A 288,358-nucleotide genomic window follows, 5' to 3' on the forward strand; every position below is an offset into this window, starting at 1 on the left:
TGGTCCACTGCATCAGTGACCAGCTTAATGCAGCAAAGGCAAATTACTGTGGAGGGTGCCCTGGTACTCCACACGCTCCGTTGCGGCGGAGTATTTATAGATCCTCCAACAGCATTCATCCCTCGGCACGGGTCGCATCACATCTTGGATTAGGGGTTTATCCATTCAGGTCTTTTTTTTTCCATGTTGGGTATTTTTATCACTGCGACCATTTGTTTGATCTATTGTGATATATCCCCCATTTTACTATAGCTATGTTGTCAAGATGACGCACCACTATTAGAAGCGACCGTCATTGTTTGACTAATAGCATTCAGGTCTTTACGTCATAGCCATGGATAACAGCTGGTAAAACCATCCTCCTTTCAGGGGCTTTGGGCCCTCTGCTCTGGTTCTCAGTAGCTTCAGGTTCATTCGAACACACCTCTACAGAGATCCGTCATTTGCTGGCGGAGTTAGCTTACATGCTACTTCTAGCAGCATTGAGCCAACATGGCTCGTGTAGTATGAAGAATTTCTTTCCTTGGTCTTGGTCCTGGGTTACTCGTCATCAATTTCTTGAGCGTTTCGACACACGCAAGGCGGCTTTAACCTGGTCGAGCCATCTAGCACGTTGAGCCCCTCTATTACTGGTGCCGGTGAGGTTCTTGAAGAGAGCAGAATTCACTGCACAGTCGTCCGGTATCGATAGTTTAAAGCGTGCATGAACTGCTACTAAGTCGATATCCGCACCCTGAGGGAACGTATGTTGGGTCTATCGAACTTGGACTTGGACTTGGACATGGACTTGGACCTGGACTTGGACTTGGACTTGGACTTGGACTTGGACTTGGACTTGGAATTGGACATGGACTTGGAATTGGACATGGACATGGACTTGGACCTGGGCTTGGACTTGGACCTGCACTTGGACTTGGACTTGGACTTGGACTTGGACTTGGACTTGGACTTGGACTTGGACTTGAACTTGGACTTGAACTTGGACTTGGACTTGGACTTGGACTTGGACTTGGACTTGGACTTGGACTTGGACTTGGACTTGGACTTGGACTTGGACTTGGACTTGGACTTGGACTTGGACTTGGACTTGGACTTAGACTTAGACTTGGACTTGGACTTGGACTTGGACTTGGACTTGGACTTGGACTTGGACTTGGACTTGGACTTGGACTTGGACTTGGACTTGGACTTGGACTTGGACTTGGACTTGGACTTGGACTTGGACTTGGACTTGGACTTGGACTTGGACTTGGACTTGGACCTGGACCTGGACTTGGACTTGGGTTTAGACTTGGGTTTAGGCTTGGGCTTTGTTTTGGGGGTTGGCCTCGGGCTTGGGCTTGGGCTTGGGCATAGAGTTGGACTTGGACTTGGGTTTAGCCTTGGGCTTTGACCTGAACTCGGGCTTGAGTTTGGGGGTTGACTTTGGGCTTGGGCTTGAGCTTCGGCTTGACCTTGGGCTTGATTTTGGGTTTGACTGTTGGGTTGGCCTTGGGTTTGGCCTTAGGGCTTGGTCTTGAGCTCGGAATTTGGTTTCAACTTGAACTTGGATTTAGTTTTGTACTTAGGCTTAGATGCGGACTTAGCCATAATTATATTGCATAATTATGCTGGTCGAGTTACATCCTTCCAGGCACATGATCAAACGTAATCGTAAATTTATATAGAGTTCATTAGAACATGATTGGTTCTCTAGGAAACCAGAGCAAATAGTAAAACATTCATTAGATACGCGTGCGTCTTCCACGCTTGCTTCAACGAACAGATGCAAACCGCTCGATTGCTCGATTCCGGGCAGGAAAAAAACTTTCTTCAATTAAACGCGCCTAAAAGCCCCACTTTGTTTACTCTTGGTCGCGTTCTCCACCCCTCCATCTCAGGAGACCAGTTTAAATGATGCATTTTCTCCCGTCGTCAGATCCACACGTTTCGCTTCGTCCGTCGACCTGAAAACCCCACCAGTCAATGTCAGCCAGCCCTTTATGCGTAAAGGAGAAACAACTGCCAAATGCGCTGGCTCTACTAGGTACCTGCCACTGTCAGCACTTTCATTAACCAACACAGCCAGACAAATGTTTCTAAACAGCCTATACGATGCGATCTGTCTGCTAAACAAAAACGGGGAAAACTCCTTTTGTCTATGTTCCCGGTAGGTTTCACTCGCGGTGCGCAAAGGCAAACGCCAAAGCGGCAATTAGCAGTTAATTAATTAAAAACGAAAGCACACGTACGGCAGACAAGCTCAGAGGAAAAAATGAACGCGACTAGTGATTTCGTGATGCTCGATCATCAACATCATCATTGGCGGCTTTGCTTCGGTACATGAAAGGGACACATATGAAGTACAAGACCACGAGGCGGAGGACGCTCCTCTCAGGGGAGTTTCATCATCACGTTTATGCCAGCTAAAAGCAACTAAATAGCGGTTAAAAAGATCTGGGTGATATTTCGATACTTCGTGTTCCAAATACTAATTCAGAAGTATTTGACAGCATTGTACTTTGCTAAAATGAAATAACTTTTATGTCTCATTTATTAAGACAAATAACAGCAATTTTTCACACGATAATGGCACTGAACCCAAAATCAATTTCCTCAGTCGCGGCTGCGGAGCGTAGTTTCCCTTTATGATCATCATCGAAAATAACTCACTCTACCTCTATCAGCAATAATTCCTCAAACATCACACAGCTGTTTGCTGTCTGACGCCATGTGTCCTGGGTGCCAACACGGTAACAATCGGTGTGTTTTTCTTCCCCCAAGCAACGCAGTTTCCGCGTGCGATCCCGACGAACACCCGGGAACTCCGCGATGAGACCAATGTCGCGAACTGCTAATTTATGCACCAATCCGATCCGAGGCACACATAAAGCTTACTGGCTGAGACGGCTTCCCCGATCGGCTGCCCTGGCTGCCGCCGCGCGGGGACACAATGGATCGAAAAAATGCACCAATATTTGCATAATTCATTGAATAATAATATGGTAATAAATTCCGCTGCTGAGAGTTGTAATTCCTACCCCGGGTTATGGGATCTTGACAAGACTTCCGTGGCAGTGGTGGTGCTGCTGTTGCAGTTCGACGGTACCGTACATCGCAATGCAGCGAGCTCGGAACCAAACATGATCTTGAAAATAATAAAAAAGGCCTCTGTATTGGCTCGGGTGATTGGCTTAATTTCCCAGCTGATGACGTCCCAGGGATGGCAGATTAAATCAATGCTTAAGAGATGAAATTGTTCCAATCCATGATTTGTTTGGAGATTTTCATTTAAAACTAGCTTTTCATTTGAAATCTACAGGGTGAATGATAATAACTGTCAAAGTTTTTTGGACGTGTTTAATTAAAAATGGGTTAATCACAGATCTGTCGTTCATTTATTTTTTTCGTTTTATTCAAATATCAACATAGTTTGCAAGTTTGTTTTGAATTTTTATACATTTAAGAATTGTGTTAATCGTGGACGCAAAAAAGCAACTTGTGATAAGTCTGTTTTTCAAAAATTTTCGGCCGTGTAATATTTTAAAGAAGTTGAAGCCACTCCGAATAAACAAAAGATTCAATTTTCGTACCATCAAACGATACAAGGAAACCAGCTCTTGGAAAATATTCTGATCGATTCCGATTCCGATTCGATCAGTGTGGACTCAAGATGGCCAAGGAACTGATTCAGAAAGATTCCAGAGGTATGGTACGGGGATGTTTCTCCAAAATTTTAAAGATTCCATTGCTGCTCATTGAACCTGATGCTCAAATCGACACTAGATAATACATCGATAATCTTCTGATACTCCGGTCGTCAAACCAATACTTCCGTCAACGCACCATACTGCTTCCAACAAGATTCCGCACTGTATAACCAGGTGAAAGCTACACAGGCTTGGCTAGCACAATTTTCCAGATTTGAGTCCTCTCGTATTGAGAGGAAGAGATGGTTGATCTTTTCTATGAACTCATTTTACTTTCAGGACATCAATTTGGTCAAGCTTCGATGTTCAAAAGGCAAAATCTATTGAATAGAAAGGGTGGATTTACGCTTTCACAAAATTGTTCGCTGTCAGTACTTTGATATATAGTTCTACGCCTCTTTCTCGTACAATCTATGTTGCTGCCTTGGTTGTTTTAGATTAACATATAATTTCAAGGCTGCACAAACGGATGCACTTAGTGTTTGAGCTGCTAAGCTGACGTTCATTTCAATATACGGAGCTAGTTGAACGTGAGACCATTCGTGGAAAGCATTTTATATAATAAATCGACAATGTGCTGAAAACTGCAAATTTTACCTTTTGTATTTCAATAAATTATTGCGAGATTATTTAGCCAGAAGCGGCGCATCGAATGCACGATAGATTCAATTATTTTTCAGTGATGACACCGTAGCAGTGTCACGAATATATTTGACCATTCGTTTAATTTTGGTCACTCACTAGTAGTTTCGGAATGAGTCCCGTATCGGCTACCAATCGTAATCCTTCGTTGACTATGCTATATAACCGTCGTCGTCAATGAACTATGACCTACCATTATGAAGTCCCTGTTAGGAAATGAACATTATTACCATTACGGATAATTGTTCAATAATTAGCTATGAGAAACTATGATGTTTTACATTATCATAGAGGGCAACTGATAATATAATACGTGAGTTGAACCGTGGTCCGGTTTACTGTAAATCTACGTTCACCATTTTTTTAATAGAGGAAATGCAATATTTATGCAACCTTATAAGTTAGACCGTACGTTGACCCACTAAAATATTTCCCAAATACTAGAATATTTGAATTAATTTCGTGGCCTTAAAGTGTACCATGTAGTACAACGTAGTAAATATTTAGTATTCAAAACAGGCAAGGATAGAAAATCATTAAAGGGTAAGAAATATAAATATTTTTGACAATTCTGCATTCACACTCACATATGGGCAATTCTATGAGAGTAAAAGAGATTATGGAGCTTCGCTGTTGCGAATTGTCTAAATTTTGTACTGAAAGTTGAGTTGTTTCCGAAAAACGTGTCGAATTTCCAGTGTACATTAGTTACCTTTTATGTCGCCATAGCGCTAATAGCCGTGTCTTCAGGATTATAGTAGTGAACTATATTGTTAATACAACACCATTGCTTCGGGCCAAGTCTGTACGATAATTTTAAAAAAATCCCTGCTTATTAGACTTGAAAAAAATATCTTTTTGTAGGAACTAAACTATAGATTCATGTCTTCAGGAAGCAATACCTATAAAAATGGATTTCTGTCTGTCTGCCTGTTTGACCGTATGTTCCTTATAGCACAGACAAACAGACGAGACACTCGCGCTAATTTCATCGTCCTATCAAAAACTACTCATTTTTCAAAAAAGCATGTTTCGCAACATGACCACACGGCGGCGTGCGAGTGTTGCTTCGAGTTTTCAGTATAAAACCATACAATTGTTAAAAACCCCACAGCATAAAACCCTGCAAATGCAAGCTACTCCGCAACATGCATAACAGAGGGTGCTAGTGTGCAAGCAAAATGTGTAGGAAGATGGTTTTTAAAGGATTTTCTTCTATGTGTCTTGTCAGTTCGTCAGTGCTTATAGAATCGAAAACTACTGAACCGATCGGTGTGAAAATTTGCATTTAGGGGACGTTGAGGCCGGGGAAGGTTCTTCTGATGGTTAGAGACTTCTCCTCCCACTAAGAGGGGGGACTGCCTCACAAATGAAACACAAGTTTCTGTCTGTCTGTCCGTATGTTCCTTATAGAATCGAAAACTACTGAACCAATCGGCGTGAAAATTTGCATGTAGAGATTTTTGGGGCCGGGGAAGGTTGGACCCCTCTCTCCGCACTAAGAGGGGGGAGGGTCTCCCATACAAATGAAATACAAATTTCTGCAAAGCTCGAGAACTAATCATGCAAATGGAACCAAATTCGGCATGTGAAGGTTTTTGGAGGCAAGAATTTTTTCTATGGTGAATTAGGACTTCTCCCCTTTTTAGTATGGGGGGCTCCCATACAAATGAAATACAAGTTTCCTCATAATTCAAGAACTAATCAAGCAAATGGAACCAAATTCGGCATGTGGGTGTTTTGGGAGGCAAATTTTTTTGACGTAGGACTACGTCTTTCAAGAAGGTAGCTGGTATAGGGTACCATTCCAAAAAATCTTTCTCGAAAAGTGGTCAGGTTTTGAACGCTAAAAGAAAGAAAAAAAGAAAAAAAAAGAAAAGAACGCTAAAAAAAGTGGTTTCCCGAACGATTTTCAATATTCTTACACCAATCGATTGGAAAATCTTCTAAGAATTGACTCAAGTGAAGAAAAGTATGGATTCTTGATGTTGAACTATTGAAAAATTGAAAATAATGACCCTATGCTTTACCAGAATTCTCGCTTCGTGATTGGCTGGAAGGTTCTTTACGATGATTTAAACCTATACCAATTTGATATCTGTGCTTGGGAAGTAAGCCAAAATAAGTGACTAAGTGAATAAGTTTCCTCATTTCAATAAGATTTCTTAACACCGCGATTAAACCTAGACCATTTTGATGTCCTTGCTAGGGAAGTATACCAGAAAGAGTGACAAAGCCCCCTCGTGCCAACAGATTTCTTACGAACGCGATTAAACCTAGTCCAATTTGATGTCTGTGTTAGGGAAGTGTTAGGGAAGAAAAAATGACACAAGTTCTCTGTCCCAGCAGATCGCAAATTCTTCGCTGCGAGACGATTAAATCTAGGCGAATTTGATATCTGTGTTGGAAAAATGTGCTACAGCTGTAGTGTTCGGTTTTAATATGACTCTGTATGAATACGCAAGCTTGCCGTTTCATTATAAGTGTAGTGAAAAGATGTGCTTTCGATAAAATAGGATTGAATTGGTAAAATCCCTTCAACGTGAGGAACCATGAGTAATAAAAATAATCTTTAAATTCTTTAAGGTAGCAGGAGAGCAACAGTTTGTGTTCTTGATTTTGTTAAATTGTTTTCAAATGCACATAGAAATAACTCTGAAATCTTTTGAGGATTGAACGTATGCAATGTTACTACTTTGATAAATGTTACATACAACGCATATACCATGTATATATGTTGCATATAGCATGCATACATGGAGAATCGAATGATTACAAGCATTGATACATGCTACTATCACTACAAAGAGGCTAACGTAGTCCTGCGTCACCTATATATGCGGTCGTGTCTTGTACACAGCCCCTCTGATTTTTTTTCGTTCAACCATGAGTTGTGCCTCCAGTGACAAATGTTTTATGTTTTGAGCAAGCAATCCTCAAACCAGTTAACATTCGTTTCAAAGCAAGTTAGCTTAGTCAAGTTATCCAAAGTTGACTAGTGCTACAAGTCACACAAAAATGTTCAAAATGCGATATCGTCACCAGAAGAAGTGTGATTGTGGCCTGATAAAACTCTTAGTGGAAGTACAAACTCTAAGAAACGGATTTAACTGAGTCTCGTATCAGCTACCAGTCATAACTCTTAATTGACGACGTTATGTAATCGCTGTGGTCAATAAACTTATATTAAAAAAAGTACAAGCGAACTACGAATGTAGAGCAATTAGTTTCCTAATATTGAGATCATCACACTTTGGACCTAGGACTACGTCTTACGGCAAGGTTAGAGATAGGGTATCATTCCAAAAGATCAAAAAGTGCGAGCGCCACGAAAATATGAAAGATTTTGAACGCTAACAGCTCTTCCCATTATGAATGGACTTTCATGGTTTAGATGCCGATCGACTCAAGAAAGTAGATGTAACAATTATGTGATTTCTATTATAACATTCTTTTTCAATTACTAATTAGTAAAAATTAACGAAAATTTTCAAGCTCAAATATACCCATACATTTTTTTGTGATCGTCTTGCTCCACAGACAGGGACGACAGTCAGATACACCATCTGTTTACATACTGTAATTTCGATTACTTTATTTTTATAAAACAGCGACAAAACCCGCTCGTCCCAATGGGTCGAAGATTTCTTACGACGTTCAGACTTATATTAATTTGATATCTGTGCTTGGGAAGTACGCCACAAAAAGTGATAAGGTCCTCTCGTCCTAACAAGATTTTTTGGGACCGCGACAAATCTAGTCCAATGTGATGTCCTGAAACTAACTGTTATAAAAAAAGTGAGAGGTCAACCCCATCTTTCACCCGATATCGTCGTCAATCACCAGAAGAAGTGTAATTGTGGCCTAATGAAAGTCTTAGTGGTGGAACGGATAAAACTGATATGCAGAGCACGGGCATTCAGGAAATTTAAACTTGTCTTCTTGTATTTCTGTCTAAAAATAAAAGGAGTGATTCTGGGCATTTATTTCAATACAGTAATTTCAAAATTTGCGTCATTAATTTTTACACATGCATTAGTACGTCCTACGTGAGCTCCTCATTTGTGCCTCTAGGCACAGACCTTCATAGTTTTTTCATTATCACACAGTTTATTTATGAACACATTTTCCAGATTCGGAAATTGAAGCCAAAACCACTGTCCAAAGTAAAATTTAATGAAACGAACGTTTCGACAGCTCAGTGATGTGGTTTTCAATACAATTATGAAATCTCTATTAGGCAGGGCTGGTTCGCCCACTTTGACTCAATTTTGGTTCATTTGACAGTACCGTCTCAGCCGAGCAAAATTTGATAAAGTTATATATGGGACGTTTGTAGAACCAGTTATTGTCTGCAATTTTGCCGAATAATGTTTTACTGTATCTTTTGTATCTACGGTGCTACAATGCTAGTACCTTATTGTAGACTAAATGAACGTTCATTTAGTTACTAATAACGTATTAGCATTGTAGCATCGTAACTACAACAAATACAGCAAAATTAAAGATGATAATCAATACTACAAATGTTCCATGTACAACTTTGTCAAATTTTGCTCGGCTGAGACGGCACATGGATCTAAAAATCAATCGCGCTGGTCGGAACCATCTGGATGCGTTGACTGGGCTTTGCTGTGTAAAAAATACGGCGGATTCCATACCTCATTCCACACCAGAGGGGCAAGATTTATTGCGCTGATAGACGCTCAACCGTCGGCCCTGCTATGAGTCAGTTAGGAAATACTCTACCAGCTAAACTTCGAGTTTGACGATTAAAGGATAGGAGTTACGGCGAAAATGGAACCACAAACTGAACTCAGCGCTCCGGCTGCTCTAATGGATCACCAAACAGTTCATTTTGATTGCCATAAGGTTGCGGGTGGCTCGCGGATTGCGAATGTGTCGTTTAACAGCTGTCTCGTACCATTCGAAGCGAAAAACTCACCGACCAATTCTAAATGGAATATTATTATCTTAACCTCTTCTGGTAAGTTAAATATAACAATGAATGGAACCAGATAGCATTGAATTGCTCTTATACGTGTGTGTTCGGGTCTCCGTCTAATACCAAATAAGCGCAAATTCCTATGGGCCTTCACTCAAGAGCCTGTGTAAATCACTTCAAACTGACAGCTTGAGAGCGTTCCTAAAATGTGTACGCGGCAAAAGGAATTGAGGCTGCGGTGTTATAATTGAAATATCTGGACTTGCCTGGTAGGTTTGAAGGTCAGTGTCGGCGATTGTGGCCTATCGATAACGGCGAGTCCTGTTCGGGGTAGATCTTGAATTGAAGTTGCGACCTGAATGGAATAAAGGTTGAATGAATGTGCGACTGTCATGTATGTGCACTCACACTGACTTGATATCTATGTTTTATAGAAAAACAATCTATGAATATTGTTGTCTATTTGAAGTCAGTTTCAAAATATGTACGAAATTGTTAGTTCCTAAATCCAAAATGACATCAATGTAGAAATATACGAGAAAAAAATATAGAACTTGAACGGCACGTTTTTATTCCGCTGGACTGGGAATCGATGTTCCATTGCCTCACAACATGGCGCCTTAGTTTGAAATTTTTTTAGCAGTGATATTGTAACGCTATATCTTTACAGTCAATTTGAAAAACAGATTTCTTAAATATTTCAATTATCATTATACGCTAAAGGGAATATTTCCGTTATTGTCTCTACCAAATACATATTCACAAACATGCAACGAATTTGTTTCTACCTGTAGCCAATACCTGCAACCATGCTATTTATTGTCCACGGATGAAGTATTGTCGCAATTTGCTAGAGCTGGTGCCGATTCAGCTCAACAATATACGAATGCTTTTGATGACATGCTCATTAGATAATTTTGCATTCGGTTGAATTTATTTGCGCTCCCGCAGCTGCACCACCATCACGCGGGAATGAATAATCTTTGCATCACTGGCAGCCACTAATCTAAAACCACGACGCTGCGCTGCATTGCCGTTCCGTGTCAACTGTTTGCTTGAGTCAACCACAAATTCTACTGAATGTTATTCTTATAGCTTTTATACCTACATAGCTAAAATAAACGATTGTTAGCGAAACCCGACGACAACTATAAGGTTTCGAGCACAGCATGCGCTATCCACTTATTGTCGTAACATTAGTGTCTAATTTACGAGAGACAGAGGAAGAAAAAGCGCAGAAAAATAAACAATTCAATTACATTAGCATTCATAAATGTCACCAATATTGGTGTTTAATAAATCATTTCTCGTACGAAGAGTTGATTAAATGCGACAAAGTGCCTGCTTGGGAATATCAAAAAGCACCTTGGAAGCTGCAGAGTAATTTAGGAAGAAATGTATCGACTGTTTAACTTGACCATCTTCGATTTGAAATGAAAGCTTCCACATGTCTTCACTAAACTTCGCAGATTTCATAACGACAGTAGTCAGGTTATAGCTCTGATCAAACTTGTTGGTCAAATTTGTTGGAACAAGAGGGCGCTTTCCCAAATAAAAACTTTATACTATATAACAATACTGAAACGAATGTAGCACTCATAAGCTTTAATGTGTTATAACGTTGTTCATAAAAATGTAAGTAATTTGTTAAATTTTATTCAATAAACATCAAAACCACTGTTTTTCCACTGGCACGTAATCAGGCTGAAAAAACCAAGCAGCAATCGCTTACGCGTATCCGCTCTTGATGATGGTTTGGAAAACACACAATTATGATCACGTTTACTTATTCTAGCAACTAAACAGTTGTGAATATGATGTCACAGAACAAATCTACTTCTCTCCATCACGGAAGAACACAAAAATTCCCCTCTGATATGAAAATATAAATCAATTTTCAGTCACTAGCAATCTGCAGCATTTTGCTTTTAATTTCAGCATATGGTGCTTTATCTACACTACTACCAAGATGTAATGCAGTTGCGCCTGAAACTCTTCTATCGTGTTCTATCGTGACATCGCTAGTATTTGAGTTACAACCACTTACTTCTGGTGCTAATGTATATGTACGATTCAATGATACACTAGCGCCAACAGCAAGCTGTTGTCACTGCAAAACTAGTTATCTTCAATGAGCCGGTATCTAGGCAATACCGACACGTTATCCATCAGTCACTCTTGTGATCTGTTTTTGAAAAGCATCTAATAGCCTGCACAGGGGCTATTTCGGCCGGTCGGATTTAAAAAACACAGACACCACTATAGAAAATGGGCCCAATATAGTCGCAGGGGGTTGGTAAACGGCTAGATAATGCGGAATATAGACCCGATAGTGGTCGTTAGCCTCTTATCCAGCAACTCCGATCCCGACCTCCTCGTGGTACCAGCCGGAATACGAGCAACCTTAGCGGAGATCGGGTAACCAACCCCGGTGGAAACTAAGGTCGTATACTAACCGGGAAGGAGGTAGTGAGTCTCGGCACTATAAGATGGCAGCCCCATCACGAGACTCGGTTGTGTTGCCCCAGTACGGCTACACACCTAAACAACACAAACTAACAACATTCAAGCATATTCGGAGCGGAATATTCGGCATCGACCTAGGCGACGAAATAAGGACGACGAATGGAGACTCGGGACTTGGAACTGCAGATCGCTAAATTTCGCAGGTTGCGAGCGGGTGCTGATTGAACAGCTGGAACCCCGCAAACTCGGCATCGTAGCTCTGCAGGAAATCTGTCGCAAAGGAGAGAAGGTATGGAAGATACGTGGCGGAAAGGCCCAGTTTTACCAGAGCGGTGGCGCTACCAACGAACTGGGAACGGGCTTTGTAGTGCTGGGCGGAATGCAGGATCGCGTGATAGATTGGAAGGCGATCAACGAGAGAATGTGTGTATTGAGGATAAAGGGCCGTTTCTTCAATTATAGCATCATTAACGTGCACTGCCCGCACGAAGGTAGACCCGACGATGAGAAAGAAGCGTTCTACGCGAGGCTGGAGGCTACGTACGACAGCTGCTCGTCACGGGACATCAAGATCGTCATCGGGGATATGAACGCCCAGGTCGGTAGGGAAGAAATGTATAGACCGGTGATAGGACCCCATAGCCTGCACACCGACACAAACGATAACGGCCAACGATGTATAAACTTCGCAGCTTCCCGAGGCCTGGTGATCCGAAGTACCTTTTTCCCGCGCAAGGATATCCACAAAGCCACCTGGAGATCACCTGACCAACGTACAATGAACCAAATTGACCACGTTCTCATAGAGGGCCGGTTCTTCTCTAACATCACGAACGTACGCTCCCGTCGGGGTGCGGATATTGATTCTGACCATTACCTAGTAGCAGTACATGTGCGCTCAAAGCTGTCCACCGTATACCGGACACGTCAAAGCCGCCCTCCTCGGCTGAACATCAGGCAGCTAGATAACCCACAAGCTGCCGAGAACTACGCGCGAGTACTGAATGAGGCACTGCCTTCTTCCGAGGAGTTAGGTGCTTCAAACCTCGAAGACGGTTGGGGCAGAATACGCTCGGCCATCGGAGAGGCCGCTACCGCGGCACTAGGTATTGAGCCTCGGAGTACACAAAATGATTGGTTTGATGGGGAATGCCAACAAGCGGTGGAGGAGAAAAAAAACGCTTGGAAAAATTATCTAAGTATTGCCACTAGAGAGAACCTGGCCAAGTACCGACGAGCTAGGAACCAGTTGACCACGATCCTGAGGAGAAAAAAGCGCCAAAAGGAGGACAGAGATCGTGAAGAATTAGAACAACTATTCCGAGCTAATGACACGCGCAAGTTTTATGAGAAGGTGAACCAAACTCGGAAGGGCTACACACCGAAACCTGACATGTGTAGGGACGAGGGAGGGAATCTAATTACAAACGAGCGCGAGGTGGTCGACAGGTGGAAGCAGTTCTTCGATGAACACCTCAATGGCGAAGTCGCAGAAGGAGGCGGAACGGAAATTAACCTAGGAGCGCCCATGGAAGATAGTGATGTCCTAGCACCTGATCTCCAAGAAGTCAAACGAGAAATCAGGTTGCTGAAGACCAATAAAGCCGCTGGGAAGGACCGCCTACCGGCAGAGCTTTATAAACATGGCGGGGAAACGCTAGCAAAGGCTCTACACTGGGTTATTTCGAGGATTTGGGAGGAGGAAAAGCTACCGGAGGAATGGATGGAAGGAGTGGTTTGTCCCATCTACAAAAAGGGTGATCGGCTAGACTGCTGCAACTATCGTGGTATTACGTTGGTAAACGCCGCCTACAAGGTACTCTCCCAGATCCTGTTACGCCGGCTGTCACCGATAGCACAAGGTTTCGTAGGGAATTATCAGGCGGGTTTCATGGGGGCTCGCGCAACTACGGACCAAATGTTTACTATCCGACAGATCTTGCAGAAATGTCGGGAGTACAACGTGCCCACGCATCACATCTTTATCGATTTCAAAGCAGCATACGATACAGTCGATCGAGACAAGCTATGGCAGATAATGCACGAATACGGTTTTCCGGACAAACTGACGCGACTGATCAGAGCTACATTGGATCGAGTGATGTGTTTCGTACGCATCTCTGGGACACTCTCGAGTCCCTTCGAGACGCGACGAGGGTTGAGACAAGGTGACGGTCTATCCTGCATGCTGTTCAACATCGCTCTTGAGGGGGTGATCCGACGAGCGGGCATTGAAACGAGAGGCACGATTTTTACCAAGAGTAGCCAACTTCTAGGCTTTGCAGATGACTTCGATATCATAGCCAGGAACTTTGAGACGGCGGAGGCAATCTACGCCAGACTGAAAGCGGAGTCTAGGAGAATTGGGCTAAAAATAAATGCGTCGAAGACCAAATACATGAAAGGAAGAGGCTCAAAGGAAACAAATGCGCGCCTCCCACGGACGGTAACCGTTGACGGCGACGAACTAGAAGTGGTAGAAGAGTTCGTGTATTTGGGATCGCTGGTGACCGCGGACAACAACACTAGTAGGGAGATCCAGCGGCGCATCCAAGCGGGAAATCGGGCCTACTTTGCCCTTCGTAAAACGCTACGATCAGGAAGCATACGCCGCCGCACGAAGCTAACAATGTACAAAACCATTATTAGACCGGTAGTTCTTTATGGACTTGAAGCCGTGACGCTGCTTACGGAGGACATACGCGCCCTTGCCGTGTTTGAGCGGAAAGTGCTGCGGACGATATTTGGCGGAGTACAAACTGAAAGCGGAGAGTGGCGGAGGCGTATGAATCACGAGCTACAGGCACTGCTTGGGGAGATTCCCATCGTACATCTAGCGAAAGTTAGCAGGCTACGGTGGGCCGGACACGTCGTAAGGATGCCGGACGACAGTGCGACGAAAACGGTCCTCTTCAACAACCCCACCGGCACCAGGAACAGGGGGGCCCAACGTGCACGATGGCTCGACCAGGTCGAAAGCGATTTGCGACTACTGAGACGACTAGGAAATTGGCGACGAGTGGCCCAAGACCGAGTTGAATGGAGACGAGTGCTTGAAACAGCACGAGCCACCCCGGCTCTATGCTGCTGAAGAAGAAGATAGTCGCAGGGACTTCATCATTTCGGCTGGTAAACGGATGAATAGTGCGTACTGTCGGTGCCTTGTGCAGGTGTTGGCATAAAATAGACCCTACAGTGGTTCATAGTCTCTTATTCAGCAACTCCTACCTCCTCGTGGTACCAGCCGGGATACGACCAACTTTGATGGAGATCGGGTAACCAACCCCGGTAGAAGCCAAGGTCGTACGCTGACAGGAAATGAGGGCTCTTTCGAGCTTCGTTGGCCCTCCGGCGAAACAGGGGTTGGTGTAGCAGGCTTTGTAAGCCGTCACCGCGAAAAATACTAGAGCACGAAACGAAGAACAAGGAAATTCTTACTGGAACAATCGGAATAGACCCACGCGATAAAAATGGACTATGGATTGGAAACTCGGGACGTGGACTGCCGATCTCTCAACTTGCTCCCTTGGAGTGCTTTCCGATGTATTGAAGAGCCGCCGTCGTAGCCGCTGGAAGAGCTCAACGGTACGTACGTTCAGAGATGGACATACCATCTACCAGAGCTGCGGCAACACACACGAGCTGGGTACAGCTTTCATAGTGATGGGCGAGATGCGGAAACGAGTGATTGGGTGGTGGTCAATCAATCCTCGAATGTGCAGGTTGAGAAACAAGGGCCGATTCTTCAATATAAGCATCATCAACGTGCACAGCCCTCACCTCAGAAGCACCGATGACGACTAGGATGAATTCTACGCGCAGTTAGAGAGTGAATACGACCGCTGCCCAAACCATGATATAAAGATCGTCATCGGGGATTTTAATGCTCAGGTCGGCCAGGAGGAGGAATACAAACCGGTGATTGAAAGGTTCAGTGCACACCAGCGGACTAATGAAATGGGCCTAAGACTTATCGACTTTGCCGCCTCCAAGAACATGGCCGTACGTAGTACCCTTTCCAGCACAGAATCCATCACAAGTACACCTGGAGGTCACCAAATCAGACAAAATCACAGATCGACCATGTTTTGATCGACAGTCGGCACTTCTCAGACATTATCGACGTCATATCCTATCGAAACGCTAACGTTTCGCTCCGTTAGCGAAACCCCTCCGCTAACAGCTCTCCGTTGTGAACAACATTCGGTACCGACGCCAGCCTCGGATAGATCTCGCGCGGTTGAAGCAGCCAGACGTCACCGCAAACTACGCGCATTCACTCGAAGCTGCGCTGCCGGAAGAGGTCGAGCTGGACGAAGCCCCTCTCGAGGACTGTTGGAACGCTATCAAAACTGCCATCAGCAGTGTAGCGGAGAGCTCCATCGGGCATGTGGCCCGGAATCAGCGGAATGATTGGTTTGATGATGAATGTAAAAGGGTGATGGATGAGGAGAACGCTACGCGGGCGACCAAGATGCGCAGTGCCACACGTCAGAACGTGGAAAGACACAAACAGAAGAAGATGCAGCGGAACCAAATCTTTCGGGAGAAAAAGCTGTACCTGGAAGAGCAGGAATATGCAGAATTGGAGCGGCTGCATCGTTCTCAGGAAACGCGAAAGTTCTACCAGAAACTGAACGGATCCCGCAAAGGCTTTGTACAGCATGTTGCAAGAATGCCGGACAACTACCCTGCAAAGATGGTGTTCGCCTCAAATCCCGTAGAAACAAGACGACCAGGAGCGCAGCGAGCAAGATGGTTAGATCAGGTGGAGCAAGATCTGGTGGAGAGTACTCGGTGTCCGAGGAATTGGAGAACGGTAGCCCTCAACCGAGTTACATGGAGAAACCTTGTTCGACAGGCTTTGTCTTAGGACGACAAGCCACTCAATTATACAAATTGAAATTTTGCCAGGTATGGCCACGTGGAGGCGCTAGGTAGGGGCTTGGGAGGGCTAGAGCTATATTGAGCGCTTTTTCCTAGTTGCCTTCCCCATTTCATACCTATAGCGTATTGAAGGTGGAGACTTTCGCTAAAAATCCAATACATATTAAATATTGTTGAATACCGCAATAATTCGTTCATTGAGAACTCGTTAATTGGCCTATTCGTTAGTTGGGTGTTCGCTAGTTGGGCCATGCTGCAACTAAAAAGTTACTGTCACAAGTCCGTAGAGGATTTCCGATCTGATTAGCGTTTTGTGCATCGTCAGATTAGTATGTCCCTAAAGCTGGCAGTACAAAGTTAGCAGAACATTAGTAGCAACATTCAGTTAATTGATGCTCAATTAATGCTAATTAATGCTCCTAATGATGAATTTAATGCTCCATTGTTTCATAGGAAAAAACAATGCACTGCTAGCTTTAGATAAAGTTAGCAGGACAAAGTTCGGAAATGGCACTTCCGGTGCAGATAGAGCTACCCAAGTACGACCATCAATTAATGCTCATTTAATGCTCCAGGAAAAACATAACTTCGATAACTTTGGACGTCATTTTCCATAAAAAATTGAGCAAAAAAGAAAATGTACTGCTAGCTTTAGATAAAGTTAGCAGGACAAAGTTCGGAAATGGCACTTCCGGTGCAGATAGAGCTACCCAAGTACGACCATCAATTAATGCTCATTTAATGCTCCAGGAAAAACATAACTTTGGTAACTTTGGACGTCATTTTCCTTGAAAAATTGAGCATAAAAGAAAATGCACTGCTAGCTTTAGATAAAGTTAGCAGGACAAAGTTCGGAAATGGCACTTCCGGTGCAGATAGAGCTACCCAAGTACGACCATCAATTAATGCTCATTTAATGCTCCAGGAAAAACATAACTTCGATAACTTTGGACGTCATTTTCCATGAAAAATTGAGCAAAAAAGAAAATGTACTGCTAGCTTTAGATAAAGTTAGCAGGACAAAGTTCGGAAATGGCACTTCCGGTGCAGATAGAGCTACCCAAGTACGACCATCAATTAATGCTCATTTAATGCTCCAGGAAAAACATAACTTTGGTAACTTTGGACGTCATTTTCCATGAAAAATTGAGCATAAAAGAAAATGCACTGCTAGCTTTAGATAAAGTTAGCAGGACAAAGTTCGGAAATGGCACTTCCGGTGCAGATAGAGCTACCCAAGTACGACCATCAATTAATGCTCATTTAATGCTCCAGGAAAAACATAACTTCGATAACTTTGGACGTCATTTTCCATGAAAAATTGAGCAAAAAAGAAAATGTACTGCTAGCTTTAGATAAAGTTAGCAGGACAAAGTTCGGAAATGGCACTTCCGGTGCAGATAGAGCTACCCAAGTACGACCATCAATTAATGCTCATTTAATGCTCCAGGAAAAACATAACTTCGATAACTTTGGACGTCATTTTCCATGAAAAATTGAGCAAAAAAGAAAATGTACTGCTAGCTTTAGATAAAGTTAGCAGGACAAAGTTCGGAAATGGCACTTCCGGTGCAGATAGAGGTACCCAAGTACGACCATCAATTAATGCTCATTTAATGCTCCAGGAAAAACATAACTTTGGTAACTTTGGACGTCATTTTCCATGAAAAATTGAGCAAAAAAGAAAATGTACTGCTAGCTTTAGATAAAGTTAGCAGTACATTTTCTTTTTTGCTCAATTTTTCATGGAAAATGACGTCCAAAGTTATCGAAGTAATGTTTTTCCTGGAGCATTAAATGAGCATTAAATGATGGTCGTACTTGGGTAGCTCTATCTGCACCGGAAGTACCATTTCCGAACTTTGTCCTGCTAACTTTATCTAAAGCTAGCAGTACATTTTCTTTTTTGCTCAATTTTTCATGGAAAATGACGTCCAAAGTTATCGAAGTTATGTTTTTCCTGGAGCATTAAATGAGCATTAATTGATGGTCGTACTTGGGTAGCTCTATCTGCACCGGAAGTGCCATTTCCGAACTTTGTCCTGCTAACTTTATCTAAAGCTAGCAGTACATTTTCTTTTTTGCTCAATTTTTCATGGAAAATGACGTCCAAAGTTATCGAAGTTATGTTTTTCCTGGAGCATTAAATGAGCATTAAATGATGGTCGTACTTGGGTAGCTCTATCTGCACCGGAAGTGCCATTTCCGAACTTTGTCCTGCTAACTTTATCTAAAGCTAGCAGTACATTTTCTTTTTTGCTCAATTTTTCATGGAAAATGACGTCCAAAGTTATCGAAGTTATGTTTTTCCTGGAGCATTAAATGAGCATTAAATGATGGTCGTACTTGGGTAGCTCTATCTGCACCGGAAGTACCATTTCCGAACTTTGTCCTGCTAACTTTATCTAAAGCTAGCAGTATATTTTCTTTTTTGCTCAATTTTTCATGGAAAATGACGTCCAAAGTTATCGAAGTAATGTTTTTCCTGGAGCATTAAATGAGCATTAAATGATGGTCGTACTTGGGTAGCTCTATCTGCACCGGAAGTACCATTTCCGAACTTTGTCCTGCTAACTTTATCTAAAGCTAGCAGTACATTTTCTTTTTTGCTCAATTTTTCATGGAAAATGACGTCCAAAGTTATCGAAGTTATGTTTTTCCTGGAGCATTAAATGAGCATTAAATGATGGTCGTACTTGGGTAGCTCTATCTGCACCGGAAGTGTCATTTCCGAACTTTGTCCTGCTAACTTTATCTAAAGCTAGCAGTACATTTTCTTTTTTGCTCAATTTTTTATGGAAAATGACGTCCAAAGTTATCGAAGTTATGTTTTTCCTGGAGCATTAAATGAGCATTAATTGATGGTCGTACTTGGGTAGCTCTATCTGCACCGGAAGTGCCATTTCCGAACTTTGTCCTGCTAACTTTATCTAAAGCTAGCAGTACATTTTCTTTTTTGCTCAATTTTTCATGGAAAATGACGTCCAAAGTTATCGAAGTTATGTTTTTCCTGGAGCATTAAATGAGCATTAAATGATGGTCGTACTTGGGTAGCTCTATCTGCACCGGAAGTGCCATTTCCGAACTTTGTCCTGCTAACTTTATCTAAAGCTAGCAGTGCATTGTTTTTTCCTATGAAACAATGGAGCATTAAATTCGTCGTTAGGAGCATTAATTAGCATTAATTGAGCATCAATTAACTGAATGTTGCTACTAATGTTCTGCTAACTTTGTACTGCCAGCTTTAGGGACATCAGATTAGTGCGGCGCCCTTTGCTCCTTGATCGAAGCGTCTTGCACAGAGAAAAGTAGGCCCGACATACTGCTTGAATACGTCAATAAATTTTCTTACTCGTAATATTATTGGCAATGCAGTGATCCTTCACTGCATTGCCAATAATATGTGCATGCTTTCATCTTAACAATATAGTGTCTTCGGAACTTTTGTTCGTAGAAGTACCCTCCATTGATCTGAAAGTGTTACAAGTTAGTCATGGCTTACTATGATAAAAATAAAAAATAACTTTGTTGTGTTGGGAAACACAGACATAGTTTCCCCGGCAAAGTTGAAGAAAATATGAAAGCAAACAAATTTGCTGAAGAAATAACATTTTTATCTCTATCAGGTCCGGATATATGGAGCACTTGTTTGGAAGCCCTTTAAAAACTTTTCATTCTTTGCTTTTGTTGGTTGCATTTTATAAGAACACATTGTTCTAGGCAATTACCGAAGCACCCAAAACATAAGTTTTTGCAGAAGACCGAAAATCTCAACACACTTAAATAAAAGCACCGAGCTCGGCAAAATTTTGCCGAAATCTCAACAGCCAACCGTTCGGTAAAAATTTTTATGTTGCCAAACGTTACTAAAGATCCGTAAACGTTGATATACACCATCGACATTTTAACCGAATGTTCGGCTATTGAGATTTCGGCAAAATTTTGCCGAACTCGGTGCTATTTTTTAAGTGTTTAGGACATTTACTTGCTAAGTCCTTGCATATACAGCATTATTTTTCCTTAGCTTCACGAGCCTATAGGATAAAATAGACCGAATGGACATTTGAACAGTGCTGCACCTTGAAGCTTAGGTAAAATACTATAAACTTGTATAGGTGACGCCCCACCCAGCCCCACCCAGCCTTATTACAGTACGACAAACATATGTTTTATGTGCTCTAGTCTAGGATAGTGCTCTAGTCTAGGATAATTTTGAACAGCCGCTTCAGTTTGTCCGCAAAACCGTTCTCGTGCATTATCAGCCATAGCTATCCGCGTTCGACTGTATCATATGCTGCCCTGAAAACCACGTAAATATGATGCGTAGGCACATAGTATTTTCGACATTTCTGGAAGATTTTTCGGAAAGGGAAAATTTGATCCGTTGCAACACGGATCCACGTAAAGCCCGCCTGATACTGCCCAGCGAAATCGCTATTGAGGATTGACGACGTAACAAAAGCTGTGAGAGCACCTTGCAGGCGGCCGCGAAAATTACGACAATCGAACCTATAGCCCTTTTTATAAATGGGACAAAACACACCATCCATCCCCTTCTCCGGTCATTTCTGGTCATCTCAAATCCTTGAAATTATCCGGTTAAGCGCCTTTACTAGTGGTTCTATACCATTTTTGTAGAGTTCTGCCAGTAGACGACATCTCTATTATTCTACAGCCGACCGCTTCCTCGCCGAATCTCTTTATTGGGAGCCGGGATGCTGTTATCGTTTGTAGGCACTCCTAAGTCAGCTAAATATAAAATATCTTCTCTCTTTCCGGGAAGAACGATAATAATCAGCCGCAGTACGCTGATTGGTTAATACACAATGGAAGGGAACGGTAAGGGAGTGGCAATGGGGATCCAATCTTTGGAGGGTTGGAACTATTCCAAAGGCTGACAAAGTCTGAATAAGTGTCGCACGGTTATATAGCGATTATGGAGATTGTATGGTTCACTTGAAGGGTTATGTAATACCGGCGAATCATAAAGGCTTAGGTTCGAGTCTTCTGGGTTCGAATCCGGTAATAATCGCATTATAAGCCGGTTCTGAGCCGGGAATCTTTAGGCTAGGCAAAATCGTGCTACGAATTAAGACTGTGCGAAATTTTGCGAAATTTCGTCTTTATCAAAATCCAGCAAAATCAGACGAAATATACCATAGACTTAACTGTAATTTAATGGTAATCTACCATAAAAGCTAAGGTAAATTTTGTATAATTTCGTTAAATTTCAGTAAAAACTTACATCTTGTGCTACACTATAGATACTATTCACATCTCTAACTCTAACAAAGAATGAGCTTCACTAAAGACATATTGAAAGAATAATTTAAATAGGAGATGTTCATGCAAAGCTTTTTATGTTTGGTAGATTTCACCTAGATGGCTGAATTGGCATCTGATGAAAAATTGTAAAAAAATTACTTAACCATAAGCTAGAATAAATTATTTTTATATCCTTCTTATGGTAGAGCAAAGATAGAAATATAACATTCGCTATCCCATAAGAATGTTTTGGCACTGTGGTGGAGTTTTGCGATAAAAAAATACCTTGTTTTAGAAAAAGTATCATTGCTCGCATTCCCACGAAATCGATTCTGCTACCCTGGAAGCCCTGGCTTGAACCACATCGGAGTTGATTATATGGACTCGGGGCAGATAATGAAGATATCATCCTTTGCCCGCGCTCGCTTTCTCGCTTTTGCGCTCTATCTCTGTCGCTCTCTCTCTCTCTCTCTCTCTCTCTCCATCTTTTGCACTGATATACAACAATCCGTGGCCTTGTTTATGCGATGGGCCTCAAGAATTCCTTGCCTGGCACTCCGCAATTAATTCCACGTGCATTTTCCCATGAACAGTGCAGAACCAATAATGCGCCGGTAGTTGGTACAAATAAATAAGAAATCGAAACTTTAATTTCACCTGGACCGTTATTGGTTTGAGCGGAGTTTATTTTTTGCCATTTGTATGGCAACAAACGCATGGTGAAACCGGTTCTGCCATGGGCGCAGATTATTAATTCATTGGCTAAAGTTCTCTCGTTGGTGGAAAATATTGATTTTATGACGGCAATAATGTTCATTTTATGAACCATTGAAATGAAGTTATAAATTTGTTTTAATACTCACGAAAGCGCTAGCCATAGTTCAAGTTGCTGCTGCTCAACGAGAGAAGCTTTCGGGGAGGCGCCTGCCGGTGATTGTTTGACGTAGAAATGCAGTGCAAATTAAAGTTTATATCCCATTCCGGGCCCGGTCGGTCGACCTATGGCACCAATTAATTGCATTGATTTTCCGTAATTATTTCCTTTTCGGGAATTCGTTTCCCAATCGAGAAAGTAAATTTGCCGATCGGGAATTGCTTTTTTGATGTCATTCATCGTCGCCAGCACTTTTTGTGACGATCGGGAATAGAGCGCATAGAGCATTCGTTCCTCATATGAGAGGAAGAGGGGACTGAGAGGGTAAATATTAGAGAATCTTCTTTTTGATGGTACCGATGTGCATTCCGCCTAATGATACCGCCAAAGTTTTGTTTGCCTGCGCGCGCAGGATTATCCAGCTACTACCGTAGTAGTCCAGCCGTGGTGTGTACAAACGAAGTACGACGAACACTGTTGACAAGCAGGCGGCGATTGTGGCGGTTATATATCGCCTCTGGGAACCTGCCACTCGGCAGGGACGTCGGCAGGTTTGATTATTAAAGTGGAGGAGCGTTTAATGATAAGAGTGGTAGACTGGATGAAAATGAGAAAATTGGGATGGGAAAAAAATATATTGAGTAGTTCAATTGGTAAGTGGGACTCCAACCCACATTTTCACGATTGACGCCCGAGTGCTTTGGCAATTAAACTATTACCATACAACCCCCTATGACAGAAAAAATAATTAGAGAGCGTGCGTGCGCGCGTGTGTGTGTGCGTGTGTGTGATGTGTTGATTTCTCTTGGGAGGGTGTTATACAATCTGAGACCATCATAATTAACAGATCCTTGTGTCTTTTTCATTAAAAACGGAGCATTTCTCAAATCGTTCATCTACATTATATGGTGTTGATGAACGCTATTTTCATTCACTTAAATTGTACTTAAGTATTGGGGCAACAGGTTTTGTGTCATTTTAAATATCATAGTTAAACATTAAATTTTATTCTTTGTTCAACAGACAATCCCCAACTAACAATGGTAGCTGAATTGCAAGAGCAATGGCTGTTTACGAGTTGGTTTAAGGCGATCAAAGCTGCATAAAGTAAGCACTCAAATGGTGTTTAAATAAGCGATGTTTAAACTACTTTAAGTTTTTCAAAGCAGTTTTCTCACAAAAGCTGATAAACAAGCTTAATAGCGGATTTTTCTGCTAGACAATCTGCTTCTAAACAGTCATAAACATCAAACCGTTTTAAGGCTGATTAAAGGTATTAAAGTGTAGAGTGGAAGCTTTCATTAGACTCACAGCTTTCAAACTACTTGAAGGCTGCTTAAGGGTGTTAAAATGACTTTACAAACTTCTACCAAGTTTTACTTCGGCTCACAGCATACATAGTGTCAGATCATAGAATTTCGCAATTCGGCTGACAGCAAAAGTTTGTCAGTTATCGACATTATCGACTGCTTCACGCTAGGCGAGCTAGGCTTCAAGTATAAAGATATTCTCACTATCTCTTCTGCAGATGCAAATGGGGCGGATCATACGGTGAGTGCTTATGGATCAAAAGATGGCGGGTTCAATTCCCGGAAAAAAAGGACATGCATTTTTAATTAGTGTGCTTACTTATACGAAATAAAGTTATTCGAAATTAAAAATATCGCGCTCGACAATGTTCAGAGCAAAATAAAAATGGCGCGTTCCATTAACTGCATAAAGGTTGATGAATCGTTGATTAAGCGGCTGGAAAACTGCAAAAGTATTTCTCGTTCTAAAAATAGAATTGACAGCATTGCGCAAATTGGCTATTTAAAAGCGCGCAAAAACCTCTATTAAGCTTCATCGCAGCTTCGAAAGCAGCTTTTAACAAGTCTGAAGCTTGATAAAATCACCAGATTTAGATGTTTAAGAGCCAAAAAAAGGTTTTTATTTCTAAACCTAAACTATAGTTCAGCCACAGGTTGAATAAAATCAGCTATAAAAGCGTTTGATCAGCCTGAAATTGTTACTTGGGTCACTGGAGTGTTTCTAACATAATTTTACTGGATGTGTATTTGCTGCATTCTAGAATGAACCTCATTTGTTTGATTTGCAACATTTGAGCCGTGTTAGCTGAGTTTCATTTGCCAAAAATAGAACTGTCGAGCAATAGTCAATATGCGGAACAATCAGTGTTTTATATAAAAAAATCTACTCCAAATGGAAGTTTTCCCCTTAATCTTGACAAAATTGCATTTTTTCACAATTTTACTGACCATATAATCAATATGTCCGTTAAAATTAAGCTTGTCATCAATAAGAACTTCTAGGTATTTAAAATGTTTTACTCTTTCGATCATTTCTCCTTCGATATCAACAATAAATTCATCAAAGTTGAAAATCTTTTTATTCGATATAATCATCATTTTAGTGTTCTTTACATTCAGTTTTATTTTCTTTAATTTTAGCCATTTACTTATCCGCATTAATCCTTCTCTTATTTTTGTAATGCTTCCTTTGGATCCTTTGATGCAAAAAATATTACAGTATCACCTGCAAAGAGATTTATTTCACACAATTCTATCACTGATTTCATATCACCAGCACACTTCCTTGCGTCACCATATCTACATACTTGTGTCCTGTCTGTCAAATAAGACTCAAACCATTTGAGAACTTTTTCTCCCAAATCATATCTTTTTAATGTTTTCAACAGTAGAAGATGGTCTAGAAGGCACGTTTCAAATCTAAGAATAAAACTGCCTCTAACATACATTTCCATTTATATAGAAGTTTAATGCAGATTCACATGAAGGATTTTGTCGAAATCCTGACTGTTCAGTGATCAGATTTTCATTTGAATTTAGATGCGCAGTGCTTTGATTACGCACAACACTCTCTAGAACCTTTTCATACACAGGGCATGTTTATTGGTCTGAACTACTCAGCTTAACTGTATCAGAAACTTCCGAATCGGAACCACAACTGATTGCTTCCAAATTCGTGGGAATTCTCCCGTCGCAAGGGATTCATTTTCAACTCGCATTAGGTATTCACCTACTACATCCCAGGAATCTTTCAATATTTGCAAGTTTGCGTTATTTAAACCTGAAGAATTCTTTAACTGATTGCACACTGTTAACAAAATATTCATTAAATCCATCTGCTATTAGATTCCAATATCCACGCTACTAAACTTCATATGTTTACTTGTATTATTTTGACTCTTCCATAACGTTTTCAACACTTTCCAGAGTGAACGACTGTCATTTTTGTTCTTCTCAATTTGACACTGAGTATAAAGGGCCTTTGCCTTCCTCACAGACTGCGAATATTCGTTTCACAAAACTCAATGTTGTTCCTAATCTTACTCTTCCCAACTACCACTTGTAGGCCTGTGTGTAGAGGATGGTTAAACTGGAGGAAAGGAACCTAGATGTGAAACTATCTAATATTGTGAGGTTGTGTGGTAATAGTTTAATTGCCAAACCACTCGGGCGCCAAGCGAGAAAGTGTGCTCTATCTTTATTAGTTGCTGTTTTATAAAATAATAGGATAAAACTTGACTGAAGTTTTTGGAGTATCTTAGTAGAATACGAAACCTGGAAATTAAATAAAAAGAAACTTTTCCAATTTAATTCTGCTATGTATATTTTATTCTTGACATCCAAGTGTCAAGAATAAAATACACATAGTAGAAATAAATTGGATAAGTTTTCTTTTTATTTAATTTCCAGGATAAAGCTTATTTTATAGTACGAAAACAGAACCACGATGGCTGTTTATTAAACAGGTCATAATTGCTATAGTATATTTTTTCTTATGTCCAATCTTCGCAGCTTGATCCCATCGATAACTGTGCCAGACAACAACCGTACGTCGAATGCGTTCTAGTGCAAAATATGCCACGAATTTGCCTTCGTACCAAATACGAACCATTCGTAATCATTTTGAATTACGCTTGTAGAAAACAAGCCTGCTGTGACTAATTTGAAGTCCAACTTTTACTCCGATATTTGGATCAATTCAAAGTGCGGTTTCAGCCCTGTTTCATGTCCCACCTAGAACGCTCTTTACGCCCGATGTGAAAGCATCGTAATGCATGTAACGAAGACAGAATAGTCTGTCAATAAATTGGAATTATGATTTTTAGAAAATAGCTGCGAATGCTGCTGTCAAACTTTGGGCATGCATTGTCACTATTGCTGGAACAGGGATACTTAAGTTTTTCCTATTGTGGAGTTACAGTCTAGTCTTAAAACTTAAACTAAATCAATAAAAAGTCAATATTGTTATGAGTTTCAGAAGCACTTGTTGCTCAAGTTGACCGAATCGTACATGTATTTTTAGAGAGTAATTCTAAAATATCAATTTTCTACATACAAGTGAATGACATTGAACCAATGATTTTCGAGAAGATGATTTTTAATACGATTCATAATTTATCATATTTTCCTAAACATTGTGTTTTAAAAAGTAACTACTGACTAAATTATCCAAACTGCCTACTCTTACAGCAGCCTTAGCACATCCCTGACGGATACCACCGCACCGGCCGCATCCCAGTCACCGCAGGGACCATCCTCCCCCAGCTGTCGTGGTCCTCTTGTCCAGGACGTGTCAACGCGAGAACTTGGTACGTGCGAAAATAGGCATGATAATATTTATGTATATTGTCAACAAGTAGCGTTTCTTCTTTGCGCGAAGTGCCGCCGTCCGCCGATAGTTTGCTGCTGCCTCTATTTCTGCACTACACTAGACCATGCCAGCGCTAGTTGTACATATTTTATTCAGTTTGTCAAACGGAGCGATTGCGCAGAAATAGAGGTCCATTCAGATGTATTTATTGAATTAGCCAGAAGGCTGTAGCAGACGCCTCGCCTGGTCCACGTGATTGCCACCAGAGACACTCCGGGACGGGTCGCAGTATAGTCCGGTAAAGGAATCACGTTTGTCCATTATGTGTATGGTACTTCGGTTAAACGCGGCCCGCTACTGGAGAAGTCCTCAGCCGCGGGCAGTGGCGGCGGCAACAGCAGCAACTACAAGGCCTATTGAATTTAAGAGAGAAATTTAATTAATTTTATTTCACATCGGTGTACTATTTCTTTGGCAGTCTGATGGTGGCCGAGCGTGTCTGTCGACGAGAACTTGAAGTGCCTATGACAAGCTGCCGAGGAAGTAGTTACGAGATCTGCCACCCTTGCGTGGTTCGATCATCGTCGGACACGTGGTAGTGCGGTGAGGTGCGCGGGAGTGTCCTCTTTCATACCGGGACCCTTTTCAAAGATCAGCTGAAAGAGAGGAAGCACTGAGGGTGGATTGGCTCACTTATCCCTTTGGCGGCATTTCTTTTATACACTACACATATACTGCGAATGCATATATACGAAAGCACCCTGAACCACTAGTCGCCTTCTGATTTATCGTGTTTTAAACACTTGGTTGAGTGTTCTGCGGCTTGTTCTTTGAGATGTATCTGCTGACTGGCTGGCTGGCGCTGTCAGGTCGCTTGCCAAACGGTTTGTATGTGTTTTCCTCTGCCGCTTTGAGCCACTCCACACTGGGCACACTGTGTGTGCGCACACTTCGCCGACATTCCGATTCCGACGGACTTCGGTGCGCTGATTGCTTGTAACATAACATATTATTTATGGCTTGATTATTAAAAGTGTTTAAGATAAAGATGAGTGTAAGTTTGCCAAGTATAAATTATTGTGCGGTGAGCGGCGTTAGACGCAATGGAAGTTTTCGTATATTGTTACACTTCAAATTCAACTGCTAACTGTAATAAATTGTATGAAGAAGTGCTTCATGGAAAGGTGATATTGTTTTTGTAACGCTATCAAATTAGGGTATGTTGCTACATCGTCTTAATTGCCTATTCCCGTCCTATCCAACACAAATTATTAAAAATATCAGCATTTTTATGACACACAATGCAAAACTAGTCATTTCCTAATATTATAGTTAGTTGTCTATCATACGCGATCAATCAAAGTGAGCTGAGATCTATTTAAATGCTTTTTATCATTAAAGAAGTCCTACCAGCTAAATTTCCTACGTTTTTTCGTGCGATGAAGAAGACAATGTCGACTAATCGTTTTAATTTCCGTCATTCATAAATGAAAATAACTCACGCAAGGCATTGTCGTTATTCTACAGCCAGAAAAACTTGCCTGACCTGCAGAAATTTTGTAGAATAACATTTGTGACGCCGTCCTACACAAATACATGCGCGTTAGCTTCGTAAACATTGTTGTGATTTTTAGTTCGGCCGATGAAAAATTTTAATGGACGAATTTTAAAACGGTACGACGAATTTTAGAAATAAAGTCAGTTGCGTAATTTCAATAATATGCTTTAATAGTCGCTTTTCAGTGATTTCAAAGTTCACGGATCGGAAGGTAAATGTGTTTGAGTTAAATCAGCACAACAACTTTTGGAGCATTTATTAAATCCATCCAGCAAATGATGAAAATTAGAATGGGTTTACTTATTACGACGGAAATTAGAAAAAGACCCACTTTAGTTTTCGACACAAGATACTAATGAAAAATTAAGGGTGCATTATCGTAGTCTAAATAGACTACAATTGTTTATTCCGCGCAATTTTGTATGTTTGAAATCTGGATCTTGATTCTTGATAATCTAATAAATAAAACAATGGCCTTCAATGTTTCGACCAACTAATGATTTATAGCTGACAGATTTTTGTTGGAAAATTTGTCAAGCATAAAGATACTTTAGTGTTGATTAAATTATCAGATTTCCAATTTCCTACATTACAACGCTACTTTGGATAAAGGTTCAAGTAGTCGTCTTAGAATTTTTTAACTTCAAAAGCGTTAATTTTGTCCATGAAAATCTATTCATTGCATTCTTTCTGTTTTTTAGCACACAATGAATACATTTTTGTGAACAATATTATTATAACTGTTTTTAAAATCAAAAAATTGAGTGAACCTGTACCTTAAAATTATATAACATTTTTATTTTAGTATAGAAAACATTCAAACTAAAATTTGCATTAGATTTGAAAAGTCTACTCAAGTCAATACAATGCCAAAAGAAACGACTAGCGGAAGGTCGTTTAGATTTAGGTAACAGTTTCTGCGATTTTTCAGTTTTAGTAACTCATACCATCTGTGCACATACAACTATGTACAATGGTACTAACTTTTCATAATATTCTCAGCTTCGATCGTGTGAACAAAACACATGTTCTGAACTTTTCTTCTGTTGGATTCAGTAAAATATTCTTCAAAGAGTGATTCAAAAATTTATTTATGTATAAAGTGTGTTGTGCTTCATATGAAAATCATAAAAAATCCATTCTGTAACTTGTTCGGATATGGTATGACAAAATGCTATGAAAACTCAGGTTGGTCCACCGTAATTTTGAGTGCACCGTAGAGAAATTTTTAGCATCTGGAGTACCACAAAGCTCCATAAGTGGTCCGTTACTGTTCTCATATATCAATCGGTGCAGCACTTACTAGGTTCGTAGTTCGTTAACTTTGGTCAAGCTAGGAGACCTGCGGGTTTAATTAAATATTAATAGGAGCCAATTATACTGCTGGGAATTACATGTTAGTTCCAGTTTTGCTTGAGTTCCTATCCAGATGGGACTGACTAGCGGTTAGCGGCAGTATAACCCAACATTTCTTGTAGGCTCCATGACGCGCCGGGGCACGCGTGATACTTAAACCATAGAGAATACCCAGTCCTATACAAAACAGAGTTCCCTAGATGCCAAATAAAAAATATGGGTATAAATTTTCCAAAAACATAAAATTTTAACAAAATTGAAGAACTCGCCATAGCCATAGCCAGCACACCGACACGAGTCATTGTACGAAAATTATAGTAAATATCTGTTAACAAATTCGGAATCATAAATAAAGCCTAATAAAGCGCGCACAAGTTGATATTCTATCGTTTACAATGATAGTAGCTGATAAACATACGATTTTCACCACAAAGTTGTATTGCTGTGTAAAGTTGGTCACACCTAATCGGATTTTATCGTATAGAAATACCTATATAAGTGCTTCGCTTGAAATTATTTCTCAGTGCGTATATCGCCTCCAAAGTGGTACGGATAAGCGGGTTTTGCGCGTCGGATACGATTTTGTTGGATACATACCGCATACCGGTACATAATTCTCATTTGTAACCTTAACCCATTATGTCCTAGCGTATGATACATCATACCTCGTCTTCAAAACCTGTTTACTGCTGAATTTCTATAGTTAGCATTGTTAATATATCACTACAAGAGAGATAAGACATCAATCTGAAGTGTGTGTGAGATAATCAGTCAGTTTTTGTCATTTCATCTATATTTTCAACAGTGCAAAATTGTGATAAATGACGAAAAAAAAGTTGAAAAATTGGCGAAAAAATGTTTGTCTCCAAAACGCATGAAATAGTCTACATTTAGTGACGAAACATCAGCTGACATGTAATTTGATATTTATAAGTAAAGTCTATCACAAAATTCGATAAGAAATCTGTAAACAACTTTGTAATTTGTTTGTTTGAAACTGAGCCTATGAAATATTAAACCTACGATATTTTGGCCTTGAAACCATTCCAAATGACGAGATTATGTTTCCCGACTCATTCGAGCCATAATATAATAGATTACAGAGTTTCACTTCGTTTGGTCCAAATAGTAGAGTCAATAGATATAGAATGCCAGTGTCGCTGTTTTTCTACAGGACTCATTGTGGTAAACATGATGCTAACAATCTGTATCAAGTCTGTGAATCGGGAACTTCATTGTCAAAGTTGCTCATTGTTATTTATCTGTTCTTTATCTGTGCGCTGGTTGGTGCTGTCATCAGTGCGCTCATCGCTGTGTTTTCATACCAGTAAAATGTTTTTAAACGCTAATTTTCTTTTCGTCCGGATGAATTGAATCCCAAAACTGCGCCTTTTTGCAGCGATTTTTTCAGAAATTTGAAGCAAGCGAAGTTTACAATCACATTACTTGGCAGCCATATTCGAAATTTCAAACTGGTTGTCAAAGTTTGACAATGAGATTCCCCTTTTGATGAATCTCAGGCACACACATATATGCATATATAATGTAAATACATTATCTGAATATGTATGATGTTTACCACGCGCACTGCAGCGACACTGGCATTCTATATATATTGATTATACTGTCCAAATTTAGGTGTACCCGGGTCATAATGGGTTTATATACATTTGAAAGTGCTGACTGCGTGATGATCCGAAGCAATTACCGTATTCCAGACACATCAAAAACATCCTCCTCGGTTGAACATCAGACAGTTAGATAACTCGCAATCTGCCGAAAACTACGCGCGAATACGGGATGAGATGCTGTTTTTTTGCGAGGAGCAAGGTTGCTTCAACCCAAGTAACAATTTGGGTTTTATTACACTCTTATGATGGCATTTAAGACTAAAATTGGTCTTGTAGACCACCATAGGAGTACAATAAAACTAACATAGTTACTCTGGAAACCTCGAAGACGGGTGAGACAGAATACGTTTGGCCATCGGAGAGGCCACTACTGTGGCACTAAGTGAAGAACCCCGTAGAATACAAAATTATTGGTTTGATAGGGAATGTCAATGAGCGGCGGAAAGAAAAAAATGCTTGGAAAAATTATCTCGGCATCGCCACCAGGTAGAACTTGCCAAAACACGCAAGGAACCACGATCCTGAAGGGTAAAATGTACCAAAAAAAGACAGAGCTCGTGAAGAATTAGAACAGCTTTTCCGAACTAATGACACGCACAAGTTTTACGTGAAGGTGAACCAAACTCGTTAGGGATAACATATGTAGGGACGAGCGAGGGAATCTATCACAAAGGAGCGCCAGGTGGTCGACAGGTGGAAGCAGTTCTTAGATGAGATCAATTGCAAAGTTGCAGAAGATGGCAGAACGAAAGTTAGCCTAGAAATATCCATGGAAGATAGTAATATTCCAGCACCTGATCTCCAAGAAGTCAAGCGATAAATCGGATTGCTGAATACCGAATTGCCGTAGGTAAGGGCTGCCTACCGGCAGAGCTTTACAAACATGGCCGAGAAAAACTGGCGTCCGGTATACACTGAGTTATGTCCAAGATTTAGGCATAAAATAAGCTATCGAAGGAGTGGATAGAAAGAGTTGTTTGTCCAATCTTCAAAAAGGTTTATCAGCTCGATTACTGCAACTATTGCGGCATAACGCTGGTAAACGCCACCTACAAGGTCGTCCTCCAGAAGTCCAGATCCTGGTATGCCGGCTGTACCGATAATACAAGGTTTCGTAGGGAATTACCAGGGTTGCTTAATGGGGGCTCGCGCAACTACGGACCAGAGTACGACGACCCCCACGATGCCCACGCATCCCATCTTTATTGATTTACGATACACTCGATCGAGACCAGCTTTGGGACATAGTGCACGAACACTTTTTTTGGATAAACTGGCGCGACTGATGAGAGCTTTATTGGATCAAGTGTTGTGTTTCGTGCGCATCTCAGGGACACTCTCGAGTCCCTTCGAGACGCGGCGACGGTTGACACAAGGTGACGGCTTATCCTGCATGCCGTTCAACATCGCTCTGGAGGGAGTGATCCGTGAAGTGGGCATCGAAACAAGAAGCACAATTTTCACCAAGGCTTTGCAGATAACTTCGACATCATAGCCAGTAACTTAGCGACGACAATCTACGCCAGACTGAAACCAGAGTTTAGGAGGATTACGCCAAAAACAAATGCATCGAAGACCAAAACATGTAATTCTACAAAACTTCTATAAAACAGTCATAAAATCCTAATACAACTAGGGAGGCCCACACTAAAGAAGATTCCCAAGAATATTCCAAAGGTCCTTTTAAAACTTGTAATTTTTATTGATGCCTATTTATAATGACCTCCAAGAGTCGCTTGAAACTAAAAGAGAACCACCACAAGTTTTGATGATTTCATGGTTGTCTTCTCAAAGAATTCTTGCAAGATATCATACACTTTTCACAGCCTTAATTGTTTTAAATTGACTAAGAACTTTAAAAGAAAAAAGCATTAACAGATATTGCTTTTCCATAATGAATATAAATGAAAATTGACAATAAAAATACGATAATTTCATGAAGAAGTTGATAGCTACCAAATTTTTACAAATTGTGCCAAAACCCTTTTATATGTAAACATTTATTTAAAAAGATAAGATGACTTATGGTATTGCATAACACCATATTTAATCAAAGCAAAGCATAGCCTAAATGCTACATTCCGTTATCGAAACTTGACCTTCTGTTTTTACACGACAGACTTCGCAACCAGTTATTAGAGTGCAAGACAATTGCAGGGCCAGTTGCAACGATTCTATTGACTCTAACGGCCTCTCCCAGTCGAGATTCGAACATACGACGACTGGCTTATTAGGCCAGCGTCATACCTCGCAGCCAACTGGGAGGCAAACACCACATTTTTAAACGACCACATGCTATTGGCCAATTTCAAAAGTAATTAAAACAGCCCTGTTTGCCATATTTCTAATGGTATTATCTACATCAGCCAGAAAGTGCTTCTTAGACTAACATTTCTTGTACAAGACAAAGGAATTTTTTTCAAGAGAGCGATAAGCTCATCTACACTTATTGTATTCTTGAAGAAGACAAGTTGTGCTTGAATAAGAATTGTTTGAATTACTTAAGGCCGAGCCAGCGCACTAGAAAGAGAAAAAAGACGAAGTAAAATTTTCAATGAGAGTGCGCTTCTAGTAGATGGTTTTGAATACTCAACTGTAGTGATATATCATATCAGGTACGGGTTTTACACACAATGATGTATTCGAAAAACTATATTGTAGCGTTATTTAAGAAATATTTAGGATTTTCAAAATGCTATCTTTCTCGATCGCACCACCGCTGTTTGATGCTTGCGCTGCTTCGGACTTAAGGGAACCACAGAACAATTCTACTTCTTTTTATCACGGAGGAACACAAAAATTTCCGTCTGATGTGAAAATATAAATCAATTTTCATTCACTAGCAATTTCCAGCATTTTATTATTAATTTCAGCCCAAAGAAAATGAATTACACTACTACAAATATGCAAGGCAGATGCGCCTGAAACTTTTAAATCGTGTTGGCATAGTTAGTTTTTGAGCGACAACCACTTGGTTCTGGTGCTAGTGTATGTGAACGATTTACTATACACTGGCGCCAGAAGCAAGCTGTTGTCACTGCAAATCTAGTTATCGTCAATGAGCCTGTATGTACGCAACACCGACACGTTATTAATCTAACTCTCTTTTGATCTACTTTTGAAAGACACTAGTCCACCAGATAGGCCCCTGGGTGCTGCTATTTGCTCATTGTAATTTCTCAGGCTTCTTCAAATAGATACAGCTGGTTTTGGTAGACGATAAGCCTTTGATGAGCCCCAACAATATGCCAAAAATCAGCTTTATTGTTAATTGCGCAACTAAGAAATTATGGTTGACGCACGCGCAGTACCATCTATTAAGTTATTCGGTGGATTGCTTTTTAACTGTTATGGTTTGTGCCATGCAGGATTATTCGTCCAGCCAGATATTTAAACAACACAGATACCACTATAAAAATGGACCTAAAATAGCCGCAGCAACTTCATCATTTCTCGCGACTATAACTCAAATTCAGTAGCGTTTCATTAAGACCAAAATGCACACCGTTATTCAGTAAATGTTATTCTATCAATTACAATTGGTATAAAAATCATCTCTCGAATAAATATAGTTTCAACGTAATTTTTGAATATTGTTCAGGCTACCGCTTAATGGGCCGAAAATATCCACATGAACCCTACATACAAATCTACCATTGATGCATCATCACCGGCACCGTTCTTTCCCAGCTCAGTTAGTCCTGATAGCTTCGTTGTTTTGTGATTTCGCTGATTGTTCATATAAAATATTTTTCAAAATATTGGACAGATATTTGCTTAATTAATTAAAAATTATTTAACTTTTTGAAAAGATAACCGACTTCCCAATGCAACTCAAAATAGAAGTGAAAAACAAAGACAATTCAAAATAGTTTTATGAATTCTGAATTTTATAAAGTAATTATTCATTAAACTCGATCGTTTAGCATAATATCAGTTCTAGACTCCCACCATTCAATAACTTTGTAGATAAGCTAACTCATTGAAATGGAACTCACCGAACAACAATCTTACGAAACAATACACAACTTCAGCCTTCTCCTTATGTACTCAGCGCAAAAGGTTGCCGGGTTGACCCGCATTCCAGGCGCAGGCTGGCTGCTGGCAACTGTCGATTCCCATCTGCGAGACCTTATCACTATACTATAGGTACTGTACCAATGTGTCCCCACCAAATCGGTATTGTTCACCCGATGCATGGCGCATATCTGCCGACTTTTGCTGCAAGTGGTGCCCCTACCGGAACCTACCCACTGACGACGGTTTGGAGAGCTAGCAGAACGCAGATACGAGACAACATAAATTTGAACCCCGCTGAGATCTCAACTTGCAGCCAGGCAGACGAGAAATGTTACCTTTCTTCGGTAATCGCAGAGTGCCACGGATCCGCTCCGGCAGGGCTTGCTATCTGCTGTTACAATTTCCTCCTGCTTCTCGTCAACTGTCCGTGTTCCCCGTTGCCAGAACCAACCGAGGACTTGCGACGTAGACAAACCCGGTCCGTCGACAACAATAAGGATAACAACAGTGAGACAGAAGCAAATGCGGCAGCTGAAAATAATAAATGCTCAACTTTACGGCCGACCATTGGCGATCTGATAAATCTGTACAGTAACAATGGGTCGAGCGCCTGTTTTGTGCCACAAAAGGGATCACCATCGATGCAGTTTGACATGTAGTTAAAACAGGATGTTTTCCCCTGTGTCATGTACTTTAACTTCGCAACTAACTCCGTAAGGTACTGGCCAAGCCCGGCGTGGTGTGGATATCAAATGAAGATTTCATACCGAAACTGTAGAACGAACGGTGGACGATCACGAGGGGGTGTGGGGGTTTCCCATCGGATCGTCATTGCCGGGGCTATTGTTGTCTGGCTAGCAGGATCGCGGTCGGTATCGCTCCGAAATATACTCCGTGTGACTACTCTCCCCCGGTAGTGGTCACAGTGGCCGCGCCGATTGGGGTCGAATATGATCCGTGGAAATATATCGCGATATCGTTTATTACAAGATTTTAGCAAATCGCTTTTCTGGAACCGATGTTGTACTCTGGAAAGCGAACAATATCTTGTTGATTTTTGTTAACGGCTTCAGGTATGAGATGAGAACGGTAAGCGGCAGCGGTGGGTGTGGTGAGGCGCAATACGGTTGGCTGTACAGTGCAGGTCAAGATTGTGGACAGTTTGAGTTTTCGATTCGTTCCTAGTTTTCCTCTATTTCTCATAGTTATTTCATATCATTCGTGGATTGGGATTCGATTTCCAGTTTCAAATAGAATAAACAACAATAAATTACAAACATTATAGTCTAATCGATGGTTTTTTCCATCTGAAAAGATCACTAATAATTGATAATGGCGCCCGGTACCGTACCCTTAGTAGACGATATTTCCCTTTTACGTACAACGATGACGTTGGATTTATTTTATATTGAAATAGGAGAACGAATAAGATATCTTTTGTTCTGGACAAATGGCAATATTTTATGCAGGCAAAAGTGAAAGGTTAAACGCTTTTTACCTACCACGGTGTTCCGTCTCATCGTGCGATGCTTGGAACCAAGCAAAACGGGGGAGTGACTTTAGGAAAATCTCCGCACCCTAAAATGGGTTTTCGCTACCCACCTTTCGCTGTTAGATAATCCACAAAGATCAATTAGTTTAATCGCTCTCGATAATGAAGTCGATTAACAGCAATTAAATTTTGACAACTTGACCGACATTTTTTTTGCGGGCCTAGACGAGTGGAGTGCGTCATCGTGGTGTGTGGCCAGCCTCCGGAGGATGTAATAGAAGCCAACCGAGCGCGATGGCCAGAGAGAGACGGCACAGATTGTATTAACAAGCACACTAATGTTGTGTTTTCGCGCGCGCTGCTGCGGTCGTAAACATCTCACTTTTGATTGATGTTTATCGCCAAGTGCCGATCAAAAGCTGGCCGGCGCGAGGACCTGAAACGACAGACGGTAGAGAGTTGATCTCTAGAGGGCCGCGGCTGTAGTGCTCTTCTGTGTTCGTGAAGATAGGTAAGTGCGGCTTCTGTTTTGCAGATGGAATTATCTGCCGATAGGAATGTTTTAATGGACCTGTACTCGCTTGCTGTGCCGACGGTGCTCCATAGTTTCTGTATTGTTTCGCAAATGTTCTAATATCTTGCGAACAAAACGAACAACTAACAAAAGTTTCAATGGTTAATGAAATTAATAATAAAAAAAAAACAAACAATATATAAATTATTTTTACCAATTATCTTGATGATGAACTGTTGTTATGTTAATTGACATTTTATCATATGAATAAACGTGAGTAGTTCACCTTCATTCGTTGCTTTCATGAAGTAGAATGATTGTACTACAGTAATTAAGTTAAGCTACTACAGTTAAGGAGGAGAAGAAGACCGACTACTGATGTTCAATTAACCGTTATGTGTGCAACAGGGTACCCGGGTACCTTTTCAGTTTTAAAATAGTTATAACTCATTCAATTTAAAACATACGTCATTGAAATTTTGCGACATCGTAAAACTCGTTGATCTTAAGTAATTGAGGATTTATTGGTGCATATCCATAAAGGGGATTAGCAATGAGAGGCACTTGAATTTTTTTATTACGTAGGAGGGCGACAAGGGTACCCGGGTACCCATGATTTGTTATGTTCATAACTTTGGCTATCTTGAATCGATTTGGATGAAACCAGTGGCATTTGATTCGTACATTTATCTAGTTTTGATTAGATAAAGCATTTGGCCATCAAATGACATGGTAGATCCCGGGAATCGGTAATTCCGGAGCAACGTCCGGTAAAACGTGAGAAGCCACTTGTTTTGAAAGAATATCAGCTTTCAGCGTAGCTATTAGCTTTGAACTTGACATTGTGAACCCTTTTTTCATCTTATTATATAAATTGGTGACTTTAGATCGCATTGGCCATTCCAGAATTGGGTTCCTGTAGGGTTGTAGATGGCAAATTGGGTGCCTAATCCAATATTAGAATTGGTTTAGCAGATCTTTTAGATGTTTTGAACTGATATGGCCAGTTTAGTACTGATTAATAATTACGGAATTGGTTCCAAATGCATATCGGATGGTTCTACGTTTTGAACTGTTCTGATAATGCTAAGCAATATCTTGAATCCTGCGGTATCATCTGTGACCCCGGATCAACCTATTTCGAAATAGCCAATCAAAATACATCGAAATGTAAAATATATCACCTACCGAACTAATTCCAAGAACTTTGATACCCATATTGCTAGGTTTTACTTCCAATCCTAGACTGGCCACCCATGACCCCACAGGAACCTACTCCGGAATGGCCAACCTGATTCATCTCATTATATGAAATAGTTCATTGTATGAATTTTTAGAGTTTTTATATCCGCATGACTGATTTTCCTGCAATACAATCAGTTCTCTACCTCACAGCGGACATTCTGTCGGAATTCCGGATTTTCGGGCCCCGTATGTCTTTTAATGGCCAAACGGCCAAATAATTCAAAACTAGATAAATTAACGAATCAAATGACACCTATTTCATCAAAATCGGTTTAAAATTGTAGATGTTATAACAATATCAATTTTGGGTACCCGGGTACCCTTGTCGCCCTGCTAAAGGTGTTTTTTTTGTCGCACACATAACGGTTAAATGCATCAGTAAATGGCACTATGCCAATCTTCCAGCGCGGTAGTGCATTGCCGAATGCAGAATATGAATCTCGCGGCTTTTAACCAAATTTTTCTGGCCAGTTGCATCGCCTTCTTTTTGCACCGTTGTAACGTCGAATAAATATATTCGAATTTATAATTGTTTATTTGTGTTAACCTAAAAATTACTTACATAAATCATTGATGCTCTTGTCGATGCGCATAATGAGCCCAAACTTTCTACAGGCCTTGTTGACGGTGTACGCGACGTGTTGATTGAAAGCAAGTTTAGAGTTTAGCAGTATACCCAGATCCTTGACGTAGTTTTCGTGACGTGCGGTTATCAACACACCACCCTCTTAAAGGGGGCAGGGGTCATAATTCCCCTCCTAAAGAGGGGAGGGGTCCCAATTCACAATAGAAAAAAAAATTGCCTCCAAAAAGACCCACATGCCAAATTTGGTTTCATTTTCTTGATTAGTTCTGGAGTTATGAGGAAATTTGTATTTCATTTGTATGGGAGCCCCCCCTCCTAAAAAGGCAAGAGGTCCTAATTCATCATAAAAAAATTCTTGCCTCCAAAAACGCCTACATGCCAAATATGGTTCCAATTGATTGATTAGTTCTCGAGTTATGAGGAAATTTGTATTTCATTTGTATAGGAGCCCCCCTCCTAAAGTGGGGAGGGGTCCTAATTCACCATGGAAAAAATTCTTGCCTCCAAAAACCTTCACATGCCAAATTTGGTTCCATTTGCTTGATTAGTTCTCGAGTTATGAGGAAATTTGTGATTCATTTGCAGCATGGGAGCTCCTCCTCTTAGGTGGGGGGAGGGGTCTCTAACTATGATAAGAACCCTCCCCTGCCCCAAAAACCTCTACATGCAAATTTTCACGCCGATTGGTTCAGTAGTTTTCGATTCTATAAGGAATATCCCGACAGACAGACAAACAGAAATCCATTTTTATAGGTATAGATAACATACCTCTACTACACCTGCGAGGTGCGGATATTGATCCCAATCATCATCTGGTAGTAGTATGTGTGCGCTTACAATTGTCAGCTGTGTAAATAGGGGCCGAGGGATTGAGGGAATACTGGATAAGCCACTAAGTCACAAAGCCTTCTTCCGAGAAATTAGGTACTTCAACCCTCTAAAACGTTTGGGGCAGAATACCCTCGGCCACTAGGTGAAGAGCCCCAGGTTATACCAAATAATAGGTTTGATGGGGAATGTCAACAAGTGGTGGAGAGGAGACAAAATAGTTTGGAAAAATTATCTGAGCATTGTCATTAGGGAAAACTTGACCAAATACAGACTAGAGACGACCAAGAAACCAGTTAACCACGCTTCTGAGAAGTAAAAAAGCCAGAAGAGGTACAGAGATCACGAAGATTTAAACTAGTTATTCCAAGCTAATGACGGGCGCAGGTTTTACGAGAAGGTGAACCCAACTCGTAAGGGCTACACACCTAAACCTGACATGTGTAGGGACGAGGGAGGGGATCTAATCACAAACGATCGCGAAGTGGTCGACCGGTGGAAGCAGTTCTTCGATGAACACCTCAATGACGAAGTTGCAGAAGGAGGCGGAACGAAAGTTAGCATACGAGCATCCATTGAAGAAAGTGATCTTCGAGCACCTGATCTCCAAGAAGTCAAACGATAAATCGGGTTGCTAAAGATCAGCAAACCCACTGGTAAAGACCGCGTACCAGCAGAGCTTTTTGAACATGGCCAAGATATGCTGGCTTTATACTGGGTTATTTCCAAGATTTGGGAGAAGGAACAGCTACCGAAGGAATGGATGAAAGGAGTGGTGACCGGCTATCGAATGCTGCCGCTATCGTGGCATAACGCTAATGAACGCCGTCTGCAAGGCCTCTCCCAGACCACGGCTGTCTCAAGGCAGAAGGCTCCATAGGGATTTTTCAGATGAGCTTCATGGGACTCGTGCAACTACAGACCAAATTTTTACCATCCGACAGTTCTTGCAGAAATGTGGGGAATTTAACGTGCCTAGCCCACGTGTTACATCTTTATAGACTTCAAAACACCATATGATATCATGACCAGAACTCATGAGATCGCGTTATGTGTTTCGTGCACATCTCGAGGACACTCCCGAGTCCCAACTTCCATTGAGACGTGGCGAGGGTTGAGCTAAGATGATGGCTTATCCTGCACGCTGTTCGACATCGTTCTTGAGGGGTTGACCCGACGAGCGGACATCGAAACAGAAGGCACGATTGTCACCAAAAACTTCAAGACTTCGCAGATGACTTTGATGTCATAGCCAGGAACCTTGCGACAGCGCTGACAAACTACCGCAGACTGAAAGCGGAGCCGAGCAGAGAAAATGAATCGGAATACATAATAAATGTATAGGCTCAAAAGAGACAAACATGCGCCTCACATCGACGATAAACGTTGACGGCGACCAACTAGAAGTGGTAGGTGAGTTCATGTATTTAGGGCCGCTGGTTAGGAGATCCAGCGGCAACTCACGGAGGGCATTCGTCATACGTGCCCTTACCGTATTCGAGCGGAAGACACTGCGCACGATATTTGGCGAAGTACAAACCGAAAGCGGCGAGTGGCGGAGGCGCATGAATCGTGAGCTACAGGCACTGCAGTGCACTACTTGAAGAGATCCCCATCGCATATCTGGCGCGAATCGGTAGACTACAATGTGCCGGATACGTCAGAAGGATAGCGGATCATGGTGCGACGAAAACGGTTCTTATCAACAATGACATCGGTACCAGGAACAGAGGGGGACAAGGTGCAAGATGGCTCGATCAGGTCAAAAATGATTTACAACTTCTGAGTTACCTGCCAAATTGACGATGAGTGGCCCAAAATCGAGTTGAATAGAGACAACTGCTCGAAACAGCATGAGCCACCGGACAATAAAATGGAATACAATTTTTCATCGTTGGGTAAGTGCGCGTCATGTGCATTCTGTGTATTGGTATTGGTGTCAACTTTAGCCTTATATATAGGCTAACCGACGCGCAAGGTGTCGACTTGATGTCATTTGTTATTTGTTTACCGTGCGCGATGAAGGAGTACCGCAACGTCGTAATAAAGTTGTTGGCGAGAGGAGAGCGACCTGGCGACATATTTCGGCGGTGGAAATCCCACCAGGTTAAGCGGAATTTCATCTATAACACTATCCGTGGGTGCCGGGAGACGGGCTCGGCCAAGTACCGTGCTAGATCCGGGCGACCGTGTTCGGCGAAAACGTCAGCAGCCAGTCAGTGAGGGAGCGGGTTCGTCGAAAACTGAACCGCTCGATCCGAACGACCGCTGTTGCCCTGAATGTGTCTATCACTATCATGGCGAAGGACCACGGATGCAAGCCGTACAAGAAACGTAAGGTTCACGGGGTAACGGAGGTTACAACGAAGAAGAGGCAGGACAGAGCAAAACTGATACTTTCGCGGCACGCTGGTCAGGAGTTCGTGTTTTCTGATGAGAAACTCGTTTTGGAGAAGGTTGTTGCCCCAGCACTTCGTAACCTCTACGGGAAAGATCATTAGGTCTTTCAAGAGGACGGCGCACCGGCCCACATCGTCCAAGCGTGGTTTCAGGAGAATTTAACTGATTTTCTCGATAAGACCTTGTGGTTTCCCAGTTCCTCGGATCTTAATTCCCTGAACTTTTATGTATGGTCGTATATGCTGGCCAAGCAGAGCAAACATAAAGTGAGCAATATGGACCAATTTAAGATGCTCATTTCCTAGATCTGGGACGAGATGCCCATGTACCAGGTGCATGCCGCGTGTGATTCTTTTGAGAAACGTCTCAAGCTCGTCATAGAGCACAAAAGGGAGGGGGGGGCAAGTAGCTTCCACCAAATATGTCGTAAAGATTCTCCCTGTATATCACGTTGCTAAAACTTCCACTTTTGTTCAGTGACTTTGTCCTTAATTTACTACACGTATAGTCAGTCATGGACGGGCCTCCACTTAATGACACACTTAATTTGTTTCCCAAGTTGTACTAAACAGACACCACACTTCACTTTATCAACATCTGCATTATATATGCGACCCTTGAACGTTTTGTTCGCAATATGATCTACTTCTCGAAATTCACGTTCTACCGTCTTTGATCACCGCACTTTCTGAATAGCTACAACCGTGACCTTCATCTTCTGCGACTCTTTGTTTTTGTCTTTTCCTTCTTCTTTTCTTCTTCTTTTTTTCTTCTTTTTTTCTTGTTCAATTCATTTTTCTTCAAAAGTTTAGAGCCAAGTTGGCTCATATAGTAACTCGCCTCAAGTCAGTCCTGAATTACTCGTCACCTGCAAGTCAGCAAGTAAAAGTAACTCAAATTGTCGAACCATCTAACACGTTAGGCACCTCTTTTCCTTGGTTCTCGGTGGGGTTCCTGGAAGAGAACAGATTTTTTTTGTACGCCCTGATAGTTGAGAATTGACGGATTAATACAATTCACTTCTTAGTAACGCTGTGGGCAGGGCCCGGCATCGTCGAAACAAATAAATGAAGCCCATTTTTTTTAATTTTTTTTGTTACAAAATTGAAATTAGTGACTTATAACTTACCTGACTTTTTCTTACCTTCGCTTCATCATGAAGCGACTTGCTTCATTTGTTGAACAGAACGTTTCAAGCAAGCTTCAATTGAAGTTGGTGACTGTTCCAATGGACGACGACTGAACGTCAGGCACGATTTGTCGATATTGAACGGATTAATTATAATATGCGTTGCGTTATAAGAAATGTTACTCAAATTTAATTCATTTGCATTCAAAATTGTTAGCCTGCTTCTGAATATTTGATAGAAAAGTGCAAATGAAAAGTTAAAACCGATAGTCGTGATGAAGTGAAATCCGTCTCACTGACGCTGACTGGAGCCAGTCTGAAAGCAAAGCGGTGCTGCTTCAGTTAAAACCGAAGCTTCACTGCTTCATTGTTGTGTGACGCTATGCCATTGAAGGTGACGTTGTCGGGCCCTGACTGTGGGGAATGTCGCATAATTTCGTCGTTACCGAAATCAAAGGAAACCAAACGAAATTTACTATAGATATAACTGTAGTTTAACGGTGATGTACCATAAAATATAAGGTAAATTTCGTACAATTTCGTACGATCCACAATAGCAAGAGAATTCGTAGGGCAGTATCAGGCGGGCTTTATTGGGATTGGGAGCGCGAACAGCTATGGCCTATAATGCACGACTACGGTTTTCCGGACAAACTCACGCGTCTGATCAAAGCTACACTGGAGCGACTGATGTGCTACGTGCGTGTTTCGAGGGCACTCACGAGTCCTTTCGTATCGAGCAGAGGGTTGCGGCAAGGGGACCAACAGTCCTGTTTGTTATTCTGTATCACTAGTGAAGATGTGAACCGGCGAGCGGGCATGGAAACGAGAGGAAAGATCTTCGACTAGAGTAGCCAACTCCTAGCCTTCGCAGACGAGTTCGACATCATTACTAGAAACCTTGGAACGGCGGTGGTAATCTACGCCAGACTAAAAATCTAGGCTGGGAGGATTGGATTTCTAATTTAATTTGAATATTATTCTTCGATATAACAAAACTAATACTAATTGCTTAATTCTAATTACCGCTAATCCATAATCTAAACATATTTTTTGACATACAAAAATCGATCAAATGATAAACTCCGTTGAAACGATTACAACAAACAACTAGTGGGTTATTAACATAAAGTGTTATTTTCGTAAGCCGTCTGATGAGACAATCGTCGAAAGAATTCAGACTGGCGCATCACTCGTGACGGTGCATTGAATCACAGTTTCTTAAGTATAACTGAACAGTCAATGCGATCTGCTAACACGTCGAATATCATCATACATTGGAGGAGTATCCATCTACTTTCCAGCGTCGATAGGTTGATCATCATGCATCGGTTTGCATATGGTGGTAAGTTTGTTCGGTCTCTTCAATGAACGTTCCGCAAAGCGTATCGGATGCACTGCCTTTGTACAGGTTCGAGTCTGTTGGCGTGAACAGGCTGATATGAAACCCAAACTTGTTAGTTTTCATCCCATTCAATCTGCACTCGCTTCCGTATCGCTTCCATATAGGCGCGCCAAAGATCCCAAGACACTGCCTTGAGGAACACCGGACTGAACCTCAAACGGAGTAGAGCACAGAAAGGTTGAACAGTATACTTACAGGGTGCGCGAGGGTTACAAATCAATGCGTCGGAAGTATATAGTAGGAAAAGGGTCCAGAAAAAACCACGTTCGCCTCCCACGAACAGTGACTATTGACGGCGATGAACTGGAAGTGGTTGACGAGTTCGAATACTAAACGGTGTCTCACATCAAATTGCATCACGAAAGATACGTTGTAGAAAATTACCCAGTGGGTAATTTCTCTTGAAAATTTAGGTAGAAGTAGTTTAGAGTGTATTGCTTAAACTGTATTTTTATCGCGGTCAGTTTTTCGAAAATTGAAAAAAATGGCGTCAGCCGAAAAGCAACGCCGCGAATTTATTTTGCGCATGCACCTGGAAAATTCTCAGCATGGATGATGAGACTAACGTCAAGGCGGACTTCCGGCAGCTTCCCGGGATACTGTACTTCACCGTCCAGCACAAGTGGTATATTCCGGAGGAAGTAAGGATGCAGAGACTTTCAAAGTTTGCCAAGAAATACATAATTTGGCAAGCGATCTGCTCAAGTGGCAAACAGAGTGCCCTGTTCGTGACTACCGGGACTGTAAACGGGCAGATCTACTTTAAGGAGTGTCTACAGAAGCGTCTGCTTCCTCTGTTGAAGCAACACGAGGGTCCTACGATCTTCTGGCCGGATCTAGCTTCGTGCCAATATTCAAAGGATGTCCTGGAGTGGTACGAAGCCAACGAGGTTACTTTCGTACTCAAGGACATGAAACCCCCCAACGCACCGCAACTAAGGTCCAATGGAAAAACTGGCCTACGGAAGCATCCTAAGGATGTCAAATCTGAGGAAGACATGAAGTGGGTTTCCGTACAGAAGAAGCTGCAGCGAGATGTTGCACAAACGTTTTTGAGGAGAGTTAAGCGTGAGGTGCGAGCATACTAGGGTTGGGAGTACCGCCAGGATTTTTGAGAACCGGTATTTCGGTACTGGAAGGATCAGTACCGGTACCCAAAGTTTTAAAAAGAAAATCCTTGTTCTTTGAAAAATCTGCTAATACTTTCATTTGAGGTCAAATTCTTAAGTCACTTCACCTCACCTTACCATTTCATTTGTACTGTCACTTAGGTAACAGGAGTCACCCAGGTACTTTCAAAATCGCTAATTGTATTCTCATCCAAGATCTATGAGAATAGGGCCCTTGTAAAAATGAACAAAGCTAGCGATTGCAAAAATTGGAGTGATTCCAAACGACATCTGGCGAAAGTCGGGAGGCTGCGATGGGTCGGCAATGTCGCAAGGATGACGCATAACTGTGCACCGAAATCTGATCTTTTCAAAAAACCCGGCGGTACCATAAATAGAGCGACCAGGTTGAAGCCGACTTCGAGAAGCTCAATGAATTGGTGACAAGTAGCCTAGGACCAAGTACAGTGGAGATAAGTTTTTGATACAACACGACCCTCCGGTTGTATGCTGCTAGAGGAGAAGCTTGCAAAATTCAACTTTAAGATGCACAGAATATTCAATGCACTGTTCACCATGCGAAAACGAACCTGCCAGACGCTGAAAATACTTTCTCAGCATGTATCGCTGAAGGACAGGCTGTACTCAGGGTACCGAAAAGCATACTTGCTCTTCAATCCTTGAGTTACATCGAAGCGAATTCATTCCGCAGAGTGTTTTGGTGTACAGGTATAATCGAACTTCTTAAAGCTTGAACAGCTATAGGCGACTGAAGTCCGTTCTAATTTTTCCTTCATGATCAGCTAGCCATATTCATTCCAAAAACTAACGCTCAACAATTTCCTCAATCTCGTTACTGGTGTTAAATCGTTGTAGTAACTCATCCGCTTGCTTTATCAAACTATAGCGCGTAGGTTTAGAAATTATTTTAAAATTTTTATCTTCGATTTTACGGCCGAATGTTAGAAAACATGCATAATTGATCAGTACCGAAAGTACCGGTTTTCTCTTGGGCCAGTACCGGTATTTCGGTACTGGAAAATCAGCCGGTAGTACCGGTATTCCCGGTTCCGGTACTCCCGGTATCCCAACCCTAGAGCATACGGTTATGGTATTGAAGTTGAATGAAATAAATATGCCAAAAGCTTACTAATGGGTTATATTTTATTGTCTGAAAATTTGAAAAGGTCGATCAATTAGGTAATTTTCCACAGCGTTTCTTCCGTGATGCAATTTGATGTGGAATATCCTTTATTAGAATCCTTTATTAGTACTTGTACGTTGTTAAATATTTGAATCCAGGATGGAAAAGATGTTAAGTAATAATAGTAGCTGGGCATTACTCTAAAATACAAATTTGCAAAGTTACGACTAACTTTTGTTTAAAAACAAATTTTTCTTCCAGTACTACCGTCAACCATTACAAATCATTATTACACCCTATTTCCAATCAAAAACAACATTTGCAAAGTACATTCGATTTCATATTTACTTTACCGTAAAACACACACTCAACATGACTTAATGGAACGCAAAACCATAGACAGCACCAGTTAGTTCCCGCTCGGACTCAAACTAGCCAGTAAATCTTAGTACCCTGTCCGGGAGCTGTCAGTTTCCGCCGCGCCGAAGAAACGGATGCAAAATCGGAGCATAAATGAAAATGTCACACGCTGAGAATGCACACGCAGTATGCGGCCGCATGCGAATCCGCATCCGACCGAGGGATCGTATTACGGTAGTTACCGTGGACACATGTAAAACAATTTTCCACCCGCGAGGCCAGACTGCCGTCGGACGAATGCGAACAATTAATTTAGCGTTACATGGGTCACACTTGCTTCGGCATTTTAGATACGGATCGAGACCCTCACACTCACCATTGCGCGTTCCCGCTAGCTGTGTGTTCGCTGTCTCTTAAAAGGCGGGAGATAAATTACACTTTTCCATCGTAATTGGTTCTGCCCATTTGCAGATGAGCAGAATAGGTATTTCTTTTTCGAATTTTATTCCCCAGAGGTCCGTGGTGTGGAAATACCGAGTTGACTATGAAACTTATGAAAATGCGTTACCCATCCCTATTTCTGATACAGAGGTCCCAGAGAAAGCGACAAATCCAATCTCAGCCTGGTATGATTTATTGCGACCATAAATTGCACGGGACGCGACACAAGCGGACATCGATATTGGTAGTAATTGAAATTTGCCACCAGGCGGCACTTGGCCCGTACAAATGCAGGTACACATTCTTTATGGCTCCGGACACGTTGGGATCATACCGCGCAAACGCACCAATCGATAAATATTGCCTCGTATTAGCTAACGTAGAACAATGCGGATTCACACGGCGGACAAACAACTGCACTGTGCTAACTAAAAGCGCATGCCATTCACTTTTCGCTACAGCTGTTCCATACAGTGCGCCATCATCATCGTTCTCATCGCCCTGTCCAGATTTGGACACGAACGAGCCAGCCAGCCAGCGGTCAGGCAAGATATTTCTGCCGATTCAGAACTACCTGTGCGGAACAGCGCACAGGAAAAGGGAAGGATAGGGATGGACATGTGTTCTGTGTGTGTACAAATACGTAAGCGCATCGCCGAATGCAATGAATTATTCATCGGCATCATCACAGCCGCGCGCAATCTCATTATCGCTTATCGCGTTCGAAGATCTTGCTCTTGTGCCACCCTGGCGATCGTATCTCGTAGCGGATGCTAACTAGCCAGTGCTGCAACCAATGGTGAGCCTAGGTGCACCCGTCGGGGATGCAGGAAAACTACTGGTAACTTGCTTCCATGGTATGGGGACTATCCTGAGAAAATAATTTAAAAAAAACAGAAAATTTTTAGTATTTGGATAAATTTTTAGTACTAAGATGGATAAACTTTTAACTATTAATATTCAGTCAGAATTTCCACTTGATCTGAACATTCAAGTAACAATTTTGGTTTTATTGGCCACGTATAATGGCTCTAGTGTCACGGGACCCGACCACCAGGGCATCGCTTCCTAACCCATCTGAGCTATCGGTGTTCATATCCCCGAAGACCATCTCGATGCCCCGGTACAAAAACATGTCGTACAATGCTTCCTGTCAGTGACACCCGATCTACGGATTTAAACGTAGTTCCGCGGCTTTAAGAATTTTCTGCGGGCTTGCGGAACAAGTGATCCTATCTGCGGATTTTTATAAACTTTATGCTGATATTTTTCCTGGTGGAGTACAGCAAAAAGGTAAAATATTTTCGTAACAGTTTCTATCCATATTTTGAGTTCCTAATATGACTTCAGTAGTGTGAACAGTGAAAAAAGATGGCAAAAATACGATGAAAAGTTAATGGAAAGACGACAAAAATACAATGCAAATAACTTGAAAAGACGACGAAAAAGTGCCAAAGTCACAACAAAACGGCAAAAAGACGTTTAAAAAGCGTCAAACAGACTATAAAACATGCAAAAAAGATAACGAAAAGATGGCGAATGTACGTCAGAAAAACGACGAAAGAACGACGACAAGACAATATTTTTGTTGTCTTAACAACAAACAGGGCGAAAGATGATGAAAAGATAACAAAAAAACGGCAAAATGACGACGAAAAGACGCCAAAACAGGAACAAAAGACTGCAAGAAGCCGCCGAAAACAAGCAACAAAAAACGCTAAAGACATACGTTTAAAACGAAGAAGTGACGATGGAAACAAGACAAACAGACCAGGAAAAGATTACAAAACCGCACCTGAGAGATGACGAATATGAAGAAAAGGCAACAAATAGATGTCAAAAAGACGGCAAAAAAACAACGATAATTTGACAAATAGATAACGATAAGATGGCGAAAACACAGCTAGTAAAAGTAAACAAAAGTAGTGAAAAGTCAGCGAAAAGACGACGGAAATTTGATATAGAAGTAAAGCAGGCGAAAAGTCGATAAAGACGAGACGACAGTCAACAAGAATACGGTGAAAAGACGCCAGAAAATCGACAAAAAAAATGCAAAAATGACAAAAATGCAAAAAAAAAACATTCAAAACGAGGGGAAGACTATAAATAGCCGCAGAAAAGCCAAGTAAGAGACAATAAAAAGACACAAATAAGTGACAAGAAATATTGAAAAAAGTCTACAAATGACGACGGTATTAAACTAAAAACGCTACAAAGACGATAAAACATAACAACAAATCGCTGAAAGAAAAAACAAAAAGACGATGTAACGGCGCTAGAAAGCCAGTTTTTAACAGTAACAAAATCGGCTAATAACCCGAGCAGGAACGAAGAGGAAATTAATTTCAAAATGTGTTATGGAAATCGAATAACTCATATCAACATTTGATCTTGTCTTGGCTGACATAGTTGGTAAAATAACAAAAAATAATACCAAAATTTTGTTCCCTTAAGGCCAAAAGAATAACTGCTTATGTTATTTGAATAACAAATCAATAACATGACTGCATTCAAAGTTTGGAATAAAATATTTTAGTATTATTAAGGTATTGAATAACAAATGTAGTAGCATACGACATATTAAAAAAAATTTAAAAAATATTTATAATATAAAATCTCTTTAATCAATAAAAAAATAATTTATGAAATATATCGAATGTCATTTTAAGGTCAAAATAAGATATGATAACAAAATCAGTTATTAAACTAATCTAGTAAACAATGTTTTAAATATCTACTTAATAACAAAATGTGTTATCAATGTATCTCCATTTCTAATCTAAAAATATGGTATTATACTTTAGTTTGATATAGTTTTGATATTATTTTGCTCTTCGCTCCTGCTCGGGAAACGCTAAAAAGATAATAAAAACCTAGGGGCAATTCCGGTGTCCCCAATCCCCAATACCAAATGTTTCGAGTTTAATTTCCTTGATCTTTTGCAGTAACTTTGTTTAATCATGTTGCCTTACTACGGCAACGCTTCTGAGTTTCGTGAGGGGGTTATAATCTTAGCTTTAGTGCCGAAACAACACGTTTCAACAGGTCGCTTGTATCCCGGTTGCTACCACGAGAAGCTAGGGATAGTGTAGTGATATTATGGCATTCTCATCAATCTGCAACGACTGACGTACACTCTAATTACGCGGGAAGCTGTCAGCTAGCTCTTGCCACTTTGTCTGTTCCAGTTACATGCTACGACCATAATAATGGGTAAAGAATAGACCTCACACATTTCTGGCGATCCATCATGTATGGTATAAGTTCCAGGGTGCCACATCCTCCCCCAGCGTAAAACAAACAATTCAATATATGATCTTATTTCAGGTTAATTATAGATTCTAACTAATATTTAAGGATTGGTGGTCAATAAATGATTCTAGTTTGTCATATTGAAACATGTTAACTCTCCAATATAACTTGTAGAGTATGATGAGGTGGCTCATACTGTTTCCAGCAGTTGTCTCCATTTAATGCAATCTTGCGCAAAAAAGCAGAACCTGGGACATCCTAAGACTTGATTCTTCTTTATCTACAGACTTTGCAGCCGGCTGTTAGAGTACAGAACAATTATGGATCTAGTGCAATGATCCTACTGACTCTAGCAGCTCCGTTCAACCGAGATTCAAACATACAAACTGGGCAGGTTTTCTCGGGTGATCCAGGGCCACTTGTCACCTATTTCCCAGTCGTCTCAGAAGTCGCAAATCACCTTCCCCCTGGTTGTGCCGTCTTGTACGTTAAGCTCCTCTATTTCTGGTGCCGGTCGGTTTGTTGATGAGAACTGTTTTCGTCGCACTGTCGTCCGGCATCCTCACTACGTGTCCGGCCAACCGTATAGCCTACCGCCCAGGGCCCAGCATCGTCGAAACAAATAAATGAAACTGACCTTCTCTTACCTTCGCTTCATACATGAACTGACTTGCTTCATTTCAAGTTCAGAACGTTTCAAGTAAGCTTCAGTTGAAGTTGGTGGCTGTTTCAATTGACGACGGCAGAAAGTCAAGCACGATTTGTCGACACTGACTAGGTTAACTTTAATATGCGTTACATTGTAGGAAATGTTACTCAAATTCAATTTATTTGCATTCAAAGTTGCTGGTTCTATTGAATATTTGATAGAAAAGTAGAAATGAAAAGTTGAAGCCGATAGTCATGATGGAATAATACCTCTCGTTTCGATGCGCGCGCGTCGGATCACACCCTCAAGAGCGATGTTGCATAGCATGCAGAAAAACCGTCACTTTGTCTCAATCTTCCAGAGTGTCCCCGACATACGCACGAAACACATCACTCGATCCATTGTAGCTCTGATCAGTCACGTCAATCTGTCTAGATACCCGCGTTCGTACAATATATGCAATATCTGGTCTAGATCGATTGTATCGTGTGCTGCTTTGAAATCTATAAAAATGTGATGCATGGCTACGTTGTACTCCCGACATTTCTGCGAGATCTGTCGGATTTTGAAAATTTGGTTCGTAGTGGCCGTACGTAGTATCTTGTTTCAGAATAAACACACACAAGTATCTTCTCCTCTGTTGGGTACTCTTACCACTGCGTCCATTATTTTGAACTATTATGGGATGCCTCGTTTTATTATTTTACTGTACGCTTCAAGCTTACCTATCGCTTACTGAGGAAGTGACAGGCTGGTAGCTGGAGCGAGACATGTGCCAATCAGGGATGACTAGGTTTATGAACTTAGTATCCTGATCGGCGACGCCAACCAGATCTCCCCTTTTTGAGATACTGCAGTCTGCGTACTATTTGTGCTCCACGATAGCAGAGCAAATGTTCCGAGGTTAAATATCATCTTGTACGAAATTGAGATTCCGAAGATGATATTTACTCGGATAATGTCCTGTCACAAGACCGGTAAGCTTGCTGAGATCTCTCTTATTGCGATTCAGCAACTTTTGAGTAACCTAGGGGTGGATACTCGACGTTATATATTCTATTTATAGATTGTTTGAGCTATTGTACAGCCATCCTACTGGCCATAACTGTTCGGTTCTCCTTTTGTTTCAGCTCACCCTCAGCACACAGTCAGAGATCAGGCAGAGTGAATCTCGACCCATGAGTAGAGAGCTGGAGTCGGCATCCTCGGCGAGGTGATTAGTCGGCGTGTTGAGGATAGACGAGGATAAGGACTGAACCTCTGCTAGCGCATCGTTCAAGTCCTGCTCCTCCCCTACTCTCATCTCCACCTCATTCGTTTCTTTGTTTTTCGGCAGAGAGAGCTTGCACGGTAAGAAATCGTTCACTGCATCAGTAACCGGCTTGATGCAGCAAGGGCAAATTGGTGTGGAGGGCGGCCTGGTACTCCGCAGGCTTCGTTGCGGCGAGAGAGTTTATAGAACCCCCTCCACCATTCATCCCTCGGCACGGGTCGCATCACACCTTGACTTAGGGGTTTAACCATTCAAATTTTTACATAATAGCCATGGATAACAGCTATTACAACCATCTCCTTTAGGGGCTTTGGTCCCTCTGCTTTGGTGTCTGGGAGTCAAGAGAAGCGTCCTGCAAGCGGAGAGTTTACACTTCAGCCTTCGCATGAGTGCCCCCTTCTCTGTCCGCATACGGGCCTAGATTGCACCAGTTGTCCGATTTCCACTAAGGACTGTGTCCCGGATGGTATCACGAGGAGGTTGAGATAGGAGTTGCTGAATAAGAGGCTGTGGAACCTCTTGGTGGTTCTGGGGCGCATTATTCAGCAATTTACCATCCAATTTACATTCATTTACACAAGTATACCTGCATGTCCCCAATTCATACATAAGCACAGTCCACGTTTTGATCGACTTACGCAACTTCTCAGACATCATTGACGTCAAATCCTATCGAAATGCTAACGTTGACTCGATACCACTACCCCTACCTAGTGACAGTTAAGATGCGCTCCAAAACTCTCTGACGTATGAGGTTGGGCTATTTTTAGTCACACAAATTGTGCCTCTTTCTCCGTCAACAGTAGAAACTACCGGCCAAGAAGTTTTAATCTAACTTGTTTTTACTGTCAGGACGACGATATTATGCAGGCCCTTACAACTTGCAAGGTGCACGTGAAGCTGTTCGTCTGTCAACGTGTTAACCACGATTCTCAGCGTGAGTCGGAGAAAGGCTCCGTTCCTATTAAATAGGCCAAACTTGTGTTTTTAGTCTTTGACCTTGAAATATGGTAAGGCATTAATATTAATACAACAACAGACGAACAGCTTCACGCCCAGTGCCTTGCAAGTCGTAAAGACCTGCATAATGTCGTCGTCCTGACAGTAAAAACAAGTTAGATTAAAACTTCTCGGTCGGTAGCTTCCACAGTTGACGGAGGAAGAGGCACAATATGTGTGTCTAAAAATAGCCCAACCTCATACGTCGCTACTTTAACAAGGGGGTTGCACAGTCTCCTTTTGTCCAGCGCCTCTATGGTTCAAAGGTACAAGTACCAGCAAGCCACATGCCCTGGCGGGTGTTGTGGGTTCAAGTCCGGTTATAATCTTAGATTATAGCTTTTGGTTCAAGCCATGCACCTTCCAGCATTCAACAAAAGGTAGGAGTCACAACGACTACTTGTTAAGCATAGCATACCCCCCCCCCCTCCGCTCACCTTCCGCTCTTTCCCCTTTCCATAAAAAAAATTTCACTACTTTCCCCTACCGTCCCTCCATCAATTGTAGAACCACCGTTTCAAAAAATATTAATGAACGCAATTACGACGGTGCGACAAACGGGGAAGACGTGCGAACCCTAACAATTGGTGAAGTTATAAAGAGAGCATCCAGCACCAAATTTTAAGCAAATAGCTTGTAAAATTGATGAGTAAAGGGAACTTTGCTTTCCAGTTATATGCCAGGGATTTGGTTCAAAAGAAACTGATTTGCTTGGTGGGGATGGTTTCCCGTAACGGTGGAATGTATCATATGTCTGCACCGGCTGATTGCTACAATTTGAGATACTGAACAGCTGCCACAGGACTGGTAGGATGAAGTTATGTACCCGATCTGCAAGTTAGCTGGATTATGGGGATTACCGTGTGATCACCGTTCTCAATGCCGGCTACAAAAAGTTGTGCCAAATCATTTTCTGCCGACTACCACCTGCCAATTGCGAACACATTCGTGGAAATTTATCAAGCCGGCTTCGTTGTTCAATGACATCAAAGCTGCATAAGATATTTACCTTATGTATCCATGTCCGCCGGTCCGGCAGAACAAAGGGATGAAATCAGAGATCTCCACTGCTGACGGTTACCCGTCATGGCTTTTACCTGTCGCCAGGACAGGTTCTCGTCTACAGCCCGGATGTCGTTGGCTAAGCTCCGTCGCCATGAGCCTCTGGGTCTGCCTCTTCTACGCTACGTACGAGGCGTTCTCGTGCAAAACCTTGCACGAGAACGCCTCGTACTGAGCCTCGATGAGATGGACTAGCTTATCTGGAACTCCTCTACGCCTAAGTGCGCCCCAGATGTTTTCGTGATTGAGTCGGTCGAACGCCTTTTCGAAGTCAACGAACACCAGCAGAAGAGAGTCCTGGAATTCGTTGATCTGCTCCAATATAATGCGGAGCGTTGTGATATGGTCTACACATGATCGGCCAGCACGGAATCCAGCTTGCTACCGCCGGAGAGTAGCGTCGATCTTCTCCTGGATCCGGTTGAGGATTACCTTACAGAGTACTTTGAGAGTAATACAGAGCAACGTGATGCCACGCCAGTTACCGCATTCCGTTAGGTCTCCTTTCTTAGGGACTTTGACCAATATGCCCTGCATCCAGTCCACCGGAAAAGTTGCGGTTTCCCAAATATTGCTGAAAAGCTGATGCATCATCTGGGCTGACAAAGATGGGTCAACTTTGAGCATTTCGGCTGAAATACGATCTATCCCTGGCGCTCTATTGGATTTCATACTCTTGATGGCTGCTACAATTTCATCCAGCGATGGCGCCTCCGAGTTCACACGATTTATTCGACGAACTGTAGGCGTCGTACGCTGCTGGTTTTGTTGGTCTCTGATATTTGAAACTCGGAAGAGTTGTTCAAAATGTTCAGTCCATCGTTTAAGCTGTTCTGTACGGTCAGTCAATAGCTGACCAGCTCTGTCCGTTAGCGGCATCTTTGTATTCATCCTGGCACCACTAAGGCGGCGAGAAATATCGTACAACAAACGGATATCACCATTGGCGGTGGCGGTCTCTCCTTGTTCGGCTAGGGAGTTAGTCCAGGCTCTCTTGTCCCGCCTACAAGCACGTTTAACAGCCCTCTCCAGTTCGGCGTATCGTTGACGGGCAGCTGTCTTAGCCGATCTGGTCCGCGCTCGCTCAATGCCGGCTTTCGCCTCTCTCCGCTCGTCGATCTTCCTCCAAGTTTCATCCGAAATCCACTCCCTCTGCCCACTGCGCGCTTTGCCGAGGGTTTCATCACTGGTCGTGATAAAGGCGTTCTTGATGCCGGTCCATTGTTCTTCGACAGTTCCACCAGGTGGCAACTCCGAGGCTCGAGATTCAAGTTGTTCAACAAAGGCCCTTTTCACCTCAGGATTTTCCAATCGGCGGACGTCGTAGCGGCACCCAACTTTCTCCTCCCGTCGTTGGACACGTGCGACGCGCAGACGTATCTCAGCGATAACAAGATGATGGTCGGATGCAATATCAGCGCTGCGTTTGTTGCGTACATCAAGAAGGCTCCTTCTCCATTTCCGGCTGATGCAGATGTGGTCGATTTGGTTTTCTGTTCGGCCGTCGCGGGAAACCCACGTGACTTTATGTACTGGTCTATGGGGCAAGAGCGATCCACCAATGCCCATGTCGTTATTACCACATAATTCTGTAAACAGCTCCCCGTTTTCGCTCATCTTTCCTAGGCCATGGCGTCCCATGACGCGTTCAAGGTCCGCGTTGTTTGAGCCAATCTTCGCGTTGAAGTCGCCCATGTGAATTTGGATGTCCCCCTTCGGGATTTTCTCAACCACACTGTTCAGCTGGCTGTAAAAACTCTCTTTCTCCTGCAGGTCGGCAGCATCTGTTGGCGCATAACACTGGATTGCCGTAAGGTTCCTAACCCGTGTTCTGAATCTGGCGTACGATTATTCGCTCATTTATTGGTTCCCACTTCATCAGGGCCGCATGTACCCCTGGGCTCAGTAGGAATCCAACTCCTCTTTCTCGAGTAGCATTTTCACCTCGTATGCCAGAGTAGAGCAAGACTTGCCCGGATGATGTCCTGTGTTCGCCAGTACCCGCCCAGCGGACTTCGCTCAGCCCCAGGATTTCAAGCTTCAAGCGGCTAGCTTCCCTTGCAAGTTGAGCCAGCTTGCCCTGCTGGGCAAGGGTCAGTATATTCCATGTTCCGATTCGTGTCCGTGTTTTCATGCTAAAGGTCGTTGCCAATAATCCAGATAGATTTCTTTTTTCATTTTCGGTAACTTTTTTATGTTCTGGTACAGTAGGCTGTTAACCTAAGGTCCTTAACCCGCTGATGGGGCTGCCATCTTAATGTGGGCGGGAGCCACTGTGCCCCCTTTCCTGTTAGCATACGACAACCGAAGTTGCGTACCCCAGCCGGCACCTCGTGGAGGTAGGAATAGGAGTTAATGAACAGAGGTTATGGAATGCACATGTTCACCCTTTGCCAGCCTGCATAAGATATCATCGACTGAAAAAAGCTACGGAAAGTCATGAACGAGAACGAGTTCCCCAGAAATCAATTAATTATTGATTAAATCTATAATGGATCGTACACAACGCTGTATTCAAATTTCGGTTGGATGGTCGAGATCATCCTAATCACACAGGGTGCTTCACAATTCACACAGGTGATGGTCTCTCATACCTGCTGTTCAACATGGCACTACAGGGTGTTACGAACACGCGGGCACGATCTTCAAACAATCTAGTTAATTCATCTGCTTTCCAATAACATTGATATTATCGGCAGAACATCTGTGGTGGTGGCTGAACAGTACCTCAGATTAAAGGGCGAAGCAAAAAAGGTTGGGTTAAAGGTTGAAAGGGTTGAACCATGAACTCTCGGTGAACCCAGTATTCAAAAGGTGGCTAAAGCTGGACGGATCAGTTGAGCAGGGCATGTTGCAAGGATGTCGGACAATCACCCTGCAAAGATGACGTTTGCTTCAAATTCGGTAAAAAATCATTGTTCGAGTGCATCGAACAAGATAGTTTGATCTAGCGGCGAGTGCGCGGTGTGCATAAAGTTAGAGGGCGGCAGCCGAGTGAATCAGAGAAATTTTGCTCATCAAGTACTATCTTAGGACGGCAAGCCACCTAAGTAGTAAGCCACATATCAACCAGAGTCACAGAATTGTTGATTAAGTAAACAAAACAGTAAAATATAACTTTTTGCTTCATGTGAACCAAAACTATTGACCAAGCAATACGATTCAAGCAAGTTGCAAAAACGCTTAGATCCAGAAAAGGCTCACAAGCTAGTGGAACTAAATCAGTGACAAAACTGATTCACTAAGCTCAACGTTACGAAATACTGATACGAAAAACCTCACATTAAATCAAATCACAAAATCAAATAAGAAGAATTACTTTTTAAATTTATTAAAATTTTATAATTTTTCGGCAAATTACAGACAATACATTTCTGTTTGCTAATGAATATATTTTTTATTACAGACTTCACTCTTTTTATTTAGAAAACTCGACAATAATAATTGGCGCTTTTCCCGGCCACTCGTCAAATTGAATGCATCACTGCACCAATCTACAACACTCTCACGTTCGATTAATCTCCTCCAACCTCTTCCCCTCGGAAGCGTGCCTCTCTGGCCAGATAGTAAGTTCAGCTAAAAACAACCAAGACGAGCCAGCCAACGAGTAGGACGCGTGTGATTTAGCATGTTTTCTCCACACCTTCACCGTATACGTATACCATCATCGGGATCAGAACTGTCCGAATGGGAACCTATCACCGATCGGGGCTGCTGCGAGATACTGATGCTCTACAGTCAGTGTGAAGTTGATGTAAATCATCTGTCAGTGGTTGTTTGGCCATGATTTTGAAACGTAGGTGCTCCTCTTGGAAGCACCAACCAAATCGAGGTGGCAGCGGAGGAATTCAGCAGGTGGCAGTGAAGCTTATTCGAGGATCTCACCGACTGAGGAGCACTTCGCAAGCGGTCCAGATGGACTAAATTCGATGGAAATCAGAGCATATTTCTCCTTTGATCTTGAGAGGTGAATTATACAATTTTAATGCTTATTGATTGCAGTTTTTGTTGTTTGCAAACTGACGTGTGCCGTAAATGGGTAGAATGTAACCCTCCTGGTTGATTGACGATTAGGAGTGCCATTGAGCTGTGACTGTTTTATTGCAGGTTCGTCAAGATTTTTCAATGCTTAGTTTTGACTAACGATTCAGTCAAAATGATGGATGAGATTTAATGGAAAAATTTGACCACCACAAGCATTTCCCGCTCCCGGTGTGTTGTGTGCGCTGAGTCAATATGCAAGTTGTCATGCACAGTGATTGATCCAGTTTTTATGCACCTGGTCATTTTTTATTCTTCCCTACCGCAAACGAAACTAGCGCAGCCCTCCTCGGTGCTACCGTACATGCGCGCCCAGAAGGCAATTTTCAGCGTACAACTAACGTAAATAACAGAGCTGCGGTAAGTTATGCTAATTGTGTGCTGGTTATGGCGATAATGTGACAGTTTTATGTTGTTGCGTTCATTTTTTGCGCGCACACGCTCTTTCGCCACCACCTTCCTGCGTCGTTGGTCTCGGAAGTTTATCAACGTGAAATTTATTGATGAAGATAAGCGTGGGAATCTTTTCGTTGTTTCTTTTTGCTACAAGTTCCGAACCTTTCATTAAAGGGAAAACGCACCATTCTTAGGCAAAATAATTAAACAATCATTAAATGGTATGTACAAGTTCGTCGCATACTGACTCATTGAAGTCCCTTTGGCGAAAACTCCGACATTTATATGTGCCACAAATGGCCATAACCGGTATCAAGTAATCTTCCCTGAACAATATTATCCATCACCGAGTCAGGAAGGCCGTTCACAAAAGCGACAATCAGCGATGAAATGTACACGCTTAGACACTCTTTGGCTCCAGGGAAATGCGGAGGTGCTTCATTAGGCTTACCGTATTCAAATAATTCTTCTCCTTCTGTCTCTGCTACCATGGCAGTGCAAATCGCTACCATGCCGATATAATTGTATAAAGTTCCGACTCCAACAACTCAACGCCGCGACCTAGAAGAATTGATGCGGAGGAGTGAAACTATAATTGAATCCAATAATTCATTGTACCACTTCAATCAACAATCATCCTCCTACCTTATAAAACCGCATCTACTCGCATCAGTTAACCTCAGCAGACCCGTTGTTACCCGACGACGCGACGGTTACGTTTGACATTCTCGGCGAGCGCGCGGCTGCTGGTTGGTACCTAGCATTTCTCCGATGGCAATTGAATGGCATCGCGACCGACGGAATGGATCCTATTAAAATGAAGAGATCACATGTGTGCCCTTTCGAGATGGCCTCCGTGGAGTTTATTTTCCCTTAAACCGACCGGCTGCTGATAGGGGCACAGTTGAAATTTTTTATGGCAAATTCTATTTATTTAACTTTATTTACGCTATTCTATGGATCAACAGAAATTAACTCTGTTTCCGGAAAACTTATACTTTATGCTGTTGCATTCTGCTTTTACGTACTTTTACTGTGTTCGATACTAATTTTATGTCCACTTGACCAGAGGAACTGGCTGATTAAAACATTAAGAAAAGATTAGAAAGCTGACCCATCCGACTTGTTTACACATTTTTCGAATTCCATTGCAGGTTTTCCAAGAATCTAGAAGTCGCATTTTTATTTCTGTTTTGTTCATAATGTTTTGGAACTTCTATTCCTTTCTTTTTTAAAAGTCTTTTTTGCTCTGATTTTTTTTAAACAAACGCTTTCGCTTTAGTAACAAATAAATTTCTATTATATATTCTAGATAATCCGTCCATGACCGCAAACCATCCATTTTCGGTGACACCTTACAACGCATCTGACCTCATCGTAAATAAAAATTTTCACAAAAAGTATTTTACTACTTATCAGCAATAAAAATATGAAGTTAAACCATTGCTTCGGGAAAAAAACGACCAAAATGCTCTATATTTTCCCTCCCTTATACTCCAAATAGCCCATATAAACTCTAAAATGTTTGATATTTCGTCTTTCGACTTTCGCCTTTCGTCTTTCGTCTTTCGTCTTTCGTCTTTCGTCTTTCGTCTTTCGTCTTTCGTCTTTCGTCTTTCGTCTTTCGTCTTTCGTCTTTCGTCTTTCGTCTTTCGTCTTTCGTCTTTCGTCTTTCGCCTTTCGTCTTTCGTCTTTCGTCTTTCATCTTTCGTCTTTCGTCTTTCGTCTTTCGTTTTTCGTCTTTCGTCTTTCGTCTTTCGTCTTTCGTCTTTCGTCTTTCGTCTTTCGTCTTTCGTCTTTCGTCTTTCGTCTTTCGTCTCTCGTCTTTCGTCTTTCGTTTTTCGTCTTTCGTCTTTCGTCTTTCGTCTTTCGTCTTTCGTCTTTCGTCTTTCGTCTTTCGTCTTTCGTTTTTCGTCTTTCGTCTTTCGTCTTTCGTCTTTCGTCTTTCGTCTTTCGTCTTTCGTCTTTCGTCTTTCGTCTTTCGTCTTTCGTCTTTCGTCTTTCGTCTTTCGTCTTTCGTCTTTCGTATTTCGTCTTTCGTCTTTCGTCTTTCGTCTTTCGTCTTTCGTCTTTCGTCTTTCGTCTTTCGTCTTTCGTCTTTCGTCTTTCGTCTTTCGTCTTTCGTCTTTCGTCTTTCGTCTTTCGTCTTTCGTCTTTCGTCTTTCGTCTTTCGTCTTTCGTCTTTCGTCTTTCGTCTTTCGTCTTTCGTCTTTCGTCTTTCGTCTTTCGTCTTTCGTCTTTCCTCTTTCGTCTTTCGTCTTTCGCCTTGCGTCTTTCGTTCTTCGTTTGTCATCTTTCGACTTTCATGTTTTGTCTTGTCTTTCGTTTTTCGTATTTCGAATGCAGTCTTTCTTCTTTCATATTTTATCTTTCTCCTTCTGTCTTTTGACTTTCATTTGTCGCCTTCGTATTCTATCTTGCGACTTTCATCTTTCGCTTTTCGACTTTTGGTTTTAAAATTTTGGCTTTCGATTTTTTGAATATTTCACTTTTCACTTGGATTTCGTACCTTTGCACTTTTGGAATTTTGAACTTTTGTTCTTTTGGAGTTTTGGATTTTTGGGTTTTAGGATTCTTAGCCTTTTGGACGTCTCTCTTGTTTCATCTTTCGACTTTTGCCATTGACTTTCGGGCATTCGGCTTTTTTATTTTTCCACTTTCGGACCATTGAACCTTTGGACTCTTGGATTTTGGGACTTTTGGACTTTTGGACTCTTGGACTTTTACTTTTGAAGTTTTGCAGTTTTGAGCTTTTGGACTGTTGGACTTTTGGACTTTTAGACTGCAGGACCTTTGGAATTTACAAATTTTTGACTTTGGGAATTTGGACTGTTTGACTTTTGAACTTTTGGCTTCGTACACAAATTACGTAACGTTTAGAGGGGAGGGAGGGGGGTCGAGTTTGCGTTACTTTTTGTTACATAGGGGGGAGGGGGAGTCAGAAGAATAGTTACGTAACAAAATTATAACCAAAAAAACAGCTGCAAAACGAAGAAAGAACGTGTTGATAGTGTGAAACAGTGGTTCGGTTTAGACTGATGGAAATCCAAATTCTAAAATATATAGTTTGTAACTGATGAAGACGATCCAACTACATTTCCAATTATAATAGTTGAAAACCAATGGATCATTGGAAAAGCTGAAAAAAATTCGGATGGCTCCAGCATAGACATGTTCTGTCAAACATACTCGACGAACGTCTATGACCAAGGTCCTGCTAGGCAGCCATGTTTTTGCAGTCAACGTCTAACCATTTGCGTAAATGAAACAGCATGACACCGCCATACGTTCTGTTCGTTTCACTCTGCAAAGCCGGTATGCTGGCAGATGGGTATTATTTTCAAATCTTAGCCAAATTTTTGCAAATAATACCCACGCCGGCAGTAGATGTTGACTACTGTCAAACAAATAGAGTAGGGATAGGGTTGCCAGTCCCTTGTCTATGACCGACTGTCATACTGCCTTGCAATCTGATTGGTCCACCTAAAAAGACCGGTTCAGATTAACCGTTATCAACCGTTAACAACAACGGAACGGCATGAACTTATGACGTGTAATCTGTATCAACCTTAAAGTTTACTCTAAATATGCCACGTGGGGCTTTAGTGTCCATCTAGCGGTAAGCATGAGCAAAAGCTACCTACAATAATCGATTGACCCCAACATGGGTTGGGGTTGATTGTTGTTTTTAATATGATTTTGTTGGATTTGTTAAAATAAAAAATTTACGGTTTATGTGATTTGTTTTTCAATGTCAAGGGGGGAGGCCAACGTTGGTTTGGCCAACGTTACGTAATTTTATAGGGGGGTTATGTCAAGCGTTACTTATCGTTACATAGGGGAGGGAGGGGGTAAAAAATCCGTAATTTGTGCGTTACGTAATTTGTGTACCACGCCTTTAGACTTTTGGACCTTGGGAGACTTTTGGATTTTGGGCTTTTGGACTTTTGGACGACTTTTGGCCTTTGGACTTTTAGACCCTTGGACTTTTGGCCTTTGGAATTTTGGCCTGTTCGACTTTTGGACGTTTAGACTTTTGGACTTTCAGCCTTTGGACTTTTGGTCTTTGGAGTTTTTGAGTTTTGGACTTTTAGATTTTTGGTCTTTGAACCCTTGGACTTTTAGGTTTTTGGACTATTGGATGTTTTTACGACTTTTGGACATTTGGACTTCAGGATGTTTGGATTTTAGGCTTTTGGACCTTTGGACGACTTTTGCATTCTCGGACCTTTGGACTTTTATACTTTTGAACTATTGGATTTTTGAATTTTCAGATTATTGGACTTTTGAACTTTTGAAGTTGTGTACTTTTGGGCCTTTGGACTTTTAGATCTTTGGACTTTTGGACTTTTGGCCTTTGGAGTTTTGGACTGTTGGACTTTTGGCCTTCCAGTTTTTGGTCTTTTGACGGTTGGAGTTTTTAACTTTTGGCCTTTTAGCCCTTGATTTTTGGACTTTTGGACGTTTGAAACACTTTTGGTCATTTGGACTTTTAGACTTTTGAATTTTTGCCCTTTGGAGTTTTGGACTGTTGGACATTTGAACGTTTAGACTTTTGGACTTTCAGCCCTTGGATTTTTGGCCTTTGGAGCTTTTAGGTTTTGGACTTTTAGATTTTTGGCCTTTGAACCCTTGGATTTTTAGGTTTTTGGACTATTGGATGTTTGTACGACTTTTGGACATTTGGACTTTTGGACTTAAGGATTTTTGGATTTTAGGCTTTTGGACCTTTGGACGACTTTTGCACTTTTAGACTTTTGGACTTTTGGATTTTTGAATTTTTAGATTTTTGGACTTTTGAACTTTTGAAGTTGTGGACTTTTGGGCCTTTGGACTCTTAGACTTTTAGACTTAGGACCTTTGGACTTTTGGCCTTTGGTGTTTTGGACTGTTGGACTTTTGACGATTGGAGTTTTTAACTTTTGGCCTTTTAGCCCTTGATTTTTGGACTTTTGGACGTTTGAAAGACTTGACTCATTTGGACTTTTAGACTTTTGAACTTTTGCCCTTTGGAGTTTTGGACTGTTGGACTTTTGGACGATTAGATTTTTGGTCTTTTACACTCTTGGACCTTTAGCCCTTGGACTCTTGGCCTTTGGATTTTTGGACTTTTGGACGTTTGAACGACTTTTGGACTTTTGGACTATTGGATTTTTGAATATTTAGATTTTTAGACTTTTGGACAGTTTAACTTCTTTTGGGCTTTTGAAGTTTTTGATTTTGGGACTTTTGGGCCTTTGAACTTTTGAACTTTTAAACTTTTGAAATTTTGGATTTTTGGACTGTTGGACTCTTGGACTGTTAAAATTTTGAACTTTTGGGCTCTTAGACTTTTGAATTTTGGACTTTATGACTTTTGAAATTTTATAGTGGACTTTTGAGTTTTCGGATTTTTGTACTTCTGTGGTGTATAAAAACGTGGAACTTCAGGCTTTTCGAATTTCGGACTACAGAAATTTTGGACCAAATGTCTTTTGTGCTTTCAAACTTTTAGACTTGTGGACTTTTGGACTTTCGGATTTTCAGACTTTCAATCTCTTGGCCTCTTAAACATTTAAATTTCAGTTATTTTGAACTTTTGGAAAGGAAGGCTACCAGGATGAAGAGCCCATCACTGCTTTAGCCATCCCAAGCCCCTACCTAGCGCCTCTAGGTTGCCATACCTGGAATACTCCAATTTTTATAATTGAGTAGTAAAGTTAGGAAGGGCGGGGTCGTGTGGATTTCAGTTCCTGATCTTACATCTGTAGTTTTAGCAATCATTAAATCACACGACTTTATTTTCAAGTATTTTACTATTTGACTAATATTTTTGCTAGTTACTGACTGTAATTTGTTTTCAGAGAACGGAATCAGGCGTTATATCCTTAGATAAATGCAGCCTCCTGGTTGCTAGTCTAAATACCATTAGTTCAATTCCGAGGGTCCGTAGTATCATTTAACCCTTATTAGCAATTGCATTGTAAATCTATACCTAGAAAATGAATTTCTTTCTGTCTGTCTGTCTGTCTGTCTGTCTGTCTGTCTGTCTGTCTGTCTGTCTGTCTGTCTGTCTGTCTGTCTGTCTGTCTGTCTGTCTGTCTGTCTGTCTGTCTGTCTGTCTGTCTGTCTGTCTGTCTGTCTGTCTGTCTGTCTGTCTGTCTGTCTGTCTGTCTGTCTGTCTGTCTGTCTGTCTGTCTGTCTGTCTGTCTGTCTGTCTGTCTGTCTGTCTGTCTGTCTGTCTGTCTGTCTGTCTGTCTGTCTGTCTGTCTGTCTGTCTGTCTGTCTGTCTGTCTGTCTGTCTGTCTGTCTGTCTGTCTGTCTGTCTGTCTGTCTGTCTGTCTGTCTGTCTGTCTGTCTGTCTGTCTGTCTGTCTGTCTGTCTGTCTGTCTGTCTGTCTGTCTGTCTGTCTGTCTGTCTGTCTGTCTGTCTGTCTGTCTGTCTGTCTGTCTGTCTGTCTGTCTGTCTGTCTGTCTGTCTGTCTGTCTGTCTGTCTGTCTGTCTGTCTGTCTGTCTGTCTGTCTGTCTGTCTGTCTGTCTGTCTGTCTGTCTGTCTGTCTGTCTGTCTGTCTGTCTGTCTGTCTGTCTGTCTGTCTGTCTGTCTGTCTGTCTGTCTGTCTGTCTGTCTGTCTGTCTGTCTGTCTGTCTGTCTGTCTGTCTGTCTGTCTGTCTGTCTGTCTGTCTGTCTGTCTGTCTGTCTGTCTGTCTGTCTGTCTGTCTGTCTGTCTGTCTGTCTGTCTGTCTGTCTGTCTGTCTGTCTGTCTGTCTGTCTGTCTGTCTGTCTGTCTGTCTGTCTGTCTGTCTGTCTGTCTGTCTGTCTGTCTGTCTGTCTGTCTGTCTGTCTGTCTGTCTGTCTGTCTGTCTGTCTGTCTGTCTGTCTGTCTGTCTGTCTGTCTGTCTGTCTGTCTGTCTGTCTGTCTGTCTGTCTGTCTGTCTGTCTGTCTGTCTGTCTGTCTGTCTGTCTGTCTGTCTGTCTGTCTGTCTGTCTGTCTGTCTGTCTGTCTGTCTGTCTGTCTGTCTGTCTGTCTGTCTGTCTGTCTGTCTGTCTGTCTGTCTGTCTGTCTGTCTGTCTGTCTGTCTGTCTGTCTGTCTGTCTGTCTGTCTGTCTGTCTGTCTGTCTGTCTGTCTGTCTGTCTGTCTGTCTGTCTGTCTGTCTGTCTGTCTGTCTGTCTGTCTGTCTGTCTGTCTGTCTGTCTGTCTGTCTGTCTGTCTGTCTGTCTGTCTGTCTGTCTGTCTGTCTGTCTGTCTGTCTGTCTGTCTGTCTGTCTGTCTGTCTGTCTGTCTGTCTGTCTGTCTGTCTGTCTGTCTGTCTGTCTGTCTGTCTGTCTGTCTGTCTGTCTGTCTGTCTGTCTGTCTGTCTGTCTGTCTGTCTGTCTGTCTGTCTGTCTGTCTGTCTGTCTGTCTGTCTGTCTGTCTGTCTGTCTGTCTGTCTGTCTGTCTGTCTGTCTGTCTGTCTGTCTGTCTGTCTGTCTGTCTGTCTGTCTGTCTGTCTGTCTGTCTGTCTGTCTGTCTGTCTGTCTGTCTGTCTGTCTGTCTGTCTGTCTGTCTGTTCTGTACCTTATAGACTCGGAAACTACTGAACCGATCGGCGTGAAAATTTGTATACAAGGGTTTTTGGGGCTGGGGAAGGTTCTTATGATGTATAGATCATCATAAGAACCTTCCCCGGCCCCAAAACCCCTGCAAATGAAATACAAATTTCTGCATAACTCGAGAACTAATCAAGCAAATAGAGCCAATTTGACATATGGGGATTTTAGGAGGCAGGATTTTTTTGTATGGTGAATTAAGACCGCTCCCCCTTCAAGAGGAGGGGCTTCTCAAATAACAATTTGGGTTTTATTACACTCTTATGATGGCATTTAAGACCAAAATTGGTCCTGCAAACCGCTATAAGAGTATAATAAAATTCACATTGTTGCTTGGTCCATACAAATGAAACACAAATTTCTGCATAACTCGAGAACTAATCAAGCAAGTGGAACCAAATTTGGCATGTGAGGGTTTTTACATGGTAGAATTTTTTTATGGTGAATTAAGACCCCTTCCCGTTTAAGAGGGGCGGCCCCGCGCTAAGGAGAAGATCAGCCCCAGAGATGCCATATTTTCTAAAAAAAATGCCTGTAACTGCTGGAAAACCGAAAAAATCGAGCAGTTTTCCGGCTACTCGAATTTTCTGGTTTAAAAATAATCTGCGAAAATCTGCATTTATTTTACCTTCTCTATTAATTTTTTGCTATTATGTTCTTTATTTTGAACTTAATATACAAAATTTGAGAACAAGTTTGAGGACCGATGGATACTTCGATGCAAAATAAATCGCCTCCTTCGTACTGTGCTCCCATCCACGGACAGCTGTCGTTATTGTGATTGCCGCAAAAGTGTGGGTGACTCAAGTTGACAATGAAGAGTCTCGCGGCAAAGTCTAATGCGCTTTTTACTCTTTCTTCCACCGCATCGAAATGCGAAGAAAGCCCAAAATATCTGAGCGTACATCAGTTGCATGTAGTATCCATTTCCAATATTTCCCATCAACCAACATTGTACGAGCCTCCCCAGTCGTTATACCGTAGATATTTTCGCTCTTAACTGACTTTGTCAGCAACACGATGTTTGATTATCTCTAGGAGATGAAAGCAGACATTTCTTTCAATTAGGGATGTAGAGGTAATATTCCCCAGGTCTCTTTATTAGTTAGGATTTTAACAATGACAACATACAAATCTGTCAAATTTTGAATAAGTGTGTCTAACTGACTGACGGCAAAATCATTTAATCTGGATTATCTAGCAACCTACAAAAGTTATCGGATGAAAGATTGAATGTCTTCGCCAACACGTTAAATCCAGTTAAAGTAATAAAACCTTATTCAATGCATACTTCAATTACCATCCAAAGTCAAAATAGAAACTCAACCAGGCAAAACTTCGATTTCTTCATTAAACCAGCTCGACCGACTTCCTGACAAGTCGTGCCCTGCCCACATCAATTACCGTTTATTGCTTGGCTGCTGAATTATGTGATATGAATTTTAATTAAATTGAAGATTAATTGACGGCCATAATTTAAACTGGGCTGACGCACGCGTTCCACATCGCGTTGCCCCCTTTTTACGGCCCCTTCCGCGGTCAACCCGCCCGCCCAGATCAGTCAGCTTCAATCTCGACTGGTAATAACAATCCGAAAAGCTCAATTGTCCACCGCCACTGCCAGACAGTCAGTGCGCCGATACACGTATAGGCCCCCGTACATGCAGCCCGAAACGGTTAAATTTTACGGTTCTATTGTTGGTCTGAGAAACAACCGGCTTGTTCCGCCTTCCGCCCGAAGGGGTGCGACTCTGGAATACCAAATGCTGCACATGCATGGCAGTTGCTTTTGTGAACTGCTGACTCGGCACAATGAGAATTGGAAATTTTTTTTATTTTCAATCATGAAAGCATTCGAGTCTGGGACTGTTGATCATATTTCTACTTTTAATGTTTCTATATGTGTTGCAATCGATTATTCTATAAGTTCCAGAGTTCCGTAATTGTTTTCGTTGATAAAATGTGGATCTAATTAGTGCCATCTAATACTGCCTGAGAATCTGTGGAACTATAAAATAGTGTAGTTAAGAATAAACTAGGACAGTAGAACAGTTCAGTAGAGTAGAAAAACAAAAAATGAAACTACGTATTAGGTAAATACGTAAAACAGTATAAAGCTACATTATCTAGACTTCGGAAGAAAGCGGTGCATCAAGCACTTAAAACGGATTAGACTTCTGTTCTATTGAATTATTGGTATTCAATATATGTTTCACAGAATCAAAATTCCAGCGTGAAAGCGTGTGAATTTCTGGAGTTAAACCACCCCCGGATGCAAGAAGCCACGTAAAAGCCGTGGGGCTGCTGAACCGGACGCACTCCTTGCTCACGAAAGAACTTTTTCGTCGTCGGAGAGATTTATGTATGTGACCGATAAAATTTGCATACAAAACCAATTTGAATGAAGTTCAGAGGTTATGTTATTGTTTCAAGTATATGTGTGCATCATAAGCTACATATAAAAAAACGAGCATCGGAGAAAAGTTGATAAGAGAAAGACTCGACAGAAAACACACGGGGATGCTCTGCTGGCATCGAGAGCGCGGGATGACAGGAAATAATACCCATATTGTACGCACTCAAGACAAGACTTACTTTGTGTGGAGTAGAGCACAACTTCAATAATGGTTGCTTATCTCGAAAGTTGACGCTACTCGTTTTATTCTGGCAGTTCTCTTATTCCAACTTTGTGACAATGGACGATTTATGTAAGCGCAACAATACAACGATCGGATGCCACATCCGTTTTCTCGATTTACCCGTCATTTAAAATGGGACATTTTTCATTAAATTACATGTATAGTCATTTATAGCTTTTAATTTTCAGTACAAAATCATTTTTACTTAACGATTATCAAATGGTTTAATGCTTTGTACCCTTTCTCACCAATAATGACCCGTATAATATAGACACAGACAAACAGACATAACACTCGTTTTCCATTCTTCGTACCGATTAAACCGTCATTTCAAATTTGGGTTGGGAATGTCTCCGTTTTGGTCAAAGTGGCGCTTTTTGACGAAAAAAGGGGAATTCCCCATAAAAAGTACTTGCTACTTCGAGGGATACCCATGTTGCTATTTGATATTTGGGAATGTCGATCTTAGATGGTGCTAGTGTTCAGGCTAAATGTGAGGTACGATAATTTTTGTTGATTTTTCTTCCAAGAGTTATGTCTGTTTGTCTGTGATATAGATTTATGCGTAGTGACGAATTAGATTTCTTAACATTTTCTTATTAGAGTTCTACATTAGAGTGGTTTTTAACCCAAAGGGTCATTCACCACTTAAAATTTCTTAACATTTTTTTTGCTTCAATATTATAACATATGACTTAGAGTTCAAGAGTTATCATCTCTCAAAAATAAGAGCTGTGATAAATTGTGAAAAAAGTATTTCACAAATTTTGGAAATTTTTTTTTTCTTTTGAAGAAAAAGGTGAGCTTGAACAAAACTTTTCTGTTATTTAAGTAATTTACATGCTTTCCAAACAGAAGCGGGGACAGCAATTTCGACTCTTCCAGGAGAAGAAGCACCACCAGGAGGAGAAGGAGTGCGAAGAACTCGAGCAGCTGTCAGCTGTACAGCTGCTGTACTGCTTCATGGCACACGGAAGTTCTATTAAAGACTCAACGAAACTCGCAAAGGTTTTTTGCAGAGATAAAGAAGGAGGTATTTTGACTAACGGCCGTGGTGTAATCGAAGGGTGGAGGCAGGAGGCAGGAGGCAGGAGAATTGTTGGACCCATTCGAATCTCGCAGGGGACTTCGACAAGGAGTTGGTCTCTCCTGTCTGCTATTCAACATTGCGGTCGAAGGTGTTATAAGAAGAGCGGCGATCGAAATGCGGGGCGATTTTCAATAAATCCAATCAATTTATCTGCTTTGCCAACGACATAGATGCTGTCGGCAGAACATTTAAGGCGGTGGACGATCATCTTACTTACTTTACTTTAGTGGCAACGGTCCGTTACCGATCCTGCTCCGAACGAATTATAGTCCTCCAGCACCGTCGGTCCTGGGCTGCCGTTCTCCAATCCCCACGAACACCAGCAGTAGCATCGTCTTCGACAGCACACACCCACCGGGTGCGGGGTCTGCCTCGGAGTCTACGGCCCCTTACTGGTTCTCTGCTGAAAATAGTTTTGGCTACTTTTTCGTCGGGCATTCTAGCCACGTGTCCAGCACACCGCAGCCTGCCACATTGCACTACCTTCACTATATCAGCATATTTGTATACTTGGTACAGCTCGTGATTCATGCGTCTGCGCCACACTCCATTTTCCGTTTTGCCACCAAATATAGATCACAGAATTTTACGCTCAAAAACCCCAAGCCCTCGCCGATCAGCTTCCTTTAGCGTCCATGATTCGTGTCCGTAAAGGGCCACCGGGAGGATTAGTGTTCTGTAGAGCGCCAGTTTTGTGCGAAGATTGTGTTAAAGATAAAACAGTCTAAAACGGAGTCTGTGCGCTCAGACCGAGAACGAGCGCGACAGGGCTCGCTTATGTAATATCGTGGTAATCCGCGGGGATGAGTTTGAGGTAGTCAACGAGTTCGTATACCTTGACTCACTGGCAACAGAGGACAACAATACCAGCCGTGAGATTAAAAAGCGTATTATTTATCATCGGAAGTCTAGCCTACTACGAACAGCACAAACACACGCGGTCGAACCATTTGTACCATCCGTACAAATTGAACGAAAACGCTTATTAAACCGGTTGTCCTCTACGGAACTCCTCTTTGAAACGAGGACACTGCGAGAAGAGGACAAGTGCTCGAAGTTTTCGAACGGCGGGTGCTAAGAAGCATCTCTAGAGGCGAGCAGGCCGCGTGTCTCTTCTGCACTCACTATTCAGAAAGTGGCTAATGCTAGACGGATACGTTGGGAAGGACGTGTTGATAGAATGCCGAACAACTATCTACAACTAAATGGTTTTCACATCGAATCCATATGGAACAAGATGAAGAGGGGTACAGCGAGCGAGGAGGCCAGACCAGGTGAAGAGGAAGATCGAGGGAAAAGTGGCTACATCGCTGCATGCGCTTGGCCGGGAGGTCAGCGCAGACGGCCAAACAGTGAAAAAGTACTAGGCGAACATGGACATACACAGAGCCGGGGTTTAGGCCGGGAAACCCGTGCGGTGGAACGCAGCCTCAGGGGGGCACGCTATGTCCGAAGGTACTTGTTATTTAACTTACATGCACCTCAGATTTCTCTTCACAGGATGATAGTATTAATCAAAACAATTAATTTAGAGAAGGTCTTAAAATATTCTATCTTGGGTTTTTTGAAAAATTCAATTTTCAAGGTTATTTAGGGGTCATCCCCTCTCAAGAGATCATATTCGTTGTAATCGACCATCTCCGATTTCAACCAAATTTGGTATAATTGCCTGTTCTGACCCCACATTTAATTTCTCAAAGTTTTGTATGGATTGAATAATCCCCCTTGCAGTGACATGCAGTGAAAAATGAGTATTTACGAAAATCTGAGAAAAATGGAGAACCGTCAAAAACAGATAAAAAAATCAATAAATTAGATTAGATCAATAAATTTGACATCAATGCTTCTCAGGTTGATAAAGAAATCGCGGATAACTATATCCGCAATGAGTTTTTAGAGAACTCTCCGTTAGTCCGTTCCATGGAAAGCATGGAAAGAAATCATCATGGATATCAATACGGTAAATCTACGGAAACTGCATTGCTCTGCTCTGCGTTGTGGCGTTAGTTAAGAAATCGCTTAAATATCAACAGGCGGCACTTTGAGTTTTCCTTGATACTGAAGGCGCCTCTACAACTTCATCAATGGGTATGAGCAGTCCGGAAACTGTGTACAATAATCAAAGCCTGCCTCAAAAGGTTATCATTTAGGAGGTCATAGTAGCATTTCAACTAAATGCCCCTCTGGCATACAAAAAAGGCCTCGCTGCTTAATCTGCACAGGGCCTCGTGTGCTGTAACGCCGGCTCTGGACATACATGTCAGGAAACGGTGGTCCCGTCCTCTGGTCTCGGAGCGGCAGCGGCTGAATAAGATCGTGTATGTGCCGGCACACAATGAAAAAAATTGACAGGAATAAGGTAAATAGAGTTTTATGAGAAGGTAAACCAAACTCGGAAGGGCTACACACCGAAACCTGACATGTGTAGGGACGAGGGAGGGAATCTAATTACAAACGAGCGCGAGGTGGTCGACAGGTGGAAGCAGTTCTTCGATGAACACCTCAATGGCGAAGTCGCAGAAGGAGGCGGAACGGAAATTAACCTAGGAGCGCCCATGGAAGATAGTGATGTCCTAGCACCTGATCTCCAAGAAGTCAAACGAGAAATCACGTTGCTGAAGACCAATAAAGCCGCTGGGAAGGACCGCCTACCGGCAGAGCTTTATAAACATGGCGGAGAAACGCTAGCAAAGGCTCTACACTGGGTTATTTCGAGGATTTGGGAGGAGGAAAAGCTACCGGAGGAATGGATGGAAGGAATGGTTTGTCCCATCTACAAAAAGGGTGATCGGCTAGACTGCTGCAACTATCGCGGTATTACGCTGATAAATGCCGCCTACAAGGTACTCTCCCAGATCCTGTTACGCCGGCTGTCACCGATAGCACAAGGTTTCGTAGGGAATTATCAGGCGGGTTTCATAGGGGCTCGCGCAACTACGGACCAAATTTTTACTATCCGACAGATCTTGCAGAAATGTCGGGAGTGCAACGTGCCCACGCATCACATCTTTATTGATTTCAAAGCAGCATACGATACAGTCGATCGAGACAAGCTATGGCAGATAATGCACGAATACGGTTTTCCGGACAAACTGACGCGACTGATCAGAGCTACATTGGATCGAGTGATGTGTTTTGTACGCATCTCTGGAACACTCTCGAGTCTCTTCTAGACGCGACGAGGGTTGAGACAAGGTGACGGTCTATCCTGCATGCTGTTCAACATCGCTCTTGAGGGGGTGATCCGACGAGCGGGCATCGAAACGAGAGGCACGATTTTTACCAAGAGTAGCCAACTTCTAGGCTTTGCAGATGACTTCGATATCATTGCCAGGAACTTTGCGACGGCGGAGGCAATCTACGCCAGACTGAAAGCGGAGTCTAGGAGAATTGGGCTAAAAATAAATGCGTCGAAGACCAAATACATGAAAGGAAGAGGCTCAAAGGAAACAAATGTGCGCCTCCCACGGACGGTAACCGTTGACGGCGACGAACTAGAAGTGGTAGAAGAGTTCGTGTATTTGGGATCGCTGGTGACCGCGGACAACAACACTAGTAATCCAGCGGCGCATCCAAGCGGGAAATCGGGCCTACTTTGCCCTTCGTAAAACGCTACGATCAGGAAGCATACGCCGCCGCACGAAGCTAACAATGTACAAAACCATTATTAGACCGGTAGTTCTTTATGGACTTGAAGCCGTGACGCTGCTTACGGAGGACATACGCGCCCTTGCCGTGTTTGAGCGGAAAGTGCTGCGGACGATATTTGGCGGAGTACAAACTGAAAGCGGAGAGTGGCGGAGGCGTATGAATCACGAGCTACAGGCACTGCTTGGGGAGACTCCCATCGTACATCTAGCGAAAGTTAGCAGGCTACGGTGGGCCGGACACGTCGTAAGGATGCCGGACGACAGTGCGACGAAAACGGTCCTCTTCAACAACCCCACCGGCACCAGGAACAGGGGGGCCCAACGTGCACGATGGCTCGACCAGGTCGAAAGCGATTTGCGACTTCTGAGACGACTAGGAAATTGGCGACGAGTGGCCCAAGACCGAGTTGAATGGAGACGAGTGCTTGAAACAGCACGACCCACCCCGGCTCTATGCTGCTGAAGAAGAAGAAGAAGGTAAATAGAGTATTCTAAGCGACTTACTAGTGTGTGACTGTATTGGTGGTTTGTGTGCATCGTGAAACGATTTCGCTATGGAAAAAAAATCCTGATGAATACAAATCGCGTATACGTATACGCGGCGGACAGGGGCTTGCGATGGGTGCCATGCTTTTGTCGCGTCTCAGTCTCAGCACAAGCGAAAGAGAAACAGTAAGTCACTGCATACGTTTCATTCGACAATGTTGGCAACAAATTTACCTGTCAGGCGGGCGCTTTTTCTGCAATAGCGCCCTTCGTTAAGTCGATTGTCAAATACCGTTCGTTAAGATAGGAATAGCACCCCACTGGCGGCAAAGTGTGCGTAAGACAAGCTGGCACAAACAGGAACGATTTCAATCTGGATATTTTGTAATTCTATTCATTTTCACTACGCGTAGGCCACCCGCCCTATGAATTTGTTGTTTGATTTAACGAAAACAAACGTTTTGAAAACGTATCAAATGTATGCGAGTTCTCAACATCTGGATTGCAGAAGATGGAACATTTGCGCGGCAATTTCGGCTAGATGATCTGTTTTGGTTGCCGCAGAGAGGCAAATTCGCGCCCAGGGTTAAAACAAAAACTCTATTAATTAAGAAGTAACACCTGATTACAACTTGTGTTACCTTATAGGTGTAATCGGTGTAACTGCTCGGTGACCCCTTGCAAATTATAATCAAGAAAATTATTTTCTTATGCCGGCACGAGCAAGCGGTTTGTTTACAATTTTTCTTCTACTAAATCAGTAATGCCAGATGTAAGGAACTCTCTGATTTATTGAGAAGTTATTTGTAAGGTGGATATTTTACATTGCTACCTGCGTGCTGCGTTTTGGATTATGATTGTCAGTCAGTTGCAAAATTTACTAACATGACCTGTCAAAAAAATGGAGCATTTAACGCTTGTTCATTAGAGATATTAGCGATTTAACAACGATTTAAATGAAATGTAGTTATATAGTTATTTTCCAAAATATATGGCATCTCTGAAGCCGTGGGCGTGATCTGAACCAATATTTTACTTGCAAAGGTGAGGCAAACATCTGCTGTAATCATCGAACTTATCAGCTCGAATTGATCTTGATTACTTTGTACGTTATACTGAGGTAATCATCAGTCAGATAGCAGAAAAGAACTGTCAAATTTTTGCAACGTAAACGCTAAACGCAAACGTGCAAATTCTGCCTGACCATACACAGCATTTTTTGTGTAAGGAAAAATTAAAAAAAAATATTCTCGCTCCAATCACTATTAATGCACCCAACAATATGAGCTAGATGATTTCTATAAAAATTTAATTAACATAATTATTAAAAATATAATGCTCAATTCGATTCGCTTCAATTTCTGCGTGCCTGTCGTGCCTGTGCATTCGCAATTCTTACTCACCTTTGTGTTTAACACGTTGATCTACAGACGCTTTTGTTTGTCTGACATTTTGTTTTCGGGATTTGCTGTACTCTAGAGTGATTTTCAGAAGTAAAACTTTGAGAAAAGTTATTTAAAACATTTTTTTGACTAATTCATATCAAAAATTACAATTAGTGTGGATTCTACTTCATAAAGGTGACGAAAATAATCGTGAGAACGCAATATATTAGCATATTTTGCAGGTTTCAATAATGTGATCATTCTGCTTCAGTTTCTAGCTTACTACAAAAATGAGTAAACGAAAACGAACTAACTCATCACAAAGTAACAATGAAGACGACGACAGTGACGAGGATATGCCGCTAGAGCAATCACCTGCTCCGCTAGTATCCCGAAAGAAGAAAAAACTAGATCCGGTTTGTAACACATTTGCGTTTCGGCCGCTACTCGCATAACAGTCCCATTTTCTATATAAACGGGACTGTTATACGAGTAGCAGCAGCATAGGTCAATACATGTGTGGTCCTGCATCATTCTGCATGATTGAATTTTACTTTCAGACCGAACTTTGTCAACATCTTTATGAGTCGATCCGTGCATTCAAAAAAGAGGACGGTAGCACACTTTGCGACACCTTTATACGAGCACCAAAGCGTAGACAGGAACCTTCTTACTATGAAGTGGTGGCCAATCCGATCGACCTCCTGAAGGTACAGCAGAAGTTGAAAACGGAAGCATATGAAGATGTAGAAGATCTGAAAACCGACATTGAATTGATTGTGAACAATGCTAAGGCTTTCTATAAACCGGAATCTCCAGAGTATCAGGATGCTTGCCAGCTATTGGACGTTTTTAATACCAACAAGGCAAGGCTGCTGGAAACCCAGCAGGAGCATGAAGCGGTTGAAGTGGTAAAACCTAGAAAAATTAGTCGTCCTCGAAAGTCTACCCACGAGCCCGAAGACACCGATGTGGACGATTTTGACCCATACGAAGAAATGTTCAATTCGGTGATGACTGCAACCGACGAAAACCGGGAATTACATCGCATGTTTCAATTACTGCCTTCGAAGAAATCCTATCCTGAATACTATGACGTTATCGACCACCCAATCGATCTGAAGTGCATCGCTGTTAAGATCCAGACTAATGCGTATTCACATTTGAATGAAATGGAAAAGGATTTGCTCCAAATGATCAAAAATGCTTGTACTTTTAATGAACCTGGGTCACAAATTTATAAAGATGCTAAAACATTGAAAAGAATATTCACCAGTCGAAAGGCTGATATCGAAGCTGGACGGTATCGTAAAAGCGCCAATCGGAAGGCACGAACTGGAACCAGCCTCAGTTCAATGGTTGCTGCTCTCAAAGAAGAACCGGAAAGTTCGGATGAAGAACTGGATGATTCGATGGAAACCGAAGGAGATGGTCCGTTGTGGCAATTATTTGATCAACTGTACAATACTGCGAACACTAACGGTAAAATTTACAATGATTTTTGCCACTTTTATCAATGTTTCCCGCCAGCTAAATTAGGATATTGTTTGCAATTTTGGTTAATTATAATTTTATTTCACTTTTCCGCCCTACTTTCCATTCCGCACGTGTTGCACATCCTGTCGAATAACCTTGTCCTACACTTTCAACCTCACCTGTGTGATTTGACTTTACCTTTACCCGCCGCTTGAAACCCAAACTCTTCCACATTTTCTGCGAAAACGCGGAACACTTATAGATCCCAATGCTGTAGGCGCTCCGCTGGGCGAATCTCTCTGGAAGTTGCCAACCCGTCGCTTTCATCCGGAATATTACTCACAGATTAAGAAGCCAATCTCGATGGGTCAGGTGCGCAACAAACTGAAGAAGGGTCTTTATTCAAACGTAACCGACATGAGTGCCGATTTGTACGTGATGTTGGACAATGCTAAGAAAGCTAATCCGCAGAATAGTAAAATCTATAAGGTGAGATTTAAACATTTAATTTATTTAATTATAACATGACTTATCTAATATTACACATTTTAGGATGCCGTTAAAATGCAAAAATTATTGAATCAAAAGCTGATCGATTCAGGCGATTTGGATGACAGCGACGAAGAAGACGATACGGATTCGTCTATAGTGACCGTTACCCCTGCCAAAAGCGCTGTGAAGCGAAGCCGACCTCGTAGCTCTGCGGCGATAATTCAGTCGCCACCACATCCGCAAGCCAACAGCTCAGCGGTAGGAGCTACAAGTACGCCGTTCCAAAAGGGTTCGGGTAACCGACAGTCACTGGTGGCTACTCTTAAGAAGAAACTAATTTCATTGCACGAATATATGGTCGAGTTCTCCCATGCCGGACGACAACCTATGGTTCCGTTCATGGAGAAACCGTCGAAAAAGCTATATCCTGACTATTATCAAGTGATTCAGCACCCGATCGATATGACCACAATTGAGAATAACATCAAAACCGACCGATATGGCACGCTAGATGATGTGGTCGGGGACTATCGTCTCATGTTCTCCAACTGCCGCAAATACAACGAAGAAGGTTCTATGATCTATGAGGATGCTAATATTCTCGAAAAAGCTCTCAACGAAAAGTTAAAAGAATTTTCTTCTATCAGTAAACGCCTGAGTACACCGAAAACGTTAGTATTTATGTCACACTAGCCTAAAACTAAGCAATAACACAATGTTAATGTTTCAGAGCATCCAGAGCGAAAAACAAACTGAACACTTTGGAATCGAAGCTGAAACATTTGTACGACACCGTTCGGGAGTACCGGGAACCGAAAGCTAACCGCCAGTTATCTTATATCTTTGTAAAATTGCCTTCGAAAAATGTAAGTACCGTTGGCCCAATTAATTGTCCCCGTCGTCGTCGTGCGATTGGTTCGTCGTTAATCGCATCCGTAGCCACATAATAATGTATCACACACCATTGCAAGTGAAACCCATAGGTATTTCGATAGCACTTGCTCTACAGCATACTTTTTTTGTTTTCTTTTTCTCTTTCTTTCCGGTGTTCCGTTTCATACACCACCGCCTCCGGTTGTGTTGGATGGACATTGTGGAAAGAAAAAGGTAATTTTTAGTTTTTGATTATTTAAAAGTTGTCATTTATAAGCAGAAGGGAAAGAATGTGATAATAATTTCTTGTTCAATGTTGGTTAATCAGGTTGCGGTGGGTGTCTTGACTAAAAGCTTCTTCCATCACGGTCTGACAGTGTTGGCAGCAATGTTTGCATGCAGCTGAAGAAACCCAAACGTTTTTGAAAGCACGTTTGAAATTTCGAAATACTCTAATGTTAATGTCCATACTATTTTTGCATGTTTCAAATACGTTCGTAAGTCTTATGTGGCGTAAAATATACAATAATTTACAATTAGCCACGATTTAATTTAGTCTTGCGCTTCTACATTCTAATAATCAGAACAATTCTAATCAGATTCTCTATTCTGAGTTCTAAACAAATCGTATGCTTCAATCCATTCTGACCGTAATTCAGAATAGAAACACTGATCAGTGGGTTTTTGGCTAAGAATGTAGAATCAAGGCGATTGTAGCCATGAATATGTTCAAGAGAAGATTAGCATGAGCCCTGTGCAAGGATGACATGCAAAATCATGAAGCGTTCCACATTTTTTAAAGCAAAAATAATTCCTTAAGGGCTTTGGCTTAAACTCTTTAGTTGGCCATTAAAAGAAGCCTGCAAATACCTGCATACCTATCTGCTTGCGTTTAACTTGAATCCGAAGATTGTTGATTTTTTAAGCCATTCCGCATCTAACGCTTGCAAGCTTAAAGGAACTTTTTGGAAATTTGTAACTTTTACACCTTTTTATGACATTCGATATCAAAAACTGATTTTGAAAGTTATTTTTTGCAAGCACAAATCAAAGTTCGCTCATTAATGACTGATTCCTATGGAATTTTTCTCATTAGTATATCTATGCGCGCTTGGATACGACTTTGTGTTATTACCAGACTACAACTCTTTGATTCTTGAAGAGGCGTACGCGATATTATTGCAGCACAAAATATTTATTAGCAATTCTCTTCTATTTATCGAGTCAACGTTTAATTTACATAAACTGGTTCATTTTTCAGTGTAGTATATGGTAAAAAGGCTTTTTGAAGGCACTCTGTCTAATAAATTTTACTATTGTTGGTACCTTTTGTGACGGAAATTTTACTTTGCTTGCCGCAGGTACAGATAGTCTATTAAATGAGATATTTCGATACAAATGTGGACTGTTTCTGCTTTTTGATACGTTCATCCACTTTTAACTTATCTTTTTCGGTGTAAAACTCGTGAACTGGGATTTGTTGGAAGTCAAATTTGACGATTGCTTCGTCATCTATCATACAGTAACTGCATTTGGTCCATATTTCCTTGCTGAGATTTCTAGCACGGATTTTGGCAATAGTTCTCTGACGTTCATCGTTGTTTGAGAAGGTTCGAACCATATATGGCTTTGTGAAACGCCGATCTTCTTGCCAACATGACGTGTTAAAATATTAAGTTTTCGGGTTAAATTAGCTTTCCTACCAGCTCCTGCTTTGGGATTCATTGCCAAACGATACTTGAACTTTTCAGTACTCTTGAAATGGTTGTATTACAGATCTTCGAGCTTTTTTCTAAAATTTTTCACGCATCCGCTCGATTCGCTTCCGAGTCAGAAATGCACAACTACGAAATTCCCATTTATTGGTCCGCAGGACTGTCCTGCACTCGGCTCACTTCACACTGGGTGGTGCGCAGAGAGCGCTCTTGATGTACCGCCCAGTGTGAACTGGGAGTGCGCCGTAATTACTTAACATAGAGCAATACTTATGGATAATAATTAACTCTATAAATGCCCCATACATAAGATTTTCGAATTTTGCGTGGTTGAGGTGTTACAATTAAAAAAGCAAAATAAGTGCACTCAGTACAGGACAGCCCTGTTGGTCTGTGTCCGTCGATCCGTCAAAACAAAGGAATGCAATCAGAGATCTCCAATGCCTCCGTCATGGTTTTCATCTCGGCAGGACAGGTTTTCGTCAACAGTCCGGATGTTGTTGGCTAAACTACGTCGCATGAATCTCTGGCTGTGTCTCTTCTACGGTGTCCTTGCGAATTCCAGTCGAGTGCTGCAGTCGCTGCAGATCTCGTTTACTCCTTTATTAAAGGTGTGTTTGATCCATTTTCTGTTACGTTCTCGAATATCTGTTTCTGCCGACAATTGATGACACCAACAATGACGTTACTTATTGGATATCCAGTTGTCAGGCCACCAGGCCTGATACATCACAGGCAGCGATTGATGAATAACTGCAGTTTCTTGCGTTATCTCCGCTGAAACACATCATATTTCGCAGGCGTACAGCAATAAGGATTTAACGTATGAGTTGAAAATTTGTGGTTTGGTATGTGATCTGGTTTGAGCACAAAATGTTTCAATGATCTGTAAGGACACTTCTGATCTATCTGATCCATCTGACTATTCGTCGGGTATTGTCTAGCTACCAAGATATGAAATGGCTTTCTCCTGCTCAACTTGTATACAGTATTTGGTGGGGTTGTCAGTGTTCACTGTCATAGACTCAGTCTTTGCTACATCAACTACGAGCAGGGCCCGGCATCGTCAAAACAAATAAATGAAACTGACTTTCTCTTACTTTGCCTTCACTTCATACATGAAGCGACTGGTTTCATTTGTTGAACAGCTCGTTTCATGCAAGCTTCAGCTGAAGTTAGTGACTGTTTCAAGTAACGACGATTGAAAGTCAGACACGATTTGTCGATGTTGACTAGGTTAATTATAATATGCATTACACTAAGAAACGTTACTCATATTCAATTCATTTGCATTCAAAGTTACTGGCATTCTACTGAATATTTGATAGAAAAGCACAATTGAAACTTGATCGTCATGATGAAGTGAAACCGGTTTTACTGACGCTAATTGAAGCCAGTTTTGAATCGAAGCAGTGCTGCTTCAGTTGGAACCGAAGCTTCATTGCTTCATTATTGAGTGACAATTTGCAATTAAAGGTGACGTTGTTGGACCCTGACTATGAGACTTGCTGCCGTGATCTCTCAGAAAGGTCATTTAACTTGCTCTACATAAGCGATTTTTTGGAAGTTATGTTATTGTATTTAACTTGTGAAAAGTTGAACAAATAATATTTTTAAAACAAAATCGTTGCGTACTACTGTCATTTGAAATATAACGTAATATACGTTATTTTCAGTAATCAAAATTAACGATATTTTTTGATACGGTGCGATACTTTTTCGAAACCATTCGAACCAACACGAACCCGTGAAGACAACATATATTCGCTGTGATTCAAATAAGACAGTAGTATTCCATCCAGGACGTCGAGAAACAGCAGCAGTGATAATATGCAGCCATGCCTCATATCAACAGTAATCCGTAGAGGGTCGGACTACAGAGAGTATCGATTACAGAGGCGCCGAGACATTCAAAATCCACTAAATTGGTGTAATCTATAGTCTCTGTAGGTCGGACAAGACGCCATTATGCAACACCTTGCACGAGAACGCCTCGATGAGATGGACTAACTTATCTGGTACTTCTCTACGCTTAGTGCGTCCCTTGCAATAGATTACGCGAATTTACTCTCGAAATTAGCACAAATATTCAAGAAAAAATCGTCTAATGCAGGCTGCTATTAAATTTTACCATTGTTTTCTAATCAAAACATATTTTAATAGTTTTCCCTTATGCAAGCATTATTACAGTGGACCCCCGTTCGTTTGAACGATTCCTCATGCAAACGAACGGGGTTAGTTTTTAATTTGAACAACTGGTAACCCTAAATATACTGGAGCTTGTGTGAACTGGCTGCCCTGCTCTTTGTTATTGTTTTGGTGGTTTGATTCAGTTGGCAGTTGCAAGCAGTGAATATTTCATTCTCCGATCGGATTTCTACCATAATCGTTGGGAAAACGCAATGTGAAACAGATTAAACATGCTAGCTCAGTACAAACAAATCGTGTTTATGTGCATTGTCTGCATAAGCAAATGATGTCATATTGAGAATGACATTTGAACCATTTTTAATTTGCACGTCGTGCAAACCAACGGGGTTCAAATTAAAAAGTGTTCAGATTAAAAACGGTCAAACGAACGGGGGTCCACGGTATTTCATTAAAGTTTGTATGTATATAGGGTTAGCCAAGATAAATTTTTTCGATCGTGAGCATTGCCCTTACTGGTCAACGCTGCCTGACAGTTTTTCAAGCACCAACCGAATAGACTATTAGTCATTGAACGATATAATAACCCGTAGGTATGAATAAAACAGTTTGCTTCGCTTTTCCGGGTAAATCTTATGAAGGAAGCAAAGTAAACTGTTTTATTCATACGGTCCAAAAAAAGTTCTATGAAATATTTGGAATGTTTTTAGGCATCCCTAAAACAATATATGTTTTGTTATCGCTTGCGATGTTTGTCTCGGTATACTATGATAACTGGCAACATTGCTCTCGTAAAGCTTAATTTAACATCTTTGCATAGGTTCCACGTCCAATTCAAGTAAGCTTTCTAACAAATTTCATTCGCAACTTCCCATATGGTCTAGTGGCTAGGATATCTGGCTTTCACCCAGAAGGCCCGGGTTCGATTCCCGGTATGGGAACATTTTTTGCTTATACGAATCAAATTGTTTTTGTTTGCTCGCAAACCGTAATAGTAAATTTGTTACTATATTTTTTCCCATTTCAGGATTACCCGGACTATTATGATATCATAAAGAACCCGATAGACATTGATAAGATCGAACAGAAACTGCGCAAGCAGAGCTACGAAAGCGTTGACGAGATGGCAGCCGACTTTATGCTAATGTTCGAGAACGCCTGCAAGTACAACGAACCGGACTCGCAAATCTACAAGGATGCCCTCTGCCTGCAGCAGCTCGTCATTCAAACCAAACAGGCCCTGCGAAGCGATGAGACCGTTCCGGACGTACCGCAAGCCGTTCAGGAACTGCTGCTGTCGTTGTTTACCAGTCTGTACAACTATCAGGACGAGGAAGGCCGATGCTATTCGGATTCACTTGCCGAACTGCCGGAGCATGATGAGTCCGATGGGACTAAGTGAGTTGATGTTCTGTAATGTTTGTTAAACATGAGATTTTTATATGATTATTTTGTAACTTAAGGGTCCGTGCCATTTCACTCGATTTAATCAAGCGTCGGTTGGATAAAGGTCTGTACAAACGACTGGACATGTTTCAGGAAGATATATTTACCTGCCTAGAGCGGGCCCGTAAGCTGAGCCGTACGGATTCACAGGTCTTTGAAGATTCCATTGAGATGCAATCGTATTTCATCAAAAAGCGGGACGAACTCTGCCGGCATGGTAATGTGCTTGAATCTCCCGCACTAAGCTATAGTGTGATGCATCTGAGTGCAGCGGTGGAAGCACTGCGACAAACGAAACTATTGGAAGAGGAAGCCGATACGGAATCGGATGCGATGGTAAGTTAAAGTAAACCTTTTTCTTTTAGCCTAAATCGTGATTCCAACCTATCTGAATTCCCACCTGTCTGAATAAGACTGTCTGTCGTATTAAATGCGACAGCTATAGAGAGTGTCGATAAAGTAGACTTGTAGAAGAGCTTTCGCTTTTTGTACCATAGAGAAAAGCACACACTTGCTTTATAAAGTGCTTTTAAGCTTCTTTTATCATCAGCCGAAATAGCTCAGTTGGGAGAGCGTTAGACTGAAGATCTAAATGTCCCCGGTTCAATCCCGGGTTTCGGCAACCAAGTTGACAATTTTTTTTTTGTTTTCTTTTCAGCAACCCTCACAAGGAGAAAGTATGACAATTGACCAAAGAGTGTTTTCTCCTGGTGATTTCGTTTACGTAGATCTTCCGGATAGCAAGAGTAAGCCAATTTATTGCTCATAACATTTTAAGTTTTATTTGATTACTTGATGGTTTCAGTTCCCGGAGTTATGTACATCGAGCGGCTGTGGACAAACAGTGACAATATAAAAATGATGTACGGCAACATGATGCTCAGGCCGTACGAAACATATCATTTAACAACGCGCAAGTTCATGGAGAAGGAATTGTTCAAAAGTGATCAGCACCAGGCCATTCCGTTGTCGCAAGCACAGAATAAGTGCTTTGTCATGTATGTCAAAGATTACTTCAAGATGCGACCGGAAGGGTTCCAGGATAAGGACATATATGTTTGTGAGTCTCGATACAGTTCTCGAGGACGTTGTTTCAAGAAAATTAAAACGTGGACCTTGGTCCGTGCCAACGATCCGGTCAATTTGGTACCGCGTGAAACTCCGCTGGACGTCAAGCGTGTCATGTCCGTTTTCAAAGAACGTGTTGAAAAGCACAAGGAAGAACTATCGGAGCTGCAAATGCAGGAAGCGCTTACTGAGAAAGAGAAACCCAATGTGATTGTTTACGTGAATGGCGGAGAAGAAGGCAGCGTATTCTTCGAACAGTACAACACTGTCTGCGGGGGTGTCGTTAAGACTGGCGACTTTGTTTACGTGGCCACTGAAACCGGAAAGCAATCGGTTGCACAGATTCAATCGCTTTGGGAAACGAAAGAGTAAGTCTTGTAACCAACCAATTGTTCGCTTATTTCTACTAAATTTTTCTTACAGCGGAAAAGCATTCTTTCGTGGACCTTGGTTGCTTACTCCACCGGAAGTTCCGGGAACGATCAGCCGTTTATTTTACCGCCAAGAGCTTCTGCTTTCAACGGTACAAGAAACTACTCCTACGGTGGCAATCGTAGGCCGATGCGCGGTTCTGGAACAACCCGAATACATTACACGTAATGCGATTAGTTATCTTTCTCAAAAGCGAACCATCACTGAATAATTAACTATTCCTCAGGACGCCCAACCGAAGTACCGGAAGTGGACGTATTCCTCTGCGAATCCGTTTACGACGAGCTGAAGAAGCAAATCCGCAAGCTGGGCACGGGTGGGCTCAAAAAATTCAACCACTCGCAGATGGTGACGACGGACGAAGTTTTCCACTTCCGGCGTCCGATCAATCCCCCCAAGGTACGGTATTAACCACTAGTCTGTGGGCGTGCGTGAGTGTGTATCTTTTTTTTTGTGTTAATCACTTTGTTCCTCCTTGTTGTGTGCTATTTGTAGGTCACCTGCGGCGAAATCGCAGCCTTGCAGGAGAATCGACCGATTCCGTCGGGCGATCTGGTAAATACCAGCAGTATTTTACTTGTTTCTCCATCACTAGTGATGTTTGTTGTGCTGTTTAGTTGTGCTTTAGTTAGATTGCTATTCAACTTTCAGTAAATTAGTTAGTTAGTTAGAACATCTCGTATCTGTCCAATGCCGTGAAATTGATTCATTTCCACCCCTATTTAAAATTCATTTTTGTTGGTTTGCAGCAAGCTTATGGTTTATACAAAGGACGTGGTTATTTGCGTTGACTGTCGGATTAATATAATCAAACTTTTGGCATGCATTTACTCACAAAATGATAAGAAAAATCATGAAATGCAATAATTTTACACCGGGCCTAAATTTATTGCTAGCAATAAATTCCTCCCCCTATCTTATAAAGGAATTAGTCAATTAGTAGTAAATATTGAATTAATGTTTTATAATATTATGTCTGTCTCGCGCAGTCTCAAACGGAGCAGTTTTGAATATTTATAATTTTCTACAAATGTAAAAGTCTACCAAGCTTTAGAGTGCAAAATTAACTTCTTTAAGTTTGTGAAATGTTCATAAATTTGATCAGTTATGATTTTTTAGTTTGAAGTCAGCCACAGCTAGATTGTGGATGTTTTCCATTTTCGTTCCCTTTAATTCGCATGCGAATTTCATTCTACTTTTTAAACTAAGCATGGATCGAACTATCACAAACTTTTACAAATGCTCTGGCTTTGTGATGGTACATATATTTTTGATTATTTATGTTATCTATTTATTGCTTTATCCGTGATCGAGCGGACAATAAACTAAATCCTATAAAATCTTGTTCAACAATTTTGAGCAAGAAAACAGGGTTTACAAAACCTGATTGTAAAATAGCAACAAGGTGGATCGATATCTGTCAAAGTAACAAATTGCTGTCTACCACACTCATAGTAACACTTAATATGAATAATAGGAGTATTTATTACTGAACAGTTCACTAAGACTAAGCTTCTAATTTTCTTCGCCTTATAAATTGATTGTATAGTTAGCAATTATAAACCGATTGCATATCTTCGATTAAATTGCATGAAAAATCTAGGCGTCAGTATTAAGCTTGCACTCATTAACATCACGAAATCTGTACTTCAACACGACATTTCGCGAGTTTAGGCCTACAAACTTAACATACAGAGTCTAACAGTATTAATCAATCACCCAAAAAGAAATAAACAAACACACACATCTGTTTCCTACTGCCCGTCGTTTCAGGAGTGCAAAGATGAGTTCAGCATCATCGACGACTCGATTGACGGTCCGCCGTCGATCGGGTCGGACGTGGTTGCCACCGCGTCACCCGTTCCACCCACCGTAACCGGTACTCCGCAGCCTTCGGGAAAGAAACAAAAACCAGCCGGGCGCAAGCTGGTCACCGGTTACATTCTGTACTCGAGCGAACACCGGAAAACTATTTGCGCCAGCAATCCGGACGCAACCTTTGGCGAGGTTTCCCGTATAGTGGGCAATGAGTGGCGCTCGCTGCCGGACTACGAGAAGAGCACCTGGGAACAGCGGGCCTCTAAGATGAACGAGGAAAATGCGGCCAAATTTGCGGCTGAATCTGGGGAAGGCCACTGCCCTAGTCCTGCACCGACCAAGTCGGAAGGGCCCATTGTGCAGGAAATTGTACCTAATCATGTATGAGAAATTTTTGAACTTATTTTTAGCACGGCATTTCTGTTTCTATTACATGTTTTAGTTACATGTTCTCTGTAAATATTAACATTTCCATCAAAATTTATAGCTTTTTTTCTTTGCGAACGCAGGTTTACGAATGCTGCTGGGAAAAGTGTGACTACCAATTCGAGGATCCATTCGATTGCATGGAGCACTGCATCACCGATGTAACAGGCTGTGTGTACAAAACCTTCATGAAAGCTAGCGAGCCAGAGTTCCTGTGCATCTGGCGCAACTGCGTTCGTCTGCGGCGCAACATGCCCCCGTTTCCGCATATGCAACGGCTGGTGAAACACGTCCGCGAGGTTCACCTGACAAAAACCGTCGGCAAGGTCGTGATGCCGCAGGATCGTGGCAAAAATTTCGTTCCAGCCAAGCGACAATCGATATCGCAACCACATCCATCGACAATCAAACAGCAACCCGTGCCGGTCGCTAGTGGAAGCCCAGCGTTGCCGCAGGAGGCAACGGCGGCAGCGTCGAGCCCAGCAGCAGCGGCCGGAGCAGCGGGCGCTGCATCCGGAGCCGCCGGAGCTGCTGCACCATCCGCGAGCACTTCGCAGCAAAACGGAACCGCCCCGGCCGGTGCAAACAATCAGTCAAGTAATTACATTCCTGCGTCGTACTATAATTGTGAGTGGTTTTTATTAGTTCGCTTTTTATTTTGCCGAGAGCAATGCTTTTTAGTGAGTAGTGCATGCGTTAGATTTCATTTTTAGGGTTGAACTAAATAACTATCCTTCCAATTACCTCATCATTCAAAGATACATTTGCTGTACTGTTCTGTGCGTATTTCCGGTGTTCAGGATTTTTATCCGGAATTGTGATCGAACGATGATTCGATGAAACTCTTCGCAACTACAAGTTGGCATTTTGAAAAAATGTTGTCTTGTTCAAGAATAGTTTAAAATTTAAACGCACTTTTTCAATTTATAATGGAATGCCGAAGCCATGTACGGAATTTACATTTTTAATGAAACTAATTTTCTTCTAATGGCAGTGTGCCATACGGAAACTTTACAGATTTTCTTTCGTCTATTATGGACAGCCACAGAGAGCAATTGTTTACAAAAATATATTGGTTGAGCCGTTTGGACGAGCTATCCAACTTCCACGAAAAAGTTAAAGTATGCACCTTGAGTCATCAGGTATTAGCATCTTTGGCTCGAGCAGCACGTTCCTCACTATCACGTTCCTCTGCTTGAGTCGTAGTTCAAATACTTAATTCAAGTGATCAGCAAATAGTAATTTTTTACTTAATATTTTGTCGTTAAAAAAACAATCCATAAATATTGATACTCAATAATTGCTTGATTGGAATCCGCATCATATAATGCTGATCATAATGCTGTTTATCCCTCTTTTTGATGGGAACGTAGACGAAGACAAGTCGTAGACCAGGATATCCCAGCACCCCAATCATACTTATAAAACACAACGATAAGTTTTGACATAAATTTGGGGTTTTCTTCAAATGGTTTAACCCTTGCCGATCAGAATTCAGGATAGGAATTCGGATCAGAATGGGTTCGAATGTAGAATCGAGGCTATTAATCGAGTGCTCCCCTCGCAACACTGCACAAACTGCTTCAACTCAAAGCTAATATCATTCTCGTGGATAGTGGATAGTGGATTGCTCTAAGCCCGTCAGTTGTCCAGTACACTAACGGCAAGTCTACCAATCTAAATACAATGACTACGAGCAACGTACGTATTGATATTGGAAAACATGCTTGGTACCTACGTTGAGAGCAGATCGCTGGGTTGAGCAGCTGGAATTCCGATCGTAATACTGCTGGAGATGTTCCTTGCAGTCCTATATGTACGGCTGCAACGGTTGATGTTGAACGGTACGTTTGAAGCGTACATGTAGCGTCTTGGCAATCTTCTCCCCCTCGTTGATTTTCAGGAGCGGTCGTTTCAGTCGAGCGATTTTGACTTCAGGCTATTTTGAATGCGCATCTACATCAACCAGGAAATATTGGCGAGATCTATATGGCTTCGCTATATATGGAGGTTTGGTTGCTTGTGGCCAAGACTGCAGTAAAACCTTCGAATGGGGTGCCAGGAAACGTTACTGCGAGTGACAGCTCTCATTCTCTCGATTCCGGGATGACCTCAATGGAGTTGCTTCAGAACAAGATGGCAAACGTTGTTTGGAATCACCAAGCAATCCACAACATCAGGCATTTTTTCACCACAGCAGGAGCTTCACGGTACGGATAGAATTGTCTTACTAAATCGTCTTCGATGCTGCTTGCGGAGAAAGGCTATGCTTGTCGGTTGTACTGAATCACTTGCTTTAGGACTGGACACTTAAGCGTAGCTTTTTGGACCGCGTTGACAGTTACTGCTGACGCACTGACAGCTTCATTCAGTGGGTCGTCGAACTGGACAGCAGCGTTGATGAAGTCTTCTTCCGATTTCGTGCGACTGTCGATCAGGCGTGATATTACATCCGAACAGTCAAATTGGGTAGTGGAAATGTATTCGATTTTGAAATCGTAGCAAAGTGGTTTGCTTCGAACCAAAGATTCTCATCAAGGGTTGGTTGTCGCTTTGCAATGTGAACTTCCGATTCAGGATCATCCGAGGGAAATTCGTGGCTCTGAACACCAGCGCTAAGCCATCCTTCTCCACTTGAATTTGTCCAACTTCGACTTGAGTCATCGAACGGGAAGCATGTGCGATTGCCTTTATAGAAGCGTAAGGAAACCGATGTAAAGCGATTGCACCAATACCAGTTTTCGATGTGTCTGCCCGCGATGATGATTTCCAGATTCGGGTCATAGTGTGTGAGCAGCAGGTCTGATCGTAGCATTTGCTTGATCCTATTACACGACCAATGAAACTGGACGTGGACATCTTTCTTTAAAAGTGCATCTAGCAGATGTCGAAGCTGATGTATTTGTCGTACGAACTTAGAGTAAAAGTTAACAGCAAACAGGTGACATCGGTTGGTGTTGGCATCATGAATATTGCTTCAACTTTGCCTGGATCTGGGCGCAAACCATTAGCATCGACGATATCCCTCAGATATTTGATCTGTCACTGAAGAAAGCTGCATTTTTTCCCCGAAAATTGAATCCAGACTCTTCTAGCCTTTTGAAAAGTGCCGTAATTCGTCGATGATGCTCCAAGTCGATTTTGCTCGAAGAGTTCAATTCAGTCGGGACCTAATAAGTTAAGGTCTGGATGTGTAATTACATAGCAGGTCGTGCTTCCAGAGTAACACGTCACATTCTCCGATGGAATGCTAAGGGTTTGCCGGACGCAATTTTTACATGATTGGTGGTTTGTTGCAACTCCAATGATCCGAGGTTCTCTCAGGTCTGTCTTGAAATGACGGTTATGTCGGATGCTGTGTCGAACTGCAGCAAAATTTTTACTCAGCCGATGTTGCTATTTAGGAACTTCCTGCGGTCGCTGCTCACCTGATTGACTGCAAAAACGCCGTTCACAATGAACTTCTTCCTGTTTTTGTTGCTTCCATTGCTGTGTTTCATAGAGTTACAGTTGTAATAACCTTTTGTAGCTTCGAGTTAGTGTACTGTAAACGAATGGATTATTTCACAACAAAAGAAAACGCGTCCGATCACGTTCGCTTCTAGAACACCACTTAACTCAAAAACGGGAACAATGTTTTTGAGCAAGATAATTACATTTATGGAAATAAAATATTCACCAACACCTTTCTTGTGTCCAACTTGGTTGCAAGATTTACAGGAGTGGCTCGCAAAAGGACATTAACGAACGTAGTGCACTGCCAGCGTGGTATCTTCAGGACGATTGATTGCTTGCTATCCTTCGTCTGTGGAACAAATAAATTCGATATCTGCTCTTCTGCTTGATGGCACAGACTGATGGGGTTGTCGATGATTTCTGTTCTACCAGGGCGGTGTCATGTTTCAGATTCTGCAAACGTTGACATTCGTTGATGAGGACCTTCAATTTGCATTCACCGTCTGCAGGATCGCGTGATGAACTGACGGCAGACCAACCAGAGGATGGGTCTATTAGGGACAAAAAACCGCTTCTTGAATTACAGTATCGTAACCTATACTGCCCGCACAAATGTATAAACCCGATGACGAGAAGGAAACATTCTACGTGTAGCTACGGAGCGGGCATAGTGTAGCTCATACTATTGCTTAGTAACAGTTCAGGTGCACTCAAAACTTTCGATGCGACGCGATGGAGAGGAAAAAAATAACTTGAAAAAACTATCTCGGCATTGCTACCAGGGAGAATTTGGTCAAGTATCGACGAGCGCGGAATGAGTTCTCTGAATCTCGGGGCAGCATACGATACAGCCGATCCGGAACATCTATCGTAGATAATGCAACTTGCGCACTTTTGGGATGTTCTCGAGTCCCATTTAATCGCGCAGAGAGGTGGTAGCCAACTTCTAAGCTTACGTCGACATTATTCCTAGAATCTTTAAGACCTGGTCACCACCGACAACGACACGAGTAACGAGATTCAACGCCTCTTCCAAACAGCGATTCCGCAAGACATTTCTAATCACGTGCATGCTGCTGCTAATTAGACCGGTAGTCCATTACGGAGTTGAGATTGTAATTTCGCTTACGGAAGATGTACGTGCACTTGTCATATTTGAACGAAAGGTGTTGCGAAAGTATTGCCATTAGGGGATACAAACGAAACGCGGAGAGTGGCGTAGTATATTTTTTTATCGGAGAAGTCCTGACATGATGAAAACCATTTACAGAGTGTAACGAAAATTTCAAGTTGTGCCTTCGATTTTTTTGGTTTATCGTCGCTTTCGGTTGAAATAGGAGGTGAATAACAGTTTTTACGTAAAGTAGCGGCATTCATTTTCAGAATCATCGAAACTTAAATAATATACACAGTCAATTTACCGTCTATTCGCAGTATTGGGGTTTGTAAACCACGTACGTTCTGATAGTATATCAGCAATATTTTGGAAATAGATGTATGAAATTGTGAATAGATCATTGCGATGGAATCTCTCTCTCTCTCTCTCTCTCTCTCTCTCTCTCTCACACACACACACACACACACACACACACACACTACCTCTTTCTCTTTCATTATATCTTCCTCTTTCTCTCTCGTCCCTCATATAAATAAAATAAAAGTTTTACTAATCAACAACACATTCTATGACCTATTTTACTTAGACTTGGTAAAACTAGTTTATATGCTACTAGTAGATGTATTTACAAAAATTCATTTGAAACTGGGTGCCGTTTTTAAATTAATAATTTGGTTTTACCGATAAAAAATACATAATTTTATACCCATTTGCATTGCATTCAACATTTTTTAAACAATAGCATTTCAACACTAAACCTAGAGAAACACGCATGCTTTCCTGCCTCCAGCTTTACCCGGCTATGAACCTCCAATCATTTAAACCGTTGCTCTTTTACCTTAATTTTCCTCAGTCGTTCCAGCTCCGCCAGCAGAACCACTGTTCGTCACAGTCCCGCCACGACCGCAACGTGTTCTTCACTCGGAGGCGTACATTCGCTACATCGAAGGACTGCAGAGTGGTTCCCAGTATATTACACCCTGGCAGAAAACACTAACCGCTACGAGGGAAAACATTCCTAACCAGGACGCCAGTCGCCTGCCCACGCATTGGCTTGGCAAGAAAGGACGCGAGAAACCGGAAGCAGTGGTCGACGCCCTCTGGCAGCTGCGAGGTTTTCTAATGAAGGATGTAATTCAGTTCGATCGCTTCTGAATCTCACTCTACTGTGAATGCGTTGAACTGAGCCACGTAAAAGGTAATATTTCTTTTTGGAAAAGATTTTAACGATATAACGAACGTTGAGCAAGGTACATATATTCAGTTTTCCTTCTTATTTTACAAAATATGTCTGCTATGGAATATATGTATAAGTGATGTATCTTGAAACTGCTATAAAGTTCACCTGATTGATCCGAACATTACCGGTTATTTATAGCTTGGATTTAGTGTCCTTGGTCAAGACTAAAGTTTGACAGAGTTCCACGACCTCGGATCCGCAGCCCCAGCAAAGCGTAACGCCGCAACCACCATGACCGTAATTATGGATGATGGGTACTGTTTGTTCACCTATATTTAAAGACACATAATTTTTATTTTAATCAAAAACTGCTTTTGAAACTCGAGAAGTTAATGACAGTTCTTTGAACCTTTGATGTATAGTTAGCGCATAAATATACAATTAAACAAGTGCGTATTTTTGCAATCAACTTCTGATAATGGAAAAGTAATCTTCCGGCCAAATAACCCCCAACCACTATCATTATCAATCGCGATCTGACCATGATAGTTTGTTTTGCTTAGAAATAGCGATTGATAAGTCATTAAAACAATATAGAGGAATGGAAAATTTCCTACCTGCTTTGTATTGCTCTACTTCCAACCGTACGGTACTGCGTCCCGGCCGCAAGCCAACCCACTCTCGTACTTTGGTAGCATTTCTCAGACTAGGAAGCATTCGCTCGCATCCATCGAAGATGAATTTACTGTCATCTTTACTGATATTCCGATTGAAGTCATTCATCTGATGAGTTCCTCCAAGTATCACCGTCTCTGTGCTGTAAAATAAAAAAAAGCTTGTATAAGTTTAAGCTTTCCATTATTAGATCTCGTACTTACTTTGGTATAACGTAATTACCATCGTCGCTATCATCAAGGATAATTTCAAACACCCATGGTGCACAGACTCGTGCTACCTGTCCCCGAATGGGCAGCACCTCCTTGTCGCTCATCATTTCGAGCGACCCCAAACCCGTGCAGTTAACGATGAGGTCCACTTTCCGGTTTTGCACAATGCTCTCCACGTTATCAACCTTCGCTCGTACAAACTTGCCGCCAACGTTGACAAATCGATTAAACAGATACGGCAGTAGCCCTGATGGCTCACAGGTAAACGTGGCAAACTGATATCCGCCGGTGTAGCGCCGCCCGTGTTCGTAACTCAGTCGATCCAGCTCTGTAGCGGAAAGTTTCGCACAACCAAACACGATATCCTTCCAGGCCGGTTCCGGATAGCCCTGTGGGTCAGTCGTAAGACGCATGCACGGTTGTAGACTGACGCCAACTCGTGCTGCCAACCCATTTTTCCACAGCTGGTGAAAGAACACGTGCGTAGCGGTTGACCATTTACTGTAAACAGCAAAATCGACACAAGTTAACAAATTGGAATAATATTTGAATTTTAAATCTCCTCAATTGTGAGATAAATTCGATGTATCGTAGAATTTATCCAAATTAGGAGAACATAAATTCTGGACAGGAGATTCTATGGCACGTACTTTAATCATGTTCTACTACTAACAGTGGTAGTGATAGAGCAGAACAAGGATTCGGTTTTGTACTTCTTGAGAAGCAGATAATGCGGGTTAAACAAGTGCGTATTTTTGCAATCAACATCTGATAATGGAAAAGTAATCTTCCGGCCAAATAACCCCCAACCACTATCAGAAGAAGATGAAATACCATCAATTAGCGTAATAAGGGGGAATTAAGAGCAGATTCGTTACCTTCTATACTACCATACTACTATACTATACTATCAGCTATAAACGCGTTTGATCAACCTGAAATTGTTACTTGGGTGGTCGGTCTGGATGGGAAGCATGTTTGCAACTATCCGCCACTGGATGGCGTGCTGTTTCACCGCAAGTACGCTGAATGGAAGGAAGGAAAAGCGGACTTGAAGCAAATTAGCTCTTGGAGAATTTGGGAAGACATTCCGCAAAGGGGTACCTAGACTAAAAGTACATTTGTCTGTTTCGCCAGTTACATGTTAAGTTTTAAATCTTAGCAACATAATATGTCATAAAACGTGTTCAAATGACAACAAAAATACGAACATGCCAACACATTTTTTTCGCAGCGAATTCTAACTTCTCAACAGTTTCCCTCCCCTGAGTAGGTGGTTTGACGCGCACTTCGGCATCCATTCTAAACCTTAATTCCGTATGCAGAATGTAATATGTATATGTAGTTTAGTTGTATAGTGGGCGGCGTACTCGAAAACGCATTGTGGTGGCGAAGGATGATCCATGAACTCGCACAGCTCTATGGCGAACCTAGTATTCAAAAAGTTGGGTAAAGCTGGACTAATACGATGGGCAGGGCATGTTGCAAGAATACCGGACAACTACCCTGCAAAAGATGGCGTTTGCTTCAAATCCGGTAACCAGGGTTGCAGCAAGCAAGATGGTTAGGTCAAGAGGAGCGATATCTGGCGGATAGTACGGGGTGTGCAAAGAATTGGAGTGCGGTAGCCAAACGAGTACATTGGAGAAACTATTCATCAGTCTATGTCTTAGGATGGCAAGCCAAGTAAGTAAGTAAGTAAGTGGAACACTCCATAAAAATGCCGATGCACAGTCCCGTGAAACTATTCCTCGATGGCGATCCGACTATGACGAGACGACAAAACGCACATATGCAAGATGCTTGAATGAAACCTAATGGAACCTTATTTACCTGGATCTTACCGTGAGGTGCCCTAATTATCTTTTTACTTATCAAGCCGGCTTCGTCGAAGGTCGGTCTACAACGGATCAAATATTTACACTGCGCCAAATCCTCCAAAAGGGCCGTGGACACAAAGTTCCCACGCATCATTTGTTCGTTGACTCCAAAGCCGCATATGATACCATCGACCGGAAAGAGCTATGGTAAATCATGGACGAGAACAGCTTCCCCAGGAAGCTCATAAAACTGATTAAATCTACGATGGATGGTACACATGTTGTGTTCAGGATTTCAGGTGGATTGTCAAGTTCATTCGAATCACACAGAGGGCTTCGTCAAGGTGATGGTCTTTTATGCCTGCTGTTCAACATGACGCTACAAGTTGTTATCAACACGCGGGGCACGATATTCAACAAATCTAGTCAATTCGTCTGCTTTGCCGATGACATGCATATTATCGACAGAACATCTGTGGCGGTGGCTGAACAGTACACCAGACTAAAGCGCGTAGCAAAAAAGATTGGGATAAAGGTAATTACGTCTAAAACAAAGTACATGCTGGCCAGCGGAACCGAGGCCGAACGACGCCGCTTGGGCAGTAGTATATTGATTGACGGCGATGAGTTTGAGGTAGTCGACGAATTTGTCTACCTTGGCTCACTGGTAATGGCAGACAATGATACCGAATGTGAGATTCGAATCCGAATGTGAGATTCGGAGGCGTATTATCAGCGGAGTCGTGCTTACTGTGGGCTTCACAAGCAATTGCGGTCGAGCAGACTAAGTCCCCGTGTAAAAAGTGCACCCTGTACAAGACGCTTATTGACCGGTTGTTCTTTACGGACATGAAACATGAACAATGCTCGAGGAGGACCTCCGAGTGCTCGGAGTTTTTGAAAGACGAGTGCTAAGAATGATCATCGGTGGTGTACATGAAAACGGAGTATGGACGTGGAAGATGAACCATGAACTCACACAGCTCCATGGCGAATCCACTATCCAGAAGGTGGTTAAAGCTGGACGGATACGATGGGCAGGGCATGTTGCAAGAATGCCGGACAACTACCCTGCAAAGATGGTGTTCGCCTCAAATCCGATAGGAACAAGACGACCAGGAGCGCAGCGAGCAAGATGGTTAGACCAGGTGGAGCGAGATCTGGCGGAGGGTACTTGGTGTCCGAGGAATTGGAGAGCGGTAGCCCTAAACCGAGTTACATGGAGAAACTTTGTTCAACAGGCTTTGTCTTAGGATGGCAATCCACCTAAGTAAGGAAGTAAGAGGTGCCCTAATTCCGTGCGGCTAGTTTCGGCTCCTAATTCCGTGCATCCGGTATTAAAATCAACAATCTCTCAACAAAACACATTACCTTAACAATGTTTGAATGCTACCTTCACCGTTAAATTTTGTTTTTTGAAAATTCCCGCCTGTTCCACGAGGAAACCGCCACTTTTAGACTAAGTGCATGGAATTGGAGGGCACCTCACGGTACCTAATGAAAAACTCTTATTTCAGAATTTCAGTTTTTTTTATGAAAATGTCAGCATATTTTCTCAATAATGAAAACTATTTTCTGAAAAAAAGCTTTTCACTGTATTCCACGGCGCGGAAAACTCCAAAGCAGACAACTTTGACTACAAGAAATCTTTTTATTCTTATTATGAGGATAATTTCGCAGCAGCGTTATTTTTTATTTGTAGCCTATGGCCAAAAACCAACGATTAACGACGAACTATGATCGGTCGTTAGTTTTTCTACCGTTTTTCTACTTGATTTTTCCGAATCTTCTACCGCCATGCAAAAAAATTGTGAAAAACTCTAGCACTTCGTCAGACCAATCTTTTATCCCATACTCAAACACCCATCAGCTCAACAAGTCACGTAATGTACCTACACAATTTTATGATCCGGAGTTTTTCCACAGTAGTACGGTCCCCACAGACCTGCCGATCCGTCACCGGTCGTGTCCGGCGAGACATGCTCCGAGATGAGTGTCACATTGGCCACACCGTAGTAATGCTCGGCCAGCTGAACGGCTGCGCACAGGCCATTCACACCCGCTCCGAGTACCACTACTTGCTTCATTCTTCACACACAAAAAGTATACCGCTTCTACGATTCAGGCACCGTGCAAATCTATCTACCTACTGTCTCATTTGATAACCGCACGCGAACTGAATCTGTTGTTCAGTTCGAAATGCTAATTTAAATCTACTGCCTTATCAATGGCTGTCTTCTCATCGCCGCGCCAATGTCAGGTTGTTTCTATCCGCTATTTGCTCGCCCTAGGGGATTTCTCTCAACCATTGGCGGAACTAGCGCTCATTTCTAGGAGGGGCTATAGCCCCCGGAATTTTTTTCAACCGTTTTATTTCGTCGGCATATTAAAATTTAATGCACATTAATGCCTGGAATCTTATAACAGTCATGCAAATAAACTTTACTCTGAAGTTTTTCGTACCTGAAGTTATCTAACTATTGGTTTTTCAAAAATTACAAAACTTAGTCAACTTTTTTAGGGGGGGCTAAATCTTTTCTAGGGAGGGCTTAGCCCCCCCTAGCCCCCCCCTAGTTCCGCCAATGCTCTCAACGCCCGAGACAGGAGTGATAATATGCATTTACATACTACTTTGTGTATTTGTATACATTAAATCAAAGATAATGCAAGTTGGTTGCGCCTTCTGTTTATGCTGTTATTATTAGTCGAAGTAAAATTCTCGATTAGATGTAGGTATTAGAGTTTCGATTTCCTCCTATGATAACGCTGCTTATATGCGTCTTCCTTATAGCTGTGACCAAGAATATCATCAACTAAACGTAGCACATCGCCTGCGCATCCCCATGCCAGTGTGATTCCGCTTCCTCCGTGTCCATAATTGTGAATTATTGGAACCGAATTTTTGCTGTCTACTGGAAAGATACAAATTATTCTATTATTTCTGTTTTACTTCAAATTTACTTAGTTATTCCATAAACTCACCCACTTTCACATGCTCTACTTCCAATCTTACAGCAGTTCGAGTTGGTCGCAGTCCTACCAAGTCAGCAATTACAGGTGCACGATCGAGAGCACGTGTTAGTCCGGCGCAACCATTTCTGATGCCCTCAGTATCATCGGAACTGATTTCCAGCTTGCAATCTCCCATTTGCTTGGTGCCCCCCAAAGTTACACTTCCGGTATTGGGAATAACATAACCGGCTTCGGAGGTCAACACATGGAACATCCAAGGTGCGTGGACACGTCTTACTTGACCACGACAAGGTCTAACGGCATCATCGTATAACAACTCTCCCGATGCTAAACCTAAACAATTTATTACGATGGTATCGTTGGACAGTGCCTTTTCCCTGATAAACGCTTGCATCTGTCTTATCGCTTGCTGGCTAAATACTGCTCCGCGTGCGCGCAGTGTCCTCATATAGAATTGCATTATTTTGGTTGGTTCACAAGTGAAGGTTACAAATTCGGCACCAGAACTATGACAAACTCGTAGTGAAAATCAAACTTAGTGTTTGTTACAAATATTTACCAATATTTCACTCCGTGTTCGAACCCAATTTGTCGTAGCCTATGCTCAGTCAGTTCACAGAATCCAAAGACGAAATCCTTCCAGAAGAAATCATCTGCGGCCTGGTTTTCCGAACACAATCCGTAATACGGTATCAAACTAATTCCACACTCATCTGCGCATCCTTCTTTCCACAGCTTATGGAAGTATTGATAAGTATCGCGAGACCACTTGCTGAGGATAACATCTTGTTAAGCGATAAACAGATTAACCCAAATCTAACAGAGACATCTCTTACCACACCAACTCTCGTGATGTTTCCCCCAGAAGGTAGGGTTCCCATAGTCCTGCCGCCACATCACTGGTAGTGTTCGGACTGAAATGCTCACTAATTATCTCAATGCCACAGTGAGGATACTGTTCCGAAAGTCGCATGGCACATGTTAAGCCGTTGATGCCTGCTCCTAGGATAAGGAATTTAGGATTTGCAAAGCTATTCATTGCTTGCCTTCAACTGATGGTGACACAGTTTCTTCTACTGACGTCTTTCAAAGTCAATGAATGTTGAATATCTCAGCATAACAGACGAGAAATTTTTACACTCTATCTTGACTGTCAATGATAAGATTGCTGTTGAGCTTACAATGAGACAAATTGATAAAGAGTAGGTAGCTATTTTCACTCTTCTTCATCACCACGCGTTTCAGAGTGATTTATAATTTTAATGCATCTATCTCGGGTAGCAGAGATGATAAAAACCACTTTTTTGTAGAACGTTGTTCGACTACAGTAATGTATATTGAGAATTTTTTTAAAAAAGAACTGCGATTTTAAAATAAACAAAGTGAATACGTTTTGAAACATTGAATGAAATTCAATCATTTTGGTTGGTTATCTAAAACCACAAAACCAATATAAAACAAAATTGAAAGCGTAAGCTCATGTTGTTGAATTTTTACATGAAATTAATTTTCAGGAGTTAATGTTAATGAATTTTTCAAATTTCAAACCTAAAAATCACACTCCTTTACTCAAGCCGACAGTTGGTAGAACATTTATTACAGCATTTAAACTACCTATACGTATTTCATTCGATTCCCATCTTTTGCTTAATGATAAACTGCGGCAGGCGTTTTCCCTTCCAGAAGCGGGGAATCGGAGTTTCGGTCGCCTGTCGCAGCTTTTCGGCAACGTACATTTCAGCGGAAAACTTCTCCGCTGCCTTTATTTGACCGATGAGTTCTGCCTGAAAAGCTTTCTCCTTTCGCAGCTCACGACGTTGTCGAACCTGTAATTTTTTTCAAAAAGTATTAACCAAAAGACACTTCAAATTTCAGATGAGAATGTTACCTTAGCCCACTCGAACTTCATCTTTTTGCGAAGTTTTCTTAGCTTATGCTTTCGCATTTTGCGACGTCGAATGACGATGAGACGAGCTGCCTGGATACCGCTGTCGTCCGTCGTTCGATTGTGACCGGTTGGGAGCTCTAGGCCTGAATTTGTAGTTAAAGGTTTTTCACCGATTTCCAAAATGCCAAATGGATTTGGATTTTCGATGATCCGCTTGCTGCGGGGCATGTCGATTATTTCCTTCCGTGGAAGCGCCGGGTTTACTATTGGGGAATATCCGATGTCGAGCGAAATTTCACGAGGTAGAAACATTAATTTTGGTTGCAGTGCCGTTGCAACTGCCGGTGGCGTTGCCACCTGCATTTTAGCTAATAAAGGATTGCATTCTGCGGGTTTGGCTTGCAGCGCAATGTTTGAAAACCTCCGTGTTAAATTTAAGATAGCTGAAAACGGAACGGTTTAGATTGACGGAAATTTAAATGATATCAATCATTTACCTCCAAAAGAACGTTGACATATCATGGTTTTTAGCTAGATATATCCTATTTATATCCGGAAAACGCTATTTCGACAAATCAATCATACTACCCGGTTACACAACAAAACAACGTTTAATTCTTTCTGCAGTAAGATTTTGCTGTCACCTCCTCATGTCATAACTCATTGGCCTTGCCAGCGTTGCTGATATTGTTCAGGGTTTTGCGTGAGAAAAAAAGAAAGGGAAGTATTTTTGCTTTTGTCAACACTCACGCGTTGACAGTTCGGCACGAGATTTCCTGTAAGTGCGAGCAGCCTACGAAATCTCTTTCAACGCTGGCAAGGCCAATAACAAAAAACAAAACAGGGACTTACGAGCAGAGCTGCCAAACATTTCCGGATAGTTAACGTTTAAAGTACATTGAGAATCAGCAGGTATGTGATAATTTCTTTAAAATGGTTTTACTGTTATTGTGCTAAATCTGGACTATTTATTTATTTTTGATCTCTCATACTACAGTGATTTTAGTTTGTCGCAGTTTTGTGCAGTCGCACTTTCAAACTGCGGAGTCCTGTTTAGTGGGAAGTGCGGTATCCACCTTTCCGCGCGCGTAATTTCGGTTAGTGGGTAAATACACACTTTTCAAAAACGTTTATACCGTGGACCCCCGTTCGTTTGACCATTTTTAATCTGAACACTTTTTAATTTGAACCCCGTTGGTTTGCACGACGTGCAAATTAAAAATGGTTCAAATGTCATTCTCAAAATGACATCATTTGTTTATGCAGACAATGCACATAAACACGATTTGTTTATACTGACCTAGCGAGTTTAATCGGTTTTACATTTCGTTTTCCTAACGATTAAGATAGAAATCCGATCAGAAAATGCAATATTCGCACTTGCAACTGCCAACTAAAACAAACCACCAAAACAATAACAAAGAGTAGGGCGGCCAGTTCACACAGGTTTCAGCATATTTCGGGTTACCAGTTGTTCAAATTAAAAAGTAACCCCGTTAGTTTGCATGAGGCATCGTTCAAACGAACGGGGGTCCACTGTATATGCTTTTGGCAACTTCGCTCACGTACGCTTCATACACAGACAAACAGACGAGACAATCGCGTTAATTTCATCGTCCTATCAAAAACTACTTATTTTTCAAAAAAGCATGTTTCGCAACATGACCACACCGCGGTGCGCGAGTGTTGCTTCGAGTTTTCAGTATAAAACCATACTATTGTTAAAAACCCTACAGCATAAAACCCTGCAAATGCAAGCTATTCCGCAAAATGCATAACAGAGGATGCTAGTGTGCCAGAAAAATGCGTAGGACGATGGTTTTTAAAGGATTTTCTTCTATGTGTCATGTCAGTTCGTCAGTGCTTCATAGTTCTACCACTGACGAACTGACGTGACACGGGCGTTTCATTTTTGACAGTAGAATCAATATATATAGAATGCCAGCGACGCTGCAGTGCTCGTGATAAACATCATACATTTGAAAATTATGTATTTACATTGTAAGCGCATATGTGTGAGTGCTCGATTCGAAACGGGAATCTGATTCTCAAACTGAAAAGGCAACCCAATAAAAAATCCTTCCTGCATTTCCGTAAATCACGTATATGATAAATCTCGACTCGACTGGGTCATTTCGTGGCATTTCGTCGGCAGGAAAATTTTCTATTGGGCAATTTGACAATGTTGTTCCCGTATCCAAGACACGAACCAGCAACATGTTTGCCACCAAAATATCCATGAACCACCAGCGACACTGGCATTCTATACCTATATATTGATTATACTTTTTTGACTCACAAGAACTTGCAAGCAAACGACCACTTGCTACAAGCGAGCGATCGCTTATGTCAAACAGCAGAACGATGTACAAAGGTACGGGAGACAGATTTGTGCAAAATTCAGTTTATTTCACCGGAATATGAATCCCAAGTAACAATTTCAGACTGATCAAACGCTTTTATAGCTGATTTCATTCAACCTGTGGCTGATCTATGGCTTAGGTTTAGAAATAAAAACCTTTTTTCAGCTCTTAAACATCTAAATCTGATGATTTTATCAAGCTTCAGGCTAATTAATAGCTGCTTTCGAGGCTGCAATGAAGCTTAATAGAAACTTTTTTGCGCTTTTAAATAGCCAATCTGCGCAATGCTGTCAATTCTATTTTTAGAACGAGAAATAGTTTTGTAATCTGCTTTTCCATTCGCTTAATAAACGCTTCATCAACTTTTATGCAGCCAACAAAATCTATTTTGAAATTAAAAAAAAATGGAACGCGACATTTTTATTCTGCCGTGAACGCGATATTTTTTAATTTTGAATAACTTTAATTCGTCTAAGTAAGCTAGCTAAAAATTAAAATGCATGTCTTTCTTCCGGAAATTGAACCCGCCATCTTTTGATTCCTAAGCACTCACCGTATAATCCGCCCCATTTGCATCTGCAGAACAGACAGTGAGAATATCTTTACACCTGAAGCCTAGCCCGCCTAGCGTGATGCAGTCGATAATGTCGATAACTGACAAACTTTTGCTGTCAGCCGAATTGCGAAATTCCATGATCTGACATGTGTGCTGTGAGCCGAAAGAAAAATTGGTAGACATTTGTAAAGCCACTTTAACACCCTTAAGCAGCCTTAAAGTAGTTTGAAAGCTGTGAGCCTAATGAAAGCTTCCACCCTACACTTTAAAACTTTTAGGCAGCCGTAAAAAGGTTTGATGTTGATGGCTGTTTAGAAACAGATTATTTAGCAGAACAATCCGCTATTGCTCTTGTTTGTCAGTTTTTGGGAGAGAACTGGTTTGAAACACTTAAAGTAGCTTAAACATCGCTTATTCAAACACCATTTAAGTGCTTACTTTATGCAGCTTTGATCGCCTTAAACCAACCCGTAAACAGTAATTGCTCTTGCAATTCAGCCTTATCCAACAGGCAACAACGTAACGAGCAGGTTAAACCTAAGTTCTTTAACTGCTCGTATAAGTCCGGGTACCTGGTTCTTTCTTGTAAAGACCAGGAAACTTCGGAGTGGTTAAAGGAAGTGGTTCCTGGCTTATCACTATGAGAAGGATCAAGACTCGTTGCTCTGGATGCAAAGAACATTCCGCGTCCAGAAATCTATCATGCTTTCTTCCCACAAAGCGCGTCATTCGATAACGAAAGAATCAGAAGACTCATAGAGAGTCAGAATGAGAATCTAGTTACTGATAAATGGCGAATTCTGCAGCGAACTAATCCGAATGGGAAACATGCGGATCCTGACAACCAGGGGATCCATGAAGCTAGTGGAACCAAACAGGAGGTTCCACAGAACGCTCAAATGGCTCCCAACAGTGATTCTGGTAAAGAGAAGACTCATCGAGGTGAGTCTCCCATGCCCATGGATTTTGACAGTATGGCGGTGCTAGGGCCGAGTAGAACCAAAATAGTGGTCCAGGAAACTCCTGTAAGATCCGTGGAAAAAGCGAAACCACTCGAAGCCAGCCCCCCCCCCCCCCCTCGATTTCACAAAAATGCAGAACAGCAGGGTTCTGCAGATAAACCTCCATCATGCGAAAGCTGCATCGGGCATACTTTTCAGGAGGTTTATCAAAGATGCTGTGGACCTGGCCTTGATTCAAGAGCCCTGGGTCTACAAAGAAAGAATACAAGGTATTCAAACAAGAACATGTAAGTTAAACTATGATGACAAGCATGACTCTCCGAGAGCTGCTGTCCTGGTTAATGCAAATATTAATTGTTTTCCCATTACAGAGTTCATTAAACGAGACATCGTCGCGATCAGAGCTGAGGTACCAACCGCCAGGGGAAAATCCGATATTATCATAGCATCGGCCTATTTTCCTGGTGATTGTCCTGAGGCTCCCACTCAAGAGGTTGCGGCGTTTGTAAAATACTGCAGAGAAGTCAACAAAGACTTTATCATCGGGTGTGATGCCAACGCTCATCACACTCTGTGGGGAAGTACTGACATCAACAATCGAGGTGAGTGCCTTTTAGAATTTCTCTCGTCAAACAATATCGATATTGCTAAAATAGGCAATGAACCAACATTCATAAATGCTATCAGGGAGGAAGTCTTGGACCTGACCCTGTGCAGTCCAGTAATTTCGGAGAAAATACAGAACTGGCACGTGTCGGACGAAGCATCGCTGTCTGATCACAGGCACATTATTTTCGAATGGGTGGGTGGCCTAGTGTCACAGGTCGCATAACGAAAGGAAAACCAACTGGGATCAGTATGCGCTTGAGCTCCAATCGAAAAACCTCACTACAAGAATTAGGTCGGTTCAACAACTTGAGTCAGCCTCAAAGGCCAAACGATAGTCTCTACTTATAACAGTAATTGTCCACTTAAAAGGGTTACTTCAACTAGGAATGTTCCCTAGTGGCATTAACAGAAGGCTCGAACGGCCTCGCAAAATGGCGCGAAAACTGTTCAATAGAGCAAAGATTACTTCGGACTGGACTCAATATAGGAGAGCTCTAACCGAATATAGCAAAGAACTAAGACGATCAAAAAGGAAATCTTGGGTACACAATTGTGAAAGCATTGAAAGTACTCCAATTGTGGCAAGACTTAACAAGACTCTTGCTAAGGATCATTCGAACGGACTCGGTACTCTCAAGAAAGATTGCGGTTCGTTCACAAAATCTCCGACTGAAGTACTAGACTTGATGATGGGGACTCACTTTGCGGGATCTTCCTCAGTTCATGCTGCTGCCAGCTTGGACTCTGATTGTGACACAGGATGTTCTCAAAAAAAACTCTTCGGGATCTGAGAGAACAAAAGAGATTGCAACCAGAATCGCAGGGATGGCTTTCACTAAGGCTAGGATGGAAAACGCAGTGAGATCCTTTCAACCTTATAAATCGGCAGGAGCAGATGGAATTTTCCCAGCGCAGATTCAAAATGGAGAATCAGCGCTAATTCCATCTCTAATCGAGATTTTTAAGGCAAGTCTGATTCTAAATCATATTCCGTCTACATGGAGACTGGTAAAAGTTGTATTTATACCAAAACCAGGAAAACGTGACAAATCACATCCAAAAGCCTTCAGACTAATTAGTTTATCATCAGTGTTGTTGAAAATTATGGAAAAGGTATTATATGAATACATTAAGTCTAAATACATGATTAGATATCCACTATCGAAACACCAGTTTGCTTACCAAGCTGGGAAATCTACAATTACAGCACTACACACGCTCGTGACAAAAATTGAAAAGTCTCTTTCATCGAAAGAAACAGCATTAGGCGCGTTTCTCAACATCGAAGGGGCCTTTGATAATACTTCTTATTTATCAATGGCAAATTCGATGAAGAAAAGACAGTTTGATAACTGTATAGTCGAATGGATCCACAGTATGCTCACACATAGGCAAATCACCTCGGAGCTAGGAGGGCTGTCAACAACGGTGACTGCAACCAAAGGTTGCCCACAAGGAGGGGTTCTTTCACCCCTTCTTTGGTCATTGGTAGTTGATGATCTTCTGAGAAGCTTAGAGGCAAAAGGGTTCGAAGTTGTGGGTTTTGCTGATGATTTAGTCGTCATGGTTCGTGGAAAATTCGACGACGTGATATCGGATAGAATGCAAAGGGCCTTGAACCTCACACTATCTTGGTGTAGTAAAGAAGGCCTGGGCATTAATCCTTCAAAAACAACAATTGTTCCTTTCACTAGGAAGAGGAAACTGAAGTTACAGTCTCTGCACCTTAGGGAAGAAGAAATTTAATGTAGCGTCTCAGTTAAATATCTGGGAATAATCCTAGACGCTAAATTATCTTGGAACGCACACTTAGATTCAATAATCAGCAAGGCAAACACTGCCCTATGGGTATGTTCAAAAATGGTGGGAAAAACATGGGGCCTCAAACCAAAAATGGTGTTGTGGGTCTACACCGCCATTGTGAGCCCTAGGATAGCTTATGCTTCATTAGTATGGTGGTCAAAAACTTCAGAAGCCACGGCTATCAAAAAGTTGAACAAACTTCAACGATTTGCATGCATGGCCATAACCGGAGCAATGGAAAGCACACCTTCGAAGGCTCTAGAAGCTATTCTCCACCTGCTACCTCTGAATCAACACGTTCAGTTAGAGGCTAAGAAAAGCGCCCTAACACTTAAACGATGGAAAACAATGCTCGACGGGGATAAAATCGGACACTTGAGTATCCTGAAACTTCTACCTGTCCATCTAATCCATTCTGCGGTATCCCGGACTGTGTGATGAAGAGTGGGCTGAAACAATGGGAGAGCCGAATGATTATGGCCAATTGGATGGCCGTACAGTCGCTCAAACAATCAAAGAAATTTATAATGCCTAGTATTAAGGTTACTCAGAAGCTGCTGAGTCTCAATAAGAGAGATCTTAGCACGTTTACCGGTATGGTGACAGGACATTGCCCGAGTAAATATGCAAGATGATATTTGTCGCCTGTGTAATACCGAGAGCGAAACCTCGGAACACTTACTTTGCAATTGTGGAGCACTAATAGGACGCAGACTGCAGTATCTCAAAAAGGCCCTACTAGAGCCTAGGGAGATCTGGTTTGCGTCGCCGACCAGGATTATAAGGTTTATAAACCAAGTCATCCCTGATTGGCACCTGTCTCGCTCCAGCTACCAGCCTACCACTTCCTCAATAAGTGATAGGTAAGCCTGAAGCGTACAGCAAAAGAAACAATGGGGCATACCACAATAGTTCAAAATAATGGACCCAGTGGTGAGAGTACCCAACAGAAGAGGAAGAGGAGGTGGTTGACGGGGTTTTATGAAATTATGGAAGAGCGAAATATATTTTGTAAATTCTTCTCACCACATTTTCAAAACAGATATGTGAGTGATGTAAAACGCTGCTACAGTAATATTACATCAAAAACGCTCGAAAATAGTATTTACACATAACTTAGCAACTATGCTTCGTAAACAACAAATGTTTATGATAGATTCAAGCTGTCAAAGTAGTTATCCATTCATGCTAATGTAGTCAATTTACTCGGAATCTGTACTGATAAATCATTGAATCGCACTTTTACCCCTCCTTACTCTATAGGCACCTATAGGTGGTAAGGTGAAGTTTGTATAATAACGTATTCAAAATTTAGCGAGAACACTAATTCCGGTTTAGCGTCGCTAGTTAGCAAATGAGCGAAATAGTGCCAAACCGTGCAAATCATCTTAAATATAATAGAGAAAAATATGCAAAAAATTAGAATGTGATTTTATTTCCACCAGATGTAGACGCATGGTAAACAGTACATCGCGAATGAAACGGTGGGTGTCTTTCATCTTTTTTTAATAAATGATGATGATGATGATGGTCCCACCTCATACCCCTACAACGGTTTGAGCGGGACGATTTATCTAATTTAGATATTTATGATATAACAATGTAGCCACGTGATAAAAACAAATAGCGAACTGGCTTCTAATACAGACATATCAAACTTTCAAGTGAATATCAAAATTTCAAAAAATGTCCAAGGCTAGTCCAAAACGTTTCCAACCCGAAAATTATCTGGACATGATTAGGAATCGAACCTAATATTTTGAGCCCCAGCTCATCTCTCTTCGCGATTTTTCCGGTGACCAGCCTTAACCACCACGTTTCTCGGCGAATTACTGTAATAAACCCGTTAATAACGGCAACTTTTAACCATCGGCAACACTGCAATTCTCGAATAAACAAATTTTCCACTCTCAGTATTCTACGTATTATCATCATACGGCCGCATGTGCGGCGACCGTGGATTATCATTCTCCAATTCGCTCTCCCTCTCTGTTGCAAGCAAATATTATATGTAGGTACCCAACCCACTACTCGCCGTGCGGAGTGACAACCAGCGCGCACCAACATCGTAATGGGTGGCGAGATGGGACGGAACTACTCCATTATAGAGGAAAATCTTTGGGAATGTGAACGCAGTTCGTGTCAGAATTTCGTTCCATGCACATCGTCGTTTTCGCATAGTCAAGGCGTCTCGTAGGCGGTTGCTATAGTGTAGTGCGTAGCCAGCTCGTAGCAACTCCTAGAGTTCTCTGTTGAAAATCGCCGAAACGCGCGCGGTTTCGGATAGTTCGCTGTTTTCCGATGGTCTCGGGTTATAGATTTCTGTTATCGGTTCAATAAACTGAAATATGATGTGTTGGTAAATATTGAACATCGCGTGGGGTGATGCTGACTTGTGCGGTCTAAGCACAGAAAAAAAAGTCGAGTGTGAATAAAAGTCATGCGAGGAATGCAGGCAACGCGAAAAACAGATAATTTACAACCGTCGAAATAATGTGTTGATTTTATATAGAACTCGCTATGCCATGAGGATTTCCGCAACTAAGTTTTACCGATGAGGTTTTGTTTTATTTCGGTAATTTTTACCATTTTAAATAGTTTTTCTACTGGTAAGTGAAAAGATTATCGGAGCAAATAAAGCTGTACATAAGTTAAAATGTAAAGCTCCAACTATCCCCAGAGGCAAGTGATCTTGCAAAAAGCCAAGCATAGAATCGGTGCGACAAAGTGGTACCAGCTTAAAACAAAGCGAAAAATTTGATGCAATACAGTTTTCTTCCTGTTTCGTTTACTGCTTGCCGTTTTTCCTCAACTTGTGGACAATAATCACACGGTGTATGTGTTAGTGCTGGTGAAAATCGTAAAAGGAACCCCACTTCTGACAAGGAGCCGCTTAGTCCAGCTACGTCTATTACGAACATCGCGATTTTACAAGTGTGTACAACGACGAGGAGCTTTTCGCTTGGAGTAGTATTAGTACACTAAGGATATACACAGCTGTTGGCTTGGCAGTGCTTGTGTGACCAATTTTCCACGTTAGTGTGTTGGTAGAAGAGGTAATTGTAGTTCAGTGAAACATACTCTAAATACATGACTCCTAATGGAAAATAAAAAGGAACACACACTGTGTGTTTTGTAAATCGCATCGAACGAAAACTGCTAGGATATCAACAAAACGTAAACCAAGTCGCCTCGACGGAAGCTGACAGTCTAGTTGCGCCCAGTTCCGACCACCCAATCGTTACCACCCAAAATCGTTGCGACTGATAGACGTCTCATCAGTAACAGGTAGGTAGGTAAAACAACGACTGTCAACACTGAATGGCCAGAGGTTTTCTTGCTGGCATTGCTGTTCAACAATCTACAACCTTACATTGTGTGACCATATTTATGTTCATACACACAGGGGCGCCCGTTTGTGTTCCCCGCTGGTTTCGTGTTTATTGATTTTGTATTATGCCATTTTTTTCTGCTTCGCACTACTTAACACCGAGTATATTGTTTTTCTCGCAGTTTTTTCTACTACTCATATCGGTACGAACTATTCACTATTTGGTAGGATGACTTAAATATTAAACTAAGCTGGATTTTATTTACGATTTTTCTGATATATTCTACTCTCGTATCAGCTGTTGCCTTTTGTGCCTTATTTTGTTGGAAAATAAATAATTCGACCTTCCGGGGATCCGTTTGGTTTAGCATCGTAGCAACTACCCGTAATGTCCACAAATTCACTAACGATATACACGCTCCGTCTTCCTTTGACTCATCAACTAATGCATATATCCAATTTGCTTGCGAGCCGAGACCGACCATCAATACTATAATGATAGCCAGGCAGGAACGGTAGCGAGCGGTGGCTGCTCGAGAGGACAAGTAGATGATGTCAACTTCAAGGAAAAAACTTCATGCAAGGATGGCCGCTGCTAATTAGGCTAGAGCCGAGCGGTAACACGCTAGATAGCAATAATAATCGGTGGTCGTTTGCTGTTTCATATGTAAATTTTCATTTTGCAGAAAGTCTACAATGCAGATTATCTGCCACGTAAATTGTTTGATTAAGATAGGCGGTACATTCAGTTCTATTAAATAATTGGGCACATTGTTTCACAGAAGTAGAGCTCAGTCGAAACTATTTGCTCTATAACAAAATTTGTATTTGTCTGACAAGTTAAATTCTAGTAATACTTACCGTACCTACATAGAAAGAGTTTAACTTTCTGATAAATGTAGACCTGACGAAGAACGAAGCGAATAGAATCCCCGGGGACAGTTCTGTTGAATATACCTGGAAATCATTTTATCGTAAAGGTGAACAGGAGACAAACAAAACTTGGGCGCAGGGGATAGATTAATTTTTATTCGTCGAACTGCATGCATTCCGCAACCGTCTCTTTAATTTCTTTAATTCATTTGATTCATTGGATTCTAGCAAAATAGCCCCAAAATTTTTTCAAACATTTTTACTCGTTCTACGTTTCTGAACATTTGGTAGAAGAAAGGCTGTGTTGCACCAAATACAGAAAACTTCTATTTCTTGCTCAAACATTCTACGTTTTCCTTTGTAAATTATTTCTAAAAAGTACTTCATAACCTAGCCGTATATTAACCTAAATTTCTATGTTTGTTATTTAATATCGTATAAAATAAAAGTCGTTCACCAATAAAGTAAACAAAAGAAGTCCTAAACTTGAGGGATTCTGGATGTCACTTTTATAGGACAGCATCAAGTCCTTTCCTCCATTTAATCTTACTCATAAGTCACAATTTGCTGACGATTCGTCAGGTAAGATTTCATCCGGGAGCACCGGGAAAGCTGGTTCAATTCCCTCTTGTAGTAGTTTAAATAGTGGCATAAGTTTACCAACACTGTCGAATGCTACACTGCTTGCGGTATAGAGTATAATAGTTTCTTCTGTCTACTGCATGCAGTGAATAGTTAACGAACTCAATTATTAGTTGAAAGGCCCTTGAAAAACAAAGCACTTGTTGCGTGTTAGTTATTTTGTTTCTGACTCGGTTAAACAGTAAGTTTTCGATTCTAAGTAATAATATTAAATGCGCAATTAAGTTCCCGTTGTTTGTCAACAAATGGTTCCTGCAGTAAGTACTGGCCATTTTCAACATATTCATAACATCATGAGCTAAGCTTAGACATATGGTAAACAAATCGTTTTGGTACATTGGTGTTTTTGTGTTGTGGCGTCGTATGTGTTTAGCTTTATGAAAACATTATATTTTATGCTAAATTATCGCCATTTGCGGTTAGTGTAGATTTTCTTCTTTCTTTCGAAGAAAACGGGTTTTGAGGCACATCAAGAGCTTCAAAATGTTTACAAAGATGCCGGTCCAGGTGAAACAACGTGTCGTGATTGGTTAAATCGTTTCAAAGAGGGTGAATCCGATATTAACAGCGACCAAATACACTCCATAAAGATCCATACCAACGGGAGAAGAACTTAGAGTTCTAGAATTAGGAGTTATCGCTCAAACCATTAGATCATAGATGGCCAGATGCTTCCTAACATCCGTCTTTAATGATGAAATTGCCTCTGATAGTATTGTTGAAATTGCTGCTGCACGTGTTACGGCCGATTTGGTAGATGGTGATAGCAGCCGCCAAAAACCAAAGGGTAGTTTTGAGTCGTTGTATAGCAAAAAGCAAAGCCTTGGGTTTAATACCGTCTTTGGACATTACCCTTCTTTATCGACAGACTTCGCAGCCGGCTGTTAGGGTACAGGAAAATTACGGGGTCAATGCAACATATGACGATAGTCTTGTCCAGTGAAACAGTGCAATAATTTTGCGAAAATAGATGTTAATCTGCCAGGGATTATTTCCATAACACTGATATTAACCGCACACTTATTACTTTAGAAAATGTTGTTTACCGGCATCGCGGTAAAACAAATTGCTCTTTTTTGCAGTTTCTTGGTAAAACCTTCCTGAAGCACAAAGATTCGGTATTTCTACTGAGCTCGGAGTTTTGCAGTTAAACAGATTTGTTTTAGCAAAAATTTTGCGGTATCTCGGTAAAAACGTTTCGTTTCCGTAACCTAACCGCATCAGGAACTGTGGGGCCAAACGTGTAAGATGACTCAACCGTAACTAGCGTTACAAATCATATGAAAAACTGAAAAACTGGCAACACTGTCAAAAAACTGTTATATATATATATATATATATATATATATATATATATATATATATATATATATATATATATATATATTGTATACATGCCTTTACAATAGCGCAAAGTATGATTGCAATGCATAGAGACTCACTGCTTCATTCTACTCTTTGATTTACATGAGAAATTTAGATTTACCTGCTTCAATACGCTGTATGACAGAATCAGCACGGAACTCCTTGACATAACGAGTGATCCTTATGTAAAAAAAAATCTGGGGAACAAGATGGGGTTGGAATTTTGGAGATCAAATTGTAATCATTGAGAGAAAAATATAAATTTAGTTTTGAAATCGAAATTGAAGAATATTTGACAGCACTGCAGAAAAAAAACAATATTTTTTCGGTTTTCGTAGGAAATGTTCTTTGAAAATGTAAGCATATTTGTTTCAAACAAACCCAATATTTCCGGAGATACAAGTAAAAGAAATAAGAGAGTTTGACAAAAATGGGACCTTTCCTTTAATAAAAAGATGCTTTCATTATAAAAAAAAAAGTTGTAAAAAGCTTCTACCAACACTGGCGTGCTAAGAGGCGCGGCATGAGCATTAGAAATCGTTTTACAGCTTAGCTAATCCGGTATATTTGTAATCAGTCAAGTTATTACGGCAGAAAACATATATTACCAAAAAACAGCGATTTCAGCTTCTAAACTAGTTTTCTAAGCCTGGGACACCACTTCTGGGCACGCCAGTGTCTACCAACAAAACCAAATAAATTTGTTCCGATAAGTTGATTAGAGAAAAATTAGAAAAGCTACTCATAAGCAGCTCATGACACATAAATGGAACATCACCAATCATATTAAATTACGTGTTATTTTACAATATAAAATATCGCAGTGTGTGTTGCATACATGTGGGCTTATTTATTACACTCTTACGATCCGGAAAATATAAATGTCTGTTCAGAATTCAGAAAACTGCGGATATATTCTGTTGGCCAGTGTTTGCGAAGATGTTTAATCTTTGTACTAGTTCTTTGAGTTCTTATATTGCATAATATAGCTCTACGCTGTTGTACATAAAAAAGTATGACTCTGAAACTGAAAAAAAAATAGTTTTTATGGTCGTGTTGGATTTTATTTAACTGAATAAAAACATTATCTCCACCTGATTATCTGATTCTATAGGCGGGCAATATGGCTCTTTAGTGTGAGTGGCTCTGAACCGTCTATTGACTGCCGCAAATCGATTCATATGGTCGGTGTTAAGTCAGACAGAACCGAGTGGCAAAATTCTGACTTCGAGAAAAATGCATTCGAAGTTTGCTGCATTCGAAATCATCTTCTAACTCTGGCTGTTTGCAACATTTATGTAGTCTGATTAGAGTAAAATCACTGACGAACTGACATGACACATAGAAGAAAATTCTTCAAAAACCATCGTCCTGCACATTTTGCTTGCACACTAGCGCTCTCTGTTATGCATGTTGCGGAGTAGCTTGCATTTGCAGGGTTTTGTACTGTAGGTTTTTTTACATTTGCAGGGTTTTATACTGTAGGTTTTTTACATTTGTATGTTATTAAACTGGAAACTCGAAGCAACACTCGAGCGCAGCGGTGCTTTTTTGAAAAATAAGTGGTTTTTGAATGGACGATGGAATTAACGTGAGTGTCTCGTCTGTTTGTCTGTGGTAAAATGTTGCTAGAAAATTCTTGATCGTTTGCTATCATTAACTCATTTTTTAAAATTTTGTGACTTGGTCCGGTCCGTTTAATACCGACCATATGACATCGCGACAAGCAAGCGAGTTGAGCAGACGAGTCGAGCAGTCAAATCAGGCAATCGAGTCAAGCAGTCGGATCGAGCAGTCGAGTCGAACAGTCAAGTCGAGCAGTCAAATCGAGCAGTTAAATCAAGCTGTTCAGTCATGCAGTCCGGTCGAGCAGTCGAGTCGAGCAGTTAAATCGAGTGGTCGAGTGGAGCAGTCAAGTCGAGCAGTTCAATCAAGCAGTCCAGTCGAGCAGTTAAGTCGAGTAGTCCGGTCAAGCAGTTGGATCGAGTAGTCTAGTCGAGCACTTGAGTCGAATGGTTTAGTCAAACAGTCGGGTCAAGCGGGTAAGTCGAACAGTTGAGTCGAGCAGTTCATTCGAGCAGTCGAGTCGAGCAGTTGAGTCGAGTAGTCCAATCGAACAGTTGAGTCGAGTAGTTCCAATTGAGCAGCTCAGTCAAGCAGTCGAGCCGAGTAGTCCAGTCGAGCAGTTAGGTCCAGTAGTCCAGTCAAGCAGTTGAATCGAGTAGTCTAGTCGAGTAGTTGAGTCGAGCACTCGAATCGAACAGCTTAGTCAAGCAGTCGGGTCAAGCGGTTCAATCGAGCAAATACGTCGAACAGTTGAATCAAGCAGTTCAGTCGAGTAGTCCAGTCGAGCAGTTGAATCGAGCAGTTAAATCGAGCTGTCGAATCAAACAGTTAAGTCAAGTAGTTCAGTCGAGCAGTCGGGTTGAGTGGCTGAGTTGAGCAGTCTAGTCGAGCTGTTGAATCGAGTAATGGGGTTGAGCAGTTGAGTCGAGCAGCCAATTCGAATAGTCCAATCGAGTAGTTGAGTCAAGCAGTTCATTCGATCAGTCGAGTCGACCAGTTGAGTCGAGTAGTCCAGTCGAGCAGTGGAATCAAGCAGTTGAATCGAGCAGTTCAGTCGAGCGTCAAGTCGAATAGTTAAGTCGAGCAGATGAATCATGTTGTCCAGTCAAGCAGTCCAGTCGAGCAGTCGAGTCGAACAGTCCAGTCGAGCAGTTCAATCGTGCAGTTAAGTCGAGCAGTCGGGTCGAGTAGCAAGTCAAGCGAGCAGTTCAGCTAAGCAGTCGAGCAATTAAATCGAGCAATCTAACCGACCAGTCCAGTCGAGCAGTCTAGTCAACCAGTTGAGCAATCGAGCAGTCCAGCAGTCGACCAGTGAGGTGACTGAGAATACAACCCATTGCTACGAAAGCATGACGTCCTGTCAGGGACCTGTTTATAGTTACCGATAAGCCTCTTATGACGTCCTGTCAGAGACCTAATTTTCGGTACAGACATAAGCCTCTTATATAAATAGATAGTTCGATTTGGCTTGCTGTAAAAATGTATTTTTAAAAACGGTTTTGGCTATTTAATTACATGCATTTCAGTTTACTTCGACTGTAAGATTCATTTTCTCGTTCGATGTTCATCATATTTTTGAGCATAATTTAAGCTATCCTTAAAAAAGTAAGGCAAATCGGATTGATTTGTGAAAAGGCACATTTTACGATTTTTATCATGGTTATGACAAAGTTTTTCTTTCAGTGCATTGTTCTGAAAATGAACTTGATTTATGAAAAGTTTCTCTTGACGAAAAAAATTATGTTTAACAAAAAATTAATTTTTGCGTGGTATCCAACATATCCACCAAAATTTCATTCCAATCAAAACTAGTCGAGACAAAAATGCCCTTTTTATTAAAATGCCTATTTACGAGTATAAGCAGTTTAGTTCAGCTCAATTTACGCCGCAGATACGTGCTCTACCAGCCCCTTATGATATAAAAAATAATGTGCATTAAAAATTAAAGATTAATATTACGGGACTATTAAGAGTCTCCCAGTTGGCCTCGAGATATGACGACTGGCCCAATAATCCAGTCGTCATATGTTCGAATCTCGACTGGGAGAGGCTGTTAGAGTCAAAGGATCATAGCAACTGGCTCTGCAATTGACCTGTATTCTAATAGTTGGCTGCGAAGTCTGTCGTATAAAAACAGAAGGTCAAGTTTCGATAACGGAATGTAGCACCTAGGCTTTGCTTTGCTTTATTACGGGACTGTGAAATTGCTTTGGCTAATTTAGTTCGAAAACAGATACTGATGAAGCCTGCAATTCTTAGGCGAAATACGTCGCTAATAAATATAAAATAGTAGAATTTAATTGGAAAAGTTTTCTTTTCAGGTTTCGTATTCTACTAAGACGCTCCAAAAAATTCAGTCACTCTTCTTATGGTATTTAATTTTGGCCATAAAAACTATCAACAGACTATAATAAAGCGCTCAATGTTACCCAGGCGTGGTCCTACGTAAAAAAAATTGCGTGGATAAAAACTGTTTTTGCAGGAATTTAAAATCTTTCAATTATTTAGATAGCAATAGAGTTAGGCAGTTATCGCATGATCAATTTATAACATCATATAGTTTTGAGAGCACATTCTCACTACTTTGATGTTGACACAATATAAAACCAATCAATTGAATTGAGTGCAGGTAAACTTATTCAAAGTACGCATACCGATGTTTGCTTTTGAACGAAAACCACAATAACCACATTCGGTCTTATTTAATTGAACCGCCGATCAAAATGTTCCGATACCAATCCGGTGTTTGGTTTTACGTGTGACACGACAACAAGTCTATTCTATTCATGTGTTCCTCTAGAGCTGCAGGGAAAAAAATCAAATCGAATCGATCGAAATGCCAGTTTGAGAGTAAACTGATGCGGCTACCGGTGATCATAAAGCAGTGCAATGCAATGCGTAATGCTGATGATTTATAGCTAGCCGGGGCTGGTTTGCACTCGGAGGTTAAGTTCATGCATACCGAGACGTAGGTACATACAAACCGGCGTTGAAATGTAATCTTTTTTCGACCGAACCGGCAAATTGAATTTCCTGACTAATCTGGTTCATTTACGCTATATTATTGCAAATTGTGCAAACAGATTTTCGATACGAATTCACTAGCTGGATTATGAGCAAAAACTTTAGGGCCGGTTTAAAATTTATAACCCCGTCTTCGAATTTATGATTAAAGTCATATATTCAATTCAATATTAACAAACTTAACAATCTAAACACTAAAACCAGTTAGAATTTGGCCTAGCGATCACATCATTTCACTGAATATCGACAATTGTTCAAAATGTATGCTTCATCTCAAAAAAAGAATGTATCTAAGCAAAATGTTTATGAACCGTTTAGTAAATTTAAAGTTGAATAAATGCTTCCCTAGTTTAATATTAAGTCAACTAACCTGTGTAGGTATTTTTAGTTGAATAAACAAACAAGTTTAATTTTTCTTAAATTAATTTGCTGCTACTACTCGTACGCACTGTGAGTTTTCCTGATGCCGAAAATAACTCGACGTTGAATTTCGCTGCGAAATAATGTTTTTGTTGTTTAATGACAAATCTTATGACATAATCAAGGGGGGCTCGTTAGATTCTTACCAGCCGGGCCGGCCCGGACCGCGCACATTCGTGCTTTTCGCGCTTTCCATCCCGCTCGTCGGGCAACAATAAGACAATATAATGTCCTAGCTAAAAATTGCGCACCGCACAACAGCGTGAAAGCAGTAAAACGGCGGTTGATTTCTTTCCCGTTGAACATATTCAAGTAGATTAATTCTGATACCTACCACATTAGCGAGACAATGAAAAACTAGACGGTAAAAAACAATGCCCACAGAAAATGTTAATCATCTTGAACAAAATCATTAATTTAAATTTTTGGTGCCTAAACGCAGTTGTCGATTTATTCGGGAAGCTGAATTTACAATTTTTATCACGAGGAATACAAATTCCTCTTGGGTTTTTTTATTCTCTCTATGCAATAAACATTTTGTAAAGATTTTTGTTTTAAAATTCAAAACTTTTCCTGTTTGTCTTACAACCATTGTCGCTCTACTCTTCACTGTACCAAAATATAAGCATATACAATTCGGGTTTTAGACATTTTACACAAGTGAGTGAAAAAAACGAGTGTCGTGGGTGGTTGACAAATACAATCTGAAATGCATGTGACATGTGAAGAGATTGAAACAGCAGCCCTCGGCGGCGTGACAATCAAATCGCCACAGGAAGCAAGCAAATCTAAGAAGTGTCAGAGTACAAGTGGCAAACATGAGCGTTATGTTTACATAAACTATTGCCCGGCCCAGAGCCGGCATGCAGAGAACGTGTGCCGGCGTGGCGTTGGTGAGCAGCAGTTTCCATTAAAATGTATTGGATTGTTTTGAATGTTTCGCTTGGGATTGCATGTTTTGTTGTTTTTTCTTCTTTTTTGTTTTCTGTATTTTTTTTTTGATAGTCTAACCTTCGCGTGAAATTTTAATGCCTTTTCGCTTCCTGTGCTTTCAACAGGCCTCTGTCTTGTCTCGAAGTAATACATTGTCGCGCCAGTCGGTGTGGTGGAAATACGCCATGAGGGCGACTTGATACCAAGAACATCAAAAAGTGGAGGGTTGTATCGGAGACGCAACTTTTACGTTAGGATCACGCAAAATGTGTATTTATAACAGGATTTATTTGCTGTGTTTTGCTTAGTATATGCTCTTTTGACTATAGAGCCTCAGCGATCCGAAACCGAATTCAACTTAACGCTAGTAAGGGCATATTAGCAGGATACCAGACCCGGTTTCGATGCTGAAGGAGCATCAATAATTACGGGCAATGATAGAGGTGCTAAGATAGCAGATGCGAAAATTAAGTCAATTTTTATACTATGTATATTACATTCAATTCACAATGATAATATTACTAGCGATCGGTTTCTGGGTTTGACGACGAATTCCCGTTATAAATACTGCGCACTAGCTCTTTGGTCTCGAGGGTTGGAAGGCGGGTGCGACTCTATGGTTTAAAGCTTCTGTTGACTACCGCGAACGCCCAGGTCGTGTTGCGCTTAATTTACTTTGTAGACCTATCTTCGGACAGTGCATAAATGCCAGGGGGAAGAAAGATGAAATTTATTCTATCAGTCGAGTCCTGATAAGTTGAAAACTATTGATGGTCCGAGATTTGTCTTCCTATTGGCTCATTTGTGGTTGTTTGTATTGGAAAATTGATGGTGGGTGCGCTGTTGGGGACAACCGGTGTTAGCCGGGGTTGACGAGATCTCCACTTCTTCCCTCAAGTAGTACAACATGTTCATGGCAAAGCACATTTACATCTATCATTTTTCCTCTCATCATCATTATCATTATCATAGTCATAACATTCCGTCCATTGGCAGAGAGATCTCGGAGTCAGTTCGTGGAGTTCACGCAAGGCCGGAACGCTTCCGCCGACGGGCATAGGCGCTTCGGCAATGCTTGAGGAACTGCCTGTATTTAGGGCGACATTGCCTGTCTCGTCAGGTAGAACTGGTGTTTGACGTCTCCCTGATTCTCTGATGATGACAAAAGCGCCCGGCATAGAGTTTTACATGGTATTAAGCGATCGCCCAGCTGGCTAACCCCAAAAAAGGACAAAGCTCCAATTAAAGTCCATTTTCAAGTAGCATTTCAAGATTAACTTCAAATCCACTTTGATATCCATCCACAAGTTTAATTTCAACTCCAATTTATATGGGACAATAAATTAGGACCAATTTCAAATTTAATTGAAACGTCTTAGTTTAAGTTCAATTTCAAATCTAATTTAATTCTTATTTCAAGTGCAATTTCAAGTCCAGTTTCAAATTTAATTCAACGTGCCATTTAAAGGCAAATATCAAGTTCAATTTAATTCCAACCTTCAACTATTTAATTTCAACTTCAACTGTAATTTCAAGTGCAATTTAAAGTGTGATTTTATGTTCAATTTCAAGCCTAATTTCAAATAAAATTTCAAGTTCAACTTCAATTCCAATTTTGAGTCCAATTAATAGCCCATTTTAAGACCAATTTCAAGTTCGATTTAGTGTCCCATTTTAAGCCCAATTTCAAATTTAATTTAATGTCCCAATCGAAGTACAGTTTCATTTCTCATTTAATTCCTGTTTCACGTACGATTTCAAGTGCATTTTAATGTCCCATTTTAAGTCCTATTTCAAGCTCAACCGAGGTACAATTTTAGGGCTAATTTCATGTCCAATTCCAAGCCTAATATTAAATCAAATTTCAAGTCTAATGCAAGTCCACATTCACGCCGAATTTGATAATACTATTGGAGGGTATGTTGCTGCTTCGTCGTAAGTACCTATTCCCGGCCTATACAACACAAGTTATTAAAAATATCAGCATTTTTATGACACACAATGCAAAACTAGTTATTACCTAATATTTTAGTTTGTTGTCTATCATACGCGATCAATCAAAGTGAGCTGAGATCTATTTAAATGCTTTTTATCATTAAAGAAGTCCTACCAGCCAAATTTCCTACGTTTTTTCGTGCGACGAAGAAGAAAATGTCGACTAATCGTTTTAATTTCCGTCATTCATAAATGAAAATAACTCACGCAAGGCATTGTCGTTATTCTACAGCCAGGCAAACTTGCCTGACCTGCAAAAATTTTGCAGAATAACATTTGTTATGCCGTCCTACACAAATACATGCGCGTTAGCTTCGTAAACATGGTTGTAATTTTTAGTTCGGACGATAAAAAATTTTGATGGACGGATTTTAAAACGGTACGACGAATTTAAGAAATAAAGTCAGTTGCGTAATTTCAATAATATGAATAATCGCTTTTTAATGATTTCAAAGTTCACGGATCGGAAGGTAAGAGTGTTTTGGTCAAATCAGCACAAGAACTTTTAGAGTATTATATAAATCTATCCAACAAATGATGGATATTAGAATGGCTTTCCGTACTACGACGGGAATTAGAATTAAACCCTAAATACCATTTCAAATCAAATTTAATTCCAATTTCACGTAAAATTACAAGTCCAATTTTAAAACACATTTGGATTCAATTGCATGTCTAATTTAATTTAATTTTACTTTATTTATTTGTAAAATTTATCGGACTTTTAATGATCTTTATGACATTAAATACGTATTTCTGAATGTCGACGAAGCGACTTCTCTACACAGAAAATGTGACTTGCTTGCTAAAAATTTCACAGGAGTTTTCAACCACGAACCTTCGACCGCCGGTTGCTGATAGTATTTCCAAAGCATTAAGGTTTGTACCTAACAAATGAGATTGGAATCACAACTTTTACAATGACTGAAGATGAAGTTTTTAAACTGAAACAATCCTACAGCCCCGGCTCGGATGGTATTCCTGCTGCACTGCTGAAGAAATGTGGCGATATCTTAAAATCGGTAATTGTTGCAATATTGAATCTCTCTCTCTGCAGAGCCAGCAATTCCCTATTCATTGGAAATCATCTTTCATGTTTCCGGTATTCAAGAACCGACAAGCGTAACGTAGAAAACTATCGAGGAATTACTTCTCTTTGTGCTTGCTCAAAGGTTTTGGAAACAAATCCCAAATAGCAATTTGGGTTTTATTACAATCTTATGATGGCATTTAAGTGAAAAATTGGTCTTCAAACCCGCAATAAGAGTACGATAAAACTCACATTGTTGCTTGGGTATGTTTATAATTATCTCTTCTTTCACGTGAAAAACTATATATCCACCTCACAGCATGGTTTTTTCCCGGTAGATCAGTTTCTACAAATTTGATTGATTTTACGTCTTTGTGATTGCGTACTATGGACTAGCTAGATCAGGTTGACACCGTTTATACCGACCTGAAAGCAGCATTCGATCGAGTCGATCATGGTATTTTGTTAGCTAAACTCGATAAACTCGGAGCTTCGCAATTGGCTTCGCAACATGGCTTGTTTCTTATCTACAGAACCGCAAAATGGCTGTGAATATAGGTGCATCTTTATCTGACTGGTACAGAAATTGCCCAAAACTACCTCAGGGTGGCACTCTGAGACCATTACACTTTTTTATGTGTTGTAATTTGTATTTATCTGGTACTTTGTAATTTTTGTTGTGAAAAGATGCTGGGTTTTAATGCCGGTTTGAGGATGGCTGGGTTATCCCAGCCACGGTATTTCATGAAGACCGTTACGTTTGGATGGAATTATTTCAAACAAGTAAGAAACAATAATAATAATATACATACGACGGTACATGCATACAATGGTACAATAACACAAACGTATCATCTTCCACATAGTCGTCTTTGAAAGCTTTTAGCCGTCAAGTAGAAGTCGAACCAATCGTAGACTTCATTGAACCACATTGCCATAAATCGGATAGGGTCATGTAGTCCGTCCATGCAGGTACAGGAAATTCCTAGTTCTGAGCTGTCGCTCGGAAGAACATATACGTTCAGTTAGCTCAGAATAGTGCAGCAGTCAATATCTCCAAAAATCATTCTATCCAGGAACATGGCCTATGCGTTGGCACGTCTTCTTTCTACTGTGTTATCTGACTCATACCGAACCCCTATTTCCGAAATTCTAGGATCTCTCATGCTCTTAGTTTTGGAATAAACATGTAATTTCTTATGTTATATAGTTGATATTTGTATGCTCTATTCGAATTTACGATCAATTAAACGAAAAACCACAAAGTTAGTGAGTTGCGAGACCCTCCCCCATATATAACGTATATTCGTTATGAGTCAGGTAACAGCCTTCAAATTAAGAAACGGCAGCATTCGTCATACGGTGGTAGGTCTCTGCGGTCACGCCATGGAAGACTGCGCAAAGCATACCTTAAGAATTTTTCTGTACTGCTTTGATTCTAGCGATCCAAATTTGTACATAAGGATATCAGATCATAGATCCGAATTCCGAAACGGGCCTTACAAGTAAGTAGTAAGTGGTACAATAAAAGAAAATACGAAAACGAAATTCCTTCTCGATTCTAAAACTAAATCCATGTTGCTAAATTGTCTCTGGAGATAATATCGTTATAGTTTATATGGAAAGTTAGTGCGCTATCCAGGATAACACCAAGTTTACGAATATGATAGATGCGTTGTAACTAATCCTCGTCATGTTGTAACTAAAAGTTATAGGCCTATTTATCAGCACCAGGCGCGACTCGACTAGAGTACCAATTTTCAAGTTTGTCCACTAGGCGTTGTAGTTCATTACAGTCAGTTCCCATTTTAATTACCCCGAAGATTTTTACATCGTCGGCATAAAAAGACCGACAGCCAGGTGGTACGAGAGCTGACAGTTCATTTACAAAAAGAGAAAAGAGAAGCGGTCCAAGGTTGCTTCCCTGCGGTACGCCAGAGATGTTGCAGAACCGTTCGGAAAAGTCGAACCCAATTTTCACACTCGGCCTACGGTGTGTTAGGTACGAGTATATCCACTTGCAGAACGGTGCGGAAACTCCCAGCTTCTGAAGTCTTGCAAGGAGGATACCATGATCCACTCGATCAAACGCTGCTTTCAGCTGCTTTCGCATACATTATCATTATCTACGTACATTGCATCAATTTGCACTCCTTCATTTATGCTGTCCACGTAGAACGAGATCAAATCAGCGTGATTCGTAGAGATTGAACGTTTTGGAAAAAAACTCATGCTGGTCTAAAGAAATGTAGTGTTGACGACTAACGAATAAAGCGTCGTTCTCGATTATCTCGTGCACTTTTTGGAGCTAGAGCACAACGATGTAATATGTCGATAATTTTCGATGATATGCTTATCACCCTTCTTATTACCTGTATACAGGGAACATAACTGTAATTTTTCCATAGGGTAGAGAATTTACACTGCAGGATTGAAACATTAAACGATGGTGAAAGAGGTCTAGCGAGAACGGTAGAACACTTTTTTCAGTATATAAGATGAAATACCGTCAACTCGGGCCACTAACAAATATTTTTTAGTATCCCGATGGCCGTTTTGATCATCTCCTCAGTTGCAGCCACGCAAAAAACGTTGAAATAGATGACTTCGTTAGGAGTACTTCTAACAGCAGAGGCAATTTTTTCCAAGCTAGCATGAAAACGATCAAAAACCTGCATGAAGTCTGTTGCAAAGACGTTGCGTTTCGTCTGTTTCGTACAGAGATAGATCTACAGGCAAGCCATCTGCGTTTTTCTTAGAGTTGAAAAACGATCAGAATTTCTTCGGATTTCTGCAAAGGTTTCTTTGCATTCGTAGAGTATACTGTTTATATAGAAGACGATTGTAGGCTCAAAAATCATTACAGCCATCACTAAAGTATCATTTGGTGGCTCAGCATCGCTATCTTTGAAATGCACGCAGAGCAGAAGATCTTGTACATTTTAATCGACAGAGATGCGCATCTCTCCATGGAGGCTTGCGAGCAGATCGGCGTATGGGAACATAATTGGCATCAAGCTGTTCAAAGCGCGAAAGAATTGACCAACAGCGGCGTCAACATCAGAAGAAAATAACAAGGATTGCCGGACGACCTGCGCAATTTCCGTAGTTAGGCCACCAAAATCAGTTCTGTGGAAGTCTAAATCGTTGCCGTCGATCATGCCGTCGTGTTTGAGTCAAAAATAATTATATTCCTGACGATCCTGGAACTGCAACTGGGTCCGGAGTCGTCGTAGGAGTTAGTGTGATCTGTGAAGTGATAGACGATGAGAGGCTATATAATGGTGCCAAATAGTTTTTTAGACAAAGCCCTCAAACTCTCTAATGCCCCAATTTCAAGTCTACTAAAAGTACCGAGTGGAACTCGATAGTACGGAATATTAGCTTAATCGGTGGTATTTTTGTAGTAATTAAATTTACTGCGTAAAAAAATCCGCCGTCCTACAATTACTTTCAGTTCAAAACATGCTTTCGGAAGGTCGGTACCCCACGTTCTGTTTATGTCTTCGCACGCCAAAGTACGACAATAATTCACAATAATTAGTTTCCCCAGTATTATTGGACGTTTGAACGATAATTTTCTCGACAATTTCAATTGATTTGATTGTTAAATCATATCATCTCAATTTATTTCATGTTTTTGCTTCTGCACTCGACAATCCAACCTTCAACTTTTCAGTTAAATTTCACCAATTGGCACATAACTGTCACAGCAAAGTGAAATACATCCCCAAGCGGACGGCAGAATAACTTTTCCACATGCTCAATTTTCATACAAGTTGACGAATGCATCCGTTCTGTCACCAGCCAGCTCCGCTATCTGGCATATCTTTTGTTGTCCCATGTGTAAGTTATATTTCCTCTCCCTCTCAGCGGTGGAATTTGCATCATGATCACTGCATTCAATTTTCCACAAAATTTCAATATACCATTGCGGGTACAGGTAGGTAGCAGGTTTATATAACGTTCCCCTAACGTAACCGCAAACCGTTTCCGTACTCTTACCTTCCGGCGGGCGGGGGATGCCTGTGTGTGAGATGAGATAACGGCTCTGCCAGTTGTGCTGTATGCCGTCGAGATGCGCCATTATGAATTCACAACTGTCAACGGGCTGTCAGCTAGGTTGATATGCTGTACGAACGAAATGAGGCACCGGCTGGCCGGCCGGCCGACCGGCCGACCAACCAACCAACCAACCAGCCATCTCCTGTTGGTCCATACTGATGACTGTTGAAAGTTCACATTATTGCAACCTTACGGCAGAGATGCTTGCAACTCGAGAAAAGGAGGAAACTCTTATCGGGATTTTTCATGATTGCTCTTCTTGCGAGTAACGTTTTCAGTAAGTCTGGATTCTGATGATGATTAAGTTACCACATCACATCACTGCGAATTCAGTTTTCAGTAGTGTTCCCATGATTGTGAATTGATGTTTATGCAAGGAAAACTAGAGTAAACCACTAGGCCCGGTTTTTTACGTTTCAAGAAATTGACATGAAAATCACGTTTCCTGCAGGACATAATTTTAGCTGGATATTGCATTACATCGGTATACATTGAAATTTTGCTATTTAGTTTGTGGAAACCGGGAAAGAGCCCCAAGCGTATCTTTGTACATACTACAGACTGATATAAACCAGAAACCGAGCTTTCATTCTTTTCTGAAACATAAAGTAACGTTCCCTTTGGAAGCTTTATTGCTTGTACATTGCGGAATTGAATGGCGAAAAAAGACAGAAAAAGATCCCACGATAACGACAACAATCCAATTAGGCTTTCGTGAAGGTACCTACCAGTACCTGGATGAAACTAGAAAAAACGAACGCTTCGAGCCACAGAGCAGTTAAGTAAAGAGGATGCTTTATCCTGTAGAAAATACAGATAATCGGAAAAAAAAAAATTGAAATAAAAGAGACGTTTTTAAAGCACATCAATAAAAGCTTTGTTAAATTATGGAATCATGCACCGAAATCGAATAGTGGCTTTGAATAATTAATTTTAAAGCAAATATTCATCATGCAGAACACAAAATCAATCGCCCCTCTGTTATGTTGCGTTTAGTCAGATAGCCTGCCTCCCTGCTCCAGTTGATCCTTTCAGTCATTGCAAACACGCATATATTTATGCTGTGCCATTGAATAACCGCATGAAAAACCAAAACTGTAACCACAAAACTAGTCAAAATTTAATTGCAAAGTATAAGTGTTCTCTAACTGAAAACCTGCATAACTAGGAGTGGTGTAATCTGTTTTTTTTTGTGGCAACAACGTAGATTATTAGTTTCGTACTTAATTTACTAATCAAAACTTTTCTAATATCGCGTAGTGTATTTGCTATTTATTTTTATTTGAATTTATTGTTGGTTTTTGATGTTTTCGATTTTTATACAAGTACTCAAATATATGTGCCCTTAAAAAATTGCTTATAGAAAGACTCTGCCTGTCATGAGCCTAGTAATTTAAAACTGGTTTAAGTTTGGATTCGTATTAATTAACATGCCTAGGTGACAATTTCAAATGTGAGACTTTTATAGTCTCTCTGTTTAATTTTTAATTTTAGTGCATGCGCGAAAAATTGGCTCGGTGATAGGCTACGTCGAATCTGCAGGTTCTAACAGCTATTTTGGATTCCCGGCGCGCTTCCCGGCGGAGCTACGTACCTGAATAAAAAATTGGAAACATCACGGATACAAATTGCTTCGTGAAAGTTCGTGACGCAACTACAATGAACGACTGACAGCAGCGGCAGCGACAGCGCAGAAGGCAACCACCAACTTTTGTTTGTGCATAACTATATAGTAGATTGCATATTGTTGAAATACAGAAAAAAAAGTTTCTCGGTTGCTTCTAACCATGTACACCACATGATAAAACGTACATTATCTGGCACTTTTAAGATTATCTATACAAAGTTTTGCCTCTTTTTTCCACACTGCGTTCTCACACAACAACTTTTTCAGCATCGTATCAGGAATTATGTCATTGGAAAATAAAAAATAAAAGTTGCGAAAGAGGAAATACAAATACGCTCCAATTATCACTACAGTCATCTCGTCATCATGTAGCTGACCAATAAAATGAAAAACAATTTACGTACATAAATTTTGAAGATTCATATTTAATTTACATCAATATTGAGCTATTTGAGTACTTTAATAGTATTTTCAAACACGTAAAAATTTGTTTTCAAGATGTTCATTACTGCAATAATCTTTAATAGCATCATGGACATATTTACAACTTGAATCAGCTGACATTTCACTATATCAAGGTGGGTAGTGCCGTCCACCTAACGCAATCTTTTGGCAATCTTTTTCCAATTAATTTAGGTGATTTTTGGTAGGTGATAAGTTTATGGCATGCTCTAACTGCATACGGTAAATCAACTCCATATTGGAGGTACGACGACAGCTGAGAAATTGCATTGGGCGGACAGCACCATCTATCGCTTTCTCCGGAGGATTAACAGCGGCAAGAAATCGACCGAACGAAATAAGCGACAACCACGAATGGACTCGTATGCTTATTGGGAAAACGTTCGAAAGTCAACCTTATATGCACTCAAAATAATTTTCACGTCGAAATTACGGGAAAAGTTATGTAAATATTTTCCATCTAACTTTTCCCGTACTATTTACGTGAATTCAACGTAGTTTGCATTAGTATGCGTGCATTTACGTGGGAATCAGATAGATGTTATTGTATTTTCCAACAATGTTCAACTGAAAGTCACGTAACTCCCTATATACAAATTTACGTGATTTTTCAAGTGAAAAGGACGTGTGGATTATTTTGCGTGTACATTACCTTGTGTACCTTGGGTTTAAATTTGAATTATGCTTTATTGAACTTTAAAAAAATGCTTTATTTAAATATCAACTATAAGTGAGTAATTCTCGTTGAAATGAAAACACTACTGACACGTGTTCTTCAAATGCACTGAAGTCACTTTTTACTCGTTTTTTACGGGGTTTGTTTTTTTACGCGACTATTGTTACACTAATTTCGAAATTTACGTGGTTTTAACTAACGGGGAACGTTCATCGTGGATTTTAACAAAAAATCGTCGTTTTCAGGATGAACCCCCCAGCTGATTTTCATTTTAAGACCACCATTCATTTGAAACCTGAGCAAAAATGCTATGGAATGCATTTATCAAAATTAGGTGTGTACTGGCATTAACTAAATGAAGCATTTATCTGTAGCAATTTTTTCATATAATTATTACGATATTTCCAAAATTTCTATGAAACAAACAACAACCGAGACGGTAAGAGGAAAGATAGGGCTTTCAAGTGATAATCCCATTCCACTCTACGTTTGCTCTTCGTATTGCATATTGAATAACAGATTAGAAAATACGTCCGCTTGCTTCAGTCCATCCAGCGTCATGAAAGCGGCTAAGGTCTCTCCCGCTATTCTGACGCATGATTTTGACCCATCCAGCGTCGCACGAATTAGCGTAATTAATTTCGTAGGAAAACCATGTCTTAGCATTATCTGCCACAACTCATTTGACTGAATCGTACGTCGCCTTAAAGTCCTCAAACAGATGATGAATCTCCAAATAGTTCTCCCGGAACATGTCTAGTAACTGACACAGGATAAACATCTGATTCGTCGTCGAAAACCAGTTTGGTACTCGCCAATGAAGGTCTCCGCTGACGGTCTTAGTCTACAGAACCGGATATGGGAAAGTACCTCTTAGGTAGAGTGACCTCACGTCTTGATTTACCAGGATATGTCCTGTTTTCGCGTGCGTTAGTTGTCCTGGTTTCCTGATATACAGTGAAAAATCCTGATTTAATCTTTAAAATCTTTAGAATCCTATTTTGTCAGTCTCTCAAGAAACAGGTTATCGTGTCTTCATAAATATTTCGATGCCTGACTCCATGGGACATCAAGATCGTCATCGAGGTTACCCGAACAGAAGCGAAGAGCAAAATAATATCGAAATGTGTTATGGAAATCGAATAACTTATATCAACATTTGGTCTTGTTATGGCTGACATAGTTGGCAAAATAATAAAAAATAATATCAAAATTTTGCTCCTTTAAGGCCAAAAGAATAACTACTTGCGTTATTTGAATAACAAAGCAATAACATGACTGTATTCAGATTTTAGAATAACATATTTTAGTATTATTAAAGTATTGAATAACAAATGCAGTAGCATATGAGATATTGAAAAATCATTTTATAAAATATTTATAATCTAAAATCTCTTTAATCAATAAAAAAAATTCTATGGAATATGTCAAATGTCATTTTAAGGTCAAAAAAAGAAATGATAACAAAATCAGTTATTAAACTCATCTTACAACCACTGTTTTAAATATCTACTCAATAACAAAATGTGTTATCAATGTATCTCCATATCTATTCATTAACAAAATAAAGTATTATAACACAGTTTGATATTGTTTTTATATTTATGCTCTTCGCTCCTGCTCGGGTATGAACGCCCAGGTCGATAGAGAAGCAATGTTTGACCGGTGATCAAGACACGAACGAGAACTATCTAAAGCTATCCACAAGGCTATCTAGGGATTCCCTGACCAACGAGTATTGAGCCTAATCTATCAAATTCTCATCCATGGCCGGTTTTTCTCTAACATCATCAACATGCGTTCCCTGCGGGATGCAAAATATCACCCTGAATCATTACCTAGTACCAGTAACTACGCGCCCAAACCTGCCGATGGTATACAAGGTGCTCCCAAATCATGTTGCGGCGTCTTTCTACCATAGTAAGAAATTTCGTAGGGCAATTCCAGGCGAGCTTTACAGAAGCCCGTGCTACTAAGGGTAAAATTTTCAGACTCAGACAATTTCTTCCGAGTTGTCGGGAGTACAACATGCCCACGGTTTATATTGTTGTGGATTCCAAGGTAGCATACAATACATTTAAACGTGACGAGGTTAGTGCACAAGAACGGTTACCCGGACCAACTAACGAGGCTGAGTCCTTACGAGGTGCGCTTTGTCCTTTGGACTGCCCCATATGCTATTCAGCAACGCTATTGAAAGTGTAATCCGACGGCACGCATTACCTTTTTTTGCTGCGCTTTCCCAAATAAAAACTTTGCCGCTATATAACAATACTGAACGAATGTAGCACTCATAAGCTTTAATGTGTTATAACTATTTTCATAAAAATGTAAGTAATTTGCTAAATTTTATTCAATAAACATCAAAACCACGGTTTTTGCACTGACACGTAATCAGGCTGAAAAAACCAGCAGTAATCGCTTACGCCTCCGCGTATCCGCTCTTGATGATCGTTTGGAAAACACACAATTATGATCACGTTTACTTATTCTAGCAACTAAACAGCTGTGAATATGATGTCACAGAACAATTCTACTTCTTTTCATCACGGAAGAACACAAAAATTCCCCTCTGATATGAAAATATAAATCAATTTTCATTCACTAGCAATCTGCAGCATTTTGCCTTTAATTTCAGCAAGCTGTTGTTACTGCAAAACTAGTTATCTTCAATGAGCCGGTATCTAGGCAATACCGACACGTTATCCATCGGTCTCTCTTTTGATCTGTTTTTGAAAAGCATCTAATCCCTGTACAGGCTATTTCGGCCGGTCGGATTTAAAAAACACAGACACCACTATAGAAAATGGGCCCAATTTAGCCGCAGCGACTTCACCGTTTCTCGCGACTATAACTCAAATTTAGTAGCGTTTCGTTAAGACCAAAATACTCGCCGATATTCAGTAAATATTATTCTATCAACTGGTATAAAAAATCTTGTCTCGAATAAATATAGTTTCAACGTAATTCCTGAATATTGTTCAGGCTACCGCTTAAGGGGGCATAGTACTTTTTCAATTCTAAAAAATCGATTTTTTTATTGTTTATATCAAAAGATTAACATTTTTAGCATATGTGTTTCAAGCCGTTTCGATGTATTCCAAAAAATGACAAAGTTACATTATTTGTACCGCGCATGTCCGGAATGATTGCACAGCGCATAAAAACTTGAATGCCGTTTATCTCGGAACCAGGTTTTCAAAGTCGGTACCATAAATATCTCAAGAACGGCTCAAGCGATTCTCTAGCTTCTTTTTTTGTTTCAAAGCAAATTTTAATACCGTTTCTACAAAAACATCATGCAGATGGACAATACATGTTTTGGCCGGATAGAGCTTCATCGCATTACACCAGAAAAACACAATCTTTCCTGAATACCCTTTTGTACCCAAAAACCATGACACAAAAAATCTGTCTCAGTGCGCCCAACCGAATATTTCTTCGGGATTTTGAGTTCCTTGGTGTACAAAACTAACTGGAGATCCACGAATTGCAAACAGTTGATTGGTAGGATCAAAAGATGCATTCGCAAAGTTGTCATGACGGCCGTACAACGCTCCTGTTCAGCTTCGCCGAACAGCCGATTACGAACCGTTTTCAAAAGTACACTAACTTTTTTTTAAGAATGGATAATGTATCTTTAATTTCGGTAAATCAGATCTTCTTCATATATCTTTGTCTTTTTTTGACAGCTTGAGAAAAAAATTCCAAAATTTTAGTTGTCATCCGTTAGTTGAAAAGAGAAATTGAAGCAACTGCGTACGTTTCTAGTTTACGTTTGTTTCTAGTTTACGCAGTAAAAACGTACATTTGGGTAGAAAAAAATCAGAAAAGAAATTACAATTCAACATTCCATGGATGAAAGATTTTTTATTCTAATTTAATTTTTTAGTATTTTTCTGGCAGATTCTTCCTGGAAAAACCCCCTAGACAGGAGTAATTTTGCGTTGTAGACCATATAACCAAGACTCCCTAATTAATAACTAGACTAAAAAATACTAACTAAAAACATAAAAGCACTTGAACGTTCATGTAACGGCATTTACTCTTTATATGCAAGTATCTTTTATATATTTATCTATCCTTTAGTACTGTTTAGGCCATCATTCTGGCAACCACATATGATCCACAACTAGGAACAATTATTATTGACTTTTTCGTTCACCATTCTTATCATAATAATTATTATTTTGAAGCCTATTGTTATCCAAGGTAGCAGTCGAACAATGTTCGATCTTATCGCAAATTTTGCACTGGAATTCGCTATCGATGATATAGCAAATAGTAACTGAGTTCAAAATAAACTGTGTGATCGACAGCACCATTTAGAAATATAGTCGTGTAAAAGTAAACGAAAAAGTGCTTCGGTTTTACTGAACAACGTTTTATGGTCAACATTTACGTAGCCGTAACAAAGTGTGTTTATTGTTAACTAAGGTGTGATTGTGAAGCTAGTGTGCATATCAGTGTTGTTTCGATTATACGAAGAAACTGCCGGGCCAACTGCATCCAGTCGTTTCGCCGTCGTCAAGGTAAAATCTTGAATTAGGTATTAAATTGTTATTTTTACACCCGATGCAGGTATGCATAGTTCTTCGAAAAGTTTACTATACTATTAAACAGTTAACTACCTAACTATGAGTATAGTGCTGATTGCAGTGAATTTCACCGTTTGATTTCTCCCATGATTTTATGGCACGAAACGTAAGGGTAAACGGGGTAACAACGCCCGCCGCGGTAAAACCTCCCACCATGGTTTTACAGGGCCTTGCTCAAATTGGTGTTAAATGTTGATGACAGTCATATTACTAAATGCGTACGCAATATTTTACAATACCTTGTACAGCAATATCGTATAAACTATCGGAGAAATAAATACAAACAGATTTTTCGTTATAATCGTTTCGTTTTTTATAACTTTGTTCCCGCAGAACTTAGGGTTTATTTTATTCAAAACGTTAAAACTTTTAGTAAATCCAACCCATATCGCATCTCTGATCCTGTCTTCATCCGACAGTACCTAAATTAGGTAACTGTTCATGCAGTTTTGTTGAAATAAATAGTGAAATGTGTAAATCGGTCATTTGGGGATAAAACCGCCCACAACGAACGGCGTAAGACCGTCGTGCATAATGCTAGTGCGAGAAGGAGATTTTTAAAATCATTGCTAGCGATGTCCGTTAATCGTTCGATTAATTCAACTAATCGAATAACTATAAAAATATTCGAATAATTTTTAATCGAATACTGCCAGCACGAGTAGTTGAATTAATCGAATAGTTCAAAGGAAATAATGTGAATGCGAATAATCCCCGAATAATGGCCACTAATCGTTCATAATCGTTCGATTAATCGAATTATTGCAAAAAATATTCGAATATTTCTAATCGAATACCACTAGCACGAATAGTTGAACTAATCGATTAGTGCAGACAACGCTCGCCGATTAATCGGTAATCGAATAATTGAAAATTTTGGACATCACTAATCATTGCATAGTTCGGACCAAAGAATTTCAGATTTACATAAAACAATATAAATGTGCTTAACTTGTTTGAAAAAATCTAAATCGCCAATTTTCCCTGTGGGCGCCATGGACATTTTCTTGTTTTCTCGGATATAACTTTTTTCAATAATTCCTCCCTCTTGGAACAAATATCATGGAATAAACATTTTTTATGGAAATATAGAAAATTTTCTTAGCAATGCAAAAATAATATGTATCTGGTTTATCAATCAGAACAATTTGAAATGTCCAAAAATGACCCACCGGATCAATTGTAGGAACTTTAATACCCATATTGTTATATTTTATCTTAGATCCTCTCTAGTCCTTAAAGATTGACTCCAGGATGCCTAAACCGATCCATCTTGTTGTCTCAGGAAACTACACGGTATCAATTTCAAGACTGTTTGTACCTATATTATTGATATTCTTCAAATACGAGTTGCCGGACACTCTTTCGAAATTGCGAATATCGGGATACCATGTATTGTTTGATGGCAAACTGATTCAATTTGTTTAAATTAGATAAATTCACGAATCCAATGCCACCAGTTTCGTTGAAATCGGTTGAATATTGTTAAAGTTATAGGCTATGGCGGTTTTACCCCGTTAGTGGGCGTGTTTCACCCCGCATGAAAAAATACTCTATTTTTTTGGACGTGTTTCCAAATCGCAATAAAAAATAGAAAATCATTACAATTATTTATGTTTTTATTTTTTACATGTAGGTAATAGATCAATTGTTCATTTAATGCAGATAAATTAGAAATTGAGCTACAACTTTTTTTTCACAGGTGGTTTTGCTTAGGGGGGCAGTCTTGCCCCGCCTACCCTTAAATGTTTCATTCACACCAATATTTTTCAGCCTTCGCAAAAATTTTCATGATCGAACATTCTCTGAAAAACAATGCAATTGGTTATATACTCAAGATGAAAATTAAACAAATACGCAACGGTATGACTCATAGCGTATGAGTAACCATTTTTTTTAACGAAAACAAATAATATTAGCAATGTTACTAAAGGACACATTATAGTTCACGGCAAGCTTTGCGCTAATGAAAACGATAACAACGAAATAAACAACAGAAATCTTGGTCAATGGAACTTTGGTCCATCGCGATAAATAATTATTGTTTGTGTTTCCTTTGATTGGGCAGGGATGTTCCAATAATCAACCATTTTTACTGCTGAGAAATTACCCTGAGAATAATGATGAATGTAGGGGTATGATGTCAACTTATTCCATCTCTCGAAAAAATTTCTTGTATATTTTTACCATAACTATTTTCAAAAGATCCTAGGTTTTGATAGTTACAGTCAAGTTCCTTGCAAACACTTTCCATTGTTTACAAAACCATTATCGAACTTTGCATTGTATTGTATTGCTAGCAACCCTAGTATACTAGCTGGTAAGAATGGATGCACTTCATGATATAGGGGAATTCTACTTAAAAGCGTGCACCGATGATTAGCTATAGCTAAAAGGCAGTAGTGGAAGCCGACCGTGATGAGTGCTTTATGTGTTCGTTCGAATAGTTCGCTTCATTCTCGATGGCCGTCGCTTGTTGGCACACATATGTGCACTCAGGCAGAAGTAGTGTAAATAACAAAAAAATAGCATGCATTTCAGCGGCGAAACTATCCAGTGCAATCCGTGCGAATTGGCAAGTCGAAGTTTTCAGTGCTGAACTGTAGAGTAGAGAGTAGCACGGTGGTAATTGAAATAACACAATTATTCTATTTAAGATTCATGGAGTCATAAATCAGTTTGTCGTTTTACCAAGAAAATTTACTTCATCATAATTCACAAGCTAAGTGGGGCTTCGCTAAATAGAATATTCTTTATGGTTGTCAGTTTGGATAAAAAAATGATACAATTTACAATTTACAAATCTGATAATCTTAGTGAATTTATTGCGATGCTATAGAACTGATCATAATAACTGCTATTATAAAATCCATATTCAATATTTTTTTTGTCTTCCTGGATAAGGATATTTTTGCTTCTCAACATATAAAAGTCATCCCACCAGGATATAAAAATGTAAAACATGTCATCTTACGACAATGACGCCAAAATGTATGAAATTCAATTTTTCGAGATAAACCAAACGACCAATGTCGCGACATGATCCGCGTGCTGAAGATTCTGTTGAACTTTAACACGTCATCCGGTAGGTGGTGGAGCAAATTCATGCCGGTTCATCGACATGGTTGGTGTACTGGCTGGGGGCTGGTGTATGCCGAGCGCGTGGTGCCGGCAAAAGTACTGTCAATCATACGCCATCTGCAAGCTTTGTTCCATTAGTAGAACATAAAATTTGCGAGAAATTTTCTGTCTCTCTCTCCATCCATGCCAATGCATAGGTACTACCATTTTGTGGCAGGATTTCTCTGGAATTTACGAGCAGAATTTATTCGTTATTACATGCAGTGTCAATGAGATTGAAGTTTAAATTAGGAATGCGGTGAATAGGAACAACGATGGAAGTGGCAGGTGAGATGTATTTTTTATTAATAAATATTTGTTATATCATCATCATCATCATCATCATCAAAACGAGTAGTAATAACTTGGAATGCACTTTTCGCATCGATCTTGCTCTTTTAATTACTGCATCTCAACCAAGAAGAATTTGAAACAGTGGTGTATGGGGTATTTGTAGATTCAGTAATTATCAACAGTATTGCTGAAGAAAGTGAACTTTAATTATTTGTATTTACGACGCTATAGGGCTGCAACGCTGTTAGTAGCATAAAGAGTGCTCTTTTTGCTACCAAAGGGATAGCAGCCAAAGGGACCACGATCCTGAGGAGAAAAAAGCGCCAAAAGGAGGACAGGGATCGTGAAGAATTGGAGCAACTATTCCGAGCTAATGACACGCGCAAGGCTACACACAGTATAATCAATATATATAGAATGCCAGTGTCGCTGGTGTTTCATGGATATTTTGGTGGCAAACATGTTGCTGGTTCGTGTCTTGGATACGGGAACTACATTGTCAAATTGCCCAATAGAAAATTTTCCTCCCGACGAAATACCCCAAAACGACCAAATCGGGTGATTTATCCTACGTGATTTACGGAAAAGCAGAAGGATTTTTTATTGGGTTGCCTTTTTAGTTTGACAATCAGATTCCCGTTTCGAATCGATCACTCACACATATGCGCATACAGTGTAAATACGTAATTTTCAAATGTGTGATGTTTACCACGAGCACTGCAGCGACACTGGCATTCTATATATATTGATTCAACTCTACACACCGAAACCTGACATGTGTAGGGACGAGGGAGGGAATCTAATTACAAACGAGCGCGAGGTGGTCGACAGGTGGAAGCAGTTCTTCGATGAACACCTCAATGGCGAAGTCGCAGAAGGAGGCGGAACGGAAATTAACCTAGGAGCGCCCATGGAAGATAGTGATGTCCTAGCACCTGATCTCCAAGAAGTCAAACGAGAAATCAGGTTGCTGAAGACCAATAAAGCCGCTGGGAAGGACCGCCTACCGGCAGAGCTTTATAAACATGGCGGAGAAACGCTAGCAAAGGCTCTACACTGGGTTATTTCGAGGATTTGGGAGGAGGAAAAGCGGGGTTTGTCCCATCTACAAAAAGGGTGATCGGCTAGACTGCTGCAACTATCGCGGTATTACGCTGATAAATGCCGCCTACAAGGTACTCTCCCAGATCCTGTTACGCCGGCTGTCACCGATAGCACAAGGTTTCGTAGGGAATTATCAGGCGGGTTTCATGGGGGCCCGCGCAACTACGGACCAAATTTTTACTATCCGACAGATCTTGCAGAAATGTCGGGAGTACAACGTGCCCACGCATCACATCTTTATTGATTTCAAAGCAGCATACGATACAGTCGATCGAGACAAGCTATGGCAGATAATGCACGAATACAGTTTTCCGGACAAACTGACGCGACTGATCAGAGCTACATTGGATCGAGTGATGTGTTTTGTACGCATCTCTGGGACACTCTCGAATCCCTTCGAGACGCGACGAGGATTGAGACAAGGTGACGGTCTATCCTGCATGCTGTTCAACATCGCTCTTGAGGGGGTGATCCGACGAGCGGGCATCGAAACGAGAGGCACGATTTTTACCAAGAGTAGCCAATTTCTAGGCTTTGCAGATGACTTCGATATCATTGCCAGGAACTTTACGACGGCGGAGGCAATCTACGCCAGACTGAAAGCGGAGTCTAGGAGAATTGGGCTAAAAATAAATGCGTCGAAGACCAAATACATGAAAGGAAGAGGCTCAAAGGAAACAAATGTGCGCCTCCCACGGACGGTAACCGTTGACGGCGACGAACTAGAAGTGGTAGAAGAGTTCGTGTATTTGGGATCGCTGGTGACCGCGGACAACAACACTAGTAAGGAGATCTAGCGGCGCATCCAAGCGGGAAATCGGGCCTACTTTGCCCTTCGTAAAACGCTACGATCAGGAAGCATACGCCGCCGCACGAAGCTAACAATGCACAAAACCATTATTAGACCGGTAGTTCTTTATGGACTTGAAGCCGTGGCGCTGCTTACGGAGGACATACGCGCCCTTGCCGTGTTTGAGCGGAAAGTGCTGCGGACGATATTTGGCGGAGTACAAACTGAAAGCGGAGAGTGGCGGAGGCGTATGAATCACGAGCTACAGGCACTGCTTGGGGAGACTCCCATCGTACATCTAGCGAAAGTTAGCAGGCTACGGTGGGCCGGACACGTCGTAAGGATGCCGGACGACTGTGCGACGAAAATAGTCCTCTTCAACAACCCCACCGGCACCAGGAACAGGGGGGCCCAACGTGCACGATGGCTCGACCAGGTCGAGAGCGATTTGCGACTTCTGAGACGACTAGGAAATTGGCGACGAGTGGCCCAAGACCGAGTTGAATGGAGACGAGTGCTTGAAACAGCACGAGCCACCCCGGCTCTATGCTGCTGAAGAAGAAGAAGAAGGGATAGCAGCCTTATAAATACAAACGACATAGCAATGCATACTTCAGCCATATTGTAGATAATAACCAATTCTACAAATGCCCCATACACCCCTTTTTCTAATTCTGCTTTGCTGAGGTCCAGTAATCAAAAGAGCAAAATCGAAGCGAAAAAAGTATGCCAAGCCTTCTGTCAGCAAAATAAATTGTCATAAAAATAAGACGCTTGCATACATTTTAATTTTGAGTGTACACCGAAGTGTGTTTCGTGTAATGTATGTCCATAACATGTGACTTAAGATGATCCAATTCAAATCTTTCCTCTTTGCTTTAATTACCAGTCGCAATCGTTGTTGAAAAGCATTACAGCTGGCACGCCCGACATCCTGAGATATTTCATCTCAAATCTTCGCATTATCTGGGCTGGATCTTCTCTTCCTAATCTTCTCAAATTATCATGACATTCGTACTCATAGCAAATGATTCAAACCAAACCAAAATGTGATCCATCATCCTACCTTTTCAAAGGCCACCAAGTAATAATTGAGGATAAAATAGGATTTTTTCGCTAAAAATATTACTTCAAGCAGCAGCAAAAAATGTTTTAGAAAATTTTACAGTGTTCAAAAGCTTAATAGTTTGAGACGAACGCCATAAAACTAGATAGGACTATGGCTTACGGCAAGTTTTGGCTAGATAGGGTGTCATTCCAAAAAAATTGAAAACGAACGTCAATAGTTCAGCGATTTGCTGGTCGATTTTTAATATTTTAAATTTTTTGGAATGATACCCTACTTTCGCTACCTTTCTATAAGACGTAGTCCTACGTCAAAATGATATACAGAGCACAGATTTTTAGAAAATTTGCACTTGATTTTATCTAAAAAATATATCTGACCCCCATATATTTTTCACTAAAAGGTAATGAATTTGAAAAATTTTAGGGAAAATTGTTTTCAACTTATGTTTTTCACTCGCGTTTTCGCACAAGACTTCAGTTTTGAACAGATGCAAACGATCAAACCTAACGAATGGTTGTCCACAATTACAAATGTTTTTCACGTTCAAGGCTCTTGGCTAAGCCAAATAAGTAAAATCGAAGCACAAAGAGCAGAATAATCCTTCATCCTGCATGTAGGCAATGGCTTGTTAATATCATGTCTGTGCTATTATCAAAAAGTTATTTTAGTCACCGGGCGTAGATGAAAAGCCTTCGAAATATGAAATAAATTCCTTATATCTTCGATGTGAATCACGGTTTGCATATGACGTTATCCACAACTGCTCTATACGTTGCTTGTTAGCAGAGGATGCGATAATACAACTTCAATCTGAAATTACATAAATGTTATAATTTACTCGCTTTATTATTATAATTACATTTGAACCTGTCATGTCAGTATCTTCAATATCCGTTCCTTGTTTCAGTTTCATGAATTATTGTTGACATCTGCTTATTCTTTGGAAGTTGATAATGTATCTTTCCCGAATGATGTCCACCTACCATTTGCATAGAACTTGGCAGTTAAACACCATCGATATTTAATCGCAAGAGCGATGCGCAAATATACAATCGGTTGATTTTACCATTTCCATCAGTTAGTGCTAACGTTGCTGAAAATATGTTTACGGTAGTATGTTTTAAACATCCGTGAAACGAATTAAATTTAACTGCCTGGAAAACTTAAAAGTTTATATTTAAATTATTTTGTAAATTTTATGCATGAATACAACATGAGTTTTTAATATACCTTTTACGAATGCTCTCGCAGGAGAGTCACAAATAAAAGCTCTGATTTGGATGCTCTGTAAGCATCAGTTGATGGAATATTTCATTGTCGAAGTAGGAGCTTTACTTCATCTGTAAAGGTCTTGACAAACTGCTCTACATGTGTTTATACTTATCACTGAAACTGGTCGGCAAAGCATTCGCGGGTCACTTTCGGATTCTCTTCATGTGCCAATAAATGATGCTAAATGCTGTATAGAAATGTAGTTAACTTAATTTTGTTTTTAAATTGCATTTTTATTAATACCATGATGCCAATATAGAAAACCTTCGATGATTTGAAACACAGTCTCTCTTTACGGGGTTCCTAGCAAGCTTCCCGGATGAGTAGAAATGTTTGGTAAAAAAAACTTCTTCCCAAATTAAATTCTAATACCGCCATCCGGGGTGAGATTGTGCCATGGGGGTGAGATTGTGCCAAAAACGAAAAATGTTTATTTGTGAAAATTTATTATATCTATAGAAACCGGTGACCTGAATTCAAAATGATGATGAACATAACATATTTATTCATAACCTTGAATGGAACACAGATAATATTAGCAAACTATTTAGCCTAAACAGGGTTTCAAAGTTTGCGATCAAAAATACTCGAAAATAACGCATGTAACAAATGTCCCGCATAAACCAACTCAAACAAGAAATTGCATCAACTTGCTATTTTGAAGGTATATAAACTAATCATTTACAATGTATTGAAAAGTTATTATGCGTTGGTTTTGTATAAGTTAAGTATAAGTTTTGATTACGAAAATAATATTTTTCGAAACTTTGTACTTTTCGAGCTTCTCGGGGGTGAGATTGAGCCAAGCCATAATGATCGATCCAATTTGTGGATTTCACATACACAACAAAAATATGTCAGTACACTCACATTCTTTACTATTGAGCACAATATTTCGACAGATTAGATTGCATCATCCATTTTGGAGCAAACAGCATCATAGGTTTGCTAAATAATTTAAACAAATTTTTACTTTTTCTCTTGACATTTCAGATGCTTTGAATAAACACTCTAATATAAGACGAATATATTATACCGTGTATAAACTGCCAGTTTTAAGGAGGGGGAAGGGAGGTGGGATTGGCCACATGTTCTGCGGCTGCGGGTTCTCGAACGAAGTAATGATTACTTTTGTTAAATGATCAAATAGGTATGCCCCCTTAGGATACACTCCTTTATATATCTCCCCCTTGTTAACCCTAGAAACGCTACTGGCTATATAAAGGCTGTCCATTGACTACGAACTCATTTTTAGTTATTTCAGACCCCTCCGGGTTATTTTCGTTCATACTTTTTGTATGATGCGTTGTTTTTGATCGACCCCCTGCCCCTAATATTCCACTTAGTTCTTGGACAGCCCCATATGAACTACTTTATACTGATATTTATGTGTATTGTTTATAAACATGCTAATGTTCTAGACTAATCTCAAGTTTTTAGTCTTGACCTTGAAATGCGGTCATACATATATATTAATATTTTTTTGAAACGATGGTTCTACAATTGATGAAGGGACGGTAGGGGAAAGAAATGAAAAATGTTTGGTGATGGTGGGGAAGAGCGGAAAGGAAGGGGGGGGGGGGGGTATTGGTAGCTATGCTTGACAAGTAGTCATTTTGACTCCTACCTTTTGTCCAATGCTGGAGGGTGCATGAGTCGAACCAAGCTGTAATCTAAGATTATAACCGGATTCGAACCCACAACACCCGCCAGGGCATGTGGTTCGCTGGACCTAAGACCTAATTTTACTGGAAGTGCAGAAATTTTGGCACAATATCACCCCTTCAAGGGGGTGACATTGTGCCAAAAACATAAAGTTTGGCTAAAAACCTAAACAGTGAACATTAGCATTAATATTTTTTTTGAAACGATGGTTCTACAATTGATGAAGGGACGGTAGGGGAAAGAAATGAAAATTTTTTGGTGAAGGAGGGGAAGAGCGGAAAGGAAGGGGGGGGGTATTGGTAGCTATGCTTGACAAGTAGTCATTTTGACTCCTACCTTTTGTCCAATGCTGGTAGGTGCATGAGTCGAACCAATCTGTAATCTGAGATTACAACCGGATTCGAACCCACAACACCCGCCAGGGCATGTGGTTCGCTGGTTTAAGCCTATACCAGTTGGATATCTCTGTTTGGAAAGTACGCCAGCGTGCAAAACCACCCCTTTTTTACATCCGCAGTTATCATTTGAACATTAAATCCAGTCCAATTTGATGTCTTGAACGTAAACAATTTCGTTAAAGTGTAAAACCATGCCTTTTCTACAACCGATTTTATCTTTTAACATTAGATCGAGTTCGAATTGAAGTCCTGAATGTGAAACGTAATAGAAAGGTGAGCGGTCATCCTTTCTTTGTGCCAGTTTGCATCCATATAGGGTATGTTGCTGCTTCGTCGTAATTGCCTATTCCCGTCCTATCCAACACAAATTATTAAAAATATTAGAATTTTTATGACACACAACGAAAAACTAGTTATTTCCTTACATTTTAGTTTGTTGTCTATCATACGCGTTTAATCAAAGTAAGCTGAGATCTATTTAAATGCTTTTTATCATTAAAGAAGTCTTACCAGCCAAATTTTCTACATTTTTTCGTGCGACGAAGAAGAAAATGTCGACTAATCGTTTTCATTTTCGTCATTCATAAATGAAAATAACTCACGCAAGGCATTGTCGTTATTCTACAGCAGGAAAAACTTGCCTGACCTGCAGAAAATTTACAAAATAACATTTGTCATGCCGTCCTAGGTCCTACACAAATACATGCGCGTTAGCTTCGTAAACATTGTTGTGATTTTTAGTTCGGACGATGAAAAATTTTGATGGTCAGATTTTAAAACGGTACGACGAATTTAAGAAATAAAGTTAGTTGCGTAATTTCAATAATATGCTTTAATAATCGCTTTTCAGTGATTTCAATGTTCACGGATCGGAAGGTAAGTGTGTTTTAGTGAAATCAGCACAAGAACTTTTGGAGTATTCATCAAATCCACCCAACAAATGATGAAAATTAGAAAGGCTTTACTTACTACGACGGGAATTAGAAATAAACCCTACTTTAAGTATTTGTTGGGAACTGTTGTCTTGCACGAAAACAGAACTAAAAGAATATTTGCGCATGTGATATGTGACGTGACGCAGCAATTCTCAAAGCGGGGAAAATCAGCGACTGTCATTCTAGGGGGCGAAATACAATACATTTACATAGAACTCAACTAAATTATTTTCTGCAAAAAAAGTTTAGGTAATTGTTTTTTAACCCTCGAATCGGTAGTTTCTACCATGGTTTTTCCTACTGCGTAGAAGCATTTCAAAGAAAAAAATTGTCTTCAAACTACGCCGTATCATGTCAGTTTGAACGAAATTTTCTCTTGCATCGTGTCAAACAATCAAACAATCACTCAAAGATCTGCATCAGTCAGTTGCTTGTAATTCTTCGGCAACAGGCGTCCGGCAACATATTGCCTGTTTCTATCGCACCGACCGAGTAGATAACAGCCCAAGCAACAATGTGAGTTTTATTGTACTCTTATGGCGGTTTTCATGACCAATTTTGGCCTTAAATGCCATCATAAGAGTGTAATAAAACCCAAATTGTTACCTGGGAGTCCATCTTCTCGGCGGTAGAAACAAAGAGCAAACATACAAACAATAATTATCGTCGTCGACGCGAGTGTGTGGTGCGTGGAGTGATAGAACCGGTAGAATAAAACAAAATTTGATATTAAACTACCTGATATAAGGATGCGGCAGTAGTTTAGTTAGCAAAACATTCGGGTACCAACCAAAAAAGCGTTCTAGCTCATTCAGTTTGTCATTTTTCGAGCCAGACAATTCCTCACTGCCCAAAAAAACGGACAAACCTAGCCAATTCACAATGTTCATTGCAGAACGCTATATAATATGCAAATATAGCACAAAACAAGTTAAAATAACTTCGGTTGGTCTCCTGAAAGATATTGCGTCAACCACATTCAAATTATATAGAGGAATTCACAGTTTGCCACTGTCGGAGCTAAAATGTAATCAATTCAAATTTATTGGCATAAACGTAAATCGAATGTGCCAAAACGTTATTTCACGTGATAAACACTGCCCATCCTTACGTTGTGTATATGAATTCGCGTCCGACCCGACAGCCAGGACATCGTCAGTAATGTAATAACTTCATTTTTTCCACGGTAGCTATAACATTCCGTCATGCACGCTAACAATTCAATTAAACTTTCCATTTCACGCGTCAATTGAGGGCAAATTCGGTTTCCACCCACGCCGAAGCTTGCCTACATCGCATCGTCGTCCTTTCATATGCGGTTAAGGAAGTCAAAAGTCAATGTATCAGGTTGTAGCCATGGCATCCGATAACGCCTGTCTCGCTTGCAGTTAGGTACGCAACATTTGTCCTTCGAAATAGCGTCACCAGCGAGTGATTGGCGATTGTCAACCTGTACCCATACGCAATATCATATTTATGACGACGGCAACCCACGGCACAATACCTGGCACAACCAAACTCATGTCCGAAAGACGAACCAGTTCACCAAAGTTCGGTGTATTTTGGCCAAGTGTCATTCGGGTCGATTCAATGTGCCGCAACTCGCAGTGTATTTGGTTGGAGGAAATTAATCAACATTAATCCGATGCCCATCAATTAGTTATTATTCTGCGTGACAGTATATGGCAACAATCTTTTTGACGGAATAATCAATCATTCGAATATTGTCAGGTTTTAACAACTAACCAGCCATCGGCAGTATTCGTTGGGAAGTTGGGTTCAACTTGTTGATTTATACGAATGTAAGGTTTATATTAACATACCGAAATAAAAATTATACCAATGAATTTTTATATTTTTCGAAAAATTATATTTTTTCAATAAAGTCAAACTTAACGAAACTGAAAACTTGATTCACCCTAGGCAGCATGCTCGCGTCATATTTGACAGGTGATGAGTGGATCTGGTTGTAACGTAGAAAGAGTATAAAACGCACGGAAGTCTATTCGCCACACCTAATTCATGTCATTTATGGCTATTAATCATGGACTAATGCTGCAAGATTGACAGCCGAGATAACGTGAAACGACAATTTTGTAATCGAAAAATCAGTCTCATCTGCGGTCGCTCACAGATGTTCGTTCAACTGTACAATTTAATCCTGGGATAAAAAAACTTCAGACGCGTTTCATGCAAATGCCGACTATAGGTACTGATAAAATATATAACTGTCATTAAAATTTTTGGAAAAACATTTCAATTGTCATAATAAACAACTGTAAATATCAATTATAGAGCACAATTGAAGCTAGCCTTGTGTTTATCACACAGATTTTACAAATTTTATAACTGCATGGACCGTTCTGAAGCAACAATTTACCAGCATGACCTAGTCTATCGAGAAACAGCAGGCGACCTTCGTCAGTAATCAAACATAAACAAACAAAAACCAACAGAATAAATAAAGTTGTTGTACACGCCCATGGAGAGAACTACTTTTGCCAACCGTCACAAAATTTATAACGATAATAAACAAAGTTTCGGCTTGGCATCATTCTATCATCTGATGAAGATGATCATACATACATATCATCATCGCCATCACCTCTGAAAGCCGCTTGTAGATGAAGATTCTAAATGCAAGCCTGAATAAAATGCAATTGGTCAGCACTTTCTGTCCGCACAGATTTTAATTCATATCACTTGAATCAATTTCATTTTTGCGACATATTTTTATACATTACAGCACAATTTTTTTTGGTTTGCAACTTTAAACGTACTAATGAGCTGAAGAGGAGCATCAGTGCATTTAATTGTTTGTTCAATTCCGTTCGTTTATTTACGCTCCTATCAACGCTTATCTGATTTTGCTTTGACTGTGACCCGTTTCAATATTTGTTCACCATTTTATTAATATCTGAAACAATTCTCCGTCGGATGAATTATTTAATTCGCTTAATTCAATGATAATGAGCTGATTCATATTTATGGGAGTTCCTCACCTCCATCTCATTCTCCCATTCCTTCAGCACACCTCATAAGCATAGGCACAAGCAAACAAACCGGGAGTTTAAAATTACCTACTCATACGGCACCGTCTGGACCGGCTGGAATCGAAGTTGTATATACTAAACTAAAAGTCGGCAGCCGTCAGAAATAGATCCATCTATCAACGAAGAGAATCAAGCCATAGATTAGATATACAAAGCTGTTTGATTTCCCACCCGAATGACGGATTTGACGTCCGGTTTATAAATTTTGGTCAACGCGAGTGATGAGTGGCTACAGTCCGCCGGCGGGCTGTCCGCTCATATCTGGGTGTGGGCAGTTATCTATGCATTGTATTGTATCCAACTGACTTATATCTTTATCAGCTACTAAGGTGTTCCATTTCTAGTGTATCGGAGTTTTCTTCCAGATTCGATTTGTAATCATCTTTTTCGCTTCGGATATGAATTTATACAATTATGTTGTTTAAACTATCAGTTCATTTAAGGGGTAAATCCCGGGTAGACGCTCCATTAGTCGCGCAGCTAAGCACAATATAATTTCTTTTTTCTTGTTCATTGAGGTATATGCTTCAACTAATGCTTGTGGGATTGACCAAACTCGTGTGGGACAACTTGTGGGATATTAACTTATCAAACACAAGGTATTTGTCACAAGGCAAAACAATCCCATTCTTTGTACGAGAAGCTTTATAAAGAAAAAAATAAATTTTCCGATTAAATTATATTGTACCAATAGTTGCGCTAATGTTCCTTTAATTAAATTTGGCGTTCCTTTAATTGTGTTATTCCATATAGGTTGCCTGGTTGCTAGGTGAAAAACATTATAGCGCAACTATAGAAATGAGCCTCTTACAGCTGCACCTATAGTTGTGTTAAATTTTAGAAAATCGGTATTTTAGCAAATAATGCTTGAATTTTAAATGGCGTAGTCTAATTACCAATACTCCCAAGAACTTGTTTTATATAATAAACCTAATTGTTTTATTTACAATGCTAAAGTGACGATGCATTAATAATGAATAGAAGCGCAACTATTGGTGCTACCACAGCTATTGGATCATTTTCAGGGAGATTAGGATCGCTTGTCAGTGAAATAAATTCTCATAATATTAAAACAAAAGCTCAACAATCAACAAACTTTTATTTTTAGCAAAAGTTATATCCCAATATTTTAGGATTTGAAGGCGTTTATGAAATGCGTTGTAGTTGGCATGTAACGTTTCCAGATACATCGTCCCAATTAGCAACCAAAAGTGTCTTGATCGTTTCCAAAATGTGACCTTCAGTGCTTCCAATATTACTGAACATATATCCCCATTCAAGGTAATCCGCGGGATTGAGCTCCGGTGATGAAGACGGCTGCTCTTGTGATGTAATGAAATGAGGTAATTATTAACGACACCACCCTAGTGTTGGTTTTTACTAATGAGCAAGAGTGGAATACTATTTATTTATTTATTTATTTATTAACATATATAACATAAGACAAAGTCTTTTGAAAGGTTACCACAAGACTTGATCGTTGGTTTAGTCGTATCAGTAGTTTAGTACTATTGAACACAGTAGTTTCTAACTGGGATTAACTTCGTAGTCATCAGCATAGCACTGGGGTGGCTCATGCTGTTTCAAAAAGTCATCTTCATTCGACTCGATTTTGAGCTACTCGTCGCCAATTTTCCAGGCGTCTCAGAAGTTGCAAATCGTTGTCGATCTAGTCGAGCCATCTCGCACATTGGGCTCCTCCCGCCGATGGGGTTGTTGAAGCGGACAGTTTTCACCGCTCGTGATTAATATGCCTCCGCCACTTTCCGCTTCAGTTTACACTCCGCCGTCGTACGCAGAGCCTTCCCCATAAACATGTCAAGGATGCGTATGTCCTCCGTGAGCAGCGTCGCAGTTTCAAACTCTGCTCCTGCTTGATTGCGCTGCTGGCTCTTCCCACTAATGTTGTCCGCGGTCACCAGTAATCCCAAATATACAAACTCACCTACCACTTTTCGTTCATAGGCGTCAACGGTTCGGACGCTCATACGCTTTCGGACGCTCTCGTTCATAGCCGTCCGTGGGGGGTGCGTGATTGACTTTTTTAAGCCTCTTCCTTTCAAGTGTTTAATCTTCGACGTATTTTCGTCGTAGACTCCGCTTTCAAGTTAGCGTAGATTGGCTCTACCGTTGCAAATTTCCTGCCTATCATACCTAAGTTATCTTCGAAGCCTAGGAGTTGGCTATCTTCGATAAAAATGATACTTCCATCGGTATATCATCCCATATCTTGTTGATAACTAACTTAAATTCATCCAGATTATGATATTTATATTCCTTGAGCTTATACTATAAGCTAACTTATAGTATAAGCCAAGATAACTTGGAGACCATTCCTTTTTCGATATGATATCCGTCGGATTGGCTTTGCACTACGTCTTCAAAAGATTTCAGTTTGGGCTGGAGTTCCATCCTGTTGAAAGCGGCAATCATCTTCACCATACATTCCCCGAACGTAAGGTATCAAACTTTGTTCTAAGACCATTTCTAGATAGTATTTTGCATTAACTTTCACACCCTTGTCAATAAATAATAAAGGAAGTTTCCCTTTCTTTGAAATGCCTTTCCATACCATGACCGATGATGAATTCTGGTATCGTGGTACATTCCGTTTGTGCTTTGGAACGTCCATGATCGAAACCAACCACAACCGATCATTTTGAGCATGGTACAGTGCTTGAAGAACAAACAACATCTCATCAGATCAGATCACTTCTGAAACACCGTGCCGACAGAGCAGTAGTTTGCATCTTTCCTGCCGTTTTTGTTTTGTTGCTTCCGTTAATCCATCGATTTTACGTTTTCTGAATGCTTTCATATCCAGCTCCATTTTCAAAAGTCGACAAACAGTTTTCCTTTTCCTAAAAATAAAAAATTAGAAAACTTATCCAATTTAATTCTACTATGTGTATTTTATTCACGACAGATACGTATTTCGCCTACGAGTTGCAGGCTTCCTCAGTGTCTGTTTTCGAACTTTTATAGGTGAGGAAGCGTGCAAGTCATAGGCGAAATTCGTATTCTAGTAAAACGCTCCAAAAACTTCAGTTTTCCTTTTGATATTCAGCTGAACTGCCATTTTCCGTACGAACCCTTCGCCTCTGCGACGAATTCGTTGTCGAACAACCTTTATGGCCTCAGCGGTTCTAATACTTCGTTTTCTTCCCGTTTTTGACAGATCCCCTCTCGACAAATCTTGTTTTTGTATACAAATCCTCTATTTACGCCATAATGTTTGAGGTCACGAAAAATAATGCCGCATGTACCACCGTTTAACAATTTATTTATTATCAACGACCGTGACTCAAACTCTGGTACGCGCACACCGAACGAGACACAATACGAAAATGAAACTACGTCAAAAGACTTAAGTCATAATGCCACACACACACATGGTCTTAGTTTCATTGTATTAATTGTATATGCCGCTGCAAGCATAAAATGATTTTTGTTCGAATATATATGTATCACACTGTACTGTCAGAATAACATGTACTTCAACGAAAGTCTGAGACCAAAGCATTATTTATAGAAAGGTGTGTCCAACTTACAAAGCAAATTAAAAAAGGACGATCAAGATAGAGTTCAGTTTTTGTGTTTGTAAATCCAATTATAAATATATACCTATAAAAATGGATTTATGTCAGTCCGTCTGTCTGTGTGTCTGCTGTCTGTATGTTCCTTATAGAATCGAAAACTACTCAACCGATCGGCGTGAAAATTTTCATGTAGGGGCTTTTGGGGCCAGGGAAGTTTCTTATAATGATTAGAGACCTCTCCCCCCACTAAAAGGGGGGGCTCCCATACAAATGAAACACAAATTTCTGCACAACTCGAAAACTAATCAAGCAAATGGAACAAAATTTGGCTTGTGGGTGCTTTTGGAGACAAGAATTTTTTCTGAGGGGTGAATTGAGACCCCTCCACCCTTTAAGAGGGGAACTAATCAAACAAATGGAACCAAATTTGGCATGTGAAGTTTTTTGGAGGCAACATTTTTTTCTATGGTGAATTAGGACCCACCCCACTTTAGGAGGGGGCTCCTGTACAAATGAAATACAAATTTCCTCATAACTCGATGACTAATCAATTAACCCATTAAGCCCCACACTTTTCCCAGCAGGGATAGAAAGTTGAAACTTTCAGGAAAATTCTCTTTTAGGTCAACTAACAAAAAGCCGCTGACATGTATTTTTAATTTTGACCCTGAGTCCCGCAACGCTGGGCGTTAAGGGTATACCGTTTTTGCATGTTTTTTTGTGATTTTGAGTATTAATAAAGATTAAATGAACGACTTAGAGTATTACATGTTATGTTTTATGGTAGATATCGAAACATTTGGGTTGGAGACCAACTTTGCACTAGTCGCATAGTATGCAGTTTGAATGCTAAATGCATGTCATCGCAGATGATTAAATGCCAGCAACACGTTCCAGAAAGGTTGTAACATTAAATTTGGGTCCATAAAACTGTCGTTGCCATCACTCAATTCCTCCAGATATTCCTAAGGCAAAGGTACTTTAACAATTTTATTACGCTCTTATCACAACGGCTTCTCCATCTGTCATCAGTGTTTGAAGCTGCGAATTCTATGTTATGTAAACTTTTATAATGTTTTCGGAATATTTTAAATAAACAAAAGATAAGATCTACATTCATTTGTTTACTAAAAAGCAACGACATCAAATGAAACACCGCAGCGAACGAACGAAAACAAACGTCCCCTTGCAAATTTTGAATATCGTTACTTCCTAGCGTTGCGTTTTCGCAACGCAAAGGTTCAAACCTATCTTAAAATTACAAAAATAATCAAAATTATGAAACAAAGCTTTTCTTGGTAAGCAACCGATTCTTACTAACACTGGTTCATAGGTTGCGTTTTCGCAACGCTGGGAGGAAATGGGTTAAATAGAACCAAATTTGGCATGTGGAGGTTTTGTAGGCTAGATTTTTTTGTTTGGAGAATTGAGACCTCTTCCATCTTTAGGACGGGAATTATGACCCCTCCCCTCTATAAGAGGGGGGTGGGGCTACCATACAAATGAAATACAAATTTCTTCATAACTCTAGAACTAATCAAGCAAATGGAACCAAATTTGTCATGTTGGGGGTTTTGGTGGCAGGAACTTTTTTATGATGGTTTGAGACCCCTCACCCCTGTGGTACGGGGTGACAAATAAAACAGAACATACAAATAAAACAGAAAGTTTTGTGTAACTCAAAAACTAATCGAACTCGAGAAATTTTTGACTCTTCCATAAAACATTAGTCAATAAAACCACCAAAAACTATCATTAGTATCACTAGATGATTCAGGGCGAGACGGCTGCAGGCCGTGAGTGTTTCCGGCGACCCGCCGTCGGAAGCGCCGGTCACTGCGAGGGGGTAGCCAGCCCGCAGAGATCACTTCTATCTAGGTTTATTTATTTTCCTAGGTTTACTGACCTCTATTACTTTCTTTCAATTGGGTCCGAACGAGCGACAGCGAGTAAGGAGAGGATCACCCCTGTGAAATGGTACTTTCCACGAAAAGGTTTTCCGTGAAACGGCACATCCCACGTAAGGTTTTTCGCGAAATGGTACTCAAAACTTCCGCAAAACTCTATATTCCGCGTTATGGTCAACCGAGAAGTGGCGTTCCGAAAAACGGTATTCGGCGAAATGTTATATAATTATGGCGAATATTTAAATGCTATCCGCTTTATTTTATCAGGCTAAGCAATGTGGGGAGTTGTTTTCTACTGTACTGTGAAGAAAACTTGTATATTAAACCAGCCATGAACGCCTCAGAAGCTTGCAAAACTCGAGATTGTGAAAAATGTCATCCGAGATTCACGATTTATGTACAACACAGTTTAATTTGTGGCAATACGAAGTTTGTCGGGTCAGCTAGTAAACTATAATTTTAATGTATCTGTTGGAGTTGTATCTTTCATTTCTAGAAATGTTCAGTTGGAAAAAATCAAGTTGAAGCGAGATATGAGCTCCGTTCCCACCTACCCCGTATTCCCACTGGCCCCGGGGTACCTTATATAGATTGATAGATGAACGGATATTTCTGGATAAGAAATGGGCATTTCTAGTGCCAACAATTTCCGTTATTTCCGTTTGTATTACAGGTAAATACAAAACATCATGTGTTTCCATTGCATTCTAGCAATTTTGTCTTTGTAAAAAGTTGTATCTCTAAAACGAGGAGTTATCCAGCAAAAGTTTCTTGATATGTTATGTAAAAAAATTGTCAGCAATACAGAAAATATATAAAATCTGTGGGTCTCTGATCTACACAAAAAACACAAAAAACGAACATTTTCAATCACAAACACATTTGGTCTTAGTCCAACTTTCCCCCAAAAGCTCAATAAAATACCTTTTATTTGGTACCAAATTAACCAAAATCGGTTCAGTGGTTCAAAAGTTATGATTTTTTAAAAAAAGAACGATTGGCAAAAATGACAATTTTTCGACCATGCTCAAAAAAAGTCTCCTTAAGCGCCAAATTTAAAAAAAATGCGAATCTAAAAGTTTCTGAAAAGAAATAAATACAATAAATTTGCACAAAATGGAAGCACTTTTAAGGAGGGACCCTATTCTGGAAGACCGAAAAATAATAGATTTTCATAAAAAAATTTCAGATGCTAGAATTATAGTTAAGTGTTGGGGTATTTTGGTTATTGGTTTGGTTATATTTGAAGATATATTTTGTATTTTTTGGATACCAGAATAGTGATTATTATGCTGGTGGTAAGTGGGCGCATGAATGCCCTCTAGAAAATAGTTCCTTGCTGGCAGTACGTGCCGGAAACCAACGGAGTATCGTAGAACGGATTTCAAAGATGATTTTGAAGCTTTAGGTCAATACCTAAATTGTTACGTAGCGGTTTTTGAAAATTCGAAAAATTACCAAAATGGCAGAAAGGTGTTTTTTCATCAAAAATCGCCAATTAAGAGCTCATACAAAATTGAAAAATTGAGATATCAAAAAACCGCTACGTAACAATTTAGATAATTCATTTTTACATGCTGAAATTTTTTTTAGCCAGATCGGTCCACTAGATTCTGAGATACACCTACCGCCAGCTAAAGAAACATGGTTTCGGGGAAAACACGTTCAAAGTTTCTTACAGCAATGGACGTCCCTTGAGATGACTCCACAATATTTGCCGTAGGTTTTCAACGAGATCAGATATAAAAAAATCCTTTTGGCATGACATTTTTAAAGGTATAAGCGTCTCTAAAATGCAAAAAAAAACATAAAATTCGATTTTTCCTGCTTTCCAGAGTAGGGTCCCCCCTTAAGACACTTTTTTTTATCAAAAAATATGTCTTTTTTCATGAAATTGATGAATAAACAAAAATGACACACATCCAATTCAAGCGATGATTTGGCTTAAAAGCTAATTGGATCAAATTATTAGTGCGCCACTTGTGTGCAGTTTAAAACACTTTAAAATAAAAATAAAAACAAGTAGTGCGCCTTTTTACCGTATTTAAAGACAGACGATAAGAAAATCGCAGCTTCATAACAAAACTGACACGAATGAAACGATACTAAAATAATGCGTGACACCAAAATGACACAAACAATGACACTAAAATAACATAAAAGTGATACGACTCAATTGATTGAACGGTACTAGCTTCTAGCTGTTCTACTTTCGTCTATCTACGACTACGCATTTACAGTATTAATCGCATATAGCCGTATGTTATTCGTTTGTGTTGAAATTTCGCGCAAAAAATAGCGACATTGAAAAATTTGATTACGCCAATAAACTGATACTTGAAGATGAAAAATAAACACCGAACCGCGCGATTCGTAAACTTAGCCGGATTCCATTCCATTGCTCTTTGTATGATGACTGCTGCTGTGTTGTGCGACCTCTCCGGTCACATCGAGAGCTGAATCACGTACACTGACAACGGCAGCAGCAGAAGCAGCAGCGCAGCGCAGCGGTTACGTAGGACGCGGACTGGCCAGAACGGAGCGCGATAAAGCGTAATGTGAATGACATGGGTAATGTTTTTCTTTATTCTGTTAACCGTCATTTTATGAAATGGTTATACGATGATAAGTATTATTTAATTACTCGAATAATGTATTGATCTACAGCTAGATGGATGTTGTTCGATATGGCATACCGAGATTAATGAATGAGTTTTGATATCAGTAGAAAAAGTTTTCGTCCACTAAAGAATAGAGAATCAAAACATGCACGGACTATTTATAAGAATGTCCTGCATTGCTTCCCTGCTGGGTGAGCTCATTCGGCTCCAACTAAGTCAGCTGCTAATTGAGAGAGTCAACATGTAAAACTGCACAACGATAACGAACAAAAAAATTTTCCTAACCATTTCGGTTCGACTTTTCATCTCAGCTACACACACGACCGGAATTTTAATGCGATCACATAATCGAGATACGGTGTCAATTTCCAGAAATGGAAAATGCTTGTATTCACTAAAATTAAAACGTTCCCAGTCGCCTGGCATACAGACGGCGGCGCCATGCTGGTCGTTGCGGTGAGCTGGAATAAAAAAATAATGATGTAACAACTCTTTCTTCTTCTCGAGTGGACGACGACGACGACTGTCAGCCGGAGTTTGCAGCAGCCAGCAGCATCCTCTGCTAGAAGGAGGTCGTGCGTTTTCTCGCTTTTTCACCACACAGTGACACACATACCCAGGCCAGGACAAGCGGTATCCTTGCTTTGGGTTAAATGCAAGTTTTAAATAACAGCTTCTAGCGACGGAATGGCCCGAAACTTATTTTTAAATTGGGCATGTAAAAACATTGACGGTGATCTTATTTCAAATTGGATGCTGGAAAATTGACAACCGTCTGATAAATAGAAATTATCGTACAGTAGTTTAGTTCATATAACATGCTAAAATGGGTCGTAATTAGTAATTGAGCTATGTTATGTTACCAATTCACTTATCACCTGAACTGACATGAATAAATGAAAAATCTCTTGCCTTGAAATACACAATATCATATACGTTATGCAATGCATACTGTTATGCAAACGAAATATTGAACTGGTTAGTACCTAAACACAAAGGGGAACGATACCAACGGGTACCGTGGGAATCGGAATTCTGCTGCTCCAGCTGGTGGCAGTCTGCGTCACGTAGAAGCAGTATCCTCCTCTGTGGCCTAGTTTCCGTTTCGGTTCGTAAAAGATTACGTTGATGGATTCGGTCGAGGTGTATGCTATGTTGGAAGGTGACCGAAACGGAGTCGCAGTCCCGTTTTCATAATTAATATTTAAGAAATTATCACTCGCGCAACCTTCAGGGGCATCCATTATCCTTCGGGTGATTGCACCGATCTACGCCGTCAAAGTTGTTGGTTAAGCCGATTTAGAAATGTCTTGTGCTAAAACAGACAACTCTTTCCCAAGTTTTTTTAAATGAAAATATTTAATCTGGAAAAAGAAGCAACTACTTGTCTATAAGTTTCTTTTTACTTATATTTAATTTGTTGAGCTCCTGAAAAATCTTCTATAGAACAGAATTGAAGTTGACTGATGTTATTACACAAAAGGTAGCTTAAAACTTAAAAACAAAACTCTCTTTTGTCTCGTATATGACAATTCGTACTTAAAACAAACAGAAATAAATTCTCGTGAACAATTTCGACTAGTATCATTCATCTTTCGGTGTATCAAGCTTTCGTCAGCGTCACCGATGTTTGCTACACGTCCTACAATAAAACATTGAAAGAAGTGAAAAAGTTGGGTGCAGCTGAATAACTGATAAGGCAGGTGGCACAAAATAAACATGCAAGTAGAGGACAACAACAAAGAACTGGCGGCACACATCCATTTTTTTCACAGGTCACAAAAAAAAACCGTGCAGTTAACACTTTTCGTTTGTTGATGCTAATAGGGTGGGTGTTTTGCCGCAGCGCTGAGTCTGACAAATTCGCTTATTTACCTTCCTCAAATCCTCACCACTTCCGGGGCGGTAGCGATTTTCTTAGGTCACTACCATGGCTTTTCGCTTTGCTGCTGATTTTCTTGCATCGTTTACCTAATGATCTCAAATATTTTATTCGCCACAAATGCATCCATAAAACGCGCTTCAATAAAAGAATACAGGTCCTCTTCAAAAGATACGCGATAGTTGTTTCTGAGTAACATAGTACAATTTCGAGTATGAGTGGAGGAGGAATTTTTTCCACTGAATTTTGTTACTATAAAAGACAAAATATTCACCACGCAAATAAACACTTTTACCATGAAATATTTCGAAGCATAAATTTTGCACTTCTACAGATGCCTCGTTTGCTACTCACTCACAACTCACTCGTCAATTTGTGGAAAAGCACGGGACGTGCTCTGACCGCGCCAAAACTTATCAGCCTTAGGCCGTTCTAATTGATCGACGAGTGAAGGCCTTGTCTTCTCTCATCAACTGGCGTGCCTAGAACTTGCCAGAAACTTTGGCACCAAACTTTTGCAACACGCAGTAGTCTCGTTTTACTAATTGTATCGATTCAATGTAGGTAGCTTTAACTTGGATTTAATTTTAATTGCACTTGCATTCTCAAGTGTTTTTCGAAGAACAGTTCCGATATAGAAATATATTTTTATTTTCTTTTCATCTAAAACTTATATTTTCTCAGATTTGTGTGACTTATTTTTATTGAGTTTAATTTTATTTAAGCTTTCCTTCATTCAGAATAAGATTTCTATGTTTGCATTGTACCACATTTGGTTTTTCTTCTCAATATTTTTCTACTTTTTTCCATGTGTTGACTTTTTATTGCGTCCAGTTCTATTGATTTATTTTGATATCGTTCCGAATTGGTATAATGTCAACGAGAAAATGTCTATTTTATGGCAAATATCCTACTAGCAGCAATACTGGAAAAATGAAATTCTCAAATACGCCTGGATCGGACGAAACACCTTCGACCATAACAAAGTGCACCGACTTTCTCTGTGTGCCTTTAAGATCTCGCCCCTTAATGTTGATACTACGGAGACGAACCTTTTCATAAATTTCGTATTAAGATTTCAAATTTGAACATTATTCGCTCGAAGTGAATGGTACAATTCAGTATATCTACAACAATCTATAAGTTCCACTCTTTAAATATTTCAAATGGCGAAACACAATTCGCTCTGCATCAAATGTGGATTCGTGGCTCAAGACGGTCTATCTTGTGATTTTCCAATTGTTACCTAATTTTGATAAAAATAATGCAGCTTCTGTTTTGATATGTTGTCCTTCAAGTTTTGAATCAAGCTGTAGCCGCCACGCAATTTCAGTTACTAGTCTTGAAATAGCAATATAGATATCTGCGATCCAGCGTTTTGCATAGTCAACAATCATTAAATAACACAGAGCTACATGTTAATTAACGAACAAGATTCGCGCTACTGGTTGAAAAAGTTAACACAAAAAGCTATACCCAACTAAATGCTATGATCCTATAACCTAGAAGAAATTAGTGAGTATTTAGAGCGCAAAAACGAACTACCTTCTCCTTGTGCCTTTCAATAAAGCAAAAAAGAAACGTTTTATCGTAAACCCAGCGAAAGGAGAAAAGTTATCAATCATAATACATTTTCTTTTTACTACTCTTTCAATGAAATGGCAGCATGCGCATACAAATAGAGTTATGTAGCTCACTGCCCCAACCAGATATCAAATTTGGCTAGGATTATGTGTTATGACGTAAAAGATCTTCAACCTATTTGAACGAGGGGATTTTGTCCGTTTTTCTAGCGTACTTCCCAAGTAGAGTCTTAAGGTTTATTTGTTCTAAAGAATATTCAACCTGTTGCGATGGGGAGATTATGTTACATTTTTCTAAAACCATGTTAAAACTGTGATGACGTCTTTTCCACCCAATCCTAATGCTGATGGACAATCCTTCAGTATTTTTATTTTTTAAATAGTGCAATCTCTTGAATCAATATTTTTCTTCAAAACAAAACACCATGCGTCTTCATTGCAACTTCTTTTCTTTAAAATATTGTGTTTGAGACACAAAAAATATAAGTCTAGATTTTAATTGTCTTAGGAAAACACAAAAAAAGAATATTTTTGATGTTTTACAGTGATACACAATTTCTAGCTCCTGAATTTTACCCAGAAAGCCCACTAAAATAACGGGTGACAACTAAAACTTTGGAATTTATTTCTCAAACTGTCAAAACAAAGACAGAGGTACTTGAAGAAGATCTGATTTACTGAAATTAAAGATCCATTGTCCATCGCACAGTGGTCCAGGGGACAATTTTAGGCGGAAATTAAGGTTTCTAGACTAATATTGAAGAAAAAACATGTGTTCGACAAAGTTGTTGCATGTAGAAAGGCTCTCATTTGGGTGCTATCAAATTTTAGGGTGGTTCTTATTTTCAAACAAATCGAAAATCTAACTTTTTTATTTCAAAAAATAGAAGTAAACATTGTTTGTCAAAGTTGTATATTTGTTAATTTCATGCAATTTGAAAACAATTTTTTTTTGTATCTCTTCAATTGACTGATTTGGAGCAATTTTTCTATGAATCGATTTAGGGTATCTCCTCAAAAAACGGTTTTTTCGCTGTAACTTTTTAATAGCGAAATTCACGCAAATGTTGTCTTCAGATGACTTTTAGAACTCTTTAAGACAAAAATTTTGCAGCCTAAAGCGTGCTTATACATTTAGCCAATCATGAGTAATTAGCATTATTCTTTATAAAATACGCCCTTTCCAAATCTTGATATCTTTAGTGGGGGCAAACGAATACGCAAAGTATGCCCTTCAAAATGCCATCAAAAAAATTTTTTTTTTGTTTACTATATATACGACTTAAAGATATCTTATTTTTTTATTTCAAATAAATTAAATTTGAAAACATCAAGTTTTACATATAATTCAACGCTTTTGAATCTAAATTTGGATGCGAGCATGAACTAGCAGGTACTAAATCGCATAAGGATGGGTTTTTTGGTTCAAACATTATTCTAGTGTGACAAAAAATTACCTTTCTTCAATATTTCATTTATTGAAAACATCCGCAATTCTTCGTTTTTGGCAACTAGACAAGGCGTATATGTTTCGTGACTTTTTTGAACCGCGTGATTTTTTACAGAAATACCCATAAAAATTACAAGATTATCAGAGTTATCAAACACTTTCATTGATTTATTTTTCTGCTTCAATTGTGGCCTGATTATTGTATGCGGTTGTTTATGTACTAATGTTTGAAACTATTGATTTTTAGTACAGTCAAGTCGTTTTTTACGCGGTTCGATTTTTACGCAAATTTCGGAATTTGCGCGGTTTTTTTACACGATTTTCGGAATTTACGCAGATGTGCTCAAAACATTTTTTTTCGCGTAGTGTTGAAATCCACAAAGTTTTTTTTTACGCGAAATTTTGTTGTTTTACGCGAATTTTGGAATCTACGCGGTTTTTTACGCGAATTTCGGAATTTACGCGTTTTTTTACGCGAATTTCGGAATTTACGCGGTTTTGATTTACGCGGGACGTATCCTTCGCGTAAAAAGCGACTTGAGTGTATTACGCTGGTCTAATAAGCCAGTCATCGTACGCTTGAATCTCGATGCTAATTTGATTGTCAAATGAATTTTACACAAAAGCCAGCTGTTGTATAAGGACCAAAAGGAATTAGGCGGACCCACAAGCAGACACACTTGTGCGCATTCCGGTATTATAAGAAATTCCTTCCATCATTAGGATCCTTCAATGTAACAATCAGTTTCGCTGCACCAGCTTTAACCCACGTGATGGTTTGTTTGTTCGAAGTGTGCCACATAAATATTGTTTCAGACCTTCAGGAGTTTCCTTCTAGTGAGTGATTCCGGTTGACTCCTCATTTCATCCTCCAGTCTTCCACTCATACGATGCCTCTGTATTCTGACCCTCCCATGATGTGATATGTGACATTTCCAAATTTTGCTATGAAATATACTACAAACTATACGACTTTGTTAATAGGAAGGATAGAGCTTTCACATAGGTGAAAAAAATTAGCGGCAATCTTGGATTTGGCCACCACCCGATCACCCGCTTCTGCATCACGCCCATCACTATAAAAGTTGTGCCCAGGGATGATTCCTCCTCAGAATAAAAAAAGAGAAGAGAAAAACTCACACTTTACTCAGTCGCAAATTATTGTGCTCCGTGTTGTTTTAACTTTTCTCGTTTTTTTACTAATGTGATTGCTCAGCAACCTGCACATCGATGTTCTAGCTTCTACTCATTGATGAGTGAACTGAACAACAAAATTTTAATACACTTTTTGGCTCCCCATGATATGTGACACAAAAAAACTGTTTAGACTTCTTGCAGCGGCAACAGTGCAAAAAATATTGCATATGACGATAGTGGATGATAGATATGGTAACATTGGAATTCCCGTGCAGTTGCTTTTTCGCTCAATGAGAAACTAAAGTTTGTTTATGTGTCTCTTCATGTTTGGCCTGTTTCGCTTTGCGTGGATGGATTTCTCATTAGTGGCAGCAGTTCTGCTCATTGTATTGAACAAAAAATCCGATTTAATCCACCTAGTGGTGAAAGGAACCTTTGTTATACGGTCGTACTTGCTCTTTGAGATAGAAATCAACACGTCTTTGGAACATAATTCATTCATTGGTTAACGTTGCATAGTGCGTAGGTTTTCATAAAGTTTTTGGAAATTGAATAAGTTTACAAAATTTGAACAAAATAGCAGCACCTACAAATTTTGATAGATTCTTTTTTTCATAAAATTACTGAGTAAGGGTAAGTTGGTTGTTACTATATTGAGTAAGTGCAAGTAAAAGCAGGTTGTAAGAGGAAATATTCTTCTTTAACATATTGTTCTTTAACATATTATTCTTTGAATGCCATATTGTTATAAAGTTACAAATCGCTGTTCAACTAACGTATATTCTTCAATTAACTTGTTATGAGCAAAACGTCATAATTATTCAATGCATTAATACTTTAAATTGTTGGGAAAATAGATCAGCATAAACTGACATCACAGAAACGAAGCAATCAGCATGTGAGGTGTACCGCGATTGGCCCTGGAATTTTCTCTCGTTTCTTCATATGGAAAAATGGTATCTGTATGCAGCAAAACTATCAGCAAATAAAAAATGTAAATGTATCTGTTGGTAGTCGAGTCATTTGGGGTCAAAATTAAGGCATTTTTTTAATCAAAGTTCAACAGTACCTAAACAAACAAACATAGAGGTATACTATATTCATCAAAGTTGTGTATTTTTACTATTTATACAATTTTGTAATACATGAAAAAGTCATACAACAATTACAAAAAGAGCTAAAAGAGAAAAAACTGATTTTACAAATTCATATACAATGAACAAGATTTTTCTATCTTCGCTGAATAGATAGAAGGTTACTGTATTCTACAAAATTTCTTGTAATAATATGTTCTAAAACTTTGCAGAACACATCAATGTGTTATATTGAAACTGAAGAAAAATATTTTTTTTTTATTTCACTTTTAGGGGGATTAATCAAAATTTAAATTGCGCCAGATGATAGAACTTTTAATTTCAAGAAATTCTTCCGAAGGTTCCATAAACCTAAAACCAAGTTTTCCCAGTCAAAATTCTAGCGCGCATGTCTTTTTGGCTTTGGGCCATTGTGCGCGCGAGTAACCATATTATAAAAGTTGGCGCGAGTGTTGGAGGGTTAATATCTTTTGATCGACAAAACCGATTCTTCTGAAATTTTGCAGATATATTTGCAGCATTAAAATCTCTAATTTGATGCCAAAATAATTCAAACTAGATTAATCATCTTAGATGAAATCGTTATAAATTATTGTAAATTTTAATGTGTTGTATTCAATTGCTCATAACTTTCAAATTAAACGTCCAATCAAAAAACAAATCAATAGTGATCTATTAGGTTATGTTACCTATCAAATGAGACTAATAACGCCTAAATCGGTAAAGTCATCTCTAAGAAACAGGCGATAATTATTACCTTGTCAAAACAGGTTTTTTAAGCATAACTTTTAAACTACTTGTTTGTTTTCAATAAAATTTATCCGAAAAATTTAGTGTTAACAAGGGCTTTCATTGGATACCAAGATCGTTGAAATCGGTCATTTGGTTCCGGAGAAAATCGTGTCACGTAATTTTCACTTTTTTACTTATAACTTTTAAACGAAATGTCGGACCTCGAAACAATTCAATAGTGATATACTAGGCAATAATACCTTTCAAACAAAAGTAATAGCGAACAAATCGGTCCAGCCATCTCCGAGAAACAGGCGATAGAAAAGTTGCGCGCCGCACATACATACACATACACAGACATTGCTCAGTTCGTCGAACCTTGTCGATTGGTATATGTGGCTCGGCCCTCCGGGCCTCGGATCAATTTCGTGTTTTTCGACCAATTCCTAAACCTTTGTTATAGTATAACAAAGTTAAAAGGTGCACTTTTTGTTAAATGAGCTAGGAAATGGCAAGCCTGGTTGTGCCCAGCTCGTGTATATTGCCACACCTCTGGTAGATGATACGATCATCCCTCTACGTACGTACCATCGTTCCTTTCCTTTCCAGCATACCTCCTGCAGCGCTACAATGTCGAACTTGCGGCTCTTCGGTTCTTCCAGGGAAATTTAGAGACCGACAGTTCTATGTTCCTAATTTCCAATCGTTAATATGTTTTCGTCGCCCGCGTCTTTGCCGATTGTTCCGATTAGAGTTATTATTGCTTATGGATTTTTTAGTGGTTCAGGTTTGCAAAGCCCGGAACCAAACCCACAGTATCGCCGGAGGGCCAACGTAGCTGGAAGGAGCCCTCCTTCCCTCTTAGCACACGACCTTGGTTTCCATCGGGGTTGGTTACCCCATTTCCATCGAAGTTGCTCATACTCCGGCTGGTACCACGAGGAGGCAGGGATAGGAGTTGCTGGGTAAGAGGCAATGAACCACTGAAGGGTCTATTTTATGCGCAGTGCGCAAGGCACCGATGATACGCATTTTCCAGCCGTATACTCATTTTATTTCTATGCTATTTTTCTGTCATTGTTTGTTTCAGGTCCTTTTGGGATTCTTTTTGTGTCTTTTTAATATTGTTGTTTGGTTAATTACACGGTGTGACAAAAAAAATTTTTTAATATACTTTGCAAGTGACCTAGTGTACGTTGTGTGTGTATATGAACACAGCCACCTAAAGTCAAGTGTACATTGTACATTGTTCAATCCGTCGGGTCTTGGTTCTATTTCGCGTTTTTCGATCAGTATCTATACCTTCGACGTATAATATAACAAAGGTAAAATAATGTCACATAAAAGTCACAGTCGATTACAATTCAAGTATACAAAATATACAGATCCATCGGTTCTACAGTTTAGTTAGTTAATCAAACACGGCTAAACAACTGAACAATGGACGCGCATGGTGATTTATATAGGATTACAGGTGGAGGCGTGTGGCCCGTAGGGAAAACTTTTTCACTGGTGGTTGGAATTCGAAAATTAATAAAACTAAAAGTTTTGACTACCTATCCCTGCAAGCAATTGTGTTTTAAAATTAGTTGACGCGCTCGGTTTAGAGCAGTCAGAGGTGTTCTCATATTAATGTTAGGTATTAACAAGATTTTAATTCTCATAATTCATTAAAGAAACATTAAATTCATCTGTGCTTTCGCGTTCGGCTTGATGTGATTACTAAAAACCGAAGCAACAGCTGTATACTCAGTCGCTTTATGTCGAGAATAACACGACATCCAACCAAACCCTAATCCGGCTATTTCTGTCGCTAAACTGGCTGAATATTTAATGTTTCTCACATGTGCTCCTTCATCCGAATCGTTTGCAAGTTTAATGTGCTCGAGTACTTAGTTTTATATTCGGAGAAAACCGCTTCTGAAATGTGACTGGAGCATTAAAGTTGTATAAAACGAAAGTCGTTGACATGGTTCACACGAGAACCGACGGAGCCGGGAACAGTGCGTTTAACCGGTTGGTCAAATTCTCGGCCTTTGTTTGTTTGCCAAAATGCCAAACAAACCTGCTAAATTGCTTGTTGTTTTACAGCAAATTCGGCACGAATGCAGTTCGGACATTCGTCCGGCCAGTGACTTGCTGCCATTTAAAGTCCACTCTGAATTTACGAGAAGAGCTCTGAACTTACCGGAAATATGACGTCGTTAGGTAATGGCTTTCACATGCAATTCATCCATTGTAGGTACCACAGCAGCGTTGCATCAGGAAGGATTTTTTTTCTCGTTTGCTTCGTCAGGCGTGTGTTGACGCTTATGTACGGTGCAAACCGTATAATATTGCAAGGCAAGCATGGGGTTTGTCTTGAGCGAAGAACTTGCACTGTGCAGCGTCATTATTTTCCCCTATGAGGAGAAAGCTTTCGCCCAGATTTGGATCCCGATTAGTAGAAACCCACGAGTGAGTTAACTGACTCAGAAAGATGACTTACACGTGACATGTAACTGGGTATGACTCCTGGGGATTATGGAATTGCTCGTCTTAGCTGTAAGATTATCTCTCATTGAGAGGAGAATTCATCCGGCGTTCACGTGCACAACCGGTTCGCCCTTACGCTTAGCCACAGAATGGTCAACCCATGCTGTCGTACACTTTGTTGGCTTATATAATTTAATTATTTTGCGAAACCGTGTGCTCATTTGTGGCATTCATTAAGCTATCAAAACATCTGGAGTTAGTCTGATATGTAATAAACAGCGATTCTCAATCGTCTTGAACTAACTAACACAATTGTAATATAATACGTTCTGAACCGCAGAACTTTTTAAAATAGAATCCCCTTCATGTTTTGTTAAAAAATTAGTTTTGTTAAAATATACAAAACAAACTAACATATAAGTTAGTAAATTATACAAATTTATCAATGAGAGCTAATTCGTATATTGATCGCTGAATAAAAAGGTGTTCCGCTTCCGGTTATCCAAAAAAGGCCAGTACAGAAGTATTTTTGTAAAACTATTAAAATAGCCAATGCCGCTCAGGTACACGAGACATTCTATTCTTAGTCACAAACCAAACACCGAAAAATCACACGTACAGCCAATTTATCTAACGGTTTACTGTTTACTCTACTGTTGTTTCAGAGCACACAACAACCTTGTTGCGTTGGTAAGACTGCTGCAACACTCAACCCAAACAATTTCCTCAAAGCGGGGCCTCACCGCAACAACAACAACAACAACAACAACAGTGCCACTGAATCCGCAGGACTGACTGATTTCCGGACCGACGACGGGCGGAGGTCACATTTGCCGCACTTCCATCCGCAGCATCAAGGGAACCGAAACCAAAAACGCAACCGACTGCCGAGCATCCAGGAAGCAAGTTTTATTTTCCTCTCGCACCGATTATCGGTGCGCTATCCAGGTGAGTAAACCGCCATTAATCACGCCCCCCAGAACGTAATGTATACAAAAACTGGGTACGTACCCATACTGTACGTATTCAGTGCAAAGGTTAGAAAATTTCTTCGAAGTTTGCGGTCGGGGCCGGTGTTGTGTTCGGAATATTTACGAGCAGCGGATCATTTTGCGCAAGGGATAACCTAGAGAAATGGTCCAGACTTGTTGATATGACATGTTGGAAAAGGTCGACAAATTAAACTGCTGTCAAGATAGTACGACGGTACAACGGTTAGCCGTGATAGCTCTGCGTGGCTCTGAGCAGGGATCAATTTCTCTGTTACGCCCTTGTTAGTCCCTTCCGAAAAACGAACCCAATTTCGAGCTCCCTGGCGGCAGAAAGTTTACTGCGGGTTTCGAATGTTTCGGTATAAAATTTCAAAGCACTTTCAAGTTAACCAAGGGTAATGTTTTGATGTTAGGTAATATCACAAAGACCAGACATCAAAGCTGGAGAGCTCTCTTCGTGTAAATTTTTATGTTGCCTTTATTTATTGATTTTTTAAATTTTAAAACAAATTATTTATTCTTTATTCCGTTATACTATGATGCCATAAGTAAATAGTTCTTAAATGGACAAAATCAAAGAATGTCGAATTCGAAATCTCACTCCCGCTCCAAGAAAAAACTTCTAGAAAATTAATATTATGTCAACCATATAGGGTAGGGAACCTATTATATACAGTCTAAGCGGATCACTGAGCGTTATACTCAATTATAAGCGATGGGTTGACTAATTGGGGGATATCAGCAACCTTCTTGAATACTTTTATACTTGAAATCGGAATTAAATTATACTGGAGAATAAACCTGAAATTGCATTTAAAACTGGACTGGATATCTTACTTGAAGAAAAAGGAAAGCTTCGGGCTTAAACGTCTTTCAGTCAAGTTTTACTCTTCTTTATCGACAGACTTCGCAGCCAGCTGTTCGAATACAGAACAATTACGGGGTTAGTGCAATGGCCCTACTGACTATCTAGCAAGCACCCCCTAGCCCAGATTCGAATATACGACGACTGGCTTGTTAAATCTGCATCGTACCTCGAAACTAACTGGGTGATCGATCTCACTTGAAATAGGACTTTAAAATAGACTTGAAAGTGAACTTTAGATTCAACTTAAATTGGACATGAAATTACACTCATAACCTTGCCTAAAATTGGAATGAAATCGGACTTTTTTTCCATGTATGGACTCATCACTGCGACCAGTGTAGTTGATCTATTGTGATATCATCCGGGTGTTTGCTGTATGACCTGCACTGCATTTTTTTGCTATAATCGCTATTGAATGAGCGATATGCTATATTAAATTTTATGCGTGCTTGTGTGTATTGGGGCTTACCCTTCCTTCAAAGCTTGATCTACTTTACCCACTTTTATTCCTCGCTGCCAGTACTATTCCATATTATAGCCGTCCCCAGGGCTTGAAAAGGGATCGCAAGTTGAATGTGACTGCCGTGAATGCGAATGCTTTCCGCATTCAAACTCCGCTTTTTGAACGATCATTTGACTGTTTTTTCAATCCAGTCAATCTGCCGCTTGCGCTGCTGCCGTTTTACAATTCATGCGGCATCGCAGCAAAAGCAAACAGTCGATCTCCCGTTTTGCTTTGCGCTTTGAGAATATAAACTGCAAACTGACTGGAAGCATACGGTGACGAATTTTTTCGTTTCTCTTTTTGTCTCCAAATCGGCTGCTCACAGTAATAGTTTGTCACCCGGACGTCGGTCCGACGCAAGCAAAATATTCGTTTGTGTTGGACGGAGTCCGACCGACTTCTTCCATGCACATGTAGTGGTTGTTTTTTTTTTGTAGTATTGAATCATACGATTGTGCGGTTGCTTTTTAGCGTGGTGATTGCCAGTCATTTGTTCATTTGACTGTTTTGCAGTCATTCGCTGCTCCAAACGGTAAAGGCAACTTGATCGAAACGAAAATGTCAAAAAGCTCTAGAACGCGTTCATTCTGCTGCGTGCCATCGGCGTTTGACTGAGCATACTGCCAGTTGTGTTATGCATAGCGTTCGTATTCCACCTCTAAACGGACGGTGTGAACTTGAATGCGCGTTGGTGTGCGGTTGGTGGACTGCGGTGGAAAAAAAGGATCGGTCGAAGCCCTGGCCGTCCCTGGCAAGGACTCTTTCGTACTTCTGACCAGTACACTTAACTATAGGAGGGACATTTGCACTGTCAAGAGGCTTCAGAGGGTAAATATAGAATTCAGCATGAAGGAAGGGTAAATGGATGGGCCTGAGAATAAACCCATGCTAAAGTCACTTGAACATCGAATGGCTTGATTCTACTAAGATTCGAACCCACGGCCACACGCTTGTCAAAGCAGACTCGATAACCTTGCGGCTGCGGAGCCCCCCAAATCGGACTTAAAATTAAATTTGAAATTCTATTTGACGCTGAATTGGAAATTAAACTACTTGAATCCTACTTGAAATAGGATTCGGATTACATTCTAAATCACTTAACAATTTTGGCGTGAAACTCTCAATGACTTTTTAATACAAGACTACTTCCTAATGTAAAACTAATAGCACATTAGTACTGCCTATTCTGCATGGAGACATTCATACACATACATTCGCGTTGACGGCATTAAACGATCTCTTGCACACTCATAGAAATGCCGGTATGTACGTGTGGGTGAAAATCTGCCAAAATGTTTCGATCTCTTGCGCTCTTTAAGAAATTCCTATTCCGCTTCACCCCTACAGTAAACTTTTGGAGGTGGCAGCAGCTTACGTTCGTCAACGCGAATTGGTATAAAAAGATCGTATCGGGGCGTGCGTCCTCTGAAAAGCTATGCATATTAGGTTGTACACGTCGTATCGTAGCCCAAGCTACAATTTAATTTTTATTACATTCCTCTAGTGATTTTCATGACCAATTTTATAAAACCACTAATTATGAGTTCCACTAGAAACCATCTGATGGCCGCTATAAAACTGCCTTCCAACTAGGTGACCCACGCTGCAGAAGGTTTTTATAACCTCTTTAGGAGTCAGGTTATAAGCTCAAATAGTTATGTCACGCTCAATAAAACCGGTTATAATAAATCATCAATAACACCGATTATATTTTCGGTAGTTTTGCAGCATATACGCATTAAAATTTATCGTGCATATTGGAAAAATAAGTGTTTGAAATTAAAGAAAACCTTTTTCGAAATAAAATTCCACCATTTATATTTATTCGGTACAGATACGCATTTCGCACATGACTTGCAGGCTTCCTCAGTGTCTGTTTTCGAAAACTAGTGCTTTAAACTGTGTGTAAACATAATAATTTTTTTGGTCACTTAACTTTAGTTCCTAGCTAAATCATTCTGACAAGAAGACGCATTACTAATAACTTTTTTCGGCAACTCACAGTTAGTTTCGACGAACAGTTTTTAACGATCAAAAAATGCTAGAATACCCCAAGCAGCACACATTTGGTACTTTTATTTGCGGCAACTCATTTATGACTAAAATTGGTTACATACCGGTTGCCACAACTCGTTTGTAATAACTGTGCTACTAGGGACGGCAATATGGCCACACATAAAAAATGATTTCGACGTTGAACTCTAATATTCTTCATAAAAGAGGCGAACCAGCCGCAGGCTGAAAACCTCTCTAATGTAGAATAAAAAAAAAATATTCTTCATAAAAGCAGCAATAAATCTGTTTGGTCCGAGTGTTACCACATTAAAGAGTGTCCCACGTCCAACTGCATCACGGAAAAAACGCTGTAGAAAATTACCCATTGTGTATTTTCTCTTAAAAATTTGGGTAGAAGCAGTTTAGAGTGTATTGCTTACACTGTATTTTAAATGTTACTACGAAGTTACTACTGAGCATCGAACGAAAGGAGAAATGCGGTCAGAATGGATGTTCTATTAGTGATCAGGATCACAAGCATGTCGTGTAAGAGTTTAAGCGGAATCCAGCCCGGTGTCACCAACACACTCTCACATATGATTTGACAGTACCCCCATACTGATGGGCCCCTCGTTGCTGGGACTCAAACAACAATGGCCGCTCTAAACAATTTCTATGAAATGATTTCCCGCCCAGTGTTTTGACGTTTTAGATTGCGGTCATAGAAAAATGGCGACGTGCCGGGGGGTCGGCGGAATCCCAATGTTTCGGTCAGGGATGTGACCAAAAAGTTGAATCTGTTCAAATCTTTCGTTCAGAGAGCTAAGGACCGGAAGGGACTGCATACGTACAAAGTGCATAAGGCTCCAAATCGTGACAAACGGCAAAATACAGTGGGAAAGTCACGGGCCCGGAAAATGTACACCCAGATGCTGATGAAACTTTATTGCTTCATTATGGATGATAAAGCTTACGTCAAAGCGGACTTCCGGTTGCATCCGGGGTCACTGTTCCTCACCGCCCAGCACAAGTTTGATGTTCCGAGAAAGTTAAGGAAGCAGAAACTTTCAAAGTTTATCAATAAATACATGATTTGGCAAGCTATCTGCTCATGTGTCATACAGAGTGCGCCGTTCATGACTACCGGGACTGTAAACGTCCAGATCTACCTCAAAGAGCGTCTACAGAAGCATCTGCTTCCTCTATCGAAGCAACACGAGGGCCTACGATCTTCTGGCTGGATCTACCTTCGTGCCAATATTCAAAGGATGTATTGGAGTGGTACGAAGCCAACGGGGCCGTTTTCGTACCCAAGGACATAGATATGTCAAATTGAATATTTGGTTACAGTATTCGAAAACCAAAAACCTGCTAATTTTGTTTTAAACAGTAATGCTTGGACTAGACTGATTTGATATCTTTTATGCATATACTTTTAGACGGTATTCTTGATTAATTCATTTTAGAATATAACCATGCCGAGGGAAAAGCGAGTTCTTCGAACTCTTGTGTAGGTATGTTCATAGTTTACGGCGACTGTAAATTGTCAAAATATTTCCCAAGCAACAAACAAGCAATAAAAACTCCGCGTTGGGGGAATAAAATTAATCAATATTACCAAAACTGTCATTCACTGTCAAATAAATCTAAATGTGGTATGAGTTCATCCCGTGAAACGTACACGCCACGTCGTGTCGTAAAACCCGATTCTATACTTTAAATTGCAATTCCCCAAAGAGTTTATTCCTATTTGCGTAAAATATTTGACTTTTGGTAAATCTACCTATTAAAATTCGGATGAAGCTATGATATCACTAAAATGAAAACAAAATCGATATTTGCTCAAGCTACGTAGGTACTTCGTACGACGATGGAGAGCCCGGGCTGACAGACGACAGCTAAGCCACGGCACGGATGGTCGATAGGATAAAGCAAAACCGCACCGTATCGCACCGGGAAGGAGGAGGTAACCAACGGAGCGACAACAAGCGGTTCTGCTGATGTATTTCGATATTCATCTAAATTGCCAATCGGTTTCTTGTTAGTGGAGCCGTAGCCAGCCATAACAGGCCGTACTTTTGCCATTAATTATTGAAGAAAATCGGCCGCTAAGACAAACTTGATGTCAATGACTTCCTTCAGCACTTATTTCTGATTGATGATAACTTCTGGAACTGACAGCCTATAGTTTTGTTGTGTTTTCAGTTCGTTGGCAATATTCTAGCTTCTCCTGCGAGAATGTCTAGGGTGGGTTAGTAAACTTTAGACTTCCGATTGCAATGTAAAATGTTGGATGATATTTCTTAACTGCGAGTGCAAAGCGGTTCATTTCCTTCTGTTGCCCTTTGTGGTGGAAACCGCTAGACGGTTTCCTTTCACTTTACCAACTTTGTCGAGCAGTAAAACCCCCAAGTTAACTTATTTACGAAGTACGCCGTTTGCGGTCGAAGAATTCCGATTATTAATTTCCTCGCCGTTTCCCGTTCCACATGATTTTTGCTTCACTTCGAACCGCTAGGAATTACAGCGAAAACGCAACCCGGCTTGGTTTCGGTTCGGCTCACAATCGCAACAGGGAGCTGGCAGAATAATTTGATTCGAAATTGATTAATTTGACTTGAACTCTCCATCGCGTTTCAATTACGGGAAGCATTTTTCGTTCGTTTCGAATCAATTTCACAACAACACGAGCGAAATGCCGTTCCGTACACAAGCGGCGGTGGCGGCGATCCCTGACCCTAATTTGGGTGGCGGCCGAAGAAGGTAAGAAGGTAGAGTAGACAGTAGAGTTTTCATACATCATTCGCCTGCTCACCGTCCTAGATACCTACCTACACAACAACAACGCACACAGCATTGAGTTGATTATATCCCGATGATGGTAACGAGGGCCATGATAATGGGTATATAAAATCCACCGAACTCGATTGGCTTTCTGCTGTTGTGTTTGGACGTATTTATAGTTTGTGATTCAAGGACGAATGAGATCTGCAGCTATTTACGTTTAAACTTACGTAGATTGGCCCTACAGACTTGGGGTAGGTAATATGTCATTTGATTGTTATTTTGTAGCATAAGGATTTGTCTATAGACATATGCTTATGGCGAAACTTTTTATTTTCAAACTTTTGGGACTATTTTGTAACCAACGGTTATCAATCTCAACTGGTTTTATGCAAAATTTTCCAACAACTGCGACTGCAATAGCATAAAATGCTCAACAAAATAAAATTTTTCCTTATTGTTCAGGAAAACAGGAAAGTTCTATAATTTATTTTGCGACTTAATTTATGCTCGCTGGCGGTCATTTGGTTTAGCGTTTCAACTTTGATTATTACAATCCGAGTACGACCACAAACGGAATAAACTTTACTAAATACCAGCGACTGCTTCTATGGAGTTTCTCGCCGCTATTCACTCTCCTCAAGTACCGGGAAATAGTTTTGCGCTTAAGTTTTGTTGAAGCGCTGATTGTTGAGCTTTAAATTGGCTCGGGCGGTTTGGGGCTGCCGTAAAAAGTTTCCTACATAATAAAATAAATATTATTACATTTTGAGCTCCGGAACCGAATATTTAGAACCGGCTGTCCTTCAACGAAATAGTTAGACGGTACTCAGAAGTTGAACCTTTTGATGAATTTATTCATTATGAAAATGATATCAAAACTAGCCTGCAGTCTCAAAAACCTAACTCGTGCTTCTCTGGTATAGTTGTTCTATTCCCAAACAACGGGCTGATTGGGCAGAACCGGTAATGCGTGTCACTCAGTAATCAAGATTACCGTTTCTCAACGAAAACCAATCTATTCTAATTTCGGCGAACGATTTGCACGACGAACCGAACTTTTGACGACCGAACTGGCCTGGCAAATCGAATGTAAAAATGTAAGTTTTATGAAATTTATTACCTACCTTGCTTTTTGCAAACCGAAACGAAGCGACGATGCGAAGAAAATTGGAAACCCGCAGCGACCGCAGCCATCAGTGTCAGTGGTTGATTATTTAGTCTAAAACCGACCGTGGAACGCAAACCAACAGCGTCGTCCTCGTCCTTGCTGTGCTCGTTTCAGTTATAATTCTAATGAGTACACGGAGATTCGCGTGACGTGCTCGTGCTAATCGGTTGAAATTCTACGCGTGTGTGACAATTTGATCCACAATGTTCTCCTCGAGTAACGCGGATTATCCGCGTCAGAGTCAGCTGTCGATCACCGGTTGTTCGTTGGAAATTAGAAGCCGCAAAGCTAACCAAGGCCAGTCGGGAGCCCACATAGGTACAGTCGGAGCCGTTAATCTGCTTTACAGTGCCAAACCGGTAATCCGTCGTGTTTACCTGCCATTAGTCGCAGCTGACAACGGAAATGCACCGACACAGGCGGGGCCGTTATGCCACGTGAATGCAGAAAGAAGTGCACTTCCTGGTCAGTCAGACACATCCGGCTATGTTTCGGTGGACCGTTTTCGGGTTCGTTCGGTGACCGGAATTCGCGGACCGATCGGAAGCTGACGGAACGGTTTGCCCCGGTGGATGCGTGTTACCAGTGCCGACCACGAAAATGGCACCGGTCGAAAACCTTTGAAAATTCCATTGATAGTGTTTCCACTCAGGTAGGGTTAAATATCAGATGAATTCAATAATGCAGCAAATGTCAATATGATGCTCTTAATATTTGGTACAGTTAATTACAGCAGACCCCCGAATAAAGCGGTTGGTTGTGCTGTACGCCCTATGGCGCACGGCGATTTCTTAGTTACCCATTGAGCAATACAGATAATTTATGGTACATTATTAGTATCTGCTGTAATCTAGTCAACTACCAAAAATCAACTTTAGTGGTTGATGAACAGCTGAGATTTCGTTTTGGGCGTAGAGCACCACCCATCGCCATATTCGGGGGATTCCTATAAAGCGGAATCTACAGGCGCTTCCTGGTTCTGTGATGAAAATAGTTTTAGCTACTCTTTCGTCGGGCATTCTGGCCACGTGCACAGCCCATCGTAGCCCACCACGTTTTACTTTTTTGTTAGATTATAGTCACTTTAACAGCTTGCGTCATTCGTGACTTCTGCGGGGTAGGGATTTGAACCCGGATCCTCGGCGTGAGAGGCACGAATGCTAACCACTACACCGGGGCTGACCTCATCCCTTTTATTCCTTGTGCTGGTCTGGTTCTTGAAGAGAACGGATTTCACTACACAGTCGTCCGGCATTCTTGCGACGTGGCCGGCCCACCGCAGTCTCCCAACTTTCGCCAGGTGTACGATGGGAATCTCCCCTCTCTTTGTCTGCGAGAATACACACAATTCCTGGTGTTCTGGCTTTGGAGATAGATCGACTTGTGGGGTAAACCACGGATGAATCTTGACTTCACGCTACTGTCTTTTTGCCTTCTTGGCAATGCGAAAAGTGCTCCTTCAAGCAAATTTTTATTTACGCACCTTTCACTTTTTTCCGACCCGTAGAGTTCACTTCCTTGGCATTTTATCAAAACGAGGCCGTTACATTTTTCGTACGGAGATTGATTTCTGACACAGTAAAATCTGTAATGCCAGAGAAGGAAGAAACAGCTCAATTCCGTTCATGATAAAAAGCACTTAGTTACATTGCAGCCATCTGAATACAATGCAGCTCCAATCCAATTTTTTGTCCACAACAAAGGATCTTTACACTGAATGACGGTCCTATTGGGCCATCTTTTCGACAATGATCGTACAGAAACATTTTGTTTACCAATGGTCATATCGAACTATTTCATTTATCTATGGTAGTACCAACCAATGTCTCTTCATTTCTCTATGGTTGTACCGAACCGTCATCCTTCATCCTATAATGATCGATGACGAAGGGGACGATGAAACATCTAATCCGTGCACCCAGAAGAAGTTGCCAACGAAGCGTGCGGTTCAAGCGCTTGAAATTAGAAGGTAGAAGCAGTTTCATCATGCTGTCGTTAATGGGAGTCGCGAATCCCGCCGTGAAGGCTGTCGTGGCAATAAAAAATAGCAAGACTTGATCCAAATACTTAGCGATTGCTAGCCTTACGCCTGAAACCACCACATCACATGATCAGTTTGAATGTGTGTGTTGGAAAAATGCGAAATGAGTACACATCAGTTGCTGCACAAGCGGTTTGATATCATCACGGATATCAGCCATTTATTTTGGATATTAGCTTCTCATTTATTTTGGATATTAGCCAAACTTGTTTCACGTCGTGTGCCTCCGGAAATGCATTTTTTTACAATCGGCTTTCGTGGAGACGTTTTTGGGGTGTATACTATCATGTGATATTATGACCTCAGTTTTGGATAAAATGATATATTAGCTAATTTTTCATTTATGGACAGAATGGTTGTACTGAACCATGCAATATTTGACCAAACAAGACCATTTTATTAACCGATTTCATACATCTATGGTCGTACCGAACTACCACTGACGAACTGACATGACACATAGAAGAAAATCCTTTAAAAGCCATCGTCCTACACATTTTGCTTGCACACTAGCACCCTCTGTTATGCATGTTGCGGAGTAGCTTGCATTTGCAGGATTTTATACTGTAGGGTTGATACATTTGTATGGTTTTATACTGAAAACTCGAAGCAACAATCGAGCACAGCGGTGTGGCCATGTTGCGAAACATGCTTTTTTAAAAAATAAGTGGTTTTTGATTGGACGATGGAATTAACACGAGTGTCTCGTCTGTTTGTCTGTGGAACTACATACTTCATTCAATGATTATTGTACCGAATCTTCTCTCTTATCAATGGTCGTACCGAACTACCCAGCTAGCACCAACTCGTATATCAATGTACGAAAACTATCGTAAATATCTCCTAACAAACTCGAAATCGTAACTAAACCTGGATAAAGTGGGATCAAGTTGATTTTCTGTCGTATATAATAATAATGACTGACATACATACGATTTTCAGCACAAAATCGTAAAGTAGTACGGAGCGACTCGCGCTTAATCGGATATTATCGTATATAACTACTTATATAGTCGTAACGCTCAAAATTATTCGTAATCACGTATATCGCCTCCAAAATAGTACGGATATGCCAATTTTGCGCATGAAATACGATTTATTTAGCATGTATATCTGTACGTAATGATGATTTTTACCCTTTTTATACATATGAAAATGCTAGCTGGGTATATACTTCATCTAGTAATGACCATACCGAATCATTTGCTTTGTGATGATCGCATCGAATTATTCAATTTATGACCATATAAAATTATCTTAATTACCAAGGGTCGTACCGAACCATTTCATTCATCTATGGTCTTACCGAACCATTTACTTCATCTAGTAATGATCGTACTGAATCAAATATTGATGATTTGCATTCCTTTTTAGCACGTTTTAGTCTACTATCCTTTGACTGTCATCATACACCAGCAATATATACCTTCGCTTCGTCTGTCCCGTATAGGATTAGGTACACGTCGTTATTCTGCTTCCCTGGTGGGATGGAGTGTTTCAGCTTCGTGAAAATGGTATGTTTTATTTTGTTTTTGAGTTTAAACGCTAGTTCTGTGTTGTGTTTTTGAAGTATTTCCCGAATTCTTTAACCCAGTCCCAGTATGTAAGGTGCGGATGTGTATTTGATGTCGTTGTTATTTTGTCTAGGAGTTTCTAAGGTATTGTACAATTTGTGTACTCTGTCTATCAGCAGTTTTTGAATAAATCTGTTGAAAAAGTGATTTAATTTCAAAATATTTCTCACTGTTTTAATTGCGGTCGGACGATGTTTACTATCCGATAGTTTGATTGCTCTATCGATTAGCGCTATCGCTGTATTGCATTCATGTGCATACGGGTTTTGGAAAGGTCTGTCGGTCTTAATAGCGTCTTTTCGTCATCATTTGTCTTTTTTGGTATTCCTTATCACTCTCTTCGTTACCTTTTATGTTTCTATTTACAGTCTCTTCGTCGTTTTGTTTATTCTTTTTTTATACTTCTTCGGTGTCTTTTCAGCGTCTTTTCATCATATTTTCACCTTGTTATCATTATATTTTTGTCGTTTTCTGCAGTTTATTTTTTGTGTTTTTGTGGTGTTTGCACAATATACATCGTATTTTCGTCATCTGTTCCTCATTTGTCACCTTTGTTTTTGAGATTTTTGTCGCCGGCTTTGTGTTATTTTCCTTCTCTTATTTGTTGCTTGACGTCTTGTTGTCATCTTGTCTTCGTTTTTTCTATCGTTTAATCGTCCGTTCTTTGTATTATCGTTTCCTCACTTTTTTGCCATTTCGTTCGTCATTTTATCGTCACAAGCAATATGTTATCTATCTATCTATACATCGTTTTATTGTTGTCCTTTTGTCGAATATGCATCATCTCTTCGTCATTTTTTGCATATTTTGTTTTTATATGTTCTCTAAGAATAGGTTTGTCGTGATTTTTTGGGGAGTTTTTTGCCACTGTTTCTTCTTTGTCTTTTCGTATATTATTTCTTTTGTATTTTTCTCGTCTTTCGTCATCTTTTCGTCAGCTTTTCATAACTTTTTCGCCATCTCTCGTCTTTTTTCATCATCTTTTCATCATCCGTAGAATTGCAGAAAATGACTAAATCCGCAAAACTGCAGATAAATCCGTATATCTGACACCACTGCCTGAACTTCCTTTACTGTGTGCGTGCAGAATGAGGCCTCTATTTTGATTTCAACATTTGCTCTTCAGTTTTCAAAATGGCGTCCAAGCAAGGGAAACAATAACAAGCTATTCGCACGTCGAGTTATCGAAATTATTAGTAGTGACTAAATCAACGATCACCGGTCAGAACGCTAACCTCTCCATCCAAAATAACGCTAACAAGCTGTATTTATTTATTTTACTACGTCTTCAGTTAAAACTGTACAGACTGGATGCTTATTACCTATGTTAGTTGTCTAATGCTAAGCTGTAAGTTTCGTCTACGAGTCGTACTGCCGATTTATAAGACAGCAATAACTTTTAATCACCAAAAGCGGTACACAACGATACTGGCAGAGTTTGATTGCTCGGTAGTGGACATTGAAACTGACGTCGTCAAACAGCTTTCGGAGCACGAGAAAAACTTTTTTCCCTTAAATATGCCCATTTTGCGATGTATGGAAGAATTGTAGCCCATATAATTATCTATCTTCAAAAAAATTTCATCAATTTCTGAGATGGTCTCTTTTGGAAAATCGATTTTTGGTTTTAGTTTTAGTTTCACTTTTCGGAAAAATAAGTATGCAAAGTTGTTTATTTACATGAACTCTTTACACACAAAAAGTTTCATTAAATTCGGAGAGGGTTATGCCAATCTCTGGTCGAGTTGGCGTGAAATCCGTCAGCTGTAGTTTGGAATATAACATTTTCTTTGCAACAAGGATTGTCAACCACGAAATATATGTGAAAGATTGTCTCTAGAGCTAGGCGCTTTGATAAGTTGGTGCCGATTTGTTCAATTTGCACGTATGCTTGTTTGACCAAATTGTAATCGTAACACTATTCGCTGTCAATAGAATTGAAACTCTAGCCAAGTAGGGGAAATGTGTATAACGTGCCCCCCCTGGCCAATGTGCCCCCCCTTCGTTTTTCGCTAAACAAGCGAAATCAAAATGCAAAACCATCCAGAAACCATAGTATTTGATGGAACTAGCCTACTATGCAAGTATGACAGTTGTCACATGCTGTAAAAACAAAACAAAAATAAATTTGTTTTTGAGCAGCTTCCGATGTAACTTTTGGCGTCATTTCCATAAGCTATTTTCTTGTCAAAATCTGTAAATAACCGGTTGTTGCGATTCGATTGCGTAAAGTGAACTTCAAAAAGACATCCCTGCCAAAAATAACGGTATGAAACGCTTGATTTGCTTTAGCATTTAATATTTTTTCAAATAAGTAAAAGCAGGCCAAAATGCCCCACTTGCGGTGGTGCAATTTGCCCCCCTTGCAAATGTGGCTATAAACATATATAAACAGATCTAAATTGAAGCCAAGTGCCATTATTTAATTCAATTAGTATTGTAGAGCAACCGTGGTGGGAATAATTTGTTACCAACGTCCAAATTCTAGGTAATTCAACTACCCGGTACAAAACGCCACAGCTGCAGTATAATGTGCCCCATGCAGAAAAGAAAAAGTGCACCAGAAGGCCGAAACTAGGTTTATTTTACATAAAATAACGATATTTTGCAAAACAAAGGAAATAGTTTTACTTTCTACAAAATAGAGTTGGTCTGTCACTGGTAGAAATACTCAAATTACCGTATTGGGCATATTATACCGCAGGTGGGGCATTTTACCCCGCGCAGACGAGAAACACAACATTTAGGTGTTTTTATTAAATAATTCCTAGCATGTTTATTCCACAATACTAAATGAAATAAACAATTGCAATTGGTTGTCAGCTTAAACACCAACATATACACGTAGTTGTAACGTTAATTTGGGGAAGTATAACGGAGATATAACCATTTATTCTTAGGGGGGGCACATTATACACATTTCCCCTAATTATCGGAAACCAAGGAATTGACAAGGACTCGAGTAATATGAGATGGTAAAAAGAACAGTTATAGTAGAAATATAAGAAATCTATATATATATATATATATATATATATATATATATATATATATATATATATATATATATATATATATATATACATATAAAAGTGAGCGTGAGTATGTTTGTATGTTTGCATTGCGACATTTGCCCCTATTTAGACTACCCCGATTTACACGATTATCACAGTCGAATCTCGCACACAATTTCGCTCAAGGAAAATGAAGTAAAAAGGAGGGCAAGAAAGAAAAACAAGTCAAACTCATAAGTTGGTTGAACTAAACGCCACTCTTGTGTCAAATTAACAGTGCAAAATGCGGTATGTTTCATTAAACGATTATCACAGTAATCTAAATAGTCATAAAAGGGGCAATATGTTTGTTTGTATGTTTGTAAGTTATGGTGGAAATAACTCCAGAACGCATTGACCGATCTTCACCAAACTTGGCACACATGTTCCTTGATATAAGAGAATCAGCTCTGGGGGGTTGACAGAAGAGCGGGTTCGTAACAGGGGGAGGCCATAACTCCGAAATGCCTGGACGGTTACCCGAGTAGGAGCGAAGAGCAAAATAATATCAAAAATGTGTTATTGGAAATCGAATAACTCATATCAAAATTTGGTTTTGTTTTGACTGACATAGTTGGTAAAATAACAAAAAATAATATCAAAATTTTACCCGTTTAAGGCCAAAAGAATAACTACTTGTGTTATTTGAATAACAAAGCAATAACATGACTGTATTCAGAGTTTAGAATAACATATTTTAGTATTATTAAAAAGTACAATAACAAAACTATGGGTGTGGTGGCCATAGCTAGAAGGTGCAAATAGGATAAATGTCTTTGTTTCTCTTTCTGTATAGGGTTTTATAGGGATTTCCGTAAAGAAAACAGATGTGTTAGTGGCCGGGTAGACAATAGAGGGGGAGCTGACAACGGGAAGGAACGTCCAAAAGAGGAGCAAGCGTTATATGTTTGCATTATAAGCATTTCGGTTACAATAACTGATGTACAAGTGACTGTGAGACAAAGGCGCCCCGAGTAAGATTGGGCACTCAGCTAGTAAAAAGATAAACCTGAAGTCTGTGAGATCTAATAACTTAATATTAAAATATCTATATCATTATTTTTACAAAGATAAAAACATTACAATTGTTCAGAAAGCCTCATTGAAATCCAACCAAAACTTCATGCAACTGTAAAGTGCCAACAACACCACGCTACAAATGCCATGAATAGATTCATTTATATCCTCACAATCCTAACATTGAATTTGACAAGAGGCTCGACAATATACGCCCACTTGAAAAAGGTTCACGTTTTCTGTATTCATCGCACTATTTTTACTTGTTTCCTAACCCCAAGCACTTTGTCTGTTTGAGAAATCGAAACAAAAGGAGCGAGTAATGAAGAAAACCAGGAATTGTTTTTGAATTCAGGTTAATCACGACAAACAAGTGGCCTCATTCCGAAGCAATCTCCGCTAAGGAAAAAGTAATCCTGACCAATCCAACCAACCAACATACATACACATTTACCGTCAATGGGAACTCATTACGGCGAACAAGTACTTCCGTACTTCCGTTGCTTCGTGACAAAACATGACAGAACGTCACCGTCGAACAAAGTATCGCAATACATAGCTGCCAGTGTAGGTTAACATTTATCAACGATTTCATCACAGGTTTAATAGCGCGTTACTCTATTTATTGTTGAATACGTCAATGGAACATGCATCGTTAGGGTAATTTTTGGGTGATTTTTTGTTTGTTTGTCATAAAGTATTGGTGCACAAATTAGTGCATTACGATATTGTTTACGATGGTTATTTAATTGTGTGCCTTAATGAGCTGCAATTAAATTAATGCACCATTCGAAATTGATGTCGTAACTTATTGTTTCAATTTACTCAATGCACATCAAGTGCAGGTCGAATGAATATCAACTTCTCCAGTCTTTAGGTTTAGTTTTTTTCAGACTTGCTGAACAATTGTCGCTTTTCACTCACTAAACAAACCCAGGCCAGGGAATAAATTAAATCAATAGAAACCATCGAAGCTTATACTTCCTCCAACGAAACACAAATACCGCTGTAATCCAGTTATCTCAATTTGCACTAATGCACAATCTGGCTCACCTTCTCTTTTTAATTATCCGTAGTGACACTGCACTAGACATCTTATCAATAGTGTGGTAGAGGACGAGTTTTCAACCTCTCCAACCGCCACCGCATGAATCATTGTACCGACCGAGCATAGTCCCGCGAGCATTCGATCAATGCATTGCAATAGAATTCCGCTTCGGCAAAGTTGTGCATCCTTACGAAGGAAGGAAAACCTGCTCCAGGGCAAGTGGAGAATCTGAACTGAATAAAGCATAAGAAAAACAAACTTAAAGCATTCATTCTATATTGCTGCTGGTGATGGTGGTGGGTTGGCTGGCATCCATTCGAAGTCAGCTGGAAACTGCACATTCACGTCCGCTTACACCCTCCTACGCATATGGACACGTAGGGGAAGGGCGGTAAAGACGGACACCTTAAGGTAAAGACTCAATATCTACTCAAATATAACTGTATTGATCCCAATTTTCGTATAAACTGAACCTTAAAGTCTCTGTCTAATAAAGTTACAACGTGTGCTGGAAAATTTCTTCCAAAATTTATGCATTTTTTAATATTATAAACATCATGCATAAATCAGAGTTTCTGGGCATGGGCGGGAAAGACGGACACTTGATATGGGAAAGACGGACACTCGCAAAAAGGTGTCACGCGTCGTTGAATTATCAGTATTAAGAAAAATTAACATATTTCATAATGTATTTAGGAAAGAATTGGTTTGGGAAACCCCCTTCCCGATCCCCCCTTTGAGCGAGAAAATAGAATGGTTCCCTTCAATATTTTAATTGGTGACGAATTAATCGTTTCTAAAAGTTGGCTCATTCCAACTGTTATATGACTTCTGGTTACTTTTACATATATAATATGGAAGTATTTGCAATGTTAAATCGTTGTTGGGCGTTGTTGTGAACCCATTTTGTTCAAAATCTGTGTGTCCGTCTTTCCCTACCGTTGGGTGTCCGTCTTTCCCGACTTGGATACCATTTTTTCAAACTTCAATAACTTTTTACTGAATATTCAAAAATTCACTAGGTTTCCAATGGATATTGAGTGAAAGATCAAACTAACGCAATGTCGTCGGTTTAGCATGAATATGTTGTTTTTTAACGATTTACCAGCTATTTTCTTCACGCACAAAATTACATCAGTTAGCATATATACGCATTTTTTCTTTGTTTTGTTTATAAATTTGTCAGCTACGCTGCTAAAAATCGGCAGTTTAGTTCAAAAGTGTTAATTCAATCTATAGAAACATTTCCCATCATTGATTTGCTTCAAAAAATTATTGTTTATGAAATATGACAAGTGTCCGTCTTTCCCGCAGTGTCCGTCTTTACCGCCCTTCCCCTACATATATACTTATAGGATATGTGTAGGTTGTACGACGACGTGCATCGAAACCTAATGCAACTACCGGCAGGTAAGTGCAGCCCATGCATGCAAGCAGAGCCTGCAATAGGATCTGAGCTTACAGTAATGAGTTCGATATTCAATCTAGATCAAACTTAGTGAAAACACTCAAGTATGATAATATCGTAGGACATAATTAGTGGTGAGTGTAAAACTTCCACAAACCATTCTGGTTAATGTTTTACTCATAATATAAAAGGGGGATTATTTTTGGTAACCAAAAAGCTGACTACAATTATTTCAATGAACCTAAAAACTGCGCCATGTTTTGTGAAGTTTCTTTTCAAGAACAATCTGTTTGACTGAAAAAGCCTGGTGGACAACTAAAACAATTTCACCCACTGTGCGTAGTTCCAGTTTCCATATATTTTTCCACCGACACCACGTAATCGACGCAGCTCCAATTGTTTTTTGTGTAACCCTGAAAGTTATGAAATAACATTTTATGTAATAACATTAGAATGTTCCTGAATAAAGGTAGAAAGCAAAAACAAAAATAACTCGATTATAGGTACATTTACCCCGTACCGTACGAGACACGGGGCATACGTGCTCTGCTCGTTACAGCACATACGTAATTTCCCGGCAGTCGTCCGTCTCGAATGGAATGCACTGGAGTAGGTATGCGTGCGTGGGCAAGGATAAATGGAAAGCGCATTTTCATTCGTCAGGGGTAGGTACGAACGTAATGTGTAGATTGAGGTGAAACGACTGCTATCATCACCATCGTCGTCAGACAAAAAAAAGTCGGCCCATTTTGGTAGATGTTTGGGATTTATTTATTAATTTTTGGTTGAATCTCCATCTCATGGCAATACGTTAGGTATAAATCTCTGCAGAATGCTGCAAAGTTTAATTTTTTACTGACGTTTTTTGAAATTTATCATAGGCATCGTGCTTGTTGTTCAAATCTAATATTTAGGCGTCTTATTTCGTCTGTAATCAAAACCAGGCCCCTGACAGGACGTCATGTTTTTGAAGCAAGAATCACAGCTCACTCTCTAAATATTTTACACAAAGGCGAAACTAATCCAGGTGCACCTAAACTAAAGCTGGTGCGAGCATCTCACGAACACTCTCTTATCCGGGGCAGGGTTTACTGTGGGTCCGAAAAAGAAGCTGGTGTTATAAACATAACAATATTCGTGTACAGATATCAGTGCCCTGGATAAAACCCTCAAGCTTCGGTTACGTAGTTGCATCTAGTTTAGAGGTACATTTAGGCGTTTTGGTCAGACATACAGGTTATCTCCATTATAATGAATTTACATTTTCACAGCAATAAATTTGTTTTTCTGCCGAAGTTATACAAAATTTAGTTGAGCACCACCGATTCGCTCTCAGTTAGAGGTGTGGTGACGCACGCGGGCTACTACTAGTGTTCTCAATAAAATTGCATTTGAATGGAGACGCAAGGTACACAGTAATGCTGCAAAGTAAACAGTTGAGCTTTAACGATGATTAGAAAAATATTATCGTTCTACTCATCAACATTGTAATGTAATACATTGCTTCTCTTTTTCCTATAATTGCAGCTGAGAAATATTTTATTTAGTGCAGTAGATAAACATTTGCTACTGATTGAGCAAATGATTTAAAACTCTACGGCAAAGGTATTCCTCAAATATTTTATTTCAATTGTTCCCGTACCTGCCCGTAGATAATAATCAACGCCACATGCAGCTCCTCATATAACATTACATCCACATTCAGAGCAGGAAAAAGCTTCGGTCGGTCCTTGTGAATACATTGTTTGCCAGCTCTCCACAGTCAAGGCTACACACGAACCGTGTAAAATTCATCGTGTCGTCGTGTCGTTTTCACCGGGCCACGAGAGTTATCATATGGTGATGGTGACGACAAGAGGAGCGAATATACAGAGTAATTGTGCCCGAAGGGAATTCTTCTGAGCTGTGTTTGATGTTGACGGGTTCTGCTATTTAATTCATGGTGACCGGTATCGGTAATGAATAGCTTCTCGTCTGAATTGTAAACCCCGGGTGAACCAGTGATTTCCAGGTCAAATTTACCCTCGAGTTGTGTCATGTTACCAATTATCAAAGTGAGGCTTTTCGGCCTTTGTCTTACGAACTAATTAGTTCACAATCAGTCGGCAGACGAATGTGTAGTGAACCTATTTATGTCCAAACTATCACCGTTATATGTTCTGCCAATTTCATAAACCAATCAGTCCGTTGTGATAATTTGCAACAATTTTGAACTTTAACCCATTTCCTCCCAGCGTTGCGAAAACGCACGCACCCTTCTCTCGATTCTAGAAGAGGCTGAGTTTGAGATATCACCTTGTACTCTAAGAAACAAATGAAAATAACAGATCTTGCTAATTTTCAGCCAACTCAAACTAGTAACTTTACCCTCGGATGGCAAAGGCGAAACCGGTGAAAGCGGAAACGTCAATGACAGTATTTCTAGATTCGAGTCTATTGTTCTAACCTCTCCGCAATGGCAAAGCTATATAAAATCTGCATACCACCCCATTCAATCTGCTGTCTGCATGCAATCTGCTGACACTTTTTCAATACAAGTTAAAGACTGTACTCGAAAAAAGTGAGACGCTCAAAAATAGTCGTCAAAAATTCATTTTGTCTGGTCATTAGCCACTCTTGGTGCATACAACTTCCTAGCGCAGATTTTGTTTGTCGTTCCGGTTCGGTACCTTCCAGGTCTCATTGTTTTTTGGACAAACCACTTGGAAACATCCACCTACTTCGCCGCACCGCGAATCAAAAGTCTCGCTTGAAACTTCAACCAACTCAACACCTTCCGGGCCTTTGCCAGGTCAGTCGATTTTTTACGTTGCCTGACTGCCAGTTGATTCTTTAATGACTTCACCATCCAGAACACCGCCGAATGATGGATTCCCAGGTGTATTCCGATCCATCTGTAGGACGCAGGCGAATTTTCCACGACGGTGCACTTGATTTTTGGGCGGGTTTTCTCTTGCTCTGATGCCATCTTGATAACCACTTAACATACAGGGGTTAGACAAAATGTTCGGGACAGGCAAAATTTTGATGAAATTGAAACGCCCATAACTTCCATAAAATTGCACATTTTTAGATGAAACCAATTGCATTGCGGATTTCCGTTCTTTTTCGACCAATCGACTGGAGATGAAACCTAGTTTTGGGATAAAAGATGAAACTTAATAAATTTCCATTACAGAAAAAGATACAGGCGATTAAAAAAATCAGTTTTTGACATACCCCCAGACAACCCGGAATATCTCCGGTGTCCGCTGACTATTGCAAATTTTAAAGTATTTTTGGAAAACTAGGAAAATTTCCCCGCTGAATGCAATACGTTTCATCTAAAAATGTTCAATTTTGTAAAAGTTATGGCAGTTTAATTTTCATCAAAATTTTGCCTGTCCCGATCATTTTGTCTAACCCCTGTATTGTGATGAAATTCTGGCAATGTGAACATTACACTCTTATCTAGTTTCAGTCCAAAAGTTTCAAATTTTATCAATTTCAATCCCCGCGCTAAAATATTACAAAAACTAATTAATGTGCCTCAGATTTTTCAAGTAGGGTCTTTCGTGTCAAGCCTAACATTGAAAAAGGCTACTTAACCTTCCTAATGCATTAGAAAATAGTTACATATTATGCATTAAGGGTCGAAAACGACCCAAGTTTTGAAATTGCTCTCATTAATCCATTTTCAATCCGAATTTCGTTTTCTTTACCTCGTTTGAAAGATATGGCCAAAAACTAGCACCCAAAGTATGTTGGGGAATATTTGTTGACTGATGGCCACTTCTGCGTCGGTTCCGGAACACCCACTACCAGGTCCCGGGGGACATTTTTATATTTTGAGATAATTCATTTTGCGGCACATCAAATCACATTGACTTGATAAAATAAGATTAATGGAAGTGCAATGGGAACATTTTGGACCCAAGCGGCCATTTCCTCACACGTCACACACGTCAAATTACGTCAGCTTGATACCATTAGACTATTGAAAGTATAATAAAGACATTTTGAAAGCAAATGGCCACATCAGCTTTGGTCCCGGAACAACCAGTACCCGGTTTTTGGGCCCATTTTTGTATTTTAGGATAACTCATCTTGCGACACATCAAATCACATCGGCTTGATTAAATAAGACTAATGGAAGTAAAATAAGGTCATTTAAAAGCCAAATGGCCACTTTACCACCGGTTCTGGAACATCCGGTACCTGGTTCCGCGGGACATTTTTGGATTTTGAAATAACTCATCGTGCGGCACATCGAATCACAACGCCTTGAACAAATAAGACAGTTACCGAACTGTTCCGAAACTTCGGGTGCACGGTTTATGAGAACATTTTTGGATAGGATAATTCATCATGCAGCACATCAAATCACATTGGCTTGATGAAATAACACTAATGGAAGCCAAAATTACCATTTCACCATCGATTCCGGACTATCCGGTATCCGGGTTTTGGGGTCATTTTTAGATTACAGGGTAATCCATCGCCCCTGGTATAAATACCGGGTACCGGATTATATGCGACTGACGCCCCATTATACTTCCATTGTTGTTATTTTATCAACCCGATGTGATTTGGGGTGCCGCATGGTGAATTATATCAAAAGCCAAAAATGTCCCCCGAAACTGGTACTGGATGACCCAGTACCGATGGTAAAGTGGCCATTTGGCTTCTAAATGACAATGTTATACTTCCATCAGTCTTATTTTATCAAGCCGATGTGATTTGATATGTCGCATTATGAGTTATCCTAAAATACAAAAATGTCCCCAAAAACCGGGTACCGGGTGTTCCAGGACCGATGCTGATGTGGCCATTTGCCTTCAACATGTGTTTATTATACTTTCAATAGTCTTATGTTATCAATGTGATGAAATTTGACGTGCCGCAATAGAAGTCATCCTAAAATTCAAAAATGGCCTCAAAAACCAGGTACCGGATGTTCCGTAACCGATGGGGAAGTGGCCATTCGGGTCCAAAATGTCCCCATTGTACTTCCACTAGTCTTATTTTATCAAGCCAATGTGATTTGATGTGCCGCAAAATGAATTATCTCAAAATATAAAAATATTCCCCGGGACCTGGTAGTGGGTGTTCCGGAACCGACGCAGAAGTAGCCATCAGTCAACAAATATTCCCCAACATACCTTGGGTGCTAGGTTTTGGCCATATCTTTCAAACGAGGTAAAGAAAACGAAATTCGGATTGAAAATGGATGAATGAGAGCAATTTCAAAACTTGGGTCGTTTACGACCCTTAATGCATAATATGTAACTTTTTTTGCTGTGGCTCTTCTAGATGTCGCTGAAAGCTGAAACTCCCCCACAATGCTAATTTTCCAAAGTTAGGAAAAGTCAGAAAATTTCAAGTCTCTAGCTCGTACCGTTACTGAGTATCAAGCTTTGTAAGTATGCCGATGGGTCGAAAACGACCCCAATGCACTAGGAAGGTTAAAGAAAAAAACTACTTGTTTCGCTCTTCATCTCAACTGCCCATAAATGGAAGACAGTCACATCTGCAAAAACGTGCAACTACGAAAAACGCTGTTGAAGCCACGACAGTTTTTCTTTAATTTTGAATCGATTTTGGAAACAAATCGTCCAAATCGTCATAAAATCAATTGAATGTACATAACAGAATACTTTTACAAGCAATTTGTTCACAAGTGATCTAAAATTTGTTCCAAAACTTAGAAAAACTACCGAAGTTACTGATATGCGTTTATTTGCGTTTGAATAAGCAAGAATAAACGCATAACAGTCACAGGCACAGGGCACAGCATGCCTTGATCCTTGCATTGTCGGTGTCTCGGCAGTATTTTCAGGACCATGTGTCGTTGTTTTGATAATTCACGTACTCGTTCAATTCAATTGTTCAAAATGTCCTTTTTGGCTCAAATCTCTTCCTGGCCTTTTCTCCTTTTTATTGTAATTTGTTATCTTGGGTTTATAGTGAGGTCGCATGATGGGGTTTGTTTCACTCAGAAGCTGGTCGCTTTCTTGTGTGTCCGGGTATGACCAATGTGAACCTGTACACTATATGTGATAACAAATGAACTATTTAAAACTAGTTTTGCAATTTCGAGTACCGACTTAGAGATGTCACATGTTGTATTTTAGTTAAATTCAGAAACTGATCCTCGTAGAGGATTCCGGAACATTCACGGACATGTTTAGATGTGGCCAATGGCGTCTTGAACGCTTTATACGACTACCAATAGTTTAGATTTGCAAACCCGTGTATTTATAGGTGTCACATGATGGGTTTGTGTGATTCAAGGTGCTTCTATGTTCAAGTCCCATATATTCCGGAACTTGTTCCCACTGTAACTTCGGAATCGTACATCCGATCCAAATTCTGCTCAATAGTGTTCTTTTAGGCCATAAAATCGTTTGGAAGTTGCTACAGGTGAATCGGTCCAGGTATTTCCCAAAAACAGATGCTTATTGATATATTTCTACTACTGTGACTGTTATGCGTTTATTTGTAATATGGGACTGACATAGTTTGATATTTTTTTCAACATCTTGGGAACAAACATAACTTTTTTGTTTGAAATATTGAAAGAGCAGTTAATTTAAAGATGATTCCCAGGTTTATCTCAAAAGTGGTGAAAAGTCAGATGGGACTGTTATGCATTTATGGGCAGTCAAGCAGTTCAAAAGAAAGAAGATAAAATGGTTCGTTAGAGGTCAACGAAGAAGGTCAAAGGTCAACGCCTTATCCTTATCCTTCCGTGCCCTTTTAGATCCTTTTAGATTCTCAGAACATTCTAGAAGCTGTCATTGTCTTTTTAGTTCCTTTTGGAATCTCTGTCTCAGTTGCAAGTTTGCGTTTTGGCGAAAGTTGAATTGAAGGTACCTACGCTTGGAAGATGGTCAAATATCTTCCTGAAGTTGAAGCCAGTGGATCTGGAGCTCGGTAACATTTCGGTTCATTATACTGTTTAGGCAATGTTTTCACAGAAACAGGACATTGTGTAACTTGGTTGGCGCAATTGAACTCTATCAGAACCGAATAGTCGTACTATTTAGCATTGTGTAATAATTCTTTCCAGATAAGCGGTCTACCAACTGCTGCAGGTATCTGGAAGGCCTTTAAAGCCGTTAAAATAGCAACCCAGCGCAGAGGTTCAAGTTAGCGGCTACAATGGGGATTAATTGAAAGCATATGAATCTTATTTTTCTTTATTATGGAAAAGCACTTTTTCCGGGTTCAGGTGAAAGTCGTGATTATCAAGAACTCAATCTTTGACCGACCGTTTGACAGACTTTTGGAAATGTTTTATCCACTCGTATATCCATCATGACTAGAGGGATGTAGCCAGGTAACCAATAAGCATTACCAATGCCATTCAAATGCAAGCCATTAAGCATATAATCCACCTTAAATGCCACTTAAAAGCTATTTCGACAAAATATGCGGCTGCTTTACTGTTAATCCTCTTATAGTACTAACAAAACTTATTTGCAGCTGATTACCGACAAGAAGAATTTGAATAGAATTTTGGATGCCAATTTAATGCAGTTGACTGCTAATTAAAGCTAATAGACAGCAACGTACAGTATAAAATGCCAGCTATGCTAATAAACGGATTATTTACTGCTTATGTTAAAGCTTATTGGTTACATAGGTAGTTGCCATCCGCGGTCATCGAATACATAGCAGTGATTAATGCTCCTCTTTTCGCAAAACTAAACTAGCCCGCAGGTTTTTTTTCGCGGCACTAGATTCAACCTTCGGCGTACAATTAGGAACTTTCGACATGCCCGTTTCGTCCATGATTATAATACAGTTAGGCGGAAATTATATGTCGCTATCGTTAATCTGCTCCCTGTTGAAACCCATCATACGAGTGAGGCTTGTCTGCTATGTTATTCGTAGAGATAATTGTTGTTTTCATGAATCTGATCGTCCAGTCTTTTATGGCCATTCTCACTCGCCGTCCTTAGCAGTAAAATGCCGGAGTGGTTCGTGCTGTTTCAAGAAATCGGCTCCATTCAACTCGATCTTGGGCTACCCATCGCCAATCTTCCAGTCGCTTCAGAAGTCACAAATCATTTTCGACCTGGTCGAGCCCTCTAGGTCCTGCTCCAACGCCTGTGTGGTTGTTAAAGGGAACTGTTTTCGTCACGCTATCGCCTGGCACCCTCTCGACGTGTCCGGCCCACTGTAGCTTACCAACTGTCGCCAGATGTACGATGTAAATCTCTCCAAGCAGTGCTTGTAACTCGTGATTCATACGCCGCTACCACTCTCCGCTTTCAGTTTGTACTCCACCAAATATCGCCCGCAGCACTTTCCGCTCGAACACGGTAAGAACGCGTATGTCCTCCGTGGGCAAAGTTACGGGTTCAAGTAAAGAACTACCGTACATTGTCAGCTTCGTACGGCGGGGTATGCTTCTTGATCGTAGGCGAAGGGCAAAGTAGGCCCGATTTCCCGCTGGATGTTTTTATAATATTATTGTTCACGGTCACCAGCGATCCCAAATACACATGTTTGTCTCCTTAGAGCATCTACTTTTCATATATTTGTTCTTCGATGCATTTATTTTTAACCCAATCCTCCAAGACTTCGCTTTCAATCTGGCGTAGATTGTCTTCGCCGTCGCAAAGTTGCTGGCTATGATATCAAAGCAAAGTCATCTGCAAAACCTAAGAGTTTGCTACTCTTGTAGAAAATCGTGCCTCTCGTTTCGAACCCGTCAAGAGCGATGTTGAACTGCATGCAGGATAGGCGTCACCTTATTAAGAAAACACAACACTCGATCCAATGTAGCTCTCATTAGTCGCGTCATTTTATTCGGAAACCGTGTTCGTATACTATCTGCCATATGTAGTCTCGATCGACTGCATCGTATGCTGCTTTGAAATTAATAACGATGTAATGGATGGACACGTTGTACTCCCGACATTTCCGTGAGATAAAATTTGGATCCGCAATTGCGCGAGCCTCATGCAACCCACCTGTGTATTTCCTACGAAACCTTGTGCTATCGGTGACAACCGGCGTAATAGGATCTAGGAGAGTGCCTTGTAAGCGGAGTTTACCAACGTTATGCCGCAACAGTTACAGCAATTGAGCCGATCGCTCTTTTTGTAAATAAGACAAACCACTCCTCCCATCCATTCATCCGGTAGCATCTCCTCCTCCCTCCTCCTCCCTCCTCCTTTTGGAAATAACCCAGTGTAGAGCCATTGCCAGTGTTTCTCGACCATGTTCATAAAGCTCTACCGATAAACAGTCCTTACCAGCGACTTTGTTGGAAACCCGGTTTCTCGTTTGATTTCTCGGAGGTTGGAGGTTTGTTGGGACATCAATATCTTCCATGGGCCTCTGTGGTTCATAGGTACACGGGTACCAACGAGCCACATGCCCTGGCGGGTGTTGTGGGTTCAAATCCGGTTATAATCTCAGATTATAGCTTGGGTCGACCCATGCACCTTCCAGCATTGGACAAAAGGTAGGAGTCACAAAGCCAACTTGTTAAGCGTAGCTACCTATTACCCCCCGTCCTTTCCACTCTTTCCCCTCCATTCCCAAAAAATCCTTCTTCATTACTTTCCCTTACCGTCCCTTCATCAATTGTAGAACCATCGTTTAAAAAATATTAACATAATGATTGATCTAATTTGTGGATTTCACATACACAACAAAAATACGTCCGTATACACCAGTACACTCACATTCTTTACTATTGAGCACAATATTTCGACAGATTAGATTGCATCATCCATTTTGGAGCAAATAGCATCATAGGTCTGCTAAATAATTTAAACTAATTTTTACTTTTTCTCTGGAATTTTAGATGCTTTGAATAAACACTCTAATATAAAACGAATATATTATACCGTGTATAAACTGCCAGTTTTAAGGAGGGGGAAGGGGGTGGGATGGGATGGGCCACATGTTCTTCGGCCGCGGGTTATCGAACGAAGTAAGGTTACTTCTGTTAAATGATCAAATAGATATGCCCCCTTAGGATACACGCCCTCCATATATCTCCCCCTTGTTAACCCTAGCAACGCTATATAAAGGCTGATCATTGACTATGAACTCATTTTTAGTTATTTCAGTCCTTCCCGGGTTATTTTCGTTCACACTTTTTGTATGATGCGTTGTTTTTGGGCGACCCCCTGCTCCTAACAGTCCGCTTAGTTCATGGACGGCCCCATATGAAGTACTTTATACTGACATTTTTGTGTATTGTTTTTAAACATGCTAATGTTCATTGTTTAGGTATTTGCCTTCACTTTATGTTTTTGGCACAATGTCACCCCCTAGAAGGGGTGAGATTGTGCCAAATTTTATGCACTTCCAGTAAACCATCTGAACCATCTCTACGTTAGTTGTTAATTGAACAATTTAGTATATATTGACAGGTATGAAATCAACTTAGTTTCTAAATTGTGCGTATACTGAGCTAAAGAACGAAAACATATGCTTTTTTGGCACAATTTCGAATGTTTCTTTATTGTAATAAAACAAAAAAAAGAAAATATTCGGGTTTCTGGAATATTACAAAAATTATAGTCGATTTCTCGATAAAAATCAGATTTAGGCCGAGTTTGGGATTCTTTGAGATTAGATTTAAAAAAGAATTCGTGTTTATCTCGTGTTTTATAAATACTAAAAATTACAATTCGGGTTTAAAAACCAAAATTTCGGAATCGCGTCAAGATTGAGTTAGTTATTTTTCACGCATTCAGATCATGATTTGTTTCGAATTCTACCTTATTCAAAAACCTTTGCAACGATTTATTTAGATTGTCATTTTTAAATAAAGTTATGAGAAAAGACGAAAGGTGACCCGACAACAACAACGGTTCATTAATAATTTTGGTTTAAAAAACCAAACATTGGAGCTCTTCAACAGTGGAATTCAGCAATTTGTCACCATATCGTATAACTCATTGAATTGAAGCATTTAATATCAATTTATGTTCAAACTTCTTCCACAGTAATAGTAACCCCGTTTTCAATTTTCAACCCTTTCAGGACCGAGGAACCTTGTTGGCGTCGCACTAGACGTAGGCTCTGCGAACAGCACGCCGAGGAGCCTTCCTCCTCTAGCGTGACAAACGAGACTCTACCGAAAGACTTGATCAGTGCTCCTACTAGTAGTACTATTACCGATCTATTATTACCAGAGCGATACCATCAGCTGCGGAACGCAAAATCCTACACCGATCTTCGTCGTATTTTGGATCGTAATGGAAAATACTACATCGGCAACGTAATCGGTCAGAACGGTCGAAAACTGAATGGAAACCGTAAATGCGACTACAGCAATGGCCGGCATGCAAAAGGTGGCCTTGCAAAGCGACAAACAGCGACTGAACGTTGTGCAAAAAAATTGGGTCAGCTAGGTCATCAGCAGTGGGGTGAAAAGGATGGTGGAAAAGTGTTCACTTGTGTTCGAAAGCGTAAACAGGACAGTTGGAATAGCGCTAGTAGCGCTGAAAGAGGATTAGCGAGCTTAGGAAAAACAGGTACAGGCTACTATTGTGTAAGCATTCAGTGGTATTTGGACTATTTGAGTGAGTGTGCGCAACGTGCGGAAAAACTGAAAGAACGGTTCGTGGAGAAGAAAGTGCTCTACCCGAAGTTGAGAACAGTGATCAAAATACAGCGATCCAATACAGAAGAGCTAGACCAAGAGGAGGCTTTCGACGAATTGTTTCCTCGACGAAACCTTATCCGAAACTTTATTATGGACAATCAAGACGTAAAATTATATCAGGAAAAATCTCAAAAGCTGCGAAATATTATTGATGACTTTTACCGCTTAAAACTAGATGCAGGGGATATCAAACGCGAAGCGATTCCAAAAATTATTCTGACTGATTATTCATCTTGTCCAACACAACCTAGCGAAGACATTATAAACAGTGGATCCAAAATAGTGTACAATAATAATGAAAATACTTTCTCAAAAGATACCGAAAGTGTGCATAGAAACAGTGATAATCATCTAAACAACAACAATAGTTGTTTTCTACAGCCTCATTTTATCAACCCTAAACTCGATACCCAGCTTGATGTTCCGCCAGTGAACGGCTACGAAAGTGAAGCAAGGCCACCGTAAAATTGCACATCCCTGCTGATCTGCTAATACCTACTATACAAATGATTTATATCCTTATTTGCACTATCGTAAATCATCATCATCTTCATCGGAACGGTCTCCTGCATAAACCATCAGCGGAAGGAGTGCCCGGCAATAAAACCGGCAGAGTCCCAGAAGAATAGAAACTTTTGGGGCGACAAACCATGGTTTCAATTATGGATATCGAACCCAAAAGACAAATCTGTGATAATCGTGCAACACTGTCGCAAAGTGCTGTTAGTCAAAAATCAATCGATCTGGAAATTCCAATTCCACTCAAATCGCCAACCACATCGCCCACCTCTCCAGTGTCCGGAGCTGGTTCGGGAAGCGGGAGCACACTTTCCCCCACGACGACAACGACAGTGACGGTTGCACCGAGCGTAACCGTGACGGACACCGAACTGGCCAAACGGGCCATGAAACTGGACCTGATCGAGGCCCAGAGCAATTCGACAGCCAGCGTTAGCGGTACCAGTGCGGCCAGCACGGCCACCACCGGTACCACCACCACACATTCCTCGACGTCCCAGTCGGCCGCCACTACCACCACCGCCATCATCATGAAGCACCGGAAGCTGAAGGAGCGCACGTTCAGCGACGAGCTCGGATCGCCAAAGTCGCCGGCGGCGACGATAGGTATTACATCTTATTTGTGTTTTTATGTTTCCGTACTGCATAATTGATCCCATTTAACTTTTATAAGAAATATTTGTGACCAAACTAAATTTGCACTAACAGTATACCAATAATAAATATTGTATAAAGTAAATGACACATTTCAGCGTCACAGGACATAATCAGCAACCATTTTTTGCTGTGCAAATTTTCTGCAAACAGCTGGAGAAATAAATGACTGAAGGTGGCTTAATTTTTCAGTGGTATGTCAGCAATTTCATAAATAAGAAATGCTTTGCATAGTGAGGATGGTGTCGCCTATCGCTGGAATGTGTCAAATTATATTTCACTCAACAATGCCTCTCACATCCATTTAGCATTATCCAATTTCGCAAAATTTATTATCTCATTCATATTGCCTCTAGCTTCTGTTCGATACTCAAAGACAGATGAATTTTTTTACACAATATAAATACGGTTCTTTTTTTAGCGTTTGATTATTTGGCGAGATCGCAAAGGTACCCATACAATATTGAATTTTGTTACTGTTCGTTTGCGTGTTTTTTCTTCTGTGGATCTAATTTCATCAATCTCCGGAAGAATTTTATCAGAAAATTATGCAAATACTAGATATAATCAGGTATCATTTTAGTGAAACATTTTAACAGTTGGCGCAACAGTAAAAGAATTTGTTTACAAAATTTAATGTGCACAAGTACAAATTGTACGGGTAATTCAAATTTCGCTTGGAGTTTTTCGAAAACCACGTGAGACGTTTCACGAAAGTTCATTGATTGATTGGTAATACGCTTCTCTGATTCATTGAAATATTTCCATATTGGTGTACTGAGATCAGATGTGTAATTTGATCCTGTTAGGTTGCTATTTTTAAAGTTATTTTTTACCATCTTAGTTTCATCCACATTTTTAAGAAACTTATGAATCGAGTGTTTAGAAACCAAACCGTTTTTGTTGTTCTAAAATATTTAAAATTGTTAAAAAAATTTGAAACTATACTACAATTTAAAAATTTTTTCAATTTAAATTTGAAAAAAATAATCACAGAATCAATGCTTCGAAATACAAGCTGAAGTTGAAGTGCAAATCAGCGACGTTGATTAATTGGTGAAAATTATCAGCAATCAGCTCAATTGATAGCAAGCTTACGCCGTGCTCTGAAAGTATCCTCAATTCGCTATGTTTTACAAGCAAAGGGCAGAAGACGAATTGATCTGCTCTCTCTCTCTCTCTCTCTCTCTCTCTCTCTCTCTCTCTCTCTCTCTCTCTCTCTCTCTCTCTCTCTCTCTCTCTCTCTCTCTCTCTCTCTGTTGGATCATTCATCATTCGGAGGTGAAGCAAATGGTTGAACCGAAAACAAAAGCACTTAGTAGTTGTGAGAAACAGATGTCGCTGTCTCTTTATGGTTGAGATGAGCAAAATTAAGCCTGATTGAGAGTGCCCCTGAAACACGCATGTAGCACATCACTCGCTTTATAGTAGCTGTCCATAGCTGTTCACTCTCGGCTGTACCGTATGCTGTCCTGAATCTACGACTTGCTTTCATTCACTCCTCTGGTAGTTTTTCCTCCTCCCAAATCCTCATTCTAATTATCCAGTGAAGTGCCGTTGCTAACTTTTTTGGCCATTTTTGTAGAGTTCTCCCGGGATTTGGTTCTTTCGACGGCTCTATTATTATTCTGCTGACTGATTGCTCGCCGGATCTCTTCGAGATCGGGAACCGCACGCTGTTACTGTTTGTAGGCACTCCTAGATTAACTACCCTTGTGACTCCTTCTGTTATATCGCCATAGAGATGCTCACCAAAGAACTGCTTCGACCACCCCGCGCTCGTTTGTGACTAGATTCTCCCACTCGTCCATACACATAGTTCTAGTTGTTCTAGCTCTTTACGATCTCTGTCCTCCTTCTGGCGCTTTTTCCTCCTTAGGATCGTGGTCAACTCATTCCGAGTTTGTGGATACTAGGCCAAACTCTCCCTCGTGACAATGCTTAGATAGTTTTACCAAGCCCTTTTTCTCTCCATCGCTTGTTGGCATTCGCCGTCAAACCAATCATTTCGTGTGCTCGAGGTTTCCTCCTCTAGCACCACCATTGCGGCCCCATTGACGGCCGAGCGTATCCTACTCCATACTTTTTTAAGGGTCGAAGCATTTAGCTCCACAGAAGAAGGAAGAGCTTCATCCAGTACAAGCGCGTAGTTCTCGGCAACTTGCGGGTTGTCAAATGCCGAATGTTTATCCGAAAAAAGCGTGTCTAAGTGAAGTTTAAATGTTCGCCATTTTGAATCGGAATATTTAAATTTTAAATTTTTTCTGGTAAAATTGAAATCAACACTCCAAAAAACATGGAACCTGATTGTCATGAAGTTTCGACCACGAATTTGGAATTTCCGACGCCATCTTAGAATGCGTCCCGTCTACCTGAATAGAACTTAGCGACATGCAAACCTTAGTATTCTCTCTGACAGTCAGGCAACGCCTAATGCACTAAAGACCACAATATGCAATTCTAAACTGGTGTGGGAATATATTCTTTCATTGCGTTAGATTAAATTATGGAAAAGCGAAATATATTTTGTAAATTATTTTCGCCGTATTTTCAAAACAGATGTGTGAGTGATGTATAACGCTGCTACAAATTTCCAACAAGTAATATCCTTCTGTTGATATCGTATTTGCCGTATAACGAAAAATTATATCAAAACCGCCCTAAAATAACATTTGCACATAACTCAGCAACTATGCTTCGTAAGCAACCAAAGTTTACGTTAGATTGAAGCTGTCCATGGCAATCTAGTTAATTTACTCGGAATCTGCACCGATAAATCATTGAATCACACTTTTACCCGCATCGCGCTTTTACCCCTCCTTATTCTATATGGTTTTTTTCCACGTCAAAGCTTGCTGTGTTTGCATAGCATTAATATGTTAAGGTGCGTTCAACAACAAGTTCATCAGAGTACATTTATGGCAGTCAGTATGGCATCGAATATCACCGTTCCCTTCCCTTCTTCAGTGTACCAACATACTCCCATAAACTCGGAAAACCATCACAAAGAAATAAAATTAGTTCATCTAATTTACTAGCCGTAATAAGATCTTACAACTCGAAACACTAAACATTGCATTCTATAGGTTCTATTACTTTTTGGGGCATATTAAGATTTCTCCCCCAATAAATTCATCACTATATTTTGACTTTTTCGCCATCCATTTTTCATTAATTTTTTTTCGGCTGTTTCATTCGTCACATCACTCGCGACACTTAACTTGAGGCACCGAAAACTTTAATATACCACCATAACATTTATTTAGTAAGATATTATAATGATTTTGCCCAAACTGTTCACTTGAATTGATAGGAAAAACTTCACTTTTTTCGATTGTAATTGCGAATCCACAACCGTCGTTGCTGTACGTTACCAAGGAAACGGGCGTATATATGGAGTAATGCTAACGTAAACATTTGAGCATGAAATTGAACAATTATTTTCGCTATTAAATTAACGATTGTAGAGTGTCGATAATATACCTCTAGAATTCTCCATAAACAATATTTTGTGTGATAGAATTACTGTCGGATCTAGTTCAACGGCAAAAATAGATACGTGATTCTACGTTTTATAATTGTTCATAACAGATTATTACCTAAAGCTTGCTTCATTTAGATTTGGAACAAACTTTTGCTCATATTGTGGCGCTTTTGGTGGACGGATTTGGAAGTTCTTGGCGCCAACGTGTCGGAAATTTTGTTAGCTTCAACTATATATTTTTGACATTTCGCAAAACGACTGTATTTTGTAAACAAACAACATGAAAGCCGAAAGAAGGGAAAAAATTGTGCACAGTTATTTGGAAAATCCATTGTGGTATGTATCTAGGCTAGCCAAACAGCTGAAATTGCCCAAAAATACCGAATTGCGCGTTATCAAACGGTATAAGGAAACATTGACGACGATTCGAAAGCCTCAAGGTAATCATCAGAGTGGAACTGTCGACCGGAAACTGCGTGGTAAGGTTTTGAAGGCCATCAAGAGAAATCCCAATCTGTCGGACCGTGATTTGGCCAGAAAACTCGGTGCTGCCCATAGAACCGTCGAATGGTAAATGGTTGAATAATGCGCTCCAGAACCACCATGAGGTTCCACAGCCTCTTATTCAGACCTCCTCGTGGTACCATCCGGGATGCATTCCATAGTGGAAATCGGATAACCGGTGAAAACTAGGGTCGTATGCGGACAGAGAAGGGGGCACTCATGCGAAGGCTGAAGTGTAAACTCTCCGCCTGCCGGACGGTTCTCTTGACTCCCAGGAACCAAAGCAGAGGATCCAAAGCCCCTAAAGGAGATGGTTGTAATAGCTGTTATTTATGGCTATTATGTGAAAACTTGAATGGATAAACCCCTAATCCAAGGTGTGACGCGACCCGTACCGAGGGATGAATGGTGGAGGGGGTTCTATAAATTCTCTCGCCGCAACGGAGCCTGTGGAGTACCAGGGCGTCCTCCACAGCAATTTGGCCTTGCTGCATCAAACCGGTCACTGATGCAGTGGACGATTTCTTACCGTACACGCTCTCTCTGCCGAAAAACAAAGAAACGAATGTGGTGTGGTAGGAGAGTAGGGAGGAACAGGACTTGAACGATGCACTAGCTGAGGTTCACTCCTGATCCTCGTCTATCCTCAACACGCCGACTCGTTGTCGACTCACAACGAAGATGTGGCTCCAACTCTCTACTCACGGGTCGAGATTCACTCTGCCTGATCTCTAACTGTGTACTGGAGGGTGGGCTGAAACAAAAGGAGAGCCGAACAGTTATGGCCAGTAGGATGACTGTAAAATCGCTCAAACAATCTAAAAATATATAACGTCGAGTATCCACCCCTGGGTTACTCAAAAGTTGCTGAGAGATCTCAGCACGCTTACCGGTCTTGCGATAGGACATCTGCCGAGTAAATATCGTCTTCGGAATCTCAGTTTCGTACAAGATGATATTTAACCTCGGAACACTTGCTCTGCAATCGTGGAGCATAAATAGTACGCAGACTGCAGTATCTCAAAAAGGGGAGATCTGGTTGGCGTCGCCGATCAGGGTACTAGGTTCATAAACCTAGTCATCCCTGAATGGCACATGTCTCGCTCCAGTTACCAGCCTGTCACTTCCTCAATAAGTGATACGTAGTTATTTGCTTATTTAGATCACCGTGACACTAATATTATTAGAACTTGTTGATTCTTTTCGGCAATTAATTAATTGATTGAAAATTTTATGTTGTATGTAAAATTTAATAGTAAATAAATTTTATAATTGTTTTGTAGACGTTTGATGATGGCCGAAGGAAAACAGTAGGCAGAAACGTCACACCAAATCAACAGTTTTTGATTTTCACCGAAAAGAATCAACAAGTTCTAATAAGTGATAGGTAAGCTTGAAGCGTATAGTAAAATAATAAACCGGGGCATACCACAATAGTTCAAAATAATGGACGCAATGGTAAGAGTACCCAACAGAGGAGAATAGTACCGTCAGGAGAATTCGACTCCGGGAAGGAATCAAGTCGTATCGAGCTAGTAAACAGCCAAACCGAACCATGCAACAAAATATTGTGGCCAAAATCCGTGCTCGAAAGCTATACGGCCGGGTGCTAACCAAGGTTGACGGGTGTCCTCTGATGGACGATGAAACCTATAGACTAATCTCAAGATTTTAGTCTTGACCTTGGAATGAGGTCATACATATATTAATATTTTTTGAAACGATGGTTCTACAATTGATGAAGGGACTGTAGGGGAAAGAAATGAAAATTTTTATGGTGAAGGAGGGGGAAGAGCGGAAAGGAAGGGGGGGGGGTATTGGTAGCTATACTTGACAAGTAGTCATTTTGACTCCTACCTTTTGTCCAATGCTGGAAGGTGCATGAGTCGAACCAAGCTGTAATCTGAGATTATAACCGGATTCGAACCCACAACACCCTCCAGGGCATGTGGTTCGCTGGTACTTGTCCAGCGCCTCTATGGTTCAAAGGTACAAGTACCAGCGAACCACATGCCCTGGAGGGTGTTGTGGGTTCGAATCCGGTTATAATCTCAGATTACAGCTTGGTTCGACTCATGCACCTTCCAGCATTGGACAAAAGGTAGGAGTCAAAATGACTACTTGTCAAGTATAGCTACCAATACCCCCCCTTCCTTTCCGCTCTTCCCCCTCCTTCACCATAAAAATTTTCATTTCTTTCCCCTACAGTCCCTTCATCAATTGTAGAACCATCGTTTCAAAAAATATTGATGAAACCTATGTCAAGGCTGACTTTGGGCAAATGCCAGGTCAAAAATTTTACTTGGCAACGGCTCGGGGGGATATTCCAAGCAAATTTATAGTTGTTTTTGTCGACACATTTGCACGAAAATTTATGATTTTGGCAGGGCATTTGCAACTGTGGCAGTAAAACGAAAGTTTTTGTTACAAATAAGACAATGACGTCGGAACTGTACCAAAACCAAAAACAAATTTTGCCGTTCATTCGATCCCACCACCATCCCGTGATGTTTTGGCCAAATTTGGCAAGCTGCAATTGCAGCAAAGTCGTTCAAGAATGGTATGTAGTGCAAGGGGTCCAGTTTGTTCCGAAAGACCTTAACCCACCCAATTGGCCCCAGTTCCAACCTATTGAGAAATACTGGGCAATCATGAAGAGCAGACTCAAGGCAAAGGGAAAAGTTGTTAAAGACATCATTTAGATGAAGACCTCCGTTTTATTTTCTTAAAAGTATGAAGAAAATGCTACATTTGTGTAAGAAAAGATCTTGAATTCAAAAGTAAATAACTGAAATACACGTAATTGTTTTTGTTCCAATACTATCTGAAGCAAGCTTTACTACTAGCAAGTAGCAACTATGTTCTCCTGCACGGATAGAAATTCAATCTCCAAAATGACTCATGATGTTGGGATTTTAGCTTATATTTTATGAAGATACACCATGAATAATAATCATGGTATCATTAACGTCTTGGGGTACAACACAACACAAAATCATGAATTCTCGGGTAATTTTTCAAATAGACCTAAGTGACAATGAGAGATTCTCTTCGTGCCTCCTCTCTTCCGCTGTTTACGGCGAAGCTACACTCAAAAAAATCGGCACGTCGCATCCACGTGAAAAATCATGTAAACTTCTGTACAGCAACTTACGTGAGCTTCATGTACTAGTTAATGGGAAAATTAATACAACTTACCGGGATCGCACGTAAACTGGTTAGTATGAGTGCGAGTTACCAACAATTCATGTGAATGTTACATAAAAAGTGTGATGGATGAGAATTACCTATGTTTTCACGTAAACTTGACATGCTGATTTTTTTGAGTGTAATGCATTTTAACACATCAGCTTTGCATGAATCGGTTGCCGGAATCACTAGTTAGCTAAATGTTTTGAACATTTTCTTTTCTATGCATTTATGTAGCCGTAAAAAGCGGAAGAGAGGAGACGCGAAGAGAATCTCTCATTGTCACTTAGGTCTATTTGAAAAATTACCCGAGAATTATTATTCATGATTTTGTGTTACCTGATATGGCAGTTCAGTCATGATTTCGCAGCAATTCAAACTTTATGATTTCATGAGTTTATTCTTGGTATCGGAATTGGATTTCTTTCCGTGTGGAAAGTGCCATAACATAAACAATACGATAGTGGCAGCAGGACGTGAAATTAGTAAAAAATGCAGCTGACGACCTTCACCTTAAATTGGGCGAATTTTTGACAATATGTGAAATGCAACATGTGGTAGGCGACATGTTGCTAGTTGTTACTGAATGTTACTTCTGTTGCCACCTGAACATTTGTTATACGTTGCCATGTTGCTTGGAAACGCCGGGTAACAGTTTGGAAAAAGTTGCATACCTCATGTTGCCAATCTAAACGCACCTTTATGGTGCGTTTAAACTGGGCAATTTTCTGGCAATAGTTGGTACGTATACGGCTTGGATTTATTTGACCATTCCGAATAACTTGAAACAATGTATAAACTGTGCAGATTTTCTATAATGTTTATCAAGCTGCTTCCTAAGCCTTTTGAGGCAAATTACCTTTCAAAAGCCTCCCAGTTGGCTTCGAGGTACGACGCTGGCCTAATAAGCCAGTCGTCGTATGTTCGAATGTAGACTGGAAGAGGCAGTTAGAGTCAATTGGATCGTAGCAACTGGCCCTGCACTTGTCCTGCACTCTAACAGCTGGCTGCAAAGTCTGTCGTATAAAAACAGAAGGTCAAGTTTCGATAACGGAATGTAGCACCTAGGCTTTGCTTTACCTTTTAAAATATGCACAATTTCTGACCAAACGTGCATTTTTAGATTTTTTGGAACGACACCCTGCCTAGTTTTGCATATATCATTATCTAAAATGGAATAGGTGTACTTATCTCAAAAAGGGTATGTTGAATAAACTTATTCTTTGAACTCTTTGGTTTATCATATTTTGTCCACTGACTGATTGAATAATTGTTCTAAACACGAACGTGTCGTATTGTTAAATGTAACTATTGCTTCCTGACAAACAAATCTAACATACTTTTCTCTCTTACTGCACACATCCACAGATGACGGTGGTACCGCCTGTGGGCCCCCCGCGGGTAGGTACCACCTCAATCGGCACCTTCCTTCCAATCAGACGTTGTAGACGATCGCAAGGCACTACGGGACGCACTGTACCAGGGCATCTTTCACCGGCACCGGCGGACCATCTTTGCCGTCGGCAGTTTTCTGCGGATGCTGAAAAGCCGCAGCTCCAGCTACAACACCATTCGCAGTTCTTCGGAGGGAGAGGACGACACACGATAAACACACGGGGAAGTTAACCGGGACCGGGGCCGCCGCCCGTCCGCCGTACACCTCGTACTGAATGTGACTGCAAAGAAGAAGAAGAACAAAAAGAAAAAGAAGAAAAAAATGATACAGGTAAACTTATGATCGAAGGAAGCCTGCCTCCCCCAGATGGAGGGTCCACGTTAGATACTAGCCGATTAGATTGTTTAGATGAGATGAGGTTGCCGCTAGATTGGGAGTGAATAGGAATGTTAGTGTTTTATGATCAATAGACGGGTAGCAAGCAAATCCAACAACAACATCAATAAATATGAATGGTAATCGCAAACGGAACTGTGTACCGGTAGATATTTTGTTTTATATCATATTTTACGTTAGGTTGCTTAGCCCTACAATCAATTTTTAGTGCAGCCAATTTTTGAATCGAATTACAATTAATTCGATCGTAATTTTAAATCAAGCATCAGCTTTTGCGTTTCTCAGTACGCTAATAGGGTAAAGGTGTAAGTGAAGTAAGTTAGGTACAAAGTGTTGTTAGCAATTATCCTGTTTGTGATGTTTCCCAATCTTACAATCGGTTGATTATAGTAAAGTTACTTCATTTTGTTTTGACATCGTCAAACAAGTCTACACGAAGGTGTGTTCTAGATGGAATATTGTTGATTATCCGTTTTGCCAAAACAACCACCAATTAAACTGTACGATGAATCATCTAAACGCAGACAAACGTATTGCCTATGGCAATACGAGAAACCAAACAACAAAACCTTGTAAAGCGTCGATAGTCCAACCGTGCGGAGGCACGTCCTCTTTTGCCTGTGTTTTTGGTTAATATGTAAAGCATAATTCGTGCAATCCAAGCACGCAATAGTTGAATTTTATCCTTGCGCAGCAAGGCCGGCCTCTAAATTTGAATGGGAAGCGAGTTTATACCGTCCGCAGGTTTTGTGTAAAGTAAAATTTGCAGAATAGGCGCAAACTGTACTGTTTCCACTCGGGTATGCGTTTTAATTATCTCGTAATCAACGTGTTGTTGTTTTATTGAATTTAAACGGAGACGCAAGGTCTTTAATTGTAAGAACCGATGTAGACGCATTGTTCGACGTTCCAAAGCGAACATGTTTTGTCAAACAGCGGATCAACAACAGTCTATTTATAAGATAATCCGAGATTGTTATAAATTTTGATACTGACTGTAGGAGACGACGCAAATAGGGGATCTTCCACGTCTTTCGATAAATCTCCCGGAGATGTTTCCTGTCAACTGCCGGCAATCACGTTGTCATGGAGTGCGAAATAATTTTCCCATCTCAATCAAAACTGTGTGTCGTCGTCGGGCACCGGCAACTGATTTGCATATGTAGACGACACCTTGTTTAAACAAAAGCAGTTTCCCGTCGAGCCGTTTATCGGCACCAACAACCGTGGGGATCAATCAGCATTGGATGGTTGTATCCAAACCTTACAAACATTGTATTTAGCTCTGTTGAATTTATCAATCTACCACCATCCGCCGCCGCTGTTCTGCTGTCGCACCCGGATCACCAGCACCGGATGATGATTCCCGGCTTTGTTCGTTTCGTCCGGAAAACGATGAATCTCGAGTTTCAGTCCCAACACCGACCGGTACAATTGACTATCGCTTCCATACGCTCTCTGCATTGGCCTTGAACGGTAGTATAGCGGTAACGATCCGGTTGCCTGCTGCGAGTGCAGCTGGAGAGAATTAGCAAAAAAAAGATGGCTAGTCTGTAAATCGATCGCTACTAGCGGATAAATCATGAAAGGAAACATCAATCCTCGTCGTTTACGTATATATGATATTCTGAGGTGCAGTGTAGGGTAAAGTTGAGTAAAATGTTTTGACAATCTTAGAAGGTGATATGGTACAACATTAAAAAAAAATTTCTAGTAACGTTTTGAAATATAACTGTAAGCGAGAAGAATATGTCATTAAAATGTCATTATTCAATATAAAATATAGCACAAATATTCAGTAAGGTTTCCGGTTATTCAAATCCGGCTTACCGGACGTTTCCTTTGACTCCTACCATCAAATTCTGTACAGCCACTTCGTACTCTTTATTCACCGCTGAATGTCAACATGCCTTAAATTGCTTCTTGCTTCCAATCCAACACTTCTTTGGATCTTCTTCATATTTCGCTTGACCAGGTCCCAACACTTTTCGTTCTAGCAGAGCTCTGACATACGAGGAGAAATTCTTGTCCTTGAGCACCATCTGCACGCTGTGGACGGCTTTACACGGCAACGGTCTTTGTTCCTCGATAGGAACATGCAAAATCCGGCCAAAACAGCACGGAATATATTACTATTCAAGATAGGCAGCAAACATTTTTCCACACACTGGTTTCACATATATTGCCTAATTGGTGCTCCGGGCAGCAATGAAAATGTCGCTTTTAAAGGGAATATATTACTATTCAAGATAGGCAGCAAACATTTTTCCACACACTGGTTTCACATATATTGCCTAATTGGTGCTCCGGGCAGCAATGAAAATGTCGCTTTTAAAGGTACAGATAGGAACCAGATATTTCTGAGCGAACTACGATAGTTTCATATGCTTGAAAATGTCTGCGACCTTATTTCTTTCCAGTTGATCGAAATGCGCTTTCATTCTCCATCACCACCCAGTCGAATCTTTTAAAAATCGTCGTGTACAGCATCCGGGATCGTGTTTTGGACGTCTTGTATTGTTTATCGTCGTGATTTGAAATCTTATGAACCGTCTTATGAATTGACAATCCCGCACGGTGTTGAGCTCGAGTTGAGTACGGTTGTAGACGAATTTCTCAGCTCGTTTGGAGTTCCACTTGGCCACTATTTTCGTTCATGTCCGTCAAACTTTCCGACAATCCAAGTTGGAAGAATTGTTGTGTAGGAGTGCGACAATGATACCATAAAAATTGATAACCTCTGTGGCGTGTTAAAGTTGACTCATTCATCATTCACGCTATTTTTCGTCTGCGTATGTCAATGAAGCCCACGGTACAATATTTTACCCCTCATTCATCCATAAATCCATTGCTGCATGATTTATTCCTTTGCAACCGGAGAGGAGCAAAAGATTCCTACGGAAACGAGAAGGAAACATCATGTATTTGTCATCGTTCGCCGGACTCACCGTACGCTGGAAATTGCTAACAACCTGCATGAATTATGGATCAATTTTATCCGACTACACGCTAACTTCGCTGCTTTGCCATTCTTATTCTCTTGAAAACATAAAGTTGATATTTTATATGTTGAAATGGATTTCTCTAGCTCAGTTTTAATGCCTTTACTTTAATGATAATATGAAAAACAATGTATTCTTTACATCTTAGTAATATAATGCATATGCTGCTTAGGTATTTACGGCAAAGCGAAGCAACTAGAAACTCGGGATCACATCGCACACACACAGCAGGCTATAGGAAAAATGCTTTCTTTAGTTCGACACACACAGTAGGGGGGAGCAGGCGTACAACACGTTTTTTTCTAACACCAGGCCGGCATTGTTGTCATCGTTGTTGTTTTTGTACGTATCTACTAAATGAGTAAATAATCATGCACTAGTGAAAATCAATCCGTTAGTTTCAGTGTAGGTAACCGAAGAAGATACAGCATCAGAAATAGAGCGAAGCATAAGCGAAACCTTCACGCATTTCAGCCAGCATAAAGAGCACGCCTCCGCCGCCGCCGCCTTGCAAGTGATCGCGACAAACACATTAACCATTTATGTTAAGTTTATACACACAGTCAAACACAGCCGAACCCGTATGGTACGGGACGATTGTAAAAAATGAAAATTAAAAGTAAAAGTAATGATTATTATTCGGGGGCAAACTTCACTGAACAGAGAAGTACATTCAGCGGAATCCAAAAGTAAGTACTAATTATGGTTAATAAACAAAATCGATAACGATACATTATAAAAAAAGAAAACCTTATCCAGTGTAAGCTCAGATGACAGACACTCTCGGTCACAAACCCTGTCAATCCGAATGACAATGAAAATAAAAACTGCTTTATCAAAATTCTCTTGTTTCATTTTTATTACCTCATGGAAATACGTTGAATACGTTTATTTCAGTTTGGCATTACATTGATGAAAAGAAAAGTCTTGACTACATTGGAGCAATTTGAGAAATGCTGACAATTTCCGAAATGCCGAAACTCTTCAAAACCATAGTCACTGCGCTTGAGCACTATTCGCAATAAAGCTTTGTAAAGCATACCGAAAATTTTAATTGAGCAAACTTAAATTGGGCTCTTTAAATAATAAGGTCTAGGAATTTTGCGAAATTTTGCACACTGGTTTTTAACGCGGATTTATTGATTAAGCAAGGAGAATATTTGAAAACTGGGGGTAGCTAATTTTCCTGCATTCTTTTAGTATTTTTAGTTAGTGCTTAAAGTTTCATAACAGCTTGTTTGTCGTTTCGAAGTTTTAACTTATATTTATGTTACTCATGAACCATTTTCATTAAAATGGAAGCAGATTTTTTCAGCAAACCAGGAATAATATTAAGTCTGGACAAGAAGTCTTCACTAAATATTAAACCTGGAGAGTGCTATTCGGCGTTAATTTGAATACAATGCAAATAAAAATTGGCAATTAAAGGTTGGTGAACGGCTAAATTATGCTAACGCAGAGTGTAGCAACGAGGAGTAGCCTTGTCAAACTTGAGCGCTTGTTCTCATGTCAGGGGCGGCTCTTGATGGCTTGACAATTCCTCAACCAATTGTGCGGTTGTACTTCAGGTTAAGAGCGGCTCATGACATCGTCTAATCCGGAGCTGACGGCTGACTTAGGAAATGTATTGTCTCGGCACTACACTTAAGTTGGCAGTCCCATCGGGAGACTCGGGAGCGTGGCCCTAGTAAGGCAACCTACCAAAACCCATCAAGTTCTATAAGAAGCTGAACCAAACTCGTAAAGGATACACACCGTAGCCAGATATGTGTAGATAGGAGAAGCGAAACCTGAATCTGATCACAAATGAGCACGAGGTGGAAGCAGTTCTTCGATGCGCATCTCAATGGTGATATAACAGTAGGAGACAAAACAGAAGATATTCTGCGAATGTCAACAAAGGATAGCAGCGTGCCGGCTCCCGATCTCAAAGAGATTCGGCGAGAAATCGGTCAGCTGAAGAATAAAAGTGCCGCCGAAAAGGACCGACTCCCGGCATAACTCTTCAAAGTGGCAAAGAACTACTAGCAACAACACTTCCTTAAATAATTTCAAGAATTTTGGAGGAGGAGAAACTACCGAAGGAGTGGATGGAAGATGTGATTTATCCCATCTACAAAAAGGGCGACCGGCAAGCTAGCTGTAATTACCGCGGCATTACGCTGGTCAACGTCGCCTACAAGGTGCTCGCCCAAATTTTGTTACGTCGTCTATCTCCAATAGCAAGAAAATTTATAGGACAATATCAGACGGGCTTTCTGGGGGCTCGTACTACTACGGATCAAATTTTCACTCTTCGACAAATCCGCTATGAATGTCGGGATTACAACGTGCATCATAATTCCGTGGATTTTAAGGCGACATACGATACAGCCGAGCGCATACAGCTATGGCAGATAATGCACGAGAACGGCCTAGAAAAAATAAGCAAAAGCGGAGAGTTGGTAACAGAGTTTCGTGGTAATAACAAAATGGTCATTTGGTGGATCGCTCTTTGTCAGATAAAACTATTTACCGCACATTATATTTAAGACATGATATTTTTCCCTTTCAGGCTTTCGCTCTCTGACAATAATATATTCACATTAATAGTAATACTGATATTTTACTTGTTAAAGTACAACGAAAAGAAAGCATCAAAAAGGCAACAAAAGAACAACAAAAAGGCGATAAAAAGTAATAAATAAAGTAAACGATAAAAAATAGTTTTGTTGTCTTAATAACAAATGGAGCGATGAAAAACGATTAACAGATAAAAAATCAGCGAAATGACGACATGCTGATGATGCAAAGAAAAAAAAAAATCACGAAACGACGACAAAACAACAACAAAATTGGCAAAAAGCCGCCGAAAAAGCGTCAAAATTGCGGAGGTTAAAAACGACGGAAAATTCGACAGAGAAATGACAAAAAAGCGACGAATTCGAAGAAAAGACAACAAAGAGAAGGCAGCAAGGCTTCGAAAAGACAACGGCAACATGACGAAATGACGACAGCAGAACGACTAAAACAGCAAATAAACGATCAATAGGCGATGGTGAAGCGACGAGAAGGCAACGAAAAGATGACGAAAAAGTGATAACAACTAGGTGAAAACACGATGAAAAGAGATGAAGAGCAGGGGGTCAATCCTGGTGTAGTGGTTAGCATTCACGCCGAGGACCCGGGTTCAAATCCCAATCCTGTAGAACTCACGAATGACCCAAGAAATGTCATAATTGGCTAAAAATAACGCCATCAATAGTAACCAAAAATACTATAACATACGATAGGAAATGATGGAAAATCGCTGAAAAGAGAAACTGAAAATGAACTGAAGACAATTCACAGACTTTATAAAGACATAAAAAACTACAAGACAAAGGCAAAACCACGAAGGCAAATCTATCTGTCTGTCTGTCTGTCTGTCTGTCTGTCTGTCTGTCTGCCTGTCTGTCTGTCTGTCTGTCTGTCTGTCTGTCTGTCTGTCTGTCTGTCTGTCTGTCTGTCTGTCTGTCTGTCTGTCTGTCTGTCTGTCTGTCTGTCTGTCTGTCTGTCTGTCTGTCTGTCTGTCTGTCTGTCTGTCTGTCTGTCTGTCTGTCTGTCTGTCTGTCTGTCTGTCTGTCTGTCTGTCTGTCTGTCTGTCTGTCTGTCTGTCTGTCTGTCTGTCTGTCTGTCTGTCTGTCTGTCTGTCTGTCTGTCTGTCTGTCTGTCTGTCTGTCTGTCTGTCTGTCTGTCTGTCTGTCTGTCTGTCTGTCTGTCTGTCTGTCTGTCTGTCTGTCTGTCTGTCTGTCTGTCTGTCTGTCTGTCTGTCTGTCTGTCTGTCTGTCTGTCTGTCTGTCTGTCTGTCTGTCTGTCTGTCTGTCTGTCTGTCTGTCTGTCTGTCTGTCTGTCTGTCTGTCTGTCTGTCTGTCTGTCTGTCTGTCTGTCTGTCTGTCTGTCTGTCTGTCTGTCTGTCTGTCTGTCTGTCTGTCTGTCTGTCTGTCTGTCTGTCTGTCTGTCTGTCTGTCTGTCTGTCTGTCTGTCTGTCTGTCTGTCTGTCTGTCTGTCTGTCTGTCTGTCTGTCTGTCTGTCTGTCTGTCTGTCTGTCTGTCTGTCTGTCTGTCTGTCTGTCTGTCTGTCTGTCTGTCTGTCTGTCTGTCTGTCTGTCTGTCTGTCTGTCTGTCTGTCTGTCTGTCTGTCTGTCTGTCTGTCTGTCTGTCTGTCTGTCTGTCTGTCTGTCTGTCTGTCTGTCTGTCTGTCTGTCTGTCTGTCTGTCTGTCTGTCTGTCTGTCTGTCTGTCTGTCTGTCTGTCTGTCTGTCTGTCTGTCTGTCTGTCTGTCTGTCTGTCTGTCTGTCTGTCTGTCTGTCTGTCTGTCTGTCTGTCTGTCTGTCTGTCTGTCTGTCTGTCTGTCTGTCTGTCTGTCTGTCTGTCTGTCTGTCTGTCTGTCTGTCTGTCTGTCTGTCTGTCTGTCTGTCTGTCTGTCTGTCTGTCTGTCTGTCTGTCTGTCTGTCTGTCTGTCTGTCTGTCTGTCTGTCTGTCTGTCTGTCTGTCTGTCTGTCTGTCTGTCTGTCTGTCTGTCTGTCTGTCTGTCTGTCTGTCTGTCTGTCTGTCTGTCTGTCTGTCTGTCTGTCTGTCTGTCTGTCTGTCTGTCTGTCTGTCTGTCTGTCTGTCTGTCTGTCTGTCTGTCTGTCTGTCTGTCTGTCTGTCTGTCTGTCTGTCTGTCTGTCTGTCTGTCTGTCTGTCTGTCTGTCTGTCTGTCTGTCTGTCTGTCTGTCTGTCTGTCTGTCTGTCTGTCTGTCTGTCTGTCTGTCTGTCTGTCTGTCTGTCTGTCTGTCTGTCTGTCTGTCTGTCTGTCTGTCTGTCTGTCTGTCTGTCTGTCTGTCTGTCTGTCTGTCTGTCTGTCTGTCTGTCTGTCTGTCTGTCTGTCTGTCTGTCTGTCTGTCTGTCTGTCTGTCTGTCTGTCTGTCTGTCTGTCTGTCTGTCTGTCTGTCTGTCTGTCTGTCTGTCTGTCTGTCTGTCTGTCTGTCTGTCTGTCTGTCTGTCTGTCTGTCTGTCTGTCTGTCTGTCTGTCTGTCTGTCTGTCTGTCTGTCTGTCTGTCTGTCTGTCTGTCTGTCTGTCTGTCTGTCTGTCTGTCTGTCTGTCTGTCTGTCTGTCTGTCTGTCTGTCTGTCTGTCTGTCTGTCTGTCTGTCTGTCTGTCTGTCTGTCTGTCTGTCTGTCTGTCTGTCTGTCTGTCTGTCTGTCTGTCTGTCTGTCTGTCTGTCTGTCTGTCTGTCTGTCTGTCTGTCTGTCTGTCTGTCTGTCTGTCTGTCTGTCTGTCTGTCTGTCTGTCTGTCTGTCTGTCTGTCTGTCTGTCTGTCTGTCTGTCTGTCTGTCTGTCTGTCTGTCTGTCTGTCTGTCTGTCTGTCTGTCTGTCTGTCTGTCTGTCTGTCTGTCTGTCTGTCTGTCTGTCTGTCTGTCTGTCTGTCTGTCTGTCTGTCTGTCTGTCTGTCTGTCTGTCTGTCTGTCTGTCTGTCTGTCTGTCTGTCTGTCTGTCTGTCTGTCTGTCTGTCTGTCTGTCTGTCTGTCTGTCTGTCTGTCTGTCTGTCTGTCTGTCTGTCTGTCTGTCTGTCTGTCTGTCTGTCTGTCTGTCTGTCTGTCTGTCTGTCTGTCTGTCTGTCTGTCTGTCTGTCTGTCTGTCTGTCTGTCTGTCTGTCTGTCTGTCTGTCTGTCTGTCTGTCTGTCTGTCTGTCTGTCTGTCTGTCTGTCTGTCTGTCTGTCTGTCTGTCTGTCTGTCTGTCTGTCTGTCTGTCTGTCTGTCTGTCTGTCTGTCTGTCGGATGCTATCTGGAAAGACATTTAGTTCTAGAAAAGGTATTTAAAAGAATTGTTTGTAACGAGCAATTCTTGAAGGAAAACTGGAAAGCCTCGGCCGGTAGCGTTCCGCTTTAGGAACTTGGCATCTTGTGATTTTTATTCGACAGACTTGGCTGGCAGCTAAAAGCAAAGCCCTGGGCTTAAACGTCTTTCTAAGACTTGGCCCTTCTTTATCGACAGACTTCACAGCCGGCTATTAGAGTACAGGATAATTAAGGTGCTAGAATAATCCTGCTGATTCTATGTAGTAGCACCAGTAGCTGTAACTGTTATTTAGAATAGAAGACAATTGCAGAAGCTGAGTCCCGTTAGTTTCGAGGTACGATGTCGTGACAAACCAGTTATCACATGTATGGGTCAAGCTTGTTAGACCTGTGCGGTACAGGCTGTGCGTTACTTTGAGGCCTGCTGGGAGGTTATTCCTAAAGATCTGATTCTGCATATGGTCGATGTTAAATCCGACTGGACTAAGTCGCAAAATTTAAAAAAAATGAGTTAATAACAGCAAACGATCAAGAATTTTCGAAGCTATATTTTGCTCTAATCAGACAACATAAATGTGGCAAACAGACAGAGTTATGAGATGATTTCGAAAGATTGATACTTATAAACCATACAGAACAGCAAACTTTGAACGCGTTTTTCTCGTAATCAGCGTTTTGTCACTTGGTTCGGTCTGACTTAACACCGACCATATGTAAGATAAAAAAATAAAATAAAACTCGCTTTCCTGTGGTAAATATTTTATTTGAAACTAATTTAATACAAATTACACAACATAATTGATCCTACTGCTTCTATACATTCGGCTAGTGATTCGGCGGAGCTGGTTGCAATGACTATGTATGGTGATTGGATAAGCGGTGAATTTCGGGAAACCGGTCGAAGAGGGTGGGGGCTGGCGGTTTTGAATATCATCTCATGAATGTTTAATGGGCTTGCCTACGGTGGATTCGCTCAGCTTTGCGGCGTCACCGTTGCTGTTCGCCATCGCTGCCGCCGCTTTCGTTCGCTTTTTGAGGTAGGCTTTGACGTAGAAGTCGGCAAACAGTGTAAACATGAAAAGGTTCTGCATAAAACCGATCAGCAGTATGGGAGTCGGATAGTCGCAGTAGCCCAGCAGCAGTGGGAGTCCGAAGTGTACCATAAGAATCATAAATTGTAGCTGGAAAAATGAAAGAAAAAATGCGTACAGTAGGTAATTAGTGAATCTCGGCGACCCTGACGAAACATAATTGTTAATCTAGGTCAACAGAATGTTAATTAGACGCGTGAAGATTTTGTAAATTAATGTGAGAATAAAAAATATCATCTTAAAGCGAACATGTATGTGGCAGGAAAACGCATCGAGCACCCATACGTACCAATTGAACCTGCGTGATGTGCTTTTTCCACCAAAGAGAATTTTTCAGCTCCGGCCGGAACGAGGTCAGGAAGTAATAGAAGTACATGATGACATGCACAAAACTGTTGATCAGCCCAAGCAGTGTCGCGTGGCTTCCTGCAACGAGAGACATGGCGAGACCGTTTTTCAGTACGCTATGTTAAATGAGGTATAATGTGGAACTGGAAAGGGATGAGGAATGAGGCCGCCTTCAGCGAGTAACGAGCAAGTCGAAATAAAAACACACGACTGCGCTGGACTACCGTGACTTTATAGGCTACCGGTCTTCAACAGCGAAAGCAATAAACCAGAATGTTGTGTATCATTATACCGGGTCAAATTGTGGTACATAATTGATAGGGCGCCACCGTGCCGCTACTGCTGTCACTGGCACTACTCACCATGGTCGGCTGCTGTGTCCTGCGAGGACCGACGTCGGTGCGTGTTTTATTCATGCAGTGCAACATGATTAGGATTGAGAAATGATTTCAGTGAATTGATAAGCTTTAGCATTGCATTGATATTATTGCTGTGCCCCCAAAATAATATTATTTTTCTGCTACTATTTTCTACACGTGTTCTTTCGGTTTTTTGCAGTACTGCATCGGAGAAAGTGAGCTAAGCTAGTTTATTTACTTTCTATGCCAAACATGGATGGTTCACGTTAACTCATTAACCCACTCTGTCCCAGAGGTGTTTTGGTGGTTTTTTATCTTTAAAAAAAGCTATTAATTAGCAATTCGTCAAACGCAACTATACAGCTTGTAAAACAATGTTTTTTCAACGTTATAAAATTAAAATATCCCTATTTGAATGCCTCAAAAATTTTATCGGCCAGTTTTAGTATCGGAAGTCATGGAGCACCTGTGCTACCATGGGACAGAGAGGGTTAAGAAGATACATTTTCAGAATTTTCGATCAGTCGAAAGGGTCTCATGAACATCACCAATTGAGTAAAACAGTGTGGAGTAAGTCGACATTTTCTTTTCTCACACTGAAAAACACCGGAAGCTTAAAAAATCTACACAATGGAGATTGGAGTGAGGCTACATTTACTGCAGACTATTACATCGAAAAAGTTTTGCAGAAGCTTATGTTTTCTTGTGGTTCGAAGTTGCATGATAATTATTCTTCCAGCAAAATTCTAATTTGGCTTCTAAACCAAGGAAGACAGAGGGAACAATTCCAAATGAAATATGTTAACGATTCAACGTGACCCTCTCCAATTTGAATGAAATTTTCAAAATATCTTCAGTGGAGGAAATCATTCTTCTCTTATAACTCAATCAATTAAAGACTTTGATTTTATAAAAAGGAGTATTTTAAATTTCTTATGCGAAAACACACACGCCCTTTTTAAAAATTGATTTTAAGTCATTGACCATTCATTTTTTTATCATTTTTTATGTCAATTGACCTTCAATTGACATAAAAAAATGATTTTCTTCATTAAAAACATTTTGAGTGTTCCATTCATATAGGAGAACAGCACGCAAGTTTTTTTTATTTTTTGGCAGATATCATTATCATAAATGTTATTTTAAAGAAATCGATCCAATTAAATTTTGAATTCTCTTGGTGTTGGTTTCACTTATTTTGAAGCACTTTGTAATATTAGGTAAGCGATTGCGTAGCAATACAAACCTATAGTCTTTGCGTATAGTTTACATTTTGACTGTATTACTTTAAGCAGTTGCTAACTTTTCCTTGTCCAAAGCATCACTGTCGTAGCCAAAAGAAAAGGGTCGCAGTACCCTTTCATTAAAGTAATGAAATTTACCTTTCCCCTACTCTTATCAGAATTTTCTCTATAGTTATAACCAAAGTACGCTTTTCTAAGAGAAGTGTGTTACTGTTAACCTCCTATCCTATATTTCCACAAAGTCGTTTCAAGGGAACGAAAAGTAAAATCAATTATGGATATAATAAGATTTTTTTTCTTTCCACGGCGTATTCTTGTTTTACCTAAGTTTACATAATTTTCCTAATAGAAAATATTCAAATTGAACATCAACTGGATCAGACTGGAGGAAACGTTCGATAGCTACTCGCCACAGGACATCAAGATCGTCATCGAGGATATGAACGACCAGGTCGGTAGTGAAGAAATGTACAAACCGGTGATAGGATCCCATAGTTTGCACACCAACACGAACGATAACGGCCAACGATGTGTAAATTTCACAGCTTTCCGACGTCTGGTGATCACCTGATCACCTGATCACCTGAACCAACGTACAATGAACCAGACAACTTTTTCTTAGATGACCGGTCTTTCTCTATCATCACAAACATACGTTCGCTACAGGGTGTGGATATTTTGTATTTTTGTATATTTTGTATTTTGGTCGATTCATCTGACAATTTCGATATTATCTACATTAATATGAAACTTCAATCTAGAACAAAACTATTGCAGCATACCTTGTCAGTCTTCTACTAAAGGCGCACGAAGAAACGTCTCCAAAGTCAAAAAATTCTTCGACCAGCATGAAAATGCGGATGCATGACGTCAGTGGTTCATAAAACTCGTACATAGTCCGATGGAATCTGGTTGTCAGTAAATTCGATGAGCGAAGCTGTCTACGTGAAGCACGAAAATCAATACGGGACAGCAGAGCCGGGGCATCTATTTCATTGCTAAGCAGCTTGGCCACAAAAATTGCTTGTTGAATTCTTCGACGTCTCTCTCGTGCCTCCAAATCCAAAAGCAGGCATTGGCTTACGTAGCGAGGAAGATTGTTAGGTAGACGCCAGGGTAGATGTATCAGGGCGATGCGAACAAATCTTCGTTGGACACGTTCTATTCTGGCTTTCCAACACAGGTTATGAGGATTCCAGATGACACAGGCATTCTCAAGTATAGGGCGGACTAACGCGCAGTACAATGCTTTCAAGCAATGGGGATCTGTGAAGTCTCGGGAAATTTTTGTGATGAATCCAAGTTGTTGCGAAGCTCTAGAGATGATAGCAGTATAATCTTGGTTGAACATGAGCTTGTTATCCAACAGAACTCCAAGATCGCTGATCTGATCGACGCATCCGAGAATAGCTCCGTTTATCAGGTAATCAAATGAGCTGGGCGCATTACATCGGTGGAATGTTATAACCACACATTTGGCAATGCTTATTGTGAGCATGTTTCTATTACACCAATCAGCAAAGGTGTCCAACAGCGCTTGCAATCGGTAGCAATTAGCGATAGATTTCGCAACGAGGTAGATCTTTAGATCGTCTGCATATACCAGTATTTTTTTTTTTTTTCCTGTATGGACTCATCACTGCGACCAGTATGGTTAGATCTATTGTGATATCGCCCGGGTGTTTGTTGTATAACCCGCACTGCATTTATTTTGGCTATAGTCGCTATTGAGTGAGCGATATGCTTATTGAATTTTATGCGTGCTTGTGTGTAACTTGAGTACCCTTCCTTCAATGCTTTTTCTCTACTTTACCCACCTCGTTCCACATGACAGCGCTGTCCCCAATTATAGCCATCCCTGGAACAGCTAACCAGTGCATTGAACTATAAGGGTCTCATTTTTGCACTGTCAATAGGCCATAACGGGATAACATAGAATTTAGCACGAAGGAAGGGTGGTGCTGGTGAGGGGCCTGGGAATAAACCCATGCTAAAGTCACTTTGCCATCGAATGGCCTGATTCTACTAAGATTCGAACCCATGACCATTCGCTTGTCAAAGCAGACTCGCTAACCTTGCGGCTACAGAGCCCCCCGATATATACCAGTATGCATCCGGAACCAAGCAAAATGGCAATGTCGTTAGAGTACAAGGTGAATAGCAAAGGCTCCAGGTTACTACCTTGCGGAACACCAAAAGTATTACTGAGTGCACGTGAAACTGTGGAATCCAGCTTGACACGTAAAGTACGGTCTGTTAGATATGAGCTCAACCATGAAGTCAATCTATCAGGTACACCAAGTTTAGAGAACTTGTGCAAGAGTATTCGATGATCTACTGTGTCGAAAGCGGCCTTAATATCCGTATACACAGCGTCAATTTGAGTTCCTGCTTCTGTCTGTGAGATGCAAGTACTAGTGAAATCCATCAAGTTCGTCGTCACAGAACGACCTGGCATAAAACCGTGGTCAACTGATATATAGTTTTTGGTGCTGTTCAGAATTATACCACTTACGATGATTTCAAAGACCTTTGATCCAGCAGAAAAACTGGTAATGCCTCTGTAGTTCCTTACATCTCGCTTTTCTCCTTTTTTAAATACGGAAAACATATGGGACTGTAGCCACAGCATTGGAAACTTTCGTTTCTCAAACGATTTGGTGAAAATTCGACTTAGAGGCACGGCAAGAGCAGTAGCGCAGCGACAAAAAATAGTAGCCGGAATACCATCGGGTCCAGGTGACTAGGAGGTCTTCAATTTCTTTGCACCAGAAATGACCATACCGGGAGTGATGTCAAAAATGTCCAGATCAACAGCACCATCGGGAACGCCTGACGCAGCTATTTCAGCAACAGACTGCGCGGTACATCCACTGGCGAACACAAAAGAAAAATGATCAGCAAACAATTTGCAAAATTCACTAACAGTTGATGATTTCGTTCCGCCCAAGAACACACTAGAAAGAATAGAAGATCCTTTCCTCTTAGAGTTTACGAATCTCGAAAAGCTTTTGGGACTGACATTCTCTAGCGATTATTGTGCTTCTGCGCTTAAAATTATGGTGGCCCAACCATGACTACTCAAGTGGCCCGACCTTTACAAATAGCGCTTTTCTAATATTTCACCTTAGCCTTCCCCAACATCTTACTGGAGGGGATTTTTTGATAGTCTTCGTGTGCAGCACAACTCACTTTATACATTTTCGAAATTTATCTCGGTAATTGCATTTCATGAATCAGTTCTTGAAGAAAAGTTCATTGCGCCTGGAAAACTTTTTTTGTAAGATTTAGTCACTGAATTCAGTACGGGTGTTCTGAATACACGATTGAAACTCACAATATTGTGAAAAGTTAGCTATCACAGTAAACAGTTTTACAATGGTTGTAGCATAGATATCATGAGTTACTAAAACTGTAAAATCGTGATGACCCAACCATAACAGTGGCCCGACGATAACGACAATACCCTACGTGTGATTTGTAGAGAGAACTATTTAGCCTATGGTATGCATCGCTGGCAAATTGGCGTTTATTCTGCGCTGTTCGTTGCTTACGAAGTAGTCTTTGCTTTGCGTTTCGATACCGTTTCAATCAGTGCAACTCACTCTCAGGGATGGTTCGATCACTTTGACTCAATTTTGATTCATTTGACATTACCGTCTCAGCCGAGCAAAATTTGACAAAATTATGTAAGAGACATTTGTAAAACTCATTATTATCAAAAACATCCCATCAAGAAGACTGGCAACTCTGCCAAAAATCGAGCGACAGTAACAGCAATGCTATCTGCCGAGCTAAAGTTAAACTTTCACATACTAGTGTGTGTATATTAGAATATGGATGTACACAAACACGTATGCAATGCTTTGCCACGCTCGCACACATCTTTTCCCACCAATACATGTACACACAGCTTCAACTTTTGTCGGGAGGGGTGCGCTGTTGCTTCTGTTGCTCGTCATTTGTATGGGCGCGAGGAAGAGATGCCAGTCTTCTTGATGGAATGTTTTTGTTATTATCTACAATTTTGCTGAATAAAGTGTTGGTGTAACTTTTGTAGTTACGGCGCTACAATGCTAATACGTCTTTAGTAACTAAATGAACGTTCATTACTAGATACTAGTATTGTAACACCGTAACTATAAAAGATACAGTAACACTTTATTCAGCAAAATTGTAGATAATAACTAGTTCTACAAATGTCCTGTACATCAATTAATCAAATTTTGCTCGGTCGAGACGGTACTGTCAAATGAATCAAAATTGAGTCAAAGTGATCTAAGCACCCCTGCTCACTATCACTCCAGACAAGTTTTGAAGGAGGTCCAGTTTTGGGAAGATGCTCGTTCAGCCAGGTGCAAGTAGCATCGCAAAACCTCAATCATCCACCATATCATCCTTATCGATCTCGTCTAAAAAGTAGCCCAATCCAGGGACAAAAGGTGGTCCACAAGAACATCAAAGTTAATACGACGATAGTTCAGAGGCGCAATTTCGAAACTGACAGCTGGACCTTCAACGGGGCATGCCAGTATAGGCAAGAATAAATCCAATGGAGGATGGGGAAGATCAACAGGAAGTAGCGGAGAAATGACCCGACGCACAGCGATCTCTTGTTCAGAAAAGTAGTAAACGAGGTCCAGTGTTCGTCCGAGATTATCACGCAGTGAATTAACTTGTTTCAAGTTCAGGAATTCAAATCCATCGATCACAGCAGCCCTAGCAACAGGAAGCGGGAGAGAATTGATGTACTGTACTTCATCCTCTCCATTAAACCAAGAAATTTGTGGTTGGTTATAATCGACTAATCTCAAGATTTTAGTCTTGACCTTGGAATGAGGTCATACATATATTAATATTTTTTTGAAACGATGGTTCTACAATTGATGAAGGGACGGTAGGGGAAAGAAATGAAAATTTTTGGTGAAGGAGGGGGAAGAGCGGAAAGGAAGGGGGGGGGGGGGGGGTATTGGTAGCTATGCTTGACAAGTAGTCATTTTGACTCCTACCTTTTGTCCAATGCTGGAAGGTGCATGAGTCGAACCAAGCTGTAATCTGAGATTATAACCGGATTCGAACCCACAACACCCTCCAGGGCATGTGGTTCGCTGGTACTTGTACCTTTGAACCATAGAGGCGCTGGACAAAAGGAGACCGCAAAATCCACTTCTCAAGGATAGCTACGCGTGTTGGTTGTGTTATCGACACATATTGTGCCGCTTCCTGCATCAATTGCAGATTACCACCGAGCGAGAAGTTTTAATCTAACTACTATTTACTTTCAGGACGACGACACTGTGCCGGTCCTTACGACTTGCAAGGTACTGCACGTGACGCTGTTCGTCCGTCAGCGTATGTTAGCCGCGTTTCTCGGCGCGGGTTTTCGAGGGAAGGCCCCGTTCCTATGTAATAGACTAATCTCAAGATTTTAGTCTTGACCTTGGAATGAGGTCATACATATATTAATATTTTTTTGAAACGATGGTTCTACAATTGATGAAGGGACGGTAGGGGAAAGAAATGAAAATTTTTGGTGAAGGAGGGGGAAGAGCGGAAAGGAAGGGGGGGGGGGGGGGGGGGGTATTGGTAGCTATGCTTGACAAGTAGTCATTTTGACTCCTACCTTTTGTCCAATGCTGGAAGGTGCATGAGTCGAACCAAGCTGTAATCTGAGATTATAACCGGATTCGAACCCACAACACCCTCCAGGGCATGTGGTTCGCTGGTACTTGTACCTTTGAACCATAGAGGCGCTGGACAAAAGGAGACCGCAAAATCCACTTCTCAAGGATAGCTACGCGTGTTGGTTGTGTTATCGACACATATTGTGCCGCTTCCTGCATCAATTGCAGATTACCACCGAGCGAGAAGTTTTAATCTAACTACTATTTACTTTCAGGACGACGACACTGTGCCGGTCCTTACGACTTGCAAGGTACTGCACGTGACGCTGTTCGTCCGTCAGCGTATGTTAGCCGCGTTTCTCGGCGCGGGTTTTCGAGGGAAGGCCCCGTTCCTATGTAATAGACTAATCTCAAGATTTTAGTCTTGACCTTGGAATGAGGTCATACATATATTAATATTTTTTTGAAACGATGGTTCTACAATTGATGAAGGGACGGTAGGGGAAAGAAATGAAAATTTTTGGTGAAGGAGGGGGAAGAGCGGAAAGGAAGGGGGGGGGGGGGGTATTGGTAGCTATGCTTGACAAGTAGTCATTTTGACTCCTACCTTTTGTCCAATGCTGGAAGGTGCATGAGTCGAACCAAGCTGTAATCTGAGATTATAACCGGATTCGAACCCACAACACCCTCCAGGGCATGTGGTTCGCTGGTACTTGTACCTTTGAACCATAGAGGCGCTGGACAAAAGGAGACCGCAAAATCCACTTCTCAAGGATAGCTACGCGTGTTGGTTGTGTTATCGACACATATTGTGCCGCTTCCTGCATCAATTGCAGATTACCACCGAGCGAGAAGTTTTAATCTAACTACTATTTACTTTCAGGACGACGACACTGTGCCGGTCCTTACGACTTGCAAGGTACTGCACGTGACGCTGTTCGTCCGTCAGCGTATGTTAGCCGCGTTTCTCGGCGCGGGTTTTCGAGGGAAGGCCCCGTTCCTATGTAATAGACTAATCTCAAGATTTTAGTCTTGACCTTGGAATGAGGTCATACATATATTAATATTTTTTTGAAACGATGGTTCTACAATTGATGAAGGGACGGTAGGGGAAAGAAATGAAAATTTTTGGTGAAGGAGGGGGAAGAGCGGAAAGGAAGGGGGGGGGGGGGTATTGGTAGCTATGCTTGACAAGTAGTCATTTTGACTCCTACCTTTTGTCCAATGCTGGAAGGTGCATGAGTCGAACCAAGCTGTAATCTGAGATTATAACCGGATTCGAACCCACAACACCCTCCAGGGCATGTGGTTCGCTGGTACTTGTACCTTTGAACCATAGAGGCGCTGGACAAAAGGAGACCGCAAAATCCACTTCTCAAGGATAGCTACGCGTGTTGGTTGTGTTATCGACACATATTGTGCCGCTTCCTGCATCAATTGCAGATTACCACCGAGCGAGAAGTTTTAATCTAACTACTATTTACTTTCAGGACGACGACACTGTGCCGGTCCTTACGACTTGCAAGGTACTGCACGTGACGCTGTTCGTCCGTCAGCGTATGTTAGCCGCGTTTCTCGGCGCGGGTTTTCGAGGGAAGGCCCCGTTCCTATGTAATAGACTAATCTCAAGATTTTAGTCTTGACCTTGGAATGAGGTCATACATATATTAATATTTTTTTGAAACGATGGTTCTACAATTGATGAAGGGACGGTAGGGGAAAGAAATGAAAATTTTTGGTGAAGGAGGGGGAAGAGCGGAAAGGAAGGGGGGGGGGGGGGTATTGGTAGCTATGCTTGACAAGTAGTCATTTTGACTCCAAGCTCCTCCTTGAGCTTGGTTCGACTCATGCACCTTCCAGCATTGGACAAAAGGTAGGAGTCAAAATGACTACTTGTCAAGCATAGCTACCAATACCCCCCCCCCCCTTCCTTTCCGCTCTTCCCCCTCCTTCACCAAAAATTTTCATTTCTTTCCCCTACCGTCCCTTCATCAATTGTAGAACCATCGTTTCAAAAAAATATTAATATATGTATGACCTCATTCCAAGGTCAAGACTAAAATCTTGAGATTAGTCTATTACATAGGAACGGGGCCTTCCCTCGAAAACCCGCGCCGAGAAACGCGGCTAACATACGCTGACGGACGAACAGCGTCACGTGCAGTACCTTGCAAGTCGTAAGGACCGGCACAGTGTCGTCGTCCTGAAAGTAAATAGTAGTTAGATTAAAACTTCTCGCTCGGTGGTAATCTGCAATTGATGCAGGAAGCGGCACAATATGTGTCGATAACACAACCAACACGCGTAGCTATCCTTGAGAAGTGGATTTTGCGGTCTCCTTTTGTCCAGCGCCTCTATGGTTCAAAGGTACAAGTACCAGCGAACCACATGCCCTGGAGGGTGTTGTGGGTTCGAATCCGGTTATAATCTCAGATTACAGCTTGGTTCGACTCATGCACCTTCCAGCATTGGACAAAAGGTAGGAGTCAAAATGACTACTTGTCAAGCATAGCTACCAATACCCCCCCCCCCCCCCCCCCTTCCTTTCCGCTCTTCCCCCTCCTTCACCAAAAATTTTCATTTCTTTCCCCTACCGTCCCTTCATCAATTGTAGAACCATCGTTTCAAAAAAATATTAATATATGTATGACCTCATTCCAAGGTCAAGACTAAAATCTTGAGATTAGTCTATTACATAGGAACGGGGCCTTCCCTCGAAAACCCGCGCCGAGAAACGCGGCTAACATACGCTGACGGACGAACAGCGTCACGTGCAGTACCTTGCAAGTCGTAAGGACCGGCACAGTGTCGTCGTCCTGAAAGTAAATAGTAGTTAGATTAAAACTTCTCGCTCGGTGGTAATCTGCAATTGATGCAGGAAGCGGCACAATATGTGTCGATAACACAACCAACACGCGTAGCTATCCTTGAGAAGTGGATTTTGCGGTCTCCTTTTGTCCAGCGCCTCTATGGTTCAAAGGTACAAGTACCAGCGAACCACATGCCCTGGAGGGTGTTGTGGGTTCGAATCCGGTTATAATCTCAGATTACAGCTTGGTTCGACTCATGCACCTTCCAGCATTGGACAAAAGGTAGGAGTCAAAATGACTACTTGTCAAGCATAGCTACCAATACCCCCCCCCCCCCTTCCTTTCCGCTCTTCCCCCTCCTTCACCAAAAATTTTCATTTCTTTCCCCTACCGTCCCTTCATCAATTGTAGAACCATCGTTTCAAAAAAATATGGTTATAATCACCAGCCTCCCAGTTGGCCTCGAGGTAAGACGCTGGTCTAAGAAGCCAGTCGTCGTATGTTCGAATCTCGGCTGGGACAGGCTGTTAGAGTCAATAGAATCGTAGCAACTGGCCTTGTCTTGTATTCTAACGGCTGGTTATGAAGTCTGTCGTATAAAAACAGAAGGTCAAACTTCGATAACGGAATTAGCACCCAGGCTTTGGCTTTTATAATCACCACAAATGAGAATTCTTTCTTCTGAAAACCCCTTATCACGTAATTTACGGATTGAGAGAATATGCTCATCGATAAACTTGACAACTTTACTTCTGTCAGGTGGGATGTAAACTGCAGCAAGCAAATACTTTGACAAGCGAGTGGTCGTGGGTTCGAATCTTAGTACCCAAGCAACACAGCTTGTTATAGAACAGTATAATATTACATATATCAGAACTTCTCTATTACCTGAAAAGCGCAAAAAATTGAAGTCTAATGAAACAAGTATTGAAAGAAGTATGTATCAGGTTATTTCATACCAATTTAAAACGTTATTATAGCATAAGCTACAACTTGTTCTTCCAGTAGTTTAAATTTAGTAATGGAGACATAATAAAAACTTAGTGTTGACATGTTGACAAAACAAACATTATTCATTTGATATGAGCTGTCAAATAAATTCATGTTATCACAAAACATCTCAAAACCTTTATAATAACGACATATGTTTTCAAAGTACGTTTATAGTACTCTTAAGCGACTACTTTCCACGAATATTATTTTCTAACTTGTTTTGTGTGTTACTTGGGTAGAATCAAGCCATTCGATGTCAAGTGACTTTAGCATGGGTTTATTCTCAGGCCCCTTAATTTACCCTTCCTTCGTGCTGAATTCTATATTTACCCTCTGAAGCCTCTTAACAGTGCAAATGTCCCTCCTATAGTTAAGTGTACTGGTCAGAGGTACGAATGAGTCCTCGCCAGGGACGGCTATAATATGGGATAGTGCTGGCAGCGAGGAATAAGTGGGTAAAGTAGATTAAGCTTTGAAGGAAGGGTAAACCCCAATACACGCAAGCACGCATAAAATTTAATAAGCATATCGCTCACTTAATAGCGATTATAGCAAAAAGAAATGCAGTGCAGGTCATACAGCAAACACCCGGGCGATATTACAATAGATCAACTATACTGGTCGCAGTAATGAGTCCACACATGGAAAAAAAAGCAAATACTTCAGTCCTTTGATGACAGCAGAAACACAGATTTGTTCGAGACAATTTCCATTTCTTAAGTTGACCAGCGAACTAGGGAACTGTTGAGCAGACAATCAATACGCCACCAAAACTGCTTTTATCACTATTCTTCAAGCTACGATCACAACGATACACGTTGAAGGAGATATTGATATTGATTCTGACCTGAGACATTCTGACCATCACCTAGTGCTAGAAGCATGTACGCTCAAAACTGTCAACTTTATACGTTAAAGCCGTCCTCTGCCCGCAATCTGCCGAAAAACTACGCGCGAATACGATTCTATATTCCGATCGGGCCCGATCAGAAACGTCCCGATCGACATGTATTATAGCATACGTTGTATTCTGATCGAAGCGCAAGTTTTGATCGGATTCGGCTGCGATCGGTATATAGAATAGAGGCGACTGCCTTCTAAGATGAAGACCGCAGCACTAGGTGAAAAGCTCCGGAGAATACAAAATGATTGGTTTAATGGCGAACACCAACAAGCGATGGAGAAAGAAAATTGCTTGGAAAAATTGTCTGAGCGTTGTCACTAGCGAGAACTTGCCCAAATACCGATGAGCAAGGAACCAGTTGACCATGAGCCGGAGAGTAGCAAACTCCAAAAGGAGGACAGAGATCACGAATAATTAGAAGAGCTATTCCGAGCTAATGATACGCGCAAGTTTTACGAGAAGGTAAACCAAACCTGACATGTGTAGGAACGAGAGAGTGAGTCTGATCATAAACGAGCGCGAGGTGTTCAACAAATGGAAGCAATTTTTCGATGAACTCTCCCAGATCCTGTTAAGCGGGCTTAATGAGGGCTCGCGCTACTACGGACCATCCATTTTAACCATCCGACAGATCTTACAGAAATGTCAGGAGTACAACGTATTCTGACCACATTTGTCCTTCCGTTCGATGCTCAGAGTTTCGTAGTAACGTCTAATCACACGACGCACCGTTGACTGCACGATTACGAGTTGTTTTCCGATGTTGCGATGCGAGAGTTGAGGATTTTCGAAGTTCTTGCGCAAAATCAATTCGCGATGTTGCTTTTCGGATGACGCTAATTTTTCCAATTTACGAAAAACTGACAGCGAGAAAAATAGGATATGTTGCTACATCGTCGTAATTGCCTATTCCCGTTCTATCCAACACAAATTATTAAAAATATCAGCATTTTTATGACACACAATGCAAAACTAGTTATTCTCTAATATTTTCGTTAGTTGTCTATCATACGCGATCAATCAAAGTGAGCTGAGATCTATTTAAATGCTTTTTATCAGCTAAATATCCTACGTTTTTTCATTCGACGAAGAAGACAATATCGACTGATCGTTTTAATTTCCGTCATTCAGAAATGAAAATAACTCACGCAAGGCATTGTCGTTATTCTACAGCCAAGAAAACTTGCCTGACCTGCAGAAATTTTGTAGAATAACATTTGTCATGCCGTCCTACACAAATACATGCGCGTTAGCTTCGTAAACATTGTTGTGATTTTTAGTTCGGACGATGAAAATTTTTGATGGACGGATTTTAAAATGGTACGACGAATTTAAGAAATAAAGTCAGTTGCGTAATTTCAATAATAATACTTTAATAATCGCTTTTCAGTGATTTCAAAGTTCACGGATCGGAAGGTAAGTGTGTTTTAGTTAAATCAGCTCCAAGAACTTTTGGAGTATTCATTAAATCCATCCAACAAATGATGAAAATTAGAATGGCTTTACTTATTACGACGGGAATTAGAAAAAAAAACCCTACATTGTAAACAACACACTCTAAACTACTTTTATCCAAATTTTCAAGAGGAAATGCCCAATAAGTAATTTTCTACAGCGTTTTTCCGTGTTGCGATGTGATGTGGGACACCCTTTATCGATAAAAATTAGTTTTAAGAGGACCTTTAGAAATAGTCTTGAGAACCTTGTTTAGTGTGGACCATTCTTGTTTTATCAGAGTTTTATATTTTGTTGTTGGTTGACAATTCTATGACCGATTTTAAGTAGTAAAGGCTGAAAACCTCTTCAAACGCACCTTAAAAATAAATTTCTTACTTGGGAATTGTTAAGGCACATTTGGTAACCTTGCAACTCAATCCTAAGCCATTCGTTTTCATTAACTTTATTGCCCATTCCTAACAAGAATAAACGTAATTCTCACTTTCCAATTTGAGATGGACCTAACATAATTTTTTTTATGACCGGTAGTTTCACTGTTTTGTGTTTGAATTTTGAACGCAATCAATAACTTCAAATTGACATTTAAGCCTCCCATTACATACCCAAGAATCATTTCAACAAACACGATTGTATAAGATTGTTGTTTTTCTGTGCAATCAGCACTACAACCAGGGTTGCCACATGCACAGATTATTCTGTGTTTCACAGATATTTGAAAGAAATCGCCTGTACAGAATCTGTATGCATAGAATACAGATTTTCGCCAAATTACACAGATTAAACAGATTTTTGAGCTTTTACATGAGAGTGAAAAAGACGGAAATAGGCAGCAAAATGACTCTCTATCTCTTTCACTCTCATTGTTTTGCATTGGACAGATTTTTGTACAGATATTTTTCCTCGCCGTACAGATTGTCAGATTTTTTCAACAAAAAACACAGAACTATATGTGGCATCCCTGACTACAACGCACTTCAAAAGAAATCCCAACAATGATAACACTCGCGCGCGATGAAGGTTGCTCATTTCGATTTCCTTTTCCACCGTCGGCGGTTGGTCGGTCGGTAGGAAGTTATGCAATCAGCTATCCCGTTTGTGTTATTCCTTTCTTCCCAGTCATATTACAGAATCTCAGCTCCCATCGTTGTTGGCCTTTCTCCGAAATGAAAACATATAAATTTAATGCCCTGTTTAAATATGTATCTCGAGCATTGCAGACTTTCCCGCAGGTACCTGCTCGCTGGCCAAACTTGCTCGCCGTAAGCCGTAAGCTCAACCTTGCAAACCCAACAGTTCCAGCATGGTGGTTTGTTATTTAAGAAAATGTGGTGAAAATATTGAAGGAGCAGAGGGATTAGTTTAACTATCGCAGAGGTGTGTCACCTCAATCACGATTTTGTTAGTAGTTTTTTTCTGAGTAAACTATGTACGGCAAATCAATAAACTTTAAAATTGTTAAAGAACTTCAAATATTAAAATTGGAGTTTCTGTCAGCTTTTAGACCACTGTGCCCCGGTGTTGGCTCAAAGATGCTGAAACCCGTAGCTAAAGGAGGAAAGTTTGTTTTTCCAGCATGACGGCGGCGATGTGCGGTTGATTGCTGCTGCCACTCAACGTACGCTAACGCACTACTTTGACGGTGCAAAAAGCTGAGAAAAAAATATGCTGCTGGAAGTCCCGAACATTAACTACCTTGACCCTGCGTTGCAGAGATATGGCAGACCGAGCAGGTAATTTATAGGATTAGAAAACAGATGGTGTATCCTTCTGGACCAGCTGCTCTTGGGCTGGTCTAACGGTGTCTGTAATAATCATTACTTGGATTAGAATTAGGATGTTCGCCACGATCGTGGGCTATCTCAATCTCCAATCTGTGATGAAATTTATTTGTTTGTTCAACATTGTTGGAAGTTATAATCCCAGGTCATTGCTGGATTCATGATAAATTAAGGCAGCTTCGCATTTTGCATGTATTCGCTTCGATGGTAGCTAGTCATACTAAACGCGTAATCATAAAAACATTTTCCACATTCCGTACTCGAAATAAAAATAATGAGGGAATAATGTTCTCAACGACTTCCTGTTTTTATTTTCAGTTTGTTTTGTCTTTACCGTGTAGTGCATAGTGCAATTCACGAGTGCAGTGACGAGGGGGAGTTTGCAGATTACTCGTTCGTTCGGAGCCATATTCTTTTATCGGAAAAAATACCTACTAACTATTAATTTTGTAACTTGTTCAAAAGCTTACTCAAAACAGTTCAATAGTTTGAAATTTTTCGAAATTTTAATTTAATATCCTCCTTCAATGAATTTTTCGTAATTTTACTGTATTTTAATTTACTGATATGATTTGAAATATAAACGCGCTAATAACGAAGTTAAAATTAAAATACGAGGGCAATAAGTGTTTTGTTCACATCGCCATAAGGCACATTGCTACACCCCTTATCGACGCAGAGTTGCACTTTGCTATGCTAGTTGAACGCTTCTAACTTTACAGAAGTGTTCAGCTAGCGTAAAGAGTAGCTTTTTATGTTTCAACAAATTTTCTGTTGCAGATTATTTGCATTCATTTCAATTCGGCCGCCAAAAGGTTCAGCTTCAAATAAAATTAAAAAGGCATTCGCCGAAGAAATAATGGTTTCTGCTTTTGCTCAACATGAAAGCGGGCTGTATAATAGCGAGTTCTTATTTTGGTTTTATTTGTTTTTTTTTTGGCTTCAAGAGATTCGCTTCCGCCATTCGCTACGTAATAACTATATAATTGTTACTCCACTTGCTATTTCTATTTCCTAATTTGATTTGATCAATACAAAATAATTCAGTAGATTAATTTCTCTTCCTAACTAGGCATTAGCGGGGTACATTAGGTTGGTGACACAAAAAACTAATATATCATACTCACCCGAGATGAACTTTGAAAAAACATAAGTAGCTGCTATCATTCCCGCATGATGATAGATATGCAAAAAGGTGATTTGATTATTCTTCTTTCTCAACACGAAAAAAATCTGCAAATAATATACACCTTCATCACTCGATCCCAACTGCGATCAACACTCGCAAACATACCGTATCCAGTAGATCCACAATCTTCGACAGAAAGTACAAATACGATACGAAGATAAGCTTGCGCCTGGAAGGGGAAACCTTCTGGTTGATCGGTTCGCACAACCCATTGAAATCGTCTGCCAGATAGGAATTGTTTAGTCCAATTACGCCAATGTACAGATTTATCACAACCTGTGCCAAATTGTACACGTTCATAACCGACTTCAGACAGAACGGTTTTCGATGCTCCATCAGCTTGGGACCCCAGCTGCAGCAAATCTTTAGGTACAAAAATATCACCAACAGCACCGGCCATGGCGATCCGAGTAAAGGAAAATGTTCCACCCTGGGATCTGTTCCGAAATAAAACAAAAGTCTAAATTCGATTCTATGATGCTTCGCACCAAACGATCACTAAATACGCACCATTATACTCCCTAAAGAAAAACTTGTACGAATCGAAAAGGTGTCGTAATACTAAGGCCATGTCCTCTGAACCTTTTTAAACTTGTTTAATAGCCCAACACTGAATTGTAGATCTAACTCGCAGGGAAACCTAATACCTAGAAGCTAGAGGCATTCTTCTGTTAGGAAATTCGAGGCAAACAAACTCTAAAGTTCACTGAACGTAAATTGAAACTCATTAAAATTTCACCAAAAACAACATGTAATCGGAACGCACTACACCGCGATCGATGCGACTTCCATGCTTCACCACTGTTGGACGATTGAACTCGTTCGAAGCACGTTGATGGTACTATTTATCGATGCAATGGCCAAGAGAGTCGGTTAAGCGTTCGGGTTTTCTTCCAGTTTGGAGGGAATTTACATATTGCACTGGTAGAAATGCAATACTAAAGCTAGTGAGTGCGGTTCGTAAAACAGTACCTATTTAAGCTTCCGAAGTAGGTATTTAGCAGAATACTACTCAACTCAGTAACTCAAATTTTCAAAGAAATCACATGCGCGAAAGAGACCTTCTTCGGCAAGAAACCACCACACAACGATGAATTGTGCTAGACTTAGAAACACACTGTCAACTGTTTCGCTAAAAGAGCACTTTTAAGAAAATGTTTGCTGCTTCCAAAATTTTGCTCAAACATTTATGCAGCAGGTACCTACTTGTAATAATTGTAAGCATAAACATAAATCTCGCTAAATCGGCTAAAGTCACACAGGAATTAGATTGTCTAGTTTTTTTTAATTCAATATAGGGTACCGGAGGGTATTTTCAGCCTGCTGCTAAATACAGTCTACATTCCTTTTCTTTTGTTGAGCTTTCCCAAATAAAAACTTTGACGCTACAATACTGTAAAGGCGTATGAATCACGAGCTACAGGCAAGCAAAGCCTTAGGCATAAACCGTCTTTAGACATTACCCTTCTTTATCGACAGACTTCGCAGCCGGCTGTTAGAGTACAGGACAGTTACGGGGCTAGTGCAACAATCCTACTGACTCTACCTAGCAGCACCGCCTAGCCGAGATTCGAATATACGATGACTGGTTTGTTAGACCAGCTTCGTACCTTGAAACCAACTGGGCGGCCACGAGCTACAGGCACTGCTTGGTTCATATATATGGCGGAAGTCGGTAGGCTACGGTGGTAGGCCGGACACGTCGTAAGAATGCCGGATGACAGTGTGACGAAAACAGATCTTTTCAACAACCCTACCACCAGGCACCAGGAACAAGGAGGCTCAACGTTCAAGATGGCTCGATCAGGTCGAAAGTGCTTTGCGACCTTTGAGACAACTGGGAAACTGCCCCAAGTAACAATTCAAAGCTACTTGGTTTTACTTGAATTTTATAAAGGTTTTATTACGGTATGAATCATTACCACTGGATTTATGGTGGTATTGCGCAATACCAAGAGGATACGAGTCCAAACACACTTATAGCTAGCTAGAAAACCATAATAAAACTGTTAATAAAGCGAATTTATTGTGGTTGCTTATATTACCACGTTAAAACTTGTTGGCTGCACCACGTCTGCTATAAACTTACCATAAGTGTGGCGTAGCAACACAAAATGGCGCAGCAATCGAAATTGATCTTATCACGGTTACTTGTCAAACCGCAATAAATCTGTTAGTTTTATAGAGCTATTAAAATGGTACCACCCTAACCAAACAGTTTTTTTGCTGCTATTATGAAGAATACCAAAGTTCAAAACCAAAATCATTTTTTTATGCGAAGCCATATTGCCATATTCTAGTATTTTGTTTTAGCTCGCAAACAACAATTCATCAAACCAAAGTATTTTGCAGAAAGAAGGTCATTATCAATCGGTTTTCCTGTCAGAGGAAGCAACTAAAATGATTTTGCTAGAAATTGAGATTGACTAACTGAATATTTTCAATTTGTTAAAACAACCAGTTTTCGAAAATTGCAAAATTTCAGTGGCGCGCTGATTTTATCGACCTATCATATCAAAATGCACGATGAAATTAAATGCGCACATAGTGCAAACCAACGAAATTGCTTAAAATTAATAGATATTCTATGGGATATTTTATTCTGGTAGCTATAAACCAAATCGTTCAGAATGATCTGTCAGTAAAACTAAAACTTTTCTGCTCACGGATATATTTTCAAGTTGACAAAGCTACCGAACTTATCTGGCGTTTGCAAGTAAAGCGAAAAGCAAAAAGCGAAAAGCATAAAGCGAAAAGCAAAAAGCGAAAAGCATAAAGCGAAAAGCAAAAAGCGAAAAGCTTTTTTAAATTATGGCGATGGCTGTCAAGTAGCGAAAGCTTAATCGGTTTTATTGCTGCTTTTAGCAGAGCGTGATACGACTACTTGAGTTTATAGCCTGATTCTTATAGCGGTTATGAAAACATTCTGAGGCGTGGGCCACTTGGTCAGAAAGCAGTTTTATAGCGGTCATCAGAAAGTTCTGGTGGAGCTCATAGTTTTATTAGCGGTTTTATGAAATTGGTCATGAAAACCGCTATACGAACGTAATAAAACTTGGAATTGTTACTTGGGTGGCGACGAGTGGCCTAAGATCGAGTTGAATTGTGCCGACTAGTAGAAACAGCAAGAGCCACACCGGCTCTAGGCTGTTGACGACGACGTAAAGAGTGTAGCACCGTGCGCTTTAATGTATTGTAACTATTTTCACGAAATTTCACAATTTTTGCTGGTTTTTATTTAATGAACAACAAAATCACTGTTTCTGCACTAGCACTTAATTAGGCTGAAGAAATAGAAGCAATCACTTACGTTGTCCGCGATGCTGGTTTGAAAAACACACAATTTTGTATAATAAACAACTGTTACAGTATCACCGAATAATTCTTTTCATCAAGGAGGAGCACAAAAATTTCACTCTGACATGAAACAATACATCAATTCACTTTCTCTAGTTGAAAATTAATCTCTATTTCAAAGAGGTGTCGGACCTATCGACGGAAAGGTTTTTGCAAGCCCTACGCCGGTTTGTATCACGAAGGGGATTATGCTCGGATTTGTATTCCGACAATGGAACAAATTTTGTCGGGTCGAAGAATAAACTCCAAGAGCTGATGCAACTGTTGAGGAGCAGAGAACATCACGACAAGATATCACACTACTGTGCGGATAAAGGAATTCAATGGCATTTCAGCCCCCCGAGTAGGCCGCACTTCGGTGGGTTGTGGGAGGCTGCGGTTCGTTCAACCAAGCATCACATCCTGAGAGTCCTTGGTGAGAACTCAGTCACAGTGGAGGATATGGACACGTTGCTCGTTCAAGTTGAGGAATGTTTAAACTCCCGACCAACCACGTCTATCTCTGAAGATCCAGGTGATTTACAGCCGCTAACACCAGGACACTTTCTGCTTGGCCCCTCACTTCGAGCACTTCCGTATTACAATTACCAGGATATCCCTACAAATCGTCTGAAACAGTGACAATTAGTACAGAAAAATCTCCAATGCTTTTGGACAAGATGGAGGACGGATTATTTATCCCAACTGCAGGCGAAAGTTAAACGTCCACCCGTTACTGTTGAAGTTGGTAAACTAGTAGACTACTAGTAGTAGTTCTCAAGGACGACAATTTACCCCCTCTACGTTGGAAAATGGGCAGGATTCAAGAGGTACATTTAAGACAAGATGGTATTGTACGTGTAGTTACATTGAGAACCGCAGCAGGCATTCTAACACGGCCTGTGGAAAAAATATGCATCTTTCCAACAGCAGAGTTCGCCGAAAACGACGAAGGAACTGATCGAGCGAACCGAATCTCTTAACCATATATCCTATCCTAGTCGAGGAGGAGCTTTTTGCTTATTTATTTTCAGAAATCCAGTTATTTTTGGGTGGGTGAGGATGTTAGATATCAACTGAACCCGCCCCACGCTTCATCCCTAGCTAAATTCTGCGATTCACTAAATTTCTACTATCCAAAAGCACGCAGTACATGGTCCCGGCAGTATAGTATGTGTGGCAAATTAGGTTCTAGGTGGTGAAATATAATACATTTACCCTAATGTTTTTAGTGTCATTCTACATAAATGAGTGAAATTATTTCCATTTATTGAAAAAACAAAAACAAAATAAAATAAAAACAAAAACGAAAAAACAGCTACTTTTGCTCGAAACGCTAAGAGTATGCAAACCAAGTTAAAATCTGAATTCTCACTTTTTTTCCAGCGCCTGCTGATTTCTTACAAGGAGTCCTACAGTTCAATGTTGTACTTTACCGGATAGAGGACATTCTAACGAACACGGTGGTGTACAATAAGCATAATATCTTATCATATTAGCAATACTAATCATCATTTTATTTTGAAGTGTTCGAAGTTTGAGTCTGTTATAAGTTTGAATCAGAACGGTACTGTTGTTGTAAAAGTGCTAGCCGGCGACATCGATAGTCTACGGCTTTTATCCCTGCTTGATTTTCGTGTATCAGGAAGAACATTACGACAGCGTTCTATAATGCAGCCTGGATTTCACCGTACCCGCCATGGTTACAATCAACCTATTTCAGCGACGATTCGCCCATTTACAGCAGGTGAATCTGCGTTCGAATTTGGCATGACTTCATCTCAATTTGCCGATAGAATTAGGAGATTGAACTGAGAACTGAGAAATAAATAAATAGATAAATATTTCTACGATAAAACTGATTGGCTGCCAAAGATGCTGATACCTGATACAATACGTGTGGCGTAGCAATACAATATGACACACCAATCAAAATTGATCTTAGATAGTTGCTTGGCAAACCGCAATAAATCTGTTAGTCTGTGCTGTTAGTTTTATAGAGCTATTAAAACGGTAACACCCTGGACAATCAGATTTATTGCTGCTAAGAAAAAGCGAAGCCTTGGGGTTAAACGTCCTTTCTAAGACATGACCCTCCCTTATCGACAGGCTTCATAGCCGGCTATTAGAATATAGGACAGTTGCGGGGTTAGTGCAACAATTCTACTGACTCTATCTAGCAGCATAACCTAACCGATATTCGAACAAACGACGACTGGCTTGTTAGACCAGCATTGTACCTTGAAACCAACTAGGCGTTTTTATTACTGAAGTTTTTGGAGCGTCTTAGTAGAATACGAAACCTAAAAATAAAAAATAAGAAAACTTATCCAATTTAATTCTACTATGTGTATTTTATTCAATGACAGATACGTATTTCGCCTACGACTTGCAGGCTTACTCGTTTTTCGAGTTCGAAAACAGACACTGAGGAAGCCTGCAAGTCGTAGGCGAAATACGTATCTGTCATTGAATAAAATACACATAGTAGAATTAAATTGGATAAGTTTTCTTATTTTTTATTTTTAGGTTTTTATTACTGCTATTATGAAGAATAGTAGAGTTCAATACCGAAATCATTTTTTTATGTGATGTCATATTGCCATATTCTATGTTTTGTATTAGCTCGGGAAAAAATTCATCAAAGTAATATGTTTTGCAGAAAGAAAGTTATTATCAATCGGTTTTCCTGCCACAGGAAGCAATTAAAATCATTTTGCTACAAGTTGAGATTGACTAAATGAATATAAATGAATTTATTTTGTTAAACCAACCAGTTTTCGAAAATTGAAAAATTTCGATGACGCGTTGATTTTATCATATCATATCATATTATATTACCTATCAGATCAATATGCAAGATAAAATTTAATGCGCATATGCTGCAAACCAACGCACAGTGGATTGAAATCGTAAACTTTTTTAATAACTCTTTTCATAGTTGACCAAACTCGTGACTTTAGTCATGACCTTGAAATGCGGTCAGGCATATATTAATATTTTTTTGAAACGATGATTCTACAATTGACGAAGGAACGGTAAGGGAAAGTAATGAAGGATTTTTTCGGGAATAAAGGGGAAGAGTGGAAAGGAAGGAGGGGTAATAGGTAGCTATGCTTAACAAGTTGTCGTTGTGACTCCTATCTTTTGTCCAATGCTGGAAGGTGCATGGGTCGAACCAAGCTGTAATCAGAGATTATAACCGGATTTGAACCCACAACACCTGCCAGGGCGTGTTGCTCACTGGTACCCGTGTACCTTTGAACCACAGAGGCGCTGGACAAAAGAAGTCTGCACAACCCCCCTTATTAACCATAGCGACATGGGTTGGTCTATTTTTAGACACAAATTGTGCCTCTTCCTCCACCTATTGTAGAAACCACCGACCGAGAAGTTTTAATCTAACGTGTTTTTACTTTCAGGATGACGACACTATGCAGGCCCTTACGACTTGCAAGGTACTGCGTGTGACCTTCCAGCATTGGACAAAAGATAGGAGTCACAACGACAACTTGTTAAGCATAACTACCTATTACCCTCCCCCCTTCCTTTCCACTCTTCCCCTTCGTTCCCGAAAAAAATCCTTCTTCATTACTTTCCCTTACCGTCCCTTCATCAATTGTAGAATCATCGTTTCAAAAAAATAATAATATATGCCTGACCGCATTTCAAGGTCATGACTAAAGTCACGAGTTTGGTCAATTTTCATAGGAACGGACCCTTTCTCCGAAGAACCGCGCTGAGAAACGCGGACTCACACGCTTTCGGATGAACAGCGTCACACGCAGTACCTTGCAAGTCGTAAGGGCCTGCATAGTGTCGTCGTCCTGAAAGTAAAAACACGTTAGATTAAAACTTCTCGGTCGGTGGTTTCTACAATAGGTGGAGGAAGAGGCACAATTTGTGTCTAAAAATAGACCAACCCATGTCGCTATGGTTAATAAGGGGGGTTGTGCAGACTTCTTTTGTCCAGCGCCTCTGTGGTTCAAAGGTACACGGGTACCAGTGAGCGACACGCCCTGGCAGGTGTTGTGGGTTCAAATCCGGTTATAATCTCTGATTACAGCTTGGTTCGACCCATGCACCTTCCAGCATTGGACAAAAGATAGGAGTCACAACGACAACTTGTTAAGCATAGCTACCTATTACCCCCCCCCCCCTTCCTTTCCACTCTTCCCCTTCATTCCCGAAAAAATCCTTCTTCATTACTTTCCCTTACCGTCCCTTCGTCAATTGTAGAATCATCGTTTCAAAACAAAATATCTTTTCATAGTGCTTTTTCAATATGGCGTCTTCGGAAGAATTTCTGTATATCAATAGACGTAATGACTGGTAATTAGTATTAGTTCGGAACTCAAACACATGTGGCGCTGCAATCTTTAACGTTCTAATTTGATGATATAGAGCTGCAGTATGTTCTAGAAAGTTTTAGATAATCTTATTATGAAGCTTTTTGCTGAAGACATTATCCCTCTAAGTATTACAGTTTCTGAGATATTAGGTGTCTTTCATGACGGACCCCCAAGAATCGGGGTTCTCACTGTAGCTTCAAAATTATGTGATTTAGGGAAAAATAATGTTTTGCAAACATTTACATCTATTAAAATCACACACTTTTGCAGAAGAAAGTGAAAAACGTATCTTCTATACAGAGCGAGTTAATGAACGATTTAGGTAAAAATTAGCCATATTTCGTACTGTACTATACAATAAAAAGTTGGAAAAACTGGCCGACCGAGGTATAATTAAAGTGAAAGTACATTCAAAACTGATCTTAAAACATCCTAAGTCATTTGTTTCTTTTAGTATCTTCATCATTTAATAAGCATTTCCAAAAAGTGTTACTCAGTCTTTTGGAGACATATAGAGTAGGGCGGGGCATAAGTGCGATGTTTGAAGTTGTCATCAATTTTCGAGAGATATAAAGAAGGACAACAACATAATATATTTTATAGTGATGCAGTTACTCAATGTCTTCACATTCAACTATAAATCATCTGCGGTAATAGTGTTTCGCAAAATAAATTCTTCTTTCTTCTGATCAAGTGCAGATTCGCACTTTTACCCCACTAGCGGGGCAAAAATGCGACTACCGCGGGGCAAAAGTTTGAAGTTAGAATCCATGAAATTAGCCCAGCAGTAACTAACAAAACCATATTATCTTCAACCTGCGTTATGTTTCGGTATCCAGTACTCTAATAACCGGCTGCGAAGTCTGTCGTTAAAGAAGGGCATTGTCTTAAAGACGATTATACCCAAAGCTTTGCTTGCATCGGGAGTCTTAGGGAAGTCTCGGCAAGCTCTTCCTCTTTGGGAATAGTTTGCAAGCTAAGATGAAGCGTATTACTATGAAAACGTAGAATTTGGTTTAATTCTAAATATAATTCTTTGCCAGTTTTATTACTTACTAACTCACTTACTTTCTGTCCAAAGTCATAGCCAACAAATGAACAAAATTTCTCCAGTTCACTCAGTTATAGGCTACCGCTCTCTAATTATTTGGATACCGCGTACTCTCCAGTCTAACTATCCTGCCCGCTGAGCTCCTGATCATCTTGTTTCTAGCGGATTGAACGAGGCAAACGCCATCTTTGCAGGGTGGTTGTCCGGCATTCCTGCAACATGCCTTGTCGTTTAACTCCGTTTAGATTTAGTCACCTTTTGAATACTGGGTTCGCCACAGAGCAGTGCGAGTTGATGGATCATCATCCGCCTTCATACTCCGTTTTCCTGTATGCCACCGAAACTCGTTCTTAGCACTCACCTGTCGAAAACTCACACAGATACTCACAGATCCTTCTCGAGTATTGTACACAACCGGTCTAGTAAGCGTCTTATACAGGGTAGTCTGTTCGACCGCAATTGCTTGCGAAGCCCATTGTAAGCACGACTTTCGTGATAATACGTCCCCGAATCTCACGGCTGGAGTCGTTGTCCACCGTTACCAGTTTTGCGAAAATTTGGCGGCTTCGACTATTTACCATATACTAAGATCCCCAACAACTACTGGCAAGCAAGGTAGTGGAATATCAACCAAAATTAGAGACGCAGAAGGAATTCCTTCTCTTTCTCGTGTTGCAACCACAAGGATTCCATGAGCCAACGGGATGCTGCAAAAAACTGCAACTGTTCCCCCAGTACATCTGGAAAACATTGAAAAGAGTCGAAATAAAGTGCCGAAAATACACAAGAGCCTCGGCGATTTCGAGGAGATTTCGACGCTGAAATCTTAATGCCGCTGGTTGATAACAAAAAATTATTCCGGTAAATGCTTTGTTTTGGACGACGAAAATTACGAAAATTACTTTCGAAGGCGCATATTCCTGGAAATGATCGAAACTATTTCATGAATAGTTTTACTGCATCTCCGAATATAAAATACAAGTATAAACATAAGTTTAAACAGAAAGTGATGCTGTACATGGCCATTTCCGAGAAAGGTATTTCTAAGGCATGGTTTTGCTACCCTCTGGTTTGACCTTCAATCAAAATGTGTACCAGTCTCGAAGATTTCTTCGGGATTTTGAGCTCCTTATTGTATACAAAAACAACTGGAAAGCCACGAATTGCAAACAGTTGATTGGTAGAATTACGAGATGCATTCGCAAAGTGAAAGTTTACTTGACGGCCGTACAACGCTTCTGTTCCGACATCAAACGGAAACTTCGCCAAACAGTCGATTACGGACCGTTTTCAGATATTCACTTTTTTTTCAACAATGGACAATGTGTCTTTAATTTCAGTAAATCAGGTCTTCTTCAAATAGCTGTCTTTTTTTGACAGCTAGAGAAATCAATTCCAACATTTTTGTTGCCACCAGTTATTTCCACGATAAAAGTGCTCCGATTTTGCTAAAACATTGTATAAGTACCCTTTCGTTTTCTGAAAATTTTAAACCCGTATTTTTGGTTTTGCGCTTAGGGTTTCCCCTCTTGACTTAGGCCGTCATCCTAGCCATGAGATTCATAGCGACCGATTTTATTTATTTTGATAGCTAATGTAAATAAGCTGATAATAAAAATTATAACTCAAGTGAGCCTTCTACGAAAAATATTGATTTTCAAAGCCGAAACTTTTGCATATTTTCAAAATAATTAAATTTAGTGATTTCATGATGTGATACCCAAAATTTTTAAGTTCTTTCTGAAAGTCTGAGTCTTTCTACATAACATATCAAAAATTCGGAAATGTCTTTTTGTTTTGGATATACAATTTAAAAAAAATAATTTCGATTATTTTGCAGACCACCAGAATCCACTTGGGCGTGCCCTAAGTGCAAAATAACAGAACGGATCTAAAATTTTCAGAAAAGGTACAAATACACAAAGTTTTAGTTTTGAACAAAATCGGAGCACTTCTTATCACTTCCCCTTCACGATCGCATTTCGCAAGCTATGGTAAAGTTAGAAAGACACACTCGCCGGATTTTATCGGAATCGCCATCTAATTAACATATTAATTTATTTACAAATCGCAATCCCTCAAGTCATTCTACCACTAAGCAATTATTCAGCGCGTTGCATACATAATTGATTTACTTAGGCCTTATGGTTTAATTTTCGTTTTTTCACATACGATTGGACGTAAAAGTCGGCAAACATGGTGAGTATGAATGCGGCCTGCAGAAAGCCGATCCAGAGCCAGAAACGGGGAAATCCACAGTTCATACCGAACAGTGCCGGAATTCCGAAATGAAGGCCCAGATGGACGAACTGCACCAATTGCAGAAGGGTTATGTACTTTTTCCACCAGATGGAATATTGATTGCCGTAGGATGCGACGAAGTAGTAGAAGTACATTACCGCGTGAACTAACGTATTCCAAATGCCCAACATGACGGTTTGTCCTCCTGAAATCCAAAAGTTACAATGCTTCCGGATAAGAAATTAAGTTCTCATATTTACCTGGTACAAAAATAAACGCCAAATAGGTTACCAATACCATGACGGCATGATGGTACACGTGTAGGAAGGAAACGTGCGATTGTTTCTTACGAAGCACGAAAAATACTGTATCTGCAAGATCTAACACTTTTAGAAGAAAGTAGCAATAAGCCATAAACATCTCCTCATAGCCTTCACGAGACTGCGTGTAGTTAACTGGCTGGCAGAGGTAGGAGAAATTTTTTCTAATCGATAAGAGGTAGACCTTGAAAAGCAGTAAATTATAAGTGTCGTTCAACAACATTTACTTACTTTTACTTACAATTATCAGGAACAGTGCCCCATTGGCTATCACCTGTACTGCGTTGTAAGCCCGAATTAAATGTTTAAGATCAAACGCTTTCCGGTGCTGCATCAATTCGGGTCCCAGTTTAAGAACCACAAACAAATAAATGGACACTATCGATATAACGGGCCATGGTGAGCCCGCCAAAGGTAGTTCAATGCTTCTGGCATCTGAAGTCAATTTGAACACTTAGAAACAATATTCAAAAAATTTCTCATTTACTTACCTCGATACTCTGTCATAAAACAACGATAGCCATCGAATACCCGGCGGAGGACAAGCGCCATTGTTGGTTTGCTGGAGTTTAAAATTGGTGCTGATCGCGCCTACCGGTGAGACTTCGTGCTCCTTGAATGGACGATCAAGCGAAACTGAAGGCGATTTTATAAAGCTTATCCTAGCTGACTCGAGGAAGAAGAAAAAGTTTGGCAATTTGGGTGTAATAAACTCTGCGATGTAACCGGTCTAGAAAACGAAACTAGAAACGTTTCTTTGTAGACTTTGTTGTACGACTAGTGACAGGCCGGGGTAGCTTTTAAAATTAGAAAAATAAAAAGTGAGAGTGATTTGGTTTCAACACAAATTGAAACTTCACAACAACTGTATAAGTGTGAAATGGAGCTTTGAGCAATTGCTTTCGTTGATTTAATTAGCATTAGAATGATGTACGGATATAGAGGCAAATAGCTGAACCGCAGTGCCACATATTGCGAGTGTTCATTGTCGCTAACCAGCGCATTCACAGTTCAGCAATTGCAATATTCTTGATTTGGCTAACAATGTTTGTTTTATTTGATTTGTGCATTTAGTAGAGCGAAGAGAATGACACGATCGATATTGCAATTATATCACGCACAATTTTTTGTTGATTAGCCGGTTTTTATTGAAAGAAAGTTGAATGGTTTTTAATTGCTTGGTAATTCAAGCACTAAACCTGGTTTTAAGACAAAGACCGTTTGATTCCTTAATATTAAATATTATTGAAACGTTAATAGGGTAGGTTGCTGCTTCTTCGTAATTGCCTATTCCCGTCCTATCCAACACAAATTATTAGAAATATCAGCGTTTTTATGACACACAATGCAAAACTAGTTATTCCCTAATATTTTAGTTAGTTGTCTATCATACGCGATCAATTAAAGTGAGCTGAGATCTATTTAAATGCTTTTTATCATTAAAGAAGTCGTACCAGCCAAATTTCCTACGTTTTTTCGTGCGACTAAGAAGAAAATGTCGACTAATCCTTTTAATTTCCGTCATTCAGAAATGAAAATAACTCACGCAAGGCATTGTCGTTATTCTCCAGCCAAGAAAACTTGCCTGACCTGCAGAAATTTTGCAGACTAACATTTGTCATGCCGTCCTACACAAATAACGGGTGGCAACTAAAATTTTGGAATTTTTTCGCGGCCCTTATGCTCAACAACAAACGAGCTCAGAGAGAAATGAGAGTATGTATGTGTTAGCTCTCTCTCTTCTCTTTTTGTTAATATTTTTTGTTTTGTTTATGCTTGCTCAGTTTTGATAAAAATGGTGTCGAAACAAGAAGCATTTCGGGAGCGCGTTGTACATTTCTACGAACTGCCACAGAAATCTACGCAAAAAGTATACGGTACAACATTTAAAAAGCAAATATGTTGCGGCTTCGACTATTTACGATATCCTAAGATGCCCAACCACTATTCGCAAGCAAGGTAGTAAAAGACCAGTCAAAATTATGGACGCAGAAGGACATCGTTTTCTTTCTAGTTTCTTCAACAACAAGCCCTCTGGGTTGGCTATCAATTAAGACGCACCAGACGAATGTTTGAAGAAAATTTTGATCCCGTTTCTACAAAAGCATCATGCAGATGGACAATACATGTTTTGGCCGGATAGAGCATCATCGCATTACGCCAAAAAAACACCATCGTTCCTGAATATTCATTCGATCCCATTTTTACCCAAAAACTACGACCCGAAAAATCTGTCTCAGTGCGCCCAATCGAAGATTTCTTCGGTATTTTGAGTTCCTTGGTGTACAAAAATAACTGGAGAGCCACGAATTGCACACAGTTGATTGATAGAATCAAGCGATGCATTCGCAAAGTTGACATAACGGCCGTACAACGATCCTGTTTCGATCCTGTACAACGATTACAGACCGTTTTCAAATGTACACTAATGCTTTTTAACAATGGATAATGTATCTTTAATTTCGGTAAATCAGATCTTATTTATGTATCTTTGTCTTTTTTTGACAGCTTGAGATAAAAATTTCAAAATTTTAGTTGCCACCCGTTACATGCGCGTTAGCTTCGTAAACATTGTTGTGATTTTTAGTTCGGACGATGAAAAATTGTGATGGACGGATTTTAAAACGGACCGACGAATTTTAGAAATCAAGTCAGTTACGTAATTTCAATAATGTACTTTAATAATCGCTTTTCAGTGATTTCAAAGTTCGCAGATCGGAAGGTAAGTGTGTTTTAGTCAAATCAGCACAAGGACTTTTAGAGTATTCATTAAATCCATCCAACAAATGATGATGGCTTTACTTACTACGACGGGAATTAGAAATAAACCCTATTTTTCGATTCCCAATGGCCAATATTATGGCCGAGCTAATGATGTTGAATAGTTGAATTCGTCTTAAGATCTCATTGTATAGCGTATAAGGTTTAACTTAACCATATAATTGCGAATTTAAGGTGTTTAGAGAACAACCATCGTTTCGATTTCCGACAGAAACGAACGGCGTAATAGATCCGCTATAGAGCACCGACACCTTGCAAAACTATACAAAAATGTTCGCACTTTACTGGTTAATTTCCAGGTTTAGGAAGTAGGGATGGGAAAACTATCATTAACTACTGATAGTTATCAGTAAGCAATAATATCACTAAGTATCAGTAAGGTTTCGCTATTATTGATATTTACTGATATATTTATATTTTACTCACTTGACTGTATTTTTATATAGCTGTTGATTATTATGGGGGCTATCTCGAGCCCGTTGATTTAATAATAAATAAATAAATAAATATAGTTGCCTCCCAGTTGGCCTCGAGGTATGACACTGGCCTAATAAGCCAATCGTCGTATGTTCGAATTGCGGCTGGGAGAGGCTGTTAGAGTCAATAGGATCGTAGCAACTGGCCCTGCAATTGTCCTGTACTCTAACAGCTGGCTGCGAAGTCTGTCGTTTGAAAACAGAAGGTCAAGTTTCGGTAACGGAATGTAGCACCTAGGCTTTGCTTTTACTGATATAGTTACGTTGTCCCGTTAGAAAAATTAGTTAGATTAAACTTATTGGTCGGTAGTTACGTACGATAAACGTGGATGACACAATATATCGTAGTCAACGTCAGTAGCGTAAAACCGGAGTAGCTCGTGCTGATTCAGGCAGTCTTCTCCATTTAAATCGAACTTTGGCCACACGTCGCCAATTTTCCAGTCGTTTCAAAAGTCACAAATCACTTTCGACGTGATCGTGCCATCTTGCACGTTCAGCCCCCTGTTCCTGGTGCCGGTGAGGTTATTGAAGATAACTGTTTCCGTCGCACTATCGTCCGGCATTCTTACGACGTGTCTGGCCCACAGTAGCCTACTGACTTTCGCCAAGTGTACGATGGGATTCGCTCTAAACAATGCCTGTAGCTCGTGATTCATATGTCTCCACCACTCTTCACTTTCAGTTTGTACTCCGCCAAATATCCACAGTACCTTTCGTTCGGACACGGCAAGGGCGCGTATATCCTTCGTGAGCGACCTTACGAGTCCATAAAGAACTACTGCCCTAATAAAAGATTTGTGCATTATCAGCTTTCTACGGTAGCGTATGCTTCTTGATCGTAGCGTATAGCGAAGGGCAAAGGAAGCTTGATTTCCCGCTTGAATGCGCCGCTGGATTTGCTTACTAATGTTGTCCGCGATCACCAGCAATTTAAAATACACGAATTCATCTACCACTTCTAGTTCGTCACCGTTAAGGGTTACGATCCGTGAGAGGCACGCGTTTAGTCCCTTGGAGCCTCTTCCTTTCATGTATGTGATCTTTGACGTATTTATTATTAATCTGTTCTTCCTAGACTACTGCTTTCAACCTGGCGTAGATAGCCTCCACCTTCGCAAGGTTCCTAGCTATGATATCAGTCATCTTGTCACCTTGTCAACACTCGCCGCGTTTCGAAGGGTGTGTCCCCGAGATGCGCACGAAACACACCACTCGATCCGATAGCTCTGATCAGTAGCGTCAGTTTATCTGAGAAACCGTGTTCATCCAATAAGTGCAATCGCAGGTCTTGATCGACTGGTTCGTGTGATGCGTAGGCACGATGTGCTCCCAACATATCTGTTGGGTGGTAAAAATCTGGTCCGTAGTTGCGCGAGCCTCCATAAAGCCTGCTTGGTAAATTACAAAGTAAGCTTACAATGAAGAATGCAGTTATAATATTACAATTTCCTATTTTTTGCTTCAATGTCCTGATGAGTAAAATTACTGATATTTACTGATCGTTATCAGTAACGTACTGAAATTACTGATAGTTATCAGTAACGATTTTTAATGATAGTTCCCATCCCTATTAGGAAGGAGGAAAAATTACCGGTGGAGTGGATGGAAGATGTGGTTTGTCCCAATTGGGTGTGCGACGATAGGCATTCGAACGATAGGCATATAGACATTAGGCATGATTTACAAAACTTCATTTTTGTATGAATGCGCACGGAAGCGCCAACCACTGAGGGGGAACAGCAGCAGCGCGTAAGAACAGTATATACCCAACATTCGAACAGGTCAAAGGACGCGAATATTTTCATGACATTCGGCCATTCTAAACTCGACCATATGTGGTTCTGGCCATTTCTGGCTTTTATGTTCAAAAGCTCGCATAATTAACGCTTTTGCATTGTGACCTTACGAAAACTAAAGCCAGATTTGTGCTACGGCCATTAGATCTATTATGTCATTTGTTATTTCGTGCTTTTGTAATTCGTAACTCGGCCATTTGTATTTATTATGCCTATTGGTCCATTATGCCAAACGTACGTTATGCCTAACATCTGTTTACCTAACGTCCGCATACCCAATGGGGTACACCTGTCATATAGGGAACTTACCAAACTTTGCTTACGAAAGAAATTTATTATTATTATAATTATTTGGTAGGATTGTTGAAGAGAACTGTTTTCGTCGCACTGTCGTCCGGCATCCTTACAGCGTGTCCGGCCCACTTACTTTCGCCAGATGTACGATGGGAATCTCTCCAAGCAATGCCTGTAGCTCGTGCCCAGCTAGCATTTATATGTGGGTCATTCCACGTCAAGTGACCGTGAAAAAGTTCAAACGTGTAATCGACCTTCACGGACTTGAACCAAATTTTACCAGATTATTCGTTTACGGTCAGAAAGTGAAAATCCAAAATTTGGCGCCGTTTGGACATTCCATCGATTAATGGGAGCACCTCCATTTTGAGGAAAAATACCCGTTTTTTCAAACTCTCTTATTTTCTTTTATTTATACCTCCGGAAATATTAGATTTAGAAAGACTCTATTTTCACACTTTTAAAGAAAATTATACAAGGAATTCGAAAAAAAATATATTTTTGAGCACCAGTGTTGCCAAATATTTTTGATCTCAATTTGAAAACTAAATTTACATTTTTCTCTCAATGAGTACAATTTGATCTCAAAAATTCCAATTTCATCGTGTATCGCAGATTTTTTTGCATAAGAATCACTCATCGTACCGAGGTATTCTTTGCCGATCCCGAGATATAGCGTTTTAAAAAAGAAAGCCGGCATTTTCCATTTACAACAAAAAGCAAAATAACTTTTTTTTGAAGCAGTGAGACCTTATGCAATGTAAAAATACTTTTCCATATCGTGAAAGCAAGTACCGTTCTGATTCAAACTTAGAACAGTCTCAAATTTCGAACACTTCAGAATAAAATGCTTGTCAGTATCGTCAGTATAAAATATTACGCTTATTGTACATCATCGTGTCCGTTAGAATGTCCTCTATCCGGTGAGGTATGACATTGAACTGTAGGACTCCTTGTAAGAAACCAGCAGGCGTTGGAAAAAAGTGAGAACTCAGATTTTAACTTGGTTTGCATAGTCTTAGCGTTTCGTGCAAAAGTAGGGGGACTGGGGGTATAATGCCCACGTTAAGAAGAATATTATATTATTCATCAATGCGGAATGTATTTCCAGAAACTAGACTATAAACTTTAAAGTAGAACAGTTTTTTACCTGACATGCTCGTCCTGAAGCATAAAAATCAATAAAACACGTCGAAATTGTGAAATTATATAAGGCATTTGAAAATTTGTTTTCAGATTCGTTAGGGGTAAAATGCGCATAGGTGTGTACAAAACGAACCACAACAAAGGGTCAAAATGCACAACAACAAATTGGCAAAATGCGCTGTCTGTTTTATTTTAATGCAAACCCAGCACGACTCAGAATAGCGTGAGGACCTACCTACTTGTGGTTTTGAAATCGCCAGGTCTATCTTCGCTGGAGCGGTCGATGCTAACATATCACACAAGGGTTTTTCTTGGTACCTTGCCGGCAACGCGTCTTTCACTGGTTTTCACTACCGCCGCAAGTGGCAGACTCCGGCCAAGACCGACGGTGGGTTTTTCTTATGTAGCTTCGCGACATCTTAACCGCGTTTTTCGGAGCGAATCAGAATTAAAACAATACTTTGCCTTTTGCTTTTACCAACGTTTTGACGTTTGCCTAAAAGTGTATGGGCTACTAGATCGATTTACGTTTGGTTGCACTGCAAGTAAATTCATGCTTCTCACGGCGCATTTTGCCCCGCTAGAACTTGTTTAAAAAAATCGTTTAAATCACATAAATAATAATTCAATTAAGTAATTTTACGTTGGCTGCTGGATACCGAGACCATTGTTCAAAACAAGAACCATTTACAGATACGTAATATTGTTTATTGGTGGCGTAATGTCTTACGAAAAAAGTTGCGAAAATTGTAAGAAATAAGCCTGCAAATAATTTTTTTGTTTTTTCATAGGATTTATGTAATTTAGAAAGCTTATATGCTCAACACAAGTTTGTAATGTAAAATAGAAGCAATTGGCATCTTAATTACAGTTTAAAAGTGAGTAATTCGTGAAATATTACAGCGGCGCATTTTGCCCCGACTGGGCATTTTACCACCAGTTACCCTATCTATTTTTTCGTTTGCATTATTTTACCAATTTTAGAACGTTTTCCACTTTGCGATTATTAGATAAGTACAAGATATGTATGTACTAAAGCATAGTTAAAATACAATATTTCTTGCAATATTTACAAGATATTAGATAAATTAAAGTGTTTGAAGTTTAAATCACGTTTTGAGGAGTGATTTAAACTTCGAATACCCACGAATAATATCAGGTTTTTCCGGGTTTTCCTTCGGGAAAATGAATTATCTGCATTGTAAAGCTGTACAATGTCAACTTGCTTTAGATGTGGTACATGGAGTTCAAAAATATTAGCAATTGACTACAGAAGTATGGATTGAAACTGATTGTTGTGTGAAAAATTTAAATCGCACTCTTAGGTGGATTTGAAAAGTCAACGTTTAATAAAAAGGATAAAATTTCTCTCTTTCCAGTGGAATGACACTAAAAATATTAATACTTAGTAAAGTATTACTTAGTAAAGTAATACAAGTGTTCGATGTCTGCGACTGAAATATTCGGGCTTCGAATGTCGACCATGAAAGTGTTCGAAGTTTGAATCAAAACCGAACCGTAACTTTTTAGTGTTTTTCAATGTAAAATAACATTTTATCGTCATTTTCAAAAATTTCCCACGAAAATAAATAAATTGTCATGCTATTGAACCATTTATGAGGGTAGCTTATAGATGTTTTCGAATATTTTACTTTGAAGAAACTTTCAGCATAGCTTAAGTGTTCGAAGTTTGAATCAAAACGGTATACAGTATATAATGAAGTATTTCTTAACAGTGTTGGCAACTTTTCAGTTACATTAATGAAAACTGAAAAGTTGCCAACACTGTTAAGTCCAGATCAATCACACTTTTTTCAGAACAACTAAATGTCGAATTAAAATACAAACAACGCTTCTTCTAGTTAAAGATCCTCTATTCAAATCAAAACCAACTCCAGTTGTCTAGTCAATCTTTTTTCGCCCATAAGCCTTACGGTAAAAGCTGGCAAACATCGCCAGCATGAAGAGGCACTGCATCATGGCGCCCCAAAACCAAAATCTTGGTATTCCACAATCGTAGTTGAGAACGGCCGGTATTCCGTATATAAATACCAACGCCACGAACTGTGTCATCTGAAGGATCGTGATGCATTTCTTCCAGCGAACGTCCTTGACTAATTCTGGTTGATAAACCGACACGAAGAAGTAAAAGTACATTGCGGCGTGAACATATGTATTAATCAATCCCAGCATAGAGCCGTGGCCGCCCGGATAAAGCCGAGCATAGAAGAACGGAATCAGTACCATCACGGTGTGATGATACACGTGCAAAAATGACACCTGGCTTTGCTTTTTTCGCAGAACAAAGACAATCTGAAATTTGAGAAAAATAAATTACTAGGAATGTCCTGTAGATATTAGTCAAAAAATCAACTGACGGTATCAAACAAATCTAGAACTTTCAGTACGTAGTAATGATGCACTAGCCGAACTTCTCTTAGTGCAATTTCGTTGGTTGACCGATCGATCGGTTCGCAAAGTAGGGATACCCTTTTCTCGATCATCAGCTTAGTACCCTAGAAGATGTCAGATAAATTGTATACGTAACACAAACACAAATCTTTAGCAATTGCAAACTCACAGAAAAAGCAATGAAAATATTGGCCACCACTTGTAGCGCATTATAAACCAACATTACGCGTCGAAGATCGAACGGCTTTCGATTGGACATTAGCTTAGGTCCTAATCTTTGAACAAAATAAAGGTAACCAGCAAGAATTGCAATCGGCATCCACGATGGATTCAATAGAAGCAAATCCTTGGTTCTTGGATCTATAATTAACGGAAAACAAATCATCTAAATCGTAGTTATAATCATTCTAACTTACCTTGTGCATTATTGTAGTAATCCTGATAGTATTGATGAAGAAATCTTAGCACAAGGGCCATTTTGAACCTGCGTAAATCGATTCTAAAAAATTAAAAAAGTGCCTACTCTCTCTGCACTACAGCCTTCGGTAGCAGTCGAAGCAGTCAACTAATTTGCAATAAGGCGTGCTAGTTTCCTTGCCGACAATAAGTAGTTCACTGCCAAACGACCTTTGCATTGCAAATTGCCAGTCTAGTGCCATATTCACCAGGCAAGAATTGTGGTTGTCTATTGTAAAATTCATTCATTTTTTAGGTAGTATGGGAATTGAAATTTAATGGACTTATAACAGAAACTGAAAAGCTCAAAAACTCCAAAAAGGCTCATTCAAACCTACCTCCATTAACAAAATAAATAAAAATGTTCCAATACGTTGTGTAGTTTTCCAATACGTTGTAAAGATCAACCCATGTACGTCCAACGCTACGAAGAAAGTATGTTGATTAAACATTACCTAATATTTTACAATTGACCAGACTCTTGTAACAAAACTTTACTAGATAGACCTTAGAATACTTTGAACTTAATTTTCGACGAACGAGCCTAACATGCCTGATAACCCATTTTTGAACATTTTTGTTGTATAGTAGCTTATCAAGCGTTTGTTCCATATTGATTTTAGCTGTACAATAGTTGAATAAGCTACTCTCAAACAAAAATGTTTAGTGGGAAGTCTCTTTAATTTAGGAATTTAAATTCAACTCTTCCATACCAAATGAATGTTGATAGCTCTAATAAAGAATAATGGGCTTTGAAATACTTGGCGATGGCGATTGGGCTTTCATGAACTTAGTTTTCAACAATCGAGCAAGCTTAATGTTTGATTTTCTAATTGAACGAGACGACTATGACCGTTGTCAATTTTTTTTAAACTTTATGTATGAAATTAAAAAAATAATTTTTTTTAACTTTATGTATGAAATTAACCTCCCAGTTGGCCTCGAGGTAGGATGCTTGCCTAATAAGCCAGTCGTCGTATGTTCGAATCTCGGCTGGGAGAGGCTGTTAGAGTGAATAGGATCGTAGCAACTGGCCCTTCAATTGTCCTGTACTCTAAAAGCTGGCTGCAAAGTCTGTCGTATAAAAACAGAAGGTCAAACTTCGATAATGGAATGTAGCACCTAGGCTTTGCTTTGTATGAAATTATACGCCCTGAAAAGGACGGTTTTTGGTAATTGATTAGATTGATAGGATTCCAGGTTTCCATCACGGGTTTCATTGGTAATAGAACTGCTTGAATGTTCGAAAATACACCAGCTTGGGCAATGATCCCAACAGAAATATGTTCAATTGTTCGTCGCTGCAAACGCTGGACGTGGGATGAAAGCGGTTCTCTTTGTGCCACGAGAGGCATAAAGTGCCAGTTCCAACAATACATATACAGTAGACTCTCGGAAAAGTTAATCGATTGGGGAATGGGTCGATTAACTTTTTCGAAAGATTAACTTTTCCGAGTAGTCCTAAAAATCAGTGAAAATGATAAATACCAAAGCGAAAAATGCATTTCGGGACATAAGGTACACATTTTTATTGTAATGGAAAGAAAAATGTAGCAAGATCTTTATGAAATAATACTTAGTTCCTTTAAGTAAGTTTAAAATAGTCGGTTACACTAGCTTACTTTTGTTTTTTCGTAGTCTGCGACTACGTTTTGATAATGTTCGCGCTTATTTTTAGTTCCTTGCTATTCCTTCTTTTGCATTTAAAATTCAATCTGAGCTGGCGCTTTTCCTGTATGTTATCAATAATCTTGAAGTAACTATGTGCCCGTATTGAGCTATTGTTGCAACTGTCCGGTACAAGAATTTAATTTAATCGCAGTTATGATGCGACTCTGTATGAAACTGTGAAAAGGCGACAATAAACCGAAAAATGAGAAATAAATATAGAATGAAAACACACGTGTGTGGACGAACGTTTGGACAACCAATAAATTCAAACTCTCAGAAAAGTTAAGGCAAAAATTAACTTTTTAGAGCGTTGCATGGGAGCTGATATTCGCTTAACTTTTCAGAGAGTTAACTTTTCCGAGAGTCTACTGTACTTTGTTACGAGTATGTTGAATTTATTTATTACTAGCTGACCCGACAAACTTCGTATTGCCACAAAATAACCTGTGTTGTACATAAATCATGAATCTCGGATGATCTTTGTCACAATCTCGAGTTTTGCAAGCCCCCCAGTGGGCGGCGCTTCCGACGGCGGGTCACCGGCAACACTCGCGACCGTCTCGTCCTGAATGATCTAGTGTTACTATAGATAGTTTTTGTGGTCTTGTATTGACTAATGTTTTATGGAAGAGTCTCGAATTTCTCGAGTTCGATTAGTTTTTGAGTTTCGCAAAAATTTCTGTTTTATTTGTATGAGAGTCCATATCCCCCTACCACAGGGGTGAGAGGTCTCTAACTATCGTAAAATAAATTCAAGACTTCAAAATCTCCCACATGCCAAATTTGGTTCCGTTTGCTTGATTAGTTCTCAAGTTATAAGGAAATTCGAATTTCATTTGTATGGGAGCTCCCCTCTTAAAAGGGGAAGGGGTAGTAATTCACCATAGAAAAAAATTCTGCCATCTAAAACTCCCACATGCCAAATTTGGTTTCATTTGATTGATTAGTTCTCGAGATAAGAGGAAATTTGCATTTCATTTGTATGGAAGCCCACCCTCTTAAAAAGGTAAGGGGTCCTAATTCATCATAGAAAAAATGGTTGCCTCCAAAAACACCCACATGCCAAATATGATTCCATTTGCTTGATTAGTTCTCGAATTATGAGGAAATTTGTATTTCATTTGTGTAGAAGCACCCCCTCTTAAAGTTGGGAGGGGTCCTAATTCACCATAAAAAATATTTTTGCCTCCAGAAACCTCCTCATGCCAAATTTGGTTCTATTTGCTTGATTAGTTCTCGAGTTATGAGGAAATTTGAATTTCATTTGTATAGGAGCCCCCCCTCCTAAAGTGGGTAGGGGTCGCAATTTATCATAAAAAAAATTTTGTCTCCAAAAACACCCACGTGCCAAATTTGGTTCCATTTGCTTTATTAGTTCTCGAGTTATGAGGAAATTTGTATTTCGTTTGTATAGGAGCCCCCCCTCTTAAAGTTGGGAGGAGTTCTAATTCACCATAGAAAATATTCATGCCCTAAAAAACTTTCACATGCCAAATTTGGTTCCATTTGCTTGATTAATTCTCGAGTTATGAGGAAATTTGCACTTCATTTGTATAGGAGCCCCCTTCCTAAAGTGGGGAGGGGTCCCAATTCATCATAGAAAAAAATTTTGTCTCCAAAACACCCACGTGCCAAATTTTGTTCCATTTGCTTGATTAGTTCTCGAGTTATGAGGAAATTTGTATTTCGTTTGTATAGGAACCCCCCTCTTAAAGTGGGGAGGGATCCTTATTCATCATAGAAAATATTCTTGCCCTCGAAAACTTTCACATGCCAAATTTTGTTCCATTTGCGTGATTAGTTCTTCAGTTATGAGGAAATTTGTATTTCATGTGTATAGGATCCCCCCCTCCTAAAGCGGGGAGGGGTCCCAATTCATCATAGAAAAAATTTTTGTCTCCAAAAACACCCACATGTCAAATTTGGTTCCATTTGCTTAATTACTTCTCGAGTTATGAGGAAAATTGTGTTTCTTTGGTACAGGAGCCCCCCCTCTTAAAGTGGGGAGGGGTCCCAATTTACTGTAGAAAATATTCTTGCCCTCGAAAACCTTCACGTGCCAAATTTTGTTCCATTTGCTTGATTAGTTCTCGAGTTATGAGGAAATTTGTATGGAAGCCCCCCCTTTTAAAGAGGAGAGGAGTTATAATCCCCCTTATAAAGAGGGGAGGGGTCTCAATTTACCATAGAATAAATTCTTGTCACCGAAAACACCCACATGCCAAATTTTGTTCTATTTGCTTGATTAGTTATCGAGTTATGCAGAAATTTGTGTTTCATTTGTATGGGAGCCCCCCCTCTTAGTAGGGGTAGGGGTTTCTAACCATCACTAAAACCTTTCCTGGCCCCAAAAAACCTCTACATGCATATTTTCATGCCGATTGGTTCAGTAGTTTTCGATTCTATAAGGAACATACGGACAGACAGACAGAGACAGAAATCCTTCTTTATAGGTATAGAAGATTTATTTATTTTTAGACCTACTGCAAAAGAAGCAACTTCAAACTGATGCCAGCCACTGGCTTACCTCTCGTTATATACCAGAGCAACAATCGATAAAAAGGTTCGACTTCGTAAATAATGAAATCGTAAAATTTGAAAAATGGGACGGTCTGAAATTGTATCTGACATATGTTGGAATAAAAGAATGGATACCTCTCTGCAGTGCTATCATTTGCTGATTGTATATGAAGGTATAAACATTTTCTTTGCTCTAATGATCGTGAAGAAAGAGTAAAATTTTATTTAATTGTACTATAAATTATTTATAGTAGAATTAAACGAAATTTTTATTTTTCTTTCATTAATTCCTGAATTGTATTAGGCCGTTCGAAAACAACCTAAAATCAGCAATGCTTATTCCAACCAATTACGAAGTAAGGATTTCTAGTTATAAATTGTTTACCAGAGCAGAAAATTTGCCACAGCGGAGGATCACTTCTAAAAAAGTCGAATTAAATATGTTTTGCTATTTCACTGGTAAATTCAAACACGTTTCTAGTAGTCATTCACTTTTTCGTGCCTGCTTTATTCAGCTTAAAACCCGTTCATATACTATGTTCTTACAAATGATCATTCAAAACAATCGGCACGCTGCTGTTCTGCTGGCTATAAAGACTGATTGTTTGATGCTAGTAACACCGAACGACAACATCAAATCGTTTACACTTGCTTTCCTTTCTTGCTTCACACACTCACATGTGCCTTCTCAGTTTGAAATGCAATTCTAAGGATAATTTTGATTCGATAATGGTGGCACCAGTTGTGGCCATTTTATTTTCGTTTATTCAACTTCCAACCAACATCAGTTCTTATTTCAAACTCGGCTTTTGGGGAATCACGTTTTAGCGACACTTTAAATTAGTGGTCTTTCGGTGCCACAACTAACCCCACCATCCTAATAGGTACAATATGTCTTGTCATACAAACTGTTTAATTTCAATAGGCATGTATGCACTTGTAGTAGCTTAAGCTACCCATAATCAATTAATGTATATATGTGTATATCTATTTATATATTTATTTTGTTTTGTTTACTTGTTATCAACTACGTTTGGAAGATGTGACGATTTGATAACATTCCATTCTCATGCACAAACCATTGGATGCATCCGTTGCTCCGCTTAGGAACCCTCTCCCTAAAAGATTCTACTTCTTTGAAAGTTTGTGTTGTGTTTCATAAGATTCCTTTCTTAAGATATTTATATTTTTTCATTTTTGTGAATTTTGACACTTAGTTAACAAAACAGCAGGACGATGTGCAACTAAACAAATGCAATAATTATTCTTTCAGTTAAAATATAAATGTGCTCTTGGAGCCTATTAGCTAATCGTAGCTTTGTTATAACATCGTATGCGCCCTCACATGACTACCAGGACGGGTCAACGCATAATTTCCGTTTTTAGAACAAATACATCTTTGGTTTCATTTCATTACACGATTGATTGTTTTAGATTGATTGACATTTGAATATTATTTCTTTGTTGAGAGTGAAAGGAGAAAGAACTTCGAATACACATTGGTAAAGACTGCAAGTCAGGGGCAATATACGTATCTACCAGAGTAAAAAACAAATAATAAAATTAAAAGTAAAAACGTCATCCTTCCATAAATATATTTGACCTTTTTTGTAAAGGTTAGTCCGTGTCTACTGTTGGGCCTTTCGTTGGAAAGAGTGTGTTTACTTACCATAATTTTTACTTGAAAATTCAAACATTTAGTTATGTGAAACATTTCGTAATCAAATGAAACCAAACAACAGATTCGTTCTCGCCTGATGTGGTCAAATTTAGGTTTTTCCCCATACAACAGTGACCCAACCTATGTTTAGTACCTAGATGTTATATTTAGATTAATAAATATATGTATCTATTTGAAATATAAAATAACTTTTCTCAGGACACAATATTTTAACAATCACTTTAAAATACGTCTTTACGGAGCTAAAACAATCTGTCATTGTGGTCATCGGATTTAACTATAGGGTTTTCTTGAATAATATATAAATATAAGCATAGTTAAAATATCTTACCAACATGAAGGTATACAATAATATTGGATTGTGACCGTAGTCAGTACACATTTGATCTAGTTTCAATGAAACTAAGTGTTCTGACATGCCTGTCAGAATAGCTTCGATTAGGTTAAAATGTTTACTTTAACTACAAGCAATAAAAAACAATAGAACCTGCACTGATTTGAGACAGATCTCAACCTGTTTGTGTGTTTTGTGTGTATACGAGAAGGTAACAGTGACATGTATATGACATTGAATTTTTTTTCGTTTGCTGATGTGAGTAACTTCATACTTGGGTATTGGGATAATATTTTTCTTCGAGTGAATACACACTTCGAATGACTCTTGAATTTGGTTAGTATTCCGTAGTACACTTTTTTCGAATTCCAGTCCAGCAAAACTGTTCTACAAGTTTTGCGAATACAATCATTAAAATTAATACATTCCACAAGCTTCACAAACAACGGAAACATATTATTTATTTTCTATGATAGTTTGCAATTGCAGGACTAGATTCCTTGCTAGTTTCAGTACGGCGGGCGTATTGTGGCGTTCGGCCATTTCTGTGACGGCAAAAAAGAAAATAATATAAATCTTTATACAGCAAATGCTTAGCAACTTACCGTTGAAGAATTTTATTATGTCAGTAAAATCCATACTGTTGGACAATATGATATCCCGATAGGTTTCGAGTAGGGCAAGAGCCAGAAACAGCACGAAATGGGCCGAAGCCACGTGTTTTGCTGCCCAGATAGTTTCCCACACAGAGAAAATATCCGCATAGATTAGCTCGCGCTTAAAATCGAGCAAAAACCACCGATAGCAAAAGTAGAAATGTGTGTAATCCCCGTGTGCATGCATCAGGTCGTACATTTCCGAGTCCAGAATCTGAATCAGTGACCTAGAAGAATTTTAAATATTAACGCAAATCTTCTAATCATATAAACCTCCACCATCGTACCTCATATTGGCAAAATGCATATCCATCGCTCCACCGTTGGGGAAATTTTCAATCATCCTTTCCATGAACCGACAAAAGCAGCCATAACTCAATGACTCGTCGTCGAAAATTACTAACAGGGGTGCCACCAGATCGCACATTCCTTGCATATACCCGACATCCAAATGCTCCCACACGTACCTGGAGAATGCAAAGAATAGGGCATAATTAAATATCTGGTTAAAAGTGTGAAAATCTACCTATCCAAATATATAAAAGTGAACGTGAGTACATTCCGACATAACTCCGGAACGCCTAGACCGTTCTCCAAAAATAGCACACATGTCTCTTGACATAAGAGAACAAGCACTGCGGGCTTCACAAAAAGGGGGGTGGTCAGTAACAAGGATCAATGTTAAATTAAGAAAAAGGATTTGTTTCTCTTTCGTTGATGCATAAGTAATTGGAGGTCAAAAGGGTTGACCTAACCGATAGACTGCATTACCGATACGAAAATATTTTTTTTTTTTTAATTTTTATTTTAATGTGGTTTTAACCAGTTGTTCATTCACCACGCGATACGAAAATAGATGTACACGTGTCCGGAACATAAATGGGGAAGTGGCCTTTGACAAGAAGGGATATCTGTATGCAGCGCCATAATTCCGGATCAAACCCATCAAACTTGCCATGCATGTTCTGTTTCGAGCCGCGGAACATGTTTGAGGACCGATATCTTTTTAGCAGTACGCAAACCGGCGGGTTAGATCTGTTCGGATGAAAAAGAAATCGCTTCTAGCGATCAAATCATAGGACCGATCAGATTGATTCATTGACATCACTACTTGTAAACGACAAATACTTTGTCGCGATCTGTACAGATTATGATGAACCTCATGTCAGATCATGTTCATTGCATGATTGCGTTGAGAAATATAACAGATAGGGTAACCAACCTTTTTTGAACCCGTTGAACAGCGTACATAATTTGGATTCTATTTGATTTTGCTGTAAGTGTCCAAATTATGTACAGCTGCCGAAGGGGTACAAAATAATTAGGTTACCCTACAGACGATTGGTTGTGTGCGGCGTATGACTCCCAATACAAACAACATGAGTAACCCTTTTTCTCGCAGCTAGGTTAGATGTAACACTGTGATCGACTGCTGAGACTGTTTAGAGAACAAAAGTTTGTGATCAATTCTTAAGATTCACTGTTTGTAATGTACTGTACGGATCGTGATCTCTGTGCGTCTGGCGATAACTCACTTCAAAATCAATGATGTTCCATCCCTAGTTCGGACCAATGTTAGTGAAGGATGGCAGGAGCAAAGCGAAACGCTAGATTACAGTTTTCACCTGCCTCATTGCACGGGCTATTCATATGGAGGTCGTCCAGCCATAGCACTAGTTTCTGCGTCAAGACCATTTGCTGATTCATTGTCCATCGTAGATCGTAAGCGGCGATCTATTCCGATAGCGGAACTAATTTCCGTGGAGTAAACCGACTGTTGCAACAGCTAGCTGCCACGTTTACCATTACCACGATAAAGTAGGTGTTCATCCTTCTCGAAATGCTCCATATGGGGGGCACCTGAGAACGCATGGTGCACTCCATGAAAACAGTAATTGACGTATATTCCCGTTGTTTGGATCACCGTGCGATTATAATTGAGGATTTTATTGATATTTTTCGGTGATTGACGTAGCCATCAAGAGTCACAGCAAGTTGGATGGCGAGGCGCTAATAACCCTAGTTGTAGAAGCCGAAGGTGTAGCCAATTCTCGCCCTCTTACGTATCGGCAAATCGCGTAGATGTTTGCCACTTTGACTGGGCAGTTTAAGCGATGTTTGCCAGCAAGCAGCAGAATCGAAAGATATCGTAGCCGCACTGGAATCATCCTGGTAAGAAATACAGCAACATTTGGATATCTTTTGAAGACGAGAGGTGCGGGAGTATTTGCCGACTCGGACCAAACATACAAAATCGTTTGCAGATGTGTTAATAGTAAGTTAATTGTATGATTCTTATAAGTAAAATCTGAATTAGGTACTAAAATAATTTACCTTTTGCAGAGTTCATAACTTAAATTTACGGAACTTTTTGTTGCCGCTGTTTTTAGGGGTCAAAGTGATTTTTCTTACGTAAAAAATCACGACAATTCGAATGGTGATGGTCTCTACGCGCAGAAATGACGAGTAGTAGCCCATTTTGCTCTATTCACCCTTGCTTTCTAAAAGTTTTGAAAGAATCATGTACCGTCATCCGGGGATACTTGCAACACTTTTGAACTTTGACTTGGTATAACTTTCGAAGTGTACTGTTTAGGTCCAAGTGTAACTAGCCAAAACTTGTATAGTGGTCAGTACTTTTGATTTAACGGGTGACAACTAAAATTTTGGAATTTTTATCTCATGCTGTCAAAAAAGACAAAGATACTTGAAGAAGATCTGATTTACCGAAATTAAACATATATTATTCATTGTTGAAAAAAATTAGTGTACATTTGAAAACGGTCCGTAATCGGCTGCTCGGCGAAGCTTTCGTTTGACGCCGAAACAGGAGCGTTGTACGGCCGTCATGTCTACTTTGCGAATCAATCTCTTGATTCTACCAATCCACTGTTTGCAATTCGTGGTTCTCCAGTTATTTTTATACACCAAGGAGCTCAAAATCCCGAATAAATCTTCGATTGGGCGCAATGAGACTGATTTTTCGGGTCGTGGTTTTTGGGTAAAATGGGATCGAATGGGCATTCATGAACGATTGTGTTTTTTTTTGGCGTAATACAATGATGCTCTATCCGGCCAAAACATGTATTGTTCATCTGCATGATGTTTTTGTAGAAACGGGATCAAAATTTTCTTCAAACATTCGTCTGCTGCATCTTAATTGATAGCCAAACCAGAGGGCTTGTTGTTGATGAAATGAGAAATAGAACGATGTCCTTCTGCGTCCATAATTTTGGCTGGTCTCCTACTACCTTGCTTGCGAATAGTTTTTGTTTTATTTATTTTTTTAATTACCCCTCCGCTCACACCCACACCAAAAAGCTCACACAGAGAGCCCCCTGGTAATGGACACATTCAAATAAAAATAATAATAAGTGAGAGAAGACCAGTTACTACATATAATACAAGCCACAGTGGAATTATATTCCTTTTAAGGGGCTTGTTTGTTTGAATATAGAGTAGGGCGGGCCATAAGTGCGATGTTTGAAGTTGTTATCAATTTTCGTGAGATATAAAGAAGGACAACAACATAATATATTTTATAGTGATGCAGTAACTCAATGTCTTTACATTGAACTATAAATCATCTGCGGTAATAGTGTTTTGCAAAATAAATTCTTCTTTCTTCTGATCAAGTGCAGACTCGCACTTTTACCCCACTAGCGGGGCAAAAGTGCGAATACCGCGGGGCAAAAGTTCGAAGCTAGAATCCACGAAATTAGCCCAGCAGTAGCTAACAAAACCATATTATCTTCAATCTGCGTTATTCTTCGGTAAGGATATTCTCAATTTGCACCGTTTCCATTTTGCGCTCGTGTATTGCAGCCTCCGTTAGATCGAAACTTTTCCAAACGTTTGGATTTTGTTTCATCAGCGGAAACACATTGTTTTTCTTCGGCCAACATCTGTAGAGCACACAGTTTTCTGCAGATCTTTCATTTCTAGTATCTGTAATATAGTGCATAAACCTTTATATTATTAACTATACATTTTTGCCTCGTCCATGAATCGCACTTTTGCCCCGTCCGTGAATCGAACTTTTACCCCGCTATGCGCTTGACGGGGTTAAGGGGGCATAGTACTTTTAACACCATATTTTTAGCTTAATTTCAAATATTTTATTCTCGATAACGCGAAAAGCGAATCGATTCGGGTTTTTTGCATTCCAAACATTGCACTTTATACTAATATTTACAATTTTGTCTGCATATGTGAACCTCTTCCCCTCTCCCCTGCGGCTCCTTGAACATGATCGTTCGAAAAAAACATGATTTGCGGTACCATGGATTGGCGCTGGGGGTCTTATCCGAATTGAAAAATTCCAAAACGACATGAAAGTATATTAAATTATCTCGTGTTTGACCCATCCTTTTTTTAAAATTCGAACGTATAACAAAATGGCGGACATTCAAATATAAAAGTAAGGTTTTTAGTCGAAAAAATTGATTTTCAACATTTCTAAAAAATACAAAAATAATAATATCAAAAAAAGGATGAGTCAAACACTAAATAATTTTGTTGGCTTTAAAACAAAAAATGAATCATGAGAATTGCTTGAGCCGTTCTTGAGATATTTATGGTACCGACTTTCAAAACCTGGTTTCGAGAAAAACGACGTTGAACTTTTTATTCGCCGTGTAATCGCTCCAGACATGCGCGGTACAAATAGCTGTAACTTTGTCAATTTTTGGAATTCATTGAAATGACTTGAAACACATATGGTCAAAATGTTAATCTTTCGAAATAATCAATAAAATAAATTCGATTTTTTTAAGTTGAAAAAGTAGGGGAGTGTTGTCGTGGTTGGGCCACGTTTTGGAATTCGCCCATAACTTTCGCTTCAAAAGGAATTTTGGAAATCTAAATACATCGTTGCAAAGGTTTAAGAATAAGGTATATTTCCGGAAAGTTTCGAACTGATTGCTTGAAAAATAAAAAAGTTATAGGCATTTACGTGAAGACAAAAAATGTTGTCATAGTCGGGCCATGTTGTGCAGGTTGGGCCACCGCAGAAAATCTAAGACATACGTATTGGAATTCTATATAGAGACATGAAAAGAATGAATTCCGAGAACAACGACTCATATAGGTACAAATACCCTATTTCTAGTTGCATTTTTGCGAAATTTTGGCGATCTTGTAAAATCCATATTGCTACAATCGCCTTTTCCAAAGTGCACAACTCCAATGAAAAAACAACAAAAAACTAGGTTTTTATCGTATTAATTTTGCTTTATTTCATCACATTTTATGTGACTGACATTCTCTAGCGATTATTGCGCTTCTGCGCTTAAAATTATGGTGGCCCAATCATGACTACCCAAGTGGCCCGACCTTTACAAATAGCGCTTTTCTAGTATTTCACCTTAGCCTTCCCAAACACCTTACTGAAGGGGAATTTTCTATAGTCTTCGTGTGCAACACAACACACTTCATACATTTTCAGAATTTATCTCGATAATTGCATTTCATGAATCATTTCTTAAAGTAAAGTTCATTGCGCCTGGAAAACTTTTTTTGTAAGATTTAGTCACTGAATTCAGTACGGGTGTTTTGAATACACAATTAAAACTCACAATATTGTGAAAAGTTAGCTATCACAGTAAGAAGTTTTATAATGGTTGTATCATAGATATCATGAGTTACTAAAACTGTAAAATCGTGATGGCCCGACCATAACAGTGGCCCGACGATAACGACAATACCCTACTATGCCCCCTTAAATTAAATTACGGAAAAGCGAAATATATTTTGTAAATTATTTTCGCCGGATTTTCAAAACAGATATGTGAGTGATGTAAAACGCTGCTACAAATTTTTAACAAGTAATATCCTCCTGTTGATATCGTATTTGCCGTTTAACGAAAAATGTCATCAAAACCGCCATAAAATAATATTTGCACATAATTCAGCAACTATGCTTCGTAAGCAACCAAAGCTTACGTTAGATTCAAGCTATCAAAGTAGTCACCTATCCATGCCAATGTAGAAAATTTACTCGGAATCTGCACCGATAAATCATTGAATCGCACTTTTACCCGCATCGCACTTTTACCCCTCCTTACTCTATACAAATTTAATTAATAGGATTAATATTTACTTACCTATATGATCACATTATAAATTATTGTGCGCATTACAATAAATAACTAGTTATTTTCTCCTTAAGATACAGCTTTAATTTATTTTTGAAGATTTCAGCATTTGATAAATATTTAAGATCTGTGGGTATGGAGTTATATATAAGGGGACCGCGGTACATGATTCTGCATTGACCAAAGGTGGAGGCAGCACGAATCGATAAAAGATTACTAGCTTGTCGCTTGTTTCGTACACTATTTTGTATAGTAAAAGACATGTTATGATGCATAGTATGTTTATACATGACATTGTAAACAAAAGTAATCGTTTGTTGCTCACGTAACCCCAATAACGGAAATATTTATAAAGTAGATTCGTAGGATAAAGTGCCGGAAGTTTAAAAATAGTTTTGAGGCATCTGTTTCGCAAACTTTGTAAGCTTTGTATAGTTGTTGGGCATCTTAGGATATGGTAAACAGTCGAAGCCGCAACATATTCGCTTTTTAAATGTTGTACCGTGTACTTTTTGCCGAGATTTCTGTTGCAGTTCGTAGAAGTGTACAACGCGCTCCCGAAATGCTTCTTGTTTCGACGTCATTTTAAGCAAAACAAGCCAAGCATAACCAAACAAAAGATATTGAGAAAAAGAGGAGAGAGAGAAAGCTAACACATACATACTCTCATTTCTCTCTGACCTTGTTTGTTGTGGAGTATAGGGGCCTCAAAAAAATTCCAAAATTTGAGTTGTCACCCGTTATGATTATGACAAAAAATACCAACTAAATGAATCTGTAGAATGAACTGAAAATAGGGGTGTTGCAATTTACCCAGTAAACGGGGTTACTTGCAACACTTTTCTGATTTTGCGTTTCTTATGTTTTAAATTTGATTTCAAACCGCGACTGACTATTTTTAGATATTTTGAGTGTATTTTTACTAAAACAAGAGATACTGGTGGCATGTTTTGTTTCCTAATTTTGTCTATCGCTTTTTTAGAGATATTCGGTGAAAATGCAGCATGTCGGCGAACTTCAAATTGCCGTTTCGAGGCACGTGGCATTTTTCACAATTTTAATTTTTCTGGAGATGGCAGTAGACAAAATAACATCGTACAGATGCAAACTTATTTTGTACATACTGTCTAGTACGATAATTATCTATTTTACAAGTGCTGCAAGCCGCACCATACTGGAAGTAACAACACGAATTCATCGTTACAAAGCTCAAAGTTGCTATTTGTTAGCTTATATGATGCACTAATTATGTACGGGAACCAACCGATAAAAAATAATTTCATGTCAATGAACTGATGCAACTTTGCACATCCATTTTTCCTACTCTGAAAGTGAAATTACTTTCCAGTCGTATGAAAACAAGTAAAACAATGATATAATGGATCAAACTTAACTAAACAATAGGTCAACGTCCCTTTTTTGAAACGCCATTGGCTGCAAATGGTTATGTAAACAAACAAATGCGTTAGAGCTGTCAAACGCGTGACGCGCAGAAGTGTTGCAAGTAACCCCGGATGACGGCACAGTCTCTCTCTCTAATTTAAGATTCTGTGGTAAGGAAAGTAGAAAAATTTTAGGAAAAGGGTAGATGAATAATTTTATTTTAATACAACATAATCTAGAAATCTGATTGACCCCATTTTACTCCAGGATTTTGTACTACAGGCGAAATGCCAATTCGATATTTTTACCAGAGATTTTCAAGAAGGCATGCCTGTTGTGCGGGTTGAAAAAAATCAAAAGAACGGACGACGATCGAGTTTTTCACTAAAATATCGTGTAAAGGAATGTTTTGCCTTGTTTTACGCTACAACTTGTACTGAAATCTAAGAATACATTGATAGGAAAAGGAGAAACTTTAAAAGTGCTCCAATTTTGTTCAAATTTGATGTGTTTGTTCCTAGCAACACAAATTTTAGAACCATATTTTTTTATTTGACGCTTAGGGTGGCCACCGCCGCTCTCCGCTTTCAGTTTGTACTCCGCCAAATATCGTCCGCAGTACCTTCCGCTTGAACACGGCAAGGTCCTTCGTGAGTAGCGTCACGGCTACAAGTCCATAAAGAACTGGCGGTCTAGTAAGGCTTTTGTTCATTGCACGGTGGTACAAAATCGCCAAAAAGCGGGCATTAGCCATTGGTAAAAATGTGAAATTTTTCAAGGGTAGTGTCTTCGGAGAAATTTATTAATAAAATATAGCACTATTGCGATGACCGTGAATTCATTTATATGGGTGAAAAACCTTGTTTTTACAGCCTGTTGAAAGACGTGATGATCTTTCCCGTACAGGTCACGAAGTGCCGGGGGCACAACCTTCTCCCGAACGTCGGTCTTATAGTACGCGACGTTGATATACACGTTTTCCTCGGTAAACCAGTGAGGTGTAATTATAAGGACAACAACTTACTTACTGATAAACCGACGATTATATGCGGGTGGAAAAAGTACTTTCAGACATCACTGATTGGTAAAAACAGACGAATCAAACGGAAACATGATTTGGGATCATGACATAATCCAGTAACACAGGAGGAGCTGAACTGAAAAATAGCAGGGAAGCCGAGAAGTAGGGTATCCTGGCCGAATTTCCTTAAACAATGCATTCCGCAAGACCATATTTTTAAGTACAAATATGTGAGAGAATAATCAAATGCCAAAGGACGAGACTCGATTGAACATAGAAATCACTCTATCATATTAGAACATATCGGAATCCTTTGTCGGCGAATACCACGCTAGTTTTCGAGAGAATCGCTTCATGACGCTTGAGTGAGCGATAAGCTTATATATTTTTATGTGTGCTTTATGTGTGCTGAGTTTTTATTTTTCCTACAATGCTTGCTTTACTGTATTCACCTCGTTTCGAATGACCGCGCTGTCCCCAATTATAGCCATCCCTGGCGGTGCTAACCAGTACGTTGACTATCCGAGTGATTTTTTGCACTATCAAGAGGGTTCGTCGAGGTAATATAGAAGGGGTAATAAGCGGCTTGTGAGTAAACCCACGCTGAAAATAGTTTGACTTGACTTTGCGGCTACAGAGCCCCTATCCCCTACATAGTCTGTTTGTGAATTTCAAAGCAACGTACAATTCAGTAAAGCGAATGTTGTTTTACGATGAAGAAACTGATTACGTTTGCCAATGTTAATTACGGCGGAGGGATCAAAGCTTAATCTACGAATAGCTCTAGAATCAGTCTTAAAGGTACGTTGCTAAGAACAAATATGTAATGAAACGATATCATTAACGGGGAATTTCATATTCCTCTGGTGTTTACGAATGACATCGCTATAATCGTCCTTTTCAGACATTTTAGGAGCGAATCTGCACTTGAGCAGAAATAGTCCATTGCTAGAAAAATATACTGACATTTTCCATCCAGAATCTAAGATCGTTTGCTTTCGAAACCAATTCTGAATCTATTAAGTCCATAAACGACTACAATCTCTTATGTTCATAAGTGAAACGCATTACTCCCCAAAAACATAGATTCTCGACATAAAATACTCACGTGCATATCACATTCCGCAGTTTATCCAAATTTTCGTTGGCAAAATACCAATAGTTTCGATCGCATCTTTGCACATCCTTTTCAATTCGATGTAGATTAAGACCGAACGATTCCAGCAACTCGCTCTGTAAGTATAATAACAGTCTCACTTTGGGAGTCATTTTATTCAAAACTTGTTTTTCATATATTTACGCTATAAATTCCTCCATTCGAACTCGCCGGTGACACGCAAGTAGACTTCGGCTCCTGCAATGCATCCAGCTGAATACCGGCATTGCTTGCTTCCTCTGGCAGCGGCTCCAATATATTATTATTTGGCTCCCTAGATTCGTTCAACATGCTCACATCTATGGAGGCATCCGTAACGATCACAGCCCGTGGATGACTCGGAGATTGAATCGAACCCTCATCGTCATCCTCCTCTTCTTCCTCCTCGTCATCATCACCATTTTGCTTATCCTGTCCATTGGCAATTATTTCAGCATCGTCCTCATTAGAACCATCAACCACATTCATCGTGACTGGCAGCATATCGGCAACGTCTACGAAATCGTTTCCCACCGTAGCGTACGATGAATCTGAAGGAGAACTTTTATTGCTGTCTATGTCTTTGCTGTGATCCGACAGCGGTAACTCCAGCCGGTTGGGCGATCCCTGCTTTTCTATGTATTCTACCTCGGCTTTTTCCACCACCTCGCCAGATTTCGCCTGTTTTGCTTTAGAATTTTCTTCATCATCATCCACCTCCGGCTCGGACATATCGGAAAAGCCATTCTCTTCAAACACCTCATTCTCCATTTCATCCTCCATCTCAGCGTCCTTGCTCTTATTCTCCAAACTGCCACTCCCGGAGCTGAGCTTCGCCACAGCCACCGCCGTTTTTTCCTTATCCCGCTGACGTACGATGGCCTCAACAGCCAACCACTCGCTCATTGTAGTCTCATAGTAATGCTTGGTAGTCTCATCCAATTCCGCCCGTTCCTCTGGTGTGGTGCCAAAAGTGTAATGCCCCAACAAGTACGGCCAAACCTCTCGCCTGATGTCATGCTCAACTCCTCCGTAGTAAACCAATCGGTACACTTCCTGATCGTCCGCTACCACGCCTTTCTCGTCGTGGAGTCCTTCCCAGCGAGCACGCGTGAGGCCATCCTCAGCTCCGACTGAAAAAAAGTTTGATTATCTGCTGTATCGAGGACAAATAAAATTGAATGGTCACTTACTATCTGGCGTTATTCGCCCATTAACCAAACCGGATAGATGTGTTCGAACTGTCGATAGATGGCGGCAGTACGCCAACCAGCCGTAAAAAGCCCTAGAAATAATCTGTCTTTTCATTGTTGAGCAAACCAGAGCAATGCTGGTGGACTGATTTGTAACCGGCTGAAAATATGCAACGAAATTAATGATGCATTTGCAAAGCATTTGAGAACATCAAAAAGAACCTACATTTGGACTGTCGATAGACATAGCATCAATCGATAGACTCTTACTGGAACAGTCGCTACTTTCGTTGGTCGAACAACTGCTCAGCTGTGCCCTGTAGCGGGGGCTAGTTCTTCCGATATCCAAAATCGAATGGGTGGCCACTGCGGAAAAAAGGGACTAATGTTATAACAGCGTTTTTAACCGAATTGTGAAACACGTACGAAACTCTTCAGTATTGCTTTTGTTAACAACCCGAAATACGTAGTCGATCGGAAGTTCGTCGCTAGTAGCGGCCTCCAGCAACGATGGCAGTGGTCTGCGACGGGACTTGTGCGGCCATGGGAAAATCCTACCGATACCACGCTGTGACCACAGCGGTGGATCCAGCTGGCCATGTGGCAGAAGACCTTTAAAAGGGAAAAAATACCTAATAACTTTTTGATCGAATGTTTTTGCAAGTACAATCTCACCAGTTTCCAGGCAACTTAAAAACGCTGCCATATGTCCTCCTTCCGGGAACAGAATCGGTGGTCGCTGTACGCCATCTTGTCCCACAAGAATGATTGTGCCGCCGGTGTCTCCTCCGCGAGCCTGGTGACAATGAACGTACACAATTTCGTCGACATTCACGTTTAGTGCGTAGTTCCAGTAAGAACTTTTATCGATGTTCTCCGCTTCCGTGTAGCCGTTCATCAACTGGTTCGGAGTCCACTTGATAGTCAACGATTGGATGGTTTGATGCAAGCTTAGATAACCGGGCATCGGCTCGCTGGCATCTTTCTGCAAAGATAAAAATCATCTTACGGTAATATAAGCTACTGGACAGTGTCACTGTGAGGACCTTACCGGCAGTACTTGAACGTTATTCTTCCCGTACAGCAAGGTAGCACGGGAATTCTGATGCAGCGATTCCACATAGTCCTTCGAAGCGGATACTAACGAATTGGACTTGAAGGATGACATGCTGCCTTCGTCCGAGCTCGTGTGAAGACTACGCTTGAAGTTCAACATTGGTCTTCGAATTGCTGGTGACGTTGGATTGACCGAACTGATGCGGTGACGCTGGACCTACGATTTGATGGAATGATTTGTCTAGTACCAGTATCGAATTCTGTTCGAAACCTACCAATTCGTCCGCCGGTGGATCTGTCCAAAAATGGTCTGCAGTTTTGGCACGTGAATAGTCCAACGCGCAGGGTCCAACCAGCAGCGAGCTCAGTATGGAGCCGTAGTCAGGATCCGCGACGAGCGAATCTCGATCGTAATACCGGGTTGCGTTAGACACCAAATGATCAATTATGCGCGATAGTTTTTTCTCGTACAATGCTAGTCGAATCCACAGATATCTGTGGAAACAAAGACAGATAATTGAATTATGTTGGAAGAAAAATCGAGTGATTCTTACTTTATAACCGGTGGCGACGATGGAGGAGTCGTAGTCGATACCGAATGGCTACTGCCTTTCTTCAAAATTGGTGGTTTATTTGTGCTATCACTGCTGGACGAGGACCGTTTATTAGGATCGTTATTTTCTATTTCCTGTACCTTCTTGCTAATAAGAGCCGCTTCGGGACAATGCTGTAGGATAGTTAGGAAACAAATACGCAATATTTACGGAAATGTTGTTTAGCACGTTGTCTTCAGTCGTGATGTAATCGTGTTTATGTACAAAATCTACAGTTGGCTGTTCCATTTCATTAAAAGCGCAAACAAACTCTCCCACAATTACGCTAGAACACACTAATTGTAAAACGTACGCAACATTCGAACTTGGAGACAGCTGCTCCGGAAATGCTCTACATTACAACAAAAAAAGTAGGTTCATACCGTTTCCGAAACGGAAGCATCTATACAAGAAACAAAACGATTCTACATCTCTTACCGTGTACTCAAAAGGGGAAAAACAAAAGTCGACAAAAACAGTACCTGGAGATTTTTACAAACGTTTGCTTTCTGATGGCACGAGAATAAGTGTTCACTGATGGAATTTTGGAACTGGTCAGAAAGGTACTCTAATAGTCCTCTAAGGGAACAACACAGCTTTTGGATGGCGTCTACAGTAAGAGAGGGAAGGGTGTTCAATTCCTAGCCGCAAGCACTCATCACAAAGTGCTCTCTATGTCAAGTTTTAAGCCCCCGGTACTCACCTTGGCCACCTTGTGGAGCAACGCCGTCGTCGATGAGGTTTTGAACAGACCCAAGGCCCGTCGTCGCAGTCCCTGGCTAAGGCAGGCTTCCACGGCGGCACACAACGAAGTCACCGAACCGGACTCTTCGTGAATGTACTTCTTGGTGACCGCTTCTTCCATCACTTGTTTGACCTCTTTCTTGACGGCGGCTATCAGTTTCTCTTTAAAATCAATATTATCTGAGAGTTTTTGTTTGTCATGATGAAGATGGTTGGATTGATTTGGTGCCAAACAGTGACGGGTGAGTGACAAAATACGTGTTTTATGGACATACAATGTTTCATTCGGTATTACCAAGAATGTTGCAAGCCGGTGGAACGCGTGACGGGTGGCGCACAAGTGATACACGCATGGTCAATCGAACAAACGACGAAAAATATGGGAGAAGAAACGAGAACAAACATTTACTAATACATTGATTGGCGGTGACTAGTGTGTTGATAAAACGGAAGCGTAAAGCTTGTTGTCTATCTTGAACAGGAAACGAAAACGAAAACTTGTGCACATAATAAATCAATCAATAAATCTACTAAACATCCAGCCCAGCTCGCCCCGTTGTAATCCCAAGCGTGTTATGGGTGATATAAACATAATTGAGCTTTATATTCAGTATTACTAAGCACTGAATTGAAAATCTTCTTTTTTATGTGAGTCAAAAAATTATTCTATTCTATATAAAACAGATATTAGTTTCACGATTAGTAATAGTTTTTTGGGTAAAAACAAATAAAACAAATTGATTTCATATTTTAAAGCGATATTCAGTAGTGAGCTACGCGCTCTTTTATTCAATTTTCTTGTCAACCAATCTATTGGAACTTAGGGATCAGTCCCGGCGTAGTGGTTAGCATTCACGCCTCTCACGCCGAGGACCCGGGTTCAAATCCCAACCCCACAGAAGTCACGAATGACCCAAGCTGGTTAAAGTGACTATAATCTAACAAAAAAAATCTGTTGGATTCCCTATGAATCTCATAAGAAAAATATCATAAAACAATAAATTACAATATTACTCGAAATCTAATAAACTTGTGAAGAAAAATTTAATAAGAGTGTAACGAATGAAATATCTCGCAGCCTGTGAATGATCGTAAAACTTTAAAATTGAAATTCCCCACTATTTGAAAAATAAAATTTGTTCGAATATTTGGTTGGGTCAGTACACGGGTTTTCAAATTTATTTGATGAAATAGATCAAATATTGGATGATTCAGCAAACAGTGTACTGGTACCTTAAGAAGCCAGTCCCTGCATGTTCGAATCATGCTGTCACTGGGAGATGCTGTGAGAGTCAATAGTATCGTAGCACTAGCCCCATAACAGCTGGCTGTCAAAGTGAAAAATGTAGAGTAAAGATTACTTATATGGATTAGAGTGACTATATACAGAGTGGCGCCAAGTCATCCCAAATGTATGCAATGCGGTTTATCCTCGGTTTTTCTTTCTCTTTCCTGCATACGCGTTGGATAGGTTGTCTGCTCGATTGGAATGACACTGACAGATAATTATCATTCCAATTTTGACATTGTCGCCACTCTGTATATAGTCACTCTAATATGGATGTGTGTTCATAAACTTGTAGCCTATTCTTTAAGTGATATTCAAGCAACCTATTTTCTTGGTACAACAGCGATGTAGCTGAACATGAAGGTGACGATATGGCAATAGATCTTGGAGCACGTGCAGAAGACGACAGAATACCAGCCCCCGACTTCCAGGAGGTAGCAGAAGAGATCGGTCGACTGAAGAACAATAAAGCGGCTGGGGCTGATCAGCTACCCGGTGAGCTGCTGAAATACGGTGGTGACGGTATGACAGATTATTCACTACTACGGATTTCGAGATAAACTAACGCGATTGGTCAAGGCGACGATGAATCGAGTAATGTGTGTTGTTCGAGTATCAGGGGCAGTCTCGATTCTTGAAGAGGGTTACGGCAAAGTGATGGGCTTTTATGCTTGATATTCAATATCGCTTTGGAGGATGTGATAAGAAGAGCGGGGATAGACACGAGTGGCACGATATTCACGAAGTCCGTCCAGCTTCTCGGTTTCGCTGACGACGTTGACATCATTACACGTAGTTTTAAGAGGATGGCGGAAACGTACATCGGACTGAAAGCTGAAGCCAAACGGATTGGACTTGTCGAAAACCAAATACATGAAAGGAAGAGGTTCTAGAGAAGTGAATGCTGACCTCCCTCCCCGAATTCATTTAGACGGTAATAAAATCGAGGTGGTAGAAGAGTTCATGCATCTGGGCTCACTGGTTACTGCAGACAACGACACCAGCAGAGAAATACAAAGACGCATTATGACAGGAAATCGTGCCTACTTTGGACTCCGTAGGACGCTCGCCACCGCACGAAGTTAACAATCTACAAGACGCTGATTAGACCATGAAGCATGCACGCCCTTGGTGTTTTCGAACGGAAGTTATTGCGCACCATCTACGGCGGCGTGCAGATGGAAGACGGAACGTGGAAGAGGCGAACGAACCATGAATTGCATCAGCTGCTTAGGGAACCATCGCTCACACCACAAAAATCGGTCACCTGCGATGGGCTGGGCACATCGTGAGGATGTCGGACGACAACCAGGTGGAAAAAGTTCTCAATAATGATCCGACTGGAACGAGACGGAGGGGCGCGCAGCGAGCAAGGTGAATCGATCAAGTGGAAGGCGACCTGCGGACCCTACGCAAACTACGTGGCTGGCGAATTGCGGCCATGAACCGAGTGGAATGGAGACGACTTCCTCGTACAGCAGAGAAAACTACGGCCTGCAGCTAATTAAGTAAGTATTTTCTTGGTACTGGAAACTCAGAAATGTACTCAGAAAAATCAACCAGTGAAGTACAAAGCGTCTTCATCGCATGCATGTGAACTAAATTAAACGTCAACGCAAACCCAATACGGACGGTTCCATCAAAGATCAACTGGGCTCAATGTGCGGGGATGTACCCCAGGTTAGGGGCAACGCTCGCTGTTGACCGTCAGGAGCGGGCATGTTTTATAAAATGCTCGGTCTCACCAGCCATATTCAAGACAGCAAACCTGTTGGCGAAACTAGGCATCGCAGCGCTAGTAAAGCGGCATGCTTAAAAAACTTCTCCTACGAATAATTTAGTAAACGAATCACAACGAAATAATCGGTATAAACCCAGTTGAACAAAGGACAACGATTGTTGGAGTCGGACTCGGTATTTGGAATGTCAGGATTCTACTTGATCCAGCACGCTTGGGTATCCCCGGTAGATCCTATTGAAAACACGACACTCATATTTACTACAAGGGAACAATACAGCAGAGCATGGCGATGGAATCGTACTGCAAGGATAACAAATTAAGCGTGCCATTAGCAAAGTTGCGGGAAATCGGGCCTACTTTGCCCTTCGTAAAACGCTACGATTAGAAAGCATACGCCGCCGCACGAAGCTAACAATGTCCAAAACTCTTATTATACCGGTAGTTCTTTATGGACCTGAAACCGTGACGCTGCTCACGGAGGACATACGCGCCCTTGCCGTGTTCGAACGGCTGCCGACGATATTTGGCGGAGAACAAACTGAAAGCGGAGAGTGGGGAGACGCATGAATTACGAGCTACAGGCACTGCTTGGGGAGACTCCTATCGTACATCTAGCGAAAGTTAGCAGCCTATCGTACATCTAGCGAAAGTTAGTACGGTGGGCCGGACACTTTGTAAGGATGCCGGACGACAGTGCGACGAAAATAGTTTTCTTCAACAACCCCACCGGCACCAGGAACAGAGGGGCCCAACATGCACGGTGGCTTGACCAGGTCGAAAGCGATTTGCGACTTCTGAGACGACTAGGAAATTGGCGACGAGTGGCCCAAAACCGAGTTGAATGGAGACGAGTGCTTGAAACAACCCGAGCCACTCTGGCTCTATGCTGAAGAAGAAACATAATTAGCAATGTTGCAAATCGAGCTAGAAGCAAATGATGCTGCGTCTAATGCTTCCTAACGCTTACTCTACTGACGCAAACAACCGCTGGTGCTGTGTACATACATTCTGCTACCGACACACTAGCAAGCGCCTTGCAGCATCGTTCTACGCAACCCGCTCACGAAACCAACAGCCTGCGAGCGTCAGTAAAATGTATGGCCGCCGATTTTGCTTCACTTCTTTTCTTCTTTATCTTATGCCATCACATGCGGATAAGAGTGCGGGCCTTCGTGAGCATTCGGTATCAACTGCTCGGCTTGCAATGACGAGTGAGAGCGACGACCGTGACCGTGGTGTGTGAGAAAATTAGACCATTAGAAGTGCAGACTTCGCAACACTGCTTATTATGCGCATGCGCAGAACTGCTTCGAGTGACACGATACGAGAAACTTCTTTAAAATGATCAACGGAATCAGGAACCGGGACGTGTCAACTCCGGTTATGTGCAACGGTAAGAAGTGGGACCTGATTACCCACAGATCGAAGGTGGCCAGACATTGGAAACAACATCTCGATGGACTATCGAATGATGAACAACTTGGAGCTGTTGACAGAAACAGAGTAACGATTGAGGATAATGATCAAGCTGTGGATTCGCCAACTTTGAACTAGGTGGAAAAAGCAGCTAGAGGGCTGTAAAACGGAAAAACAACTGGAAAGGACGGCATTCCTGCCAAATTTTTGTAAGTTATAGGTTAGCCCCAGCCGCGAGCGTTGCTGAGACTCCCTGAAACAAGCCTCAAGGTAGGTACGCCTATCCTGAGGTTTTCGCGGAAGAGCAAGCATCCCTGATATACCGTCAAACGGGGTAACTTGCAACAGTTCTCAACTATGAGTGCAAGTGAAAACTTATCTGTAATACATTTGAGGACATTTAATTAATACAAAGTTATTAGGTCTAGCATAGAACAATTTCACATATTGAGAAAAAATATGCGATCAATATTGGCTGTTGTAGAATTTTTTAACTAATTTGGTTTTGGTAACCCCTCAAACGGGGTAACTTGCGACAAGCAATATTTTTTGGAAATTGAACGAATTTAAAGATTTTTATGAGTTTCTTTTGACTTGAATATGCAAATGATAATCCGACTTGCGATTTTTAATGCTTTTGCTATGAATATACGCATAAATGTCCTATGTCATGTTGGTGAAAAAAAAATTATGAGCCCTGTAGCGGAAATTACAGAAATAACTTTTTATATTATTCATGCAGTTGATATTCCTTGCCTGGATCCTTTAAGGCTGCCTTCTTTAAGGACCATTCACATATTACGTAACGCACTTAGGGAAGCGGGAGTTGTGTAATAACGCATTACACGTCGTATATCCACTATGCAAAATCGCGTCATGAAGTGGAGCGGGAGAGTTAAAAATCATCGATATTTTGGTTAGGTAATATATGAATGTTCATTACGTTACGAGTGATATTAATTAGACACAGTCATAGTGCTGGTCGATTCTCTCAGTGAGGTTATTTTCTTGTTGGCCTCTTCTATGGCCATTTTCAGTATATCCAGAGAAAAACTGGCATGTTTCCGACTTAGCGAAAGTATCTTACACTCTTCAGGTGTGCTTTAGTATTGTTTGATGCAAAAATAAATGATAACTTGCCTCTTGAAGCTAACGGAACACAGCTTTTTATATCTACCAGCTCGATCGATATAGTGTTGTTGCATGTTACCCCGCTGTTGCAAGTTACCACGTTTGACGGTAGTCGATGGAAAACTCACGATTTACCTTTTCACAAATTTATTCACACTTTCTGGACTTTTACCTTCTATCTTTGATCTTTGTACCACCCACTTTCTTAATCTATCTAACCTTTTATATTTCTTCGGCGGGCCCCTCTTCTTCAGCATACACACACAGCCTGTACCACCTTTCACCTTCACAACTCGCTGCCGCACGTGATCGCCACTTCCGGCCTGGATGCACGTCGATTTTATTGACCAGCGCAGCGGCCTTAGCCGCTCCTTCCGCGCTAGATGACAGGTCTAAATGCTCGGCCCTTGCCGATCCTTTCGCACAGGATTAGTGATCACTGCGATGTTATTCCGCCTTTGCCAAAGGGTTTTTGGCTTTACGTAAGATATTTCAATCCAACCTAACACTGCGGGGTTCTGGGAGAGAAGCGTTAGTTGGCTGGCGAGGGCGTAAAATTGAGAAAACGATGTAGGGAAGGGATTACCTGTGATCCCAAAGTCACACATTCACTGCTATTAACTTCAATCACTTAAGCTCTTTGCTTTATAATTTGTAGGTCCTTTATAACTTGACCGTTCAATTCGAGGTCCTCTGTTGAAAGGTCTTTTCCAAATTCGAATAGCTAGCTTAAATAAGTGATTAATGACGGGTCATCGCCCTACGCCAACGGTCAATGCCCTCGCCAAGTACATAGCCAAACCTTCCACCCGATTGTTTACATTTCTTAATCTGACACGAGTCCTGTCATCCGCGCGGCCCCAAAATTGGTCTGCTTTTCCTCTGGTGGAGGGATATGGTAGGTGGCAGGCTGCGTACTGAGGGTTGATTGGATAATTGCTAGCTTCTTATGTGGGTGGTATTGAGTAGTACTCTGGGAGAAAAACCATCTACTACGACAAACATTTCCAGCTTTTACATTTTACAATAAATAATATTTAAACGAATAATACCTACACGAAAGCTCGATAACCTTCTTAGCGGAGGCTACCAACGCTTACACTTTTGAAATTCGGAGGCGGACGACTGTGGATTGCAGTCCACCAGGTTTTACCAAAGGTATGGACTGAGGAAGGACTAAAAGTCTGGAAAAGGAAAGTCTCGTATGCCCTTAAAAAGAGCCTTTGACTCGAATGCAACAGTTATCGAGATATTACTATATTAAATATAGATATATGATATAGTAATGAGATATTACTACATTACGATATTAAATTACACTCCTCAACTCTACCTGCAAAATTATCTCCCGCATCCTGTTTCATAGACTGAGGCCGTTGCAGGAAACCTATGTTGGCAGATGCCAGTGCGGGTTTCGAGAGGAACGCACCACGACAAACCGAATGTTCACCTTGCGACAGATCCTCGGTAAATTCCAGGAACTGAACTTGCAATCTTACCACCTGTTTAGAGACTTCAAGGCGGCGTACGATTCAGTTAAACGAAATGAGCTGTGGCATATTATGGCTAAAGATGGTTTTGCAACAAATCGAATTAGTCTGATACGTGCTACCCCTTGATGATTCAAAATCAAGCGTCAAAATAGCGGGTGAGATGTCGGACTCATTTGTGACGTTAGATGGTGTGGAACTAGGTGACAGGCTCGCGAATCTGCTGTTCAACATTGTATTGGAAGATGCTATTGGAAGGGCAGGCGTGCAGAAAAGCGGTGCAATCATAACGTAATTTCACATGCTCCAAGGATTCGCGGACAACATTGATATCGTTGGTCGCTACTCTAGAAGGTCGAAAAATAATGAATTTTAAAATTCATTAAAAAAAATTTTTCATGGTCAAGACTAAAAAACACGAGGTTTGGTCTATTTCATACGAACGGAGCCTTTCCTCGAAAACCCGCGCTGAGAATCGCGGCTAACACGCTGACAGACGAACAGCGTCACATGCAGTACCTCGTAAGGTTGTAAGTCGCAAGGGCCTGCATAGTGTCATCGTCCTGCCAGTAAAAACAAAGTTAGATTAAACTTCTCGGGTCGATGGAAGAGGCACAATTTATGTCTAAAAATAACCCAACCCATGTTGCTCTCGCTAGCTTAATAAGGAGGGTTGTGCAGTCTCCTTTTGTCCATCGCCTCTATAATGCAAAAGTACAAGTACCAGCGAGTCACATGCCCTGGCGGGTGTTGTGGGTTGGAATCCGGTCATAATCTGAGATTATAGCTTAGTTCGACCCATGCACCTTCCAGCATTGGACACATTTTTCAATTTGAATTGTCAATTCAAAACGAAATTCGTATGTGGCTTTGGAGCCTTGCCCGTTAAACGGGTAATTTATAATTTATATATATTCATTTAAATCTGCAAAAATTATCGTTTGTCTTTAAATATATTTCTAGGAATTACTTATAACTATAATAAAACTAAATAAGGTGTTGATAAAGTAAATGAAATGACCCTTACAAATACTGAATTTTACTGTTAAATAAGAATTTTAAATAATAAGGAACAGATATTTAAAAATATAGTCAACTTTATAGATGTTCCTGAGAAATAAAAAATATTTATTGTTGTAGTAGAAAGGCCAGATCACACCGCTAGGTGGATTAATTCGGGTTTTTATTATTTGCTTCACGCCGTTGTTCTCACTTGCGTGACTTTTATAATAGGACGGCACTCACTTCACTTTTGTTTCACTATGAAGTGATTCTCTAATAAGCGCCATTGTTTTATCACCAGTACACATCAGAAGCCAAAAGCTGGGCTGTGAAGAGGCCACAGCCTTATTAATGTCATGAATGTTATATTTGCTGACTTGACGTTTAGTCCCATCTTCAAAAAAATTTTATTTAAAAATCTTATTTCAAACAGATGGGTAATCGTGTTGGGATTCAGTGTTCAATGATTATTTATCAATTCCTTAATTCGAAAATGTATCTTCAGGGTAAACTGTTAGCTTAAAATGAAAATGTCACATCAGAAGATTTAAGCCAGATATTTTCTCTTGCAAATTTTCTGTGACATTGGCATCTCAGTGCCAGCATCTTTATACTTTTCTCGGCAAACTGTTATATTATAAGCAGTTTTCTGCAAATGCGTTTTATGCCCCCAGAATTAAATGTAATTCTTAATCATTCCAGTGTGAATTTATTTTTCAAGAGAGATTTTTAATTCGGATGGATTTAAAGTTTATGTTGCTTCAATCATTGGCAAGTAATTGATGTCAGTTGTTTTGTAATTTTATTTTTATAGTGTCGCCCGTCGTCCCATTCGATCGGTATCAGTACTCATCGGTACGAAGCATTTTCCGTAGCATCGAGTAACTTCGTAATTTTATTTTACCTTTAACAAAAGATAACAAATAACGCAAAAAATCCACACCACCGTACGGTTCGGTTTATGTACACTTTAATGTCGCCCGTATGTCTGAATAAATGTTTGATTTAATTACACTCGCTTCCCTTGCCTATGGTTCGCAAATTGCTTCTCATTGCAAACACGTTATAGAAGATGTAGTTCCATCAGCCACCCAATGGCAACATGGTGATACCGTGCCCTGCCCTGTTTTCTTTTTTTTATCCCCTCATTTACAACTCAATAGTAAGGGATGTTATCAGCGTATGGAACACAAGAGAAAAACCTTATAGATACCATATTGTTTACTAATCAGCGTTTGCCCAAGTTTAGTCTAAAACCTCCTGCATGAATCAGATGCGCTGAGGGGGAAACTAGGACAACAGATGGTAACACAACTGGAAGGAAAAATTGAAAATTACAAATAGCGACTGTACTCTACTATACAACGGGAACTCAAACTACCAATTATCAGTGCATATAATTAAACAAAACCAATAAAAACAAAAACATTACTGCCAGAAACCGTAAACTATGTATAACTTCGAGTGCAACAAAACCACTAGCCAGAAACAATTTCATGTAGATCCAATGGATCTAAACATTTACCTGTATGGAGCGACATATTGCAAGTTTGTATCTAATCGAATATTCCAATCGCTGAACGCCACACTCTTCACCACTATTGGGAACGGAAAAAAATGGCTGAGATTTCGACTGTCGGCAGTGCCTAATTCCGAACTTTTTACAGTCGTTTTAAACAACCAGCTGGTGACACTATTCTACGCCCGCTCGCCCATTCGAAGAGACGAGCCAAGGAAAATCCTTTCAATCCGAGCAATTTACCGTCTGCTTCATGTAATTTTGCAGCTCTTCTTATTACACTTTTTCACTTATATCGACGCCCTTTTTGCAATACCGTCCATCGACCGTTATCGCATCACTGAAGTTGAACTTCACCTTCAACGCAGACTGCGAGCAATTACCAAAACCGAACACTCCGCCGCCATCACCTCGAAATGAGGCAATCGTGCAGCCAAAATGGGTCCCGATGCTTAATTTTTCACCTCCCAGCGGCACTTTTACACACAACTCCAGTAAAATTACACTGCTATCTGGAACGCCATTAGCAGCTGCGATTCTTTATCCATTCGATTGCTGCGAAAAAGTTAATTTTCCCAGTGAATTTGCAGTTTTTCACTTCCAGATTATAAGCAGCGCATTAGGAAAATTTTCACTTTTCACAGTAATCCTCTCACGGCCGAACCTACAGTACGTCTGCTGACTTGGGTCTGCCTGACTCCAATGCGGGCTGCTGATTGTGTAGCCGATTCTCCAACCAACCTCTCACTGATATGTTTCGATCTCCCAGCATTTGGCTGTCTGTCCAGCATTTTTATGTAGATATGTAGGTATGTAGTCAACAGTTATCGCTCTTCCTCTCCCGCCGAAGGGGACATAAACAAAAAGGCAACTGCTCCCATGTAGGAAACTGTTGGTTGCCTTTTTCCGTAGCAGCAGCGAAACAGGATACAGGGTAAGCGTACGGTGAGAGTGCGGTCTTCAAGCCTGCCTGCTGTTGTCAGAAGGAGCATATGAAAACAAAAATGAAAAATCAATTTCCATGTGGGAGCTTTCCGCTGACGGTGAACTTTTGACGCTTTTGAAGTTATCACTTGTTACACTGAAACGGGAAAGTATACCTACCACTGAAGCAGCAACCATTAGCAGTGCGCCTCCATTGTTTGGGAGACGATGGAGAAGTCTAATTTTGTGTTAATTGCTTACTATCATAGCAACATCAAAGATCAAAGCACTTCCACTTAAAATTATTCGGTGTTATCTTTTACCTAATTTAGATATTAGAAATTTCTACCATAAAAATTTGAAAAAAAACCGTTCTTACTTAAAATTCGAAATTCTTATTTACAGGAAGGAATAAACTACCAGATATTTTTTTCATATCCACTTACAATTACAATAATTTCTTTAACATGAAGCTGCGTCTGATCTTCATACTTTGAGCTGTATCTAGTGGTCTAAATTTATGAAAGAATTTTATTCTGCGTTTATCTTTTGGAATAAATATAGTAAACGTACCTAATTTTCAGTCAAAACTTTTAAATTCCTGCAAATTTTTATCCTAATGAATACATCTAGAAAGGTATGTGTACATAGAGCTATTCATTTGAGAATGCTGATTTTTAAGGAAAATATTTAGTGCGCAGAATTATGAGCCATGCGCAGAATTAGGTGCATTTACGGTATAAGTTGATTTTATATTTTTTAAATGTCTAAATCATGACTTGCATAATGAAATTAAGCTGATTTTTTTTATATTATAGATTTCTCCAGTATTCCTAGTGCTTACCCCTTTAACCATTCGCGTTAGGTTGGCATTGCTCATAATATTATGAATATTATGAATCTTTCTCGTATAATATTTGAAAAAATAATATCAAAAAAAATCACTACAGACCGGGAAAACCAGATTTTAATTCTAAACAATCAATACTGTGATAACATTTGTTCTTCATTCAGATTCAATAATACTGTATCAGCTCTTTATTATTTGCTCATTTAGTTTTCTTTTTTTAAGGTTTTTATTCAATTTTGTTCCAATTTTACCTAAATTTTTTTCACTCATTTCAATTATTTCAATTCAATGTGAAATTATTTTCATGTTTTATTTAATTTGATTACATTTATGTCAAAGTTCCCTTCATTGTAATTCATTTTGTATTCACTTAACTTTGGGCATTTTTTAAAATTTTCGTACAGATTTGGGCCAAAAGATCCAAGAGTTTTATGAGAATTTGTAAATATAGTCCATGGATTTATGTTTTTTTTTATCCTATTTATACCAAGGTAACAGATTTTCTAGAGCTTATTTCAAAAATTCATAAAAAAAATAATGTAAAACAACAATTTTTTAAAGAAAATGTTAACAAATTTCCTCAGTAATAAAGCAAAATCTTCGAAAAGTTTGCAAATATTAATGGGAAGCTCCAAAAAAACGTCGGAACAACTGCCTACTTCAAGAAATAATTTCAAAGCCAAATTTCTTTTTCGTCAATTCCTAGTCTTTTGTGATTCATATTTCACAATAGCGTTTTTATTCCTTTCATATATTGAAACCAAGCATCGCAAAGCAAACGTTTCACGTAAATATAGCAAACTTTCTCAGCAAACCAAATAAAATATTAACTCCCCATCTGCCAATGGAGTTTTTTTTTAATATTTTTTTCTTGTTCGTCAATTTCTAATATTTTAATGATAAAAATCCATGATAACAATATTTTTTGTTTCTGAGTTATAGCTGAAAAACACGCTTTTCCTGAACTCCAAAATACGTACCTCATGAACCAAACAACAAAGAAAAAAGGAAAATGAGACAGAAGGTGGAAACATGCAAAAGAGCATGTGACAAAAACTGGACAAACGGGTTAGGAAAAAAGGAAAACCGCGCGAGAGGAAAGAATAAAGCCGGGCATGAAAAAAAGAAAAAAGTGAGAAAACGGGAGAGAAAAAGAAAGAAAACTGAACAGAAATAGAGAAAAACGGGAAAAGCAGTAATAAAAAAAAGAGAAAATGAGGGAGCAAAAAAATGGAGAAACGAAAACAGAAAAAGAGAAACACAACAGGGGCGGAAACGGGGCAGAAAAAAAATGGGAAAAAAGGATAATATGGACAAGAAAAACAGAATGTGAAAAGAAAGAAAAGCAGGAAATGAAAAAAGAAAGAACAGAACAGACGAAAACGAAAAAGGGATAGAAAAAGGAAGCCTGGAAACCAGAAGAAACGGGAAACAATACGAATAACGATACAGAAAAGAAAAAATTCAGCGAAACGACTAAGAAAGAAAGAAAAAATGGGACTGGAAAAACGGAACAGAGAAAGAGGAAACGGTATCCAAGAAAAAGGAAAACGATAAAAAAGGAAGCACATACAAACTAGACTAGACTAGACCGAACAGAAGAAGAAAAAACGTGACAGAGAAGGTGGAAAAACGGTAGAATAAGAGGGAAAACGAGACAAGAAAGGAAAATCTATCCGTTCCGACTAAAAGGAAAAAAAAGAATAGCGACCAAGTGAAACCAAATAACAGAGGAAATAACGAAAACGGGAAAAAGAGGTCAAACTAGATATAAAAGGAGAAAACTGGGATACGAAGCCGGAAAATGAAATAGAAAAAGAAGAAAAGAAAAACAAAAAAATGGACCAAAAAATACGTAAACGTGAGATAAAAAAGGAAAACCGGGGAAAAGAGAAAAAGGGAGCCAAAACCAGAATAAAACTACAGAAACGACGAGAAAACAGGACAGAAACGACTAGAAAACGAGAACAACGGCAAAGTCGAAAAACGAAAGATACGAAAACTGGAAACGGAAAAACGGGAAAAAAGAAGAAAAAAGACTGAAACGGGAAAGAAAATAACAAAAAACCAGTGAAAAGCATGAAAAAAGAGGACTGACAATA

General features: G+C 40.3%; 9 protein-coding genes, 2 non-coding genes and 1 pseudogene across 16 annotated transcripts; 5 read left to right on the forward strand and 7 right to left on the reverse strand.

Annotated features, from left to right (window-relative positions):
- Window positions 1-77,205: 77,205 nt before the first annotated feature.
- LOC128741955 (protein polybromo-1) lies at window positions 77,206-94,885 on the forward strand. Of its 5 annotated transcripts, none has more exons than XM_053838089.1 (16): window positions 77,206-77,291; window positions 77,368-77,512; window positions 77,657-78,578; window positions 78,835-79,061; window positions 79,125-79,735; window positions 79,795-79,930; window positions 84,828-85,198; window positions 85,264-85,582; window positions 85,905-85,992; window positions 86,052-86,682; window positions 86,738-86,910; window positions 86,973-87,145; window positions 87,242-87,301; window positions 88,520-88,945; window positions 89,074-89,617; window positions 94,417-94,885. In XM_053838089.1, the coding sequence occupies exons 2-16, from the start codon at window positions 77,387-77,389 to the stop codon at window positions 94,716-94,718; spliced, it is 5,109 nt and encodes a 1,702-aa protein (XP_053694064.1). In that variant the 5' UTR covers window positions 77,206-77,291; window positions 77,368-77,386; the 3' UTR covers window positions 94,719-94,885. The 5 variants fall into 5 exon arrangements, with proteins under 5 accessions (XP_053694064.1, XP_053694067.1, XP_053694066.1 ...); XM_053838092.1 differs by having other exon boundaries at window positions 84,858-85,198; XM_053838091.1 differs by having other exon boundaries at window positions 78,850-79,061.
- Window positions 80,640-80,734, forward strand: LOC128744856 (U6 spliceosomal RNA; annotated as a pseudogene).
- Trnae-uuc (transfer RNA glutamic acid (anticodon UUC)) lies at window positions 84,670-84,741 on the forward strand. The gene has a single exon. It is a non-coding gene; the product is annotated as a tRNA-Glu (tRNA).
- Window positions 85,796-85,868, forward strand: Trnaf-gaa (transfer RNA phenylalanine (anticodon GAA)). Its single transcript has one exon. It is a non-coding gene; the product is annotated as a tRNA-Phe (tRNA).
- On the reverse strand, window positions 94,807-99,629 carry LOC128741956 (D-aspartate oxidase-like). The gene is made up of 4 exons (XM_053838095.1): window positions 99,347-99,629; window positions 95,622-96,131; window positions 95,361-95,560; window positions 94,807-95,072 (listed from the first exon to the last, which is right to left on the reverse strand). Exons 1-4 carry the CDS (start codon window positions 99,535-99,537, stop codon window positions 94,936-94,938), a joined length of 1,038 nt encoding a protein of 345 aa, XP_053694070.1. The 5' UTR covers window positions 99,538-99,629; the 3' UTR covers window positions 94,807-94,935.
- Window positions 99,630-100,147: 518 nt separating this feature from the next.
- LOC128739634 (D-aspartate oxidase-like) lies at window positions 100,148-101,462 on the reverse strand. The gene is made up of 4 exons (XM_053835131.1): window positions 101,260-101,462; window positions 100,983-101,195; window positions 100,433-100,929; window positions 100,148-100,359 (listed from the first exon to the last, which is right to left on the reverse strand). The coding sequence occupies exons 1-4, from the start codon at window positions 101,460-101,462 to the stop codon at window positions 100,187-100,189; spliced, it is 1,086 nt and encodes a 361-aa protein (XP_053691106.1). The 3' UTR covers window positions 100,148-100,186.
- Window positions 101,463-101,989: 527 nt separating this feature from the next.
- LOC128743647 (uncharacterized) lies at window positions 101,990-102,939 on the reverse strand. The gene is made up of 3 exons (XM_053840264.1): window positions 102,809-102,939; window positions 102,312-102,754; window positions 101,990-102,249 (listed from the first exon to the last, which is right to left on the reverse strand). The coding sequence occupies exons 1-3, from the start codon at window positions 102,831-102,833 to the stop codon at window positions 102,049-102,051; spliced, it is 669 nt and encodes a 222-aa protein (XP_053696239.1). The 5' UTR covers window positions 102,834-102,939; the 3' UTR covers window positions 101,990-102,048.
- A 7,860-nt stretch (window positions 102,940-110,799) lies between these two features.
- On the forward strand, window positions 110,800-208,166 carry LOC128741523 (uncharacterized). Of its 2 annotated transcripts, none has more exons than XM_053837399.1 (4): window positions 110,800-111,896; window positions 167,997-168,279; window positions 196,783-198,532; window positions 207,197-208,166. In XM_053837399.1, exons 3-4 carry the CDS (start codon window positions 198,058-198,060, stop codon window positions 207,364-207,366), a joined length of 645 nt encoding a protein of 214 aa, XP_053693374.1. In that variant the 5' UTR covers window positions 110,800-111,896; window positions 167,997-168,279; window positions 196,783-198,057; the 3' UTR covers window positions 207,367-208,166. The 2 variants fall into 2 exon arrangements, with proteins under 2 accessions (XP_053693374.1, XP_053693373.1); XM_053837398.1 differs by having other exon boundaries at window positions 110,800-111,892.
- Window positions 208,167-208,851: 685 nt separating this feature from the next.
- On the reverse strand, window positions 208,852-234,720 carry LOC128739635 (elongation of very long chain fatty acids protein 1-like). The gene is made up of 6 exons (XM_053835132.1): window positions 234,660-234,720; window positions 234,255-234,586; window positions 234,088-234,193; window positions 217,732-217,868; window positions 217,314-217,532; window positions 208,852-209,067 (listed from the first exon to the last, which is right to left on the reverse strand). Exons 1-6 carry the CDS (start codon window positions 234,718-234,720, stop codon window positions 208,852-208,854), a joined length of 1,071 nt encoding a protein of 356 aa, XP_053691107.1.
- A 10,303-nt stretch (window positions 234,721-245,023) lies between these two features.
- On the reverse strand, window positions 245,024-246,001 carry LOC128739636 (elongation of very long chain fatty acids protein AAEL008004-like). The gene is made up of 4 exons (XM_053835133.1): window positions 245,941-246,001; window positions 245,691-245,884; window positions 245,390-245,633; window positions 245,024-245,334 (listed from the first exon to the last, which is right to left on the reverse strand). The coding sequence occupies exons 1-4, from the start codon at window positions 245,999-246,001 to the stop codon at window positions 245,024-245,026; spliced, it is 810 nt and encodes a 269-aa protein (XP_053691108.1).
- A 7,846-nt stretch (window positions 246,002-253,847) lies between these two features.
- On the reverse strand, window positions 253,848-254,843 carry LOC128739638 (elongation of very long chain fatty acids protein AAEL008004-like). Its single transcript, XM_053835134.1, has 4 exons — window positions 254,774-254,843; window positions 254,527-254,717; window positions 254,324-254,461; window positions 253,848-254,258 (listed from the first exon to the last, which is right to left on the reverse strand). Exons 1-4 carry the CDS (start codon window positions 254,832-254,834, stop codon window positions 253,848-253,850), a joined length of 801 nt encoding a protein of 266 aa, XP_053691109.1. The 5' UTR covers window positions 254,835-254,843.
- A 6,632-nt stretch (window positions 254,844-261,475) lies between these two features.
- LOC128743204 (small G protein signaling modulator 1-like) lies at window positions 261,476-284,605 on the reverse strand. The gene is made up of 14 exons (XM_053839735.1): window positions 284,489-284,605; window positions 274,855-275,057; window positions 274,113-274,285; window positions 273,834-274,053; window positions 273,554-273,775; window positions 273,178-273,487; window positions 272,929-273,114; window positions 272,729-272,868; window positions 272,503-272,662; window positions 271,475-272,442; window positions 271,283-271,407; window positions 261,963-262,142; window positions 261,625-261,902; window positions 261,476-261,564 (listed from the first exon to the last, which is right to left on the reverse strand). Exons 1-14 carry the CDS (start codon window positions 284,502-284,504, stop codon window positions 261,476-261,478), a joined length of 3,270 nt encoding a protein of 1,089 aa, XP_053695710.1. The 5' UTR covers window positions 284,505-284,605.
- Window positions 284,606-288,358: the final 3,753 nt, after the last annotated feature.

This window comes from Sabethes cyaneus, chromosome 3 (assembly GCF_943734655.1).
Source record: "Sabethes cyaneus chromosome 3, idSabCyanKW18_F2, whole genome shotgun sequence".
Classification (NCBI taxonomy): domain Eukaryota; kingdom Metazoa; phylum Arthropoda; class Insecta; order Diptera; family Culicidae; genus Sabethes; species Sabethes cyaneus.

Excerpts from the sequence above, each read along its gene's own strand:
- LOC128739636 (XM_053835133.1), bottom strand. The coding sequence starts at position 246,001 with ATGGCGCTTGTCCTCCGCCGGGTATTCGATGGCTATCGTTGTTTTATG. Across the intron at positions 245,885-245,940 it reads TTTTATGACAGAGTATCGAG|ATGCCAGAAGCATTGAACTA; the intron begins GTAAGTAAATGA and ends AATTGACTTCAG. Across the intron at positions 245,335-245,389 it reads GGCGTTTATTTTTGTACCAG|GAGGACAAACCGTCATGTTG; the intron begins GTAAATATGAGA and ends TTTGGATTTCAG.
- LOC128739634 (XM_053835131.1), bottom strand. The coding sequence starts at position 101,462 with ATGAATAGCTTTGCAAATCCTAAATTCCTTATCCTAGGAGCAGGCATC. Across the intron at positions 101,196-101,259 it reads ACATCACGAGAGTTGGTGTG|CAAGTGGTCTCGCGATACTT; the intron begins GTAAGAGATGTC and ends TGTTATCCTCAG. Across the intron at positions 100,360-100,432 it reads AGTAGAGCATGTGAAAGTGG|ACAGCAAAAATTCGGTTCCA; the intron begins GTGAGTTTATGG and ends TCTTTCCAGTAG.
- LOC128743204 (XM_053839735.1), bottom strand. Across the intron at positions 274,286-274,854 it reads TGCTCCACAAGGTGGCCAAG|CATTGTCCCGAAGCGGCTCT; the intron begins GTGAGTACCGGG and ends ACTATCCTACAG. Across the intron at positions 262,143-271,282 it reads CTGCGGAATGTGATATGCAC|GTACGTGTGGGAGCATTTGG; the intron begins GTGAGTATTTTA and ends TGCATTCTCCAG.
- LOC128739638 (XM_053835134.1), bottom strand. The coding sequence starts at position 254,834 with ATGGCCCTTGTGCTAAGATTTCTTCATCAATACTATCAGGATTACTAC. Across the intron at positions 254,718-254,773 it reads TTACTACAATAATGCACAAG|ATCCAAGAACCAAGGATTTG; the intron begins GTAAGTTAGAAT and ends CGTTAATTATAG. Across the intron at positions 254,462-254,526 it reads ATATTTTCATTGCTTTTTCT|GGTACTAAGCTGATGATCGA; the intron begins GTGAGTTTGCAA and ends GACATCTTCTAG.
- LOC128739635 (XM_053835132.1), bottom strand. The coding sequence starts at position 234,720 with ATGGCCTTAGTATTACGACACCTTTTCGATTCGTACAAGTTTTTCTTT. Across the intron at positions 234,194-234,254 it reads TTGTGGATCTACTGGATACG|ATTTTTTTCGTGTTGAGAAA; the intron begins GTATGTTTGCGA and ends TATTATTTGCAG. Across the intron at positions 217,869-234,087 it reads TTTTTCAAAGTTCATCTCGG|GAAGCCACGCGACACTGCTT; the intron begins GTGAGTATGATA and ends CTCTCGTTGCAG.
- LOC128741955 (XM_053838089.1), top strand. The coding sequence starts at position 77,387 with ATGAGTAAACGAAAACGAACTAACTCATCACAAAGTAACAATGAAGAC. Across the intron at positions 79,062-79,124 it reads AGAATAGTAAAATCTATAAG|GATGCCGTTAAAATGCAAAA; the intron begins GTGAGATTTAAA and ends TACACATTTTAG. Across the intron at positions 79,931-84,827 it reads TAAAATTGCCTTCGAAAAAT|GATTACCCGGACTATTATGA; the intron begins GTAAGTACCGTT and ends TTCCCATTTCAG.
- LOC128741956 (XM_053838095.1), bottom strand. The coding sequence starts at position 99,537 with ATGAAGCAAGTAGTGGTACTCGGAGCGGGTGTGAATGGCCTGTGCGCA. Across the intron at positions 95,561-95,621 it reads GGTAATTACGTTATACCAAA|CACAGAGACGGTGATACTTG; the intron begins GTAAGTACGAGA and ends TTTATTTTACAG. Across the intron at positions 95,073-95,360 it reads AGTAGAGCAATACAAAGCAG|GTGAACAAACAGTACCCATC; the intron begins GTAGGAAATTTT and ends CTTTAAATATAG.
- LOC128741523 (XM_053837399.1), top strand. The coding sequence starts at position 198,058 with ATGGTTTCAATTATGGATATCGAACCCAAAAGACAAATCTGTGATAAT. Across the intron at positions 198,533-207,196 it reads GTCGCCGGCGGCGACGATAG|ACGTTGTAGACGATCGCAAG; the intron begins GTATTACATCTT and ends CCTTCCAATCAG.
- LOC128743647 (XM_053840264.1), bottom strand. The coding sequence starts at position 102,833 with ATGATATGTCAACGTTCTTTTGGAG. Across the intron at positions 102,755-102,808 it reads ATGTCAACGTTCTTTTGGAG|CTATCTTAAATTTAACACGG; the intron begins GTAAATGATTGA and ends TTCCGTTTTCAG. Across the intron at positions 102,250-102,311 it reads TGAAGTTCGAGTGGGCTAAG|GTTCGACAACGTCGTGAGCT; the intron begins GTAACATTCTCA and ends AAAAAATTACAG.